The sequence below is a fragment of the Elephas maximus genome, chromosome 2 (assembly GCF_024166365.1).
Source record: "Elephas maximus indicus isolate mEleMax1 chromosome 2, mEleMax1 primary haplotype, whole genome shotgun sequence".
NCBI classification, from domain to species: domain Eukaryota; kingdom Metazoa; phylum Chordata; class Mammalia; order Proboscidea; family Elephantidae; genus Elephas; species Elephas maximus.
In genome coordinates this window covers 5,402,911-5,640,339 of record NC_064820.1, presented here as the reverse complement: position 1 = coordinate 5,640,339, position 237,429 = coordinate 5,402,911, and the positions used below count along the sequence as shown (strand labels likewise).

At 46.9% G+C, this 237,429-nt stretch overlaps 3 protein-coding genes across 3 annotated transcripts; 1 reads left to right on the top strand and 2 right to left on the bottom strand.

Moving 5' to 3' along the window:
- Positions 1-73,235: 73,235 nt before the first annotated feature.
- On the bottom strand, positions 73,236-117,160 carry NSUN2 (NOP2/Sun RNA methyltransferase 2). Its single transcript, XM_049860872.1, has 19 exons — positions 116,836-117,160; positions 116,574-116,731; positions 114,817-114,921; positions 106,302-106,407; positions 101,974-102,045; positions 100,633-100,717; positions 99,719-99,911; positions 97,414-97,488; positions 95,750-95,880; positions 86,930-87,003; positions 86,049-86,179; positions 85,430-85,526; positions 81,417-81,601; positions 80,483-80,575; positions 79,646-79,781; positions 78,470-78,550; positions 77,684-77,822; positions 75,512-75,551; positions 73,236-74,374 (listed from the first exon to the last, which is right to left on the bottom strand). The coding sequence occupies exons 1-19, from the start codon at positions 116,935-116,937 to the stop codon at positions 73,906-73,908; spliced, it is 2,472 nt and encodes an 823-aa protein (XP_049716829.1). The 5' UTR covers positions 116,938-117,160; the 3' UTR covers positions 73,236-73,905.
- A 516-nt stretch (positions 117,161-117,676) lies between these two features.
- Positions 117,677-175,297, top strand: SRD5A1 (steroid 5 alpha-reductase 1). The gene is made up of 5 exons (XM_049860860.1): positions 117,677-118,009; positions 144,999-145,165; positions 162,056-162,157; positions 167,158-167,308; positions 173,178-175,297. Exons 1-5 carry the CDS (start codon positions 117,729-117,731, stop codon positions 173,242-173,244), a joined length of 768 nt encoding a protein of 255 aa, XP_049716817.1. The 5' UTR covers positions 117,677-117,728; the 3' UTR covers positions 173,245-175,297.
- Positions 175,298-206,620: 31,323 nt separating this feature from the next.
- LOC126061878 (basic proline-rich protein-like) lies at positions 206,621-217,949 on the bottom strand. The gene is made up of 4 exons (XM_049858674.1): positions 217,760-217,949; positions 214,154-217,119; positions 207,001-207,184; positions 206,621-206,724 (listed from the first exon to the last, which is right to left on the bottom strand). Exons 1-4 carry the CDS (start codon positions 217,947-217,949, stop codon positions 206,621-206,623), a joined length of 3,444 nt encoding a protein of 1,147 aa, XP_049714631.1.
- Between the last annotated feature and the right edge of the window lie 19,480 nt (positions 217,950-237,429).

The window sequence follows — 237,429 nt, the reverse complement described above, 5'->3', positions numbered from 1 at the left end:
GTGGTGGACCACAGGGTCTTCAGTGGCCGATTTCACAAGGAATAGGCCTTTCTTCCGAGGTGCCTCTGGGTGGACTTGAGCCTCCAACCTTTCCGTTAGCAGCCGAGCATGTTTTAAGAGTGGATTGAAATGGTCATAAGAAGCAGGTGGGGACAGAAGTTAACGGGAAGCTTTGGGGCAGACTGGGCAAGCCTGAATGCTGCCTGTGGTATTTCACCTCTGTAAAGAACAGAGTCTCCTTTCTTGATGACCTTCAGGTAGCTTGGCTCCTGGGGACGTCTGCTCAAAGGACAGGTGCCGGCTCCTCCTCGCTTGCTTGAGGAGGAACCAAGTCTAGCTTTCGCTGTAGCTTTTAGTCTCTGCTACTGGCTTCTGCGCCCCAAACACACAGGCACAGCTCTCTGGGCCACGGGGCAGTGCCCTGAGTGCTGACCTCTGCTGGCGGCTCTGAGGAGCAGCAGTCACGAAACCCAGTGACATCTCATCCTCTGCTAGGAGTTCTCCACCCTGGCCACCTGACCTTTAGCTGAAGGTCTTTGAGCCCCCAGGCTATTTGCTGTAATGCAATTACACTGTGTACACAAAGGATCCGGGCGGTCATCTTCCCAGGAAAGCCCCTGAGCATACTTCTTTCCAGACATTTTCCTCTCCTGATGTAAAATGAAGAGTGACTCTTTAGGGAATAGTGTGTGTGCGTGTGTGCATGCGTGTGTGTGTGATTAACTAGCTGCCATCCAGTTGGTTCTAATTCATGGCAGCCCCACGTGTGTCAGAGCAGAACTGTGCTCCATAGGGTTTTCAATGGCTGGTTTTTTGGAAGTAGATCACCAGGCCTTTCCTCCAAGTCACGCTTCTGTGTGGACTAAAACCTCCAACCTTTTGGCTAGGTAGCCAAGCACGTTAACAATTTGTGATATAGATAGGTAGGTAGGTAGATAAATAGATTCCAGACCCTGGAGGGTACAAATGGTTAAGTGCCTGACTACTACTCAAAGGTTGGCAGTTCAAACCCACCCAGAGGCACCCTGGAAGACAGGCCTGGCGATCCATTTCCGAACGGTCACAGCCTTGAAAACCCTATGGAGCAGTTCTGTTCTGTACACATGGGGTTGGAATCAACCGCAACTAACAACAACACGTATTTTAAAGAAAAAGTTTCCAGAGCTGGGCCGCTACAATGATTGAAAATCCTGTCAACAGTTATTTCTGGATCCACTGTGCCTGAGGGGCAGCCAGAAGGTTTATTATACCCTAAAGGTTGGCTAGGTTACTGGCAACATTTGGCTTGATTTCAGCCTCCCCACACGTCCTGAGGAGTCCTGGTGGTCAAGTGGTTAAGGGCTCAGCTGCTAACCAAAAGGTCGGCAGTTCAAATCCACCAGCCGCTGCTTGGAAACGGTATGGGGCAGTCCTTCTCTGTCTTGCAGGTTCCTATTTTTGGTATATGTCCTGAGCTGGATTTTTTTTGCAAGCATTTCCATTAGTTTTATTAGAAACTGGAAGTTAAGGAAGAAATGTATTTAATGAAAAAGTACTACCATTTTCCACTTAAACTGATGAGAACTATTCATTTTAAAAGCAGTAGGAAGTAGTTTAAAGCTCCACTACTGCTTCAAGTCTTACTCAGACCGGGATGGCCCCACTGGCGGCCAGGCCAGTGCAGGGAAACACAGGGGTCCAGTCACATGGAGGCGAGCCAGCGGCGGTGACCGCCCTCATGACCACACGTGCTAGGCCCTGACCATGGGGCCCAGGCTGCCTAAGCCTTGGCCGCAAGCCTTACTCCATCCCTCAGAGGTGTCAACACCCAGGGAGCCGGGGTGGAGCCCTGCAGCTGGCTCACTCCCAGGAGCCCTGAGCTCTGCCTGTGAACCCCAGCCCTCTAGGACAGACACCCACACCTCCACTGACTGGAAGGAAATCGAGTCAAGCCAGACACCACAGAGCGAAAGGGAGGAAATAAGGCAAACTCACTGTGCTTTCCCTTCCTATTCAGTAGATTTCCCGGAGGCAGGCCCGGTTCTTGCACAGCTCCGCCCTGCCCAGCAGTCCAGCTCAGCAGCCCAGCCCAGCAGCCCAGCCCAGCAGTCCAGCCCAGCAGCTCAGCCCAGCAGCTCAGCCTAGCCCAATCCAGCCCAGCCCAGCCCAGCCCAGCCTAGCCCAGCAGCCCCGCCCAGTCCCACCCAGCAGCCCAACCCAGCCCAGTCCAGCCCAACGCAGCCCAGCAGCCCAGCCCAGCCCAGCCCAGTCCAGCCCAACACAGCCCAGCAGCCCCAGCCCAGTCCAGCAGCCCAGCCCAGCAGCCCAGCCCAGCAGCCCGCCCGGTCCCACCCAGCAGCCCAGCTCAGCCCAGCCCAGTCCAGCCCAGCCTAGCCCAGCAGCCCACCCAGTCCTGCCCAGCAGCCCAGTCCAGCCCAGCCCTGCCCAGCCCAGTCCAGCCCAGCCTAGCCCAGCAGCCCACCCCGTCCCGCCCAGCAGCCCAGCCCAGCCCAGCCTAGCCCAGCAGCCCACCCCGTCCCGCCTAGCAGCCCAGGCCAGCCCAGTCCAGACCAGCAGCCTAGCCCAGCAGCCCACCCAGTCCAGCGCAGTCCAGCCCAGCAGCCCAGCCCAGCATAGCCCAGCAGACCAGCCCAGCCTAGCCCAGCAGCCCACCCCGTCCCGCCTAGCAGCCCAGGCCAGCCCAGTCCAGACCAGCAGCCTAGCCCAGCAGCCCACCCAGTCCAGCGCAGTTCAGCCCAGCAGCCCAGCCCAGCATAGCCCAGCAGACCAGCCCAGCCGCCCAGCCCAGCAGACCAGCCCAGCCGCCCAGCCCAGCAGCCCAGTCCACCGCAGCCCAGCCCAGTCCCGCCCAGCAGCCCAGCCCAGCAGCCCATCACAGTCCAGTCCAGCCCAGCCCAGCAGCCCAGTCCAGCAGCCCAGCCCAGCAGCCTCAGTCCAGCCCAGCAGCCTCAGTCCAGCCCAGCAGCCCAGCAGCCCAACCCAGCAGCCCAGCCCAGCCACCCAGCCCAGTCCAGCCGAGTCCAGCCCAGTCCACTGCAGCGCAGCCCAGTTCTGCCCAGCAGCCCAGTCCACCACAGCCCAGCCTAGTCCAGCCCAGCAGCCCCAGCCCAGCCCAGCAGCCCAGCATAGCCTGCAGCAGCCCAGCATAGCCTGCAGCAGCCCAGCCCACCCCCCTCAGCAGCCCTGTCCAGCCCTGCTCCACCCAGCCTGGGAGCCCAGCCCAGCCCAGCCCAGCCCAGACCAGCAGCCCAGTCCAGCCCCCACCCTCCCCCACACCAGCAGCCCCAGCCCAGTCCAGCCCAGCAGGCCAAGACCAACCTGGAGGCAGTTTACAAGTTGATGCTCAGCCAGAGAGAATCACCAAGGCCTTAGGGCTCCGGTGAGCAGATTACTACCATATTCCACCCCAAACTCACACAGGCTCCCATGAGGACACAGGGCCTCTCAAGTCCATTGCTCGGAAAAGGCAGGGCTCAGTCCTAAATTTTTCAGCTCCTGCGTTCACTCCACACGGTTTCTGTGTGGAGCGGTTATCAAGTTCACCTCACTCGGGAAAGGTCCCCCGTGCAGAACAAATAGGAACAGGTTTCTTGGAGCCCTGGTGGTGTAGCGGTTAAGTGCTATGGCTGCTGAGCAAAAGGTCGGCAGTTCGAATCCACCAGCCACTCCTTGGAAACCCTATGGGGCAGTTCTAGCATGTCCTGTAGGGTCGCTATGAGTCGGAATCGACTCGATGGTAACAGGTTTGGTTTTGGGTTTACGGTTCACTCCACCTTCGGAAATACAGCTGATACATTGAGAGGGAATCTGTGGACAAGGACTGAAAGTCAAAAGACTGCGGGGTCCGTGTGACTCTGGCAGGCCCTCCCCGCCTGAGCCTGCCTCCTCAGCTGTAAGTGTTTACGGGGCCCCTGTGAGAACTGACCACCGCAATGGAGGGAGAGGGCTGGGGAAAACCACATTTGTTGTATGAGCTTCAGGGCCGTGGGCGTTGCCTCAGGAAACCTCTACTGGGGCAGCAGACCTGAGCTAGAACACACCACGGAGAGAACCGAGAGTGAACACCCAGGCATGAAAATGCACTCACCTTGTAATCACTCGTCCTCTAAGGGAAGTCAACCAGCCACACTGGTGGCCCATCACTCGCTCAGCATCTCCACTGTGCTAGAGGCCAAGCAGAAGCCTAAGACACGGCTCCGTCCTCGGGGGAACTCATAGGGCAAGGAAAATACATGGGACAAGGAGCGAGTAGGCCACACAGGAGACATTTCAGTGACAAGTGGCATTGCATCGATTATGGACATTTCATGGGGGCCGTTTTGTGGAAGTAGACAGATGTGAGACAAGGACAGGTGTGGAAATGGAAGTAGGACTGAGGACGTGGTCTGTGGACTCACTGGCCCTGGAGGGGAACTGAGCAGCATCACCCAATGCTTGCCTCCAGAGCCTCTCCTAGAAAGGTGAGTAAGGGGGCAGGACTCAGCTCACCTCTCTGCTCACCTCCAGAGCCCACACCTGGAGAGGTGAGTGCAGGGGCCAGGACTCAGCCCACCTCCCTGCTCACCTCCAGATCCTCTCCTAGAGAGCTGAGTGCAGGAGCAGAACTCAGCCCACTTCCCTGCTCACCTCCAGATCGTCCCTGAGAGAGCTGAGTGCAGGGGGCAGTACTCAGCCCACCTTATAGCCCAGTGTTCTGTCTAAATCCTTCACACAGCATGCAGAGTTGCAATGGCGTTTTGCTACCTAGAGGGAAAGCACTCCCTTCCTAACTGCAGTATGGATAGAACCACATGGGGACTGAGAAGCTACACTTTTTAAAAGTAATAGGCTCTGCAGTGGAGGAAAGGAGACCCAGAGAGGTTGAGTGGCTTGTCCTAAGTCTATTGGTAGGGCCAGACAAGGGCCACCATCTTGCTGCACTTTCTGATCCTCCACACTGCTTCCCAGGAGACAATGAGGCAATCCAGGTGGCCCATAACCAAGCACACTTTGCACCCAACCACTGAGTCAGCATCACCACAGGTCCTCCAAGCTGGTGGTGAGTCACCCATGGTGACCCTTTACATGTCAAAGGTGACAGTGCAAGAGCCATCCATGCTGCTCCCCACTGCTTTGGGACACTGGGGTGGGGGCTTGGAGGCACCAGCCTGGGTGACCACAAACAGTTTTTCTTTTCATCCAAAAACATTGAGATAATATAAAGCTCCATCCCTCAGCTTTATGCTATGTTCTACCTTATCTTTCAAATTCTTACAGCCTCCAGTTCACACAATATTGGATATCATTGAACCCCACAGCCCGCTGGCCTGCAGAACGTAGCCAATGAACCAAAAAGGCCAAGCAAACACTGGTGACATTCAGGAAGGCAGTAAGCGATGTTAGCTTGGCTCCAGAAGAAATAACAAACGGTTATGTTGCACACAGGAGTGAAGTGGGCTGGACAAACAGAAATAATCAAAGCACAGTATTTGGAGAGAGTGCGGATCCAAAGAGAAGCAAGATTGTTTCTCAAGGTTGAAACTGGGCTGGGCAAAGAGCAAAGTGGACTGAGGGAACCAGGCACCACGGGCATCCTCTAGGGTCAGGAAACGGTCTCTAGTGAGACAATAAACACCACATGGCTACCCTCTGCCCATCGATCACCCCTGACTCTCTTGCAGAGTTAAAATTAGGAGGTTGCTTCCCCTTTTCTTCAACTGGAGGTAAAATAATTAATCATCTTCATTTGTAAACAGGCCATCACTCTGTATCTCTAGATCTTGGGCCATTGCTGGTGATGAGAATAACTGAGCTAAAATAGAAAGAGAGACATAAGGGATGTACTGTCTTCTCTGCTGCCTGCCATACCGGTGTGATTTTACGTGCGACGTTGTTGCCATTACGGTGATGATAGGAGGCTGACCTGGGTATCACAGGGTTACAGGAAACTTCTAGGCTATCAGCACCATTCACTCTGAGACTTCGGTGAATACTCTTTCCAAAACTCCCCTACTCTGAGATCCCAACAGGAGAGAAGAAAAGCGCATGTTCCATAAAACAAATAGGAAAGAGATGCTCACTGCTGGAAGAGGGTGGAAGGGTTCAGGAGTCAAATTATCTCCAGGCACTTCCCTCCTGGGAAAAACGATGATTCCGGAAAGCAAAACTCTGAAAGCAATAAATGTCTTTACACGACTGTTCGTCGTGTCCTGGAGTGGTCCGCATTAGTTGTGGGGTTTCTCCACATGTGTTATCCTCGGTGGTCTGCTGTGGACGGCTCTCTGTCCTGCGGGGCCCCTGGACCTTCTGTGCCTTAACTTATTTGTGATTGGCCAAATGAAAATTTTGAAGCATGTCATGGGGATTCTCTATAAAAACCAATGATATGTAACTGAACCAAATCTAACTAAGCATCGGCATGATTTAGAAGACTTCTTCGTCAGTGGTCGCTTGCTTATAAAGATTTGTAAACTTACTTGCCAGAGATTCCCATTAAAGTCTCTCAACATTAATTGAAATTGCTTGCTTAGCACAAAACACTAGCCTAAACGGCTATTAAATTATAGAGGTGTTTCTTTGGAAAGAAGTTATACGTCCCATGGTGTTTTCAATCACCTTATATGCATGCAAAAGCTGGACAATGAATAAAGAAGACCAAAGAAGAATTGACGCCTTTGAATTGTGGTGCTGGTGAAGAATATTGATTATACCATGAACTGCCAGAAGAATGGACAAACCTGTCTTGGAAGAAATACAGCCAGAGTGCTCCTTGAAAGCAAGGATGGCAAGACTTGGTCTCACATACTTTGGGCTGTTATCAGGACATCATGCTTGGTAAAGTAGAGGGTCATGGAAAAGAGGAAGACCCTCAATGAGGTGGACTAATACAGTGGCTGCAACAATGGGCTCAATTGTTTCATTCTGTTGTACATAGGGTCACTGTGAGTTGGGATCCACTGGACTGCACCTAACGACAACAACTACGGAAAGTGATAATTTTATGGTAATTTTAAGCACAATTTTATAGTAAACTCAATTTATTTCAAAGGTACTTCAGCTAATTTTTCACACTAGTATATAAGTTGGTTTTAAGTTCTTATTTTAAACCGTTTACCAGAGGAATTTCTCAGCCCTTGTCAATATACTTCAGATCATTTTCTGAACACATGCACTTTTTTAAATCCTAAATTGTGACTATTTTAATATTAAAAGGTGGTGGTGGTGTTAGCTGCCATTGAGTTGACCCACGACTCATGACAAACCCATGCACAGCAGAATGGAACACCGCCCGCTCCTGCACCGTTCCCAGGATTGGTTTTGATTTGGACTGTTGTGATCCATGGGATTTTTCTTGGCTGATTTTCAGAAGTAGCTCACCAGGTCTTCCTTCCTAATTGAATAGATATCAGCTGTGGAATCAGTCTTAGGTTGAACCCCCTTCTGCCTCTTCCTATATGTGTAACATTTGATAAAGAACTTTGCCTCCCAGAAACTCAGTTTCTATTTCTAGGCTACATTTACAAATTAATATCTATCAGTGAGGGATGTGGTAAGAAGATAGGCAATATATGGAAAGTCCAAAGCCCAGGGCAGACAGCTGGTGCTCAATAAATGACTTTGGGAATAACAGTGAGGTTGATTTGGTAGTCAGAATGAAGCTTGAGCTGACTGTTCCGATCTTATTCCAGGTGGTTCTCTTCATCCCAGCTGAATTTTCATCCTTCCCTTCAGGTGGAAATATAGAAGATCTGCCATCAACAGGCCTTTGGCTCTGACTTTCTCTTTGGGCTGGAGATGGGTCAATGTGTCTCCAACCACAGCTGTGTCAGAGTTGGCTGTGGTGGCCAATGTAATCTGTGTCCATGGATATACTTGACTTAAGGCAAAATTAAAAGACCCAACAGGAGTGAGCCCAGGACCAGGGCTGTGAAACAAACAAGTCAAGGGGTGGTCTCTGTGTCACCAAGAGGTGTAGGTCAAAGCTACATAAATTCATGCCCTGAACTCCTATCTTAGTTATCTAGTGCTGCTATAACAGAAATACCACCAGTAGATGGCTTTAACAAACAGAAATTTATTCTCTCACAGTTTAGGAGACTAGAAGTCTAAATTTGGGGCACCAGCTCTAGAGGGAGGCTTTCCTCTGGGGGAAGGTCCTTGTCATAAATCTTCCCCTGGTCTAGGAGCTTCTCAGCAGCACAGGGACCCTGGGTCCAAAGGATGTGCTCTGCTCCTGGCTCTTCTTTCTTGGTGGTAATGAGGTCCCTCTCCTCTTTGCTTGCTTCTCTCTTTTATATCTCACAAGAGATTGACTCAAGATACAAGCTAATCCTGTAGATTGTATCCTGCCTCATTAACATAACAGACAGCTCCTCCCAAATAGGATCATAACCACAGGCATAAAGTCTAGGATTTAAAACACATAGGAAAATCACATCAGATCACAAAATGGAGGGCAACCACACAGTACTGGGAATCAAAGCCTAGCCAAGTTGACACACATTTTGGGGGGATACAATTCAATCCATAACAGCTTCCCTTTTTTTCCATATAAGAATTTGTCTTCAAAGAATTCTATTTCCCCAGCAGAACAAATGCTTCATGCCATTGGAAACAAGTTATTTTTACTTAAACAGGGAAAATCGTAGACATATTAAGGTAGATACATACATGAATTGCTGGCTCACATCAAGTTTAGTGTATCGTGTTGAGTTTGCCCAGCCTTTGCACACATAACCGTGCAGGGACAGGCTCAGATACAGACAGCGGGGTCTGGATAGAGCGATGTTTTGAAAGTATGATTTGCTGTTGTTTGTACTGATCTCAGAGCATTTTAAAAAGGGTTTTTGAAGTCATTAAGGCTTTCTAACAATTAATTTTGAAGACTAAACCCATCTAAATTATTCTAAGCAGCAACCGACACACTTTCCCACAGAAGACTGTTTCTTGTCTTTTGCTACATTTGCCAGGTTTTAATTTTTTCGAGGACCTTTTAGAACTATTTTATCATTGAATCTCCATAGAAACGCTGTGACGTAGGCTTAGCAGGCAGTACTATGACAAGTGTATAGACAGGAAATAGGTGTTAAAGGCGTAATTGATTTTTCTAATCCGGATCGACTCGACAGCAGTGGGTTTTTTGGTTTTGGGTTAATCTGATTTTACTTACACACTGTCAATTACATTCCTGTGTCACTAAAACATGACATTATGTCTGTCCTAAAAACTCTCAAATATCTAGCTTCTAGGGATATTTCTAGCTACAGCTTTCCAAAGTTTAAAAACTATTTGCTGTCTCTGACAGCAACTCTGACTCACGGTGACCCCATTTGTGGCAGAGTAGAACTGTGCTCCACGGGGCTTTCAATGGCTGATTTTTTCCGAAGTAGATTGCCAGGCCCTTCTTCTGAGACACCTCTGGGTGAACTGGAACTTCCAACTTTTCAGTTAGCATTCAAGCACATTAACTGTTTCTACCACTAGGGACTCCTTGCAAATTTGAGCTCATTTTAATCACACCAAAAATTGTACGTTAGGTGTTGTTATTGTTGTTGTCAAGTGTCATTGAATCGATTCCAATTCAAAACCACCCTCTGTAGGTAACTACTCTCCTTTTGAGAAACAGTTTTTGGCTTGTTACCGGGCCTTAATAGAGACTGAATGCCTAACTATGGGCTACCAAGTCACCATGCAACCTGAGCTGCCCATCATGAACTGGGTGTTGTCTGACCCACAGATCCATAAAGTAGGACAAGCACAGTCTTGTTGTTGTTAGGTGCTGTTGAGTGGGTTCCGACTAATAGCGACCCCATGTACAAAAGAACGAAATACTGCCCTGTCCTGTGCCATCTTTACAATCACTGCTATGTTTGAGCTCATTGTTGCAGCCACTGTGTCAATCCATCTCGTTGAGGGTCTTCCTCTTTTTCACTGACCCTCTACTTTACCAAGCATGATCTCCTTGTCCAGGGACTGGCCCCCCCTAATAACATGTCCAAAGTGTGTGAGACCAAGTCTTGCCATCCTTGCTTCTAAGGAGTATTCTGGCTGTACTTCTTCCAAGACAGATTTTTTTGTTCTTTTGACAGTCCATGGTATATTCAATATTCTTCACCAACACCATAAATCAAAGGGGTCAATTCTTCTTTGGTCTTCCTTATTCATTGTCCAGCTTTCACATAAATATGAGGCAACTGAAAATACCATGGCTTGAGTCAGGCACACCTTAGTCCTCAAAGTGACGTCTTTGCTTTTTTACATTTTAAAGAGGTCTCTTGCAGCCAATTTGCCCAATGCAATGCGTCCTTTGATTTTTTGACTGCTGCTTCCATGGGTGTTGGTTGTGGATCCAAGTTAAATGAAATCCTTGACAACTTCAATCTTTTCTCCGTTTATCAGGATGTTGCTATTGGTCCAGTTGTAAGGATTTTTGTTTTTTTATGTTGAGGTGCAACCCATACTGAAGGCTGTGGTCTTCGATCTTCATTAGTAAGTACTTCCATTAGTAAGTACTTCAAGTCCTTTTCACTTTCAGCAAGCAAGGTTGTATCATCTGCGTAACGCAGGTTGTTAATGAGTCTTCCTCCAATCCTGATGCCCTGTTTTTCTTCACATAGTCCAGCTTCTTGGGTTATTTGCTCAGTTACAGATTGAATAAGTATGGTGAAAGGATACCACCCTGACACACACCTTTCCTGACTTTAAGCCACGCAGTATCCCCTTGTTCTGTTTGAATGACTGCCTCTAAATCTATGTACAGGTTTCTCATGAGCACAATTAAGTGTTCTGGAATTCCCATTCTTCACAACGTTATCCATAATTTGTTATGATCCACACCGTCAAATGCCTTTGCATAGTCAATAAAACACAGGTAAACATCTTTCTGGTATTCTCTGCTTTCAGCCAGGATCTATCTGACATCAGCAATGATATCCCTCATTCCACATCCTCTTCTGAATCCCACTTGAATTTCTGGCAATTCCCTATCAATATATTGTTGCAATCATTTTTGAATGCTCTTCAGCAAAATCTTACTTGCGTGTGATATTAATGATATTTTTTTGATAATTTCAACCTTCCTTTGGATCATCTTTCTTTTGGAAGAGCAGAAATATGGATCTCTTCCAGTTGGTTGGCCAGATAGCTGTCTTCCAAGTTTCTTGGCATAGATGAGTGAGTGCTTCCAGCCTTGCATCAGTTTGTTGAAACATCTCAATTGGTATTCCATCAATTCCTGGAGCCTTGTTTTTTGCAAATGCCTTCAGTGCAGCTTAGACTTCTTCTTCCAATACCATCAGTTCTTGATCATATGCTACCTCCTGAAATGGGTAAATGTTGACCAATTGTTTTTGGTACAGTGACTCTGTGTGTTCCTTCCATCTTTTTTTGATGTTTCCTATGACATTCAATATTTTGCTGGTAGAATCCTTCAGTACTGCAACTTGAGGCTTAAATTTCTTTTTTTAGTTCTTTCAGCTTGAGAAATGTCGAGTGTGTTCTTCCCTTTTGGTTTTCTATCTCCAGATCTTCGCACATTACATTATAATACTTTACATGTCTATAAGACAGATATATCCTCCACATTTATTTATCTTTATCTAATTATCTTTATCTATCTTTATTAAATTTATTTATCTTTATTTATTTATCTACCTAAGATAGATACGGAGCCCTGGTTGTGCAGTGGTTAAGAGCTATGGTGAGCCATGGCTGCTAACCAAGAGGTTGGCACTTCGAATCCACAAGCAACTCGTTGGAAACCCTATAACGGCAGTTCTACTCTGTCCTATAGGGCCGCTATCAGTCGGAATCAACTCAACAGCAATGGGTTTTTAAGATAGATATGTCTTCCAAATTTATCCTCTTATCTGCTAAAAAGTACCCAGAAAAAGAAATAAAGGAAAGAAAGAATTTCTTCTTTCTTTGGATAGGATATACTCACTTCAGGCTGTATTAGCTCATATAATCTTATAGTCTGACAATGGAGGACATAAATTTGTTTAAAATGTCAGTTTTTTAATCAGACCCCAAAATTAGATCCATTCGAAACTACCTAGGCATAGCAATTGTAAGTACAGGTTATGGCCAGTAGCCTGGAGGATTCCATACAAAACACAATGAACCACTTCAAAAATTCCATTTGAATGTGCATCTTTTCAAATCACCTTGATTCCTATACTAGTCTCAAGCAGCAACCTCCAGGGGGTACTCAAGGAGCTCTCCCTTCAATATCACTAATGGTAAAGGAAAAAAAATGGATTCCTTTTGGGGCCAAGTTGCTATGGAATGAAGCTTTGGGGTTGAGAAATAAATGGGTTAAAAATGCAGGCTTCCACATAAGAGTTTTCTTTGGATTCACTTTCTTTAAACCGCTGGTTAGTTGATCACTGTGGATTCCTCCTTGTTTTGGATTTACCATATTTTAGGATCTTCTCCCATAGGGCTGGTGTAGTGTATAGGGCCACCTTGATTGGATGATAAAGGTCAGATGAAAACCAGGTAGGGCACATGGGAGGAATGGATGGATGGAAGATGGTTATATAGATGAATGGACAGATGGGTGGATGGTTATGAATGGATAGGTGGATGGATGGGGGTGGGTGGGTGGATGGACGGACGGACGGACAGACAGAAGGACAGACAGACGGACGGATAGTTGGAGAGATGGCTGAATAGATGAATCAACGGATGGATGGATGGATGGATGCATGGACAGATGGACAGGTGGATGGATGGACAGACGGATGGATGGATGGATGGACAGACGGATGGATGGATGGATGGGTGAGTGGAAGGGGGTTGGTGGTTGTACAGATGGATGGACGGATGAAGGGGAAGGATGGCTAGATAAATGCATGGAAGGATATTTGTAGTGATAAATGGATGCATGGTTCAGGCCTGCCCTGTGGGCCTTACATAGAAATATCTTTTCCTTTTTCTCTGGATGATTTTTCTGGGGTTAGTCCTTCCTTAGAGGCTTGGGTTAGGCTGTGGGTCCCGGCAACAGGGTCTAAGGAGGAAGTTCCTTTGGCTTTAAAATCAAGCCAAAGTCCAAAGTCACACAAAGAGTTCTTTGGCCTCATAGGAGGCACAGCCCCAGCTCACTAGGATTCCTCTGAAACCTAGGGGCAAAACTCATGCCAAGAGTACAGCTTACATCTGCCTGAGTGTCCTCTGTGCAAACATGTCCTTCAGGTGCCTGGTGGTCTCTGCAAAAATTTAGACCTAAGTGTCACACTCTTAAATGCTAAGGACCTCACAGATATGAGTGTGGCTAACTAACGAATTATCAGCAAAGTGTTAATTTCTGGTTTCCAGCAGTGTCATAATTGCTCTTTGTTTGGACAAAAATAAATAAAAACAAAATAAGTGGAAGACAGAAATTGCTAGATAATACACTTCTATGCTTGATGCAAGTGAAGAGGACTTGAAGCACTTGCTGATAAAGATCAAAGACCACAGCCTTCAGCATGGATTACACCTCAACGTAAAGAAAACAAAAATCCTCACAACTGGACCAATAAGCAACATCATGATAAACAGAAAATATTGAAGTTGTCAAGAATTTCTTTTTACACTAGCAAGCGGCCATCTAAGATGCATCACTTGGCCTCAACCTACCTGGAGCAAAGGAGAATGAAGAACACCAAAGACACAAGGTAATTATGAGCCCAAGAGACAGAAAGGGCCACATAAACCAGAGACTACGTTAGCCTGAGACCAGGAGAACTAGACGGTGCTCGGCTACACCTACCTGGAGCAAAGGAGGATGAAGAACACCAAAGACACAAGGTAATTATGAGCCCAAGAGACAGAAAGGGCCACATAAACCGGAGACTACATTAGCCTGAGACCAGGAGAACTAGACAGTGCCCGGCTACAACCAGTGACTGCCCTAACAGGGAACACATCAGAGAACCCCTGAGGGAGCAGGAAAGTAGTGGGGTGCAGACCCCAAATTCTCATAAAAAGACCAGACTTAATGGTCTGACTGAGACTAGAAGGACCCCAGAGGTCGTGGTCCCCAGACCTTCTGTTAGCCTAAGACAGGAACTATTCCCAAAGCCAACTCTTCAGACAGGGATTGGACTTGACAATGGGATAGCAAATGATACCGGGGAAGAATGAGCTTCTTGGGTCAAGTAGACACATGAGACTATGCTGGCATCTCCTGCCTGAAGGGGAGAAGAGACCGTAAAGGGGGTCAGAAGCTGGCTGAATGGACACGAAAAGAGAGAGTGGAGGGAAGGAGTGTGCTGTCTCATTATGGGGAGAGCAGTTAAGAGTATATAGCAAGGTGTTTATAAATTTTTGTATGAGTCTGACTTGATTTGTAAACTTTCACTTAAATCACAATAAAAATTTTTAAAAATAAATAAAAGAATTTCATTTTACTTGGATCCACAATCAATGCCCATGGAAGCAGCATTTGAGAAATCAAGCAACACATTGCATTGGGCGAATCTGCTGCAAAAGACCTCTTTAAAGTGTTTAAAAGTAAACATATCATGTTAATGACTAAGGTGCGCCTGGCCCAAGCCATGGTGTTTTCAATCACGTCATATGCTTGTGAAAGCTGGACAATGAATAAGGAAGACCAAAGAAGAATTGATGAATTTGAATTATGGTGTTGGGGAAGAATATTAAATATACCATGGACTGCCAGAAGAATGAACAAATCTGCCTTGGAGGAAGTACAGCCAGAATGCTCATTGGAAGCAAGGATGGTGAGACTACGTCTCACGTGCTTTGCACATGTTATCAGGAGGGACCAGTCCTGGAGAAGGATATCATGCTTGGCAAAGTAGAGGATCAACAAAAAAGAGGAAGACCCTCAATGACATGTATTGACACAGTGGCTGCAACAATGGGCTCAAGCATGGCAATGATTGTGAGGATGGTGCAGGACCGGGCAGTGTTTCATTCTGGGGTTGCTATGAATCAGAACCTTACGACCACAACATACTGATTAGTTCTCTACATTTTTTATTAATTTGTGTTCTTTTGATAAGACCTTCAATATCTTATTAGCACTATTAGTAAAACGGAGTTTGAAAACTTTACTTTCTAATGCCATTCTGCTCCCTTTCAAACGCACCTTACAAACAGAGGGAGTAATATCCTTCATGATGTTCCAAGCAATGCCTAAGTTCAGAAGAAGCCTTGACCTTCTTTACTGGTTGTTTCCAAACCATCCCTTTCAGATGAGCACGTTCCACAGCCTGAGCATTGGGGAGTTGAGAGTTCTGTCCCTGCAGTTTGCAGACAGGCCACAGGACAGAGGAGGCAGGACTGCAGGTGTTGGTGACAGGCATCAGCACCAGAGCCATGCTCTGAATGAGGCACCTGGCACCCATTGTCCATTCTGCAGCTAAGGGAGAACAGTAATCAAATCACTAAGTCACCCATCCAAGCTCACGCTCTGATGGGCAAAGTTTGGTTTAGAATGAATTCCTCAGAACTCCTTCGTGGGTTGGCCAGATTATTTTGTACTCTCTCTCCAAAGGCCATTCCTTTGAGTTTTTCTCTGTAGGTCTTTGAAAATATAAGTGCCAAGGTTTCAGTGGCATTGACTCTCCCACCAGGAGCAATGATCACAACAGAAGAATGGCACTGAGTTCCAGGTGAGGAAGGAAGAGGACAGGAAAGAAAGAGAAAGCCTGCCAACAACAAAAGATTAGTGGTCTCCAGGGGCTGGAACTGAATTAAAAACTCATTGCCGTGCAACCAATTCCAACTCATATTGACCCTACCAGACAGGGCAGAACTGCTCCATAGGGTTTCCAAAGAGCAGCTGGTGGATTTGAACTGCTGACCTTTTGGTTACCAGCCAAGCTTTTAACCACTATGCCACCAGGGGCTGAAGGAAGGGGGAGATGGGGAGTTAAAAACAAAAATTAGTAGAAAATTTGGGAAGAGTAGGTATGGGAAGAAAGTCACCCATGTGTGGCAGACACACCAAAGGTGACACCCCAGGAGATCAGTTTGCTGTTGTTAGTTGCCATCGAGTCCATTTCAACTCCTGGCGACCCCACGTGTGTCAGAGTAGAACTGTTCCATAGACTTTTCAAGGCCATGACCTTTCCAAAGCAATCCATCAGGCCTGTCTTCGGAGACACCTCTGGTTGAGTTTGAACCAACAACCTCTTAGCTAGTAGTGTAGTGCTTAATCGTTGACACCACCCAGGGACTCCAGCAGATCAACAGACCAATAGAATATGGCAAAGATAATGGAATATCACTCTGAGTTATGTTACGTTTTATGGCAAAGATGAAGGATTTTTGAATATGTAATTAAGGTCCCTAATCAGTTGACTTTGAGTATTCAAAAGGGAGAATGTCCTGGGTGAGCCTTACCTAACTAGGTGAACCCTTTAAAAGTGTCTAGGCCTTCCCTGAGGAGTCCCTGCATGGCACAAACAGTTAAGTACTCAATCACTGTGATGGTTAAGATTGTGTGTCAACTTGTCTGGGCCATGATGCTCAGTGTTTTGGCAGTCGTATAATGTTGTGATCACTTCCCTGTTGAGATTTGATACGTGATCACCCCCATGATGGGATCTGCTATGAGTGGTACTGGTGAGGGCAGGGCCTATGGCATCTCGCTAGCCCCTCAGCCTTCATCTCTCAGCCCTTTGCCACCTAGTCCTTCCTGCTCTTCTTGCCAAGGCTTTTGCTTGCTCTGGATCCTGCAGGGGGCTCCTGTTCATCTGACCTCCAGTTCTTTGGGCTTTAGCTAGCAGTTTACCTGTGGTCTTGCCTGCTGATCTTGAGATTCATAAATCTTCACAGCCTGTGAGCAAGAGCCCTGCTCTCTGGCCTCCTGACCTTGGGTTCACAAGCCCCTGTGGCTACATGAATCAGCAGAAGCCTATAACAGCTCTGCTTTCCGGCCTGCTGATTTTGGGTTTGCCATCCCCTGCAGCTACGTGAATCAGAAGGCTCTTTTCTGCCCCACGAACTTGGGACGTTAGAGCCTCTAAAAACCACATGAGCCATTTCCTTGATATAAATCTCTCTCTCTCTCTCTCTCTCTCTCTATATATATATATATATATATTTATGCACTTTACTGGTTTTGCTTCTCTGGAGAACCCAGCCTAAGACAACTACTAACTGAAAAACTGGCAGTGTGAGCCCACACAGAGGCACCTCAGAAGACCATTTTGCTTCTGAAATGTCAGAGCCTTGAAAACCTTATGGGGCAGTTCTATTTTGCACACATGGGGTCACCATGAGTCGGAATCAACTCAACAGCAGCTAACAACAGTCCTTTCCTGAGGAGAGGGGTTCTTCTGCTGGCTTTGAAGAAGGAAGCTGGCAAGTTGTGAGAAGGCCTGGGAGGAGGCCATGTGGCAAGGACTGTGGGGGCCTCCAGGAGCTGAGAGAGGCCCCGGCTCACAGCCCGTAAGAAAACAGAGACCTCAGTCCTACAACCACAAGGGACTGGATTCTGCCAACAACCACACAGGCCTGGAAGGGCCCAGGAAGGAAGGCAGCCACTGACGCCTTGGTCGCAAACGTATCAGACCCTAAGCATAAGCTGTGCCAGGAATCCCGGTCCACAGAAACTACAAAATCATAAATGTGTGTGGTTTTAAGCTGCTAAATTTCTGGTAATTTGTTACAAAGCAATAAAAAGGGAATATATCAGGCAGTCTTTACCTTTTTGTCCCAGTCTGCCCCTCCCTGAGACACTGAACTCCGCAGAGGAGAGAGACTGCGGCAGAGAACAGTGGCCTGTCTTCGCCCAGCTGTCCATTTGAGGTGGCTGCTATGCCCTTGGGCATTGTATTAGTTTTCTGGAAATTCTGTAAAAAAAGTACCCCAAACTTGGTGGCTTAAAATCACAGAAATTTATTTTCTCACCTTTCTAGAGTCCGAAGTCCAAAATCAATCTGCTGGCAGGGCCACACTCCCTCTGGAGGCTCTAGGGGAGCATTCTTCTCGGCATCTCCCAGCTTCTGGTGGCCTCAGGTGTTCCTTGGCTTGTAACTCCAGTCTCTGCTCTGTCTTTGCATGGTCATCTTCCCTCTGCGTTGGTCCAATCACCCTCTGCTTTCTCTTGTCAGCACATTTGTCATTGGATTTACACCCACCCAGATAATCCAGGATGATCTCCCTATCTCAACACCCTCAACTGCATCTGCAAAGACCCTTTCTCCAAACAAGGCACCAGTCACGGTTCCAGGGACTAGGACATGGGAGTATCTCTTGGGGCCGCCATTCTAACCACCCCGGGCCTGACTGTCCAGGTTAAAATCTGCACACACATGCCCATCCCTACTCCGCCTGCCTTGGCTGCAGGCCAGCCCTCCCCCGATTCACAGGCCACCACCTCCCATGGAGGGCACTGTCCCTATTCCTCATCCATGAGCCAGTGCTCCTCCATCCTGGGAGCCCACACCCATCACCTTCGTGGCAGCCCAGCCTGGGGTGGGAGTGGGCCACAGGAGGCAACCCCCGGTCAGTGTTCCCGGCTGACAAGACACCACCCCACAACTCAGTCCTCCCTGGCCCTACAACAGAGACACATGGGAGACAGGAGTGGGCTGGCTGGCATGGATCCGTTTGGTTTGAGGACCCCAGAGGGCACCTCCAGGAGAGCTCAGTGTGTCAGGAAACCCCACGTTGACTCCTGGGGCAGTGAATCGCCAAAAGCCCAAGAGCAGCCTTCATCTTTAATTTGATTTTCCTCCATCAGATTTGCCCCAAAAATGGGTACCTGTAGTTAAATGTCTGCTGAGTCACCACTGGCGGCCATACACATCCCCCCTTGGGCCGTGACTCACTGTCCCCACTGCTTGCTATGCTCCTGTCTGGTAGCAGGCATCTTCGGGGCTGCACCAGGGGAAAGGGCAAGGAAGGGATGACTTGGGTATAAAAGGTAAATCTTTTTTCCAGGAAGTGAAGCCGCCAGCCCTACAGATTCATCACCAACAACCATGTGGGAGCTTGGCTGCCCTCTGGGAAGCAAAGTTCCCTCCGGTGGCCCTGCTGACCCTGGAGGCTAACAGGACAGGGACAGTCCTAGCGGGAAGCACACACCTGCTCAGAAGCACAGCTGAGCCAAAAGGAGACTCTTTCTTCTTGCTGTTCTCCAGGCCCCTCTCAGTACTTTATCCTTGTTCTTGCCACAATAAACCAAAAACCAAACCAGCTGCCTTGAGTCGACTCCAGCTCACGGCAGCCCCACGTGTGTCAGAGAAGAACTGTGCTCCATAGGGTTTCCAGTGGCTGAGTTTTCAGAAGTAGATCGCCAGGCTTTTCTTCTAATATGTCTCTGGGTGGACTCAAACCCTCAACCTTTCAGTTAGCAGCTAAGCACGTTAACCGCTGACCACCCAGGGACTCCCCTCTCTCCACGGCAGACGTTCAGATTTCTCCAGAAACAAATCACCCCTCCACCATACATCTAGGATTTGCCCTACTCACTAAACAGCCCTGTGGCTGATATTCTTGTAGCCCCCTCTGGTCCCACTCGCCAGCCAGCATTCAACTCCCAGCATGGCTCTGTTGCACAGTAAATTCTGTAAGACCTGTTGAAGGGTTAACTAGAAATCAGAAAAATTTAATTACAGGGAGAGTGGAAAAAGGAACAGAAAAAGAGAGAGAGACGGGAGTCGTCTCCTTGTAAATGTCTGGCAGGTGGGCCTGTCTGGGAAAAGACGTGGGCGGTTCTTGAGATGTAAGTACTTCTCTTCCCGAAGCTCAACCAGTGCAGGACTCAGCGAGACACCCAGAGAAATATGGGCAGTAACCAGTCCTGCGTGAGGGCAGACTCTCCTCCCAGGAAATCGGGGGTGCAGAGTCCACCCTCCTTGAAACTGCCTCTGGCTGTGTGGGTCAGAGGCTCCTCCTGGACCCTCTTCCTGACCAGGGGCCCCTGGATGTTGGGGGGCTCAGGTGATGCTGGTACAAAGGCAGGGCTGGGGTCTGCAGGGGAGACACGCCTCCAGGAAGAGAACTGGCCTTCAGGTTCTACCCTAAACAGAGGGCTGATGCTCCTTAGCAGCAATGGAACACAACCAGCCACGTAAGCAAGACCTGGCCAACTCATTGGGCCTGACCGCGCCCAGTAGTCTGCCTCCCTCCCGCATGCGGAGAACGATTCTTTCCTCTCAGTAGCTCCCTTCCTCCCCATTCTTGTGCACATCAGGCAGAGGGCAGAGAAGCTTCAATAGCAGAGCGGCACCCCCTGGGGTCTCAGCCTTGATGGCATTTCCCATGGGGCCCAGAATAAAGGGGCCTTGGCAGGGAGGGGTGTGGGCATGGAAACAGCGTTCTCCCAAAAGATGCCCAAATTGTCGCCTGCGGTTGCCAATGTCCTGTTTGTGTGGCTCTGTTTTGCCTTTTTCTATTTCAGGAAGGGGAAAAAGCCATGTTTCCTGTCATTTTTTACTTAAAAGGAAGAAAAAGATGAGGGGAGCAGCAAGAAAGCAGAAAGGGAAAGACGTGGTTGGGAGGGTCCAGGAGAGCGTATGTGAGTGATGAAGCTGGGGTGGGAGACAAGGAAGAAAAGGAAAGTATTGCAGGTCCCCGTATATACCATGCTGAGAGAAGACAGACAGACACAGACGGTCACGTACTCTATGATCCCACGTATGTGAACTATCTAGAAGAAGAAGAAAAAAAAACTAGAAGAGGCAACAGAAAAAACAGATCAGAGGGTGCCAGGGGCTAGGGTGGAGAGTGGGGAGTTACTTTATATAGATATAAACCCATTACCATCAAGTGACTAGTAGTGACCCTATAGGACAGTGTAGAACTGCCCCATAGGGTTTCCAAAGCTGTAATCTTTACGGAAGCAGACTTTTACATCTTTCTCCGTCAATTGGTTGGTAGATTCGAACTGCTGACCGTTCGGTTAGCAGCGAGTGCTTAACCACTGACAGTGGGCTTGGTTTATATACAGATACAGCAAAGTAGACAAACCATAGTCATTGGAATCAAACCAATGCAAATTTTGGCTCTAATGCACACAAAAAAAAAATCATGAAAAAATACAGATTCCTGGGCCCTGCCCCAGACCTAAAATAAAAGTAAGGTCCTAATGTTTTGTCAATCAAAATGAAGAGGGGGAGGGATGGGGCACTCCCAGTTTTACCGGGGGCTGGTTTAAGGGGGGAAGGGAACAACAAACACATCAGTGCAGGCTTGTTCCTCCGTGTCCCTCAAAGGCCTTTACACAGGGGCAGCAGGAGTGTATGGGTTAAGCTGGTTAGTTCTCCTGGTTAGTAACAAGTGAGCAGCTCAGGGCCAACCTGGAGGACAAGACACCTGCAAGGTTGGTGAGGGGTTTGATGTGACTCTGCAGGACGTACCCTATCCCACTATATTGTGTTCCCCAAAAGACATGTTCAAGCCCTAACACCCAGTGCCTGTGACCCTGTTTGGAAATAGGGTCTTTGAAGCCGTTACCAGTTAAGTTAACATGAGGTCATGCTGGAGTAGGGTGGGTCCTAACCCAATATGACTGGTGTCCATATAAGAAAAGGAGAAGAAATAGACATGGAGGGAAGGCGGTCATGTGAAGATGGAGGCAGACATTGGAGTGTTGTGTCTACAAGCCAAGGGTCGCTGGCAACCACCAGATGCTGGAAGATAAAGCAAGGATCTTCCTCTAAACCCTTCAGAGGGAGCACGGCCCTGCTGACACCCTGATTTCAGAGTTCTGCCCTCCAAAACTGTGAGAATAAATTTTTGTGACTTTCAGCCACCGATGTTGTGGTACTTTGTACTTTTGTTACGACAGTACCATTGAAGGTGTTCATGTCTAGATGCTAGAGCAAGACCTGGTTGCCTCAAGGGGTAGCTGGAACCCTTAAACTTGGAATAAGCTCCATAATTATCTCAACCAGGCATTGTTGTGGCCAGTGGCTGGGTGGGGCTAGGGATGGAATGCTAATGAAATTTCCGGATGTTCAATGTTTAGAGGAGACCCAATCCAGACATCACAGAAGGACAGCTCAGAAACCAAGGTCAAGAGGCTGAAATGTTGGGCCACAAGGAGCCAGGTGAGATGGAGCTAACACAAACGTAAACCCTGGATTCAGACGCATGGCTCCAGCCCACCTCTGAGAGACACAGCTGCAGGGACCATGGATGTCGCTGGCCTTCACATTGAACAGAGGGGAGCCCCTCTTGGGTCTTTGGCCTGGCCGCTTCCCAAGGGAGATATCCCTTGTGCCCTTGCACATGACCCCCCACAAAACCCAAAGAAAGCATTTTTACCCTGCTTTTGAAGTTAGAGTCTTGGTGTTTGTTTGTTTGTTTGCTTGCTTTTCCTAGCTTCTGAGTTTTCCCTCCGCAGCACAATGCCTTATCCACGCTCGTCCTCCTGCCCCTGGTCTGGGGGCACGAGCAGCTTTTCAAACTTTGCCTTTGGCTATGCTGAGCCCCTGGGCACAGGGAGGTAAAAAAGTCAGGAAGTGTTTCTAAGTCTTGAAATGACAGAGGTCATCTTGTCTTCTCAGTGCTCTTGTTTATGATGCAGGAGACTTTGCCTTACTCCTCCCCACTCCCCACTCTCCCCTCTCCACTACGGGCTCTCCTCCCCTTGGAGCATCAGCCAACAGTTGGGACTTCACCCCAGAAACTTCAGGAACTAAAGGCCCAAGGTATCTGAGAAATAGGATGAGCCCTTCTGTGTCTGAACAGGGCCGAACCACAGCCCCTGGTAAGATTTACAAGATCAATTTAGCCCAAAATGAGGAAGATCTTTCTAATGAATGGAGCTGCTGGATAAGGGAGAAATCATCCTTGGGGTGGTAGTGAGTTCCCCATTACAAGGAGTATGTAATGGCTGAATAAGCACCAGTGGGAGTGTTGAAGAGCTGTCTGAGTTAGATAGTAGGTAAGATGAGAGTCTAAATTCTAGGATTCCGACAAGAGGGCCTCACCCAGGGTCCCACAGTGAAAGCTAGGGATACCATTATTAGTAAAAGGCAGAGCTGGAGTGAGGGGGCTGGAAACCAGGGAGAGAGGCCTGAGAGAGCCAGAGAACTGGTACTGACTCCAGGAATGGTAGAGGAGGTGAGAACAGCTTCAGGAGAAGGTTGGCTGAACACCCAGCAAATCTGGCTCCCACCTAGGCTTTCCCCACACGCCAGGGATGAAGTTTCTCGAAATAGCTTCTGCTTTTGACCCTGTAGGATAAGCCCCTGTGGGACAAAGAGCTACATTTGGACTTCCATTTCTGGTTCCTGAAAATTGCCTGAGTGATAAAGATCCCTTTTGTTATAACACGTCAATATGTGCAAGTGAACAAATGAATTGGGAGTCCCAGGCTCATCACCTTGGCAACGGGCCTCAGGTAAGGAGGAGACATGAAGGCCCTGCAGGCTCTGGGGCCTGATGTTTGTCCAGGCAGCAAGTCATGGAGGCTTTGGGGTAAAAGCTGGCTACACAGGGGGCCTGGGGCCCCCTCAGCTATGGTGCTAGAGGGAAGCGTGCATAGTTCTCAGCCCACCCAAGTAAGCCTACCTGGCCTGGGGGTACGGGCTGGCAGAAGGCAGCCCCCTTTGCGTCCCTGACCCACCATGCCAGGCGGAGAGCTTCCTGAAGCCGGGGGACCGGCCTCTCCTGTGACTACCCCTTTGAGTCCCTCGTCTACAGCACATGCCAGGACACACACAGAAGTCTTCCCTCTCCTCCCAGACAGCTTTCAAGGCAGGGGTCCGCTCTTGTGTTGTATGCTGTCTGCTTCTTGCCGGGAGTAATACAAGCTTTGGCCTGGAGCACCTAACGCACTCAGCCTCTGATGGGAAGGACGTGATATCCAAGGAGGAATTGCTGTTAGTGATGGGTCCCCTGTTTCTAACGGCCCCCTGGCTATTTAGAAATCTGGGACAACTCAGTACCACGCAGTTTTGGTGGGGTGTCTCGCATCCCCCATCCTTCCTGAAGAAAGGAGGAACAAAAGAGCTGGTCACCCCCTTAGGATGGAAAGGACAAGCAGAACAAACCTAAGCCAGCACCTCAGTCAACGACTCTCTCAGGAGTGCTTTGCATGGGTGGGCGGCGGGCAGCCTTCCTGACAGCCCCTGGGACAGCATGCTCATTACCTGCTCCAAGGCAGGAACGTGAGGGGAGACGTGCCTAGTCCCTTGCCTGAGACTGCCCGCTGGAGTGTGAGAGCAGGAACCCCGGCCCTGCCAGCACCCAGAGAGACAGTCACGTGTGTATGTGGATGGCATGGGAGCTCCCCAGGCCCCCACCCTGATGGGAGCACTCAGTGACGCACACGGGAGTTTACGCAGGACCCCCGGGCTCCATGTCAGCCCCCTCTGAGCCCTTGCCCCCTCCCAGCACCTCTGCTCTCCCTGATGGCACTGACCCTGAGGACACCTTGCCCCCTCCCTCAGGGCCTCGCTGGCGGGGAGGCATGGGTAGCGCCGTGTGTGAGTGTGTGTCTGGGGAGCTGGTCCCATTTATGTTTCTTTCAAAATATTGAAAGTGTTTCCCTTCTCTAAAATGTCAGCCTCCTGACAGGTTTTGATCTGTCTCCTTTGTTCTCTAATTACCACGGAGACGCGGTATTAAGGGATGATAAAAATCCCCACGACGGCATCGCTGTAATTGAAGGTTTTGAGAGAGAAACATGTTAGCGGGATCCCGCCTCGCTCTGTGAGGTCCCAGCGTGTGTCCTTGAGAAGGGATGTTCCCACGCAGACGGCAGTGAGTGTCAAACTGGGCCAGGGCTGCGTTAAGGGCTTGGTGTGTCAGCTACAACCGCGAGGCCCCAGTCAGCTGGACTGTTTGGTGGAAAAGCCAGCCAAGCCATGTACTGGACTCAAATAGTCAAAGAGAAAACTGGCTGTTGAATGTTTTTAAGAAAAGTCCCTGGTTGGTGCAAATGGCTTGCACTCGGCTACCAACCAGAAGGCTGGTAGTTCAAACCCACACTGATGTGCCACATAAGAAAGGCCTGGTAATCTTCATCTATAAAGATTATGGCCAAGAAAACCCTGTGGAGCAGTTCTACACTGTGACACATGGGGGCGCCGTGAGTTGGGAGCCAACTCAGTGACAGCCAAGGACAACAATGTTTTTAAATATTACAGCGTCGAGTCACATCCTGAGACAAAACTAGAAAGCTAGGGAAAGGTGGCTTCGTGTTTCTGAGATAGGAAACAGTGGTTGGGAGTTGGAGCCGCCCCCTGGCTCACGTTGTCATGCAGAGGCCTCTGGACGGAAGCTCGCCTGGGCTCCAGCCCTGGAAACATCCTGACACACAGGTCCTTCTGCAGGCTGCCCGGGGTCCCCGTGCCACTCCCGGGAACAATCGGCAGGCCCTCGGGGGCTGCCTGGTGCCAGGCCAGGGTCTGCAATGGGCTGTTTATCTCACACCCAGGTCCACCTCTGAGCTCTGGGACTCTGACCCACCCCGCCCTAAACACCCCGTTCACCTCTCTGCCCCCGCTTCCATCCTGTAGAACCTAGCCTTGGCCCCTGCCTGTCACCCTTTCCCTACACCCCTGGACCATGTTGCCGCCCCCCACCGTGCACCTGGGCCTAGGACCTTCCAAATATATTTAATGAGTCCTGGTGGTGCAACAGTTAAGTGCTCTGCTGCTAACTGAAAAGTTGGCAGTTCAAACCCACCCAGCGGCTCTGGAGGAGAAAGGCCTGGCAATCTGCTCCCATAGAGATTACAGCCTAGAAAACCCAAAGGAGCAGTACTACTCCATCACATGGGGTGACTATGAGCCCAAACTGACTCGATGGCACCTAAAAACAGCAACAACAAAAAATATAACCACAAGTTTGTCATTTTAACCATTTCCAAGTGCACAGTTCAGTGGCACCAAGTACATCCACTAGGCTGTGCCATCATTGCCACCTCTACTTCCAAAACGTCTTCATCACCCAACAGAAACTCGGCACCCTCAGCAGTAACTGCCCGCGGGCCCCCAGCCCCCAGTAGCCTCCAGTCAGCTGGTCTCTCTGCATTTGCCTATGCTAGCTATTTCATACACGTGGGGTCATACATTAGTTGTCCCCTTTTCCAGGCCTACCCACGCCATAGCGTAAATCAGAACTTCATTTCTCTTCCTGGCTAAGGAGTCCCTGGGTGGCGCAAACAGTTAAGTGCTCGACTACTAGCCAAAATGTTGGCTGTTTGAACCCACTCAGAAGGCCCTCAGAAAACAGGCCAGGAGACCTGCTTCCAAAAGTTCACAGCCTTGAAGACCCTATGGAGCTCAGTTCTATGCTGCACACATGGGGTCGCCAGGAGTCAGAATCGACTTGACAGCAACTAACAGCAGCAGCCATACGTCACCATACATATGTGCCAGATTTTGTTTATCCATTCATCTGTTGGTGGACATTTGGGCTGTTTCCTCGACTCTGCTCTTGATAGCACCTAGGTGCCCTTGCCTCTTTGCCAGGACCATCTCTTCTCTCCACAACTCCCATCAGACTACCGAGTTCTGCTAGAAAAAAATGAGTGAGATAACCTTGCCAAGTGGCAGCATGATGAACATGGATTCCGGTGCTGCCAGCTGCCCCAGCCCCCTCCCTCTCTGGCCGGTCCACTATCCCGCCTCCCCGTTCCCTCCCTCCTACCTCACTGTCTGCTCCTCCAGTACCTGTCTTGCTGGCCGGCTGCTACTGTTGACTCTCTCTTCTTGCACCTCCCCATTCTCGGGTTGATCTCACCAATGTGGGGCTCCACCTGTTATTCCACAACACCTGGATTAGTGTTTAATTGAATAACTAAGGAAAGCAGTTGTTATGGATTGAATTATGTCCCAAAAAATATGGGTTGTAAAGCCTAACCTCTATGCCTGTGGTTATAGTCCCATCTGGGAGTGTGTTGTCTCTGTTATGTTCATGAGTCAGGATTAGTGCAGGGTGTGTCTTGAGTCAATCTCTCACAAGATCTAAAAGGAGCAGATTAAGCAAGCAGAGATGCGGGGAATAGCGATGCCTGGTCACATGGAGATCTCCAGGGAAGACAGCAGCTGAAGAGACACGGACCATCTCTCAGAGCCAACACAGAAAGCCTTCCCCTAGAGCCAGCACCCTGAATTCAAACTTCTAGCCTCTGAAACTTCAAGAAAATAAATTTCTGTTCATTAAAGCCACCCACTTGTGGTATTTCTGTTATATCAGCACTAGATGACTAAGACAGTAGCCTAACCATGTTGACACATAAAACTGACCATCACAGTGTGCCTGCCCCATATCCTACCCATCAGCAACCCAGAGACGGACGCCTAGGGGGCCTCTACCTCCACACCCACGTAAAGAAGGCTGTGGTGAACATCTTCAGGCAGGCTACCACAGAACCTTAGTGAGACGTTCTTTAGGATCCGTGTAGGTGTGTTGCTGTTGCTGTGTGCCACTGCGTCCATTCCAACTCACAGCAACTCCCTGTGACAGAGTAGAGCTGCCCCTTAGGGTTTCGGAGGCTGTAGTCTCTACAGGAGCAGGATGCCAGGTCTTTCTCCAGTGGGGCAGCTGGGTGGGTTTGAACAGCCAGCCTCTCAGTTAACAGCTGAGTGCTTAACCATTGCATCATCAGACCTCCTGTCATGTAGATGTGGGTGTACACAATTTTCCACCGCTGTCTGTCAGTTTGTCTGTCGTAGCTAGTGTGTTACTGCGACACTGGAAGCTATACCACTGGCATTTCAAATAGCAGCAGGGTTACCCCTGTTGGACAGATTTCAGCAGAGCTTCCAGACTAAGACAGACTAGAAAGAAAGGCCTGGTGATCTATTTCTGAAAGTTTGCCAATGAAAACCCTGTGGATCACAGAGTATTGTCTGAGACTTCAACTTGCCTACTTTGGACCCATGATCAGGAGAGACCGATCACTGGAGAAGGACACACGTTTGGTAAAGTGAACAGCCAGTGAGGGTGAGGGAAACCCTCAATGAGAGGATTGATACAATGGCCACAACCATGGACTCAAACATACCAACAATCATGAAGATGGCACAGGGCTGGACAATGTTTTATCCTGTTACACTCCTTGACAGCAACTAACAACAGCAACAAATTTAAATTTATTAAATCCCGACAGATTGCTGTGGAGAACAGCTACATCAGCTTATACTTCACCCAGGAGTGCAAGAGGGTTCAATCCCTAGGCACAAATGCCATTATCCAGCTGTCAAATATTTGCAGGTCTAATAGGTGTGAAGTGGTGCCTTTAATGGGTGTAAAGTGACAGTGTTTTTTAATTTGCAATTCTTTAATCACTACTGAGTTTGAACAACTGTTCGTTTTTGTATGTCTTTGAAGTTTCTTCCTCTGTAAATTGCCTCTTTATACCCTTTGCTCATTTTTCTACTGGGGCTCTGACCCTCTTCTTGTTAATTTCATGAGCTCCTTGGAGAAAGTACTTACTACTTACGTCTTGGTTTTAGACACTGCAGCTGTCTTCTCCCGATTTGCCGTGTATCAGCTAGCTTTGTCCATGATGTCCAGCACTGAACAGAAATCTTTAATTATGATGCTACTAACTTCATCAACAGATCTTTGTCTTATGGTGATTGGGGGTGTTATTTAACAAGTGCTTCACCACCTCGAGGGTCCCTGGGTGGCACAAATGGTTTACATGTGACTACTAACCTAAAGGTTGACAGTTTCAACCCACCCAGGAGTACCGTGGAAGAAAGACCTGGTAACCCGCTTCCATTAAGATTACAGTCAAGAAATCCCTCTGGGGCAATTCTACTCCATAATACATGGGTCACCTGGTTTGGCTTATTTATATTATCTTCTATTACTTTAAGGAGGTGCCGTCCTTACTGTAAATTTCCATGTATAGGGGGATCTCCCTCTAAGTGGTTTTCTCTTTCATTGGTTCTTTTTTCAAAAATACCACATCGTTTTTGTTGCTATGTCTTCAGAGAATGTCCTGATGGATGGGTAAGTGGATGGATAGATGGATGGGTGAAGACATGTATGGCTGATTGGGTGGGTGGATGGGTGGGTGGATGGATGGATGGATGGATGGATGGATGGATGGATGGATGGATGGATGGATGGATGGATGGATGGATGGATGGATGGATGGATGGATGGATGGATGGATGGATGGATGGATGGATGGATGGATGGATGGATGGATGGATGGATGGATGGATGGATGGATGGATGGATGGATGGATGGATAAGCATGTGGCTCAATGAATCAGATTATTCTCTACCCTTGTTCTTTTCCTTGTACAAATATTCTGGTGTTTCAAACCAATGTACTGTTTTCTTCAGTAGACATAGTTGTTATCTACCAACAACAATGGAGATTGGCTTGCATGTGTGTTTTTGTGCATCTGTGCAAGTGCTGGGCATAATAACAGAGTGAGCAAGGGGACGTGAGTGGACAAATGACTGCACATGACCATGTTCTGGTATAGTCACAATCCTAATTACATGGACACAGAATTTGGGACTCATCGGCATAGAACTTCTGAGTCAGCATTGCTGGGAAGACAGCTTCTCAGGAGCTGAGTTTTCCTGGCCCCACCTGCCCCTGGGGAGCTAGTCCTGAGGGACTGCAGTCTTGGAAGCTTCTGGTAGCAGAAATATTGGCCAGAACTGGCTGACCTTAGGCAAAACGTTAAGGATATAAGCACTAGATGCACATGGCCATACTTTTGAACAGAGAATTCTGACAGTAATTAAATGCTGTGGAGTCTTGGGGTGACCCTTCCTATATGAGTTGTCCTCACACTGCCCAAGTCCTGCCCTGAGATCCTGTAGCCATGTGCAGGGCAGTACACACAGGTGGCTCTGATTTTTTGAGTTCTTGGTCTGTTTTGAATGATTTGAGGCTTTTGTCTCTTATTGCAGCCTTGGGTCTAAATCTACCTACTCTACTCCTTCCTGATCTTCTGCACCAGCGTGTGGCTGCCTAGATGAGCAGATCGCCGCATTTATCAGAAATTTACCAAGAGTCAGATTCATAAACAGACTCTGAGTAAGAACTGGAGAGACTCTTCTATGTTAAAAAAAAAAAAAAGATCTATCTATCATCCATCCATCCATCCATACACCTATCTACCCACACGTGCACACACACACATATAAATGAGTTAACAGGTAGCCAACGTGACCTCTAGTTTGCTTACTTGGGGACTTTTTTCCCACACTCCTTTGAGTTTGGCGCTGTATTCCAGCTACTTGTAGCCACTGGGAGTGTAATGTTTCAGGGAGTCTGAGCTCATTCACAAAATATAATCATTTGTTCATTCAACAAGTATTTATGGAGTGTTTCTGTGGCAGAACTATTCTAGAGCTGGGGACACAGCAGAAACAGCACCCCTGCCTCATAGAACATTCAGGGAGAACAAAAACCATGAAATATAAACAAAATGAACATAACAATTATAACAAAATATTATACGTAGTTAGGTAGTGGCGACTGTTGTGAAAAGCAATAAAGAGCAGGCAAGAGAGAGGCACAGGCATGTTGTTTTATACTGAAAGCTCAGGGAAGACCCTCTCAGAAGGTGACATTTAAGCAGAGACCCCACAAACTAATGTGTTGGAGCTGCCCTTGGGAATATTAGAGCGAGGAGCTTCAAGACCAAGGAATGGCAAGTGTAGGGCCCACCCTGGAAGCACACCCAGCATGTTCCAGGAACAGGAAGAAAGCCAGCGCATGCAATGAGTGTGCATGCGTGCAAGGAGCAGGGTGTGCAAGGAAAACAGTGGTGGGGTGTGAACGTAGAAGAAGAGCTCATACCCCAGGACTTCATGGGCCACATAAGGACTGGGCCACCATCAGCAGCCACGAGCAAACTGAAGACATGAGTACAGGGGCCAACGGAGATAGGGGCTCAAGCATGAGCCATTGCTGGTCCGGAGAGGAGACAATGGAAGCTCACATGTGGTGGTAAATGGAAGAGTAGAGGGGTGGCGGGATTTTGGATACAGCTAGAAGGGACAGTCAACAGGATTTGCCAATGGAGGAGAAGAAGACTTAAGGACAGGAATTGCAATGAAAGTGACTTTCTTTATATGGCGGATCTGGGGTTCAATCAGGTATACCTTTACACGGAGAGAGCAGGAAAGGTTCTTCAACCTTGTCCCGAATGACATTTTGGGTTGAATCATTATTGTGGGGGACTAGTCTATGCACCAGAGGACATTTAGTCACATCCCTGGTCTCTACCCTTTGGATGCCAGGAGCTCGCCCCATTTATGACAATCAAACATGTCTCCAGACATATATGCATTTCATACCTGGACTATTCACAAGAGCTGAAAGGTGGAAACAATCCAAGTGTCCATCAACAGATGATGGATAAACGAAACGCAAGACATTCATACAATGGAGTATTAACAAAATTTACTTGGCCATAAAAAGGAATGAAGTCCTGATACATGGATGAAACTTGAAAACATTATGCTTAATGAAAGAAGCCATGCACGAAGGTCACATATTATATGATTCTATTTATATGAGGAACCCTGGTGGTCCAGTGGTTAGGAGCTTGGCTGCTAATCAAAAGTCAGCAGTTTGAATCCACTAGCCGCTTTTTGGAAGCTCTATAGGGCAGCTCTACTTTGTCCTACAGGGTCGCTATAAGTCAGAGTCGACTCAACGGCAACAGGTATTTATATGAAATATTCAAAATAGGCAAATCCTCAGAGACACCAAGCAGACGGATGGTTGCCAGGGGCTGGGGGTGGAATTGGGAGTAACCACTTAACGGACATGGACTTCCGTTTAGGAGGAGGAAAATATTTTGGAAGTAGATAAAGGTGGTGTTTACACAACGCTGTGAACGCAGGTAATACCACTGCATTGCTCACTTTGAAACCGTCGATTTTATGTTACCTGAATTTCACCTCCAGAAACGTTGTTGTGTGCTGAGTCGATTCCGACCCATAGTGGCCCTATGGGACAGGGGAGAACCGCCGCACGGGGTTTCCTAGGCTCTAATCTTTATGGAAGCAGATCGCCACATCTTTCTCGTGTGCAGTGGCTGGTAGGTTCAAAGCACTGACCTTTCGGTTAGCAGTCAAGTGCTTTAACCACTGCGCCACCAGAACTCCTTTCCATAAATAACTATAAGTAAATTAAATATATATATATACATATAAACAAAACAGTCTCCAGACATTCCCCCATGTTCCCTGAGGAGAAAAATCACCCCAACTGAGAACCACTGAGTTATGCCCTACTGTGCCCACATGGATTCTGACTCAGGAGCCTGGATTGAAGCCGTGGGGGAGCCCTACCAGGGTGCGACCCTCTGCTCCCATCAGCTGAGCATCGGTCAGCACACCTGGAGAGGGCAAAGCAAGGAAAGTCCCAGTGAAACGCGGCTGCCCACGGGAGCGCTGTCTTTCTGTTGAAGCTAACATGCTTGCTCTTACCCGCCACTGTGAGAAAAGATGGCCTTGGGCTTGTTGGTTAAGTGCTCAACCCCAAACTGCTGAGCAAAGGGCTCAGGCCCTTCCAGGTGTGTAAGGCTCCTAGGAGCTCCTTCACCCACACCCGCCCAGCACAAGCCACGCCCACTGCTGCAGGTTCCAGGAGCCACCTCTTCACCCACACAGAAGTCATTCAAACTGCCCATAACCCTGTAACACTATCCAGCAGACAGTTTCATTCAGGAAGTTAGAAAGAAAGTTGTCTCCAATTGTAGCCACAGGGAAGTTAATGGGGGGGGGGGGGCAGTCACCCCCTTTGGAGCATCACCAGCTAGCAGTGGGGTGAAGAGCCTCTTTTCTGCAGCGTTCTCTGTGGAGGGTGTGGCTGGGGACCTGGCACTGGGGTCCCAGGGTCAGGGGCACTATGTGCCCCACGGGCAGAGAAGTGGGCACCATTAACCACTCCCCACTAGGTGTTTTTCTGGCCCATGGATGGAATTCCAGGTGGAAGAGAAAGGAGTGAAGGGCAAGTAGTACAGGAAGCTACAGGCTTGAAAAACAGACTTCTCATTTCAAAAATGGGAACTGTTAGAGGTCGGATTCCCGGCCAGCCCACCTCCTGCCCGGCCAGCCCACCTCCTGCCCGGCCAGCCCGCCTCCCGCCCAGCCACCCGCCTCTGTCAGCGGAGGCTTGGGATTCCCGGCCAGCCCGCCTCCCGCCCGGCCAGCCCGCCTCCCGCCCGGCCAGCCCGCCTCCCGCCCGGCCAGCCCGCCTCCTGCCCGGCCAGCCCACCTCCTGCCCAGCCACCCGCCTCTGTCAGCGGAGGCTTGGGATTCCCGGCCAGCCCGCCTCCCGCCCGGCCAGCCCGCCTCCCGCCCGGCCAGCCCGCCTCCCGCCCAGCCACCCCCCTCTGTCAGTGGAGGCTTGGGATTCCCGGCCAGCCCACCTCCCGCCCGGCCACCCCCCTCTGTCAGCGGAGGCTTGCACGTTGCTATGGTGCTGAACAGGTTTCAGCAGAGCTTCCTAAGACACACTAGGAAGAAAGGCCTGCGGATCTATTTCTGAAAATCAGTCAGTGAAAGCCCTATGGATGGCACCTTTCTGATCCCCAACCAACCACAGAGATGGTGCAGGACCAGGCAGCGTTTTGTTCTGTTGTGCATGGTGTCGCTGTGAGCAGGGCCAACTTGACATCAGCTAACAAGAACGAAGACAACATAGATCATTGCACAACTTAATTGATCCCATCAGCAACTCACCAATAGGGTCCAGAATCTCACCCTCAAGGGAATTCCAGGCGTTATTTTTAAATTATTAGCAGGTTACCTTTAGGTGGCGCTGCAATCTCCTCATTAGGGAAAAGGCAGGCAGCACTGGCCCTTTCCTCAGCTAAAAAAAAAAAAAAAAATAGTGAGTTATTTGAGCACAAGCATCTAAAATTACTCTCTCCCTGGCTGTAACCACCCTGGAGTGTCCCCAACCAAAAGGAGAGTATTTTTGAGCATTAACAGCACTGGAAGCCGGCCTGAGGGATGGGAGCCAGTGTGGCCCTGACCTCGCCTGGCGTCCAGAAGTCTCTCTGTGTTTGCACACCTGTCTTGCTCTCACCCTGCAGGACCTGGCCTCCTCCCTGCCTCCTCTGCTCTGGAAGGCAACCTCCTTCCTCTGCCCCTGCCCCATCCAGGATACTTCCTGTGTACACAGGGTTCTATATTTGAACCAAAATTGCACCACTGTGATCACAAAACACCCTCATTGACATTGAGCTCTTGTCATTTGTTACAGATATCTGGAACAAAGCTGCTAGAAATACAAACATAAAATTCATCCAAAAATGAGAAAAAGGAAACGTATCACACGGCTGGTGTGCATTCCAGTCCCATGCACCCTGTGGGAGGTAAATGCCCAAACAACAAAATGCTAAATGTTCAATTAATTTTGAAGTTTAAGAGACATGGACATGGCCCACTCAGACACAGAGAACTCCGGTAGAGATGGAGGTGGGATTTCTTGAGAAGGGCACAACTGCAAGGAGGAAAGGGTAAGTCCAGTGCGGAGGGGGCAGCAAGAGGAGAGGAGGGTGCCGGCCCAAGATACTGAGGGCCCCCATCCTCTGCTGGGTGAATGAACTGAAAGGACACAGGGCAGCCAAGTGTGGAAGGGGGAGGAATGACATGTGGGTATGGGGGAGGACAGGGGTGGATTAGCCAGTAAGCAAGGTAGGCAGGGTCTTCATTGTGTTTACTTACTAATCTGTAGTCACAGTGTCACATCAAAGATGTGGTAAAAACAGGTGAAATTGTACACTACAGATTAGTGAGTAAACACAAGTAAGCCCGTAGCTACCTTGCTTATTGGATAATCTGTCCCTGAGGAGAAGCCCACACAGCAGCCACTGCATCTGTGGTCCTGTTGTTACTCACATGAGCCCATCTTTGTTCTAAGATCACAGGTATTCACATCCAATACTTCACAACGGGTGCCTTTTCAGAGCGGAAATGCCGGGTGGAGTGAGGGAAAATTTCTCTCCTTGTAAGTCTGTATTTCTTTTTTCCCAGTGAGCGTAAATTTCTTTCATAATAAAAATCCTCCCGAGTTTACAAAGAATTTGGGCTTTTCTGGAGCGGCACACTAAGGGGGCAGCAGTCACCCCGGCCCTCTCTCCCTGGTAGCAGAGTTGTCCAACGTCTCCTTAAAAGCAGGAAGTCCAGGTTCTAGTGGGAGAGAAGATTCGAATGGCCTTTATAATTGCCCAATCTGTCGTTCTGGAAACCCTGGTGGCGTAGTGGTTAAGTGCTATGGCTGCTAACCAAAAGGTAAGCAGTTTGAATCTACGAGGTGCTCCTTGGAAACTCCAGGGAGCGGCTCTACTCTGTCCTATAGGGTCGCTATAAGTTGGAATTGACTCGATGGCAATAGGTTTGGTTTTGGTTGCTGCTGTTAGCTCCTGTTGAACTGGACCCTCACTCATGGCGACCCCACACAGGAGAAACTAAATGCTGCCAAGTTCTGCACCGTCCGCATGATCGGGTTGCAGATTGGGCCCTTGTGATCTACAGGGTTTTCACTGGCTGGTTTTTGGAAGCAGATCACCAGGCCTTTCTTCCTAGTCCATCTTAGTCTGAAAGTTCTGCTGAAACCTGTTCAGCATCATAGCGACACGCAAGCCGCCACTGACAGATGGGTGGTGGGTATGCGTGAGGTGCACTGGCCAGGAATGGAGCCCGGGCCTCCAGCATGGAAGTATGGTACCACCATTGCCCAAATCTAAGATCCCGTACCCCTAGGACATAGCACTTCTCAGGAGTCCAGGTTCCAAGTAGTATTTTTTTCTGTCCATGGTGTATCCACCCCCACCGCATCAGAACCTAAGGCCATCATGGGTCCTAAGCGGCCCTTGGGGGTCTTGCCTTCCAGAAATACCCCTCAAGAGCAAGGGCCCACACAGGACAGAGTTCACAGAGACAGTCTTTAGCATCCATGCACCCCCTCCTGGGCCATGAAATCTCCTTCCTTCCTCTCCCTAGCTCCAACCTCGGCCCCAGTACCTGTCCCCCTCCCCCCTCTTCTCCTGTACCCCCTCCCCTGGGGCTGGAGGTGGGCTGCCCCACCTCATCCACATTGCCCCCTGCAGACCTCTGTTCTCTCGAGCCCCAGGTTATGTGCGCCATCATCACCTCCCCCCACCCTTCCACCCCCGCCCTCACAGCCATTTAAGGGGAGGGTTCTTGCACCTGCAGCAGCGGCCTCCCGGGAGCCCAGTAGAAACAACAACCTCAGTCCCTCCCCCACCTGGGCAGTCAGAGCATCTGTCCCTCACAAGGCCCCAGGCAATCTGCCTGCCTGCTCCCCAGGTGATCCGAGTGCTCACGCACGTGCAGGAGCCAGCCTGGGCAGGTTGCACAGGCCTCCTCTTTCCACCTGGGCGCCTGACGCAGAATAACCGGCCCCTGTTCCTACATACTTAGAAAACACGGAAGGTGGACAAGAGAGTCTACTGTGCTGTTTCCCTAGGATGTCTCCATCCACAGCCAGGGTCCATGGGCACACTGATTACTACCTGGTCCATCCACCCCCCAACATCTGCGGGAGAAGCTTGGTTTCCCAGGCAGTCATATAAATTACCATAAAGTGAGTGACTTAAAATGACAGAAATTTATGGTCTCAGGGTTCTGCTGGCCAAAATCGAGTTCAGGCACTGGCAAGGCCAAGCTCTCTCCAAAGGCTCTAAAAGGTCCCTTCCTTCTTTCCCAGCTTCTGGGGGCTCTTGCATTCCTTGGCTTGTGGCTGCAACAAAGCCCCAGTCTCTGACTCCATCCTCACATGGGCGCCTTCCCTGTCTGTGTCTCTTCTGCTCTTTTATAGACACCATCCAGTTTGGGTTAGCGCCCACCTACTCCAGCAAGACCTCGTGCTTCAAAGATCCTATTTCCAAACAAGGTCAGGGTCACAGCTGCTAGGGGTTAAGACCTCAACGTAACTTTGTGGGGAACAAAATTCAGCCCATAACATAGTGTTATAGAAATAAAAAGACAATGTCTAAAGCAAGCTCTGTCTTCCCAGGAAGACAAGACCCTCACTTGACTTACCAAAGCTGGAACAGAAAAGTAGCAATTCAAAAATGTTGAGGGGGAAAAAAAAATTCCCTGCCTGCTCCCTCAAGTGTCCTCTTTTTTAATAGAAGTTTCTCTACTTTCTTCTGCTGTAAAATGTATCATCAGAGAGGGACCTTCGTAGTCTTGGCCCGGCCATCTTATTAACACCCAGCATTCTTCAAAGGCTCGACAGACACAAATGCTTTACCGTAACTTTTTTTAATGGCATGCTTAGCACAAACAAGTTTCTAGAGAAATTCACGTGTGTGTGACCTCCATGTAGAGCGGAGGACACTGGGGTGGAAGATGAAATGGCTGGTTCCAAGTCACAAAGAAGCGGTGACAAAGCTGGACTTGGGCATGTCTGCATCGGACCCTTTACATCTATCTGCTGCTTGTAAAGGGCACTCCCGCCCCATCTGTGGATCCATCAGGGATGGGGAGGCCTCGAACAGTAGAACAGGCACCCTGAGGGAATCCTTTCTTCTTCCTCCCCGCCTCCTCCCCCTCCTCCTTCCCTCCCACCTCCCTCTTCTTCCCCTTCCCTTCCCTGTCTCCCTGTCTCTCTCTCTCTGTCTCTCTCTCTCTCTCTCTCCCTGTCTCTGTCTCTCTCTCTCTCCCTGTCTCTGTCTCTCTCTCTCTCTGGCTTTCAAATTTGTTAAAATTCTGCCTTCAGTGCCCCAGTCTCACAATTTCCTTTTGATGGGTTCCTTATTTTGTGCACTCTGCCTGTGGGCTGATACAACTCAAATTTGCCATCACATGTTCTGTTCTGACTCAGCTACCTGGGTCTGGGGTCCCTTTGCACCCCCCCACCCCACTATTTGCAGAGCACAGACCTACGAGGCCTCAGAGAAATGGAAGGGCATTGAGACAAGGACAGTGCAAACTCCTGTGCCCAGGACACTATCCCTGCATCCCATGGACTTTATCTTCCTCATTTTCATGTCCCAGATCCAACCTGTCATGAAAGCCTTCTTCCTGTAAGATCTTTTAATATATCAGATCTATCCATTCCCATCGTCAAGATCTAAGTCCAGGTCCTCTGACCTCATGGTCCTATCGTGACTTACCACCCCATGTCTGTCAGTGCGTTCTTCTGCCGTGGCTTGCTTGTTGCTGTGATGCTGAAAGCTATGCCACTGGCATTTAAAATACCAGCAGGGTCACCAATAGTTGACAGGGTCTCAGTGGAGCTTCTAGGCTAAGACAGACTAGGAAGAAAGACCTGGCAATCTTCTGAAAATTAGCCTATGAAAACTTTATGGATCACAGCAGAACATTGTCCTTCTCACTTTCTTTGGACAAGTCATCAGGAGGGATCAATCTCTGGAGAAGGACATCATATTTGGTGAAGTAGAGGGTCAACGAAGGCATGGGAGACCCTCTGTGAGATGGATGGGCTCAATAGCTGCAACAATACACTCAGACATGCCAGCAATCATGAAGACGAGGCAGGACCAGGCAACACTTTTTTCTGTTGTACATAAGGTCACCATGAGTCAGAGTCAACTTTATGGCAGCTATCTCTCTCTCTCTATGTGTATATATATATATATATATATATATATATATATATATATATATATATATATATATATATATATATAGCTAGCTAGCTAGCTAGCTATTTATCTCTATATATCTCTCTATCTCTACCTATCTATCTCTCTTTCTCTCTATCTCTCTATCATCCATCCATCTATCTATCTATCTATCTATCTATCTATCTATCTATCTATCTATCTATCTATCTATCTATCGTGACTCAGCTGCTCTGGGTTCAGTGCCCTCCCCTGGGATCCATGCTGCCCACCACACCAGACTGGCCTTCCAACAGCAGAGCTGTCATCTGGCCACCCATAGGTCAATATTTCCAGTGACTCCCAGTGGGTAAATGGCAATCTGTCCATCATGATCCTCCATGGTCTAGCCAAGGCTTGGCCAAGGTCTCCAAACTTACCTCCTCCCCAACATGCAACTTCATCTCCAGCCTACCACATCAGGGAAGCCCACCTCCCAGGGCAAGATAATCCTAGCACCCCAAAGCCCCTCTGCTCCTTCTCCCTATGGCTACATCCTCCTCTGCCCCACAAGTAACCCTATCCTTATATTTAACACTGTGGCTGAGTGTTGATGACATGCAGTATGTATTCTCTCGCTGTCAGCTGCCACCCTGACTCACGAGAATTCCACGCACAGTGGAACGAGATGCTGCCTGGTCGAGCGCCATTCCCATGATCAGTTGCAGATTGGATCGTCGTGATCTGTGGGCTTTTCACTGCCTGATTTTCAGAAGCATACCACCAGGCCTTTTTTCCCAGTCCGTCTTAATCTAGAAATAGCAACAGGCAAGGCTCCCCTGATGGACAGGTGCTGGCTTCACATGAGATGCACTGGCTGGAGATCAAACCTGGGTCTCCTGCATGGGAGGTGATAACTCTACCACTCAACTGCCACTGCATTCTATAGTTCTTGTCTTTTGCTCCCCTCTGTGTTTGTACCCTAACAAGCTTGCTGGAAGTGTCCACCCACTTCTCCACCCCTCTCAGGTCCCACTCCCTGCACCCTATACGCTCTTCATGAAAGCCCTGCACACTAACCACACCAGGGACTGCTTTCTCCATCAAAATTTCTACCGCCCAACTTTCCACCACACTAGGCTTTTAATTATTATTACATATTATTACTTAAATATTATGGTGTTTGAACGGTATTTGGTCTCCTCTACACCACGGTAACCCCTTAAGGGTAAAGACTGTGATATGGAAATTTTTCTTCTGTCAAGAGGACGGAAAAAGGATATCATTAAGGCTGAGATAAATACTTCTTGAGTTGGATATCACTGAATTACGTTGACATGAGCTAACTAGTGCATGGAAAGGCCCCAGATAGGGCAAATCAGAAGCTAATAAGACAAGGCTGGTGGCGAATCTGGAAGAACCACCAGTATCAGGATCGCTGACTTCTAGTGTGGGCGGTTCACTGTCCAGGTACTGCTTCAGCCACTTTCGAATGATCTTCAGCAAAATTTTACTTGTGTGTGATATTCATGATATTGTTCAATAATTTCTGCATAATCAGCCAGGAAACTACTAGAGATTCAAGCCAGACTCAGAATAGGATGTGGAACCAGGGATATCATTGCTGATGTCAGATGGATCCTGGCTGAAAGCAGAGAACACCAGAAAGATGTTTACCTGTGTTTTGTTGACTATGCAAAGGCATTTGACTGTGTGGATCATAACACAATGGGTAACATTCTGAAGAATAGGAATTCCGGAACACTTAATTGCGCTTATGAGGAACCTTTACATAGATCAAGAGGCAGTTGTTCAAACGGCACAAGGGGATCGGTATGGTTTAAAATCAGGAAAGATGTGCATCAGAGTTGCATCTTTTCTCCATACTTATTCAACCTATATGCTGAGCAAATAACCTGAGAAGCTAGACTATATGAAGAACGTGGCATCAGGACTAGAGGAAGACTCATTACCAACCTGCATTATGCAGATGACACAATCTTGCTTGCTGAAAGCAAAGAAGACTTGAAGCACATACTGATGAAGATCAAAGACTACAGCCTTCAGTATGGATTACACCGTGTCATGGATTGAATTATGTCTCCCAAAAAATGTGTGTATCAATTTGGCTGGGCCATGATTCCCAGTATTTTGTGGTTGTCCTCCATTTTGTGATTGTAATTTTATATTAAAGAGGATTAGAGTGGGAAATCATCAGTCAGAATAAGGCCAGGGGCCAACTTTGGAACGAACCATCAGTTGCTCATATGCAAGTTTAAGCTGAAACTGAAGAAAATCAGAGCAAGGCCACGAAAGCCAAAATATGACCTTGAGTATATCCTACCTGAATTTAGAGACCATCTCAAGAATAGATTTGACTCATTGAACACTAGTGACCAAAGACCAGACAAGTTGTGCAAGGGCATCATACATGAAGAAAGCAAGAGATCATTGAAAAGACAGGAAAGAAAGAAAAGACCAAGATGGATGTCAGAGGAGACTCTGAAACTTGCTCATGAATGTCAAGCAGCTAAACCAAAAGGAAGAAATGATGAAGTAAAAGAACTGAACAGAAGATTTCAAAGGGCGGCTCAAGAAAACAAAGTAAAGTATTATAATGACATGTGCAAAGAGCTGGAGATGGAAAACCAAAAGGAAAGAACACTCTCGGTGTTTCTCAAGCTAAAAGAACTGAAGAAAAAATTCAAGACTCAATTTGCAATAGTGAAGGATTCTATGGGGAAAATATTAAATGATTCAGGAAGCATCAAAAGACGATGGAAGGAATACACAGAGTCATTATACTAAAAAGAATTAGTCGACGTTCAACCACTTCGAGAGGTAGCATATGATCAGGAACCGATGGTACTGAAGGAAGAAGCCCAAGCTGCTCTGAGGGCATTGGTGAAAAACAAGGCTCCAGGAATTGATGGAATATCAATTGAGATGTTTCCACAAACGGATGCAGCGCTGGAAGTGCTCACTCGTCTACACCAAAAATATGGAAGATATCTTCCTGGCCAAATGACTGGAAAGGATCCATATTTATGCCTATTCCCAAGAAAGGTGATCCAACCGAATGTGGAAATTATAGAACAATATCATTAATATCACACACAAGCAAAATTTTGCTGAAGATCATTCATAAACAGCTGCAGCAGTATATCAACAGGGAACTGCCAGAAATTCAGGTCGGTTTCAGAAGAGGATGTGGAACCAGGGATATCATTGCTGATGTCAGATGGATTTTCGCTGAAAGCAGAGAATACCAGGAGGATGTTTGCCTGTGCTTTATTGACTATGCAAAGGCATTCGACTGTGTGGATGGTAACAAATTATGGATAACTTTGCAAAGAACGGGAATTCCAGAACGTTTAATTGTGCACATGAGGAAACTTTACATAGATCAGGAGGCAGTTGTTCGGACAGAACAAGGGGATACTGACTGGTTTAAAGACAGGAAGGTGTGTGTCAGGTTTGTGTCCTTTCACCATACCTATTCAAACTGTATGCTGAGCAAATAATCTGAGAAGCTGGACTATACAAAGAAAAACGAGGTATCGGGATTGGAGCAAGACTCACTAACAACCTGCGTTATGCAGATGACACAACCTTGCTTGCTGAAAGTGAAGAGGACTTGAAGCACTTACTGATGATGATCAAAGACCACAGCCTTCAATATGGATCACACTTCAACATAAAGGAAACAAAAATCCTCACAACTGGATCAATAAACAGCATCATGATAAATGGAGAAAAGGTTGAAGTTGTCGAGGATTTCATTTTACTTGGATCCACAATCAACAGCCATGGAAGCAGCAGTCAAGAAATCAAACGACGCATTGCATTGGGTAAATCTGCTGCAAAGGAACTCTTCAAAGTGTTGAAGAGCAAAGATGTCACCCTGAAGACTAAGGTGCGCCTGACCCAAACCATGGTATTTTCAATCACATCATATGCATGTGAAAGCTGGACAATGAATAAGGAAGACCAAAGAAGAGCTGACACCTTTGAATTGTGGTGTTGGCAAAGAATATTGAATATACCATGGAGTGCCAAAAGAACCAACAAATCTGTCTTGAAAGAAGTGCAACCAGAATGCTCCTTAGAAGCAAGGATGGCGAGACTTCGTCTTACATACTTTGGACATGTTGTCAGGAGGGATCAGTCCCATGGAAAAGGACATCATGCTTGGCAGAGTACAGGGTCAGCGGAAAAGAGGAAGACCCTCAATAAGGTGGGCTGACACAGAGGCTGCAACACTGAGCTCAAGAATAACAACGACTGTAAGGATGGCGCAGGACCAGGCAGTGTTTCGTTCTGTTGTGCATAGGGCCACTATGAGTCGGAACCAACTCGAAGGCACCGAACAGCAACAACAACAGAGTGGGATTGTAACACCCTCACTCAGGTCACCTTCCTGATCCAGTGTAAAGGGAGTTTCCCTGGGGTATAGCCTGCACGACCTTTTATCTCTTGAGAGATAAAAGTAAAAGGAAGCAAGCAGAGACTTGGGGGACCTCATACCACCAAGGAAGCTGGGGTCCCTGCACAGAGAAAGTCCTGGTCTGGGCAAGATTGTTGAGAAGGCCGACAGAGAGAAAAAGCCTTTCCCTGGAGCTGACGTCCTGAATTTGGACTTTTAGCCTATTTGACTGTGAGAAAATAAACTTTTCTTTGTTAAAGCCATCTACTTTTGGTATGTCTGTTACAGCAGCACTAGATAACTAAGACACACCTCAACATAAAGAAAACAAAAATCCTCACAACTGGACCAATAGAAACATCATGATCAATGGAGAAAATGCTGAAGTTGTCCAGGGTTTCATTTTACTTGGATCCACAATCAACACCCATGGAACCAGCAGTCAAGAAATCAAACTACATATTGTATTGGGCAAATCTGCTATAAAAGACCTCTTTAAAGTTGTAAAAAGCAAAGATGTCACTTTGAGGACTAAGGTGTGCATGACTCAAACCATACTGTTTTCAATCACCTCATATGTATGTGAAAGCTGGACAATGAATGGGGAAGAATGAAGAAGAATTGGTGCCTTTGAACTGTGGTGTTGGCAAAGAATATTGAAAATACTGTAGTACCAGAAGAATGAAAAAATCTGTCTTGGAAGAAGTACAGCCAGAATGCTCCTTAGAAGCAAGGATGGTGCGACTCTGTCTTACATACTTTGGACGTGTTATTACGAGGAACCAGTCCCTGGAGAAGGGCATCATCGAAAAGAGAGGAAGACCCTCAAAGTGATGGATTGACACAGTGGCTGAAACAAGGGGCTCAAGCATAACAATGACTATGAGGATGGTGCAGGGCTGGACAGCGTTTTTGTTCTCTTGTACACAGGGTCTCTATGAGTTGGACCCGACTCGATGGCACCTAACAACAACAGTGTGAGGAGAAGGAGCCCTGATGACACAATGGTTAAGTGCTCAGCTGCTAACCAAAAGGTTGGCAGTTTGAACCCATCCAGTGGCTCCAAGGGAGATAGACGTGGTGGTCTGCTCCTGTAAAGATTACAGCCTAGGAAACCTTATGGGGCAGTTCTACTCTGTCACTTGGGGTTGCTATGAATCGGAACCGACTAGATGGCACCTGACAACAACAGCATAGGGAGAGGTGTGAGTGGGAGGTACAAACAGTCTGCACTCAACTACTAACTAAAGGTAAGTGGTTCAAACAAACCCAGCAATGACTTTGAAGAAAGGCCTGGTGATCTGATTCAGTAAAGATCACAGCCACTGAAAACCCTATGGAGCAATTCTACTGTGACACACGTAGGGCTGTCATGAGTCAGAATAACTCGACATGCAACATGCAAGCCTCCACTGACAGAAGGGTGGTGGCTGTGGATGAGGTGCGTGGGCCGGAATTGAATATGGGTCTCAGTGCGTGGAAGGGAAGAATTCTGCTAGAGAACCACCACTGCCTCTCTTCATCTATCCAATCCACGCTGCACGTCAGAACCACCTGGCGCTGTTCAAACCTGACCATGCTTGCCCAGCCCAGAAAATCTTGCTCAGGGCGCCTGACCCAGGCGTGGTCATCAGCATGTCAAGGCTGCCCTAAGCAGTCAGTCAGGGTGGGTGGGACCACAGGGCTAGACGAGCTCTGTTGTTGTTGGATGCCATCCAGTCAACTCCGACTCACAACAACCCCATGTGGCAGAGTAGAACTGACCATAGAGTTTCCAAGGCTGTAATAATTACGGGAGCTGACTGCTACATCTTTCCAGAACAGCTGGGTGGGTTCGAACTGCCAACATTTCGTCTAGCAGCTGAGAATTTAACCACTGTGTTACCAAGGCTCCTTAGATGAGCTAACAAAAAAAACAAACCTGTTGCCATGGAGTTGATTCTGACTCATAGCAACCCTATAGGACAGAGTAGAGCTGCCCCACAGGGTTTCCAAGGAGCAGCTGGTGGATTTGAACTGCTGACCTTGGGGTTAACAGCTGAGTTTAACCACTGCACCATCAGGGCTCCTTAGATGAGTGAGGGCTCCACTAACTTGATAATTAGACACTTGTCTAGCTTTTCTATCCAGTAAAGCAAACAGGAAGCAAGAAAAATCAATAAAGTTATTTATGCAACAAATATTTATTGACCATCTGTGATGTGCTGGATGCTGGCTGTGGAAAGCGACGAAGCTAATGTTTACCAGGGTCTTCTGCATGCCAGGCACTCTCCTGAGCATGTCAGGGTTAGCTTGTCTTACTCCCAATAACCCTGGTGAAGGTAGCTGGTCCCCATCATCACCTTATATGAAGGAATTGGTCCCTCCAGATGGTAAGTGATCTCACTAAGTTACTGGGCCAGGCATTAGGGGGCCAAGACTCAACCCCGAGCCAGAGCCCATGGGCCTGACCACTGTGTGGACACTATCTGCAACCCCCTTCCAAAAACTAGTTTCATGGAAGAAAAGAGTCATTCCAGAGGCAGAGTTACAAAAGCCTGCAAGAAGAGAGCATCCATCACCCCGAGTCTCACACCCTCCACCCCTAGGGCTCAGTAACTGCATCACCCTTCCAAAAAGATGACAGGAGGAAAGCAAGGAAAGAGGAAGGGAGGGAGGAGGCTTTTCTCCTCTTTTTTAATTTGTAGATTATAGAAATTAGCAATTCGTCATCTGTGTTACAATATTTTTTAAATAATATGTAGCTACTGTGTTCATGGTTTCTTTTGCCATATATAAAGTTTTTTTTTAATAATTTTTTTTTGTGCTTTAAGTGAAAGTTTACATATCAAGTCAGTCTCTCACATAAACACTTATACATACCTTACTACCTACTCCCAATTACTCTCCCCCCAGTGAGACAGCCCCTTCCTCCTTGCCGTCTCTCTTTTCGTGACTATTTTGCCGGCTTCTAACCTCCTCTACCCTCTCATCTCCCCTCCAGACAGAAGATGCCAAAATAGTCTCATGTGTCCACCTGATGCAAGTAGCTCACTCCTCATCAGCATCTCTCTCCAACCCATTGTCCAGTCCAACCCATGCCTGACAAGTTGGCTTCGGGAATGGGTCCTGTCCTGGGCCATCAGAAGGTTTGGGGACCATGGCCGCCAGGGTCCTTCTAGTCTCAGCCAGACCATTAAGTCTGGTCTTTTTATGAGAATTTGGGGTCTGCGTCCCACTGGTCTCCTCCCTCAGGAGTTCTCCGCTGTGTTCCCTGTCAGGGCAGTCATCGGTTGTTTGCCACATATAAAGTTTTAAGAGCTCAGCTGCTATACAAAAAGTTGGCAATTTGAATCCACCAGGGATCAGTCCCTGGAGAAGAACATCACACTTGGTTAAGTAAAAAAAAAAAAAAAAAGGGTCAGTGAAAAACAGGAAGACACTCAACCGGATGGATTGACACCGTGGCTGCAACAGTGGGCTCCAGCATGACAACAATTGTGAAAGCAGCACAGGACCGGGCAGTGTTTTGTGCTGTTGTACGTAGGATTGCTATGAGTCAGAACAGACTGCACAGCACCTAGCAAGAACCTAAGGGTGAGACAGGGATTCAAACTTATTTCGCTGCGGTTAGCCAGCTGTGCTAACACATTTATTAAATAATCTGGATTTCTGTCGATAAATTAAACTATCACCATTGTCAAATATTAGCTTCTCAAATAAACAGGGCTCTGACCCAGACCCTCTGTTCTGCTCCACGGGCCCAGGCGTCCATCCCCATATCTGGCCCACATTAAGGTGTTTACCTGCAACGTAGCGTGTTCCAACATCGGCCGGTGTGTTTTTCCATCAACTTCTCAGCTTTTTTCAGGCTTTCGCTCTTCCCTAACATTTTAAGATCAATATATTCAATTTCATAGAAGCCCTGCTAAAGCAGTAATTGCAACTGAATTACATTTATGATATTGACTTTGGAGATTTGATATTTTGTGATACCCAGACCTCCCCACCCAATAATGGAATATGCCTTTCCATTTATTCTTATCTTGACTTATGTTTCTTAATAAGACTTCATAATGTTTTCACATAAATATTGTATCACATTGAATTTAATTTTAACTATTTATAGTTTTGTCATTATTTCCATTTCTGAATTCATGTTGCTAGAGTAGAGAAATGCTGTTGATCATTGTGTTTATATAAGGAGGAACCAGTCCCTGGAGAAGGACATCATGCTTAGGAAAGTAGACAGTCAGCGAAAAAGAGGAAGACCCTCAACAAGATGGACTGACACAGTGGCTGCAACAATGGGCTCAAGCATAACAGGGATTGTGAGCATCGTGCGTGACCAGGCTGTGTTTTGTTCTGTTGTACATGGGGTCACTGAGTCGAAACCAACTTGATGGCATCTAACAACAACAGGCACCTTAGAAATGCTCATATTAATTCTAATACTATAAGAGTCTCTTGGGTTTTCTAAATATATGATATCTCATTTTTCCCAATATTCATACCGGCTTCTTTATTTTATTTTGTTATTGTGTTTTTAGAACTTTCAAAACTACATTAAATATAAAAATGGTAACAGTAGACATTCTTATCTAATTCTGGTTTTCATTAAAATGGTTGGGATATTTTGCCTTTAAAAATAATATTGCTGTTGATTTTTAGTAAATAATCTCTATTGTAGTTAAGCAGTTTATTTGTTTTTCCACATTGTACTTAAAGTTTTTGTTAGGAATGGCAGATAAATGTTATTAAATGCCTTTTCAATGTCTATTGATTTGAACATGTAGTATTTCTCCCTTAATGTATCAATATACTGAATTCTATATTGACTAAGTGCTTCTTGGGAGAAGAGGCTTGGCTACCTGCTCCTGTAAAGATTACAGCCTAGGAAACCCTATGGGATTTGAATATCTACTCTGTCCTATAGGGCCGCTAAAAGTCAGAATCCAATGAGTAAGTCGGTAAAAGAGAGAGAGAGTGAGTGAGAGAGTGAGTGAGTAACTGAGAGTGAGTGTGTGAGTGAGAGTAAGAGAGTGAGTGACAGTGAGTGAGAGAGTGTGTGAGTGACTGAGAGTTAGACAGTGAGCGAGTGGGTAAGAGAATGAGTGACAGTGAGTGAGTGTGTGAGTGAGTGAATGAGAAAGTGAGTGTGAGATCGTGAGTAGTGACAGTGAGCAAGTGAGTTACAGAATGAGGGAGTGTCAGCGAGAGAGTGACTCAGTGAGTATGTGAGTGTGAGTAGTGACAATGAGCAAGTGGGTGACAGTGTGTGACTCAGTGAGGAGTGAGTGTGAGATCGTGAGTGAGTAGTGACAGTGAGTGACAGAGTGAGTGTGAATGACAGACTAAGTGAGTATGAGTGAGAGAGTGACTGAGAGTGAGTGGGTGAGTGAGTGAATGAGTGAGAGAGTGAGCATGTGAGTGAATGAGTGAGAAGTGAGAGTGAATGAGTGAGAAGTGAGAGTGAATGAATGAGAGTGAGAGTGTGTGAAAGAGTGAGTAAGAGAGTGTGTGAGTTAGTGAGTGAGAGTGAGAGGGTAAGAGAGAGCAAGAGTGTGTGAGAGTGTGTGAATGAGAGTGAGAGTGACAGAGAATGAGTGAGTGAGAGTGAGTGCAAGAGTGAGTGAGTGATACAGTGAGTGAGAGGAGTGAGAGAGTGAGTGAAAGAGAGTGAGTGAAGGAATGAGTGAGAGAGTGAGTGAGTGAGCGAGAAAGTGAGTCAGTGAGTGAGTGAGAGTGACAGAGAATGAGTGAGTGAGTGATAGAGTGAGTGAGTGAGAGAGTAAATGAAACAGTGAGTGAATGAGAGTGAAAGAGTGAGTCAGTGAGAGTGAGTGAACCAGTGAGTGAGTGAGAGAGTGAGTGAGCGGTTCAGTGAATGAAACAGTGACCAAGAGAGTGAGTGAAACAGTGTGTGAGTGAGTGAATAAGTGAGAGCGAGTGAGTGAAACAGTGAGTGAGTGACAGGAGTGTGTGAGAGTGAGAGTGAGTGTGAGTAAGTGTGAAAGTGAGCATGTTAGAGTGTGAAAGTGAGAGAACGAATGAGTGTGTGAGAGAGTGTGTGAGTGAGTCGTGCCCACGGTATCATGTGCCACAGCAGAAAAGAGCCAGCAATCTGACCAAAAACCCAAACCCACTCACGTGGAGTCAATTCCGACTCATAGTGACCCTGTGGGACAGAGCAGAACTTCTCCATAGGGTTTCCAAGGCTGTAATCTTTACAGACTGCCATGTCTTTGTCCAGCAGAGCAGCTGGTGGGTTCGAACCACCAACCTTTCGGTTAGTAGCTGAGCACTCAACCACTGCACCACCAGCAGGGCTCTTTCAACCACCTGAAGGGTCTTTAAATTTTAAAGTGTCCATTTGCAAACCATGCCCAAAGGGCCACTCAAAATAAATCCCTTTAAGGGCTGACCTGATTAGGTCAAGGCCACCAGGATAACCTCCCTTTTGACGAAATCAAGTTCAGTGGTTGGTAACCTAATCACAGGTGTGTCCTCTCAGGTAGTCACAGATTCTGGAAAGACCAGTCACTAGAAAAGGACATCATATTTGGTGAAGTAGAGGATCATCAAAAAGGAGGGAAAACCTCAGTGAGAGGAACTGACACAACAGCTGCAACACGGGATTGAAACATACCAGTGACCACAGACGGGGCGCAGGACCAGGCACTGTCTTGTTCTGTCATACATGAGGTCGCCCTCAGGCGGAGCTGGCTCCACGGCAACTCACACCGAGGGACAGAAGTCGTGGGGCCATCTTAGCTTTCTGCCGGGCACGCCTTCTCGTTGCGTGTGAAGTCTGCCTAAATATGAATTACTCCAACATAACCAGGTGGTGCTGGAGCCGGCTAAGCCGCTCCATCTGGCTTGTAGAGCCCCAGCGGGGAAAGCAGGTTTTTACTGTGGAATGCAGAAGGAATAACAATGAATCTCTAGTCCTCAGAGGCAGGGCTGAGCTTCCTTGAGTCTACCCACAAGAGATGCTTAGGCCTGACCCAGGAGACGAACGGCAGAGGGAATGAATTCCCACTTGCCAAGGAGCCCACCCTGGTGCCAATGGCGAAGCACTCGGCTGCTGAAAACCTCAGCAGTTCGAACCCGCCCAGCAGCTCTGAGGGAGAAAAGACCTGGTGATCTGCTCCCGTAAAGATTTCAGCCTACGAAACCCTATGGCGCAGTTCTACTCTGTCATATGGGGTTGCGATGAGTTGGAATCAACTCGAGGGCACCCAACTACAACAAGTCTTCAGAAGAGGCCAGGCTGCTTCTGAGACCTCTGGAGTGTCATGTAGAAGGTGCAGATAGTGGGAACGCCGGTGCAAACCACTTCATCTGTCCCTTAAAGGGCCCTCGTGGTTTCCACTAGACTGCACTGCTGCCTTGGTAGCCTAGCTCTAGCTGTTGTCCAAACTTGAAAGTCACAGAACTGGGTAAACAAATGACTCCAGGCATCCAGAAGTAGTTATTTCTGCTACTCAGTCATCTATCCTTCAGACGCTGTCCATGCCTGGTGATGGGTCAGGCAGTGGCTCTCCACCTGGGACCCTGAAGAAAGCCGGTGCCTGGCCCAGCCACCAAGCCAGTGACCTCATGGCTTTCTCAAAGCTGCTCAGTTGACTCTAATAGACTGCCAGGGCAGAGGACCACTAGGTCGGATAATCACTGGCGAACAGCTTCTAACGAGATAAAAATTAGACTGGAGCTGACTTCGTGGATAGGATAGTCAGCTTATCCTAGCAAGACGTGGAGCCCTGCAGGGAGGGGAAGTACATTCTGGAAGAATTGGGCTTACTGCAAATGGGAGAGAAAGCAGTGGGTTCAGGGCATGCAAATTTGTTCAGGGAGTGTTTACAGGGGTGCCGGGGACAGGGCCAACTGTGCACGAGACAGACACCGACTCACCTCACGTAGTCCACAGCCTTTTGGGAAAGTACGGGAGCAAGATAAGGTGTTCCTAAAGCTGCTAAGATCCTGGAAGTCTTTCACTGGGGCACAACGGGATCCAGTCTGCTGTCTTGCACTTCGCTTTAGGTGAGAAAATCTCACTACGGTTGTGTTAAGAGAAAAGCAATCCTCGTCTCTTTTTTCCTGCAAATTTATGAATGAGATGGTAAAATACCCTGGATTTGCTTTAAAATAATCTGGGGTGGGAAGTGTGTGTGTGTGTGTGTGTGTGTGTGTGTGTGTGTGTGTCGGGGAAGGGTCTGTGCAGGCACAGCAAGATTAGCCCAAATGTTGGCATACACACATGGAAGCTGGAAGATGGGTGTGTAAGGCTTTATTGTACCATTCCCCCCACATGTGTGTGTTTGCAATTTTCCATAATAAAAACATTAAACAAAACCAAATTATACTAAATCGATGAATGAAGAGGCAAAAGGATAATCTATCAATTAAAAATGTAGAGATAAATTAAAAGGAAAAAGGCACTGGTTGAAAGTGGTGCAGAGGACTGGCTGGGAATAGGCTCTTTGCAGTAATAGGCTCTTTGCAGTATCAAACTATGTAAACGAGGGGCTTTATTATTTGACACAATGTAAATCTGAAAAGCTGACTGTGCGGAAATCCCACGTTGGGCTGTGTGCCCTGCCCCTACCCTGGAGCTGCCACAACCCGTGCCCTCTGACATGGAACGTGCTCGTTCTGGCTTGTGCCCCCCTTAGAATGAGTGCTTATGGAGAGCAGGGTAGGTCTCATTCACCTGGTGCTGTGCATGGCTTTGAGTGTCATTGTTAGCTACCCCTGACTCCTGGTGACCCCATGCACAACAAACAAAATGCTGCTCAGTCCTAGGCCGTTCCTCTGATTAGTTTTGGGTGGAATCATTGTGATCCATAGGGTTTTCATTGACTGGTTTTCAGAAGGAGCTCTCCAGGCCTTTCTTCCTAGTCTTTCTTAGTCTGGGAGCTCCTGCTCTGAGACACCTGTCCACTGTGGGCGTCCCTGCTGGTATTTGAAACACTAGTGGCACAGCTCCAGCATCACAGCAACGCACAAGCCCCGTCTCTCAGTTGGACATCCTGTGGTCTATCACACAATGGAATATTACCCGCCATAAAGAGAAAGGAAGTTTCTAACACATGCTACAGCATGGATGAGCCTTGAAAACATGACGCTGAGTGAAAGAACACAAAAAGACAAGTATTGTATGATCCTACTTACATGCAATGTCTAGAAGAAACAAATGTATAGAGACAAAGCTTTATCAGTGGTGACCAGGGGCTGGGGGAGGGGGAGTGGGGAGTCACTGCTGAAGGGGGACTGAGTTTCTGTTTGGGGGGATAAAAAACTTTTGGAAATGAATGGCAGGGATGGTATACAAAGTGGTGAATGTAGTTAATGTCACTGATTTCTACACTTAAAAATGGCTAAAATGGCAAATTTTTTGTTATATACAGTTTACCACCCAAAAAATAAAATTAAAAAAAAAAAAAAAAAAACTCTTCTGCACCCAAATATAAGAAAAATTATCAATTAAGTGTTTGTTATTTTTTGTTTGTTTCTTTGGTAGCAAGGATATCATAGTGTGATGGACTACTTTTGTGTGGCCTTTCTAGCCATGGTCTTGTAACTCCCACCCAAGGAACTGGGCAGGACTGTGCAGATATGCTAATTGTGGCCCACCGAAGGGATTGGTCAGTTTTGCCATCTGGTGGGTTTGAAATGAGCCACCACACAGGCGGGAAAGATAACCCCATCATCACCAAGGAAGAACAGCCAGGAGCCGGGATATCCTTTGGACCCAGGACCCTGCATTGAGAAGCTCCTGGAACCAGGAGACAGAGCGCAAGCTGTAATCCTGAAGCCAGTAAGAAGCAGTGGCAGAGACCCAGCAGCAGAGACCTGGCAGCAGGAGACTGTGTGGTGGGCTTCCTGGCCTGTGGAGGGAGAAAGCTGAGTGCAGTTGGGCAGAGGCCGAGGGCCAGGGAGAGTTGTGCCTGCGAGCATGGCTGGGAAGAGGCTGTCCTGATGGAAGAACTGTATCCTTGATTGTTCCTGAGCCTGAATTATAATTTTTTAATATTTTCTTTACTTCCCTAGTAAGGCCCATAATCGTGTGTTGTCTATGAGTTCTCTGGGGCCATTGCAAGGAATTAATGGGACCCAGCCGAGAAATAGAGAGTGCCGTGGGAGGGACGGCTGGTGTCAGAATTGGTAAAGATGGCGGAGAGAGGAGGCATGTCTGACCACCACCTCACAGGAAGCAGCCTTGGGCTGTTATCCTTATTCTCCTCCCCCTTGTGAAGTTAAAGGAGGTCAGACACCGCCCCCATGCCTTTTTTACAGATGTAGATTTTAGATGTAGATTTGTGACCTCAGCAGACTGGAGCATGTCGGGCCCCACTGCCAATGAGCCCAGCACCCTTTAACTCAGAGCCAGACAGCGGGTGGAGACTCCCTGCCTCAGACAGAGAGGCCTGCGCTGTCTCCTGGCCGAGCTACTCTGTGCCTTTGGACAAATGACCTCTATCCAGGCCAACATCTCCTCAGCTATAAAATGAGGCAGGACAGACAGGTGAGCTCTTGAGCCTGTGTCGTGGTGGATAATGGGATTGTCTCTGGTGATTACAGAAGTTTATAGTCCTTATATTTTTGTCTTTGTGACACTTTTTTGGTTTTAGCTATGATTTACTTGACGCCAAGTCCTTGGTACAACAGACAGACGACTCCCAATCATTTTATTCCATGCATTATTCCCATGGTCCCTCTGGAATAAGGTGGCCTGCTTTCCAGGAGGTTTCCAGAATGCATGGCAATAGAACGCCTGGGCGTGTCCCCTCACCCAGTCATCACCACGGGGGTAGGAGAGTTTTCCCTGCGGTCGGGAAGGCCCATCTGTGGGGGCCCTCCCGTCTGCGGTTCCCTGCAGCAACCGCCCCGGAGGTGCAGAGGACAGGGGCCTGGGGGAGAAGGGCCCGAGTTTACACCACCCTCCAAGTCACCCCATTTCACCACTGATGCCATAATAGGGGGCTGGGTGGCTGAGGGGACTCTCAGTTTAAAACGTTCTAAATGTTTGCAAGTTCTTTCGAAAACCATCACATTTACTTCTACAGAAATAACCCTCCTGGGAAGTTCATGGTGTCTTTGAAGCTACTGCAATCCCAGCATACACTCCTCCTTAGGGGAATGGCAGATTCCAGCCAAGGGCAAAGTCACCAAACAGAGGAAAACAAACCTCCATGACCCTGGGCTTGCAGTCGCCTCTGCCGTCTGCTGTCCTGGTATGGCATTTTCTCCTGGTGTGTCAGCCCTCTATTCTGCTCTTTTTATAAGACTTCACTTAGCAGAGACTGGCTTTAGGACCCACCGGACTCCAGCATGGCCTCATTAGCATAACAGAAGAAAACTTCTGTTTCCAACAAGATCCTGTTCACAGGTACAGCAGTTAGGACTTCAACACATATTTTAGGGGGACACAATTCCACCCTTGCAGCACCATACACACACCACACCAATTAGCCATGTGCCTCATTGGCCCTTCAAAAAGCAAGGAAGCCAATTCAGCAGGGACACAATCCACCCCCCATGGCCTCCCGGAGAGGTGCCCAGCAGGAGCGCAGGATGGGGGGCCAGGGTGCCGATGCCAATACCATGGGTGCTCCTTGTTTCCTCGGTGACCCTGACCTGGCGTCTGTCTTCCCTGTGTGTCTCTGTGTCTGCTCTGCTCTATTTACAACTCAGGAGGGATTAGGTTTTGGACCCACCCTATACTGGCATGACCTCATTAACATAAACGAAAAACCCTATATCCAAACAGTGTGACACCCACGGGTGCAAGGACCAGGAATTCAATACTTTTTGGGGGGGAGTGGGGGCACAACTTAGTCCCTACCAATCAACAAACAAGTAGAGAAATAGGCAGCTGATACAAGGAAGGGATCGACACAGCTGAGACCTGATTCAGGCTTTCAGCCTTCAGAACCATGAGAAAATAAGTTTCTGCTCTTCAAAGCCATCGACTTGTGATACTCCCGTTACAGCGCACTAGGTAGCTAAGACATTGGTCCTTTTCTTCTTGATTTGGAAGGACTCTTTATTTATTAAAGCAACTGGCCCTTTGGTTTGTTATGCCTTTCAATCTGCCTTCTGTCTTGACTAATTTATGGGTTGTGTTGTTTGTCTGTTTGCCCACACAGGAGATTTCTATGTAGTTGAATTTATTAATCTTTTCTTTCATGTTTGTGGGTTTTGTTTTAAAAGACCTTTCCCCTACCAAGACTGTAAAGATCAGCTGGCTTCAGACTGCCCCAGCTCCTGCCATCTAAGATTCACTTCTAAGGTAGTTAAATGGCTTCATGCCTCCCCGTAAAGAAACATCAGCAGGCCAGTCCATTGGTTAGAGGGAGGGAACCGAGACCCCAGGGGGACCGACCGCCTGAGGTCACACAGACAGCTGGCCTGGGCAGCCAGCCCAAGGGAGCCCTGGGTTTGTCTCCCCCAGTTCTGCCCCAGCCCCCCACCCCACATTCACTCTGGTGGGGGGAGGGGGAGACGGAGAAGAGCGAGCAGGGCTACAATCAGAATCTAGTTTAAACTCAGTGAACTTTAAATAAGGCAGTGCCTTAGACGTGGCCTTTGGGCAGGCATTTGGAGATCCCGATGAAACGCCAGGAAGCCAAGAGGGGGGACACGCTTTTCCTGCCAATCCGTTTTCAAGGGATTAGAAAACATTCTTTAAAAAGCTTGTTCCTGGGAGAACTACACACATAGGACAGGATTCGGGGCTCAGAGGGAGATGAGCCACACACGCCCCAACACGCGGCCCTGCGGGAACCCAGCCAAGGCGTCAGCACGTGTGTGGGGCTCACTCTGGGGCTGCCGGACCCCAGTGTGCCCAGCATGTGGGGGCGGCAAGACGGTGGCTGTGAAACCTCCGTTTTGGACACTGAGGACTAATTTTTGCTGGCTTGCAGCTCTGTGGATCCACCCCGGGACCCCTGACTGTGGACAAGGAGAAGCCCCAGGCGGAGAGGGGCAGTGGCCTGCTGGCTGTCTGCTGGTCTTCCCTGCCCTGTGAACCAGTTACCCCCTGGCGCCTCCCGCTCACAGCCCACGCTCTAACGCTGAGGTTCCCGAACTCAGGTAGATGACTGCTTCTCTGCAGACACTGTACCCCGGGAGCCCAGCCCCCCGACACCCGTTAGGTGAAGGCGAAGGCACTTGGCGCTGGGAACCAGCTCGAGGAGTCCGCGCGGCTGTGAACCGAGCCCTTGAGGATTCTCTCTGCCCTCCTCCTTCTGCCCAAGGACCGAACCCGGGTGGGGGAGGATCCGAGACCGGCGGTGCATGGGGGGGGCGGCACCCCGCGCTCCTCCCTTCTCTGTTGCTCTCGCGCATCAGGTGCCAGGGGTCTGTTCCGGTCCACGCCGCGCGGCAGCGACAACCTGGTCACAGGCCACCGGGAAGTCCCGCCTCTGCGCCCAGGACCACGTCCGCGCCTCTCCGGGCCGAGCGGGTCCCCTCCAGTTCTGCCGCCCCCCAGGCTTCCCCACTTGGCCCCAGAACGGACCCGCCTCTCCAGGTGCCAGAGGAGCGCCCTGGGCACACTGCGCAGCTGGAGCACCCCGAATTCACATCCATCATAGGAGCCAGCCCGGCTCCCCTCCTTCGGAGAGGCAGCGGGGACCTCGGGTCGCGTCGTGTCTCCCAGCCCCGCCCCCGGCCTGCGTACCCCCCACCCCCACCCCGGTCCGGCGGAGTGGAGCGCCCACGTGGAGCAGCTCTGTGCCGCCTCCTGCTGTCCCCCGCAGAGAGGCTGTCGGCACCCGGGCCGGGCGAGCGCACCCCCAGAAGGATGGGGCCGCGGAGCTGGACAGCGCACTGCAGGAAGATGGGGGTGAATGCACCCCGGAAAGGATGGGGGTGCAGAGCACAGCCGGGACAGCACACCCCGGGAAGGACGGGGCGCAGAGCAGAGCCAGCGGCTGGCAGGCGTGCAGTCCTTTCCGCAGCTCCTTCCATTAGAAGCTGCTCCTCCCAAGATCCGGGGTTTAGAACCACCATCCGCAAGCGCGTCAGCCTGCGAAGGTCGAGGCGGCGGGGCGTCACAGCTGACCGAGCTGCCCCGGCCTTGCCACCCCATGTTTTCCACACTCCCAGCCCCGGCCTTCTGGAATTGACCACCCTATGCTCTACAGACCGCTGTACTTAAACATCTCCCCACCCTCACTCTCCCAGAGAGTTGGATGCACTCACCCCCGGGGGGGGGGTTGAGTGAAGTGGGTGTTGGAGGGAGATGTCCCAGGAAGGAGGGTTTCAGACAGCCCCTCAGGCCAAGAAAATTGTGACCAACTTTATTTTATGCACTTTGTTATGAAAACAACACTTTTTATTTTCATCTTCCAAATGTAAGGTTTATATTCACAACATTGAATAAATAAGCTTTTTAAATTATATGCCATTAGACCCCAAAGAACATATATTCACCGCATCTGTCAGTTTGTCATACTTGCGTGGCCTGCATGTTGCTGTGATGCTGGAAGCTATGCCACCAGTATTTCAAACACCAGCTGGGTACCCATGATGGACACGTTTCAGTGGAGCTTCCAGACTAAGACAGGCTAGGAGGAAAGGCCTGGAGATCTACTTCTGAAAATTAGCCAGTAAAAACCCTTTGGATCACAACAGAATATTGTCCAATATAGTGCTGGATGACGAGCCCCCTACACAGTGGCTGTAACAGGAGACTGGAGCGCACCAACAATTGTGAAGATGGTGACTAGGTAACATTTTGCACCACTGGGCATGGGGTTGCTGACTTGACTGCAACTAACAACAACAGGTCTTCCCCTTAGCTGCTCTAAATGCAGAACTTTCACCCTTCAGGGGCTGGTTTACTCCGGGGTCAGATGAAAACCCCTTAACAAGGCACCTCACAGACTTTCTGTGAGAACAGAATTAAACAAGGCCGCTCACAGCTTGTTTAGGCATTGGCCTGGGCGCGTGACGTCTGCTTGGATTCCCTGGGGACCCTTATGCCTAGAGTCACATCAGAAGCATGTGGGAAGCCACTCATGGCCCAGCCTTCCAGAAAAACCAAAGTACCCATTTTCCCACATGATCAACATCACTGCATGTTATTACTCTTTAAATTTTTGTCAATTTGACAACTAAAAAATTGAAGTCCATTGATACGATAAAATATACTTTTCACTATTACCCATTAATGTTGAGTCAATTCCGACTCATAGCAACCCTATAGGACAGAGTAGAACTGCCCATAGGGTTTCCAAGGAGCGGCTGGTGGATTCAAACTGCCAACCTTTTGGTTAACAGCTGAATGATCAACCACTGTACCACCAGGGCTCCTTTAACTATTAGTATATTATATATATGTTGTTGTTGTTAGGTGCTGTTGAGTCGGTTCCAACTCACAGTGACCCTGTGTACAACAGAACGAAGTACTGCCCGATCCTGAACCATCCTCACAATCCTTGTTACACTTGAGCCCATTGTTGCAATCACTCAGTAAATTCATCTCATGGAGGGTTTTCCTCTTTTTTGCTGACCCTCTACTTTACCAACCATGATGTTCTTCTCCAGGGACTGATCCCTCCTGATAACATGTCCAAAGTATGTGAGACGTAGTCTTGCCATCCTTGCTTCTAAGGAACATTCTGGCTGTAGTTCAAAGACAGATTTCTTCCTTCTCCTCTCCTGGTAGACCATGCTATATTCAATATTCTTCACCAACACGATAATCCAAAGGCCTCAGTTCTTTTTCAATCTTCCTTATTCATTGTCCAGCTCTCCCATGCATAGGAGGAGATTGAAAACACCATGGCTTGGGGCAGGCACACCTTAGTCATCTAAGATGACATCTTTGCTCTTTAACACTTTAAAGAGGTCTTTTGCAGCAGATTTGCCCAATGCAATGCATCTTTTGATTTCTTAACTGCTGCTTTCATGGCCATTGATTGTGGATCCAAGTAAAATGGAATCCTTGACAACCCAAATCTTTTCTGTTTATCATGATGTTGCTTATTGGTCCAGTTACATATTATATAATTATTTCATTATATTATTTATATACTATATATAAAATTATCAAATGATATTAATATCACATGCAACTAAAATTTTGCTGGAAATCAATCAAAAGCGGGTGCAGCAGTATGTCGACAGGGAACTGCCAGAAATTCAAGCCAGATTCACAAGAGGACATGGAACCAGGGATATCACTGCTGATGTCAGACGGATCCTGGCTGAAAGCAGAGAATACCAGAAGGGTGTTTACCTGTGTTTTATTGACTATGCAACGGCATCCAACTGTGTGGATCGTAACAAACTATGGATAACACTGCGAAGAATGGGGATTCCAGAACACTGAATTGTTCTCGTGAGGAACCTGTACATAGATCAAGAGGCTGTTGTTTGAACAAAAAAAGAGGATAACTGTGTGGTTTAAGTCAGGAAAGGTGTGCGTCAGAGCTCTATAGTTTCACCATACTTATACAATCCGTACCCTGAGCAAATACTCCAAGAAGCTGGAATATATGAAGAAGAACGGGGCATCAGGATTGGAGGAAGACTCATTAACAACCTGTGTTATGCAGATGACACAGCCTTGCTTGCTGAAAGTGAAGAGGACTTGAAGCACTTACTGATGAAGATCAAAGACCACAGCCTTCAGTATGGATTACACCTCAACATAAAGGAAACAAAAATCCTCACAACTGGACCAATGACAAACATCATGATAAACGGAGAAAAGATTGAAGTTGTCAAGGATTTCATTTTACTTGGGTCCACAATCAACAGCCACGGAAGCAGCAGTCGAGAAATCAAAAGACGCATTATATTGGACAAATCTGCTGCAAAGGACCTCTTCAAAGTGTTGAAGAGCAAAGATGTCATCTTGAAGACTAAGGTGCGCCTGACCCAAGCCATGATGTTTTCAATCACCCCCTATGCACGTGAAAGCTGGACGATGAATAAAAAATTGATGCCTTTGAATTGTGGTGTTTGAGAAGAATATTGAATGTCTTGGAAGAAGTACAACCAGAATGCTCCTTAGAAGCAAGGATGGCAAGACTACATCTCATATATTTTGGACACGCTGTCAGGAGGGATCAGTCCCTGGAGAAGGACATCATGCTTGGTAGAGGGTTAGCGAGAAAGAGCAAGACCCTTAAGGAGACGGGTTGACAGAGTGGCTGCAACAATGGGCTCAAGCATAACAATGACTGTGAGGACGGCGCAGGACCGGGGAGTGTTTCGTTCTGTTGGACATGGGGTTGCTGTGAGTCACAACCCACTCGACGGCATCTAACAGCAACAACCTCAAGGCGTATATATCTTTTTCTTATTTTTACATATTGTGGATATAACATGGGGTTTCTCAAAGTAACTGGGAAAACATTTCAACGTTTTCCATAAAATGAGTTTAACACAGAAGATAGTTGATTATTGAAAGTTTGGCAAACCGCTTCTGAAAACCTGCTTGATGGTACAGCCTCTTTTGGGAGCCAGTGGAAGGAGGAGGCTCTCTGGTTGCCTTTTCCTTATTTTCTGTAGTTACTCTTCCTACCAAGGCCTCTTCTTACCTTGAAAGAATGCTGGCAACTATTTCCCTGGACGTTGCCATTTCCTCTACAACTCCATTGGTCCGAAAGTAGATTTAGCAAATTCTTGCAAGCTTATCAGTTCCTCCAGTAGCGTAATGTCCTTTTCTCTTTTTCCCTTGAGCCATTACCGAACATTTGTCCATTTTATTAGTCTTTTCAAATAAAATCAGTCGGAATCGACTCAACGGCAGTTTTTTTTTTTTTTTTCAAAACAGATTTTGAGGTATTGAGCAACCCTACTGAGTACGTGTTCTGGTTCATTACTTTTTATGTACTCAAGCATGTTAACTGATACTCAAATCCCTATATTCTACTTGCCTTGTCAATTTCCGATTGCTGCTATTTTACAATTTCTAAATGTAATGTAGATGCATCAATTTCTTCCTGTATTGGCAGTATTTTTTGCTTTTTTAATGTTTTGTTGTCAGGTGTTTAAAGATTAAGGGCGTTACATGTGTTTGTGGATTATTAGTTTTACAAATACAAGATATGTAAACTCTCTGTTTTTCCCCTTTACTGCTTCTTGCCTTGGATTCTATACGATACTTATATTGCCAAACCTAAGGTCTATCGTAATTTGAAATCCACACACTCCTTGAAAGGTCAGTACTGCTTCTAGGAATTTATCCCGCAGACAAGCCTGTGCATTTGTCCAGTATTTGAGACGAAAGGACAACGTTGTTCTTCGTGGACCTTCTCTGTAACAGCAAAGGACTGGAAGCAATCCAAGCATCTATTCACAAGGGGCTGGTTCAGCAGAAGCCTCTGCCGCCTTAGGGAAGAATGAAGCTCCTTAGGAACCGATAAGAAATGATCCCCAAGTTCTGCTACCAAATAAAAACGAAGGCTGGGAGCAGAGCAAGAGGTGATGTCAATATTGGTATATAAGGGGGAAACGGTATCTCCCATTTCAGTATCTGCACAGACCGTCTCTGGAAGGATAAACAGGAAATTATTAAAGCTGATTTTCTTCAGTGAGAAGAAAGGGGACTGAGGTCAAGGAGGGTGTCAGGGATTGAAGTATGTCCCCCAAAAGATGTATGTATCAACTGGGTTGGGCCATGATCCCCGGTATTGTGTGATTTTCCTGTAAGTTATAAATCCTGCCTCTATGATGTTAATGAGAGAGGATGGATAGAAGTTGTGTTAGTGAGGCAGGACTCAGCCTACAAGATATTGTGTCTTGAGGAAATCTCTTGACATATAAAAGAGAGAAGGGAGCAGAGAGACAGGGGGATCTCACACCACCATGAAAGCAGGGCTGCAAGCAGAGCACATCCTTTGGACCTGAGGTTCCTGTGCTGAGATGCTCCCAGACCAAGGGAAGACTGAAGCATCACGAGGGTCTTCCTCCAGAGCCGACACAGAGAGAAAGCCTTCCCTGGAGCTGGCGCCCTGAATTCCGATGTCTAGCCTACTGGACTGTGAGCGAATAAAGCACCCATTTGTGGTATTTCTGTTATAGCAGCACCAGATAACTAAGACGGGGGAGAGAGGTTTTTTTGAACCCCCAAAGATTCAACTATGTGAATGTGGGAATGCTCATTAGCATTTAACTAGCATTCCACTACGTGAATGTTTGTAAGCATTTAACTAACAAACTGGTATTCAACTAAGTGAACATTCCTTAGCGTTTAACTAACTAGCATTCAACTATGTGACTGTTTGAATGTTCATTAGCATTCAACCCTGTCAGTCTCCTTTCTACTTTTTTAGCTAGTTTGAGTTTTCCCTTTATTTTCTTGTTATCTCTATCCTTTTTTTAATTCCTTTCCCTCTTTTATTAGTAAGGTGATAGAATTTTACTTTTTTTTTTTCTCTAGTGGTTTATCTTAGTCTCCCAGTGCTGCTGTTAACAGAAATACCACAAGTGGCTGGCTTGTCAGAACAGAAATTGATTTTCTCACAGGTCTGGAGGCTAAAAGTCCAAATCGGGGTCTCAGCAGCTCTGACTCCTTCCTTGTTGGTAGCCCCTGGCGTTGCTTGACTCCTTGGTGATCCTCCCGTGGTATCTGTCTTCTCGGGGTGTGTGTGTGTGTGTCTGTTTATTCTGCTGTTTTTATCACTCACAGGTGATCAGGTCTAGAACACAACCTGCACTGATAGAGACTCTGATATAACATCCACAGGTGTGCTAAGGTTCTAACACATATTTTTAGGGAGATGCAATTCAACCCAGAACTGACTTGGAAGTTATACTCCCTGGTTTTGTTTTTCCTAACCATTCTTCTATCATGGCCACATTTAGATGGTGTCGTGGGTGCTGCAGTGTACCACCCGGACCCCCATGGGTCTGGTGCGGGCAGCCCGGGGCTGTCAGCCAAGTCACTCTTGGGAATTGCCCTCAGCTGCAGATAGTCACCCTGCCCAAGGTCATGGTTCTTCCCCAGGGCTGTTGTTACTATTCTTAGGTGCCATCCAGTTGGTTCCCACTCATAGCGACCCTATGTACAGCACAAGGAGACAGCGAGTCCTGCACCATCCTCAGTACCGTTGCTATGTTTGAGCCCATTGTTGTAGCCACGTCAATCCAGCTCGCTGAGGGTCTTCCTGCATCAATGACTGGTGGAAAAGAGGGTGTGAAGGTCTGGCTTCCTTGCCCCAACTCTGCAAACCATACCAGTTGGAGGTTCCTGTGGGAAGTACGGAGGCCTCTGTGGTGCCTGCCAGCACCCCACTGCTCCCTCAGCCCAAGCAGCTGCTGCTCACCCCCTTCATCCGCCACAGGGACAGACCCCAACCGCCTGCAGGCAAGCCTCCTGGGAACCCACCAAAACAACCATGTTCATCCACTTTGAGAGTTACTCAATACTCTCACCTCCCTCCCAAGACAGGCTGGTTCCTTGTCACACTTCACCTTCTCTCTACCCAGTCATGAGTTGCTGAGATGAAGGGCAGTCACAGACCCCATGCTGTTATATATTTGTTTCTTCTTCCTTAGGAATTATGTCTCAAAGACTGGCAAGAACAGTCTAGCAAGTTCTAACACACACTTTAATACGCAAGCTGGCACAATGTTAACAATGTAAGATCATCAGTTATTGACTGGCTATCTCTAAGTCAACACAAGTTATGCCTGACTAGTACGCTCTCTGGGCCTTTACACTGTGTGCTGTTGAAGCAGCTTAAAATTAATTGACATATTTAGAAATCCTATTATTGGGAAATGCTATTTTAAAATTGACTGGAATATTTAGAAACCCTGTTACTGGGAAATGCTATTTGCTATATCCAATAACCTGGAAAAACAAGCCACAGATATTTATCTTTATTGAAAAACATGCAGCAGGTCTCCTGATACCAACAAAAATCTTCTGAATAATCTAATGAGAACACAAATTGACATCAATTCCTATGTGCTTGGACACCTTTGACATGGGTCAGTGTTTTCCAGTTTTTATTAGTTTTTCATTCAGTAGTTTAAGAGGTGGCATATGATCAGGAACCGATGGTACTGAAGGAAGAAGTCCAAGCTGCTCTGAAGGCATTGGAGAAAAACAAGGCTCCGGGAATTGATGGAACATCAATTGAGATGTTTCAACAAACAGATGCAGTGCTGGAGGTGCTCACTCATCTATGCCAAGAAATATGGAAGACAGCTTCCTGGCCAACTGGCTGGAAGAGATCCATGTTTATTCCTATTCCCAAGAAAAGTGATCCAATCCAATGTGGAAATTACAGAACAATATCATTAATATCACACACAAGCAAAAGTTCGCTGAAGATCATTCAAGAATGGCTACAGCTGTATATCGGCAGAGAACTGCCAGAAATTCAGACCAGGTTCAGAAGAGGACGTGGAACCAGGGATATCATTGCTGATGTCAGATGGATCCTGGCTGAAAGCAGAGAATACCAGAAGGATGTTTGCCTGTGTTTTATTGACTGTGCAAAGGCATTTGACTGTGTGGATCGTAACTAGTTATGGATAACATTGCAAAGGATGGGAATTCCAGAACACTTAATTGTGCTCTTGAGGAATCTTTACACAGTTTAAGAGGCAGTTGTTCGGACAGAACAAGGGGATACTGATTGGTTGAAAGTCAGGAAAGGTATACGTCAGGGGTATATTCTTTCACCGTATCTATTCAGTCTGCATGCTGATGAAATAATCTGAGAAACTGGACTACGTGAAGAAGAACGGGGCATCAGGATTGGAGGAAGACTCATTAACAATCTGCAATATGCAGATGACACAACCTTGCTTGCTGAAAGTGAAGAGGACTTGAAGCACTTACTGATGAAGATCGAAGACCACAGCCTTCAGTATGGATTACACCTCAACGTAAAGAAAACAAAAATCCTCACAACTGGACCAATAAGGAACATCATGGTAAACGGAGAAAAGTTTGAAGTTGTCAAGAATTTCATTTTGCTTGGATCCACAATTAACGGCCACGGAAGCAGCCATCAAGAAATCAAAAGACGCACTGCATCGGGTCAATCTGATGCAAAGGACCTCTTTAAAGTGTTGAAGAGCAAAGATGTCACTTTTAAGACAGGGAGCAAAGTCCCTGAGATCGGAGGGTGCCTGTCTGAGAAATAGTGAAGACACTGCTGTGGTTAGAGGAGAAACAAGAGAAATAGACTACACCATCAGGGAGGTAATAGGGGGATGAGTGTGGAACCAGAGACTTAGTAAGACAGAGAACAGAAAAACCCAGTGCCCTCGAGTAGATTCCGACTCATAGTGACCCTATAGGACGGAGTAGAACTGCCCCATAGAGTTTCCAAGGAGCGCCTGGCGGATTCGAACTGCCGACCCTTTGGTTAGCAGCCGTAGCACTTAACCACTATGCCACCAGGGACAGAGAACAGAGGGGCCCCCATATCTGCAAACAAAATAACAAGAAATAGGCCAGGGCACAGAAACAAAGCCATTCCCCAGAACAGTGGGGCAGGGTATGTAAAAATAGTCCTTAAACTTCTTTAAAGTTGTCTTTCAGAAGCAGCTGGAGAAAACCAGGCCCTGGAACATGCACAGAACATCCACCTGTGACCATTGCGTGACCTTCCACCAGGGGCAGTGAGGGGCTACAGCCCCAGCCGGGGAATCGAACCTATGGAGCAGGAGACTGCGCAGGCATGACATACCATAATAAGTCCTGCTACGCATCCCAGAGGCCTCCAGGACAGGAGCCATCTTGGAAAGCTGCTGCACCCGCACCTTAGTTAACATATCCCCACCTGTGTCTATGAATAAACATGAATCTTTTCCTGCCCAAGAACTTTTAAAAACTCAGGCCTGTCTTTTGTTCTATGAGATGAGGATAAGCGTTGCTCTAGGCCCTCCTCGTCTCTGCTTGCAGGCCTGTTCAATAAAGCTTTGCTCACGTGGAAAACTAAGTGCCTTACTGGCTCATTTTTGACCAGTGAGAGGCAAGAATCTTATTCTGGTAACACCTTGAAGACTAAGGTGCCCCTGACACAGGCCATGATATTTTCAATCGCATCAGATGCATGTGAAAGCTGGACAATGAATAAGGAGGACCGAAGAAGAATTGATGCCTTTGAATTTTGATGCTGGTGAAGGATATTGAATATACCATGGACTGCCAGAAGAACAGAGAAATCTGTCTTGGAAGAAGTGCGGCCAGAATGCTCCTTAGAGGCAAGGATGGCGAGACCACGTCTTACATACTTTGGACACGTTGTCAGGAGGGATCAGTCCCTGGAGAAGGACATCATGCTTGGCAGAGTACAGGGTCAGTGGAAAGAGGAAGACCCTCAATGAGGTGGACTGACACAGTGGCTGCAACAATGAGATCAAGCATAACAACGATTGTGAGGATGGCGCAGACAGGACAGTGTTTTGTTCTGCTGTGCACAGGTCGCTATGGGTCGGAACTGACTGGACGGCACCTCACAGCAACAGTTTAAAACAGCCTTCAACGTTGAAGTTCGGCTTTGTGGGTGGGAGGATGGCGTTTGCTGCTGCAGAGTCAGCTCAGAGCCACGGCGACCTTATGTGTAAGAGAAGGAAAGCGTGCCCGGTCCTGCGCCATCTTCCTGACCATTATTAGTAAGATTGAGTTCGTTTTTGTGACTATTGTGTCAATCCATCTCATTGAGGGTTTCCCTGGTTTTCGCTGACCTCTACCTTACCAAACATCATGTCCTTTTCTAACAACTGGTCTTTTCTGATGACATGTCCAAAGCAAGCAAGCTGAAGTCTTGCCATCTGTCTTAGTTACCTAGGTGCTGCTGTAACAGAAATACCGCAAGTGGATGGCTTTAACAAAGAGAAATACATTCTCTCACGGTCTAATAGGCTACAAGTCCATATTTAGAGCGTCAGCTCCAGGGGAAGGCTTTATCTGTCGGCTCTGGAGGAAGGTCCTTGTCATCAATCTTCCCCTGGTCGAGGAGCTTCTCAGCACAGGGACCTCGGGTTCACAAGATGTACTGTGCTCCAGGCACTGCTTTCTTGGTGGTATGGGGTCCCCAACTCTGATCACTTCTCTTTCCGCTTATTTCTTGTAAGATAAAAGGTGATGCAGGTGACGCCCCAGGGAAACTCCATTTTCATTGGATCAGGGCTCAGTAAGGGTGTTGCATCCTACCCTAATCCTCTTTAACATAACCCAATCTTGCCTCATTAACCACAGGCAGAGATTAGGGTTTATGACACACAGGAAAATCAATCACTAACTGGAGGACAATTGCACAATACTGGGAATCGTGGCCTAACCAAGTTGACACAGATTTTGGGGGGAGACAATTCAATCCATGACACCGTCTTTGCTCTAAGGAGCATTCTGGCTGTATTTCTTCCTGATTGATTTGTTCTTCTGGCAGCCCATGGCGAGTAGGCAGCAGGAATCCGTGTGAGAAATTAATTGGTGTGGTGTAACTTTCGCAGTTCCTGCTGCAAATGGCTCCTGGGCCGCTCTGCCACCAAAGGCTTAAGGGAAGCCATCACGAGATGTCCCCTTCCCGACTGAAAAGAAACGAGAGCGAAGGCATGTGACCCTGTGGCATGCAATTTGTCCAACGGGCTTCAAGTCCCCAAGTGTCAGCATGAGTCACTGCTGGCGCTGAAGACCACCGCAGCAGGCAAGGTGTGAGCAAAACCAACACTTCAGGCTGTGTACATGTCACCCACCTCATCTCCCACTGCCCTATCAAAAGGCTTTATTCCAGATGTATTCTGTTAGCAGCCTAAAGAAACCAACTTCTGCCTCAAATACTCACTGTAGGGGCTCTTCTCAGGGTGCCGCACAGCTTCCCCAATTCAATCCCTATTGTACCCTGTGGGGCGGCTACTCTATCCTGTTTCACAGACGAGCAGACGTTCAGGAACTTGCCCATGACTATGCTGAGTAACACAAGAAGTGACCGTATCAGTTACCCGCAGCTGCATAACAAATGGCCCCAGAATCGAGTGGCTTGGAAGAACAAGATCATCTAGTGTCTGTAGGCAGAGTCCTGGCAGGGCTTGGTTGGACCCACCTCAAGGCTCAAGTGGAGAAGTGTCCACGGTTGTTGACAGGGTCTGAGGGGCCTCAGCTCCTTGCTTCTCCAACAGAGCACCTTGCTTCAGCCAAGTGAGAAAGCCAAGAAGGCAGGTGTGCAGGAGAGCGCTAACAGCTGGCCTGAGACACTGTCCTTAGAAGGCTTGCTGGTGCCTGGGAGCTTGGACCACAGAATGATCCCACCATTCCCCAAATGTATAGTGGCTCACTGTGCTTGAACTGTTCGCACAAATCATGTGGTTTATGCTGAACACTGCTTTCCCTCTGGGTGTCTGGAATTCTGGTACATATGGGGCAGAGGGTGCCTGTGACCAGCCCCCCACCCATAAAAACCCTGGGCACTGAGTCTGTCATGAGCTTCCCTGGTAGACAACATGTCAAATGTGTTGCTTCAATTTGTTACTGGAGGAATTAAGCACATCCTGTGTGGCTCCACCGGGAGAGCATTCTGGAAGCTTGTGCCTGGTTTCCTCTGGACTCACCACACATGCCTTTTCCCTTTGCTGACTGTCTCCGTCATCTTGTGCTGCTATGACAGAAATACCACAAGTGGATGGCTTTAACAAACAGAAATTCATTTTCTCACAGTCCAGGACGCTACAAGTCCAAATTCAGGGTGTCAGCTCCAGGGGTAGGCTTTCTTTTGGCTCTGCAGGAAGGTCCTTCTCATCAATGTTCCCTTGGCCTAGGAGCTTCTCTGCACAGGAACCTCAGGTCCAAAGGTCACACTCTGCTCCTGGCACTGCTTTCTTGGTGGTAAGTTTCCCAAGTCTCTCTGTTCACTTTTCTCTTTTATATCTCACAAGAGATTCGCTTCAGGAACTAATCTTGTAGATCTCATCAGTGTAACTGCCATTAATCCATCTCATTACACCATAGTAGTATGGTGATATGCGATTTACAACACATAGGGAAATCACATCAGATGACCAAATGGTAGACAATCATACAATACTGGAATCATGAGCTAGCCAAGTTGACAGATATTTTGGGGGGACACAATTCAATCCATGACAATGACTTTGCATTGCATCCTTCCACTGTAATCAGTCACAGCCAGGAGTTGAACTACGTGCCAAGGCCTTGAGTGCTCCCAGCAGACCACTGAGCCAGGGGGTGGTCTTGGGGGCCCCGACAGAGCATGAGAGGATCAGCAAGCCAGAGTCAGTCTTTGATGACCTTGTACTGGAGGTGAATTCACCACTTTTGCCGTACTCTCTGCATTAGAAGCAAGTCAGTAGGCCCAGCCTGGGCATAAGGAGAGAAACACATGGTGCGGGAACACCAGAAATTGGGATCACGGGGCCACCCAGAAGGCAGCTATCACAGTGGAAAGCACACAACACAAGCACTCGGTGCTGCACGGTAGGCTCACCATTTGCCAACGGTACCTCTAGCCTAGGTGGGTGGACAGGCCACCGTGTACATTCCTAAGCACTGAGCATGAATTTGTCTACTGATGTGAATGTGTGCACATGTATACAAGACCTTGAGAGCACAGCTACCCATGAGAAACCAGGCCCTGGGCTCACACCCACACACCCTCTTTTGTATGCCTCAGTTATTCAATCTGCCAAACGTTCCCATGGCCCACTATTCAAAATCTCTCTCCCACCCTTGGCCGAGCCACCCAGTCCTTCTCCACACAGGGCAATCGATGTTACCAGCTTCTCAGTATCCTCCCGGACGGGAAACACAGCTGTTCGTGTGTGTGTGTGCGTTTCCTCCTCGTTACACAAAGGCAGCACAGTAAGCACACCCCTCTGCGTCTCGCCTTCCTCTCGGACCTATCTTGGAGACTGCTCGGTCCCGACACATAGTGAGCTTCCCCCCCTTTGGTAACTGCAGCGTCCCCGGTGTGAACACACATCAGGGGTCTCGCCAGGCCCCCACGTGGATGGCTGCCTGTGTCAACACCACCCTCCGGGATGACAGACTCAGCCACAGCAAAGTACTTTGGCTGTTTCACACCAAACAACTTTCTTTATTAAAGTGCGGTCTTTATGTGACTTTTACTAGCTAAGGACACTTCAGTCCTAAATTTTCCATTTAGCCAAAAGCAAGTTTCTTCCCTTTTTTGGCTTTACGTGACATTACATTAGACATTTTTCATCGAGCAAAATGTTTTCAAGGTTCATCCATGCTGTAGCATGTACTAGTACTTCATTCCTTTTTATAGTTCAATACTGCTCCATTGTATGGGTACACTATATTTCGTTTATCCATTCACTACTGATGAACACAGTTCGTTTCTACTTTTTGGCTATTAGTGGAATTATTGGGTCACATGCTAACTCTATTTTTGAGGAACCACCAGAGTGTTTTCCAAATTGGTTACACCATTCTACATTCTGGCCAGCAATATATGAGTGTCCTGATTTCTCCAAATCCCCAGTAACACTCGCTATTGTCCATCTTTGTTGTTATTGCCAGGCTACTGGTATATTTTTGATAATACACTTGGGTTTCCCCATTTGGACTACTAAGGCAAGCTCTGGGATATGGTAGAAGAGAGGCCTTGGTGGGGTACTTACCATGAGGGGTAAACGCCACAGCAGTAGCACACAGACTGGGGTGGTTCGCTTGGGAAGGTGATGAAGTTGATGACTTCTATACTTTGGTCTTCCAGTTCGCGATACACGTAAGGGATATGTGTTAGGAGGAAAGCCTCATCTTGTCTATTTGAATTATTCTCATTCAGTTGTTTTATGCTTTGTGTTCCTGGCCCACTGGAAGGTATTCTGGAAGATCGCAAGTCACCGGTGGTTCTTCCAGGTACTATTCAAACGCTGGAGAAATGCTGGTGCTGGGACGTTCAGGGAAGTCATGGGGAAAGAATAACCGATGCAGAAGTAGATGCACTGTGGGAGAAACACATCCTGTTTGCATATACCACCGTGGCTCGCTACTCAGGCCAACCCAGCTGTCTGTGGGATGTCTAGCAACAAATGGAGCTACTCTGTTATGTACAAGATAACATGCTCCGTTAGTCCTTTAGTGATGGTAAAATGTCTCCAAAACTGGCATGCAAACAGGGTGGTGGAGAAATTGTGTTCATAGACAAAGTATACCTTGACACGCAGAGTCATGTGGTGAGAACACAGGCCAGCAGAGCTGCTGCACGGAAGAACAATGCATCGCCTGGGTGGCACTAATGGTTAGCACTCAGCTAACCAAAAGGTTGGCAGTTTGAACTTATCCACTAACACCATGGAAGAAAGCCTCGGCAATCTGCAAAGATCACAGCTAAGAAAACCTTATGGAGCTCAGTTCTACTCTGTGTTACATGGGGTCGCCATGAGTTGGAATTGACTTGGCAGCAAAGGGTTTCATGAACCGCAGATTTAAGAATGGTGTGGGAGGGGCACTAGTGCAAAACGAAGTCTACTGTGGTGAGTTTCAGGGTATCAGAAGTGGGTACAGCTCTTCCTTAGTTCTCGACCAGATGTCACAGGTGCCTAGCCATTGGATGGATTATAGTAAAAGTGGGGCCATTAGGAATGACTTCAGACTGAGGCAGAAGTCTAAAAATGTGTCATGAAGACTTGTTGGAGGTAGCCCTGGATTCAGATGTCTCGTTAGGAAGGACAGGCAGCTGTCTCTGGAAACTAGGGCCCCTTTGCCTTTCACTCACACTGGAGCCATTGCTGGGCACAGAATTCTTTGGTGACATCAGCTGAAAAGAAGACTGTTTGGACCCAGGAAGGAATCACTTCATTTTAAAGACTTTGGAAAGCACTGACAAACTGTCTGTCTTAGTCATCTAGTGCTGCTATAACAGAAATACCACAAGAGGATATCTTCAACAAAGAGAAAGCTATTCTCTCCCAGTCTGGGAGGCCAAGTCCAAATTCAGAGCACCAGCTCTAAGGGAAGGCTTTCTGTCTCTGTAGGCTCTGGAGGAAGGTCCTTGTCATCAATCTTCCCTTGGTCTAGGAGCTTCTTCATGTAGGAACCTCAGGTCCAAAGGACGGCTCTGCTCCCAAAGCTGCTTTCTTGGTGGTATGAGGTCCCCATGTCTCTCTGCTTGCTCCTATCTTTTATATCTCAAAAGAGACTGGCTCAAGACACAATCCAATCTTGTAGATTGAGTCCTGCCTCATCAACATAACTGCCACTAACCCCATCTCATCAAGATAGAGACAAGATTTACAACACATAGGAAAATCACATCAGATGACAAAATGGTGGATACTCACACAATACTGGACTAGTCGAATCAATATACATATTTTGGGGGGACACAATTCAATCTATGATACTGTTACTCTCACTCTCTCTCTTTCCCTCAGTTTATTTTTGTTTTGTTCTGGAGGCTTTGTTCTTAGAAGAGCTAGAAACTTATAAGGTCATTGAATACTATAATTTCTGATAATAACACATAATAATACTGGGCTGGCAGGGTAAGGAGATCTGTGTTATTTCTAATCTGTTTTATAGTTTGAAATTTATCTTTCTCAGTAAGTATACTTAAATATGGGATCCAAATAAGCTCTGAATCAAGTCACGTGATGTTTTTTTCTATGAAGTTGCCATACCTCTAAGATTAAAGACATCACATAAAGTATTCAATATCATTTCTGTTCCCTCCCTTTCTTTAGTATACTAACGGCATTATTCATTTTAATCCTTAAAGAGGATCAAACGGAAAAACGATCAAAAGCTCAGCTTTGTTATTAGAGTGGGTTTTATCACGGCTTGCCAGTTTTTCCATTTCTGGAAGAATCCATCGCTCAAACAAACTGGGCACAGGAAAACAAGACTCGCACGCATGGATGAAGAACAGGGTAGAATTCAGAAGCAGCTTCAGTAGAGCTTTGTTAGTCGCTCTCTTTGGTTCTTCACGTCAACGCATAGTACTGTTTTGGCATCCCCCCTTCTAAGAACTTTCCAACTTCTCCAGGTTCCGAAAATGTTCAGAAAACAAACACTGCCTCAGAAGCTTCAACTGGTGAATGTGAACGGAGAGTGCAAACATTTCCACAACCCTCCAGGAAGGTTTGAGCAAATTTGCTGTAATGTTTCCTCTTTTCCCCCGAAAACTCTGATTTCTAAGAAAAACACGTTTTCAGAAGAAGTTGGCTTTATGTAAATAACCTTCAGGTTATTTATTAAAATGCTCTAAGTCTTATCTGGTGAAATTATATTCCGGTATACCCCAAAACCAAACCCACTGCCATCAAGTCGATTCCGACTCATACTGACCCTAGAGGACAGAGCAGAACTGCCCCACAGCGTTTCCAAGGCTATAAATCTTTATGGAAGCAGAATGCCACATCTTTCTCCCATGCAAGTTTCTTCTTTCTGCCTCATCAGGAATAAGAACAAAAGTCAAACACAGATACACCTTATAATTAATAACTCTTTATTTACCTATTCCAAGGATCCCAAATCCCACTTTAAAAATAAAAACTGCAAAGCACTCCATTCAATGAAAGCACATACAACACTCTCATAATTGAGGTCAAGACACACAGCACGGCTCTTACCGGACCCTTTATTACAGAAGGCACCGACGTCATCCGAGGCCTCAGATTAACCCCCCTGCACGTTAATGTCACACCAGTGAGGTGCAGCTCGATACATTTATTAAAGCTCGTAAGATAATTTTCTGAGTTCATAAGCACTTACAGACTCTTTTATAAATAATAATTATTTAAAAATACCGGACCCTAAGACCGACATAGGCATAACAAAAGGGGCCTGAAAATTTCTGTAAGGGCAGTTTTATTTTATTTCCTGGTAGAAGTAAGACCTTACCGGTAAAGGTCTACTACCAGCCACAGACACATGAAACCCAGCACAGACAAAGGAACAAAGCAAAACAAGCAACATGGAAGCAGCTGGGGCTCCCTGTAAAAGCAGCGGGCTCACTTTCCCTTTCCACCCGCTTCTGGCCTTTCAACCACCTATGTCCAAGTCAAAGTCCCGGATGTTCTGTGTGAGCCGCACCATTGTAAACCCGTCCCCAAGTGTGGCCATGCTTTCCCTGGGACCTGGCCTCACCGGGGCATGCCGTCCTCAGCTGCATCACCACCCACTGTCCTGTCTGGGCTGCCATTCCTGGCCACGTCACCGCCTGCTGCTCCATCTGGGCTACTGTCTCCTGCTGCTGCCCCATCTGGGCCTCCATCCCCAGCCACGTCACTACCCGCTGCCCCGTCTGGGCTGCCATTCCCAGCCGTGTCACCGCCTGCTGCCCCATCTGGGCTGCCATTCCCAGCCGTGTTGCTGCCCGCTGCCCCGTCTCGGTCGCCAACCTCCTTTGCTTGCATCTCAATCTCTGCTGGCCCAGAGTTGGTGGTGTCCTCATCGGTCAGGATGACCCCTTCTTTCTTCTTCTCTCCGAGCACCTCCACCCCCATCATCCTGAGATAATGAAGCCGCTCATTCTTGGGAACAAAAGTTCGAAATGAGGCCTTTCCACGCCATCCACACATGACAATGGGACACTGGAGGGTCTCTGGTTTCCTACAAACAAATGGGTTCATGTGAGGACTTGATCACCACCAGCCCTACATCCCAGTGCCTGGAACAAGGCCCAGAGTGTGACAGGTCACCAACAGATACTGGCTCAATCAATGACAAAAATGACAAGAGTCCACCAACTCTTTAAACTCTCCAACCTCTACATTTATTATGCAAGACAAAATTTGGAATTTGAATTCTAAAGCATGCAAAGAAAGTACTATACACTTCATTCTCTCAACAGACATGCATTTAGCCTGAGCTGACTGTTCATGATGACACACAAGAGTACCAATTCAGTTCTAAAATGTCCACAATACTGTTTTTGGGGGAATGTTCACAAAAGGTTTCCAAGACCATTCTACCCTATCCCCCCACCAATGAGAACACTAAACAACCTAGAGTTCCCACCTACCTCACCACAGGACTTGAGTTTACTCACACTGAATGCCCTAGAGTTCTCACCTACCTCATCCCAGGACATGTGCTTACTCACACTGAATGCCCTGGTGTTCCCACCTACCTCACCACAGAAGATGTGTTTACTCACACTCAACACCCTAGAGTTCCCACCTACCTCACCACAGAAGATGTGTTTACTCACATTCAACGCCCTAGAGTTCCCACCTACCTCACCACAGGACATGTGTTCACTCACACTCAACACCCTAGAGTTCCCACCTACCTCACCACAGGACATGTTTACTCACACTCAACACCCTAGAGTTCCCACCTGCCTCACCATAGGACATGTTTACTCACACTGAACACCCTAGAGTTCCCACCTACCTCACCACAGGACATGTGTTTACTCACACTCAACGCCCTAGAGTTCCCACCTACCTCACCACAGGACATGTGTTTACTCACACTCAATGCCCTAGAGTTCCTACCCACCTCACCACAGGACATGTGTTTACTCACACTCAACGCCCTAGAGTTCCCACCCACCTCACCACAGGACATGTGTTTACTCACACTCAATGCCCTAGAGTTCCTACCCACCTCACCACAGGACATGTGTTTACTCACACTCAACACCCTAGAGTTCCTACCCATCTCACCACAGGACATGTATTTACTCACACTCAACGCCCTAGAGTTCCCACCCACCTCACCACAGGACATGTGTTTACTCACTCAGCGTCTGGTTCGTACTTCAAGACAATGCTCCCTTTCACTGGAAGAGAAACGGACAGGGTTTGCCAAGTGTCCCAGCCAGGGGACACATTTGCTAAGCACACTCGGGGGCCCAGCATTGGTTAAATATTTTGAGGGATGAGAATGACAAATAATATACGCCCTTGGAGCCCTGGTGGAGCAGTGGTTAAAAGTTATGGCTGCTAACCAAAAGGCTGGCAGTTCGAATCCACCAGCCACTCCTTGGAAATCCTACGGGGCAGTTCTACTCTGTCGTACAGGGTCGGTATGAGTCAGAATCGACTAGACGGCACTGGGTTTTTTTTTTTTTGGCCTGCCCCAGACCTGGACGGAGACAAGACTGCTAAATGTGTGAGGCTAGCAGCAAGCAAAGCGCCCAAGGGTGCGGTAAAGACACACTGGAAGAGGACTGAGCCAAAGTCTGTCCAGGATTTAAGGTGAGGCTACTTAGCAAGTCACCATCAGAAGCAGGAGGCTAGGGATTAACTCTGTTTAAGACTCAAAATTCAAGATCTAGCAAGTAATAGCTCCAGCTCCCAGAAACAACACATAAAAATTGTCAAAAATCATACTACAATTATCTGAGTGTGGGATTAAAAGAAAAAATATATATATATACATACATATAAAAAGCACAAGGAGTTACCTATTCCTTTAAGATAATGTGTACTTTCAACCAGGGTTCTTGTCTGAGGAGACAAGAGGAGGAAGCAGACCCAGCAAAGCATGCCTTATGTGCTTCCAGACCTTTAACTGTAAACACGAGTGAGATGAGTAGATAACCGCAATTGCTGATCTGTGCAGTTGGCATCAAATTGAGCCAGGAACATTAAACCATCAGTTACAAAAAAAATAAACGGTAGCGAAATAGAGAGTCAGGATAGCGTGGAGGGTTATTTTCACTCTCAGGGAAAGCCAGCAGAGCCCTCTTAAGTCTGTGGAACGGGCAAGCAGCAGAGCCACCAGTCCTGTTTTGGCCGGCTAGCACCACACCCGGACTCGCTGCAACACAGTGCTGTGAGGACTAAAATGCTAACTCAAACAGACTCTTTATGCCCACGGCCTCATGTCTTTACAGCACGTGGGGATCCGGGACCCCAGACCTGGTCACTGTGCCTCCACCTAGGCCCTTCCCTGGCCCCTCGTGGAGGGCAGACGGCTCTGGAGTTTGGCTGGTGGCCACTACAGCTGCCCAGAAGACTGGCCCCGCCTCCGAGGAGCTGCTCAACAGCAGTCAGGCCCAGACACCAGCCCAGAACCACGCTAGGGTGCCAGGCAGTGCCAGGGCACCACCAGAGCAGGGAAGTAGGAAAAAACCACCACTGCCGCGTTGACCCCGACTCCTGGTGGCCCCACATGTCAGAGCAGAACTGTGCTCCATAGGGTTTTCAGTAGTTCATGTTTTGGAAGCAGATTACCAGGCCTTACTTCTGAGGCACCTCTAGGTGGACGTGAACCTCCAAGCTTTTGGTTAGCAATGAGCTAGCAGTGAGCACGTTAACTGCCTGCACCACTTGGGGACTTCTAAGAAGTACATACCAGAACAAAGAAAATAAACCCGTTGCCATCAAGTCAATTTCGACTCATGGTGACCCCATGTGACAGAGTAGAACCGCTCCATAGGGTTTCCTTGGCTGTACTCTTTAGCGAAGCAGATTGCCAGGCCTTCCTTCCATGGCACACTGTGTGTACCTGAGCCACCAATCTTTCTGCGAGAAGCCGAGCGCCTAAGTATTTGCACCAGGAAAGACCTTGGAGAAGTGTTAAAAAAGAAACCCAAACCCGTTGCCATCGAATCCATTCTGACTCATAGCAACCCTACAGAACAGAGTAGAACTGCCTCACAGGATTTCCAAGGAGAAATATAGCAAGCCCAAACCAAACCCAGTGCCATCGAGTCAATTCCAACTCATAGTGACCCTACAGAACAGAGAACTGCCTCATAAAGTTTCCAAGAAGTACAACAGTCCCCAAACATGCTTCTGACCCTTAATGTACCTAATGCTAAATTATATTTCTATGAAGCCTTCTGCATGATGACGTGGCTGGTCAAAGGCAGCAAAGTACTGAAACACGTGATTGATAAAGAGGTCAAACCTCACTGTGTTTACAGATAACTCGAGTTCCATCTACCTGGTTCCCACTGCTTACCCATGTCCTTCGCTTGGCTGTATGCCTCACTGCTCAGTTTTCTAAAAAACGGATTTTCCTGGGTTAACAGTGTTTTAACATCTTCCACGGACACAGTAACGATCCTCGACTTAATGAACGGATACAACGTGTATATTCCCTACGACAGCAAAGGGAGAGAGCACCATGACGTCACTAGTCACTGTTAGCAACAACAATTCCTGTGGGCCCAGCCCGGGCACAGCCCCGCAGGCAGCCATGCTAGCCCACCCCTCACTGGGCAGGAGACTGGCACACAAACGCTGAGGACATGGCCCAGGCCCAGAAGCCGAGCCAATGGGATGAGCAATCCCACTGTCAACCAGTGCTGGGTGCTGGGCTGTGCCTGCGCCTCAGGGCGGGTGCAGAGGCTCCAAGGCTACCTGGAAGCTGACTGGGGGGGTTGGAATGCAGACTGTGGACTGGGTAACAGCACACACTCTGCTCCATTCTTGGCCGTGGTCACTACAAAACGACACCCAAGTATCAAAGGGGCACAGGAGGTGATTCCCTGACGTGCCCTCAGAGGACAGGGCAGACGACAGCAGCCGGACAGCGTGCACACTCTGGTGGATGTGGACAAAGGGCATGGCAGTCGTCTGCACTGTTCTCCCCCCTTTAAAGTTCCAGTTAGTTAAAAACAAAATAACAAAGCAAACCAATAAAGGAAAAAGCAGCACATACTTGAGGTATGAAGGCACTCGTTTTTCACGTTAGATGTGGTATTCACTCGTGGCTAATGCTATCAAAGCCCATTTCCCAAATTACCTCCTGTGCGAGCCGGAAGGCACAAGCAAACTCCTCGCCGCTGTTACTGCGACACAAGACTTTTATCCCCGTGTTAATAACCTGCAAGGGAAAAAGGAGGACAAGGCTTTTATCTCTGTGTTAGTAACCTGCAAGGGAAAAATGAGGCAAAACACACACTTAAACAGTCAGGACAATCCATTAAACAGTTCCTTTTACTCCAAGAGGCAGGGCTGAACCAGCTGCTGAGAGGGAGTGGGTGGGACACCCTGAAAGAGGGAAGGATGGGGGAACACCTTGACAGGGAGGGACGGAAGGCAACCTGACAGGGGGAGGGAGCAGGGGACACCCTGAAAGGGCAAAGGAGGTACGGACACCCTGACAGGGGAAGGCAGCATGGGACATCCTGCAAGGGGCAGAAAGTGGGACACCCAGAAAGCAGTCTGACTGCAAGGAGGTCCTCCAGCTTGCTGGTCTCGGGACTGACATACACTCTAAGCGGGGTCTGTCTGCATGGCTCATATCCACCGATAATCACCACAAAAGGCGTTAATCCCGAGAGACCTTCAAAGCACAAGAGCACACAAGCACACACCCTCCTGGCCACAAAGTGCAAGGACACCACCACCCCACGTGGCCCTGGGGGACCAGGAGAGGAATGTGGCAAACGACTTCAAGCACTGTTATGGGAACATGTTTAACCTCGTGGACCCCACAAGAACTCTGGGACCCTCAGGCCCCTAGATCACACACAGAGACCAGGTGGATGAAACAGAGAGGGAAAAGGGGACAGGTGGGGAAAATGGGGGCACAGAAGCAAACACGGGGCCTGAAAATGGCCCGCTTCTCAGAAGGCTGGCAACAAGGGGCCCAGCACAGCAGCTATCCCAGCCCCCAGCCCCAGTCTTTCCCAGAACACTAGCCACGAGCTCCCAGTGCCCACCCACCAAGGAAGGATGGCGGCAGGCCCGCTCCGCCCACTTCAGGGGAGTCAGGGCCGGCGGCTGACAACAACGTGGTGGTCTCCGTGCTCTCGGCCTCTGTGTTCACAGCCATCAGGCAGCACGGCAGAACGGCTGGGTCGGCTCCTCCATGACACACGTGCAGGGGTGCAGACACACCCATACCGCTGTAACAGGGCCCTGCCCCTGGTCACCCGGCCCCACCCTGTCACCCAGCCCCGCCTGTGGCCCACACCTTCATCCTCTCGCTGTTGTTCAGCAGCACGTTCCTCAGCTCCTTGGAAACCATGTATAGCTGCCTTTTCTTCCCTTCTGTCGTGCGAGTTAGCAAATTCATCTTGGGGAACGAAGAATCCAAAGCATAAAATTTCCTACAGACAAAAGAGAGCTGCTCGTTCAAGCAGAGGTCAAAAGGTGGCGGCGGGTCTCCATAGGCCTCACTCCCCCCAGACTCCGAGAGCTTGCTCTGGGGTGCTCTGAGGCACTCAGAGTCACCACCTTGTCGCTGTGATCCAGCCATACCTGAAGCTCCATGTGGTGTTTCCTGGGCTGCACCCAGATCGGGGGTTTCTACAGCAAGGGCCACATCTCCCACACAACTGCGACCCCAGCACCCATACCATCCCGGAGACTTGTTAAGAGGGATTTCTACAGATTTCTGTCAAGCCTAAGTGACAACTCTGGAAAATGTGTGCAGAAATGTAATGAGTAAAGGATAGCCCAGCAAGACGGCTCCCTGGCTTCTACCCGTGGAGTTCCTCAGGAGGCTCCGCTGGACCCACCCGTCTGCATTCCCGAAGACGGAACTGAACCAGCGGCCTGACCCTGCCTCTTTAACCCCACGTGAGTCACAGAGGCTCGGGGGATCAGCCGGTTTTTCATCTCACTGTCATCTGACTCGGCCCCTGCTCACCTAACGCTGGGCTGAACAGCTTCATGTGCAGTTAAATGGGTAAAGAGCTCCACAGAGCCACGCCTGAAGCAACAATGGCTACAGGCAGCTAGGTGTGCACTTCTAACTCTATGGTAAAGGCCTTCAGTGTGGAGTTTAAAAGGAGAAATTAATCCTTACTGGATAGGTGGAAACAATGGGTCGTCTTCAGGAATAAACACAAATGGGTCTTCTTTAAATCCAAAGAGCTTCATTTTCTTTGATGGAGGAGGACTAGAGATAGTGGGAACGAGAGAAATGAATCCACAATTTGGGTGATGACATTAATACCAAAGCACCTCTTCCCCCCGTCCTCAGCCCCACCTGGCCATGGACTCTGAACAGTCACCCCAGCTGCTTGCGCAGCCCTGCCCTAGAGCCTGCCATGCAGCCAAGACCAATACAGGAGCGGCACAGGGAGTACATTCAATCGGAGGGGTTGGAAGGGCCGAGGACATCAGGGCCTGTACATGCCCAGTTCCTACCGGCACATACTGTCTCTCCCCTTTCTCTCTCATGTCAGGACCCATACATACCTGGTCCTCACCCGCTATCTTTCTCACACCGGGACCTTCACACGCTTGGTTCTCACTTGCCATCTCTCTCACATCAGGACCCACACACACCCTCTCTCATGTCAGGACCTTCACATGCCTGGTTCTCACCTGCCATCTCTCTCACATCAGGACCTGCACATGCCATCTCTGTCATGTCAGGATCTTCACATACCTGGTTCTCACCTGCCATCTCTCTCACGTCGGGACCTTCCCACACCTGGTTCTCGACTGCCATCTCTCACGTCAGGACCTTCACACGCGTGTTCTCACCTGCCATCTCTCCCTTGTCAGGAACCACACACGCCATCTCTCTCATGCCAGGACCCATACACACCTGGTTCTCACCTGGCATCTCTCTCACGTCAGGACCCGCACATGCCATCTCTCACATCAGGACCTTCACACACCTGGTTCTCACCTGCCATCTCTCTCACCTCAGGACCTTCACACGCCTGGTTCTCACCCAGATGCACCACCTCTCCCATATCAGGATCCACATACACACGCCCGGCTCTCACCCACACACGCCATCTCTCTTATTGCCATCGTTCTCTGCATCCTCGGCTCTCTGGATTACTTCTGCGTCGCCTGCTTCACTAAGCGGCTTGCTCTCCACCTGGGAAGGGTCCGTGGCTTTCCCGCTGGTCAGATATGTGGGGCTGGACAGCACAGTTTCTCTGGTGTCTGCAGATCTCCCTGGCAGCTGTAGAGGGGAGATGTTTACCTCATTAAAAGCATTACTGACTTTGCACCACTGCAAGGAAATCAGAGTAGCCAGTCGACTAGATCAACCGTGAGTTCGATTCTGCTACGGCGTCAGATATGAGAAAGACAAATCAGAGACAACAATGCAGAATCTTAAACACATTTGTTATAAACAGACCCATGGGCAGTTTCCTCAGGGTTCCACAAAGGCCACACAGGGCCTACTTCACAGCTACAGTGACAATGCCAGCGAGTACTTGTGTGAGAACGCCTGCTGCCCTCTGCTCCATGGGAGGTGCGCTGGAGAGCACGAGGAACACATATTATCCCCAAGACAAGGCAAGAGAGGAGAGATGCACACAAACAGCTGCAACGCAAGGCAGGCCCGTGAACACGTCCTGAGGGGTCTGCAGAGCTGCATGGACACTGGAAGGAGGACAGAGCCCAGCCCCAGGGTGCAGCCCACTGCTGGGACCAAATAAATAGCTGCTAAAGAACGAGTGAACTTCATAATTGAGAGAACAAAAGAGTCTAAACCTGGTTTTGTGAATGAGCCCTTGCGAACACTGAAGTAGCAAAAATGGAACTGGCCTTGTGCGTCAGAAGACTCAAATTTTGCTCTGCTCTGCACACGTCAGTGTATGGCTGCAAAACCACCAACTATTGACTTCAGGATTACAAATAAATTTCAGCAAGTAGGCGAATTCATAAATGTGTAATCTGCAAATGATGAGGGCTGGCTAAAATTCCCAGTGCTTATGAAGTGAGTTTATGAACCAGGGTCCTTCAGCACAGCTGACTAGGCCTTGGAGTGGAGCTGAGGTTCACCTCTGCACAGCCCCACCTCCGGGAGAACACATACAGATGTCCCACCACGTGAGTGAAGGCCTGTGTCCTCCCTCCCCTGGTCTCGATGTCTCAAGATGCTGCCGTGCTTCTCAGAGCCCACCACAACAGCCTGGCTGTCATGAAGCCTCTTCGGCCCTAACCAGGGATCTCATCTTGCCCGAGACACCGACGGACCTCTGCACGGGCTCCCAGCTGCAGTCCTGGCCACATGTGACACGTCTCGTCCCTTCCACCACGGAGGGTGAGCGCACAGGGCAGACAACACAACACACATCCTGAGCTAACTATGCACAGGGCTGACATAAAGGTAGGAAGCAGGGGTATGAGTACCGAAGTGAGCAAAGGACACCCAGCTGTTCCAAAAAGTAAAAGACCTCGTTGGAGGAGATGGACTGCAGGGAACCATGAAAAGTAGTCACACAGAATGTCAGCAGAGCCCCGAAGGCAGGTAAGGAGACACACCGCGGGAAAACAATCTCAGGGCACACCTCAGACAGGCCTGAATCTGCGCTGGGCAACACAATCACTGTGTACGGTTATCGACCACTTGTCATCAACTGCCAGCAAGTCAGCCCCAAGTCCAAATTAAGGCGTATCTTAAAACGTAAGATACACACTATTTTGAAAACTTAGTGTGAAGAAGGAAAAGTATATAAAATGCTGTTCTTAGGCGCTGTTAAGTCGGTTCCGACTCATAGCGACCCTATGCACAACAGAACAAAACACTGCCCGGTCCTGTGCCATCCTCGCAATTGTTGCTATGCTGGAGCCCATTGTTGACGCCATTGTGTCAATCCATCTTGTTGAGGGTCTTCCTCTTTTTTGCTGGCCCTCTACTTTAACAAGCATGATGTCCTTCTCCAGGGACTGGTCCCTCCTGATAACATGTCCAAAGCACATGAGATGTAGTCTGACCATCCTTGCTTCTTAGGAGCCTTCTGGTTGTACCGCTTCCAAGGCAGATTTGTTGGTTCTCTTGGCAGTCCATGGTATAGTCGTTATTCTTCGCCAGCACCACAATCAAAGGTGTTAATTCTTCTTCAGCCTTCCTTATCCATTGTCCAGCTCTCACATGTTTATGACGCGACTGATCAGGCGCACCTTTGTCTTCCAGGTGATGTCTTTGCTTTTTAACACTTTAGAGATCTTCATATATGCCCAGTGCAACGCGTATACAAAATATTAATAATTTTTTTACACCCATTACATGCAAAAAATGTTTTGAATATACTGGAATTAAATAAATAAAAAACCCAAAACATATACCCCTTGCAACTGAGTAGATTCCGACTCCTAGTGGCCCCATAGGACAGAGTAGAACTGCCCCACGGGGTTTCCAAGGCTGTAAATCTTTACAGAACTAGACGGCCATGCCTTTCTCTCACGGAGCAGCTGATGGGTTTGAACCGCCCACCTTTCAGCTAGCAGCCAAATACTTTACCTACTGGGCCACCAGGGCTCCTTAATTAAATACTTCCTTAAAATTTTTATTTTTCACATGGCTACTAGAAAAATTTCACATGTGCTCGCACTGTTTCTATGAGCCAGTGCTGCCCCCACACCACAGCTCTAGTCCTCAAAAGGCCACCCTGATTTACCAAGTCCAGACGTGCCTCGGAAGAAAGGCCTGGTGATCTGCTTCAGAAAGCCCATGGCTACAAAAACCCTAGGGGGGGCATTTCTACTCCAGCACACTTGGGGTTGCCATGAGTTGGAATCAACTCGACAGTTCTGGTTTTTTAGCATTCAAAGACCACAGATTTCCAGCCTCTGAGATAATACTTTGACCTAACGCGAAACCGTGAGACCCTGCTTGTACAATTCTGAATGAGTGGCACCCCAGGGTGCTGTGGAGGTTCTTGGAGGAATCACTTCCTTTCTGCTTTTCCAGGGGCTGGGGAACCATGGCTGGTCCTCGTTTCCAAGCGTGGGTCTTCAAGCAATACAGACCCTCAGACTGGCATACTAGTCAACGCTGGGTGACTCCAATCACCAGTGCTGACAAGGAGGACCACGACAGGCTCAACTTTGTGTCCAGACAGCCAAGCCCAGCTGGATCTTAACCACTGGCTTCAGCCACGCCCAGAGGAGTAGGCAGCTGGGGGCCCTCAGAGACAGGGCCTGCGCCTCGCTCCGCCAGCCAGGCCTGCGGTCTCCCCGGCCTCAAGATGAGGAAGGCTGGCTAGATGAGACTTGCACCTGGCTGAAACGAGCCCACCCCATGGGCCACCGAAGCCCAGGAGCTTGGTTCTGACCCAAGAGCCAGGTCCGAGTCTTTCCCATTTTGAAACATTAACCTGGATTTAAGATGCTGAAGGAACAAGTCCTTCAAAACTGTCTTTTCTGCTTCTTTCTCCCCAGTAAGACAGTCTGCTTTCTGGAAAACTCAAAACTTGAACGAGTTCCCATTCCTTCACGCTCAGCCCTCACCTTCCCCCAGCCTCCCCCCCGCTTGTCCTGTTACCTCTGAACACCTTCTCCCAGGCTCCCCACCCCCACCTTCCTTTTACCGCTGAACACCTTCCCCAGGCTCCCCCCACCTTCCCTTTACCTTTGAACACCTTCCCGAGCCCCCCCACCTTCCCTTTACCTCTGAACACCTTCCCCAGCTCCCCCCCCCACCTTCCCTTTACCTCTGAACACCTTCCCCAGGCTCCCCTGACCTTCCTCAGCCACCCCCCCCACCTTCCCTTTACCACTGAACACCTTCCCCAGGCTCCCCCTACCTTCCTTTTACCTCTAACACCCTCCCCAGTTTCTCCCCACCATCCCCAGACCCCTGTCACCTTCCCTTTACCTCTGAACACCTTCCCCCAGCCCTCCCCACCCTCCTTTTACCTCTGAACACCTTCCCCCAGCCCCCCCCCACCCTCCTTTTACCTCTGAACACATTCCTCCATGCCCCTCCTGTAGGCTCTGCTCTAAGTTTATAAAAAGCTCAAGGATCTTATGATGCTAGTTTGACAAAGACCCATACCTTTCGTTGGCGTTTATTCCACGGCATTGAAGAGTTTTTGACTAACACTGCCACAAAGAACCCTCCAGTATTCTGATGATGTGGTAAGATCCTAAGGCTAAAACCAAACAAAATTTACTTTTCAGCTAAAGTGTGTTCTTTTAGTATTAAAGCAATACAACAAAGATTACCTGAGATAAAGGAACCCAAAAAACCCAAACCTGTTCCCGCTGAGTCAAGTCTGACTCCTAGCGACCCTGTAGGGCAGAGGAGAACTGCCCCATAGGGTTTCAAGGAGCAGCTGGTGGATTCGAACTGCTGACCTTTTGGTTAGCAGCTGAGCTTTTAACCACTGTGCCGCCAGGGCTAAGTCACATCTTAGTGTGAATATTCACACAAACCTCGCTCACAGAACGGCACACATGATCTTTAAGTTAATGTAACACCCAGAGTACCCCTAGCTAGCCCTAACTGATCTCATGCGTTATAAAGCTGATGCCAGCAGTTCTTAGGGACCAGAAGGACTTACTTGCCTGTAGGTTCATGACCCTGGGGGTCAGCCCCCAGGCCTCAGAACAACACCCCACTACAACTCAGTGATACCCTCACCAGAAAACCCCACTTCCACCCCCAAGCTTACCACCGCTGTAGGTTCAAGGCCTGCAACTTCTCTGGGTCATTTGGTGGGAACATGGTGGGTCGGATTTGGGTGTTCCTGTTGTGCGGGACCTTGTCCCAATCAGCAAACCACTGCCCATCCTTTGTCATGACCTGTGACACAAGGGACAGAGGCAGGTCAGCTCTGTGACAGAGAAGTACAAGGCAGTGGTGGGAGTGCACCCAGTGTGACACGGGGGCTCGCACCTCTCCACGGAGCAGGAGTGCTCCCAGTGTGACACGCGGGCTTGCACCTCTCCACATAGTGGGAGTGCTCCCAGTGTGACATGGGCTTACACCTGTCCATGGAGCAGGAGTGCTCCCATGTGACACGTAGGCTCGCACCTCTCCACAAAGGTGGGAGGCCACTTGCAAATACAACACTGTGACAATTTTCACAGGTGAGCCAATGTTACATACACTCTGCTAAAGACAAAGTTAGAATTCTATTATTCAAAAAACCAGTATAACCATTACAAAAGAACATTTTTCATGCAGGTTTGTTTCTTCCAACAAACTTCAGATTATTTCTGACTTAAAACTGAAGAGTGGCTTCTCTCGTGTTGGGAACGAAGCTTGAATCTCAACCAATAAGAAAATAAGGTGCAGCTATACTTACGGGATGAGGATAAACAAAGCTGGTTCCCATATTTAGAGTTAAGGCAGGAAAACTTTTCCATTTACAAAGAAAAAACATTACTGGAATCCCACCCTTTGTCATTGAATACAATTTTGAAATTAAGCCTGAACTATATCAGCAAACGTGGCATTTGTTCAAGTCGGCAAACACAAACACTTTAAACTTTTTAAGAATTAACATTAAATATCAAACTTGTTTGGACTACAGCCCTCCAGGACAGTTACCTTCCAGTGTGAGAGCCCAGGCATCCACTTCAGCCCCGGCAGCTCAGCAGACACGTCGGCGAGCTCCAAAGCGCCTGGAGTCAAAAGAGCAAACAACAAAAACTGCGGTTAACAAAGGCTCCACACAGGATGGTACGCGAGGGGCGCACCGTGCCGTTCTGGCCACACACGGCGTCCAGCAAAGGTGGATGCACTGGGACAGAATTCATAGCTCCGGTTACCGAGACTGGCCTGCGGGACCATGGGGTGGTGGGAATGGTCTAGAGGTGGACTCTGGGGGTGTGCGCAGCTCTGTCCATCTATTAAAAGTCACTTACAATGTGTGGATGTCACAGTATGTAAACTATACCTCAGGCAGGCTTTTGCCAAGGGTACTGCACACACCTGCAGAGCCCCAGCGCTGGCTGGGCTCCTCACAGGGGAGGCCTTGGGTGCCAAGGGTACTGCACACACCCGCAGAGCCCCAGGGCTGGCTGGGCTCCTCACAGGGGTGGCCTTGGGTGCCAAGGGTACTGCACACACCCGCAGAGCCCCGGGGCTGGCTGGGCTCCTCACAGGGGTGGCCTTGGGCAGCACCAGGCCAGGACTTCACATGGGCGAGTCGCCTCACGTCCACATCACAGTTAGAGGGTCTTGGACTTCACACCCTTATTTCTTGCAAACATCACCAGCACCAAAACGAACATTTAAGATGAACTGTGCAAAATGTTAAACATATAGTTTTGGGCCCACGTTAAGTTTTCTAGAATTGTCCCTCAGGACATAACGAGCCCAACTTTCAAGGCCTACGGCAGCGATAGTACAAAGAACTGAGATGGGGCCACGATGGGAAACCTCTTTAACTGACTGCCACCCACCCATCACGGACACAGGCTCAATGGCCTCAGGGAAGGGGAACCTTAACAAAGCTCCACAGACCGAGAAGCTGCAGACAACACGACAACTATCACAACAGAACAAGGTGCTCTGAGGCAGGCACGGACCAGGGAGGGCCCGTCAGAGAAGTCTCTCAGCAGCCTCCATGATTGCCTGAACACTTTCGCTTTCCATTAGGGTGCCGGAGCGTCAGGCTTTCGATGGACCCGGTCCAGAAGGTTCGTGAACGAGCTGAGCTGGTCAAGACCGACCACCAGCAGCTGAATGAGAAGGCACCAGTGCTGACTCATCCCTCTTCCAGCTAAGCTTCTGAGGACTGTCAGGTGGGGCACTGTCCCTCAGGGTACACCCCGACACTGCATGGCCTGAGCACAAGTACGTAGATGGGGCCCAGTCTATGCACAACGCCTCAGACAGAGCCGTCCACTGACCCTGTGCGAGGGCCAAGGCTAAGGGACCCTCACGGTCTGAAACCACCACAGCCAGAAAGACGGCTGCTGCTGGACAAGCCAGACACCACCACCTGCACAACAAGAAAGTAACCGAAGAAGAGACCTACTCAGAAACAACGTGCTGCCAGGAACTTGGTCCCAAAACCTGTCAGCCACAGGAAAGGCTACTGTGATACGTTGGGACATTAAGTTCCCTGGACGGCATAAAAATTTAGACATACACAATCAAAACTCTTAAATGGTCTAAGAACGGCAGAAGATACTGCAAAAAAAAAAAAGTAACAAACGGATGATTTCCCCCTAGTTCTACTTTCAACAGAAAAACAAAGACGCCCTACGTTAGAACCAAAGGCTTTCATGTGGAGGAATAAAGTCCACCGCCATTAACAGGCAAAAGTCAACGCAGGTATCTGAAGGGAAAGAATCCATTTAACTTCTTTTTTAAATAAGAAAGTCCTTCATCATTGAACTAGGTGGCCAAACACAGACCCCGAACTACCACTCACTCATACTTCCCTGGGAGGGGGGCTCCACCTCCCTCCTGACCCCACTATGCTATCTCTCCTGGGAGGGGGGCTCCATCTCCCACCTGCCCTCCCCCATGCTATCTCTCCTGGGAGGGTGCTCCATTTCCCTCCTTCCCCACTCCATGCTATCTCTCCTGGGACAGGGGCTCCATCTCCCTCCTGCCTGCCCCATGCTATCTCTCCTGGGAGGGGGGTCCATCCCCCTCCTACCCCTGCCATGTTGCCTCTCCTGGGGGGGGGCTCCATTTCCTACTTGCCCCCCCATGCTCTCTCTCCTGGGATGGGGGTTCTATCTCCCACCTGACCCCCCCCATGTTAACTCTCCTGGGAGGGGGGCTCCATCTCCCTTCTACCCCCTCCTTGTTGCCTCTCCTGGGAGGGGGGTTCCATCTCCTACTTGCCCCTCCATGCTCTCTCTCCTGGGACGGGCTTCCATCTCCCTTCTGCCCCCCATGCTCTCTCTCCTGGGACAGGGGCTCCATCTCCCACCTGCTCCCCTCATCATGCCTCTCCTGGGAGGGGAGCTCCATGTCCCATCCATCCTAACCTATGCCAGGAGGAGGACAGAGCCGCCTGAGCTGAGTGCATGAAAGCACAGGAACCGCTTCATCAGTAACATGGGCCGGCTCATTACCTTGTCTCTGGACTGACTCAGAACTTGGACGGGAAAGATGGGGCTATTTATTGAGCTCTCTCAAAAAAGACCTGTCCCTCCTGCAAATACACACGTAAGGAAATGAAGCCAGCAATGGCCTAGAAATGTGGACTGTGAAAAGATGCTCAGCATCCAACAAGAAAACCAACAACGCGATCCCAAAAACAGGCCAGGGAGGAAGCTGGCTGGGAATCAACGAGCCGCAGTACCCATCGCAGACAAAAGCGGCGCTCGCTGGGCAGACAGGCAGGGCCCCACCCAGGAGGCGCTGCGGTCCTCACGCTGCACCCCCTCCTTGTCCTGCCCTGCTCTTCCTGCCCTTGCTGACATTTGGGCTTGACCTGTGCGAGCTTCTGTGGGTTTCAGGAGGCTGATGCTCCCCAGTGAAGTAGGAGCAAGGACCCATACTCCACCCATATAAGCACCCGTCTGACACGGGTAGTCCCTTCAATGCTGGGACTGAGGCTCCACGTGGGAAGGCTGCAAGAGTCCCAAGGGGAGCAGCCTGTTCCCGCACAACAGCCAGCCAGGGCGCACAGAGGGCCCTGCACGTGGTGGACATGCTTGGAGTTCTGAGATGCCATGTGGCAAATGTCTTGGGGACCCCAGGCTAAATACGTAAAAGAAAGCTGGGCAGATGTGAGAGGGACGTGACGTGCGAGCCCCTGTGGAGGTCGACTCCAGGGTGCTTGGTGTGCAAAGAACCTGCAGAATGAAGCCAAGTAGCCACAATGGGACCACGACCACCTACGGCAGGTAAAGAAAACCTCTTAGCAGGAGATCCCCCTGGACAGAGCTCCACAAGGAGTGGCCCCCAGTTTGGCTCTGATCAGCAGTCGGGCACACAAACGGTGCACACAAAGCTACCTCCTGCACCTCAGAGATGTACGTGCAGATGGGGGCCAGGGTAGACCAGGCATTTGTGTTATTCAAGTTACCTGGAATCCTATTTTTCTGAAGTTCCTAGCTATGGCACACCAAAATCTGAGCCCGTTACTACGGCATTCCATTGTTCTAACATCTGGCCCAGTTTACATACCTGTAGGTGTAATTTTATTACAATGAAATTTACTAAATTATATCCTCCACAGTCCCTTTCATCATACGCCTTCTGAAATAAAATACTACCAAAAACACGATCCTAACTACCCAAAGTGAGCATCATTTAGAATGATGTGGCGTTATAATGTACAGGAAACCAAAGTAAATGCAGGACACCAGGTTCAAGACCAAGGCCCTTGAAGCGAAACAGCCGCAGGGCTCACAGTACAGCACAGACCACACTACTGGGGGAGTGGGGGTGGGGGTGGTGGCAGGCGCTGCGCCCAGGAAACCCACATGCGTTCCTTTCCAACAGACTCACCTCAGCATACTTCCCACATGTGTCGTGGATTTTGTAGTATTCTATCTTGGAAACACAATAAGTTTAAAATTTCTCATTATTTGTTTTAAGGAGAGAATGATGGGAAAGCCACCACAGTATGGCAAAATAACACACAATGCTGGTAGCTATGCCACCTGTCTTAGTCATCTAGTGCTGCTGTAACAGGAATACCACAAGTGGATTGCTTTAACAATCAAATTAATCTTTTCACAGTAAGGGAGGCTAGAAGTCCAAATTCAGGGCATCAGCTCCAGGGGAAGGCTTTCTCTCTCTGTTGGCCTTCTAATCAATCCTCTTCTAGACTAGGAGCTTCTCCACACACGGACCACGTGTCCAAAGGATGAGCTCTGCTCCTGGCACTGCTTTCTTGGTGGTATGAGGTCCCCCACTCTCTGCTTGCTTCCCTTTCCTATTTATCTCTTGAGAGACAAAAGGTGGTGCAGGCCACACCCCAGGGAAACTCCCTGTACACTAGATCAGGGATGTGGCCTAGGTAAGGGTTTTACATCCCACCCTAATCCTCTTGAAAATAAAATTACAATCACAAAATAGAGGACAACCATACAATACTAGGAATCATGGCCTAACCAAGTTGACACATTTTTGGGGACACAATTCAATCCCTGACACCACCAGTATCCAAATATCAGCAGGTTCAACCATGCCTGACAGGTTTTCGGCGGAGTTTACAGACTAAGACAGGCTACAGAGATGTACCTGGCGGTCCACTGCTGAAAAGCATTAGCCAGTGAAAACCTTATGAATAGCAGCAGAACACTGTCTGATACAGTGCCGGAAAATGAGCCCCCCAGGTTGGCAGGCACTCAAAATATGACTGGGGAAGAGCTGCCTCCTCAAAGTAGAGTCGACCTTAATGATGCAGATGGAGTCAAGCTTTCCGGACCTTCATCTGCTGATGTGGCACGACTCAAAATGACAATAAACAGCTACAAACATCCATTAATAATTAGAATGTGGGATATACGAAGTGCAAATCTAAGAAAATCGGAAATCATCAAAAATGAAATGGCGTGCACAAACATCGACGTCCTAGGCATTAGCGAGCTGAAATGGACAGGTATTAGCCATTCTGAATTGGGCGAACATACGGTCTACTATGCCGGGAATGACAACTTGAAGAAGAATGGTGTTGCATTTATCGTCAAAAAAAAAAAAAAAACGATTTCAAGATCTATCCTGAAGTACAGTGCTCTCAGTGATAGGATAATATCCCTATAAAAAAGACCAGTTAATATGGCTATTATTCAAATTTAGGCACCAATCAGTATGGCAGAAGGTGAAGAAATTGAAGATTTTTACCAATTTCTGCAGTCTGAAATTCATTAAACGTGCAATTGAGATGCATTGGTAATTACTGGTGATTAGAATGTGAAAGTCGGAAACGAAGAAGATAGTTGGAAAATATGGACTTGGTGATAGAAACAACGGGGAGATCACATGATAGAATTCTGCAAGACCAACAACTTCTTCACTGCAAATACCTTTTTTCAACAATATAAACAGCAACTATACAGATGGACCTCGCCATATGGAATCCACAGGAATCAAACTGACTACATCTGTCGAAAGAGGCAATGACAATATCATCAGTTAGAACAAGGCCAGGGCCAGCTGTGGATCAGACCATCCATCAACTGCTCGTATGCAAGTTCAAGTTGAAGCTGAAGAAAATTAGAACAAGTTCACACAAGAGCCAATGTATAACCTTCAGTGTATCCCACCTGAATTTAGAGACCGTCTCAAGAATAGCTTTGACAGGCCGAACACTAATGACTGAAGACGGAACAAGTTCTGAAATGACATCAAGGGCATCAAAAACAAAGAAAGCAAGAGACTATTAAAAAAACATGAAAGACCAAAATGAATGTCAGAAGAGACTCTGAAACTTGAACACAGAGTAGCTAAAGCAAACAGAAAAACGATGAAATAAAAGAGCTGAGCGGAAGACTTCAAAGGGTGGCTCGAGAATACAAAGCAAACTATTATAATGAAACGTGCAAGGAACTGGAGTTAAAAAACCAAAAGGGAAGAACACACTCAGAATTTCTCAAGCTTTCCCATCTTTCCCGTCCAAGTTTGGAGTCAGTTCAGGGACAAGGTAAGGAGCCGGCCCATGTTACTGATGAAGCGGTTCCCGTGCCTTCAAGCCTCAAGTTGCAATACTGAAGGATTCTACAGGCAAAATACTGAACAATGCAAGAAGAATAAAAAGAGATGAAAGGAATACACAGAGTCACTGTACCAAAATGAATTGGTTGACATTCAACCATTTCAGGAGGGAGCATATGATCAAGAACTGTTGGTACCGAAGGAAGAAGTCCAAGCTGCACTGAAGGGAATGGCGAAAACCAAGGCTCCGGGAATTGATGGACTACCAATTCAGATGTTTCAACAAATGCATGCAGCACTGGAGGTGCTCACTCATCTATGTCAAGAGATTTGGAAGACAGCTACCTGGCCAACCACCTGGAAGAGACCCACATCTGTGTCCATTTCAATAAAGGTGACCCAACAGAAGGCCGAAATTATTGAACAGTATCATCAGTATCACACAAATATAATCTTGCCGAGATCATTCAAAAGTTGTTGCAGCGGTACATCAGCAGGGACTCCCAGAAGTTCACGCCAGATCATGAAGAGGACGTGGAACCAGGGACATCGCTGCCACTGTCAGATGGATCCTGGCTGAAAGCAGAGAATGCCACAGAGCTGTTTACCTGTGTCTTACTGACTGTGCAAAGGCATCCGACTGTGTGGATCATAACAAACTATGGATAACACTGCTCAAGGGGAACTCCAGAACATTTCACTGTGCTCATGAGGAACCTGTATGTAGACCAAGAGCCAGTCATTTGATCCAAGCACATGGATGCTGCCTGGCTTGAAGTCAGGAAAGGTGTGTCAGGGTTGCATCCTTTTACCACACTTATTTAGTCTTCATGCTGAGCAAATCATCCGAGAAGCTGGACCACGTGAAGAAGAATATGACATCAGGACTGGATGAATACACATTACCAAAAAGAACTGGCTGACATTCAACCATTTCAGGAGGTAACGTGATCGGGAGCTGATAGTAATGAAGGAAGAAATCCAAGCTGCACTGAAGGCACTGGCAAAAAACAAGGCTCCAGGAATTGACAGAACACCAACTGAGATGTTTCAAGAAATGGATGCGGCACTGCAAGGGCTCCCTTGTCTGTGCCAGTAAATGTGGATGACAACTACCTGGCCAACAGACTGGAAGACATCCATATTTGTGCCCATTCCAAAGAAAGGTGATCCCACCAAATGTGGAAATTATCAAACAATATCATTAATACCACACACAAGTAAAATTTTGCTGATGATCATTCAAAAGCAGTTACAGCAGTACCCTGAAGGGGAACTGCCAGAATTCATAATAGGACGTGGAACAAGGCATATCACTGCTGATGTCCGATAGGCTCTGGCTGAAAGCAGAGCATACCAGAAAGATGTTTACCTATGTTTTGTTGATTATGCAAAGACATTCCACTGCGTGGATTGTAACAAATTACGGATAACACTGCGAAGAATGGGAATTCTAGAACACTTAATTGTGCTCAAGCAAGATCTGTACATAGACCAAGAGGCACTTACTGAACAGAACAAGTGGATACTGTGTGGTTTAAAAACAGGAAAGGTGTACGTCAGGGTTGTATTCTTTCTCCATATCTATTCAATCTGTATGCTGAGCAAATAATCTGAGAAGCAGGATTCTGTGAAGAAGAACGGGGCATCAGGATTGGAGGAAGGCTCATTAACCACCTGCATTATGCAGATGACACAACCTTGCTTGCTGAAAGTGAAGAGGACTTGAAGCTCTTACTGATGAGGATCAAAGACCACAGCCTTAAGTATGGACTGCACCTCAACATAAAGAAAACAAAAATCCTGACAACTGGACGAATAACGAATATCATGATAAACAGAGAAGATGAAAGTTGTCAAGGATTTCCTTTTCTCTGGATCCACAATCAACACCCATGGAAGCAGCAGCAGCCGAGAAATTAAAAGACACATTGCACTGGGCAAATCTGCTGTAAAAGACCTCTCTGAAGTGTTAAAAAGCAAAGATGTCACCTTGAAGACTAAGGTGTGCCCGACCCAAGCCATGGCGTTTTCAGTCACCTCACATGCATGCGAAAGCTGGACAATGAATAAGGAAGACCAAAGAAGGGCTGATGCCTCTGAATTGTGGTGCTGGCAAAGAATACTGAATACAGTATGGACCACAAGAAGAAGGAACAAACCTGTCTTGGAGGAAGTACAACCAGAATGCTCCTTAGAAGCAAGGATGGCGAGACTGCATCTTACATACTTTGGTCATGTTATCAGGAAGGACCAGTCCCTGGGGAAGGACATCACGCTTGGCAAAGTAGGAGGTCGGCTGGCGAAAAAGAGGAAGACCCTCAGTAAAATGGATTGACGCAGTGGCTTCAACAACGGGCTCAAGCACCACAATGGTCATGAAGATGGCACAGGACTGGGCGGTTTCGTTCTGTTGTACACAGGGTTCCTGTGAGTCAGAACCAACTTGACAGCACCTAACAAGAATGTAACGGGAAAGTTAACATCTCAGGGAAACGTCAAGGGAGAAATATTATTTGACATCAAAACATTACAACAGGGATCTAACATAACCTTTCAATCTCAGAGAAACAAAAGTGGGCAAAAGTCCTTTTATTTTCAAATCCCTCATGATTCATAAAACATGACAAATCCATTTTACAGGCCTGGTTTTAATGAGGAATATGTTGTTTTAAGGTCTACAGTTACAAGTCATGTAAGCAGCGTCCAGGAAAAGGTTTGAAGGAATACACACCACAGCAATAAACAGTGTTTCTGCAAAGCATACTCTGTTAGGAGGCTTGCGTCCATCCCTACCTTCGCTTTTCTCCAGGAGAGATGCGATGACGGCTTCGTCCTCAATGGGGTTCAGGGAGCAGGTGGAGTACACCATCCGCCCACCTTCAGCGAGCTGCTCGGCACCCCGTGTTGCAATCCGCAGCTGCAGGCTGAGGAGAAGACATGAGGCTACCACAGACCGAACGTATCCACATGCGCATGTTTTATAAACACTTAACGTCCACCATGGCACACACTCATTGCAAGTATTACAGTAGACTTATAAGAAAACCAGAATACTCTGGGTAACATCAACAATTCCTTATAATTTTAAAAAAAAGTTTTAGGGTTTCTGAGCGAAGTTAGATAAGGAGCCCTGGTGGTACAAACGTTAAGCTCTTGGCTACTAACCAAGTTTGGTGGTTGGAACCTACCCAGCAGCCCTGCTAGACAAAGGACTGGTGACCTGCTTCTGTGAAGACTACAGGCAAGAAAACCCTGGGGGGCAGTTCTGCTCTGCTGTGGGGGGCAGCCATGAGTGGAAATCTAGTCGACAGCAACTAACAACAGTAACAAGTTACAGTAACATACCTAATTACGTGTTTTCACTATCCTGTTAATCTTTTCCATCGTGTCAACAAGTAAAACAAAGCTGATTAATAGACAAATGAGCATATTAAATGGATTTCACTACTCGATGGATAATTACCAAATAAAAAAGCCTCCACACTTGTACAAACGTGTGATTTTTCTTCCCATCAAAATTCATTTCCCTTGTATATTCTAAATCTAACTCCCACCTGTTTCACCAACACACATTGTAGTAAGAGTATTTAACAAAAACAAGCTCCTGCTGGAGCGACTGCTGAGGAATACGTCTTAGTAACTTTAGATCATCCACGAGATGGGTAACGTTTAATGCTAAATGTAGAGACGGTATAATCACAGCTGTTGAAAACACTCAGAAAACTCCGTGTCCAGAACAAGACTGGAACACCCCAGCTGGAAACAGCAGTTGTAGGGGTTGTGAGATGGTCTTTTTCTTTGTACTTTCATAAATTTTCCAAATTTTTTTAATGAACGCTCCATTATAAAGAAGCCAACCAAAAAATATTTCTAAAAACAGAGCAAAATGTTAAGTGAAACGATCACTCAGCAGAAAGTAACAAAAAAACGGAGACCGATCCGTTAACATTATTAAGGAGCCCTGGTGGTGCAGTGGTTAAGTACTCGGCTACTAGTTGACATTATTAAGGAGCCCTGGTGGTGCAGTGGCTACTAACGGAAAGGTGGGTGGTTGGGACCCACCCCCAGCTGCTCCATGGAGAAACACCTGGTGATCTGCTTCCGTAAAGATTACAGCCTAGAAGACCTTAGGGGGCAGTTCTACTGTGTCACACGGGGTCGCCATAAATCAGAGCTGACTCGATGGCACATAACCATAACACCACAAAGGGGTAAATGGTCATTTTGTGGAGAAATGCATTTGAAATGTTACAGAACATTTTCATAAATTGCACTTTAAAAAGAAAGTGTATTTGGAAGGCATATAAGTTCACTATCCTTAAATTCTGATACATAATAGAAGCAAACTCTTAAGACAGGTGCCATCAGCACTCTCAGATGCTGAGTTAGACCATCAAAGACCTGGAAATTCGGGGCCATTTCTATTTCCTCAAGCCACGCTCCCTAGTCTGACTTACCCATGCAGCTGCAAGCTATTCGAGGTTGTCCACTTTTTCCAAACGTCGATGTTTTTCCTCATAGTGCCATCTCCACTGGGAAGAAAGGGTAAAAATTTAAAACGTCGTATAAGCCGATGACGAAACTTAACAGATATGTCATATTCAAGCTCAAATCCCAAACAGGTGTTATAAATACTAGAAAACGCAACGTCAGTTCTCACCACCTACAAATCAACCTTCTATCCCCGTTTCAGGGATGCTCTAATGCGAAGTACTTTTTAATTACACTTCAATACAGAAATGACAAACTTGAACAGGAAATCTCATTTAACACTTAAAGAGAGATTAAGCTGCTTCCATTTGGGAAAAATAATAGCAGCAGTAATTTGCAGTGCTGGGGCACGGAACCTTGAGTAAACAGAAGATGTTTTGATCCAGCTATTTTGAAACTTGGTTAATCAACAATGACATTCTAATCAGAATTAGATGAATAATGATAAATTTCCACTCCTGGGAAACTGTCCACAGCAAACTCCATTAAAGCTGACTTAATGTCTTCACCTTGTATTTCCTACATGTCACAGTTAAACGATTCTGATTTTTACATTTATTTAATGGAAATTACTTTCACGTTTTAATTAACAGAAATTATTTCCATGTAAATTTTATATTTACAGACTTGATTCATTCATCTTTCTGTCCATATCAAATTCTACCTACCAAGTTTCTCCAGGTGTAACTCCTGCCCTTTGCTGATTTTTCCTGCAGTTTCATCTTACTTGGTAGTCTAGTTGCAAGATCCTTGATGTAAAGGTCACAGGATGGAAATATCCCAGGTGAGTTCATTCCTACGTTCAAATGACTGCCCCGGCTTATATACCAAAACCAAACCTTGAGCTGGTGAGTCAATTCTGACTCACAGCAACCCTACAGAACACACTGGAACTGCCCCACAGGGTGTCCAAAACTGTCATCTTCTCAGGAGCAGATAGTCAGGTCTTTCTCCAGTAGAGTGGCTGGCAGGTTCGGACTGTCAACCTTTTGGTTAGCAGCCAGGCGCTTTACAGTTGCACCACCACAGCCCTTCCTGACTTACATGGTGACTTAAAACTCTACCATAATTTTGAGGAATTCCTCAGCCTGTGACTGACTGTAACGTCATTCGTTCTCAAAATATGTTAAGAAATGAGTTTTTTCTCAGACCAAAAGAAGACAAGTATGGGAAAACACTGACCCAAAACAAAATTTAAAAACTACAATCAGGAAAAAAAAAGAGCTTCTTTCATGACTTATTTCAATATTTATGTCCGAGAAAATCTTCCAGGTATTTAAAAACTCAGCCGCACCTGCTGCTACCAGCTACGCTATTCGCACTGGGATCTGCCGCCTGTTTAAGCAAAGTGGAATTCTTCGTCCGCGGCGCTGACTCGACCGCTGCGCCTGGTGCCGGCGTGCAGCTTCGGAGGCAGCTTTCCTGTGCTCTGCTCTCGGCAAACCTGTGCCACTGAGGATGCACGACCCGTGCCATATGACTGAGGTCCACGTCACTCCTCTGGGCTTTAACAGACATGGTCAGCGTGCTTTCCTTTATTGAAAATGCAGTTATTCAGTCGCCACAAGATTCTTCATACATAAAATCTAAAGCTTATGTGAAAATACGGAGAAAGGTATCTGGAAAAATACACGTAAATGGTTCCGCAAAGATCTGAACTGCTAAATGCATTTTTGTGCTAAATAACACCACCTCGGTCTCAGCTAAATACCCTGCGTGGGGCGAACAGCTTGCACTCAACTGCTAACCTGACAGCTGGCAGTTGGAACCACCCGGCAGTACAGCGGAATAACAGGCCTGGAGACCTGCTTGTGAGGAGACTTCAGCCAAGAAAACCCTACGGTGCAGCTGTACTCTGTAACACGCGGGGTAGCCAGGAGTCAGAATCACCCCCCGACAACAACCAACAACAGGTATTAGCTTGTCCTGAGAACCCAATATGATGAAGTATTACTCCAGGACAAAGGTTTTTTTTCACTCACTGGAAATACAAACATGAGTTCTTAGATCAGCAAGCCATTCCAAGCAACAACGTCCTGATGTACATCACAAAGACAGCTTCTGGTTCTAGTTTGCTCTCGGGTGTTTCCTGACACCCCTCCAGGGACCTCCACACAGTGCCTCACGCCTGCACATGGTCTGTCACTATGTCTATCCCTAGAGGGATACCCCAGCAGCTGTCTGTCTTCTGATTCAGGCTCCCCCTGCCGCCACCAAGATGGCATTACAGGCCACGTGATGTCCCGAAGGCTGGGGCATTGGCTGACACACCTGCAGGGGACGTCGCACAGGATACGGTCGTAGAAAAGTGCCTCCTTCCGCCCGCCCACGTCCATCTGCAGCTGGGGGATGGTGGACGCGTCGTGGTTGACCACCATGATGCACGGGCTGCTCAGCCGCTTGGCCTGGTGGACCAGCAGGTAGCAGCGCTTGTTGTCCACGTCGTTTGCGATGACAAACCCCTCTGGGAAAGTGCGATTGTAACATCAGGGAGAGGCAGCCTGCAAACCCCTCTGGGAAAGTGAGACTGTAACATCGGGGAGAGGCAGCCTGCAAACCCCTCTGGGAAAGTGCGACTAACGTCAGGGAGAGGCAGCCTGCAAACTCCTCTGTGAAAGTGCGATCGTAACGTCAGGGGAGAGGCAGCCTGAGCGGGACCATTCCCGGAAGAAACAACCTCCAGGCTGGGGGGTGAGAAGCAGCTATCCCTATGCCAGACTTAGGACCTGAGCTCAGGATCTGCCAGAAAGGCAGAGGGGCCCCAAAAAGGAGCCAGGTGCCCCACGGGGTTTCATGGACACTTGCAATTTCAAAACGTGAAGACCCATTAGATCAACCATTACTTTGAGTTCACCATGTCCCCACTAAGGTCCCTGAATGGTGCAAACGGTTTGTAAGCCACTACTAAGCAAAAAGTTGACAGTTCAAACCCACCCAACGTACTTGAAAAGAAAGGCCTGGCCACCTGCTTCCAAAAGGTGATGGCCATGAAAACCCTATGGAGCACAGTCCAGCTCTGACACACATGGGGTCGCCAAGAGTCAGGGTCACGTTACCCCCGCTATGCTTGTGCTCCAGTCATGGACAAGTGCGGTGCTGAGCACAGGGGACAGTGTTCTGCTTTCAGGACGCGGCACCGCCCGTGGCAGGGTCCCTCCCCCTTGGGGCACAAGCTCCAGGCCTACCTGGGAAGGGGATGTTCATGTCAGCATGCAGCATCTCAATCAGCTGGGCGGTCTTCGATCCGGGGGCTGCACACATATCCAAAATCTACAAAAAAAGCATGACGACGTCCAGGCTTTTATGTCAAGAAACGAAACATGCCGCATTTAATGTAGAATACTGCTATGACTCATTCTGGTATTTTGATTGCTATCCCAAGGTCTGAATGTTTCTCTACAGACTGAATAATAGGAACCCTGGTGGCACAGTGGGTAAAGCACTCAGTTGCCAACCAAAAGGTCAGCGGTTTGAGCCCACCAGTCGTTCCACGGGAGAAAGATGTGGCAGCCTGCTTCTGTAATGATTACAGCCTGGGAAACCCTATGGGGTAGTTCTATCCTGTCCTATAGGGTTGCTATGAGTTGGAATCGACTTGACAGCAGTGGGTTTGCATATTTTTCTTTTTTTAATAGACTGACCACAGCATGACCTGTTTTAAAGGATACCACAATATGTAATTCTCCCCCGAGATCAAGCTGATAAAGATACCATCTGCAGAGAATGGCACTAGAAGCCAGGGAAAGAGATGAACACAGACGGGCGAGTAAAGACATCAATCCCAGGGAACAGTGGCCCGACAGGTCAGGGGCCGAGCGGCCTGAGCTCAAGTCTCAGCTCGGCCCCTCAGGGGCTACGCAACCCTGGGCCAGTTACTTAATGTCTCTGCCTCCTTCTCCTGAGCTGAAAAATGGGAACAGTAATAGTACCTACCCTCACAGAGCATGCAGATGATAAAATGAACTAATTCACGTAAAATCGCAGCATGCCCACACACAATGAGCTCCTGGTACACGCTCGCTCTGATTTTCAAACTCATCTAGCAAGACCACTGAGGGAGAGCTGTACGTTTACCAAATAAATCCAAACTTCTGAAAGGAGGAAAACAGCTGCCTGAATTGTAAAAATTTAGACAGTATAAGGAAGGGATCTGAAATAAAATATCTACCATTTTCTACTTTAGCCAAAAAAAAGGGAGAGTCTACGACAAAATATGTATCACTATTTTAGCCAAAAAAAAAAAAAGGAGCCCTGGTGGCACTGTGGTTAAGTGCTCAGCGGCCAACTGAAAGGTCAGTGATTCGAACCCACCAGCTGCTCCACAAAGCAAAGGTATGGCAGTCTGCTTCCACAAAGACTACGCCTTGGAAACTCTAAAGGGTGCTGTGAGTCGAAATCGACTGGACAGCCAGCGGGTTTGGTTTTGGTTTATTTTATCCAAAGCGCAAAGGGGGGAAAAAAAAAGCAACAAACACGCATAAGACTGACAGCAGCCCGTTCCCCCAATTTCTTGTCGGCTACAGTACCTTATGATGAGGCTGAACGCTGAGCAGCAGGGGCGGAATCATGCTAACAGCTTCCTGACGGCTGATATTTCCCTTAAGAGAGAGAAAAGCATCAGCAGCTATACCCAAAATAGAAAACTTTAACGTTGGCTGTTATTTCAAATGCAACAGAAAAACTGACCATACCATCTTCAGGAATTAGTACCATGGCAAGACTCTAAGTAAGTACGACAGACTCTTATGCTGGTGGATCCCGCTGCTGCCACCTACAGGCTGAGGCAGTGGTGGTCCAGTGGGAGCACCCTCAAGACTCTAAATAAGTACGACAGACTCTTATGCTGGTGGATCCCGCTGCTGCCCCCTACTGGCTGAGGCAGTGGTGGTCCAGTGGAAGCACCCTCAAGACTCTAAATAAGTACGACAGACTCTTATGCTGGTGGATCCCGCTGCTGCCACCTACTGGCTGAGGCAGCGGTGGTCCAGTGGAAGCACCCTCGCCTTCCATACAAGAACCTGGGCTCGATTCCAAGCCAACACACCTCACGTGCGGCCACCACCCGTCTGTCAGTGGAGGCTTGTGTGCTGCCGTGATGCTGAGAAGGTCTCGGTGGCGCTTCCAGACCAAGACGGACTGGGAAGGGAGGTCTAGTGATCTACTTCTGAAAATAAGCTAGTGAAAACTCTCTGGATCACAGGGTGTGACCTGCAAACAATCACAGGGATGGTGCAGGACCAGGCAGCACGTCCTTCTGCTGTGCATGGGGTCACCGTGACCCACAGCGTTCCCTTCTGCTGTGCCTGGGGTCACCGTGACCCACAGTGTTCCCTTCTGCTGTGCCTGGGGTCACCGTGACCCACAGCGTTCCCTTCTGCTGTGCATGGGGTCACCGTGACCCACAGCGTTCCCTTCTGCTGTGCATGGGGTCACCGTGACTCGCAGCGTTTCCTTCTGCTGTGCCTGGGGTCACCGTGACTCACAGCGTTCCCTTCTGCTGTGCATGGGGTCACCGTGACTCACAGCGTTCCCTTCTGCTGTGCATGGGGTCACCGTAACTCACAGCATTTCCTTCTGCTGTGCATGGGGTCACCGTGACTCAGGAACTGACTGACCTGGCAGCGTTTCCTTCTGTTGTGAGTGAAGTCATCATGAGTTGGGGACCGACTGCTCATTAATGCCCCACACTTTACTGCTGAACTATCAAAGATACTGGTACAACACTGAATCTCATAAAAGGAATTCAAGGCTTCACAGTCCCGACTCTCTATCTGACTAAGTACTAAAGATGGCGGACCAGCTCTCAGAGGCAGGCATGGCCACAAAACGCCTTTGGCAACAGTGAGCATTGAACCTAGCGCAGTACAGGCAGCTTTTGTTGGTACATTTCCCCCTGAGCTAAAATTGTAGCTTTTATTTCTTGGTCTTCAGGGGCAGCCAATGTCCACTTTGCGTTGCTCAGAACTGCCTTTCAAAGAGATGAAGGCCTCAGCCACTTCTCTCCTGTTCTGAGGGTCAATGGTATCTGCAGCTAATCACTGTATGAACTGTCCTCTGGTTCTGGAGTAGGCCTGTGTATCTTTTAAAATGTATAACTATTCTAATTCAGACAGCTGTCCTGATGTGGTCCAGACTTGCCTCAATCACAACTTTACCTTAATAGCTTTAAAATGGGATACTTAAAAAAAAAAGCTATAAAGCACATGGCCCATTCAAGGCTTCTGCTCCACTAACTGCAACCCAGGTCTCTGTACCTGGACGGTGATGCAGGCAGTCACCACCCATCTTTCGCACCTGATGTTCCAAATCTGAAGGTGGACTTTTCCACATCTCCCTGCTGATGCATACAGGATTCCCATGAGCCTGCCTTCTGTTTTCACACAGGTTTGGGTAAGCTGGAGCTCCAGGCCCTCGACCTCTGATGTCCCAGCATGTGGTCACCTGGCTAGTCAACACTTTGAAGCAGCTGAGTAACCCAGAAGGTGTCCCTGCTAACCCCAGGAGAGCTCTCTTTGTGCCAATTCCTCATCAAACACCTAGGCAGCAACTACAGCTGCCACTACCAACAACAAACACCCCTCCTCCAACTCTCAACGCCACCAACACCTGGCTCTTCAAACCCAGCCAAGCGTGCATGACAGCACCCCACACCCCCTGCTTCTACAGTACTAATCTGTCCTGCTTCCTGGCCAGCCGTCTGGGTGGAAAGCTGAGCAGGACGTCCCATGAGCATTGGGCAGCCCTTGGTTCTGGTTTATTCCTTACTACAGGGGGCTGGGGTGGGGGAGGAGAGGGGTGGTCAGGCAAGCGTGAACCCATTTTAATAGCTTTAAAATGGGATGATACTAAATGGGCAGAGAAACCCAATGGGCAGAGAACCCCAACAGCAGGAAACAGCTGAGGGCTGAGCAAACAATGGAAGTGAGACGAAAGGGTTCTAAACTGCTGCAGCTTCTGTAAGTAACAGGCAAGCTCAATAATTCCATTAAACGGTTTCAGAGATGCAGAGTGGAAAAGAAAAAGTGCCCTTCTTGCTTGTCTCAGTCTTGGAGCTCTGCTGAAACCTGCCGACCATGGGGGACCCCGCTGGCCTCTGAAACACCCAGTGGCACAGCTTCCAGCTTCACAGCAACACACAAGCCGTGATGGTACAACTGACGGACGGATGGTGGTGGCCTGGCTCCACAAAGGATAACCTTCTGTGGCTCCCTGAACCTTTTCAGCAGGTGGTCTGCACATGGTGGTTTAGCTTATCTAAGACTGTTTTCCTTCTCTTCTACTTTGGTGGAGAGTTTTTCTGGGTTGGAAAACAATCAGAAAGGAAATCTGCCAACCCAGGCACAGTGCTGAAGTGCTGTCTAGGGTCCTAAGTAGAATAGGGCTGTGATGTGCCTCATGCAGAAAAGTACTGCATCAGCTAAGCTTCGCTCAGGGAGTTACAGGGCTAGTGGTGTGCGTTCAGTGCTGATGAGTCAGCAATATATTAAACAAGTGGCTTCAAATAGAAACGCATGTATACCAAGGTTACGTGTGTGTCAGCTGACAGAAACGTCACCAGAGGCTCATGGGAACCTGGCCCTGTGTTCCCCGGGAGCCATGGTTCAGAGTCGGCTAACCCAGTGTTGGCAGCGACTTTACAGAACGTAACTACCTCAAGTAACAAGAGTCGACTGAAATGGGCCCTTTAAGAAGAGCTGAGTGACTGAGCGGTTGTCTCGTGAATAATGCCCTGTCAGGTGAGCTGCTCTGTTCAACCCAGTTCCATGGCACCCTAAATCCACCTGGGTAACAGGAAACACCCTTAATACACTCTGAGCTTTAATACTCTCATTGGTACTAAAGCTTAAAAAAAAAAAAAAAGCTTAGAGTGTATTAAATTTAATATTAACATGTATAGTGTATTATAGTGCCACGCAGAGCATGTTAAACTTAACTCATGTCAGTATTAAAGCTTATTAACACATTTAACAAATTTAAAACACTCTAAGCTCTAGTACTGATAAGAATATTAAAGCTCAGAGTACATTACGTGTGTTTCCTGTTACCCAGGTGGATGTGTGGAGCTGTGGGAACAGGGTGAACAGAGCAGCCCGCCCGACGGGGCGTTACTCACGAGACAACCGCTCAGTCACTCAGCTCCTTTTAAAGGGCCCATTTCAGTTGACTCTTGCTACTCCAGGTAGTTACGTCCTGTAAAGTCACTGACAACACTGGCTTTGCCAACCCCGAACCTCGGCTCCAGGGGCACCAAGGGTGCGGTTCCCTGAGCCTCTGGTGACATTTCTGTCAGCTGACCCACACATAACCTTGTTATACACGCGTTTGTTTAAAGACACTTATTTAATACATTACTGACTCATTAGCATTGAACTCACTCTAGGAGTCGGAATCGACTCCATGGCAACGGTTTTGCTTTGCTTTTAAGCTTTAATATACTCTAATGTTTCAAATTTTTCTTTTAAGACACAGTATCAAATATATGTATTTCCCACTTTTATCTACTTTCTGAAATTAAAATTCTGCAAATGGGGTGATCATAAATCAAAAGAAGCCTCTATTAACTTAAAATATTAAAAAGAAATCAAATTAAGTGAGATGACATTCTTCCTCGACTGATAATTATACAAGCTGAACAAAAGAACGGATACATACAATCACAGATTAATATCACCTATACTTTTTTTATACTTAAAGTGTGTCTGCAAGTGTGCCTTACCTACCCAATTGCTCTCACTGACAAGTGTGGTTGAAACACACACACACACACACACACACAGCATGCACACGTGCCCCACGACACACCCCTGCACTCACGGCTCCAAGGAGACAGACAAATCTGAAGACGTCTACTTACAGATTCAGTTTCGCTGACCAGAAACTGGTGAAACTTCTCCAACTGTGGGGACTTTCTCAAGATTTTCCGACTTAAATTTGTATGCCACGCAAGTTCTTCAGGATACCTGACAAAAGAGAAAATGAAACAACTACGCATTACATACATTGCAGTGTTCTTTACAAGCACTGGCATGCACAGGTCATATGCCGCATGTGACTCCCAATATGTGCCACCTGCTCCTGTCCCTGCTGCTGTCAAGTACAGCCCGCCCTCAGGGACATTAGTGGGGTACAGGGGGCCTCCTTATAGCTCCATCGGGCCCCATCAAAACCAGGAGCGCCACAGGAAGTTACAGGAGATAAACACACGTGATAATAAAAGACCTAATACGTGGTTATGTGTACACGGATTATAAGAGACGTGATACACAGTAAGACATGATGCATACAACAGATACATGGTTATATCATATGTACACGGATTACAAGACACGTGATACACAGTAAGACATGATGCATACAACAGATACATGGTTATATCATATATACATGTATTATGAGAGACATGATACACAGTAACATCACATGATTATAAGAGATACATGGTAATACACATACACGGATTATTAGAGACATGATACACAGTAATATCATATGATGCATACAAGAAATACATCGTTAGATCGTGATACAGAGATTACAAGAGACGCATACCATAAAATTATAATGATGAAATGCTGACGATCATGTGAGAAAGTAAAGTCTCCTCTGTTCACCACTCCGGTAAGCTAACAATGGCATAGAGGTCATCAGAAAAAGTCCTAACAGTCTGAGGAATTACTCGAACCGGAAGAGCTAGACTGCACGGAATTGAAACAACACAGTAGGGCAGTGTCTTTTTAACTTTTTGGGCCGCGGACCTCTCTGAGAAGGATCAAGTTCCCTATGATCAGAACTGAGGACAGAAAAGGAACAGGAGGCGAGAATGCCAGAGGAGAGGAGCACGTGACTGGCAGCAAGGCGCAGAGGCTTCTGGTGGTCTGCTGGTATTCTGCTCGGGTTCATCGGAACACCCAAAGTCACCTCGCAGAGCAAGGCCTTTAAGGGAGGTTCCCAACCCTTTGGGTGTCAGGCTGTTTGACAAACATTTGGTCAGAATTTCTAAGAACTATGTATTTTCACTTAGTTCTTAGGAATTCCAATCAAATGTTTGTTTGAAGCACTTACTGATGAAGATCAAAGACCACAGCCTTCAGTATGGATTGCACCACACCACAACATAAAGAAAACAAAAATCCTCACAACTGGACCAATAAGCCACATCACGATAAATGGAGAAAAGACTGAAGTTGTTAAGGATTTCAATTTCCTTGGATCCACAATTAATACCCATGGAAGCAGCAGTCAAGAAATCAAATGACACATTGCATTGGGTAAATCGGCTGCAAAAGACCTCTTTCAAGCATCAAAAAGCAAGGATGTCACCTTGAACTCTAAGGTCTGCCTGACCCAAGCCATGGTGTTTTCAATCGCTTGGTGTGCATGTGAAAGCAGGAAGATGAATAAGACCAAAGAAGAACTGACACCTTTGATCTGCGGTGTTGGCAAAGAATACTGAATATACCAAGGACTGCCAAAAGGATGAACAAATCTGTCTCGGAAGAAGTACAACCAGAATGCTCCTTAGAAGCAAGGATGACGAGACTGCGTCTCACATACTCTGAACATGTTGTCAGGAGGGATCAGTCCCTGGAGAAGGACATCGTGCTTGGTGAAGTAGAGGGTTAGCGAAAAAGAGGAAGAACCTCAACGAGATGGACTGACACAAGGCTGCAACAATGGGCTCTAGCATAGCAACAATTGTGAGGATGGCACAGGACCGGGCTGTGTTTTGTTCTGCTGTGCCTACAGTCACTACGAGTCGGAACCGACTTGATGGTACCTAACAACATGTATTTTCGTTATTTCTAAAACAAATCAGTGCAGCAACGTACTGAAATGTTTCATGTATGAAAACACACTGGCATCAACAACGAGCGTCTCGGCCAGTTGTCACTTATCCAGACCCAAGGGCAAGTCACTACTGGCCATGCCTGTGAACATGTTCTAACTTGAGACAAGCTCCGCTGTGGATAAGGAAGGTCAGGCCGTGTGAGCTCGGGACGCCTGTCCACTGACCTGCCACAACTGAGTGAACTCACGCAGCCCACAAGCACCATGCTCAACGGAACGCCAGCTGAGCAGCCAGCGACAAACTCCACTGCCGTTTTAGCACTTATCGTTAAGTCTCGGAAACTCTGGTGGCATAGTGCTTAAGTGGTACGGCTGCTAACCAAGAGGTCAGCGGTTCAAATCTGCCAGGCGCTCCTTGGAAACTCTATGGGGCAGTTCTACTCTGTCCTGTAGGGTCACTATGAGTCAGAATTGACTCGACGGCAGAGGGTTTGGTTTTTTCGTTAAGTCTCATGAGCTTGATTTGGCAAGACAGGGACACCAGGTTCCCACACGCCAAACTCCACCTACAGCACTAGCGATGAAAACGAAACCAGAACATTCGGAAAACATGATGCTCAAGTGCCCTGAAATGCTGAGCTGACAGAGAAAAACTCAGGCCCTGAACATTTTAAGGCACTGCTCAACAGTCATGCCATTATAAGATGTATTTAGAAATTATTTTCTGCCAAATAATGAAGGTTTCAACTGACTGAATCTGTTCACCTGCCATGCTCCAAACGTCCCGGTGCTTGACCCTCATTTCTATGCCTTGCTCCCTCCTCAATTTTCAACCTGCTTCAAAACTACAGAACCAAAATCAACTGTTCACCTAGCAATGAAAATAAAATTTATGTCAGCAGCCATTTAAGAAACTCCACTGGTCCTACCCCATCTGGAACAAGGGAAAACGAAGAAAACAAAAGATGCAAGGGAAAGATTAGTCCAAACGACTAACGGACCACATCTACCACGGCCTCCACCGGACTGAGTCCAGCACAACCAGATGGTGTCCGGCTACCACCACTGGCTGCTCTGGCAGGAATCACAACACAGGGTCCTGGACAGAGCTGGAGAGAAATGTAGAACAAAATTCTAACTCACACACGCAGAAAAAAGAAGACCAGACTTACTGGTCTGAGAGAGACTGGTGCCCCTCGGACACCCTTTCAGCTCAGTAATGAAGTCACTCCTGAGGTTCACCCTTCAGCCAGAGATTAGACAGACCCATAAAACAAAACAAGACTAAAGGGGCACACCAGCCCAAGGGCAAGGACTAGAAGGCAAGAGGGGGACAGGAAAGCTGGTAACAGGGAACCAAGGTTGAGAAGGGAGGGTGTTGACATGTCATGGGGTTGGCAACCAATGTCACAAAACAATATGTGTATGAATTGCTCAATGAGAAGCTAGTTTGCTCTGTAAACCTCCATATAAAACACAATTAAAAGGAAAGAAAATTTAGTTTTACACCTTCTCTTTGACTGCGCTGGGGTGACATGGTGGGGATGCACTCAAATCCGGCTTTTGCTACACAATGTTCAGCAAAACCTGCAACTCCCTCACAGCCTCTGGGACATGAAGAGCCCGACACCTACTTCTGTGGAATTGCTGGCAACCCGGAGCTGGGCTGGGATGAGGACAGTAGGTTACCACCATACGGAATCACCAGAACATCACCGGCGTGAGCCCGCGTGCCATTCCCATTCACTACAAACAGATGAACTTTCACCTCTATGCGTTCCAGACAGAGCGTGAGCGGGTGTCTCCTCCTGGGCTTCACGGGCTGAGTCCCTAGTGGTTAAATAACCATTTATTTGCCCAACGTGGAAATGCTACTGCAATTACAGTTGCAAAAGCTATTAAACTTTGTGACTGAGAATATTTAAGAACTCTCAAACGATTAAGTACAAAAACAGACTGACAATCAAATGATAAAAAGTACGTTGCCCATATAGCTTCAGGAATAATTTCATCTTTTTTAAGCCAGTAAATTTACATTAAACAAAAGCATCTTAAAGAACTGTATTTCACCCAGACCACAGTCTTTTAATAAAAAACTCTATTTGGAAATCTGTCACAACTTTCGAGGATAAATTAAAAACCCCACATCATCTCTGCACCTCAAAAATTCACAAGAAAAAAGGCCTCCGAAATCCACACAATATCTATGACAAACCACCTTCAATCCAGACATCAAAAACCCCACCAATAGTATGATAACAAGAAAGTGTTCCCAACAACCAGTAGCCAAAGCAAAGCTTTTACAGAACCCGTTAGGACGATCCTGTACTGCGCTGAGTCTACGGAAGGTAAGTAGAGACACTGGCGCGAGCCATGCATGCTGTGTGTAACACGCCTTCTAAACGTGGGTGCCGTTCCGCTACACACAACGAAGTTAGGAAGGATACGATCTGAGCTATTTCTGTAACTAGCGAGTCAGACATTTGGAGGGTGCAAGATACAGCCAGAAGTCCTAGAGAGTTTCTGCTTTGTTTGCTCGCTGACAGATTATGGGTATCATAGCTGATAAATTCAAGTGTGCCGGAATCAGCATTTACAGAATAAAGCTGTCACGCCAATTGTCTCTGAAATGGAAAAGCGCTAAGTGTTAGGAGCCCAAAGCCCACAATCTTCTGCTCACACCCTTCGGTTTTGTGTTCAGAAAAGTTACAGCAGGAAATAATGTGAAAGAATTACTGGCTGTTAGCTGACTGACTCATTTTCAATCTTCAACTAGAAGACAACCTACGGGGCTTTCTGGCCATTTCCGACTGCCTTTTCATGTACCCACACGAGATGCTCAACATACAAGATGGAGAAGCAGCTGTTACATGTTGCGAGGGCTGGCCAAACAAAAGTTTCAACTGTAGTTTGCAGACAGCAATAATAGCAAGACTTACTAACAACCCTGGTTTCTGAGTTTGGTGGAACCTGCAGCAGAAAATTATCCAAATGATGTGCTTCGCGAGCGTGGCTCTTTATGCACGATTCCTGCCGAACATCCCCTGCCAGACTTCACCAGGCAGGATACACAGACGGAAGGTCGGACTGCCCATCTTACAGCCGATGGCCCTGCCCGTGCCTCACTTCCGGATCCAAGGCTGAAGGGCCACATGTTTTCAGGTGACTGGAAACTCTGATGGCATCGTAGCTAAGAATTAGGCGGCTAACCAAAAGGTTGGCAGTTCGAATACACCAGGCACTCCCTGGGAACCCTACGGAGCAGTTCTACTCTGTCCTACAGGGTCGCTATAAGTCAGAACTGATTTAGCAGCAACACGTTGGGTGGGAAGTATGTGCAAAACGACTAGGAATAACAGTACGCATGAAGACAGCCTCAAATTTGCTTCTGAAAATGCCAGATGCACTAACTGTAGGCAGGGCCACGCTTCAGCAGGGAGGCTGACAATCCCGCATCCGTGCCGCCATCCACGCCTTCACACTGACACAGCTCCCTGACGGAGCCTCACCGCATGCTGGGCCCCCTGCCTCGCCGTGGCCACGCTGGCATCTCCTTCACTCTCTTGCAATGGATGCCGACAGCACCTAGCCTGAGCCACAGCTCCTACGCTGCAAGGGCCAGGCTGTCAAAATCTGAGGAAAAGATTTCATAAAAACCGTAAGTAAACTTTTCTGTGTAAGACTACAGCCTGACACCCATAACCCAGAAACACATCCTGGGGCGGTGATGTTCGGACTTCACCTTGACTGAGGACTGACTTCAGCACCTGGCCACTCGGCAGTCATTCAAATGCATGTCCCAGGCACCTCTCCGACACGGACCCTGGGAACCCAAAGGGCCACCTCTATGCGGGGGGAGCGGGGGCCATCTCTCTGTCCTTCTGCCCTTCTCTGAGAACAACTCAAAATGTCCTCTCTGGCACCAATGCAGTCCCTCCTCTCACCTCACCACGGGAGCTGGGTCAGATCTATACCAGGAAGGGCAGTCCTCCAGACTGCCCAAGACCTCAGACACCAGCCCAAAGCTCGGGGGTCCCCGAAACACCCTCACTTCTGATCTGCTGGCTACAAATTCAGGAGTTTCCTCTACTCTTCAGGATGCGAGCTGTAAGCTCAAGAGCCCAAAAATTCACTAGAAAAAGTGAAACCAAAAAAAAAAAAAAAACAAACCTGCTGCTGTCAAGTCAATTCCAACCACAGCAACCCTAGAGGACAGAGCAGAACTGCACCATAGGCTTTCCAAGGAGCAGCTGCAGAATTTGAACTGCCAACCTTTTGGTTAGCAGCTGTATCACTTAACCACTGCGCCACTAGGGCTCTAGAACAAGTGAAACGAACCAGTAAAACGCTACGCTTTTCACAGTTTTCTCGCCACAAGAACAACGCAGAGGCAAGGTTGGGAAGGGTTCCCAACATGGAGCTTCCACATCCCACGGCTGTCACCAACCAGAAAGCCCATGGAACTCCCATATTCAGAGCCTTGACTGGGGCACTGTTAATGGAAAAAAAAAAACAAAAACCAGTTGCCACGGTGTCAACTCCAACTCATGGTGACCCCACGTGTGTCAGGGCAGACAAAGGGTTTTCAATGGCTAATTTTTCGGAAGTAGATTGCCAGGCCTTTTTTCCAAGGTGCCTCTGGGTGGACTTGAGCCTCCGAACTTTTGGTTAACAGCCTAGCACACCACCAAAAGCATGACTGAATCAAGGCCCATGTGGCTGAACTCAAGCTCCAGCACCCCCCACGAGGAGGGCTGGTGGCCTGACCGGCTCCCACCCAAGAGGCACTTCGTGAGCATAACCACTGAGGTGTGACGTGAGCCCTGTACAGAGTTGCTACAGGACTGGGTGGTACACAACAAATAACCACAGCTTAGCAAAAACTCTAATCAATGGAGAAATTCCAAGGTTCTGGAGACTATCTCAGGAACCAAGGACAAAAGCCAAATTCTTTTGGTCAAGTTACTATAAACCCCACAGCGAAGAAAGAAAGGAAAACAAGTAAATCAACTGCCCCTAATTAATGAAAACCTCACCTTGATCAGTGCTCACTGTTGTTGTTGCCACCAAGTCAGTTCTGTCTCATGGTGACCCCACGTGTACAGAGCAGAACTACTCCATGGGATCTGCAAGGCTGTGGCCCGACAGAAGCAGATCACCAGACCTGTCTCCCACGGTGCCCCTGTGTGGGTTTGATCTGCCAACCATTTGGGTAGTACTCGAGCACTTAGCCGCCTGCACCCCCAGGATGCCTTGGTACCATCTGAAGAGCGTGTAAAAAAGATAATGCTGTGCACCTGAACATCCAAAGCCTTAAAAATTGCCAGAAAATGCTTCTCGAGTTCAGCTTTTTACAGCAAATTAAAAAAAAATTTTGTCAGAGCTTTCAATGCCCCAGTTGGCAATGAGACGCGTGGAACTGTATAAATTTGCTTCAATGACTTTGGTGGCGCAAACGGTTAAGCACTAGGCTGCTAAACAAAAGGTTGGCAGTTCAAGTCCACTCAGAAGCTCCTTGGAAAAAAAGCCTGAAGACCTACTTGTGAAAAATCGGCCACTAGAAACTCTGTGGTGCACAACTCTACTCTGACCCACACAGGGTCACCAAGAGTCAACTCGGTGGCAGCCGGTTTTGTATTCTGGTATTTATAAATTCACCTAGGGCTCTGGGCCTCCACTTTGCGCTTGGGTTCAAGTCATTTGACCAGACAGCCTGTGTCCCAGTCAGGAGCACAAGGGATGGCCTTCGTTCTGACTGGGAAGAGAAAAACACTTGGAACTTGAGTGACTAAGAAGCGCCCGGGAGTTCTACACAGTAGGTAAGAGATGGAACAGTCTGTGCTGGCAAACCCCAGGAAATGCTGACAGCAGGTAGTGGTGGCCCTACTGGCCCTTCTTCTAAAGGGAGAGAAGCCATCCTGCAACAGCTCTGAGGTCAGCAAATAAGGGCTTTACGTGGAAACGGTGGAAGTGGTGACGCCAAGGAAGGAACCAAACCAAAAAACCAAACCCATTGCTGCTGAGTCGATTCCAACTCACAGTGACCCTATAGCACAGGGCAGAACTGCCTCATAAGTTTCCAACGAATGGTTGGTGGATTCCAACTGCCCACCTTTTGGTTAGCAGCCAAATGCTTAACCACTGGCGCCAAAGGGGCTGGATTTCCTGGGAAGAATCAACTGAACTTAGTGGCTCATATACACTGTTGTTAGGCGCCGTCAAGTCAGTTCCGACTCACAACAATCCTATGCACAACAGAATGAAACATCACCTGGTTCTGCACCATCCTCACAATCCTCACTGTGCTTGAGCCCATCACTGCAGCCACTTTGTCAATCCATCTCGTTGAGGGTCTTCCCCTCAAATACAAAGAACTGCAAATCACACATACAAAGCGTACAAACCAACATAAAGGCATATCGACGGAAGCACCAAGTAAGAGAACATCAGGCTACCTGGAGAGCACATTCAGGCTAACTTTTGTGCAGACAGCAAACACGTTACCAAAAAACACACTCAAGCGGACAGAGATTAAAATTCCAAAAGAAATGTCAAGTGTGAGGAAGCCTTGTTTCACCTACCAGCTCAGGGGTTGTGGAACTTCAACCTTCTGACCGTCCACCTCCAGGTTCTCCAATTCCTTGAAGTACTTGTTCTTTAAGCAGTGGAGAATCTCTTTTGCGTGGCTATTGAAAAAACAAGCAAGTTTCTAACTGGTCTGAAAAGTGAATTTAATATACTGTATCTTTTTTTTTTGAAGTTTCAAGTGTTTTAAAACTAAAACCAGCCTAGCACGGAGAGAAACTATTCTTTAGTCTGCCTTTCTACTGTTTTCCCTCAGAATTTAAATGTTCCTCACTGACTACTAAACACAGTACTACTTCCTTCCTGCCTAAATACACAGTAAAACCTGTGAAAGCCACAATCTGTTTAAGTCGGAAACCTGTCAAAGAAGGAAAACTCAAGAAATTTCCACTAAAACAAGCAGCATAAAAGTGGTAAGACTGTAACCACTCAAAGGTGGAAAACCCAGGAGACCTAAAAAACAAGGCAGTCTCGCTGAGGTCTGGCTCATACAAGGTTCAATTCACAGTACCTACAATTTCACTATACTGGCAACTCATCAAGACTTTTCCTAAATGAAGAAAATGAGTTTTATGCAAATTGCTGTTAAACTATATTATACTCACTGCTGTCGAGTCTATTCCAACTCACAGCGACCCTACAGGACAAAACAGAACAGCCTCATAGAGTTTCCAAGGAGTGCCTGGTAGATCTGAACTGCCTTTCGGTTAGGAGCTATAGCACTTAATGGCTACACCACTAAAAAAAAAAAAAAAAAAAACAAACCCACTGCTGCCATCAAGTCGATTCCAACTCACAGTGACCCCACAGGACAGAGCAGAACTGCCCCCACAGAGTTTCCTAGGTGCTCCTGGCTATTGTGAACTGCCGGACCTCTCTTGGTTAGCAACCGCAGCACTTAACGACTACATTACCAGTTTCCAAATTGCTGTTAGGTGACTTCTAATCAATTCTGACTCATAGTGACCCCCATGTGACAGGGCAGAACTGCCCCGGAGGGTTTTTTCAAGGCTGTAATCTTTATAACAGCACATCACCCAGTCTTTCCCCTGTAGTCACTGAGTAGGTTTGAACCATAAATCTTTCAGGAAGCAACCAAGTGCTCAACCACAAATTGCTGTCTGTCCTTAAGAGGTAGGCATCCTCTGGTTGTTAATCCCCAGGTGGCATTTTCATTCTTCCTCCAGGTTTCCGCCAGCCATTCCTGACTCAATGGCAGAACCCTCACTTCCTATGTAGGACACCGGGGTTCAACTCCCAGCCAATGCGCCTCACGTGCAGCCATTACCCTTCAGCGAGCGGAGGCTTTTGTGTTTGCTCTGATGCTGAACAGGTAGGTGTCAGCGGAGCGTCCAAACTAAGGCAGAGTAGGAAGAAAGGCCTGGAAATCTTAGTCTTAAAATGCATCCTTTGAAAACCCTATAGATCACAACCGTCCCATCTGCAACCAATGCCGGAGATGGTGCATGGCTGGGCAGCGTTTTGTCTAGTTGTGCACGGGGTCGCCACGAACCAGGGTCATTCGATGGTAGCTAACAGTGGGCTCCCACCTGCAACCTTACCTAATGCAGGAGCTCTCTGGTCTACTTGACCGGCCCCTCGTGCTTCCTCCTCAGTGCTTCCAGAATCCGCATACAGACTCCTGAAACGCAGCATTCTCTGGCCCTTTAACACTTCCCGGGGAAAGACCCCTGGTGCTTGGCCTGGGCATCCCTAGCCCCAACCAGCTCCCTGAAGTAAGGGACGGCCCTACCTTTTGTATCCTGTAATCCTGAAGGTGGCCGGGAGGGGCTCCCTAAGCGCTCCCATGAACTGGTCCCACTCGCCCTCGGGCACGATCTCCAGCTCCCGGTAGTAGTGCTCGAACAGCTTATTCTCTTTGACGATCTCGGGGTACCCGCCTTCCCAGCCCTGAGGAAGGACACGGACGTCACCCCGAGCCCCCGAGCGGCCGACCCCCCGCTCCGAGGTCCCCCCGCAGGCCCCGGGCTCCCTCGCTCGCCGCTCTCCCCTACCGCGGCGCCCCGCTTCCCGCCGCGCCCGGCGGCGTCCTCCGAGCCCTCGGAGCCCTCGGGTCTCTGCTGCTGCAGCCGCCGTCCGCGCGCCCGCCGCCCCATCGCCGACCACGCCGCCCGCAGCGCCCGCGCCACGCCGAGTCCACGCAGAGCCCCCGCCACCCTGACCGCCGCAGACTTCCGGGACGGCCGAGGCCCCGCGCGCCTGGGCTGGGTCCGTCTGTGGCCTGCCTGCACCGGCAGGAGAACAGCCAATAGCGCCACGACCTGTCCCCCCGGAACACCACTGACGGCTCCGAGGAGGAAAGCGGCGCCACAGAGGCCCGAAATCTGTTTTCGCGCGAAAGCGCCGGGATTTCCCGCGCGGACTCAGGCAGCGCCGCGGACAGCTGGCATCGGCGCCTGCGCAGAGCTGCAAGGGGGCGGGCAGGGGGCGGGGCTCCAACGGCATGGGCGGGAGAGATTGGCCTCCCCGGTGCGTCCCTGGGGCCCCGCCCCATACACGAGGCCCCGCCCCCAACGCCCCGCCTAGGCGCGATTCTTGAGCCGGCGCCGCTGTCTCAGAGCCCTGAGGCCCGGCCCCGACACCCCGCCCCCGACTCCGAGCTCGAGGCCACGCCCCATCACCTAGGCCCCGCCCCCGGGTGACACCCCCGAGCCCGAGGCCCCACCTCCGGGCGGAGGCCCCGCCCCCAGCCCTCGCCCGCGCAGGTGACTCGCCACACCGGAGCCTCCCGGGCAGGAGGGCGGGCGGGGCTTGGGGGCGTGGCCCGCCCGGAGAGCCCGAGCCCCAGCCGCACCGCCCTGCCCCTGGCCTGTGCCAGCCCCGGCACCGCGCCACCAGCACGCGGCGTATAAGAGCCAACGCCGGGCATGGAGCGCGTTCCCCGGCCATGGAGCTCGGCGAGCCGTGGTTCTTGGATGCGCTGGCGGGCGCGCAAGGCGTCATGGCCTTCTTGAGCTTCATGATACTGCGGCGCCTCGGCTCGCCCTACGGGCGGCACTCGTCGCCGCTGGTGCGCTGGTGGGTGCCGGCACGGCTGGCCTGGGTGCTGCAGGAGCTGCCCTCGCTGGCCGTGCCGCTGCTGGAGTGCGCCCGCGCCGCCCCCGGCCAGTTGGGCTGCCCGCCCAACGCCTGTCTGCTGGTCATGTTCCTAGTGCACTACGCTTACCGGTAACGACCGCCGGCCCCGCGCCCCGTCCCGGCCCCGCGCCCCGCCGGCCCCGCGCCCCGGCCCGGCCCCGCGCCCCGCCGGCCCCGCGCCCCGGCCCGGCCCCGCGCCCCGCCGGCCCCGCGCCCCGCCGGCCCCGCGCCCCGGCCCGGCCCCGCGCCCCGCCGGCCCCGCGCCCCGGCCCGGCCCCGCGCCCCGCCGGCCCCGCGCCCCGGCCCGGCCCCGCGCCCCGCCGGCCCCGCGCCCCGGCCCGGCCCCGCGCCCCGCCGGCCCCGCGCCCCGGCCCGGCCCCGCGCCCCGCCGGCCCCGCGCCCCGGCCCGGCCCCGCGCCCCGCCGGCCCCGCGCCCCTCCGGCCCCGAGCCCCGCGCCTCGCGCCCCGCGCCCCGCCGGCCCCGCGCCCCGGCCCGGCCCCGCGCCCCGCCAACTCCACTCCCTCCCGCCTCCTGTCCCCGCACCACCGCGGTCCCGCAGTCCCAGCACCCCACTGGCCCCGCATCTTGGTCCCCTGTTCCCGGCAGTTACTTGCCTCTAGTCGCCCACGTTCTTCCCTATTGTCCTTTGGTGCCCGCTTCCTGGTCCCCTCTCCTTTCTAGCGCTTTGGCTCTCCTTGAAATTACGCACGAACTGCCGACCTTTTGGTTAGCACCGGTAGCTCTTAACCACTACGCCAGCTGGGTATCCCTCGGACTCCAGTGCGCTCTCCGCGCCCCGGCGCCATTTCCCTGTGGCCTTCTCCTCTCCCATCCCCTTGCCCTCTCCTGTGCCCTCTTCCCTGCTGAGCCCTCACTAGCCAGCCCCCGACTCTGGCGCCCTCTTTGAGCCGTCGGTCACCCCATCCCCAGTCTCCTATCCCTGTCCCCCTTGCACCGTAGCATCTTCTTCCTGTGAACACGGCCTGGCTCCCTCCCTCCGTGAACCCTGCCACCCTGCGCCCCCTCTTCCCAGGTCTCCCCTCCCCCGTCCCTGGGCGCTCTTTCTCTGCGGCCCCTTGGCACCCTTTCCTGCCCTTCCACGGCCCGCTCCTTGCGGACACCGCACTGCCGGCGCCTCTCTCTGTGCCCCTGTGCCCTTTCCCTGTGGCGACCTCCTCCATCCCCCTGCCCTGACCCTGCGTGCCCCCTCCCCTGCTGACCCCTCACCAGCCAGTCCCTACTCCCGGGTCCTCTCTGAGCCGGTCGGTCCCCGATCCCCTTGCTCTCTTCTTATAGCCCCCGGCACAGAAAGTTGGTTTAAAAATAAGTATGAATTATTCTAGAAGAAGGGGGAGATGGTTAGGAAGGATTCCTGTTTTGTACCTTCAGTGGATCCCAAGTCATAGCCACCCTATTACAGACTAGAACTGCCCCCGTAGGGTTGCCTAGCCCGTAACCTTTAGGAAGGTGCCCTAGTGGTACAGTGGTTAGTGCTGGGCTGCTAGGGTCTGCAGCTGGAGCCCACCAGCCACCCGGGGAAGGGAGAAAGATGTGTCAGTCTGCTTTCATGAAGATTACCACCTAGGAAACCCTGTGGGGTGGTTCTCCTCTGTCCTATAGGGTTGCAATGAGTCGGAATCAAGTCCATGGCAACAGGTTTGGTTTGGTTTAATCTTTAAGGAGGAGATTGCCAGGTCTTTCTTCCCCCAGAGCCACTGGGTGTTTTGGAACCATTTGGGTTAGCAGCCCAGGGCTTAAGCGTTGTACCACCAGGGCTATCTTAGAAAAAACTGAAAGGTAGCAATAAAAAAAAGCTCTTTTTTTTTCTTGTAAATCTAAAGTGGGAAGTGTTATCTGTATAATCATTCTGCAGTTTGTTCCTTTAAGGAGCTCTGGTGACACAGTGGTTAAAGTACTTAGCTGCTAACTGAAAGATCGGGGTACCTCCTCTCTGCCACAGGAAGCTATAGCAGTCTGGAGATGTGGCAGCCTGCTTCCTTAAAAGATTTACAGCCTTGGAAACGCTATGGGGCAGTTCTGCTCTGTCCTGTAGGGTCCCTGTGAGTCAGAATCTTTTCCATGGCAGTGGGTTCGGTTTCTGTCCTTAGATCTAGGCTGAAGTTTCTCCTGTAGGTTTATGGTTCAAAGATTTAATTTGGATGGCCTCCAGTTGTCCTCACCATTGTTACAGGTTTGTTTTTCCAGCTTTGGCTGCTTTGTCTTTGTTCTAGGTGGGGCTGTTGTCTCCCAACCGCATGGTCCAGTTGCACCTTGAAACCCCGGTTTCCTGAGAATGCTTTGTGGTTTTGGTTGGACTTGAATCCATTGATGGCTTTCAGAGACTCTTACCCCACATTATACAAGGGGCCCAGAGTTCACTTGTGTGCGTGCAGGTGGTTGTGGGCAGTGACCTTAAACACAGATAAAATTAAGGTGACCTCCATGTCTTGTGGCTTCTGTGAGGGTTTTGAAAAATGGCTGTCTAAGGCATTTGGCTTTTCTACTGGTGGGAGTGCAGCCTCTCTCCAGTTCTGCCTGCGACCCCTGGCCAGAGCCCTTTACTCTCCCACAACTAAAACAAAAGGCTGAACAAAGTTTACACTCCAAAGTGTAAGTCTCATTCAAACTTCAAAAAGGTGTGTAGTGAAAGACGATACTCCCTGCATCCTGGAATCTGGGCTTGCCTGCTGTGCGAGCGTGGGTGGGTTACTTAATCTCTCTGAGCGTGGGTTACACCTTAAAACACTTGCTTCACAGACAAGTAGGAAGAATAAGTGTGCATGTGTGTGTTTCTCTTTTTCCCTTGGAGTCTCACAGTTCAAAGGGGAGAAAGCCCCATTGGGACAGGTTTTGTGGCGTCAGTGCCTAGAACAACACCCCCAGGATCCCAGGGCCTTACAGGTTACCTGGCTCAGCCTGTCTTGCTCACCTGTGCATGAATCACCCCATCTCCTTTTACGCAACCACTTTATAGAGTGGTAGCTCCCACATGGAAGAGACACTTCCTGAGTACCAGGAGCCTGACGCAGCTCCTGAGGAAGCATGTTCCATTGACTTCGCAATGCCCAGGTAAAGTGACTGCTTGACTTCTTGTAATCGATTGAACGTGAGTACTACTCCATCAGTATGCCAGAGCCCGTGTCTGCCTGTCTGTCTGTCTCTCTAGTGGCTAAAAGCAAGCTCTGAAGTCAGACTCTCGGGTGCTATCCATCCCAACCCCATCTCCTGAACCTGGGTGGAGTTACTAAGCTGCCCTCCACCAGAGCTCCCACATGTGCAGAAAGATGGTACTGCCTTGTGGGATCAGCATTCAATAAATGGAGTTAACTCCGTAAGATGTTTGCACAGGGCAGGTACAACAGCCCTCTCAGTAAACAATAAACGTTCTGATTTTATATCGCCACGCGTATGGCCATGTCTTTGTACATGCTCTGCATGGGGCACAGGCTGCCACCAGCCTAGAGTGCCAGTAAGTACTTCTGGAAGCAGGGCGTTGGAATGAAGGGGTCACTCTCCAGGGTTCTGTTTGAAAGCTTTTGAACCTACAACGTTGAGTGGAATGCTCTTTAGTCCTCCTCCACCTGCAGAGTAAAAAAAAAACAAAAATTTTTTTTTTTTGGAGCGCCTAAAAACATGGCTTCATCCCATGGGGCCGCTGAGGCACCTGCTCAGGTGTACTACCTGAGGCCGTCGGATGAGAGCCAGCGGACCTAGACCAGTGGCTTTAAAATGTTGCTCCCAGAAGGTTTGTGGGGTCAGACATGTTTTATTAAAGTGCTGGACGATAAAGAACCGTGATCAATCTGTGAAACATGTCATAACATGGAGGACTCTGGAAGGCATTATGCTGAGTGAAATTACCTAGTTGCAAAAGGATAAATATTGTATCAGACCACTATTATAAGAACACAAGAAACAGTTTAAACACAGAAGAAAATATTCTTTGATGGTTATGAGGGTGGGAGGGAAGGAGAGGGATATTCACTAATTAAATAGTAGACAGGAACTATTTCAGGTGACAGGAAAGACAGCACACAATACAGGAGAAGTCAGCACAGCCAGACTAAATCAAAAGCAAAGAAGTTTCCTGAATACAACCGAATGCTTCAAAGGCCAGCGTAGCAGGGGCAGGGGCCTGGAGACTGTGGTTTCAGGGGACATCTAGGTCAATTGGCGTAATAAAATATATTAAAACATTCTGCATCCCGCTTTGGTGAGTGGCTTCTGGGGTCTTAAACGCTAGCAAGAGGCCATTTAAGATGCATCAATTGGTTTCAACTCATCTGGAGCAAAGGAGAATGAAGAACACCAAGGACACAAGGTAAATATGAGCCCAAGAGACAGAGAGGTCCACATAAACTCAAGGCTTCATCAGCCTGAGACCAGAAGAACTAGATGGTGCACAGGTACCACCAATGACTGTCCTGACAGGGAACACAACAGAAAATCCCTGATGGACCAGGAGAACAATGGGATGCAGTCCTCACATTCTCATAAAAAGACCAGACTTGATGGTCTGACAGAGAATAGAAGGACCCCAGAGGTCAGGGTCCCCGGACCTTCTGTTAGCCCAAGACTGGAACCATTCCCAAAGCCAACACGGGGAATACAGGATGGAGGGGAGGAGTGTGCTGTCTCATTGCAGAGAGAGTAGTTAGGAATACACGGCAAGGTGTATGTAAGTTTTTGTTTGACAGACTGACTTGATTTATAAACTTTCAGTTAAAGCACAATAAAAAAAAATTATCAAACTGCTGGACTTTTTATTTAGAAGTTGTTCATGCTAAACCAAGAAAAACCAAAAACACTGCCGTTGAGTCGATTCCGACTCATAGTGACCCTATAACACAGAGTAGAACTGCCTCCTGGAGTTTCCAAGGAGCACCTGGTAGATTCGAACCGCCGACCTTTAGGTTAGCAGCCGTAGCTCTTAACCACTACGCCACCGGGGTTTCCATTGTTCATACTACTGTGCAAATTAGTTTCTCATTAAACAATACTCATTGTTTTGTGACATTGGTTGCCAACCCCGCAATGTGTCAACACTCTCCCCTTCTCAACCTCGGGTTTCCTGTTTCCATTTGTCCAGCTTTCCTGTCCCCTCCTGCCTTCTCATCCTTGCCCCTAGGCTGGTATGCTTGTTTAGTCTCCTGTATTGAGCTGTGTGTATTGTCATTTGTTTTATGGGTCTATGTAATCTTTGGCTGAAAGGTGAGCTGCAGGAGTGGCCAGTACTGAGTTAAAAGGGTGTCTAGGGGCCATACTTTTAGGGTTTCTCCAGTCTCTGCCAGACCAGTAAGTCTGGTCTTTTTTTTGTGAGTTAGAATTTTGTTCTACATTTTTCTCCAGCTCTGTCTGGGACCCTCTATTGTGATCCCTGTCAGAGCAGTTGGGGGTGGTACCTGGCACCATCTAGTTGTGCTGGACTGTCTGGTGGAGGCCATGGTAGTTGTGGTCCATTAGTCCTTTGGGCTAATCTTTGCCTCGCGTCTTTGGTTTTCTTCATTCTCCTCTGCTCCAGACGGGCTGGGACCAGTGGAGTATCTCAGACGGCTGCTCACAAGCTTTGAAGACCCTGGATGATACCAAAGTAGGATATATAAACTTTACAAACTGTGTTACCAAGCAGCTAGTTTATTAAGCACTCACCCAGCCTAAGTTAGTGAGCACTCTGGAGAGAAGAGAAGTAGAAACACCACTTGATGCCTTTTGTAATGTTGTCAAGTCGATGCACTGGGTGTCCGTCGAGCCTCTTTTTTGTGCCAACCGCTGCAGGTGCAGAAAGACCAGTAACAGAGAGGACGCTGTTCCTGCCAGCCAGCATGAGGGAGGTAGAAGAAAGGGGACCAGGGGCTGGGAGAATGGGAGGGAGGGACACTGGGGCGAGCGGGGAGCGGCTTCCAGAGGTTCCAGATGTCCCCAGAGGCTGGTGCTCAGCCCTGAGTTTATAAGGTTATGGAGGAGCAGGACAGGGCCCTGCTTTGAGGCGGGTGCAAGAGCTGCAGCCAGATGGAGGGGCTTCCAGCAATGTGGGGACACACAGGAGACAGCAAGGACACGCTGCTCTTCTTCCCAGAGATTTGGCAGTGCCCAGAACAATAAAGACAGGGCAGATAGCTGGGGGTAGGGGAGACGGGGATGAACGGAGCAGAGTGCTTACTGACATCAGCTGGAAAGTGTGGGTTTTATTTAGTCATTCAGCAAACACTCCCTGAGGGCTGTGCACACACCAGACGCCCTACTGATTATTGGAGGAGAGAGAGGAGACTGTTCTCTATGGAGTCAAGACAGGAGACAGGTCCTAGGGAATGTCCTAGGGAAGGGAGAGCTTCAGTGGAGAGGCCCAGACCCTCTCTAGCTGCTCCGAGGATGGAGGGGTGAGGGGAGCGTTTCAGGAACGTTTTTGAGCTTTTACAGTGTGGGGCCTCTTCCTCATGGGAGGGGGCAGGTTGGGCCTCATCTTCTCTGTCCTTCAATGACCCAGGGCCTGGGCAGTGTCTGGGACCATGTCTGAGAGGGTACCTGAGACCACTGCATCCTCACTGCCTTCCACCGGGCCCCTGTGTATCACCCACGAGCCTGAGGGCTCATTTTTCACTCTCTTTTGTAAGCCCTCTCCCACTGCTGTCTCAGATACCCAGGACTGACTGTGGTTACCGTGACGTTCTCTGTATTTAACCTATTCTGCCTGTCTCTCTTTTACACACACACACACACACACACACACACCCCACACTCCTAAACCTGTTGCCTTTGAGCTAACACCAACTCATGGCAGCCCTGTGTATTACAGAGTAAAACTCCTCCCTAGGGTTTTCTTGGCTGTTATCTTTATAGAAGCAGATCACCAGGCATTTATTCCTGGGTGCCGTTGGGTGAGTTTGAACTACCAACCTTTAGGTGCAAACCGTTTGTACCACCTAGGGACCTCTTGCCCCAACCACCTGTTCCATGTCTCCATTGTTGCCCATTCCTGGCCTGGCACACTGCCCAGACCCCTGTCCCCCACTGGGGCTCTAAGCCACTTCCTTGCTTCAGTCCTGACATCCAGCTTTACTGGAGAGCTGGGGAGGTTTCCTATACGGCCCCCACAGGTCAGAACTGCCCCGCCAACAGTCAGGGTCCGTAAACCCCTCTCTGACAGCCGGCTCCACTGCTTCCTCCCAGGCCAGCAGGGTTCAGTGTGACCTGGGCCCTGCCTGCCTTCCCTTCTGGCCCTCAGCTGTGAGTCAGTCCACTAACAAGTAGTCCCCTTGCTGCGGGGCCCCTCGGGACTGACCTCCTCCTGGCTGGTGCATGCAGCTGGGGGATTGCTCAATGGCCCCCAGAGTGTGGGCTTTCAAACGCCCACGTGGCCCCTCTTTCCCAGACCTGCCTAGCCCATACTGGTGGTCATCCTGAGGACAGCTGCTCTAGGAGTCTCACCCCTCTCAGATCCATCCCTTCTTTGCAGTGCTATCCACAGCCTCGCCTCGCCTCGCCTGTGGAAGCCTGGCCCCAGCCGCACCTTTAAATGTGTCCTCACTGTTGCCCCCCTTTGCCCCCTAGGCTTGTGTAATCCTAAAATGAAGAAGGGAACTAGGCCAGGGAAGGACGGAGGGCACAGGGGACCCTTGGCCCTTGCCTCTCGGCTTCTAAACATTTGGGTAAAGAAGAAAATCTTTCACAAAGTTATATACAATGAAAGAAAGTGGAATTTTCATTGTGACCTTGACTTTGCCTTGAAACAAAGAAGCACTTAATGTACCTGTTTCTTGGGATCCTTGCAACTGAGTCGTCAATACGAGAGTCCTTTGCAGAGAGAAAGAAAAGAAAGAGGAACTAACCCAATTCCTAGCAAATGTAGAAAACGCTAAAGATTTCACCGACCTCAAGTTGTTGAGAAAAAAGTAACAAAGTCATTACAGTTAACAGCCAGTCTCGGTATTATTTAAAAGGAGCCACCAGTGTTACTCCCAAATCACCAAATCAGATATTTCATTGTTTCCAAACTCGGGGCATTAGGCCCAGTTGTCTTTAAGAGGCAGATCATTTGCCGAATGCTAATGTGTCATTGCAGAGTCCTGGTCCTACGAACTGAATTGCGTCCCCCCAAAAGATACACTGAGGTCCTAACCCCTGTACCTGTGAACAGGACTCTGTTTGGAAATTGGGTCTTTGAAGATGCTATCAGTTCACTTGAGGTCATACCAGGGCAGGGTGGGGTCCTGTCCAATCTGACTGGTGTCCTTATAAAAGGAGAGACACAAGGGAAGAGCATCATGTCACCCTGATGCTCTGCTGTAGCCTGGGCCACCAAAAGCCAGAGGGGGCAAAAAGGATCTTCCTCTAGAAGCTTTGGAGAGGACATGGTGCTATGGGCACCCTGAACTCGGCCTGCTGACCTCCAGAACTGTGGGAAAATAAATCTCGGTCATTTATAAACCACCACTTTGTGGTACTTTGTTACGACAGCCTTAGGCCACTGGTACACGAGGGTACTGTCAGTATTCTGGTTTGTTGGGGAAGTATTTCAAAAGATAGTTCTGGTAGTTTGCTGCGAACATAGAACAATTCATTCATTTCCAAGATTGCTGTTAGCTGTCATCGAGTCAGCCCCAATTTGTGGCGACCCATGTAGAACAGAACGAAATGTTACCTGGTCCTGTACCATCCCCATGACCAGTTTCCAAGTTGGTTATTGTTGGTTAGGTGCCGGCAAGTCTGTTCTGACTCATAGTGACCCTATGTACGACAGAACGGAACACTGCCTGGCCATGCGCCATCCTCACAATCCTTGTTATGTTTGAGACCATTGCTGCAGCCACTATGTCAATCCATCTTGTTGAGTCTTCCTCTTTTTTGCTGACCCTCCACTTTACCAAGCATGATGTCCTTTTCTAGGGACTGATCCCTCCTGATAACATGTCCAAAGTACATGAGACGAGGCCTTGCCGTCCTCACGTCTAAGGAACATTCTGGCCGTGCTTCTTCCAAGATAAATTTGTTCGTTCTTCTGGCAGTCCATGGTATGAGACATCAGTTCTTTTTCAGTCTTCCTTGTTCACTGTCCAGCTTTCACATGCATGTGAGGTGATTGAAAATAACATGGCTTGGGTCAGGCACACCTTAGTCCTCAAAGTGACATCTTTGCTTTTAACGCTTTCATGTTAACGTGTTAGTGTTAATATTTTCTCTTTTTATCGTGATGTTGCTTATTGATCCAGTTGTGAGGACTTTTGTATTCTTTATGTTGAGGTGCAATCCATGCTGAAGGTTGCGGTCTTTGATCTTCATCAGTGCTTCAAGTCCTCTTCACTTTCAGCAAGCAGTGCTGTGTCATCTCCATAAGGCAGGTTGTTAATGAGTCTTCCTCCAGTCCCTGTGCCACATTCTTCTTCGTATAATCCAACTTCTTGAATTCATTGCTCAACGTACAGATTGAATAAGTATGGTAAAAGGGTACAACCCTGACACTCACCTTTTCAGCCTCTAAACCATGCAATATCCCCTTGTTCTGTTCAAAAACTGCTTGTTGGTCTATGTACCGGTGGGTTGGAACCTCAGACCTTTTGGTTAGCAGCCAAGTGCTTAACACTGCACCACCAGGGCACTTTTTCCGACTCACAGGCACCCTATAAGACAGAGTAGAACTCTCCCATAGAATTTCCTAGGCTGTCATCTTTACAGGAGGGGATTACCAGGTCTTTTCTCCTGTGGACTGGCTAGTGGGCTTGAACTACCAACCTTTCAGTTAGCAGTTAAGTGCTCTACCATTATGCCACTGGGCTCCCAAGTGGTCGCATGGATGTGACCCTTGTAGCCCAATGCTTTCTCTTGAGTTTTTACTCTTGCAGCTGATCACATTTAGCTGAAGGGCACAGTTGTTCATCAATGACTTGGTTTTAATGTAGCATTAATCCTGCTGGTTTGAATCCTTGAGAAGCCATTCAAGTACTGCTTAGGACTGAAAACCTTGGAGATCTCTGGTCTTCTCTAGGTCAGCATGAGTGTACTTGGAGGCCAGCTTTGGTGAGTTTTGTTCTCTTGGTCGTCACTTTTACTCCTGGGCACATGTAGGGTACTTCCTTTTTCCTTAAATTCAGACACTCTCCCTGATGATCTGTGTGCTGGGTTGGTTACTTTTGCGTGATCCTTTGAGCACTTTCATCAGCAGATGCAGGTTTTCAGTGCAGGAAACCTCCTTCCTCCGCGTATTTCTTCCAGGCCGTTCTCTAGGAATTTCTGAATGTGTTACATACAGGACTTAAAACAGTGTGGATACCGTGTGCAGACAAAGCCACCTGCAGTGATATGTGACCTGTGCATAAAAAGACCTCCACTGAGAGTTTCTGTAGTTAGGCACAATGGCCAACTCTTTCGTGTGTGCATCACCATTTTAAACAGAGCTGTTGTTGTAAGTGCGGTCGAGTTGTTTCTAACTCATAGCGACCCTGTCTACAACAGAACAAAACACCACTCAGTCCTCGCAATCGTTGCTGTGTTTTAGCCAATCTTTGCAGCCACTGGGTCAGTCACTGACCCTCTACTTTACCAACCATGATGTCCTTCTCCAGGGACTGATCCCCCTTGATAACATGTCCAAAGTACGTAAGACCCAAGTCTTGCCATCCTCGCTTCCAAGGAGCACTTTGGCTGTACTTCCAAGACGGATCTTTTCATTCTTTCAGCAGTCTGTGGTATGTTCAATATTCTTCATCAACTCCATCATTCAAAGGCATCAATTCTTCTTCGATCTTCCTTATTCATTGTCCAGCTTTCTCATGCATATGAGGCGGTTGAAAACACCATGGCTTGGGTCAGGTGAACCTTATTCCTCAAAGTGACGTATTTGCTTTTGAACACTTTAAAGAGGTCTTTTGCAGCAGATTTGACCAGTGCAATACGTCTTTTGATTTCTAGACTGCTGCTTCCGTGGGCATTGATTGTGGATCCAAGTAAATTGAAATCCTCGACAACTTCAGTCTTTTCTCCGATCATCATGATATTGCTCATTGATCCAGTTGTGAGGATTTCTGTTTTCTTTATGCTGAGGTGGAATCCATACTGAAGGCTGTGGTCTTCGATCTTCATTACTAAGTGCTTCAAGTGCTCTTCACTTTCAGCAAGCAAGGTTGTGTCACTTGCATAACACAGGTTGTTAATGAGTCTTCTTCCAATCCTGATACCCCGTTCTTCTTCATATAGTCCAGCTTCTCTGATTATTTGCTCAACATACAGATTGAGTAAGTATGGCGAAAGTTACAACCCTGATGCACACCTTTCCTGACTTTAAACCATACAGAAGTCCCTTGTTCTCTTTGAACAACTGCCTCTTGATCTATGTAAAGGTTCCTCATGAGCATAATTAAATGTTCTGGAATTCCCTTTCTTCACAATGTTATCCATAGTTTGTTACGATCCACACAGTCGAGTGCCTTTGCATAGTCAATACAACACAGGGAAACATCCTTCTGGTATTCTCTGCTTTCAGCCAGGATCCATCCGACATCAGCGATGACATCCCTGGTTCCACGTCCTCTTCTGAATCCGGCCTGAATTTCCGGCAGTTCCCTGTTGATCTACTGCTGCAGGTGCTTTTGAGTGATCTTCAGCAAAATTTTACTTGTGTGTGATATTTGTTCTATAATTTCCACACTCAATGGAATCACCTTTCTTCGGAATAGGCATACGTAGGGATCTCTTTCAGTCGGTTGACCAGGTAGCTGTCTTCAAATTTTTTGGCATAGACAAGCGAGCACTTCCAGTGCTGCGTCCGTTTGTTGAGACATCTCAGTGGGTTTTCCATCAATTCCCGGAGCCTTGTTTTTCTTCAGTGCCTCCAGTGCAGCTTAGACTTCCTTCTGTACCATCGATTCCTGACCATATGCTACCTCCTGAAAAATCAGTCACTGAAAACCCTGCACAGCAGTGTTCTGCTCTGACATGTGGGGTCACCATGAGTTGGAACTGACTCAGCAACAACTGGTTAACATGGTTTATTTCATGAAAATGAAAGTGATTATACCACAGGCTTTATCTCCTACGATTCTTGACTTGGAGATTATTAGTGAGCCCCCACGACAAGGATGAGTGAGTAAAGGAAGGCAGCTGCAGACCGAATTATCCCACCCAAGGTCTCGGGGTCACCCCTCTCTGCCACCCATTGGTGCCTGGGCATGTTTGCCCTGTTAGCCGCTTCCGGGAAGCCCACCGGTGCTGGAGCAGTTCTGTGCCTGGGCTTCTACCTGACCTGGAAGACCAAAGCAGGTCTGTGTATGTTTTATGCTGTTATTATCGTACCTGCAGTGGTAGTTGTTAAGGAGCCCTGGTAGCACAGTGGTTCAGCACTTGGCTGCTAACCGAAAGGTTGGTGGTTTGAACCCCAGCCGCTCCGGGGGAGAGAAACGGGGCGGTCTGTTTCCGTAAAGATTCCACAGCCTCGAAGACTGTGTGGGGCAGTTCCAGTCTGTCCTCTGGGGTTGCTATGAGTCAGAGTCGACTGGACAGCGGTGGTTTGGTTTGGTTTTGGCAGTTGTGTAATTTTCCTGTCTTAGTCTCCTGGTGCCACTGTGACAGAAATACCACAAACCAGCAGCTTCAGCAAACAGAAGTTTGTCCTGTTACAGTTCAGGGGACTAGAAGTCTGAATATAGGACACGGGCGCTAGGGGAAGGCTCTCTTTCTCTTGGTCTCCTCTGGGGGAGGACCCTGGTCTCTTTCAGCCTCTGTTCTGGGTTACTTGGAGATCTTCGTTGGCATCTGCCTCCCCATGCTTTGTCCTCACCACTCCATGACTAATCTGTTCGTTTTGTATCAGAAATTATTAGGTTTAGGGCCACCCTATGGTGCTACGGCCTCATTAGCATAACAGAGAGAATCCTGTTCTCAGGTGGGATTACACCCACAGGTACAGGGTGGGATGGCAACACGTAGGTGGGGGCACAGTTCAGTCCATAGCACTGCCCTGTTGAAAGGCACACCTGAAGCCTGGCTCTGTCCTCCCAGCTTGAGAGGCCTCCTCACGTAAGCAGGGTCAGGAGGTTTCACACTGTTATCTTGGGCGCTTAACTGGATTGAAGCAATGCGAGGTTAGGACAGGCCTTTGGATTCCCCGGGAGGTTTCAGGCCTCTTTTCCTGGGCTTCCAGTTACTGAATTGGTAGCAGTGGGAACGGTCACAGTGAAAGCCTCCCAGCCAGGTGGCCGTAGGTCTGAGGCCTTCACGCCTTCCCTTCCGACCCTGGGAACGAGCTAGCATAGAATTCAGAGCCATGGGAAGTTTCAGCAAATACCACTTCCCAGCTTCCTTTGTAGGGAGCCAGAAGTACTTCAGGCTCATCATAGAAAACTTGGAAAACACGGGAATTCAAGGAAGAAAATAAAGACCACCTCTAGTTCCAGGGCTTAGAGATAATGCTGACAGCATTTTGGCACTTCTTTTCTGTCTTTTTCCTCGTTCTTAATGTTTTCTTTCCTCCCCCTTCTCATTCAAAAATTTATGCACACACTGTTTTGTGACATTGGTTGCAATCCCACAATGTGACAGCACCCTCCCACTTTCTACCCTGGGTCCCTGTGCCCATTTATCCAGTTCCGTCCCTCCCTGCCTTCTCGTCCTGCTTTTGGACAGGAGCTGCCCATTTGGTCTCATATAACGGATCGACCTAAGGAGCTCATCCCTCACGCGTGTTATTTTTTGTTTCATGTGCCTGTCTAATCTTTGTCTGAAAAGTGGGCTTTCGGGAGTGGCTTCAGTTCTGCGTTAGTAGGGTATCCGGGGCCATAATCTCGGGGGTTCCTCCAGTCTCTGTTGGACCAGAAAGTCTGGACTTTTGTTTTTGATCCCTTCTTCTAAGCTGCAAAGATGCTCGTGCACGTGTACACACACACGCGCGTATGTACACACACGCATGTGCTTACATGGTCTTGTATCCTACTTCTTCACTTAACAAAATGGCATGAGCACCTTTCTGAGGTAATGAAAACAATAAAAATGATTCTAGCGTCTCTTCAATGTGCCATGGAGAGAATGAGCAGGACCTGACCTCACCCCAGGCCACCTTCCCCCGGGCTCCTGCTGATGTGGTGGGTGAAGCGGGCCCTAAAGGCAGCCAGGAAGGTGACATTCTAGCCTGCCACCTCAAGCATGGGACCTCAAAAGGACACATAACCGTGTTCCTCTAAGCCTCCATATCCTGACCTGCAAAACAGAGATAATGGTGTAAAAAGGACATTTTGTATAGAATTAGTAATTGTTAGAAACGCTTCTGTCAGGAACTACTCAGAAGCACTTTTATGTTCTGTCTAAGCCTGTAAACTTACCCAGAAAAGAGACAGACAGCAGACCATCCAGGTCCCCCAAACCGCCAAGGCTCTGGCTTCTGGAAGTCCGTGGTGGGCGCCATCACCAAACGTGTCCCGTGTCCCCGGTGTCTCTCAGACATGAGGTGTGCGGTTTCTGTGCCATCCGATTGGTACTGACTCATGACAACCCTGTATACAAACTGCCGGGTCCTGTGCCATCTCCATGATTATTGTTAAACTTGAGCCCATTGTTGCAACCACTGCGCCATTCCATTTTGTTGAGGGTCTTCCTCTTTTTCGCAGACCCTCTACTTTACCAAGCATGATGTCCCTCTCCAGGGACTGGTCCCTCTTGATAACATGTGCAAAGTATGTAAGACGAAGTCTCAACATCCTCCCTTCTAAGAAGCATCCTGGTTGTACTTCTTCCAAGACACATTTGTTCGTTCTTTTGGCTAACCATGGTGTATTCAATATTCTTCGCCACCATTGTAACCGAACGCCACTCGGGTTCTTGTCCTGTCTTATTAGCCAGTGGAAATAAGGCGGACACTGCTGATTGCAAGGGAAACAGAAAGTGGCAAGTTAATTGTCTGTGCATACAAGGAGCGCGTGGGGTCTAGTGACCTTAAGGCCACGTGCTTGCTGACTAAGGGGGCCGGGGAGCTTTTTGTTTCCAGTGGCGTCAGGGGGTTGGGTTTGGTACCCAGAATTTTCTGCCTTTAGCCCTCCCATGCCTATATTTGGGGGTGGGGGGGTCAGTTGAAAAATGTGATTTCAATCTGTGCATGCTTCGAGGTGTAAACTAGGGCTACTCAGTGGATGGAGCCACTACCTGCTGCAGCTTCCTGCTCAAAATAAGCTTGTGGTTAGCAAGACAAAGAGGGGGGGAAGTGGTGTTGATTGGGGTTTTCAATATGGCTGAGCAGCCTGTTTCAATCCCCCCTTTTTGTTGTAGGTTTCTCAATCTTGGGAAACGGAGCTGTGTCTCTCTAGGTGCGTCCTGCTGGATGGGGGCGTAGATGCCTAAGGGTTAGGGAAGTGGAACTCCTGTGCTGTCTGCATTAAACCACTGTATCTCTCTTGTATCTATAAAAAAAAAAAAAAAGTGGCCCTTTATTAGGCTGTTGCCTCTCTTCTTGATGGGGGATGGGTTGAAATTTCTGGGTAACCACCATTTGGAGCTGGAACTTTTGAATCACTTGAAATGACTCTACCCTTCAGGGGAGAAGGCACCAACTCATTAAGGCATACACCAAGACACAGAAGCTTGTCTGGAGAGAGGAACAACACAAGCAAAGGTTAGAACAGAAATTAGTAAAAGGGCTAGAGCAAAAAGAACTCTTAATACTTTTATAGTACTCATTTTTATGGTACTTATTTACCCATCTTTGTTTCGTCTCTTGAATAGCCTCTTAAGTCTTTTCACTGTTTCATATTTTTTAAAAAAGGCAAAAGTGGGAAGTAGACAAACATGTTGTTAGAGTCATGTCTTTTCAAGCCTTAAGAATATTATAGGGTATAAAATGAGCAAAACCATTGAAAGCCTCACCTTTTCACAAATTGGCTAGAACCTGTGATCTCATATTTCGAATCGTCTTTTTTAGTGATCATTGGTACAGGTTTCAGTTAATGACAGGAGGGTCTTCATTAGTTCAACAAATTTCTATTTACTATATGTTAATAGAAAAAGATACGAGTGGAAAGTCTTTTGTGTTCTGGCTTCTGTGAAAGTTTCCCTACAACACCTTTTCTAATTCTGTCTATTGTCTTTATACCCCAGGGCCCAGTTGATGTGTTCTTGTGAGTCCAGCTCTAGCTGGGTCACATTCTGTATGCTCAAGGACAGGTAATAATGACTCTAATATTAGTCATTTCTTCTTTTTGGTCGGAGATTAGAAAAACCACATCGGTGATCAATATCTGGACTTAGTCAAGCTCCTAGATGGCGACCATGGCAGGTTCTTTAAACTCACGGTGCTGGTTTTCCACCGGATGCCATCTAGTTTTTCACCAGGATCTTAAGAGCAAAGTTGTCATTAATTGTATTGTTGAAGTGAGCAGACTAAATGTACACCAACCTTTTAGCCCGAGGCCTTCTTTTATCTTTTAGGTGTGTAAGGCAATAGGATAAGTTTTTATTATGCCTAATATTACCAGGATGTAGACTAAGAATATTACTTGTAGTAGTACAAATAAATCTGGTGTTTGTAAGGGTATTACAGTGTGTGATCAAGTAGCTTGTTATCTAATGTTATATATATCCTGTTCTATTTCTCCTGTGTTATTTATCTAAATGTAATAAGAGGTCTTTGCTACAGCACATAGTACACTTTCTTGGACCAATAAATAAAAATCTAAGACTATTTTGTTATCTCATGTCACCTTGACTTAAAGAGGTAGAGATCACTGTTGTGTTTCTATGTCACTAGCAACATCACTATGCCTGTTATTTGTCACATAGTGATTGATAAACTTCTTAAAAAGATTTCTCCAATTCAAATATACCGTAAGTAGGAATTAAATTTACCAACCATACCTTGAGTGTTGGACCAATGGGCTTTCTTCTGACTCTGGTTTTATAAAGGATAACAAATTAACATTACTGTTCTAGTATTTACTACGAATATCTAAAGATAATCTTAAAGTTCTCAAAGCCTATTCATTGCCCAGATTAGCTAGGAATCTAAACAAGAGATTGTGTATGTAAATTCACTATTAGTTGGAAAGGCATCATCTAAATTTGTTTAGTTGGATCTACCACACAAAAACATATCATCTATAAAGCGCACAAAGTTTGTCTAGAGAGAACAGAAGGCATAGAAAAATTTATATATGACAAACAAGTTTCTATTAAAGGATACGTGATTAGCAAGATAGTACAGGATGGACTTCTGTCGGAAGTCTATAGTTGATCTGTCTAAAACATATTTAGTGTTTTCCCTGAGGGCAAGCTGTCTCTCACTGGTTTACTTATTAAGTCATGGGTCACTTTCTCAAAAGCACAAGTGGAATTTAAGACAAAATGGGAGTCTGAGTCATGAGGTTGATCTCTGAGAACCTGATTTCTTTAAGGTACATAATTTTCTATATAGCAAGAGGGTAAGAGTTTGATTACAAGCATTAGACAGGTATTTCATACAACATTGTCTTGAAAACTGATTAAACCAATTACTGATTTACCTTAAATATAACTCTATTTACTGATCTTTAGAGTCAGTTTCTCAAAACAGACTGAATTCTTCAAAAAAAAAGCATAACGTCTGGAGCAAAATGGTCTTGTTAGTTTATCTGGACAATTGTTTGACCAGTAGTGACTTTAGGAATCAGTTTTTTTCTCAAAGTTCAAGGTTTGAAAGGATACCCAAAGGCGATGGCCTAAGTAGGTTGTCCCAACCTCTATGAAAATCAGAAATCTGGATCTTAGGAAAATTATATACAGTCTTTCATGGTTCCCCCTTTGGATCAGGATCTTGTAATAGAATCTTTGATCAAAAATGTTTAATAAATAGTAATTGGGCACTATGTGGTTTTTAAGATCTCAGGCACCATACGGTAAATCAGGAGGTAGAAGAGAAACAGTAACCCTAGGCCAATTGTCTGAAATAATCAATGAAACCATGACTCTAAGGTCTTTGAACCAAGGGAACAAATCTCATGAGGTGTTTGTTTACCCATAAGTACCATCAGTAGCTGTTTTTCATGTGTCTCAGTAACAGCTACATTCTCTCAAACCTAAGATTGTGTATTAACATGAACACAGCAACATTTATCTATTAAGGAACAAACTATTCTCTGAGAGAACTAATAGAAAATCTGATGTTATTCTAATTTCTAAAATCATAGTTCAAATTTTAGACACTTTTCTAGTTATGATATTTACAACTTTGTTAAGTTTACCAAAAAAAAAAAAAAAGGAACTTGTAATTCAAGAGTTAAAATAATTAAACCCATTAGGTAGATAATTTAGGAGAAAAGAGGAAAATGATTTCTTATATCTAGAATGTAGGACCTTAAAGCATTATTTCCAGAAAGACTTTAAAATTTTAGAAATATTTTTACATAAAACCCATAGCATCGTTTCGTTTACTCAGTCTTATGTAGTTAACTTCTGTTGCAGGTGATTCTGGATCGACTGCAGTTTGCAAAACCATCAGCTTCTGTATAGAGTTCCGGAAATCTTGACTGAGTCTAGTCACAGTCTTTTTTTGCAAGTTCAGTACAGTCCATATTTTTTGTTGAGATATTCTGGTCAAATGTTTTCAGAAAATCAGCAAAGTAAAAATTTATCTGTAGATGACCAAACTTATTATACCAAACCAAAAACCAAACCCAGTGCCATTGAGTCAATTCCGACTCATAGTGACCCTATAGGACAGAGTAGAACTGCCCCGTAGAGTTTCCAAGGAGCGCCTGGCGGATTCGAACTGCCCACCTTTTGGTTAGCAGCTGTAGCACTTAACCACTACACCACCAGGGTTTCCAAACTTATTATGGCCATGATTAATTTATAAACATAACTCAATGGTCAAAGACCTGATAGAAATTAATTACAAGCCTAATATAAAGGCCAAGTAAAATAAGTTAAAAAAAAAAAACACTTTAGATAAAGTATTTTTAATTATACCCACTAATAACCATATTTTAAAAGAACTTCAGACATAACACATAATAATCTTGAGACATAAAACAATATAGTCAGAATATACTAAGAATGTACCAAGATTATCAAGTCTCTAAATACCTGAATAGTAATAAAAAAAATAACTTCATAGATAAATGATTTGAATTCTCCAGTAAAACTATTGGCTTTGATGATGTTAGATTCAAAAAATAAAGTTTGAACCAAGTTAGCAATAAAGAAATAATAATATTATGACATAATATTATGCATTTGTTGTCTGATATTAGGCAAAAACATAAGAGGAAATACTAACATAAATTTTAACCCAAAGAGAAAGAATCAGCACTTCTCTTGATTTTAACAACAGGTTCCATGTATTTTATGACATGTTAAATAAACCTTTTCAGCACTTTTATAAAAATTGCTTCAAGTCCTCTTCACTTTCAGCAAGCAGGGTTGTGAGTCTTCCTCCAGTCCTCATTCCTGTTCTTCTACATATAGTCCAGCTTCTTGGATTATTTGCTCAGCATACCAATTGAATAAGTATGATGAAAGGATACAACCCTGGCACGCACCTTTCCTGACTTTAAATAATGTGCAATCCCCTTGTTGGTGTTCAAATGGCTGCCTCTTGGTCTACGGACAGCTTCCACATGAGCACAGTTAAGTGTTCTGGAATTCCCAGTCTTTGCAGTGTTGTCCATAATTTGTTATGTTCCATCTTTCTGGCATTCTCTGCTTTCAGCCAGGAGCCATCTGACATTAGTAATGATATCCCTCGTTCCACATTCTCTTTTTAATCTGGCTTGAATTTCTGGCAGCTCCCTGTCAATATACTGCTGCAGCTGTTTTTGAATAATCTTCAGCAAAATTTTCACTGGCCATTTTTTTCAGAAGTAGATCATCAGATCCTTCTTCCTAGTCTCTCTTAGTCCAGAAGCTCCACTGAAACTGTCCACCATGGGTAACCCTGCTGGTATTTAAAACACCAGTAGGATAGCTTCCGGCATCACAGCAACATGCAAGCCACCACAACAGACTGACAGACAAGTCATGGAGATTATTTATAGAGGCTAGTTTTTCAGTCTTTTCAAAGTTTTAAGATGTCACTTTGATTATTAGCATTGCACCTGACCCAAGCCATGGCCTTTTCAATCACCTCACATGCTTGCGATAGCTGGGCAATGAAAAAAGAAAACAGAAGAAGTGACACATTTGAATCATGGTGTTGACAGCATGTCGCGGTGTTGACAGCATGTCACGGTGTTGACAGTGTGTATTGAATATGTTGTGAACTTCTGGAAGAATCAAAAAATCAGCCTTAGAAGAAATACAACCAGAATGTTGCTTAGCAATGATGATGGCAAGACTTTGGCATGCTTACGTTGGACATGTCATCAGGGAAGACCAGTCACTAGAAAAAGACATCACGTTTGTTAAAGCAGAGGGTCAGTGAAAACCAGGGGAACCCTCCATAAGATGGATTATCACATTAGCCACGACAACAGACTCAGACATACCAATGATTATGAAGTTGGCGCAGGACGGGGCAAGGTGTCATTCCTTTATACATAAGGTTGACATGAGTTGGAGCTGACTTGACAGCAACTAACAGCAGTCACTTTGAGCTTACCATTGACTCCTAAAACAACAAAGCTGAGCCACATAGGTAACTCCTGTGGCCTCAACAAGAACTAAGGATGACCACTCAATCACTGGACTTGTTTCTTAAGTGACTATTGATGCTAACTCTAAGGTTCTCACCTCCTCGAGCAACTGCTGTCACCCAAAGGCTAATCATCTTAAACAAGTTTGTCATCTCTGGACATGTTTCTTTGGCTGCTGTAGCTTGTTAACTCACCACCACCAGATACCTTCCTCGCTTTGCTGACAAACGAGCCATGTGGTAACTAACTTTGCAGTCCCACGCACCTTGCCTTTGTGGAGAAATCCTGCTGTGATGAGATTGTTTTAAATTTTCCCATCCTTCTGACCACAGTTTTCCTGTGGGTGGGAAATGTGTGATGAGTGTTCCGTCCGGTAGCGTTGACCTTGAATGTGCTCTTTTAGCACAGTGACAGTGATATCGCGCGCAAAGAAAGCCCTGCCGTCTAACGCAGTAACAAAACAATCCACACCCCACTGTACCTTAAAGCATGACATGACATTTGAAGTTCACTTTTTTTTTTTTAATTTTGGTGAAAATATGCAGTCATGCATCATTTCAATATTTTCCACGCGAACAACTCAGTGACCTTAAGTTGTGCAAACGTTCTTGCCATCCTCCTCCAAATTGTTCCATGACCATTGACTTAGATTCATTGTCGTGTTCGCTTCTCATCCAACCTTTCAAGTTTCTGTCATCAATTTGATCTCATGTAGATAGTTCTTTAAAAGAGCACAGTGCTCAAGGCAGACAGGCTTATAAACTAATTTTTGGTCCCAAGAGGCAAAGTGCACTTTTCTTGATTAGACATGATGCCTATGCAGTGATAATAAGATAACATAAGATGCCGTGGTACGGTGATCTGCAAGGGACTCAGAAAGCAGTCGAGTTGTAACTGCGTCACCAGGATTTGTAGTACACTAAGCAGCAATACAGAGCGATGAGAGCCCCATACGTGGCCTCAGCTGCAGCTGCTTAACTCTGCGATCACAGAACGAAAGCAGCTGTAAACAGTATGTAGATGAATGGCCAAGGCTGTGTTCCAATAGGACTTTAGTTTTAAACCCCAAGAATTGAAATTCATATAATTTTCATGCATTGTTGTTGCGTGCCTCAGAGTCGATTCTGACTCACAGCAAACCCACGTGTCAGAGTCGAACTGCCCCGTAGTTTCCTAGACTGTAATCTTTATGGGGACAGGTCACCAGATGTTTCAGTTAGTAGTCAAGCAATTAACTTTTACACTACCAGGGCTTCTTTTTCATGTATTGCAGAATAATAATCTTTTGATTTTCTTTTCAACACTTTAAAAATGTAAAAGCCATTCTTAGCTCGCAGGCTATACAAGGACAGGTGGTGGATGGGATTTGGCCCACCTGCTTGCCAACACCTGAGCTGGACTCATTGCTGTCACAGCCACAGAGCAGGAGTGACGGGTAAAGACAAGGAGTTTGAAGCAAAACGAGAGAGGTCTGGGTTTCAGCTTTGTAAGGTGCCAACCACTGTATACAGTTGTTCAGAATTCAGCTTTGAGCTCGAAATGGAATCATCTGAAGTTTGCTGGGCATGATTCTTATATCCTGGAGGGAAAGCCTACCAGAGACCCGCAGGTTTGCTCAGCGTTGCTGCTTTAACGCCCCATTCATCTATAATTTATAAATTGGTGGCACACAGCCCAGTCTTCCTCAGACCGCTTTCTTCAGCATCTATTCTGTGTTAGTCAAACTTCCTAATCTTTCCGTTTTTGGCCCCTGCATTTCTGTCACCCTATACTGAGTTTAGGATAGACTCAGTCCTGGTAAACAGCCCCAATTTCCTAGGAACTGAGGACTCTGTATTTTAACACCCAAAAACCCGTATTTTAACAGGCACCTTTTAAAACCCAGTCCAGGCCTTTGGTCTCCCAAAATTTTCATTTCCTGCTCTTTTTTCTGTATTTCTCCAATCGCATCAGAATTCAAAGACTTTCTTGCCCTATTCTGCTACTTGTCTACTGGAAAATTCCATGGTACCAATAACTCCTGTGGAAGCTTTCTCTCAGCATTCTCCAACTGCCCCTCTCCTACTCTGCCATGGCTAGTGAGCCCCTAAGCCGACTTCCAAAGTGTGGCTGCTCCACCTGGTGCCTCTCAAGCCTTTGGCTTCAGGGTCAGAGTGAGGACCATTCTGTCTTCTGCCATCGATTCTGTTTGCCATGGAGTCTAACCCATGGTGTCCCACAAGGGGAAAAGTACATGACAACAGCGCCAGATCCCTACAAGCCAAAAGCTCTGCCTGTGTTTAAGGGAGCGCGTACTGGACCACAGTCTCTGGGAGTTGCAAACGTTAACGTGCTGGGTTGGAGGTTCAAGGAGTCCACCAGAGGCACCTTAGAAGAAAGGCTTAGTGGTCTACTTCCAAAAAAATCAACATTGAGAACCCTGCGGAGCACAGTTCTACTCTGACACATACAGGGTCACCATAAGTTGTCGCAAACTGTACAGCAACTTGTTTTGGTCTCTTGGTTTTTGTTCTTTTTTTTTTTTTTTTTGGTATACTGGTCTAGAGTTCCCTGGACTCTGGTACAAATGCTTAACACATTTGCCTGCTAACCCAAAGGTTGAAGGTCGGAGTCTATCCAGAGGTACGTTGGTGATCTACTTCCAAAAATCAGCCATTGAGAACCATATAGAGCACAGTTCTACTCCTGACGCACATGAGGGCACCATGATTCTACTCCTGACACACATGAGGGCACCACGATTCTACTCCTGACCCACGTGAGGGCACCACGAGTCAGGGGCAACTTCATGGTAACTGGTTATAGTGGTCCGAGAAGCATACACTGTTATGGATTGAATGTGTCCACCAAAAATGTGTGTATTGGTTTGTCTAGGTCATGATTCCCAGTATTGTGTGATTGTGTATTGTGTAAGTATGTAGTTGATGATTTTGGTGATTGTATTCAGTCGCGTAATCACCACACAATCAAGATACAAAACAGTTGTATACACTAAAACATACCCACCTGCATTTTTGCAGTTACTCTCCCCAGACTCTAGTTTTGCTTTCTCTAGAATTTCATACCACCATTCATCTGTCAGTTTGTTGTACTGTGGTGGCTTGTGTGTTGCTGTGATGCTGGAAACTGTGACACCAATATTTCAAATACCATGGCGGACAGGTTTTAGTGGAGGTTCCAGACTAAGACAGGTTAGAAGGAAGGGCCAGTGAAAACCTTATGGATAGCAGCACAACATTGTCTGATATACTGCCAGAATATGGCCCCTCAGGTTGGAAGACACTCAGAACATGGCTGAGGAAGAGCTGCCTCCTCAAAGTAGAGTTGAATTTAATGATGTAGATGGAGTCAAGCTTTCAGGACCTTCATTTGCTGATGTGGCAAGACTGAAAATGAGAACAAGCACCTGAAAACATCCATTAGTAACAGGAACATGGAATGTACAAATACAAATCTAGGATTATTGTAGGTTGTCAAAAATGAAATCTAACACTTGAAGATCGATATCCTAGATATTAGTGAGCTGAAATGGACTGTTATTGGCCATTTTGAATTGGACAATCATGTGGTTCAGTATGCTGGGAATGATAAAAGGAATGGTGTCTTTATTCATCGTCAAAAAGAACATTTCAAGATCTTTCCTGAGGTACAGCCCTGCCAGTGTTAGGAAAATATCCACATGCCTACAAGGAAGACCAGTTAATACAAGCGTTATTCAAATTTACACATCAATCATTAAAAGACAAAAATGAAGAAATGGAAGATTTTTACCAGCTTCTGCAGTCTGAAATCCATCAAACATGCAATCAGGATGCATTGATAATTACTGAATATTGGAATGTGAAAGATGGAAACAAAGAAAAGGGTTTGGTGGTTGGAAAAATATGGACTTGGTGATAGAAACAACACTGGAGAGCACATGATAGAATTTTGGAAAACCAATGACTTTTTCATTGAAAAGACCTTTTGTCAATAACGTAAATGTCCATAATGTACACTGGAATCAAATCAACTACATCTGTGGAAAGAGACAGTGGAGAAACTCAGTATTGTCAGTCAGAACAAGGACAAGGGCTAACTGCAGAACAGACCATCAATTGTTCACATGCAAGTTCAAGTTGAAGCTGAAGAATATTAAAGCAAGTCTGTGAGAGCCAAAGTACCACCTTTAGTACATCCCACTTGAATTTAGAGATCATTTCAAGAATAGATTTGATGCATTGAACGCAAAAGACTGAATACCAAACAAGTTGTGGGATTATACCTAGGACATCATACGTAAAAAAAGCAAGAGTTCATGAAAAAAACAGGAAAGAAAGAAAAGACTGAAATAGATGTCAGAAGAGATTCTGAAAGTTGCTCTTAAATGTCGAGTAGCTAAGGCAAAAGGAAGAAATGATGAAGTAAAAGAGCTGAACAGAGCATTTCAAAGGCGGGCTCCAGGAGGCAAAGTAAAGCATTATAATGAAATGTGCAAAGACTTGGAGTTAGAAAACCAAAAGGGAAGAAGACACTGAGTATTTATCAAGCTGAAAGAACTGAAGAAAAAATTCAAGCCTCCAGTTGCAATATTGAAGGATTCTATGGGCAAAATGTTGAATGTGGCAGGAAGCATCAAAAGAAGATGGAAGAAATACACATAGTTACTGTTCCAAAGAGAAATGGTCAATGTCCAACCATTTCAGGCATTTCAGTACACAGCATATGATAAAGGACTGATGGTACTGAAGGAGCAAGTCCAAGCTACACTGAAGATATTAGTGAAAAATAAGGCTCCAGGAATTGATGGAGTACCAACTGAGATGTTTCGGCAAATAGATGCTACACTGGAGGTGCTTTCTCGTCTATGCCAAGAAATTTGGAGAACAGCTACTTGGCCAAGTGACTGGAAAAGATCCATATTTGTCCTCATTCCAAATGAAGGTGATCCTACAGAATTTGGGAATTATCGAACAATATCGTTAATACCACACAAAAGTAAAATTTTGCTGAAGACCATTCAAAAGAGGTTGCAGCAATACATCAACAAGGAACTGCCAGAAATTCAAGCTGGATTCAGAAGAGGATGTGGAACAACAGATATCATTGCTAATGTCAGATAGATCCTGGCTGAAAGCGGGTAACACCAGAAAGATGTTTACCTGTGTTGTATTGACTATGCAAAGGTATTCAACTGCATGGATCGTAACAAATTATGGGTAGCATTGGAAAGAATGGGAATTCCAGAACACTTCATTGTGCTCATGTTGAAACTGCATATAGACCAGGAGGTAGTTGTTTGAACAGAACTAGGTGATACTGTGTGTATCAGGGTTGTATCCTTTCACCACACTTATTCAATCTATATGCTGAGCACATAATCTGAGAAGCTGAACTATATGAAGAAGAACAGGGCATCAAGATTGGTGGAAGACTCATTAGCAACCTGCGATATGCAGGATATGCGGATGACACAGCCTTGCTTGCTGGAAGTGAAGAGGACTTGAAGCACTTACTGATGAAGATCAAAGACCACGGCCTTCAACATGGATTACACCTCAACACGAAGAATATAGAATTCCTCACAAGTGGATCAACAAACAACATCATGATAAATGAAGAAAATATTGAAGTTGTCAAGGATTTCATTTTACTTGGATCCACAATCAACTCTCATGGAAACAGCAGTCAAGAAATCAATGTATTGCATTGTGCATATTTGCTATAAAAGACCTCTTTTAAGTGTTAAAAAGCAAAGATGTCCTTTTGAGGACTAAAGTGTGCCTGACCCAACTGGTGATATTTTCAGTCACCTCATAGGCATGGGCATACTGGACAATGAATAAGGAAGACCGAAGAAGAATTGTTGCCTTTGAATTATGGTGTTGGCAAAGAATAGTGAATATACCATCGATTACCAGAAGAATGAAAAAACCTGTCTTAGAAAAAGCACTGCCAGAATGCTCCTTAGAAGGGAGGATGGCAAGACTTCATCTTATATACATTGGACATGTTATTAGGAGGAACCGGTCCCTAGAGAAAGACATCATGCTTATTAAAGCAGAGGGTCCTTGAAAAAGAAGAAGGCCCTCAACAAGATGAATTGACACAGTAGCTGCGACAATGGGCTCAAATGTAGCACCAATTGTGAGGGTGGTACAGGACTGACAACCTTAATCTTTTCTACATTTATCACAGGTGGTGGTTTAAAAAAAAAAAAAAATTTTTTTTTTTTTTAGGGTAGGGGAAATTGAGCATCTTGAAGCCTCCAGTGTCCTCTAATGCAAGGCATCTATTTCACTTTCTGCGTAATTAGACTCCTGAGTCTGCACTGTGGTGTGCATTACGGAAACATGGTTAATCCTTTATCTAAGAAACTCTGCTTTTAACGTAAAGGCAGTTTGATTATTACTGAGGATGACTTCTGTACAAGGAAGCAAGTGATCATAATCCAAGACATTCAAGATAGAATGATAGAAAGACATTATTTTGAAACCCTGTTTCTGTTTCTTGTGTTCCTCAGGTCCTTGATTTTCCCATTTCTGATCCGAGGTGGAAAACCCATGCCATTGTATACGTGTGCGCTGGCGTTCACGTTCTGTGTCTGTAATGGCTACCTGCAAGGCAGGTACCTGAGCCAGTACGCGGAGTATGCTGAAGACTGGGTCACTGATCCCCGCTTTCTGGCCGGTGAGTGGCAACACTGGAGACCCCGGCTTGGGCTGACCGTACCCTGTATTTTCACACTGCAGGAGTCTGGGTTAGAAAGCCCAGATCCTGGAGGGAGTGGGGCATCTGGGACGGTCAGGGAGCTGCCAGGAAGGGGGCAGCAGGGCGGCGTGCGGGGAGCTCAGGGGGGTCCCAGGCATGGGGAGGGCGCACAGGTGCACCGTTGCCTGGCCGGCACCGAGCTACAAATGCTTGTTCATAACACAGACCTGAAATAGCCGCATGTTGTGGCAGGAGGAGCAGAGGGCTGAACCTGAGGTGACGACGCTAATCTGCTGGTAATCCAAGATGGTCAGCAATCCTCCCACTTTGTCTCTGCTGCAGCATGAGAAAAAGTCAGACTGAGTTACCTCCCAACAGTGCTGTTACACTTTTATGATTCACTGACCCGGATAAACGTGTAGGTGTGAGAAACCCTTGACATTTTATTTATTTGCCCCAATTAATGTAAATTCACGTACATTTTAAAGTTCTAATTACAATCTTGTTGAGGGATTGGTGGCTCAGGGGTAGAATTCTTGTCTTCCATGCAGGAGACCTGGGTTCAATTCCTGGCCAATGCACCTCATGGACGGTCACGCCGTCTGTCAGTGAAAGCTTAAGCGTTGCTCTGATGCTGCTCAGGTTTCAGCGGGGACTCCAGACTAAGACGGTGAAAAAGCAAGAAAGGTCCGGCAGTCTTCAGGGAATCAGCGAGTGAAAACCCCAGGAATCACAATGGTCCCATCCGAAACTGATGGTAGGGATGGTGCAGGACTAGGCAGCATTTTCTTTCCATTGTGCCTGAGGTCACATGAGTCAGGGCCAACTCGACAGCAGCTAATGACAGCAACAACAGTTATAGCTGTACAAGTTCTGAGCAAAACTGAAAATAAAACGTCAGTAATAAAAAATATTTGCAACAGGAACTGGCTGAACGGACACAGGGAATTCAGGATGGAGAGGAGGAATGTGCTATCTCGGTAAGGGGAAAGCAGCTGGGAGCGCACGGTGGAGTGTGTACGGCTTTTTGTATGAGAGACCGACTTGATTTGTAAACTTTCACCTAAAGCACAATAAATAAATTAAAAATATATATATATTTGCAAGAGGATTAAAAATACATAATCTTGCAGCTCTTACATGTAAAGTTTCTTCCATGTATTTATTTAGCTTCGCCTTCTATCATTTAGAAGTCACAGCCTGCTCAGGTGTGGCTTCCCCCCATGGTCTCATGGGAAGATTCTAAATTGGTCCACCCCACGTTCAGGGCTCCCTGCTGCTCTTCACCCAGAGCTGCATAACGTCACCTCACCTTCCATTCTGCTTTTTCTCTCTGCATGTGAGTTTATGATAATAGAAAGAAAACCTAACGTTGTACTTTGTTGTTGAAAAACACTTTCTCATTTCTCTGCCGTATTTCTCCTCTGTGAATTTTGACTCTGTTCCACGAGCAGTGCCCCCTTCTTACCCGAGAACGATTGCAATGGAGGATCTGTGTCTTCGTTTGTCAAATGAGGTTGGCTGGGAAAGCCTAGGGTCCTTTTCTGGCTCCAGAGCCATGAGGTTGGCTGGGAAAGCCTGGGGTCCTTTTCTAGCTCCAGAACCCCATGCCTCCATGAAATGCTAGACTCAGCCATTTCCTTTGCACGGTGCCCACGTGTCTTGCTGCTGTTTTCTTCCACCCCCACCCTCAGAAGGAACAAGAACAAGCTTTCCCTCAGCCCCCATGCAGAAGGTGATCCTCCACGCTCCATGCCTCCCTGCAGCCCCGGGGGGCAGAAAGTGTGCCCTTTTCAGATGAGGAGCCAGAGGGCAGAGCGGGTGGACAGCTTGCCCGAGGTCTGCAGCTGGTGGATAGCAAAGAATGGCCCAACCGCCTCACCAGGCTGAATCCCCACAAGTAGGCAGCAAAGAACAAAACCTAAAAATAGGGATTTTAAGTATTTATTTTACATTTTTAGAGGAATCATTTCTATGATGCTTTTGTGTGTGTGTGTGTGGATACTTTTGATGACCAACAAGTGCTTTTGGTCTGTGAATTTAAATGTCACTTAAAGTACCTCTGTAGTAGTAGACCTCATGCCCCAGAGAAGCTGCTAAACCTGGTATAAAAGTTTAATACAGCAATCAATGGTACAAAGACCTCTTGACTTCTCTACAATTTCTTACCACTGGCAGTGAAACAATAATTTTATTAAAGATGTGCCACACTGGGAAACAAACTAGGTCACGTTTTTTGTTTTACTTGTATATTTTATAGTTTTTGTTAGCAGACAAATATCAAATTACAGCAATAATTAGTTGTTTATTATACTATAATAGTATACTATGATACTATAAATAGCTAAGCAAAAAATAAAATTCTAACAAAAAATTTCCATACCATTAAAAATGGTTAATCTAACAGATTTTATGCAAAGATTTTAAACTTCCTAAAAAGAGAATTCCATGTTTAGCTTATTGGCATTTTTAGGTGCCATTGAGTCCATTCCGGGTGATAGCAACGCTGTGTACGACAGAACGAAACAGTGCCCAGTCCTGCACCATCCTCAGAATCGTTGCTGTGCCTTAGCCCATCATTGCGGTCACTTTGTCAGACCATGTCATTGAGGATCTTCCTCTCTTTCGCCAACTCTGTACCTTACCAAGCATGACATCCTTCTGCAGGGACTGGTCCCTCCCGATAACATGTCCAAAGTATGTGAGACGAAGTCTAGACCTCCTTGCTTCGAAGGAGCATTCTGGCTGTACTTCTTCCAAGACAGATTTGTTCGTTCCTCTGGCAGTAGTCTTTGCAAACACCATAATTCAAAGGTGTCAATTCTTCTTCAGTCTTCTTTATTCATTATCCAGCTTTCACATGCGTAAGAAGTGATTGGAAACACCATGGCTTGGGTCAGGTGCACCGTAGTCTTCAAGGTGATATCTTTGCTTTTTAACTCTTTGAAGAGGTCTTTTGCAGCAGATTTGTCCAGTGCAATACCTTGTTTGATTTCTCGACTGCTGCTTCCACAGGCATTGATTGTGGGCCCAATGAAATTAAATCCTTGACAGTGTCCATATTTTCTCCATTTATCGTGATGATGCTTATTGGTCCAGTTGTGAGGAGTTTTGGTTTCTTTATGTTGAGGTTTAATCCATACTGAAGGCTGTGGTCTTTGATCTTCATCAGTAAGTGCTTCAAGTCCTCTTCACCTTCAGCAAGCAAGGTTGTGTCATCTGCATAATGCAGATTGTTAATGAGTCTTCCTCCAATCCTGATGCCGCATGCTTTAATTAGTTGAGCTTCTTGGATTATTTGCTCAGCATGCAGATTGAATAAATTTGTTTATGTTGGTATAAGTATGTTATGTTTTCTCAGTATACAGATTGAGTAAGTATGTTTAGCTTAAACCAAAAACAAAAAAGCAAAACCCATTGTTGTCGATTCTGACACATAGCGACCCTATAGGACCAAGTAGCACTGCCCCATAGGGTTTCCAAGGAGCAGCTGGTGGATTTGAACATGCCAGCCCTTTTGGTTAGCAGCCAAGCTCTCAACCACTGTACCAACAGGGCTCTGTGTTTAACTTAAAAAAAAAAAGCAGAAATACTGTTTTGTTTTTTTTTTAATAATTTTTATTGAGCTTTAAGTGAACGTTTACAAATCAAGTCAGCCTGTCACATATAAGCTTATATACACCTTACTCCATACTCCCACTTACTCTGCCCCTAATGAGTCAGCCCTTCCAGTCTCTCCTTTTGTGACAATTTTGCCAGTTTCTAACCTTCTCTACCCTCCTATCTCCCCTCCAGACAGGAGATGCCAACACAGTCTCAAGTGTCCACCTGATACAAGTAGCTCACTCTTCATCAGCATCTCTCTCCAACCCGTTGTCCAGTCCCTTCCATGTCTGATGAGTTGTCTTCGGGAATGGTTCCTGTCCTGGGCCAACAAAAGGTTTGGGGACCATGACCGCCGGGATTCCTCTAGTCTCAGTCAGACCATTAAGTCTGGTCTTTTTATGAGAATTTGGGGTCTGCATCCCACTGATCTGCTCCTTCAGGGATTCTCTGTTGTGCTCCCTGTCCGGGCAGTCATCGGTTGTGGCTGGGCACCATCTAGTTCTTCTGGTCTCAGGATGATGTAAGTCTCTGGTTCATGTGGCCCTTTCTGTCTTTTGGGCTCTTAGTTGTCGTGTGACCTTGGTGTTCTTCATTCTCCTTTGATCCAGGTGGGTTGAGACCAATTGATGCATCTTAGATGGCCCCTTGTTAGCATTTAAGACCCCAGACGCCACATTTCAAAGTGGGATGCAGAATGTTTTCATAATAGAATTATTTTGCCCATTGACTTAGAAGTCCCCTTAAGCCATAGTCACCAAACCCCCGCCCTTGCTCTGCTGACCTTTGAAGCATTCAGTTTATCCCGGAAACTTCTTTGCTTTTGGTCCTGTCCATTTGAGCTGACCTTCCGTGTATTGAGTATTGTCCTTCCCTTCACCTAAAGTAGTTCTTATCTACTAAAAAAAAAAAAATCTACTAACTAATCACTAAATAACCCTCTCCCACCCTCCCTCCCTCCCCGCCTCGTAACCACAGAAGTATGTGTTCTTCTCAGTTTATACTATTTCTCAAGATCTTATAATAGTGGTCTTATACAATATTTGTCCTTTTGCCTCTGACTAATTTCGCTCAGCATAATGCCTTCCAGGTTCCTCCATGTTATGAAATGTTTCACAGATTCGTCAATGTTCTTTATCGATGCGTAGTATTCCATTGTGTGAATATACCACACTTTATTTACCCATTCATCCGTTGATGGACACCTTGGTTGCTTCCAGCTTTTTGCTATTGTAAACAGAGCTGCAATAAACATGGGTGTGCATATATCTGTTCGTGTGAAGGCTCTTATTTCTCTAAGGTATATTCCAAGGAATGGGATTTCTGGGTTGTATGGTAGTTCTATTCCTAACTGTTTAAGATAACGCCAGATAGATTTCCAAAGTGGTTGTACCATTTTACATTCCCACCAGCAGTGTATAAGAGTTCCAATTTCTCCACAGCCTCTCCAACATTTATTATTTTGTGTTTTTTGGATTAATGCCAGCCTTGTTGGAGTGAGATGGAATCTCATCGTAGTTTTAATTTGCATTTCTGTAATGGCTAATGATCAAGAGCATTTTCTCATGTATCTGTTGGCTGCCTGAATATCTTCTTTAGTGAAGTGTGTGTTCATATCCTTTGCCCAGTTCTTGATTGGGTTGTTTGTCTTTTTGTGGTTGTTTTAACAGAATCATATAGATTTTGGAGATTAGGCACTGGTCGGAGATGTCATAACTGAAAATTCTTTCCCAATCTGTAGGTGGTCTTTTTACTCTTTTGGTGAAGTCTTTAGATGAGCATAGGTGTTTGATTTTTAGGAGCTCCCAGTTATCGGGTTTCTCTTCGTCATTTTTGGTAATATTTTGTATTCTGTTTATGCCTTGAATTAGGGCTCCTAACGTTGTCCCTGTTTTTTCTTCCATGATCTTTATCGTTTTAGTCTTTATGTTTAGGTCTTTGATCCACTTGGAGTTAGTTTTTGTGCATGGTGTGAGGTATGGGTCCTGTTTCATTTTTTTGCAAATGGATATCCAATTATGCCAGCACCATTTGTTAAAAAGACTATCTTTTCTCCAATTACCTGACACTGGGCCTTTGTCAAATATCAGCTGCTCATATGTGGATGGATTTATATCTGGGTTCTCAATTCTGTTCCACTGGTCTATGTGCCTGTTGTTGTACCAGTACCAGGCTGTTTTGACTACTGTGACTGTATAATAGCTTCTAAAATCAGGTAGAGTGATTTCTTCTTCTTTTTCAGTAATGCTTTACTTATCCGAGGCTTCTTTCCCTTCCATATGAAGTTGGTGATTTGTTTCTCCATCACATTAAAAAATGACATTGGAATTTGGATCGGAAGGGCATTGTATGTATAGATGGCTTTTGGTAGAATAGACATTTTTACTATGTTAAGTCTTCCTATCCATGAGCAAGGTATGTTTTTCCACTTAAGTAGGTCCTTTTTAGTTTCTTGCAGTAGTACTTTGTAGTTTTTTTGTATAGGTCTTTTACATCATTGGTAAGATTTATTCCTAAGTATTTTATCTTCTTGGGGGCTACTGTGAATGGTATTGATTTGGTGATTTCCTCTTCGATGTTCTTTTTGTTGATGTAGAGGAATCCAAGTGATTTTTGTATGTTTATTTTATAACCTGAGACTCTGCCAAACTCTTCTATTAGTTTCAGTAGTTTTCTGGAGGATTCCTTAGGGTTTTCTGTGTATAAGATCATGTCATCTGCAAGTAGAGCTAATTTTACTTCCTCCTTGCCAATCCTGATGCCCTTTATTTCTTTGTCTAGCCTAATTGCTCTGGCTAGGACGTCTAGTACAATGTTGAATAAGAGCGGTGATAAAGGGCACCCTTGTCTGGTTCCCGTTCTCAAGGGCAATGCTTTCAGGTTCTCTCCAGTTAGAGTGATGTTGGCTGTTGGCTTTGTATAGATGCCGTTTATTATGTTGAGGAATTTTCCTTCAATTCCTATTTTGGTGAGAGTTTTTGTCATAAATGGGCTTTGGACTTTGTCAGATGCCTTTTCTGCATCAATTGATAAGATCATGTGGTTTTTGTCTTTTGTTTTATTTATATGGTGGATTACGTTAATGGTTTTTCTAATATTAAACCAGCCTTGCATACCTGGTATAAATCCCACTTGGTTGTGGTGGATTATTTTTTTGATATGTTGTTGAATTCTATTGGCTAGAATTTTGTTGAGGATTTTTGCATCTATGTTCATGAGGGATATAGGTCTATAATTTTCTTTTTTTGTGATGTCTTTACCTGGTTTTGGTATCAGGGATATGGTGGCTTCATAGAATGAGTTAGGTAGTATTCCGTCATTTTCTATGCTTTGAAATACCTTTGGTAGTAGTGGTGTTAACTCTTCTCTGAAAGTTTGGTAGAACTCTGCAGTAAAGCCGTCCGGGCCAGGGCTTTTTTTTTTTTTTTTTTAACTTTTATTAAGCTTCAAGTGAATGTTTACAAATCCAATCAGCCTGTCACATATAAGTTTACATACATCTTACTCCGTACTCCCACTTGCTCTCCCCCTAATGAGTCAGCCTTTCAGTCTCTCCTTTCGTGACAATTTTGCCAGCTTCCCTCTCTGTCTATCCTCCCATCCCCCCTCCAGACAAGAGATGCCAACACAATCTCTAAGTGTCCACCTGATATAATTAGCTCACTCTTCATCAGCATCTCTTTCCCACCCACTGACCAGTCCCTTTCATGTCTGATGAGTTGTCTTCGGGGATGGTTCCTGTTCTGTGCCAACAGAAGGTCTGGGGAGCATGGCCGCCGGGATTCCTCTAGTCTCAGTCAGACCATTAAGTCTGGTCTTTTTATGAGAATTTGGGGTCTGTATCCCACTGATCTCCTGCTCCCTCAGGAGTTCTCTGTTGTGCTCCCTGTCAGGGCAGTCATCGATTGTGGCCGGGCACCAACTAGTTCTTCTGGTCTCAGGATGATGTAGGTCTCTGGTTCATGTGGCCCTTTCTATCTCTTGGGCTCTTAGTTGTCGTGTGACCTTGGTGTTCTTCATTTTCCTTTGATCCAGGTGGGTTGAGACCAATTGATGCATCTTAGATGGCCGCTTGTTAGCATTTAAGACCCCAGACACCACATTTCAAAGTGGGATGCAGAATGTTTTCATAATAGAATTATTTTGCCAATTGACTTAGAAGTTCCCTCAAACCATGGTCCCCAGACCCCCGCCCTTGCTCTGCTGACCTTTGAAGCATTCATTTTATCCCGGAAACTTCTTTGCTTTTGGTCCTGTCCAATTGAGCTGACCTTCCATGTATTGAGTGTTGTCCTTCCCTTCACCTAAAGCAGTTCTTATCTACTAATTAATCGGTAAAAAACCCTCTCCCTCCCTCCCTCCCTCCCCCCCATCATAACCACAAAAGTATGTGTTCTTCTCAGTTTTTACTATTTCTCAAGATCTTATAATAGTGGTCTTATACAATATTTGTCCTTTTGCCTCTGACTAATTTCGCTCAGCATAATGCCTTCCAGGTTCCTCCATGTTATGAAATGTTTCACAGATTCGTCACTGTTCTTTATCGATGCGTAGTATTCCATTGTGTGAATATACCACACTTTATTTACCCATTCATCCGTTGATGGACACCTTGGTTGCTTCCAGCTTTTTGCTATTGTAAACAGAGCTGCAATAAACATGGGTGTGCATATATCTGTTTGTGTGAAGGCTCTTGTATCTCTAGGGTATATTCCGAGGAGTGGGATTTCTGGGTTGTATGGTAGTTCTATTTCTAACTGTTTAAGATAACGCTAGATAGATTTCCAAAGTGGTTGTACCATTTTACATTCCTACCAGCAGTGTATAAGAGTTCCAATTTCTCCACAGCCTCTCCAACATTTATTATTTTGTGTTTTTTGGATTAATGCCAGCCTTGTTGGAGTGAGATGGAATCTCATCGTAGTTTTAATTTGCATTTCTGTAATGGCTAATGATCAAGAGCATTTTCTCATGTATCTGTTGGCTGCCTGAATATCTTCTTTAGTGAAGTGTGTGTTCATATCCTTTGCCCAGTTCTTGATTGGGTTGTTTGTCTTTTTGTGGTTGTTTTAACAGAATCATATAGATTTTGGAGATTAGGCACTGGTCGGAGATGTCATAACTGAAAATTCTTTCCCAATCTGTAGGTGGTCTTTTTACTCTTTTGGTGAAGTCTTTAGATGAGCATAGGTGTTTGATTTTTAGGAGCTCCCAGTTATCGGGTTTCTCTTCATCATTTTTGGTAATGTTTTGTATTCTGTTTATGCCTTGTATTAGGGCTCCTAGGGTTGTCCCTATTTTTTCTTCCATGATCTTTATCGTTTTAGTCTTTATGTTTAGGTCTTTGATCCACTTGGAGTTAGTTTTTGTGCATGGTGTGAGGTATGGGTCTTGTTTCATTTTTTTGCAAATGGATATCCAATTATGCCAGCACCATTTGTTAAAAAGACTATCTTTTCCCCAATTAACTGACACTGGTCTTTTGTCAAATATCAGCTGCTCATATGTGGATGGATTTATATCTGGGTTCTCAATTCTGTTCCATTGGTCTACGTGCCTGTTGTTGTACCAGTACCAGGCTGTTTTGACTACTGTGGCTGTATAATAGCTTCTGAAATCAGGTAGAGTGAGACCTCCCACTTTCTTCTTCTTTTTCAGTAATGCTTTGCTTATCCGGGCCTTCTCTCCCTTCGCTATGAAATTGGTGATTTGTTTCTCTATCCCCTTAAAATATGACATTGGAATTTGGATCAGCAGTGCGTTATATATATAGATGGCTTTTGGTAGAATAGACATTTTTACTATGTTAAGTCTTCCTATCCATGAACAAGGTATGTTTTTCCACTTAAGTATGTCCTTTTGAATTTCTTGTAGTAGAGCTTTGTAGTTTTCTTTGTATAGGTCTTTTACATCCTTGGTAAGATTTATTTCTAAGTATCTTATCTTCTTGGGGGCTACTGTGAATGGTATTGATTTGGTTATTTCCTGTTCAGTGTTCTTTTTGTTGATGTAGAGGAATCCAAGTGATTTTTGTATGTTTATTTTATACCCCGAAACCCTGCCAAACTCTTCTATTAGTTTCAGTAGTTTTCTGGAGGATTCCTTAGGGTTTTCTGTGTATAAGAGCATGTCATCTACAAATAGTGATAGCTTTACTTCCTCCTTGCCAATCCAGATACCTTTTATTTCTTTGTCTAGCCTAATTGCCCTGGCTAGGACTTCAAGCACGAAATAAGAGCGGTGATAAAGGGGATCCTTGTCTGGTTCCCGTTCTCAAGGGAAATGCTTTCAGGTTCTCTCCATTTAGAGTGATATTGGCTGTTGGCTTTGCATAGATGCCCTTTATTATGTTGAGGAATTTTCCTTCAATTCCTATTTTGGTAAGAGTTTTTATCATAAATGGGCTTTGGACTTTGTCAAATGCCTTTTCTGCATCAATTGATAAGATCATGTGGTTTTTGTCTTTTGTTTTATTTATGTGATGGATTACATTAGTGGTTTTTCTGATATTAAACCAGCCTTGCATACCTGGTATAAATCCCACTTGATCATGGTGAATTATTTTTTTAATTTGTTGTTGGATTCTATTGGCTAGAATTTTGTTGAGGATTTTTGCATCTATGTTCATGAGGGATATAGGTGTATAATTTTCTTTTTTTGTAATGTCTTTACCTGGTTTTGGTATCAGGGAGATGGTGGCTTCATAGAATGAGTTGGGTAGTCTTCCGTCATTTTCTATGCCTTGAAATACCTTCAGTAGTAGTGGTGTTAACTCTTCTCTGAAAGTTTGGTAGAACTCTGCAGTGAAGCCGTCCGGGCCAGGGCTTTTTTTTGGTGGGAGTTTTTTGATTACCATTTCAATCTCTTTTTTTGTTATAGGTCTATTTAGTTGTTCTACTTCTGATTGTGTTAGTTTAGGTAGGTAGTGTTTTTCTAGGAATTCATCCATTTCTTCAAGGTTTGCAAATTTGTTAGAGTACAATTTTTTGTAATAATCTGAAATGATTCTTTTAATATCAGTTGGGTCTGTTGTGATATGGCCCATCTTGTTTCTTATTCAGGTTATTTGTTTCCTTTCCTGTATTTCTTTAGTCAGTCTGGCCAATGGTTTATCAATTTTGTTAATTTTTTCAAAGAACCAGCTTTTGGCTTTGTTAATTCTTTCAATTGTTTTCCTGTTCTCTAATTCATTTAGTTCAGCTCTAATTTTTATTTTTTGTTTTCTTCTGGTGCCTGATGGGTTCTTTTGTTGCTCACTTTCTATTTGTTCAAGTTGTAGGGATAGTTCTCTGATTTTGGCTCTTTCTTCTTTTTGTATGTGTGCGTTTATCAATATAAATTGACCTCTGAGCACTGCTTTTGCTGTGTCCCAGAGGTTTTGATAGGAAGTGTTTTCATTCTCGTTGCATTCTCTGAATTTCTTTATTCCCTCCTTAATATCTTCTATAACCCAGTCTATTTTCAGCAGGGTATTGTTCAGTTTCCAAGTATTTGATTTCTTTTCCCTTTTTTTTCAGTTATTGATTTCCACTTTTATGGCCTTATGGTCTGAGAAGATGCTTTGTAATATTTCGATGTTTTGGATTCTGCAAAGGTTTGTTTTATGACCTAATATGTGGTCTATTCTAGAGAATATTCTAGAGAATGTTCCATGTGCGCTAGAAAAAAAGTATACTTTGCAGCAGTTGGGTGGAGCATTCTGTATAAGTCAATGAGGTCAAGTTGATTGATTGTAGCAATTAGTTATTCCGTGTCTCTATTGAGCCTCTTACTGGAAGTCCTATCCTTCTATGAAAGTGGTGTGTTGAAGACTCCTACTATAATTGTGGAGGTGTCTATCTCACTTTTCAGTTCTGTTAAAGTTTGTTTTCTGTATCTCGCAGCCCTGTCGTTGGGTGCATAAATTTTTAATATGATTATATCTTCCTGGTCAATTGTCCCTTTAATCATTATGTAGTGTCCTTCTTTATCCTTTGTGGTGGATTTAACTTTAAAGTCTATTTTGTCAGAAATTAATATTGCTACTCTTGCTCTTTTTTTGCTTATTGTTTGCTTGATATATTTTTTTCCATCCTTTGAGTCTTAGTATGTTTGTGTCTCTAAGTCTAAGGTGTGTCTCTTGTAGGCAGCATATAGACGGATCGTGTTTCTTTATCCAGTCTGTGACTCTCTGTCTCTTTACTGGTGCATTTAGTCCGTTTACATTCAGCGTAATTATAGATAAGTATGTGTTTAGTGCTGTCATTTTGATGCCTTTTTATGTGTGTTGTTGACAATTTCATTTTTCCACTTACTTTTTTCTGCTGAGACATTTTTCTTTGTAAATTGTGTGTTCCTCATTTTCATAGTATTTGACTTTATGGTTGCTGAGTCGTTATGTTTTTCTTGGTTTTTATTTTGAGTTATGGAGTTGTTATACCCCTTTGTGGTTACCTTAATATTTACCCCTATTTTTCTAAGTAAACACCTAACTTGTATTGTCCTATATCGCCTTGTATCCCTCTCCATATGGCAGTTCTATGCCACCTGTATTTAGTCCTTCTTTTTGATTATTGTGATCTTTTACATATTGACTTCAATGATTCCCTGTTTTGAGCATTTTTTTCTTTTTAAAATTAATCTTAATTTGTTTTTGTGATTTCCCTATTTGAGTTGATATCAGGGTGCTCTGTTCTGTGACCTTGTGTTGTGCTGGTATCTGATATTATTGGTTTTCTGACCAAACAATTTCCTTTAGTATTTCTTGTAGCTTTGTTTTTTTTTTTTTGGTTTGGTTTTTGCAGATTCTCTAAGCTTGTGTTTATCTGTATATGTGTTAATTTCGCCTTCATATTTGAGAGAGAGTTTTTCTGGATATATGATCCTTGGCTGGCAGTTTTTCTCCTTCAGTGCTCTGTATATGTCATCCCATTGCCTTCTTGACTGCATGGTTTCTGCTGAGTAGTCTGAACTTATTCTTATTGATTCTCCTTTGTAGGAGACCTTTCTTTTATCCCAGGCTGCTTTTAAAGCTTTCTCTTTATCTTTGGTTTTGGCAAGTTTGATGATAATATGTCTTGGTGATTTTCTTTTTGGATCAAACTTGAATGGGGTTTGATGAGCATCTTGGATAGATATCCTTTCGTCTTTCATGATGTCAGGGAAGTTTTCTGCCAGCAGATCTTCAACTATTCTCTCTGTGTTTTGTGTTATCCCGCCCTGTTCTGGGACTCCAAGCACATGCAAGTTACTCTTCTTGATGGAGTCCCACATGATTCTTAGGGTTTCTTCATTTTTTTAAATTCTATTATCTGATTTTTTTTCAGCTATATTGGTGTCAATTCTCTGGTTCTCCAGATTTCTCACTCTGCATTTCAATTGCTCGAGTCTGCTCCTCTGACTTCCTATTGCGTTGTCTAATTCTGTAATTTTATTGTTAATCTTTTGGATTTCTGAATGCTGTCTCTCTATGGATTCTTGCAGCTTATTAATTTTTCCACTATGTTCTGGAATCATCTTTTTGAGTTCTTCAACTGCTTTATCAGTGTGTTCCTTGGCTTTTTCTGTAGATTGCCTTATTTCATTTCTGAGGTCATCCCTGATGTCTCGAAGCATTCTGTAAATTAGTTTTTTATATTCTGTATCTGATAATTCCAGGATTGTATCTTCATTTGGGAAAGATTTTGATTCTTTTGTTTGGGGAGTTGTAGAAGCTGTCATGGTCTGCTGCTTTATGTGGTTAGGTATCGACTGCTGTGTCCGAGCCATCACTAACATATTATAGTGATTTATTCTATATTTGCTCACTGAGTCTAATCTTGTTTTGTTTTCTTTCAATATACGTAGATGGGCTACTAGATTGTGATGTCTTGATTGTTGTAGCCCTTGAGTCACTTATGTCCTATTACCAGCTGGTTTGTGCTGTTACCAGATATATAAGCCTAAGGGTCCATTCACTATTCTTGAGTAGAATCTGATTTTGGGTCACCAAGTGTGTGGTGTAGACTGTCACCTATTCACTTAGAGGAGTAGTGGTGATAGTTGTGTGTACCAGATTCTAGTAGCAGCAGGGGTTCACACTCGGGGGGTAGGATGTTGACAGGCTTCCCCCAAGTGCCAGTGAGGTAGGTGTGTCTTTATTCCTATAGCACTTTGGTGGGTGGGCTCTACAGCTGAGCCTTAGGCCCCCAATGCAAGTACCTCTACAGATTGGTAGGTGTCACCCTCCTTAGACCCCTAAGGCAGGAGGCTAGGTGGTCTGGTGAGAGCTTCAGCCCTCAGTTCCCTGTTGTGGGTCAGTGAGGGCTCTGTTGAATTCGCAGAGATATCAGACCTGGGAAACTTGTCTTTCCAGTAATCCTCCAAAACAATTACAGTCAGATCCCTATCAGAATTACAGTTGCATCATAATAGCCACCTTGTTCCCTGTAGGGATGAAAGCCCAAGACTGTGGATCACATATGCTTGGCTGGAGCTGGTTCTGTGTTTTTAGTCCAATTAGGGAAGGATTTTTGGTCCCTGGGTTTTTTTGTAGCTGCTTCTCTCAGGCCAGGAGAATGGGTTAGGAAAAGACCAAAAAAAAGAAAGAAAAACCGCAGAGCAGTTCACTTTCTGGCTCAGGAAATTCCAATGTTAATGAAGCCACCTGGGAAGGGGAGGGGAGGGTTCAGATAAATAGGAGAGAGTAGCACCCCAGAATATAGACAAAGTTACTTATCTTGCTTGGGATGACTGTTTTATCTGAGATTCCTGAGGGGGGCACGTCGACTGTGTGCACTGGCTGGGTAGAGATTGCCCCCGAGGGTCAGGCCCGTGTCCCGTGCTTGCGCTGTCTCAGAAGCCGCGGTTAGTTCCTCTGCTCCCAGTCCAAAGCCCAGCGCCAAGGTTCCCTGGCTGGGTCGCGCACTCTCGGCTCCAAAACCAGTCGCTGCCTCCCATTGACTTCTCCTCCTGTCAGCTGCATCACTGCGCTGCCTGTGTGCACTGGCTGGGCTTCCCCCGAGGTCAGTTCAGGGGGCTAGGGCTACACCCCATGTTTGCGCCGTCTCAGGATGCCATGCTCAGCTCCCCTGCACCCAGTCTAAAGCCCGGCGCCAAGGTTTCCTGACTGGGACCCTGGCTCCAGGCTTTGAAAACAGTCGCTGCTTCCCCGTGGTTGTTCGTTCTTAGTCTCTGTCACTCAGGTCAACTCTCTAGATCTGTGTTTGATGGTCAAGGTTCATAGATTGTCATGTATGTGATCGATTCACTTGTTTTTCCGAGTCTTTGTTGCAAGAGGGATCCGAGGTAGCTTCTACCTAGTCAGCCATCTTCAGAAATACTGGTTTTTATTACCAATTTCAGCAATAAAGGAAGTGTGTTGCCTAGAAGGAAAAGTAAGCATAGAATTTTGAGGACACGATTTTCTCTAGAACCTTAAATTGGAAGCAAAATCACCTGGGGTGGCATACTGAGATCCAGAAAAGGCACCTCACCCACTATGAGTTTATGGATCAAATACGTGGTTTATAAAACCTATTACAAAATTTGACTTGAACTGCTTAGAAAAGAAAGCTGCTTGCGATGGTGAAATCTGAAAGAAGAAATCTTGAAAGCCTTACTGTAGACCAGAAGGCTTTCAATGCCCTGGTTGTAGCTGTGAAAAATTATTTAAGGTCACTGGGATAACTGACGGATAATTAATTATGTTACCCAAGATGTACATTTCTTTGATATTGAATTGAATATCACCATTAAACACTCTCACTTTTTTTAAAGATCTCAGAAGAATCAAATTAACATCATAATATCGAACTGAGTTATTCCTTTTATAAAGTAATACTTTGGCATTGTGCCTTAATGGTTGGAATTACTTGGTATGATACTAAGAAGTCTCCTGTAAGTGATGAAAAGCCCCGGGGATGTGTGAGAGTAGGAGAAACAAGATATTCAGAATGCCGTGGGATGTCTGGGGAGAGTGGTGAGGCAGACAGGTGAGCATCTGGTCTGGACTGAGGAAGAGAAGCTGCCCTAGGTTTGCTGGTTGATGAGTTGGCAGATCAGTGCTGGGGGAGGCCATGGGTGTGCATTAAGTCATTCTAAACAAGTTTGCAAAGAAAGATGAGAAGAGGGCCAAAGATGAACTCCAAGAAACTACTATGCCCTAAGTAAGGTCCTTTCGCTGTTGTTAGTTGCCCCTGAGTTGGCTCTGACTCATGGTGACCTTATGTACAACAGAACAAAATGTTGCTCGCACCATCAATGGTATGTTTGAGCTCATTGTTGTGGCCACCATGTCAGTCCATTGCATTGAGTGTTTCCCTCATTTTCACTGGTCCTCCACTTTACTGAAAATGATGTCCTCCTCCAGCATTTTGTCCCTCCTGATGACATGTCCAAAGTAAGTTGTACGAAATCTCGCCATTCTCGCTTCTAAGGAACATTCTGGCTCTCTTTCTTCCATGATTGATTGGTTCATTCTCTGGCAGTCCATGGTATACTCAGTATTCTTGTTGTTTTTGTTGCTACTTGTCATTGAGTTGGCTCCAACTTGTGACAACCTTATGTACAACAGAACTTAGCATTGCCTGGTCGTGCACCGTCTTCATGGTCATTGGTATGTTTTAGCTCATTGTTGTTGCTGCTGTGTTAGCCCACCTCATTGAGGGTTTCCCTGGTTCTCGCTGACCCGCTACTTTACCAAATGTAGTGTCCTTTTCTAGCAATTGGTCTCTCCTGATGACGTGTCCAAAGTAAGTGAGCCTACGTCTCGCCATCCTCGCTTCTAAGAAACAGTCTGGGTGTATTCCAAGACTGATTCGTTCATCTAGATACAGCTAATAATGACTTGCCAGTCATCCTACAAACATTTATTTCGGCCATGAAGTCAAACGTTTTGAGTGGATTAGATCCCTTATTAGTATATTAGAAAAAGCCCAATTTAGCATACTTGCCAGCAGTCCTTATCTATCTTTCCAAATAAAGGTCAAACACATATTGAATGATTTTATCACCTATTATGGCTTAAATGGAAACCCTGGTGGTATAGTGGTTAAGAGCTATGGCTGCTAACGAAATAGTTCAGCAGCTTGAATGTACGAGGCGCTGCTTGGAAACCCTATGGGGCAGTTCCACCCTGTCCTGTAGGGTCGCTATGAGTCAGAATCAATTCAATGGCAATGGGTTTATGGCTTAAATGTTGTACTAATAATTATAAAGTGAAGGATTACAATAGTACTGTTCAATCAGACCTGGGTTCTTGAATGTTGTAGTTCATTAACCAGCATAGTCTTGTGTTTTCTTCCTTAGGTTTTGCCCTGTGGTTAGTGGGCATATTGATAAACATCCACTCCGATCATATCCTAAGGAATCTCAGGAAACCCGGGGAGACTGGATACAAAATACCAAGGGGTACGTACTGAAATGAGAACTTTATTTTAAAATTGCGTCGCACAGTGCCTTGTCTTGCTGTTTTAGTTTTGGCAGATCGAATGAGTGCAGTGTTTACTCGCTGCGAGTTTTCAGTGTGAGCTGCTAGTATTAATAGCAGTGGGTGTCATAAGCGTTTTACTAGAACACCAGAAGAACCAGTTCTGGCCCCCTGAATGGTTAGTAGGCAGAAAGGAAACTCTGGTTACGTCTTTGTTGGGGAAGAGAGTGTGAGGAAGAATTTATGGTTTATCAGAGGCGTCTAATACTTCCGTTTCTGGCAATATAATGAAATAGATATTTGACTGACCCTCCCTCTGAAAACAGTTAAAGATGTTGGATGAAACATTTTTTAACAAAATCTTTTCAATTCTTATGATCAAGAAAGGAGAAGTAATCCTCCAGAGGGAAAATCTAAGAGCACGTGACAAGCCAGAGAGCATCTTGTGAGAATTTGTAACCACTAGTTGGTCCTCATGCTGCTTTGTAGCCCAGAGTCACACCAGTGGATGGTCTGTGAAACCGCAAACCATGAATTACACTCCCTGTGATGCTAGGGTGGCAGGTACTTGCGTACCTGGACAAAGCAAGCCCAGCTCCACTAGAGGAAGCCTAGAGGCTGTAGCCCTCCAAAAATCCCAACAGATCAAGTTCCAGGGAGTAAGAGGCCACACTCAAAAGTCCCAGAACCCATAAGGAAATGCAGCACCAGGAGTAAGAGCATGACTCAACATGAAAGGTCTTAGATATTAGAATTAATAGACACAGATTCTGAAATGAGTACTTAAAAAGGAGTAAGATGCTATAAAATGACTGAAAAAAAAAAAAGACAGACAAACCCATTGTCATCAAGTCAATTCCTACTCATAGCAACCCTACAGGACAGAGTAGAACTGTTCCATAGGATTTCCTAGGAGCAACTGCTAGATCTGAACTGCTGACCTTTTGGTTAGCAGCCAAGCTTGACTAAAAAATTATAAAATGGAGCCAAGGGAGCTTCTAAAAATGAGACGTCCAGGAGGTAAAGCAGAAAATCTAAGGGAGCTGGTGAGCACATGCCCTTGCTTAGTTTAGAACCCTCCCACTTGTATTCCTGGAAACCATACAAGGATAATAACAACAAAAACAAAGCAATGAACAGAACACCTGCAGACCCCAAGTTACATAAAGTGTTGCCTAAACCCGTTGCCGTCGAGTCGGTTCCGACTCATAGCGACTCTATAGGACAGAGTAGAACTGCCCCATAGAGTTTCCAAGGAGCACCTGGTGGATTTGAACTGCCAACCTTTTGGTTAGCAGGAGTAGCACTTAACCACTACACCACCAGAGTTTCCAAAGTGTGACCCAGAGAACCCAAAATCAGCAGAACCCACCTCCAGAAGTCGCAGCAGTGCGATGGATGTGGTGGGGAAAAGGGAAATGTGATGGAGTCTCCAACGGGCTGCCCATGGTGCCCAGGACCTCTGAGTATACTGAGAAGGTAGCTTCTCCTGGGTGCATGGTGGGCAAGCAGACTGTGCAGTTACCAGAAGGCTCCCTTTTCTCTGGAGGGGTGCAGTCTCAAATCAAAGCACACAGCCTGGAGGGTGGAGGGCAAGCACGGTTGTCGGCCCTACCCGCTCCCCTGGCCCGGCACTCTTGTGCAGTGAACAACGTGATTCCTAAGCTCAGCAGGCAGAATGGCCAGCCCAGAGGAGGTACGGCCCTGTGCCTGGCCAAGGAGGGGCAGGGCGCAAGCCCTAGAGATGGCAGGATGAAAAGATGCAGAGAACGCCAGCGGTCACAAAAGTGGCAGACTTGGGACAGCGCCCCTTCTAAGAGAGGACGTCCTTCCAGAGGCAGGACCCATGGGAGAGGCCTTCCTGATCCACAGAGGGCAGCCTGAGGAGCTGCCTAGGAAAGCCGTCCATGAAAGCACAGAGCAGAGATGCCATGAAACCAGTCTTCCTGCCACTCCTTTTCCAAAGGTTCCAACTGACTGCGCTTGGCAATGTGTAGTTCTTGACCCATCTTGTCTCAAGGGAATGTCTTGTAGCAGATTGGCTTCTTGGGGCTTTCTTAAATAATTCCACAAGAGTGGCGTCTGGGGTCTTAAATGCTAGCAAGCGGCCATCTAAGATGCATCAATTGGTTTCAACCCACCTGGAGCAAAGGAGAATGAAGAACACCAAGGGCACAAGGTAATTATGAGCCCAAGAGACAGAAAGGGCCACATAAACCAGAGACTACATCAGCCTGAGACCAGAAGAACTAGATGGTGCCTGGCTACAACCGATGACTGCCCTGACAGGGAACACAACAGAGAACCCCTGAGGAAGCAGGAGAGCAGTGGGATGCAGATCCCAAATTCTCGTAAAAAGACCAGACTTAACGGCCTGACTGAGACTAGAAGGACCCCAGTGGTCATAGCCCCCAGACCTTCTGTTAGATAGGAACCATTCCCAAAGCCAACTCTTCAGACAGGGATTGGACTGGACAATGGGATAGAAAAAGGTGCTGGTGAAGAATGAGCTTCTTGGATCAAGTAGACACTTGAGACTATGTTTGCATCTCCTATCTGGAAGGGGGGTGAGAGGGCACAGGGGATCAGAAGCTGGCAGAATGGACACAAAAGAGAGAGTGGAGGGAAGGAGCGGGTTGTCTCATTAGGGGGAGAGCAATTAGGGGTATATAGCAAGGCAAGTTTTTGTATGAGAGACTGACTTGATTTGTAAACTTTCACTTAAAGCACAATAAAAATTAAAAAAAAAAATATTCCAAGCCCATTAGCCCACCTGCATGGTTCAATTTTGGTGTGCTCACTGATTAAAATCAGCAAATGGGATGCAGGCAGAAGGAACCAGTTAGACAACTGCCCCGAGTCCCCTACCCCAGTCTGAGGCCGTCCACCCTCAGGATGAAAGCAGTGTTGCCGACTGAGAGGGTGGCCAGGCTCCCCCCTTGGGGTTGAGCTGTTCAGGCCCCTCATATTCAGGCTTTCGCCAGCACCTGAGGGCATGGGTTCATTCTCAGGTGTTGTCCTAATGACACAGACACAGAGGATGTGACACACACAGGTGTAAGACTGAAGCAGTATAGAAATCTGTAGATAAGACACTGTCGCTGATCTGAAGCTCCACCTTCAGAGGGAACGCCACTCTGTTCACTTTGGTGAGCATCCTTGCAGACTCTTCTCCTACTTATGCCTCCCACACGTTACCTGAATGCCATCAGAGCGTTCAGACGGGCTGTGTGTTATCATAAGAAGTTTGTCAGTGAACATGGGCATCGTTTTAAAATTGTGAGTTACATCAAGCTGCTCAAGAGTAGAGAGTGCTGCATTGCAGAGGCCCTGCCCCCCGCCCACCCCTCCAACCTGAGCATGATGCTACCCTGGGCTCTGGCCATTTCCTTTTTCTGGGAAACACCATGTCTGGACTCCGGTGGAAGCCTAGTGGTCTTCAGCTGCGTGTGCTCAGAGGTGTAATCTGTGTGCTAGTCTGTGACACTTGTTAAAACAGGTGTTAGATTTAGGGTGTGAGCACTTCTCTTTTTAATGTGCTACCCTGACACCTCTATTCTTGGCTTAGCAGATGGCACGGTGGATCCCAGAGCAGGTCAGGCCTGGCCTCTGTATAACACCCTGATTGGCTCCTCTTTCTCCCTGTGGGAAAGATATAGCCCTTACTGTGACCCCCAAGGACAGATCTGCTGAGACCCTCACCCAGTCACCCATACTCTTGGGGTATGTCGATGGCTCTCCGGGCTGAGGCCATTGCTGTGGCCCTTTCTCTGGCCCAGAGCCATATCCCCCAGTTACCACCGGTCCCACCCTCCCCCGCAGACCTTGGCACAAATCTCACCTTCTGGGTGAGGCCCATTCTGGACCATTCTGACTGGGGCAGCACTCCACCACACCCCCACATCCTGGGCCCCTTGCCCTGCCCTGCTTTCCATAATTCTCAGCACCCTAGACTATACACTTTCCTTATAGATTGTTAGTTGCCTTCCAGTCATTTCCAACTCATGGCAACCCCATGTGTACAGGGTAGAACTGCTCCATAGGGTTTCCAAGGCTGTGATCTTTCAGAAGCAGATTGTCAGGCCTGTGTTCTGAGGCACCTCTGGGTGGATTAGAACCACCAGCCTTTCGACCAACAGTCAAGCATGTAACTGTTGGCACCACGCAGAGACCCTCTTATTGAGGGTCTTTAGTTGAGGTTGTTGAGGTGGGGAAGGCTGCACTGCGTTGTGCATGGGTGCTTCCCAGGTGCCAAGGACGGGCCTTGGGTAAGGCAGGCTTGATGCACTTTTGAAGATTTGGCAAACGAACGAATGGATCTGTACTTGAAAATAGACATTTTCTTCAATTGTTGGTCTAGGGTTCAATACAGGTCCATTGTGTTAAGCTTGTTCACTGTTGACTCTTCCTCAGTATTCTCGCTCTCTGTTTGGGTTTTGCGGCTCCATTTTTTAACTAGGGAAGTGGCATGTTACGGGACGTGTGGAGGATAGCAAGCCCCCAAGGCAATCTCTTAATTTATGCCTCCTCCCACCATTTCAAGATGAATAGACACTGATAGCGGCGATGTGTCAGCAGAAATGCCTTCCCCCCTCTTGTCCTGCTTCTCAGTCAGGCACCTTTCATATTTGTGGTGCCTCGGAATGTCACCCTGTGCCTCATCTGGCAACCCCTTGAACTTGCGCCCAGGGGTAAGTGCCCCCCCACCCCAGGGTATTAAAGTCTTTCACAGTGATGGTTGACTTGTCTATTCAGATCGAGCCTGCTGACGCAGATAGATAGTTGATAGGAGGTTGCGATGTGAAAGAGTAAGCCTTGTAATGTTGGATGTGTCTCACTGATGGAAATTCTGTGTGGGCTGCATTTTCCCATTGTTGAATTTCTGTTCTCCAGCTAAGTTTTCACACACGTCCCTTGAGCCAGCGTTTCAGTGGGTGCCATTTTGTAATACATGCCCGACTGTGGCCTGTGTTTCTCATAGGAGGCTTGTTTGAGTACGTGACCGCGGCCAACTACTTCGGCGAGATCGTTGAGTGGTGTGGCTACGCGCTGGCCAGCTGGTCTGCCCAAGGCGGGGCCTTCGCGCTCTTCACATTTTGTATTTTATCCTCCAGAGCAGAACAGCATCACCGGTAAGTTTTCAAAACACTTTTGGCATTTGTAATTTGTTTTCTCACTTTATTATCATAACTTGCAGGTTAGTTAGCTGTTAATGTTAACTTGAGTTACTGAATCTGTTTATACCATGCTTTAGCTAAACAAGTACAAAACTAAGCAAATGTCTGCAGAATAACCCAGCTTTAAGGAAATATCGGGAGCAGCAGGGGGCTTAGTGGTAGATTCTTGACTTCCATTTGGGACACCCAGGTTCAATTCCCAGCCAACACACCTTCTGCACAGCCACCACCCATCCGTCAGTGGTGGCTTGCGTGTGGCTGTGATGCTGGACAGGTTTCAGCAGAGCTTCCAGACTGACAGACTAGGAAAAAAGGCCTGGAGATCTCCTTCCAGAAATCAGCCAAGGACAACGGTCCGATCTACAGCCAATCATGGGGATGGTGCAGGACTGGGCAGTGTTTCCTTCCGTGGTGCATGGGATTGCCGTGGGACAGAGGCAACTCGACAGCAGCAACAACAAGGAAACATGAGGTCTCCGTCAGCATCACAACATTCTGTACCACGTTCTCTGCCACTTTGAATTCATGCTGTTCAACCCAAGTGTCAAGTTAACTCTGAGGCAGGGATTCAGTGGTCAGAATTGAAAACTGCTGATTGAAATGGAGATAAACGGCTGAGCGACACATGAGCATAGAAGCCTGCAGTCAGGAAAAGCCCCGGGGATGGAGAGGCACTGCACCATCAGGCTATGCCCACAGGGCTCGCTCATCACAAGTTCTTGAGCTGCGGGTGACTCGGCCCCAGCGCTGGGCCTCGGGTCCCTGGCAGGCGGCAGATGTGCTGTGCACCCCTGAAATGCCCTTGTTGTCCAGAGAGCGGGTGCTTAGCCCTTATCAGATCCTCAACAGGGCCTGTGATCCATTTGACCAGTAAACTCAAAAAAACTCAAAGGATGTTAGAGCTGAGATGAACTTAGAGAGCATCTTCTAATCCAGTAGTTGAAGAAACAGCTACAGGAACAAAGCCAGGGGCCAGGTGGAGGTTTGTCTCATTGAAATGTGCAAGACCTTCCACTGTCTGTTTCCCAGTGCTGCGCCTGTCTGTGGTTGCATTCTTCATATCTGACCACGGCAGCTGACAGTGGTGGTTTGGCCTGGCCGGTGCCTTAACCGGTATTGGCATCTGTGACTCACATTCTTTTACTTCCCCCGCACGGTTCACTCAGAAGGATCTCTCAGTCTCCAGTGCTGCCATGCGGCCAGGCGTACAAAAATAGGTGACATCATCCTGCTTCACGGAGCGCATCGTCCCCTGTGGGATAAGGACAGAGATAAAACACTAAAAGAAGACCAGATTGATATCATGGTAAAAAAAAAAAAAAAAAAAGGTGCAGACTTCTTAGTGTCAAAGTGCCTGGGCTTATTTCCCAGCCTCACTGTTTGCTTAAAGACGCACAGGGTTGTTTTTGGAAGTGATGAAGGAGGAAGGTCACTGGGGAGCAGGGGATTGGCTCATGTTTGTGGAGGAATGCCAACAGAAGCCTGAGATTTGGGGCTGTCCCTGAGACAAGCACTCTGCGTTTTGTTGAGACTCCGTGTGCCAGCAAGCTTGGCACTTTTACATATGGACAATGAGGATGGATAGATGTCAGAGAGCCATGAGGATGGATAGATATCAGAGAAGAGCTGTGAGGATGGTTAGATGTCAGAGAGCCATGAGGATGGATAGATATCAGAGAAGAGCCGTGAGGATGGATAGATGTCAGAGAGCCATGAGGATGGATAGATATCAGAGAGCCATGGACTCAAGGGACACTCCTAAAAGTGTTTTAATGATGAATGCATTAGGCCACTACCAGGCATATAAAAACTTAAAATAACTCGCAAGTCAGTGAGTTTATGACAGTCTCACGAAGAGCCAGGAGATGCCGTGCAAAATGTGTGAGATGAAGTCTCGCCATCCTTTGCTTCCAAGGAGTACTCTGGCTGTACTTCCTCCAAGAAAGATTTGTTCATTCTTCTGGCAGTCCGTGGTGTATTCAGTATTCTTTGCCAATGCTGAATTCAAAGGCATTAATTCTTCTGGTCCAGCTTTCACATGCATATGAGGCGATTGAAAATATTATGGCTTGGGTAAGACCCACCTTAGTCCTCAAACTGGCATCCTTGCTTTTCAACATTTTAAAGAGGGCTCTTGCAGCAGATTTGCCCAATGCAATACATCCTGTTTTTCTTCATACAGTCCAGCCTCTCAGATTGTGTGCACAGCATACAACAATAAATATGGTAAGAGGGTACAAACCTGACGTACACCTTTCATGATTTTAAACTACAAAGCATCCCCTTGTTCTGGCCAAACAACTGTCTCTTTATCCATGTCTAGGTTCCACCTGAGAACACTTGCATGGTCTGGAATTCCTACTCTTCGCAATGTTATCCATAATTTATGATCCACACAGTGGAACACCTTTGCATAGTCAATAAAATACAGGTGAACATCTTTCCGGTATTCTCTGCTTTCGGCCAGAATCCATCTGACATCAGCAGTGATATCCCTCATTGCATGTCCTCTTCTGAATCTGGCTTGAATTTCTGGCAGTTCCATGTCTAGGTACTGCTGCAACCATTTTTGAATTATCTTCAGCAAAATTTTACTTGCGTGTGATATTAATGATATTGTTCAATAATTTCCACATCCCACTGGATCGCCCTCCTTAGGAATAGGCACAGATACGGATTTCTCCCAGTCAGCTGGCCAGGTAGCTGCCTTCCAGATTTCTTGGCGTAGATGAGTGAGTGCATTCAACATTGCATCCATTTATTGAAACATCTCCGTTGGTATTCTGTCAATTCCTGGGTCTTGTTTTTCACCTATGCCTTCAGTGCAGCTTGGGCTTACTCCATCGACACTGTCAGTTCTTTATCATATGGTACCTCCTGAAATGGCCGAACATCAGCTGAACATCTTTTTGGCACAGCGACTCTGTGTATCCCTTCCGTCTTCTTTTGATGCTTCCTGCATCGTTCAACATTTTGCCCGTAGAATCCTTCAGTGTTGCAACTTGAAGCTTGAAGTTTTTCTTCAGTTTTTTCAGCTTGAGAAATGGTGAGCATGCTCTTCCCTTTTAGTTTTCCACTGCAGGTCTTTGCACATCTCATTATAATACTTTACCTTGTCCTCTCGAGCTGCCCTTTGAAATCTTGTGTTCTGCTCCTTTATTTCATAATTTCTTCCTTTTTTTTTAGCTGCTCTATGTTCAAGAGCAAGTTTCAGAGTCTCTTCTGACATCCGTTTTGGCCTTTCCTGTCTTTTTAATGACCTTTTGCCTTCTTCATGTAGGATGTCCTTGATGTCATTCCACAAATCATCGTTAATGTTCAGTGTGTTGAATCTGTTCTTGAAATGTTCTCTAAATTCAGGTGGGATATACTCAAGGTTTTACTTTGACTCTTTTGGAGTTAATTTTCTTCAGCTTCAACTTGAACTTGCATATGAGCAATTGATGGTCTGTTCCACAGTTGGCCCCTGGCCTTGTTCCGACTGATGATGCAGAGCTTCTCCATTGTCTCTTTCCACAGATGTAGTCAATTTGATTCCTGTGTATTTCAACTGGTGAGACCCAAGTATAGTCACCGTTTATGTTGAGAAAAGATATTTCCAATAAATACATCATTGATATTCCAAAATCCTGTAGTGCAATCTCTGGTGTCATTTCTCTCACCAAGGTCGTATCTTTTCAACTACTGATCCTTGTTCTTAGTTTCCAAATTTCACATTCCAATCACCAGTAGTTATCAATGCATTTTGATTGCATGTTTGATCAATTTCAGACTGTATAAGTTGGTAAAAAATCTTCAATTTCTTCACCTTTGCCATTAGTGCTTGGTACATAGACTTGAATAACAGTTGTATTAACTGTCTTCCTTGTTGTTCTTAGATGCTATCAAGTTGGTTCCGACTCATAGTGACCCTGTGTTCAGCAGAATGAAAAACTGCCCTTTCCTGTGCTAACCTCATAATCATTGTTATGCTTGAGCCCATTGTTTCAGCCACTGTGTCAATACATCTCATTGAGGGTCTTCCTCTTTTTCTCTGACTCTTTACTCTACCAAGCATGATGTCCTTCTCCAGAGACTGGTTACTCATGATAACATGTCCAAAGTAAGTGAGAAAGGTTTCGTCATCTTCACTTCTAAGGAGCATTCTGGCTCTATTTCTTCCAAGACAGATTTGTTCATTCTTTTGGCAGTCTATGGCATAGTCAATATTCTTTCCCAGCACCACAACTCAAAGGTGTCAATTCTCCTGTCTTCCTTATTCACTGCCCAGCTTTTACATGCATGTGAGGCAATTGAAAACACCATGGCTTTGGTCAGGCACACCTTAGTCTTCAAGGTGACATCTTCATTTTTTTTTTTTTTTTAATAATTTTTATTGAGCTTTAAGTGAACGTTTACAAATCAAGTCAGTCTGTCACATATAAGCTTATATACACCTTACTCCATACTCCCACTTACTCTGCCCCTAATGAGTCAGCCCTTCCAGTCTCTCGTTCCGTGACAATTTTACCAGTTTCTAACCCTCTCTACCCTCCTATCTCCCTTCCAGACAGGAGATGCCAACACAGTCTCAAGTGTCCACCTGATACAAGTAGCTCACTCTTCATCAGCTTCTCTCTCCAACCCATTGTCCAGTCCCTTCCATGTCTGATGAGTTGTCTTCGGGAATGGTTCCTGTCCTGGGCCAACAGAAGGTTTGGGGACCATGACCACCCGGATTCCTCTAGTCTCAGTCAGACCATTAAGTCTGGTCTTTTTATAAGAATTTGGGGTCTGCATCCCACTGATCTCCTGCTTCTTCAGGGGTTGGGTTCTCTGTTGTGCTCCCTGTCAGGGCAGTCATCGGTTGTGGCCAGGCACAACATCTTCAGTTTTTAACACTTTAAAGAGGTCTCTTGCAGCAGATTTGTCCAATGCAACATGTGGTTTGATTTTTTGACCCCTGCTTTTTTTTTTCTATGGGTGTCAATTGTGGATCCAAGTAAAATGGATCATTGCGGGTATATGGGATATTATCCCATCACTGACAGCATTGTACTTCACTTTGTCATCCTGGGCATAGTAGACAATATGATTGTCTGATTCAAAATGGCCAATACCAGTCCATTTTAGCTCACTAATGCCTAAGATATGGATCTTTAAGCATAATATTTCACTTTTGATGACTTCCAATTTTCCTAGATTATACTTCCTACATACCACGTTCCGATTATTAATGAATTTTGCAGCTTTTTCATCTCATTTTGAGTCATGCCACATCAACAAATGAAGATACGGAAAGCTTTACTCCATCTATGTCATTAAGGTCAGCTCTACTTTGAGGAGGCAGCTCTTCCCCAGTCATCTTTTGAGTGCCTTCCAACCTGAGGGGCTCATCTTCCAGGACTATACAAGACAATATTCCACGGCTATTCATAAGGTTTTCATTGACCAATTCTTTTTAGTCTAAGTCTGGAGGCTCCACTGAAACCTGTCTAGCGTGGGTGATCCTGCTGGTATTTGAAATATTGAAATTCTCGTGGCATAATTTTTAGCATCAGAACAACATGCAAGCCACCACAGTACAATAAATTGACAGATGAATGGTGGATTCTGTAACAAGATACAATTTACTCATGATACAGAGAAAATTACAGTATGTGTCTGAAATACCAAAGTCTTGATTTCAACTATTAAAAAAAAGCTTAGAACTCCTTTATAATGAGAAATATTGTCATTTATGTTAGCAAAATTAACTTTACTTAAATTTAATTAATTAAAAACTTTAACTGTTTAAGTGATAAAGTTACTTCCCTTTTTAAACATTTTTCTTTCCTTATTTTAGGTGGTACCTTGAGAAGTTTGAAGATTATCCAAAGTCCAGAAAAATTTTATTTCCATTTTTGTTTTAAGTACATTGTCAATGAAATTATCTTCAACTTGAAGATTTTCAGTGCTTCTTCCCCAGGGACTAATATAAATGAATGCCTTTCTATGTAATTTTCCTTTGTCTTTTTCCGGGTATGCTCTGGGGATTTTTTCCCAAGTAAACGTATGAGTTACCTAACCACAAACTAATCAAACGCAAATGCAGATGGCTGTGTACTGGGTGAGGGGTCACGAGCTTTGGGTGATTCCTGCTGATGGTTTTCCTGATTTTGAATTTACCTCTTCATTTTTTTTTTTTGCTATGTGTGGCTAAGTGTTCATGAGAGCAGAATTCATGAGCCATCTTTGATGGCCTATGGACCAACAAATTTCCCCACCCCTTTTACAGCCCCCTTCAGTGATTGGTTCAAGACCAAAGGCATCATTGTCCCCCTCAGCCCCACAAAAAGGCAGGATCACTGTCCCATACCCCACTCGTCCTGAGGAGCTTGGAGAGGCCTGAGCTGTTCCTGGGTGCAGCCATGGACCCAGGTGGCGGGGGGTGGCCTTCTTCACTGTGGGGTGCTGCAGAGGCGGAGGACTGGGGGTGGAGAAGGGAGCCCCCTGAGCCCGCCTGAGGCCTAAACAAAAGGCCTCCTGCCCCTGCACACATTGGTGGGGGGGAAGATTTCATAAGGACCATCGTCCTCTGTGAAAGGAACCCTTTGGCCCTAGAGCAGGCCTTCCCTGGCTCAGCAGGACGGCATTTGGCCACCTTCTCAGTGAACCATGAATATCCTTTGGTCGTCTTCCTTTCATCTATGCAGAATGGGAATTTTCTAATGCACTGTGTTTTTTTAAGTACCCCTCAATATTGCAAAAAGATGCCTTGAAACGGGATTTCTTGCTCTAGCGTCACTCGAAAGGCCACAGAGGTGGATGGCAGTAATAAAGTTTCCTGCGGGCAGCTGCCAGGGAGTTGGGGACTGTCCGTCAGGAGTCAGTCAGGACAGCAAGGGGACCTGGAACCCTGGCTCATACTGTGCGGTGCCTTGGAAGGGGCCCCTCCATTCCGACCGCGACTGCACACGGGGCCTCGGAAGACATGACATGTGTTTCTCTGCCTCCTTTGCCGGGCCAGACAGAGAGAAGTGCAGGTGAGGGGACTGTGTTTGCTCCAGGACCCGTGATGGTGCTACATGCAGCCACCCTCCAGACAGAGCCCCCATGCCCTGGGTGCCTCCCCAACCAGTGGCTGCCCCCTCACCTCAGCTTTAATATATAAACGATATCCTCCATGTTAGTGGCTTTCACAAGAAGCCCTGGGGACTCAATACTACTAACTGAAAGGCTGGCATTTGGAACCCACCAGTGGCTCGGCGGGAGAGAAGACCTGGCGATCTTCTCCCTCCCGTAAACATTGTGTTGTTGTGCGCCGTCAAGTTGATTTCAACTCCTAGCAAACCTATGTGACAGAGAAAACCTTACGGGGCAGTTCTACTCTGTCCTGTAGGGTCACCGTGAGTCGGAATCAACTCAATAGCACACAACAAAAACTGGTTTTTAGAATCTTCAGGGTTTTACAATTAGCACAGAAAACATTTTATGTGGCTATGTTTAACTTTTCGTAAAACTTGGTAAAATGTTTTTGCATAGACATGCTGGCCCTTTTTTCTGATCAAATCGTTGCTTGAATCCGTAAAGCAATAACCTTTGGCATCTCTTGATCTCCTCAGGAAAACTCAGAAGTCAGAGCTGGTCTTGATGTGTTTGGGCTGCTGTGTTCTGGAAGGCACATTCCTCCAGGGGAGGATGCTTGTCTTTCAGATCCAGACAGATTCATTCACCATAACTGTAACTTCCATTGGTGCCTTTTTCCGTAAATGACCGGTTTGTACAAAAGTTGGGGTTACTTCAAAATAAGACTTGAGGTGCTGTTACTGCTCACATGTACAGCCTGAATGGCTGGTTAACACAGAAAGAACTTCTGGTGTACGTTACATCTCACTGCCACCATGTCCTGAAAACAGTAACTTAGCATATTATTTGTCCTTATTGTGTTAATTATGATAATCAATAGATTAATAAAATTAATGTGAAAAGTCCAGTTGTTCTTGCTAATCGCCTTTGTTACTCTACTATAGTGGCCCTTCTTCACTCTAGAAATTCAAACAATGCCATTGTTTTAACCATGAAATCAGCCTCCCGCCTATTTCAACTTTTCATTGTGTGAAGTCTTTTATATCCACGGTAGAGCTGCTCCAGCTGTTAAGCCATTGCTGTTGAATTGATTCCAACTCACAGACAGAGTAGAACTGCCCCATAGGGTCTCCAAGATTCTAATCTTTATGAAAGTAGACTGCCACATCTTTCTCTGCAGGGTGGCTGGTGGGGTCGAACTGCCAAGCTTTCAGTTCGCAACCGACTGCTTAACCACTGTGCCACCAGGGCTCCTAGAACCATATAAAATTTTCATATACGTCTTCTACACTCCTTTAGATACTTAATGATTTTGTTTATTATAAATGTGTCCCTAATAAATTTTTTAACTTCTTGTTGTAAGGTGCCATCGAGTCAATTCCAACTCATAGCAACCCTGTGTACAACAGAACAAAACACTGCCTGGGCCTGGGCCATCCTCACAGTCATTGTTATGTGTGAGGCCATTGTTGCAGCCACTGTGTCATTCCATCTCATTGAAGATCTTCTTGGTAACATGTCCAAAGTATGTGTACAGCATTCTGGGTGTACTTCTTCCAAGGCAGATTTGTTCCTTCTTTTGGCAGTCCATGATATAGTCAGTATTCTTTGCCAACATTGTAAATTCAAAGGCATCAATCCCTTGGTCTTCCTTATTCATTGTCCAGCTTTCACATGCATATGAGGCAATTGAAAACACCATGGCTTGGGCCAGGTGCACTGTAGTCCTTAAAGTGACATCTTTACTTTTTAATATTTTAAAGAGGTCTTTTGCAGCAGGTTTGCCCAGTGCAATGCATCCTTAGATTTCTTGACTGCTGCTTCTTTGGATGTTGATTGTGGATCCAAGTAAAATGAAATCCTTGACAATTTCAATTTTTTCTCCATTTATCGTGATGTTGCTTATTGGTCCAGTTGTGAGGATTTTTGTTTTATGTTTAGTGTAATCCATAACGAAGGCTGTAGTCTTTAACCTTTGTCAGTAAGTGCTTCAAATCCTCTTCATTTTCAACAAGCAAGGCTTTGTCACCTGCCCTGTTCTTCTACATATACTCCAGCTTCTCCGGCTATTTGCTCAGCATACAGATTGAATAAGTATGGTGAAAGGATACGACCCTGACGCACACCTTTCCTGACTAAACCACGCAGTATTCCCTTGTTCTGTTTGAATGACTGCCTGTTGATCCGTGTGCAGGTTCTTCATAAGCACAATTAACTCCTTTGGAATTCCCATTCTTTGCAGTGTTAATCCATAATTTGTAATGATCCACACAGTCGAATGCCTTTGGTAGTCAATAAAACGCAGGTAAACGTCTTTCTGGTGTTCTCTGCGTTCAGCCAGGATCCATCTGACGTTAGCAGCGATATCCCTTGTTCCATATTCTCTTCTGAATGTGGCCTGAATTTCTGGCAGCTCCATGTTGATATACTGCTGCTGCCTCTTTTGAATGATCTTCAGCAAAATTTTATGTGCACATGATATTAATGATATCATTCGACAATTTCTGCATTGGGTTGGATCCCCTGTCTTGGGAATAGGCATAAATATGGATCTCTTCCAGCTGGCTGGCCAGGTAGCTGTCTTCCAAATTTCTTGGCATAGACAAGTGAACACCTCCAGCGCTGCATCTGGTTGTTAGAATATCTCAGTCGGTATTCCATCAATTCCTGGAGCCTTGTTTTTCGACAATGCCTTGAGTGCAGCTTGAACTTCTTTCTTCAGGACCATCAGTTCCTGATCATATGCTGCCTCCTGAAATGGTTGAACATCGACCGCTTCTTTTTAGTACAGTGACTCTCTGTATTCCTTCTACCTTCTTTTGATGTGTCCTGCGTTGTTTAATATTTTCCCTGTAGAATCCTTCAGTATTGCAACTTGAGGCTTGAATTTTTCTTCAGTTCTTTTAACTTGAGAAATGCCAAGCATGTTCTTCCCTTTTTGTTTTCTATCTCCAGCTCTTTGCACATGTCATTATAATACTTTGTTTTCTTGAGCCACCCATTGAAATCTTCTGTTCAGCTCTTTTACTTCATCATTTCTTCCTTTTGCTTTAGCTACTCGATGTTCAAAAGCAAGTTTCAGAGTCTCTTCTGACATTCATTTTGGTCTTTTCTTTCCTGTCTTTTTAATGACCTCTTGCCTTCTTCATGTATGATGTCCTTGATGTCATTCCACAGCTCATCTGGTCTTCAGTCATTGGTGTTTAATGCATCAAATCTAATCTTCAGATGGTCTCTAAATTCAGGTGGGATACACTCAAGGTCATATTTTGGCTCTTGTGGACTTGCTCTAATGTTCTTCAGCTTCAACTTGAACTTTCATATGAGCAACTGATGATCTGTTCTGCAGTCACCCCCGGCCTTGTTCTGACTGATGATATTGAGCTTTCCCATCATCTCTTTCCACAGATGTAGTCGATTTGATTTGTAGTCGAGTGACTCCATCCACGTCATTAACACCAACTCTACTTTGAGGAAGCAGCTCTTTACCAGTCATATTTTGAGTGCCTTCCAACCTGAGTGGCTTATTTTCCGGCACAATATCAGACAATGTTCCGCTACTATTCATGAGGTTTTCAGTGGCCAGTTTTCTCAGAAGTAGACTACCAGGTCCTTCTTGCTAGTCTGTCTTAGTCTGGAAGCTCCACTGAAACCTGTCGACCAAGGGTGACCCTGCTGGTATTTGAAATTCTGGTGGCAAAGCTTCCCAGAATCAACAGCAACGTGAAAGCCACCACAGTACAACAAACTTACGAACTCGTGGACCTTCATAATACTCGTTTCCTTTTATCAGTATAAAATGATCTTCCTGTTGAATATTCCTTTCCTTGAATTCTGCTCTGATCAGAATGTTGCCACTGAGTGCTTTTGTTGTTGTTGGTAAATCACCTGGCATCTTAGTCATCTAATGCTGCTGTAACACAAGTGGATGGCATTATCAAAGAGAAATTTCCTCACAGTAAGGTGTGCTAAAAGTCCAAATTCAGGTGTCAGTTCCAGGGGACGGCTTTCTCTCTTGGCTCTGGAGGAAGGTCCTTGTCCTCAATCTTCCCTTGGTTGAGGAGCTTCTCAGGTACAGGGACCCTATTTCCAAAGGATGCACTCTGCTCCTGGTGCTGCTTTCTTGGTGGTATGAGGTCCCCAACTCTCTGCTTGCTTCCCTTTCCTTTTATCTCTTGAGAGATAAAAGGTGGGACAGGCCACACCCCAGGGGAACTCCCTTTACCTTGGATCAGGGAGGGGACCTGAGTAATGGTGGTGTTACAATCCCACCCTAATCCTTTTAACATAAAATTACAATCACAGAGTGGAGGACAACCACACATGGCCCAACCAAATTGATACACAGACTTTGGGGGGGGGGGCATAATTCAATCCAAGGCACCTGGTAATCCTTTGCCCAGTCTTATTTTTTTTTTTTAATATGTCATTAAACAGCATCACTCCACTTTAACCAAACCAAACTCATTGCTGTTGCGTCCAGCTCATAGTGACCCTGTAGGACAGGGTAGAACTGCCCACCCCATAGGGTTTCCAAGGAGCAGCAAGTGGATTCAAACTTTGGACCTTTTAGTTAGCAGCCAAGCTTTTAACCACCGTGCCACCAGGTGCACCTTATGGTATAGTAAGTTACTGCACACTCTTCTAATTGCCACAATGAAATGTTCTATCTCTTATGTTTTATGGATTCTTTTTTTTTTTTTTTTTTTTACAACTTCCTTTGTTCTCTTTGGTGAATTGGAAAGGAAACTTCCCTTAAGGACAAAATCCTCTTTATTAGTAACTGCATTTAGGCGTTTTAGAAGGTCATTTGTGAGCTTCCGTTACTATAATGCACTGAACATCTGCCTTTCCTTCCCCCCTCCCCATCTGGCCCCTATTAAAGTTGCTGTAAGGGACTTTCATGGGAGAGGAATGGGCCCATAGAAGACAATATGAGTGAGTCACCATCGCTCATGAACCAGGGCATGGGAAGCGGGCCTAAGGGCACAGGGTGGGAGGGTCCTTGGCCTGGAGAGTTCTGGGTGTTTCCTGTCCCAGGGCAGGTCCTCAGAGGCAGGGGCTGATGCAGGGTGGAGCTGAAATGTGCAACCACAGAGAGGACAGATCCAGAGGCTGTCCACAGAGCAGAGGCAGTATATCCCCTGGCCCTCTCACCGCCCTACACACAGCACCAATGCTCATGCCTCAGGTATATGCCCATCCCCAGGCAAAAACCCAGGGCGGGGGCGGGGGGGAGTTCTCTCTTAAGTAAAAATTAACTGCCTGGGGAGATCCAGGAAACCCTGGTGGCGTAGTGGTTAAGAGCTACAGCTGCTAATCAAAAGGTTGCCAGTTGGAATCCACCAGGCACTCCTTGGAAACCCTATAGGGCAGTTCTACTCTTTTCCTTAGGGTCGCTATGAGTTGGCATCAACATGACGGCAACAGGTTCTTCTTATGGGGAGATCCGGAACCGCTAGGTGTTAGCATCCCAGAAAAAAAAAATTCTGCACATTTTGGTCTTTAGGGATCCTCCAGTGTAACAGCTGGTCGCCTTCCCCCTAGCAAAGCCTGGGGGCTCTACAAAGACAGACTCCCACTAAGCATTTCCAAACAGCATTGATGGCCAGGATCACTGGGTACTTAGGAAAGTCTGCGTCATGAAGGATGAATGAATGACTCTGCGGGAAACAATCATTCCAGGAACAAAAAGGGATTTTTTTTTTTTTAATTATAACTTCAGGGGGACTCAACATCAAAGGTAAATGAATAAACAAATTGTGGGACAGCCATACACTGGAATAATACTCACCAATGTGAAAGAATGAACTAGTGATATACATACCAATCACAGAAAAAGGTTATGTATCCACAATACATAAAGAACTCAAAATTCAATAAAATATTTTAAAACAATGTTTTTGAATGAGGAAAAGACTTGAACGGACACGTCACCAAAAAATACATACAAACAGAAGATGAGCGTATGGGAAGATGTTCAACATCTTCAGGGACATGCCAATAAAAACCACAATATTACTACCTATCTATTGCATAGAAAGCAAAAAGTCATTTAAAAAAACAGGAAAGAAAGAAAAGACCAAAATGAATGTTAGAAGAGACTTAAACTTGCTCTTGAACATCGAGTACCTAAAGCCAAAGGAAGAAATGATGAAGTAAAACAACTGAAGATTTCAAAGGGTGGCTCGGGAAGACAAAGTAAGGTATTATAATGACATGTGCAAAGACCTGGAGATGGAAAACTAAAAGGGAAGAACACGCTTGGCATTTCTCAAGCTGAAAGAACTGAAGAAAAATTTTGAGAAAATATTAAATGATGCATCAAAAGAAGATGGAAGGAATACACAGTCATATACCAAAAAGGAATTGGCCGATGTTCTGCCATTTCAGGGGGTAGCATATGATCAGGAACCGATGGTACTGCAGGAAGAAATCCAAGCTGCACTGAAGGCATTGGCAAAAAACAAGGCACCAGGAATTGATGGAATATCAATTGAGATGTTTCAACAAACGGGTGCAGTGCTGGAAGTACTCACTTGTCCATGCCAAGAAATTTGGAAGACAGCTACGTGGCTAACCAACTGGAAGAGATCCATATTTATGCCTATTTCCAAGAAAGGTGATCCAACCAAATGTGGCAATTATCGAACAATATCATTAATATCACACGCAAGTAAAATTTTGCTGAAGATCATTCAAAAGAGGCAGCAGCAGTATATTGACAGGGAGCTGCCAGAAATTCAGGCTGGATTCAGACACGGTTGTGAAACAAGATATCATAGCTGATGTCAGATGGATCTTGGCTAATGGCAGAAAATACTAGAAAGATGTTTACCCGTGTTTTATTGGCTATGCAAGGACACTCGACTGTGTGGATTATAACATTATGGATAACATTGCTGTCATGGTTTGAATTGTGTCCCCCCAAAATATCTGTCAACTTAGCTGGGCCCTGATTCTCAGTATCGTGTGATTCTCCACCATTTTATGTGATTTCCTTATGTGTTGTAAATCTTACCACTATGATGTAATAAGTTGAATTAGAGGCAGGTATACTGATGACTTCTGCATGATTAGACAGTGTTTTAAGCCAATCTTTTTTGAGATATAGAAGAGAGAAGTGAGCAGAGAGACATGGGGACCTCATACCACCAAGAAAGCAGCACTGGAAGAAAAGCACATCCTTTGGACCTGAGGTTCCTGCGCTGAGATCCTCTCAGACCAAGGGAAGACTGATGACAGGGACCTTCCTCCAGAGCCAACAAAGAAAGCCTTCCCCTGGAGCCAGTGCCCTGAATTTGGACTTTTAGCCTACTAAACTGTGAGAGAATAAACTTCTCTTTGTTAAAGCCATCCACTTGTGGTATTTCTGTTATAGCAGCACTACATGACTAAGACAATTAAGAAGAAAGGGAATTAATTGTGCTCATGAGGAACCTGTACATGGATCAAGAGGCAATTGTTTGAACAGAACAAGGGGATACTGCGTGGTTTAAAGTCAGGAAAGTTGTGCATCAGGGTTGTATCCTTTCACCATACCTATTCAATCTGTATGCTGAGCAAATAATCCAAGAAGCTGCACTATATGAAGAATGGGGCATCAGGATTGGAGGAAAACTCATTAACAAACTGTGTTATGCAAATGACACAAACTTGCTTGCTGAAAGTGAAGAGGACACGAAGCACTTACCGATGAAGATCAAAGGCCACAGCTCTCAGTATGGATTATACCACAAAATAAAGAAAATAAAAAATCCTCACAACTGGACCAATAAGTAACATGATAAACGGAGAAAAGATTGAAGTTGTCAAGGATTTCCTTTCACTTGGATCCACAGTCAGCACTCATGGAAGCAGCAGTCAAGAAATCAAAAGATGCATTGCAGTGGGCACATGTGCTGCAAAATTCCTCTCTAAAGTGTTAATAAGCAAGGATGTCACTTTGAAGTCTAAGGTGCGCCTGATGCAAGCCATGGTGTTTTCAATTGCCTCATATGCATGTGAAAGTTAGACAGTAAATAAAACCAAAGAAGAATTGATGCCTTTAAGTGGTGGTGTTGCCAAAGAATGTTGACTATACCATGGACTGCCAAAAGAACAAACAAATCTGTCTTGGAAGAAGCACAACTAGAATGTTCCTTAGATGCAAGGATGGTGAGACTGTGTCTTACATACTTTGGACATGTTATCAGGAGGGACCAATCCTTGGAGAAGCACATCATGCTTTGTAGAGTGCTAGCAAAGAAGAAAAAGACCCTTAATGAGATGGACTGACACAGTGGCTGCAACAATGGGCTCAAGCAAAACGATGGTGGTGAGAATGGCACAGTACTGGGCAGTGTTTCGTTCTGTTGTACATCAGGTCGCTATAAGTTGGAGCCGACTGGACGGCACCTACCAACAACCACACACATCTATTAGAATAGTTAAAATGAGAAGAATGACCAGACCACGTGTTGGCAAGAATATGGAAGAACTGGAGCTTTCATACACTGCTGGGGGAGAATATAAAATGATACAACCACGTTGAAAGCAGCTTGGCGGTTTCTTAAAATTTAAGCATAGATAAAAGTTAAACATCTGATCCTAACTTCCACTCCTAGTTGTTTGCCCAAGAGAAATGAAAGCAAATTTTTAATAGCAGATTTATTTGTAACAGTCAAAAATGGGGAACAACTCAAATGTCCATCAACAGGTGAATGAATAAACTTATTATGGTCTATCTATACAATAGACTACTACTCTGCCATAGCAACCAATGAGCTACTGACGCTACAATAGATTACTACTCTGCCATAGCAACCAATGAGCTACTGACGCTACAATAGACTACTACTCTGCCATAGCAACCAATGAGCTACTGACGCTACAACAGACTACTACTCTGCCATAGCAACCAATGAGCTACTGACGCTACAACAGACTACTACTCTGCCATAGCAACCAATGAGCTACTGACGCTACAACAGACTACTACTCTGCCATAGCAACCAATGAGCTACTGACGCTACAACAGACTACTACTCTGCCATAGCAACCAATGAGCTACTGACGCTACAACAGACTACTACTCTGCCATAGCAACCAATGAGCTACTGACGCTACAACAGACTACTACTCTGCCATAGCAACCAATGAGCTACTGACGCTGCAATAGACTACTACTCTGCCATAGCAACCAATGAGCTACTGACGCTACAATAGACTACTACTCTGCCATAGCAACCAATGAGCTACTGACGCTACAAGAGACTTCTACTCAGCCATAGCAACCAATGAGCTACTGACGCTACAAGAGACTACTACTCTGCCATAGCAACCAATGAGCTACTGACGCTACAACAGACTACTACTCTGCCATAGCAACCAATGAGCTACTGACGCTACAATAGACTTCTACTCTGCCATAGCAACCAATGAGCTACTGACGCTACAAGAGACTACTACTCTGCCATAGCAACCAATGAGCTACTGACGCTACAAGAGACTTCTACTCTGCCATAGCAACCAATGAGCTACTGACGCTACAATAGACTACTACTCTGCAATAGTAACCAATGAACTGCTGATGCTAGCAGTGATGGGCTGAATCTCAAAATCATTCTACTATGTAAAAGAGGCCAAACATAAAAGAGTACCTACTGTATTGTGTGTTGTCAGGAGGGATCAGTCCCCGGAGAACGACATCATGCTTGGCAGAGTACAGGGTCAGTAGAAAAGAGGAAGATCCTCAGCGAGGTGGATTGACACAGCGGCTGCAACAATGAGCTCAAGCATAACAATGATTGTAAGGATGGCGCAGGACCGGGCAGTGTTTCGTTCTGTTGTGCGTAGGGTCGCTATGAGTCGGAACTGACTCGACTGCACCTAACAACAACAACAACTGTCTTAGGTACACATAAGTGTTCACCTAGGGGTGTGGAGAAGGAAGGATTTATAAAAGGGTATGAGGAAATCTTTGGGATTGATGGATATACTTTCGTTATCTTGGCTGTGATGGTTTCACTTGTATATACATATGTCAAAACCCATCAAATCGTACACTTTAAATATAGGCAGCTCATTGCACATCCATTATATCTCGATAAAGCTGTTGAAAAGACAAAACTGTTAAATCCATAAGACAACAGGATGCTATAGGAACAAAACTGAGAAAAAATGCTCTAGGAAGTCAGAAGACAAATCATTGGTAGAAGGGGTATATTATGGATTGAATTGTGTCCCCCAATATGTGCCAACTTGGTTAGGCCATGATTCCCAGTATTGTGTGGTTGTCCTCCATTTTGTTATTGTAATTTTCCTATATGTTGTAAACCCTAATCTCTGCCTGTGGTTAATGAGGCAAGATTAGATTATGTTGAGGATTGGGGTGCAATTTTAGTAAGGTGACCCTTACTAAGGTCACCTCCCTGATCCATTGTAAAGGAAGTTTCCCTGAGATGTGGCCTGTACCACCTTTTATCTTACAGGAGATGAAAGGGAAGCAAGCAGAGAGTGGGGGACCTCATACTACCAAGACAGCAGCACTGGAATAGAGCACATCCTTTGGACCCGGGGTTCCTGCTTGGAGAAACTCCTAGTCCAGGGGAAGACTGATGACAAAGACCTTCCTCCAGAGCTGACAGAGAAAGCCTCCCCCTGGAGCTGATGCCCTGAATTTGGACTTTAGCCTACTGGACTCTGAGAGAATAAAGTTCTCTTTGTTAAAGCCATCCACTTGTGGTATTTCTGTTACAGCAGCACTAGATGACCAAGACGGGGTGGAAGGTAAAATCAAGGCTGTTCTAGAAAGTACAACAAAAGGCCAAGAACAAAGAGACACAGGATCATCCAGGAGGTCTAACATGGATAGATGAATGGATAAGCGATAGAGGAGAGATGGATAGGTGGATGGATGGATACAGGTTAAAAAAAAAAAAAAAACTGTCATCGCTGTGGAGTCGATTCCAACTCATAGCAACCCTACAGGACAGAGTAAAACTGCCCCACAGGCTTTCCAAGGAGCAACTAGTGGATTTGAACCGCCAACCTTTTGGTTAGCAGCCGAGCTCTTAACCACTGTGCCACCAGATAAAATTAAGAGATTGGCTCACCTGATTGTGGGGACAGGCAGCAGGCTGGAGACTTTTGTAGGTTTATGTCTGAAGATCTGTAGGTCAGACTACAGAAAGGGTGCAGAGTGGAGAGAGAGAGTGAGTTCTGCCAAAATACCTACTTACAGTTTGGAGGAAGAACATAATCTAAGGAAACAATCCTTTTCAATTGATTGGTTGATTAGATTGCATCATGAAAAATTAAATATGAGTACAAGGTCATTGTTATGCAATCACCCTGTTTTGCTCTTTCCTGGTCAAATAATGATGAAGAAATGTAAGGATTCACAACCTGGTGTGATGAGGTGAAAGTGTTTTGCATGTGGCAAGAACATGAATTTTGGGGTACCAAAAGGTACAATGTTATGGATTGAATTCAAACAAAAAAAAAACCAAATTCAGTACCGTCGAGTCAATTCCGACTTATAGCGACCCTATAGGACAGAGTAGAACTGCCCCATAGAGTTTCCAAGGAGCGCCTGGTGGATTTGAACTGCCCTTATGCCCCCCGAAAATATGTGTTGTAAATCCTAACCTCTATGCCTGTGGTTATAACCGCTTTTGGGAATGGTTTCTCTTTGTTATGTTAATAAGGCAGGAATAGTGTAGGGTGTATCTTGAGCCAATCTCTTTTGAGATACAAAAGTGATTAAAAGAGCTAGCAAAGCAGAGATGGTAGGTCAGGGAGAGGGCCACATGCAAGCCGCATGATCACCCAGGAGTGGAAGCTCAAGAAACACAAGGACCTTCCTCCAGAGAAGACAGAAAGCCTTACCCTAGAGCCAGCACCCTGAATTTGGCATCTTCTAGTCTCCTAAACTGAGAAAATAAATTTTTTGTTTGTTAAAGCCACGCAATTTGTGGTATTTCTGTTATAGCAGCACTAGATAAGACACCTGGCATTTGGTAGGATTCTGTGCCAGTCAGCCTTGCACACAGCTCTCTGATGTTCAGTGTTGAAATCCTTAAAATTCATTCTGAATGCAATAGTCCCATAAATACAAAACTTTTTTTTTTTTTTACTTTTTTTTCTGTACTTTAGATGAAGGTTTACAGAACAAACTAGTTTCTCATTAAACAGTGCACTTACCGTTTTATGACATTGGTTAACAACCCCAGGACATGACAACACCCTCCCTTCTCACCCTTGGGCTCAATATTGGCAGCTTTCTTGTCCCCTCCTGCCTTCTAGTCCTTGCCCGTGGGCTGATATATCCCATTAGTTTTGTTTTGTTTTATGGGCCTGTGTAATCTTTGGCTAAAGGGTAAACCTCAGGAGTGACTTCATTCCTGAGCTGAAACGGTGTCCGCAAGCCATACTCTCAGGGTTTCTCTAGTCTCTGTCAGGCCAGCAAGTCTGGTCTTTCTTTCTGAGTTAGAATTTTGTTCTGCGTTTTGCTCCAGCTCTGTCCAGGGCCCTCTATCGTGATCCCTGTTAGAGCAGTCAGTGGTGGTAGCCAGGCACCATCTAGTTGTGCTGGGCTCAGTCTGGCGGAGGCCATGGTAGATGTGATCCAAAGGACTGATCTTTCCCTTGGATCTTTAGTTTTCTTCATTCTTCCTTGCTCCCAAAGGGGTAAGACCAGTGGAGTATCCTAGATGGCTGCTCACAGGCTTTTAAGACCCCAGATGCTACTCGCCAAAGTAGAATATAGAACATTTTCTTTATAAACTGTGTTATGCTAGATGTTCCCCAAGACCATGGTCCCCACAGCCCTCAGCCCAGCAGTTTGGTCCCTCAGGGAGTTTGGATGTGTCTATGGAGCTAACATGGCCTTGCCTTGTACAGGTTGTGCTGGCTTCCCCAGTATTGTGTACTGTCTTACCCTTCACCAAAGTTACCACTTATCTATTATCTCTTTTGTGAATACAAAACAGTTTTAATAACAGTGATATGTCATATCTTATCTACTTCTCCCCATTAAATATTATGTTTGCTTCAAATACATTAAAAAAAAAAAAAACCTTAAAAATTACAATTCGCTCAAAGAGGAGGCACTCTGAATAAAGGTCAAGGTGGTCTGGCCAGAGGAAATGGAAACATTAAGGCTGCAATCTTTACAAACAAAATTCAGCCTCGTTTATTTTTTTCAATTAAAAAAAAAAAGAAACTACTCCAAACAACGTCTCATTACATAGGGATGCTTTTTTCCCAAATCAGAGCGAGAGGGACTTGTATAATTTTCCAGTTTGTTGCTGGTGAAAGAACTGTTCCAAGACTATTTGTCAATGAAACGTTTATGGGAAGTACAACGGACATTCATAGGCTTCACAAAGAAGGGAAATTGCTTCCACTAATTCATCGGTGTTATTTTTGAAAAAGTAAGAGGAATTAATTTTCCACTTCACTTTCTACTAACGCCTTAAGTTCCCCACTAAGTTGCTCTCCGGCACACCAGGTGGTATTTGCAGAATGCATGGGGGCAGTGGTACTGGAAGAGGCTGGTTATCAGATACATGTTAACAGAAAGCTCAGAAGCTCAGAGACTGGTCATCAGCATTAAATTGTTCAGCTGTTAGATGGCTACATCCTAATTATCTCCATGGAACATGGATTCACTCACGGAAGAAACAGAGCGGCAGCTAGGAGACCAGCTCATTCTTGATCTCAGATAAAGGGTTAACTTTTTTTTACCAGCTTCTGCAGTCTGAAATTGATTAAACATGGAATCAGGATGCATTGATCCAGGTGGAATACATAGGAATCATATTAATGGAAAAGCTCGGTATCATCAGACAGAATAAGGCCAGGGGCCAACTGCTGATTGGACCATCAATTGCTCCTATGCAAGTTCGAGTTGAACCTGAAGAAAATTAGAACAAGTCCACGAGAGCCAAAGTACGACCTTGAGAATATCCCACCTGAATTTAGAGATCGTTCGAAAACAACTGCAGCAGTACATGGACAGGGAACTGCCAGAAATTCAAACTGGTTTCAGAAGAGGACATGGAACCGTGAATATCATGGCTGATGTCAGGTGAATTTGGGCTGAAAGCAGAGACTACCACAAAGATGTTTACATGTGTTTTATTGACTATGCAAAGCTATTAGACTGTGTGGATCATAACTAATTAGGAATAATGTTGAAAAATATGGGAATTCCAGAATGGTGCTCATGAGGAACCCATACATAGATCAAGAGGCAGTCATTAGAACGGAACAAGGGGATACTGCATGGTTTAAAGTCAGGAAAGGTGTGCACCAGGATAGTATCCTTTCACTATACTTAATCTGTATGCTGAGCAAATAACCAAGAAGCTAGACTATATAAAGAAGAACGGGACAATCAGGATTGGAGGAAGACTCTAACAACCTGCGTTATGCAAATGACACAACCTTGCTTGCTGGAAGTGAAGAGGACTTGAAGCACTTACCGATGAAGATCAAAGACCACAGCCTTCAGTATGGATTGCACCTCAACATAAAGAAAAAAATCCTCACAACTGGACCAAGAAGCAACATAACGATAAACAGAGAAAAGATTGAAGTTGTCAAGGATTTCAATTTACTTGGATTCACAATCAACAGTCATGGAAGCAGCAGTCAAGAAATCAGAAGATGCATTGCATCACACAGATCTTCTGCAAAAGACCTCTTTAACGCGTGGAGAAGCAAAGATGTCATTTTTTAAGGTGTGCCCGATCCAAACTGTAGTGTTTCAATCACCTCATATGTGTGGGAAAGCTGGACGATGAATAAAAAAGACAGAAGAATTGACGCCTTCGAATTGTGGTGTTGATGAAGAATATCGAATATACTGTAGACTACCAAAAGAACAAACAAATCTGTTTCAAAAGAAGTACAACCAGAATACTCCTTGGAAGCAAGAATGGCAAGACTGCATCTCACATACGTTGGACATGTCATCAGGAGGAATTAGTCCTTGGAGAAAGTAGAGGGTCGGTGAAAATGAGGAAGACCCTTGAAGAGATGGATTGACACAGTGGCTGCAACAATGGGCTCAAACATAACAAGGACTGTGAGGATGGTGTAGCACAGGGCAGTGTTTGTTCTGTTGTACATGGGGTCCCTGTAAGTAGGAAACATCTTGATGGCACCTAACAACAACGAGAACAACGTCCTTCCCATCATTTCCTTCCGGCAAGATCGTCCGCTAGAGGAATCCTATGGGACTTGAACTCAGGTGAGTGTCTGAAGGGCATCTACCAGGCATCACCAACAGCAGACTGAACAGTAGGACTCTCCCCTTCACCCGGTTTCTTTCTGCCCTGGAGGCTGGGAGCCAAGGGTGAGCACAGGGGCAGGTAAACAGCAGACACAGTCAGCAGACCCTGGAAATCAGGAATGGCAGGCAGTGAGACCAGGGGTCTTCCAGCCACACCGGCAGATTCTTATCAAGTTAAATGCACACTCACCATACACTCAGCAACGCCCTCCTAGGTATTTACCCAAGAACAATGAAAACAAGTCCACAACAACACTCAAAATGCCATACTCAAAGCAGCTGGATTAAGAAACAGCCCCAAACTGGAAACAACCCAGTGTTCCTGTTCTACGGTCATATGAAGGATGGTTCACAGGATGGAGTGTCATTCAGGCTTGAAAAAGGACAAACTGCTGTTCCATGTGACAGCATGGGCGACTGTCACGGGTAATCCCGAGTGAGTAAAGCCAGATGAATAGTTCATACCGGATAGTTATGTTTCAGCAAGTTCTGGAACAGACAAAGCTAAGCTATTGTTTTTCTTATATGCAGGCCAGTCGGTTGTCACTCATAGCAACCCTATGTACCACAGAAGAAAACACTGCCTGGTCCTGCACCATCCTCACAATTGTTATGCTTAAGCCTGTTGTTGAAGCCACTGGGTCAATCCATCTCACTGAGGGTCTTCTTACTCCCTGACTGTCTACTTTACCAAATGTGGTGTCCTTCTCCAGTTACATGATAATCAGAAGATGGGTTGGCTCGGAGAGGGGCATGAGCGGAATTTCTGGGGCGCTGTTCGTCATAATTTCCTGAAAGCGTCTACTACATAACTGTGCATTTTACTCTATATAACTTACACCTCAACAACAAGAACATAAATAAAAAATAAAGTTGCAATTTTAAGTAAAAAATATTCGTGGATAGATATGGCAAATGCATGGATGTCAAACCTCCATTTCTAACAGTGAGCATGCATCTACCTCAGCGTGGTTTCTGCGATAATGAGCAATTACCCAAATGTGATGATCATCTCTATAACCCAGAGCTCTGTGGATAGAAGTCAGGAGCTCTATGAACCTGAATGAGAGGAAAGTTACTACTCTGTACTCACTAATCTCTAATGAACTTTAGCTCTCTCTTTGATCAGGAATGAAAGAAATAAGCCACAGCCGAATTACCAGTGCCTGTAATTTTGTCACTGGTAGAAATTATGGATGTTTCATATGGAATTACAGTGATTGCAGATGACATGTGCCTCGATATACCTTTAACTGCTTCAAATCCTCACTAGACCCACCCCCAGATCTTGCTGTTTACTCAAAATTAAGGACCACATGGATGACCACTTAACCAATTCATTGCTTTAATGTTCTGAGAACTCTATTCCAATATAATTGGATTCCTTGGTATTCCTGTGTAATTTATTTTGTGCATTTAGTGAGCAGGGCCAGGAGCACCAGATATCCTACAATATTGGGGTGGTCTGCACTTTGTTCTCTTTTTAAATAATTTCATACCATTTGCACAGACGGACTGCCTCAGCCTTGCAGGTAGCCACAGACTGCTGGGAATGAGGATGGCACTCAGTGATATCTTGCACTCCATGAGTGCTAAGTTCATCCAGTACAATCAAGCCGGATACACAATACACGGATGATGTTGGCAAAATGAAAAACTGGAAAACCAAACCCATTGCTGACAAGTTGATTCTGACTCATAGCAACTGTATAGGACAGTGTAGAACTGCCCACAGGATTTCCAAGGCTGTGGTCTTCACGGAAGCAGACTGCACCATCCTTCTCCCATGGAGCACCTGGTTGGTTTGAAGTGCCCACCTTGCTAACCCACCTGCTGGGATAGCAGCCCAGAGTTTAACCACTGTGCCACTGAGGCTCCTTAGGCAAAATGAAAGCCATTATAATTATTTATAGAAAGCAAATGTTAAACAATAGGAACAGGTTACTTATGGTGAATGGTTTCGCCCACCTATGTGTATCTCACATTGTAGGAGAGGTACCTGCTTACATCTCAAAGGGGGAACCCCAACTTACCCTTCCCACAAATTACCCATGTCCATTCGTAGGTCACTCGGCATGCACGCTGCGGTTCAGGTCAGATGCTGTGTTCAGGCCACTGCTGCCTGGGTTCCTGCTGCTCCACCTGCACTCTGCTCTGGATCTGGCTGGGCATTCCTGGCTCTGCTGCCGGATCCTTCTTGGCCTCGTGCTGCCACTTCCCACCGTGCTGCCACTTCCCACCATGCTGCCCTGGGGCTGGCACTGCCCAGTGGTGGTGGAGTGCAGCCCCGGCCCTGCTCTAGCAGGTGTTTCCTCGGGGTCATTGAGGTAAAGCTGTGGACCTGATGTACCTCATGATTGAGATGCCGCCTGCAATATTTAATTACCTGTAGAATGAAGATGGAAAGAATACACAAGGCACTGTACCAAAAAGAACTGGTGGATGCTCAACCGTTTCAGGAGGTAGTATATGATCAAGAACTGATGTTACTGAAGGAAGAAGTCGAAGCTGCACTGAAGGCATTGGCAAGAAACAAGGCTCCAGGAATTGACAGAATACCAACTGAGATGTTTCAACAAATGGATTCAGCACTGGAAGTGCTCACTTGTCTATGCTCAGAAATTTGGAAGACAGCTAGTTGACCAATGCGCTGGAAGAGATCCGTATTCGTGCCCACTCCGAAGAAAGGTGATCCAATGGAATACAGGAATTATGGAACAATATCATTAATATCACACGAAGTAAAATTATGCTGAAGATAAATAAAAAATGGTTGCAGCAACACATTGACAAAGAACTGCCAGAAAGTCAAGCCACATCCAGAAGAGGACGTGGAACCAGGGATATCATTGCTGATGTCAGATGGATCCTGGCTGAAAGCAGAGAATACCAGAAAGATGTTTACCTGTGTTTTATTGACCATGCAAAGGCATTCAACTGTGTGAATCATAACAAATTATGGATGACATTGGGAAGAACAGAAATTCCAGAGCACTAAACCTGTTGCTGTCTGAGTCTATTCTGACTTATAGTGACCCTATGGAACAGAGTGGAACTGCCCCATAGAGTTTCCAAGGAACACATGGTGGATTCAAAATGCCAGTCTTTTGGTTAGCAGCTGTAGCACTTAACCACTACACCACCAGGCCATGTGGTTTAAAATCAGGAAAGGTGTGCATCAGGGTTGTATCCTTTCACCATAATTATTCAATCTGTATGATGAACAAATAACCCAAGAAGCAAGACTGCGTGAAGAAGAATGCAGCATCAAGATTGGAGGAAGGCTCAGAAACAACCTGCAATATGCAGATGACACAACCTCATTTGTGGAAAGCAAGGAGAACTTGAAGCCCTTACTGATGAAGATCAAAGACTACAGCCTGAGTTTAAACTGTGTAGTATCCCCTTGCTCTGTCCGAACAACTGCCTCTTAGTCTATGTACAGGTTCCTCTTAAGCACAATTAAGTGTTCTGAAACTCCCATTCTTCCCAATGTTATCCATAATTTGTAGTGATTCACACAGTCAGATGTCTTTGCATAGTTAATAAAACACAGGTAAACAAACATCTTTCTGGTAGTCTCTGCTTTCAGCCAGGATCCATCTGGCATCAGCAATGACATCCCTCATTCCACATACTTTTCTGAATCCAGCTTGAATTTCTGACAGTTCCCTGTCCATGTACTGTTGCAACCATTTTTTAATTATCTTCAGCAAAATTTGACTTCGTTGTGATATTAATGGTATTGTTTGATAATTTCCAAATTCTGTTGGATCACCTTTCTTAGGAATGGGTACAAATATGGATCTCTTCCAGTCGGTTGGCCAGGTCAATGTCTTCCAAATTTGTCCAGCACTGCTTCTGTTTGTTGAAACATCTCAATTGATATTTTGTCAATTCCTGGATCCTTGATTTTAGCCAATGCCTTCAGGGCAACTTGGACTTCTTCCTTCAAAGCCATCAGTTTTTGATCATATGGTACCTCCTAAAACGGTTGAACGTAGACCAATTCCTTTGGGTACAGTGACTCTCTGTATTCCTTCCATATTCTTTTGATGCTTCCTGCATTGTTCAATATTTTGCCCATAGAAACCTCCAATATGCAACTTGAGGCTTGAATTTTTCTTCAGTTCTTTCAGCCTGGGAAATGTCGAGCATGTTCTTCCCTTTTGGTTTTCTAACTCCAGATCTTTGCATATTTCCTTATAATACTTTACATTGTTCTTTTACTTCATCATTTCTTCGGTTCACTTTAGCTACTTGATGTTCAAGAGCAAGTGTCATATTCTCTTCTGACATCCATTTTGGTCTTTTCTTTCTTTCCTGTCTTTTTAATGACCTCTTGCTGAAACTTGCTCTTGAACATCAAGTAGCTAAAGTAAATGGAAGAAATGACAAAGTAAAAGAACTGAACAGAAGATTTCAAAGGGCAGCTTGAGAAGACGAAGTAAAGCATTATAATGACATGTGCAAAGAGCTGGAGATAGAAAACCAAAAGGGAAGAACGCACTCAGTGTTTCTCAAGCTGAAAGAACTGAAGAAAAAATTTCAAGCCTCAAGTTGCAATAGTGAAGGATTCTATGAGAAAAATACTAAACTGCGCAGGAAGCATCAAAAGAAGATGGCAGGAATACACACAGTCATACCAAAAATAATTGGTCGATGTCCAGCCATTTCAGCGGTAGCATATGATCAGGAACTGATAGTACTGAAGGAAGAAGTCCAAGCTTCACGGAAGGCATTGGTGAAAAACAAGGCTCCAGGAATTGATGGAATATCAATTGAGATCTTTCAACAAAGGGATGCAGCGCTGGAAGTGCTCACTCGTCTATGCCAAGAAATTTGGAAGACAGCTTCCTGGCCAACTGACTGGAAGAGATCCATATTTATGCCTGTTCCCAAGAAAGGTGTGGAAATTATCAAACAATATCATTAATATCACGCACAAATAAAATTTTGCTGAAGATAATTCAAAAGTGGCTGCAGCAGTATATTGACAAGGAATTGCCAGAAATTCACGCTGGATTCAGAAGAGGACATGGAACAAGGGATATCATTGCTAATGTCATATGGATCCTGGCTGAAAGCAGAGAATACCAGAAGCATGTTTACCTGTGTTTTATTGACTATGCAAAGACATTCGACTGTGTGGATCATAACAAATTATGGATAACATTGAAAAGAAAGGGAATTCCAGAACGCTTAATTGTGCTCCAGAGGAACCTGTACTTAGACCAAGAGGCAGTCTTTTGAATGGAACGAGGGAATATTGTGTGATTTAAAGTCAAGAAAGAAGTGCGTCAAGGTTGTATCCCCTCATCATATTTATTCATTCTGTATGCTGAGCAAATAATCCGAGAAGCTGGACTATATGAAGAACGGGGCATCAGGATCGGAGGAAGACTCATTAACAAACTGTGTTATGAAGATGACACAACCTTGCTTGAAGCACTTACTGATGAAGATCCATACAGCCTTCAGTATGGATTACGCCTCAGCGTAAAATAAAAATCCTCACAAGTGGACCAATAAGCAACATCATGATAAACGGGTAAAAGACTGAAGTTGTCAAGGATTTCATCTTACTTGGATCCACATTCAACACCTATGGAAGCAGCAATCAAAAAATCAAAAGATGCATTGTACCGGGCAAATCTGCTGCAAAAGACCTCTTTGAAGTGTTGAAAAGCAAAGATGTCACCTTGACACCTAAGGTGCGCCTGACCGAAACCATGGTATTTTCAATCACATCATATGCATGTGAAAGCTGGACAATGAATAAGGAAGACTGAAGAAGAATTGACACTGTTGAATTGTGGTGTTGGCGAAGAATAGTGAATATACCATGGACTGCCAAAAGAATGAACAAATCTGTCTTGGAAGAAGTACAACCAGAATGCCTCTTAAAAGGAAGGATGGCAAGACTGCGTCTTACATACTTTGGACATGTTGTCAGGAGGGATCAGTTCCTGGAGAAGGACATCATGCTTGGTAAAGTAGAGGGTCAGCAAAAAAGAGAAAGACCCTCAACGAGATGGATTGACCCAGTGCCACAAAAATGGGCCCAGACATAACAACGATTGTGAGCATGGCACAGAACCAGGCAGTGTTTCCTTCTGTGGTACATAGGATCGCTATGAGTTAGAACCGACTCTACAGCACTTAACAACAACGACAACCAATCCTTCTTCTTTGTTTCCAACTTTAGCATTCCAGTAGTCAGTAATTATCCACGCATCTTGATTGCATGTTTGATCAATTTCGTACTGCAGAAGTTGTTCAAAGTCTTCAATTTCTTCATCATTGGCCTTAGTGGTTGGTGCGTAAATTTGAATAATAGTCGTATTAACTGCTCTTCCTTGTAGACGTATGGATAGTATGTTATCACTGACAGTGTTGCACTTCAGGATAGATCTTGAAATGTTCTTTTTGACAATGAATGCAATGCCATCCCTCTTTAATTTGTCATTCCCAGCACAGTAAGCCATATGATTCTATGATTCAGAATGGCTAATACCATTCCATTTCAGCTCACTAATGCCTAGGATATCAATCTTTATGTGATACATTTCATTTTTTATGACTTCCAATTTTCCTAGATTCGTATTTCTTACATTCCATGTTCCTATTATTAATGGATGTTTGCAACTCTTTCTTCTCATTGTGAGTCGTGGCACATCAGCAAATGAAGGTCCTGAAAGCTTTATCAACAAAGTTAAGGTCGACTCTAATTTGAGAAGGCAGCTCTTCCCCGGTCATATTTTGAGTGGCTTCCAACCTGAGGGACTTATCTTCTGGCACTATATCAGATAATGTTCTGCTTTTCTTCATAAGGTTTCCACTGGCCAATTTTTTTCAGAAGTAGACCGCCAGGTCCTTCTTTCTAGTCTGTCTTAGTCTGGAAGCTCTGCTGAAACCTGTCTCCCATGGGTGACCCCCTAGTATTTGAAATGCTTCCAGCATCACAGCAACATGCAAGCTACCACAGTATGACAAACTGACAGATACATGGTGGACATACAGATATATGTAGTTGTTTTCGGTGCCGTTGGGTCAATTTCGACTCATAGCAACCTTATATGATAGAGTAGGACTGCCCGATAGGTCTCCTAGGCTGTAATCTTTATGGGAGCAGATGCTACATATTTCTCCTGCAGTGTCTCCTGGTGGGTTTGAACCGCCAACCTTTCATTTAGCAGCCAAGTGCTTAACTACTGCACCACCAGGGCTTCTACAAATATATAGTATATATAAATTTATAAAACTTAATACATATGTAATACATATATTTTATGTAATGTATATTGTTTACATTTAATCTTCACAGGAAAGCCTGGGGGGGAAAGACCGCCCCCAGAGTTGGTATAATTATGCCTTGTACTGGTCTGCTTGTGGTCTTTGAAACACCATTTTCCATGAACAGAAACCATGCACAGAAACTTCAACCACTGGTGGAGGAGAAAGCTGCCCCTGCCACAAGGCAAAGTGAGGGGAAGACAACCCTCCTTGGTGTCTGATGCATCCTTCGCCTTCGTTAAAGGAACCCATCTTCTGCTTTTTATCATGTAGCTGGAGAAGAACACCACGCTTGCTAAAGTAGAGCGTCAGGAAAAGAGAGAAAGACTCTCAATGAGATGGATTGACACAGTGGCTGTAACAATGAGCTCAAGCAAAACAACAATTGTGAGGATGGTGCAGGACCAGGCAGTGTTTCATTCTGTGGTACATAGGGTCGCTATGAGTTGGAACCAACACAATGGCACCTAACGACAACAAGAGCTTAGCTTTGTCTGTTCTAGAACTTGTTGAAATGGAACCATGCAGTATAAACTATTCATCTGGCTTTACTTGGGATAGTTTGTGAGAGTCGCCCATGCTGTCTCGTGATATAGCAGTTTGTCCTTTTTCAAGCCTGAATGACACTCCATCCTGTGAACCATCCTTCATATGACCGTAGAACAGGAACACTGGGTTGTTTCCAGTTTGGGGCTGTTTCTTAATCCAGCTGCTTTGAGTATGGCATTTTGAGTGTTGTTGTGGACTTGTTTTCATTGTTTTTGGGTAAATACCTAGGAGGGCGTTGCTGAGTGTATGGTGAGTGTGCATTTAACTTGATAAGAATCTGCCGGTGTGGCTGGAAGGCCCCTGGTCTCACTGCCTGCCATTCCTGATTTCCAGGGTCTGCTGACTGTGTCTGCTGTTTACCTGCCCCTGTGCTCACCCTTGGCTCCCAGCCTCCAGGGCAGAAAGAAACCGGGTGAAGGGGAGAGTCCTACTGTTCAGTCTGCTGTTGGTGATGCCTGGTAGATGCCCTTCAGACACTCACCTGAGTTCAAGTCCCATAGGATTCCTCTAGCAGAAGGTCTTGTCCAAAGCAAAAGATGGGAAGAATGTTGTTGTTTTCAGGTGCTGTCAAGATGGTTCCGACTCATAGCAACCCTATAGGACAGGGTAAAACTGCCCCATAGTGTTTCCAAGGAGCACCTGGTAGATTTGAACTGCCTGCCTTTTGAATAGCAGCCATAGCTCTTAACCACTACACCAACAGGGCTTCCATGGGAAGAATAGTTAACCCTTTATCTTGGAAGGTGGAATGAGCTGGTCTCCTGCCTGCTGTTTTCCATTTCGTCTGTAAGCGAATCCGTGTTCTATGGAGTAGAACTGCCCCACAGAGTTTCCAAGGAGCACCTGGAGGATTTGAACTGCTGACCCTTTGGTTAGAAGCAGTAGCACTTAACCACTATACCACCAGGGTTTCCATGGAAATAATTAGGATGTAGCCATCTAACAGCTGAACAATTTAATGCTGACAGCCAGTCTCTGAGCTTTCTGTAACACGTGTCTGATAACAAGCCTCTTGCAGTACCACTGCCCCCATGCGTTCTGCAAATACCGCCCTGGTGCGCCGGAGAGCAACTTAGTGGGGAACTTAAGGCAGTTAGTAGAAAGTGAAGTGGAAAATTACACAAATCCCTTTCACAGTGATTTGGGGAAAAAGCATTTTTATGTAATGAGACCTTGTTTGGGCTAGTTTTTTTTTTTTTTTTTTAATTGAAAAAAAATTAGGTTGTATTTTGTTTGTAAAGACTGCAGCGTTACTTAATGTTCCCATTTCCTCTGGCCGGACTACCTTGAACTTGACCCAAAGTACCACATGTAGTTTTTAAGGGTTTTTAATCTATATGAAACAAACATAAGAATATTTAATGAGGAGAAGTAGGTGAGATATGACTCACCAGTGCTATTGAAAAACTTTTTGTACTCATGGGGCTATCGCATTCAGAATGAATCAGAGGTTTCAACACTGAACATCAGAGAGCTGCGCGCAAGGCTGACTGGCATAGAATCCTCCCAAATCTCAGCTCATAAATCCTTGATTTTCTCCATCTGCCAACTGCCATTATTTGACCAATTGCCATTCTTAAAAAAGAGCAAAATTAGTACGACTGTGTGATAATGGCCTTGTATGTGTAGTTCATTCTAAAGAGCCAAGCCTTTAAAAATGGGATGATTTTTATTTATCCCAACTGCAGATTGTTTTTAGTTCTTTTAGATACTGCACTTGAAGTCTACATTATGTTAGCCTGTCATCTTGAGCTGGAACTTCTCATGGTGTTACGGTCTGTGCTTAGTACGTGAAAAGTTGTTCTCAGATCCTGTAATATGACATTTCCCATTCAGTATGTCTCCTTGGAAACTCTATGAGGCAGTTCTACTCTGTCCTATAGGGTTGCTATGAGTCGGAATCGACTCGACAGCACCGGTTTTTTTTTTTAATGTAAAGAGAAGACTCTCAAAGAGATGGATCGACACAGTGACTGCAACAATGGGTTTGAAGATAACAATGATTTTGAGGGTGGGTTGGTACACAACAAGGTGTCATCTAGTTCTGTTGTTCATAGGGTTGCTGTGAGTCAGAACCGGTTTAACCTCACCTAACAACAATAACAACTACACGCCAAGGGACAAACCCTTCTGACCTTTGACAATAAAGGAACGTTTTCATTAGTTTTACATCTATCTAGACAAGGTGCATATTAGGGATGCAATTTTTAAAGTTTGCAATGGTGTATTTATTAAATTTACATTGAGAATCATCTTCAAAGAACAAGCAAAAAAATAAAATAAAGAAATGTCATAGTTGTTTGTGGTTAAAGTGTCATAAGTTCCAAGTGAAATTTTCAAGGCCAGAGTTAAAATATTGAGAAAATGTTATGACATCTTTTTGTATAGATAGATGGTATGTTATAAATTGGCAGTATTTGTGATTCATATTCAAGTACTGGTTAAAGAAAAAAGTAAAATCGTGAGCTAACATTAAATATTTGACAATTTTAAAAAGAAAGTAAAAGAGAGAGAGAGCAAATAGAGGCAAAAAGAAAAAGAGAGACAAAGGAAGGAAGGAATTGCTAGAGCACCCTCAAGTGGTTTTACTATTTTGGGGTCCCTGGGTGGTGCGAAGAGTTCACATGCTTGGCTATTGATCGAAAGGTTTGAGGTTTGAGTCCACCCAAGGGCTCCTTGGAAGAAAGGCCTGGTCATCTACTTCCATAAGACTACAGCCATTGGAAACCCCATGGAGCACTGTTCTACTCTGATACTCTGATACACATGAGATCGTCTTGAGTAGGTGTGATCATTAAGGTTGTGTGTCAACTGGACTGGGCTATGATTCTCAGTGGTTTGCCAGTTATGATGTAGTTTGGCAGCCTTATGATGAGGTGATCACCTCCATGATTGAATCTGCTGGGAGTAGCCAATCAGTTGAAAGGGAGTTTCATTTTGGGTGTGGCCTGCATCCAATATAGATGGAGTTTCTGGCAAGGCTTCTGGGCTTTTGCTCGCTCTGGATCCTGCAGCTGGCTCCTGTTCATCTGACCTCTGTTTCTTGGGACTTGAGCTAGCAGCTTACCTGTGGTCTTGCCTGGCAATTTTGTGATTCATTGACCTTCGCAGCCTGTGAGCAAGAGCCCTGCTGTCTGACCTGCCAATCTTGGGTTCACTAGCCCATGTGGCTACGTCAGTCAGGAGAAGCTTCCAGCCTGACCCATGGACTTGGGACATTCCAGCCTCTACAACTGCACGAGCCATTCCCTTGATATCAATCTCTTTCTATAGATATTTATACACTTTACTGGTTTTGCTTCTTTAGAGAACCCAGCCTAAGACATTTGGGGGTCAACTCGACATCATCTGGTTTTTATTTTATTTTTAATGTTTTACATTTCCACAGACCACGCATGAAAGTCTCAGATGCTTCACATCCTACCTAGTCAAAACATAGAATGTGCTTTTTAATGATCACATTCCAGCACATGTGCAGTGAGTACCTTCATGGTTTTACTATACATTTTCCTAATGACTAAAGATATCAAGATTTTCATGTGCCTAATTGTCATCAAAATATCTTCTTCAGGAAGTGTCAGCTCAAATCTTTAGCACATCTAAAAATGTTGCCTCCACTTCCATCCTGAATATTCATCATCTCTTCCCCAGCCCCCCAGTCCCACTTCTGTTCAGACCCTCGTTTTCTCTCATCTGGATGACAGCAGTGTCTCCTTATGGTCTCCCAGAACTTTGTCTTCCACCTCCACTTCATCTTCCACGTTGCTCCCAGAGAAACCTTTTTCTTCTCTAGATCTGCTGTGGCCAGTCTCCTGTCAAAATTCCCAGGTAGTCCCCAAAACAGCATCATTCCATCTATGCCATAAGAGGGAACCCTTCTTGATAAGCTTCCCGCTTGTCTGTGGTATCCAATCTCCCCCACATGACCCCTTCTCACTTCATTTTCAACAACATGGCACTAGCCACAATCCCAGGAATCCTGTAATGGATTGAATTGTGTCCCCCAAAAATATATGTCAATTTGGTTAGGCCATGTGTGATTGTCCTCCATTTTGTGATTTTCCTATGTGTTATAAATCATAATCTCTGCCTGTGGTTAAAAAGGATTGGGGGAGATGTAACACCCTTGCTCAGGCCACATCTCTGATCCAATGTAAAGGGATTTTCCCTGGGGTGTGGCCTGCACCACCTCTTATCTCTCAAGAGATAAAAGGAAAGGGAAGCAAGCAGAGAGTGGGGCCCTCATACCACTAAGAAAGCAGAGCACATCCTTTGGACCTGAGGTTCCTGAGCTGAGATGCTCCCAGACCAAGGGAAGGCTGATGCATCACAAGGACCTTCCTCCAGAGCTGCCAGAGAGAGAAAGCCTTTCCCTGGAGACGATGCCCTGAATTTGGACTTTTAGCCTACTTTGCTGTGAGGAAATAAACCTCTCTTTGTTAAAGCCATCCACTTGTGGTATTTCTGTTATAGCAGCACTAGATGACTAAGACAAAGCTCCCTTGCTCATTCATCGATCTCACCTCACATGTGATCCCCTCAGCCCAGAATGTGTCTCCCCAACGGTCCACCCTTCACAGGCAGCTCCTCTCCAGGAGACTTGATGCTCTGCCCATGACTGAACCCTTTGTCCTTTAAATTCCCCACTGCAGTGCAGTGAATTATTTAATATGGTCCTGCGAGCCATAGTTTTGTAACCCCCACACAATGATTGGGTAGTACTGTGGGAATGGGGTGCTTGTGGCCCACGAAGCGGATTGGACAGCTTGCTGCTAATGCAAATAAGGTGTATGGGACCTGCGATGGTTAAAGTTATGTGTCATCTTGGTTGGGCCATGATTTTCAGCATTCTAACAGTTATGTAATGATGCCATCATCCTTCATTTTGTGCTCTGATGTAACGGTCCTCCATTTTGTGATCTGATGTAATTATCTTTCATTTTGTGATGTGTTGTATATCCTAGCCTCTATGCCTGTGGTTGTGGTCCCATTTGTGAGTGAGTTGTCCATTATGTTAATGAGGTAGTGTTAGGGTTGGATGTATCTTGAGTCACTGTCTTACTGGAGGGTGTGACTCAAGTCATCACCCTTACCCCAGTTACCACACTTATTCCACTCATGCCCTTGCACCGCCTCGTTCAAGTAAGGGGAGTTTCCTTGAGGGTATGGACTGCATCCAATATATATATGAATACTCTGGCAAAGCTCTCTCTGATTTGCTCTGGATTCTACATTCAGCTTGTCATTATCTGACCTCCAGTCCCTGGAACTTGAGCCAGCAGCTTCTACAGCCATGTGAGCCAACAGCCTATCATCTGACCTGCCGATTTGGGTTTGTCTACCTCTGCAAACACATGAGTCAGGAGAAGCCTCCAGCCTGATGCCTGACCCATGGATTTGGGACTTGCCAGCCTCCACATCTGCGTGAGCCATTCTGCTGACAGTTCATGAGTTCTGGGAGACGTTGCAGGGAATTACCAAATCCAAAGACAGGAGGGAGAGTACTGAGGGAAGGAGGAGTAGTTGATATTAGAGATGATGGAGTGGTACAGCAGTTTGGAAAAGTTGGGCATTTGGGACATCTTTATCCTCTGCTTCATAGGAACCAGATCCTTGTAAAAGAGATTATTCCTTTACCCAGTAAAGCAAGCACTAGGTTGTGTTGTTGTTGTTGGAACACCTATCTCCACACAGACCACAGACTGTGGCCAGAACTATACTTTACCTATTTTCCCCCATATCTAACATAGTGCTGACCTCCGGAAGGTGATCCAGAAATTTACTGACAGAATAACCTTCCCCTGCGTTTCTACCTTGAGTCTGGGGAGTCATGGGATACTGTACGCTTTGTTAAACGCCCATTCAGTCAAGGATAACGCCCATCAAATTCTCAAAGGTACTCATTAACTGCCCCCTACCACCACCACCAACAAAGCAATAACCTGTGCCTGCAGGAGCAAGGCCGCCCTGAGGGCCTGTGGCACTCTCCGTGGTCCTGCAGGTTTCTCTCAGTGTATAACCTGTAACCAGTGGAGTGGACTCCAACTCACAACCACCCCATGTGTGTCAGAGTAGAACTGTGCTTATGACCACTCTGATTTGGGGGACAGTCTCTCCAACACCCCTTTCTTTCTTTCCTCGTAAGAATGTCCTGGCTTCACTTTCCTTAGAATCTAGGCTCCATATCCATCCCTGATCAGATTCCTTTTTTTAATCTGAAATTTTAAAATAAATATTACTATTTAAAAAAGTGAATATTTGACATATTTGCTTTGTATATTTAAAGCAAACAAAATAGCGAAAAATAAATATATAACCAAAGTTTATCAGGTTCCCCTTCTCAGTTCCATTCTGGTGTCGTCCTCACAACCACCATCACATACTTAGTGTGTATCTAACCCATGTCTTTATGCTTTTACTATACGCATAGGTCTCCATTGATACATACAAGTGTTTTGCATTTCCCTCTGAATTGCAAATATTGCACTTTCTCCAGTAAATTGTCTGTAGGGTGCTTCCTGTCTTCACCGGAAAGACCACCAGATCTTTGTGTTCTTGTCTGAGCCCATCTTGCTCCTAGGGCCACTGTAAAGCAAACCTCTGAAAACTTTTGTGTAGGAACATGGCTGACGTTGTCCAGGCTAGAGAAGGGTTGGAGACAATACTTTTCTGTAACCTTCACAAGTCAAATGTTGAACATCCTGGATGATGCTGGGTCTCTCGGTTCTTAGTCTTTTGCTATACGTTCTAGCACAGCCTTGATTTTACCTTCCATCTTTCTCTACCAATGTTTTGTTTTCCAAATTCCTAGAGCACTTTTTCTCAATCAGCTTTGTTGTTATAGAATCCTGTTGTTTTATGGGTGTAACAGCTTATGTCTTTTAAACTGTTTTATTGAAGTAGAATGGATGTACAATGAACTACATATATTTAAAGTTTGCGATTTGATGGGTTTTGATATATGTATACACTCATGAAACCATCGCAGCCAAGATAATGACCATATTTATCAACTCCAAAGGTTTCCTCTTGCTCTTTTATAAATCCTCCCTTCTTTCCACCCCCAGCCAAACTCTTATCTGTACACAATGCGGTATATTCTCTTCTTTGTCTGGCTTCTTTCCCATAGCATATTTATCCCTGCTGTCGCTGGTATCAACAGTTCATTGCTTTTTATTTTGGCGTAGCATTCCATTGAGGTCTCTAGGTGGTGAAAGCTGTTTGTAATCCTCTGCTCACCCAAAGGTTGGTGGTTCAAACCCCACTCTAAGGTTGCAGAAGAAGGCCTGGTGATATGTTTCCATATAGATTATAGCCAAGAGAACCCTATGGGGCAGTTTTACCCTGTAACACATGGGACTGTCATGAGTCAAAATCACCTCAAAGGCAGTGGGTTTTTTTTCGATATTCCACTACAGACATACCATAACATGTTTATTCATTCACCATTTTTGTTTGTTACAAATAAAGCTGCTATGAACATTCATGTGAGAGGGATGAAGAGGTGGAGTACAGGGTGTTTTTAGGACAGCAAAGCTATTCTGCACGACTCTGTAATGGTGGACACATGATATTATGCATTTGTCAGACCCACAGGGCTGTACAACACAAAGAATGAACCCTACTGTAAACTGTGGACTTTAGCTAACAGTAAAGTATCAATATTGATGCATCAATTGCAACACATATACCACAGGAATGTAGGATATTGGTAAAATGGAAACAGTGTGTGATGGTTAAGATTATGTGTCAACTTGGCTGGGCCATGATTCTCAGAGTTTATATGTGATCACCCCCATGATGAGATCTGCTGTGAGTAGCCAGTCAGTTGAAAGGGAGTTTCCTTGGGGGTGTGGCCAGCATCTGAATATAAGCAGACATTCCTGTTTTTGCTTGCTCTGGATCCTGTGGCTGCCTCCTGTTCATCTGACCTCTGGTTCTTGGGACATGAGCTATCAGCTTATCTGTCGATACTGGGATTCCTCGATCTTCACAGCCTGTGAGCAGGAGCCCTGCTCTCCAACCTGCCAATCTTGGGTTCGCCAGCCCGTGCAGCTACATGAATCAGGAGAAGACTTGCAGTCTTGCCTGCTGATTTTGGGATTCGTCGATCTTCACAGCCTGTGAGCAAGAGCTCTTGGGTTCACCAGGCCCTGCGACTATGTGAATCAGGAGGAGCCTGTACCCTGGTTCATGGATTTGGGACATTCAAGCCTCTACAATTGCATAAGCCGTTTCCTTGATATGTCTATATATTTATACATTTTACTGGTTTTCGTTCTCTAGAGAACCCAGCCTAAGACACAGTGCTATTATCAGGGTCCAGAGGTGTCTCAGTCATCTAGTGTTGCTATAACAGAAATACCACAAATGGATGGCTTTAACAAACAGAAATTTATTCTCTCACAGTCTAGGAGGCTGGAAGTCCTAACTCAAGGCACCAGCTCTAGGGGAAGCCTTTCTCTCTCCATTGGCTCTGGTGGAAAGTCCTTGTCATCAAGCTTCCCTTGGTCTAGGAGCTTCTCAGCACAGGGATCCCAGGTCTAAAGATGTGCTGGTGGCATGAGGTCCCCCTCCTCTCTACTCGCCCCTCTTCACATCCCTAAAGAGACCAACCCTGCCCCATCAACACAACTGCCTCGAATCCCGCTCCATCAACACCACAGAGGTCAGGATCCACAACACACAGGACAATCCCATCAGATCACAAATGGAGAACAAGTACCTAACACTGGGAACCACGGCCTGGCCAAGCCGACACACACACTTGGGTGATACAATTTGATCCACAACAGGGAGTTATATGGACTCTCTCTGTGGTTAATGAACAGTTTTTCTCTAAACCTAAAACTGCTCTTAAAAAAACGAAGTCTCTTAATTAGAAAACAAACAAACAAAAACACCTGAGTAGAAGAAGTGACACTTTTGCTGTATTGTCAGCCTTTTTCTTCGTGCATGTCATGGGAACCAGCTGGGGGGGAGTGGGGTAGATGGGAAAGGTAAGTGTACCCTGCCATGCTCACTGTACGGATTCACGACAGGTTCCAAGCTCTGATTCTCGGGGAAATGGTGTTGACTTCCTGAGTTCCCTCTCAGTGCTTATTAGGGACGAATTTCTCCAAGGCAGCCACCAAACCCCAAACAGAGGCCGATTCCCCGGAGGCAGATGCAGCCCCCAGGTGCCGCTCATTCGCACCTGCCAGAGGGGAGCCGTGAGAGACTGACGGGTGTGGGGGAGGGCTTGTCCTTGATGTGGCTGCAGCTGGCACAAGTAGGCTTTGGGGTATTAAAAGAGGTGGCGCAGTAGTTAAGAGCTCAGCTGCTAACCAAAAGATCTGCTGTTCGAATCTACCAGCCGCTCCTCGGAAACCCTCTGGGGCAGTTCTAGTCTGTCCTACAGGGCCACTATGAATCCGAATCAACTCAACAGCATGGGTTTAGTTTCTGGTTCTTCAAGACACTTCACACCTACCTGTCAGAAAATTGTTCCAAAGTTCCGATTTTAGAAAGATACTTCTCTTTGCTGTCAAACTGCTGAGATCAATGTAGATCTGTGGCGGCTGGGCTGTGATGGGCGCCCCCTGGAGGTGGTGTGCCGCCCTCACGCCTGGAGGCACCAGGGCCATCTGACCCCCTGGGGTCACCCAGGAGTCTCCCTAGAGGAGAGACCAGGACACTGAAGCATCCTCTCCGGGCTCACACTCCCGCCCTCAGAGCCAGGAGACATCTCAGAATCTGTTAGCACAGCCTCATCACAGCCCCTTGTTTCTCAGATTAATGGCCAACAAATAGCCCATTGTTCCGCATTTCTATATATTCCATTAGTCAATGGAAAGGGCTCTGGCTGAATAGGACAGCCGGCTTTTTATCTTGGACTTCTTGAATACATAGCGGTGTGGCACAATCCTAAAGCTTCCAGGGACAGACTCCCCCACATCACCCTCCCAGTAATGAATGCTGACGTGGGTCCCCATGAGAATTTCCAATGCCCGTAGCTTAGGCTTTTTCTTTTCTCTGGAAAGTAACAATTTAATTCAGGAAAAGGGATAGTATTCAAAGAAATACAAATAAATAAACTACTGAGAGCATTTCACTGTGTTGCGAAAAATCCACTGGGGGAACTCCTAAACCAGCAAGTGATCGCCAAGCACGAGGGGGGGAAATTACTTTCCTACTTGAATAAACGAAGGAGAGCATAATTAGAATAGATGTCTTATAAATGTTTTGTTGTTAGCTGCCATCGAGCTGGCCCCTTGATCGTAGCGACCCCAGGCACAGCCGAACGAGACTCTGCCCAACCCTGTGCCATCCCCATGATTAGCTGTGGATCAGACCCTTGTGAGCCATAGGGTTTTGGCTGATCTTCAGGAGATCACCAGGCCTTTCTTCCTAGTCTGTCTTAGTCTGAAAGCTTCACTGAAAGCTGTTCAGCATCATAGCAACACGCAAGCCTCCACTGATGGTTGGGTGGTGGCTGTGCGCGAGGCGCATGGGTTGGGAATCGAACCCGGGTCCCCCACATGGAAGGTAGGAATTCTACCACCAAACCACCGACCCCCTACCCTGTTGTTGTTGTCAGCTGCTGTGGAGTCAGCTCTGACTTGTAGCGACCTCCCACAACAGAGAAACGGTGCCCCGTCCTCACAATAGTAGACACGTCTGAGCCCACTGTTGCAGCCACTGTGTCAGCCCATCTCGTTGAGGGTCTTCCTCTTTATTGCTGACCCTCTCCTTTACCAGGCATGTTGTACTTCTTCAGGAACCGGTCCAGCCTGACAGCATGTCCAAGATAAGTGTGATGGTGTCTCACCATCCTTGCTTCTAATGAGCATTCTGGCTGTGCTTCTTCCAAGACATATTTGTTTGTTCTTCTGGCAGCCCGTGGCATAGCCAATACTCTCACTAACACCGCATTTCAAATGTGCCCATTCTTCTTCAGTCTTCCCTATTCATCGTCCAGCTTATGCGTGCATACGAGGCAATTGAAAATACCATGGCTTGGGTCAGGCGTAGCTTAGTTATCAAAGTGACATCTTTTCTGTACTCTAATTAATTAGAAAAAAAAAAACGATTGGATGGTGAGTTACCAATCCAATATGCAGAAATCTATATGTTTCTTTTATAGCAAACTAAAAAAAGAAAAAGAAAAGACCGTGTATGTATTTTAAACAATGCAATAAAATTAAAAACAATGTGCGGAGTCAGTGTAAAAATTAACAACATTTTAATTTGAGACATGAAATTCTTGAGTAAATGAAGAGATGTAGCATTCTTCCAGGTAAAAAGACAAATGTCAACTCTTATATATATTTATTAGAACTAAATTGCTTTGTTGTTGGGTTCTGTTGAGTCATTTCCAACTCATAGCAACCCTATGTGATAAAGCAGAACTTCCCCATAGGGTTTCCTAGGCTGTAATCTTTACAGATGCAGATTGCTAGGTCCTTCTCCTGCAGAACCACTGGGTGGGCTTAAACCATCCAACCCATTGGTTAGCAGCCAAATGCTTAACTGTTGCGCCACCAGAGCTCCAATTAAACAATAAACCCATTGCTCTCAAGTCAATTCCAACTCATAGTGACCCTCTAGGTGGAGTAGAACTGCCCCATAGGACTTTCAAGGACTGCCTGGTGGATTCTAACTGCCTACCTTTTGGTTAGCAGCTGTAGCTCTTAACCTCTACACCACCAGGATTTCCAATTAAACAATACAGCTTAAAATTTTAATATATTTAAATTTCTGTAACACAGGGTTTTATTTTTGAACTTGACAAAATTATTCTTTTTCATCTGGAATAATACATTTTCTGGAATATCCAAGGGTTTTTTTTTTGTGTGTGTGTGTGTAAAATTACATTAATTTGGCGGGGGGAGGGACATCCCCTTTCTGAATATTAAACACATTAATTTGCAATCTAATAGTTAAAATGATATTTTTCTGGTTGATGAACAGACAGACAACTTAATGGTACAGAATAGAAAGTTCAGAAACATAGCCAAATGTTTGTAAGAATTTAATATGCTATAATTTCAATAATTGTAGGAAAAATGTATTGGAATAAATGGCTAATTATTTGAAAAAAAATAAATGACCTATCTCACATTTTACATAAAAATAAATTTTGCATCAAAATGCATTAGAATTCTAAATGTAAAATAAAAATGCAGATGGTTAAAAAAAAAAAAAAAATACCTGCATGTGCTTGAGTGTGAAAATTCTAAGTGTGACTTGTAGCCAGAAAAAATATTTTATGAAGAATTCTTAAAATATTACACTAACCTACTAAACCATTGTTTTGTTTCATGATCCATCAGTTGAAAACCATATACACATTTTCCCCTCAAATGATTCTGCCATAAAAAAAAAAAAAAAACTAAGAAATCTAGAAGTTCCATTTCCAGCATTTGGTCTTAAATTGACCACAAATGCCATTTTTCAATCCATGAATTTGTAAGGCAAATGTTAGACATCAGGAGACGCTGGGTCCTAAGAAGTTGCAGCAGGAATTTAAGCTTGTCCAGCTTCTAAAAACTTGAACTTAAAAACTTGAACTAGCACACTATAAATAACACGCCAGTGTTCGCAATCCCTGTTCCCAGCTATTTCAGAAATTTGGATTCTTTCCCTCGTCCCCAGGTTTTATTTGCTTTAGGCACTTTGCAAATAAAATGCTTTTGGAAGAGGGCTTTCTATCTTCCTCTGAAATAATTTGAGAAATGCACTGTGGTTTGTAATTCTTTGTTTAAACCTGAATCGATGTGCCTGCCTGTCTCTAATCAAAGGCTTATTAAGCCATAACTTAATCACGGGATTTTTTTTTCCTGTAACACTTCAGATCTCTCAAACTCCTCCTCGTAAATTAGTGGCAAAAGAAAGAGGGGGGATTTTCTCCCCTCTCCTTCAAAAATGTGAGCCTTGTCAAAAACACGTGTGATGACTTCTGTCTCTAAAATATGTTGTGTGCGTGGTCTTGGAAAGCACCAGCTTCCCTGGAGAAAAACTTAGCCAACATCCTTCTCTGTAACGTTATGATTAGAGTTAGCTTTCCATCTGAAAAGCATGCTTCATTGCAAAAGAAATGGAGGCGGATTTTAGGAGGATCATGCCACTGAGCTGAAGATGAAGACAAAATAAATGGAATAAATCTTCGTTTGGTCAAATGACGCTTTTTGGGAAGTTTTAGCACTTGGATAATTCAACTCATGTCAACAGCTGTGTGGGGCACATGAATGCTACTTGGCTGACTAAATGATCCATTTCAACCATTTAATTTATATTTAATAATCAGTTACATTCTCAAGCAAGTGCAGAAATCAGATGTCTCTTGTCTTCTAAGTTGATGCTTTCCTAGGTGTATCGGGCCCAGAGCCTGCATCCTTGAATATTTACAGATTTGAATACTTCCCTTGCCCTCTCAGCCTCAGTCTTTTTTTTTTTTTGTCTGTGTTGGAGGATTTGGAAGTGGAGGGTATCTCTCTCATTTCTGTTGGGGACTTTTGCATTTTTGTTTTAAGACCTGTATACAGTTAACTATTAAGAAAGTTCCTTCTACTATGATGTTGGGGTGCTTGTTGAAATCTCAAGTCGACTCTTTGAACAAGTCACCCTGAGATCACAAAGAATTAAGATAGTTCAGAAGGTATCTTTTAGAAGATGCTTTTATAGCATTTGGTTTTAAATTGACCATAAATACCATTTTTCATCCCATGAATTTCTAAGCCACATTTCAGACCTCAGGAGACGTTGGGTCCCAAGAAATTGCAATAGGAATTTAAGCTTGTCCGGTTTTTAAAAACTTGAACTAAAAGCCACACTTCAGACCTCAGGAGACGTTGGTCCTAAGAAATTGCAGTAGGAATTTAAGCTTGTCCAGTTTTTAAAAACTTGAACTAGCAGACCATAAATAATGTGCCAGTGTTAAGAGTAAAAAGAGCCCCGGTGGTGCATCGATTATGTGATTGGCTGCTACCCTAAAGTCAGCGGTTCAAACCTGCCAGCTGCTCCTTGGGAGGAAGATGTGGCAGTCGGTTTTTGTATAGATTTACAGCCTTGGAAACTCTATGGGCTGTTCTACTTTATCCTATAGCGTCACTGTGAGTTGGAATCGACTCGAGGGCAACAGGTTTGGTTTTTCCTTTGGTTGGTTGGCAGTAATTGTTCCCCACTTGTGAATTGCAGAGGGGCGGGGAGGCAGGAGAGCAAATCAAAATCACATTAAAAAAACAAAAACAACAGTTGCAATCAAGTCGATTCCAACTCACGGTGACCCCACGTGTGTAGAGTAGAACTGCTCCATAGGATTTTCTTGGCTGTAGTCTTTACGGAAGCAGATCACAGCCTTTCTTCCATGGTGCCACTGGATGGGTTCAAACCACCAACTTTTTGGTTAGGAGGTAAGTGCTTAATCATTTGTGCCACTCAGGACTCTGTAAACCAAACCCATTGCCATTGGGTAGATTCGGACTCATAGTGACCCCATGTGTGCAAAGTAGAGCTGCTCCTTAAGTTTTCTTGGCTGTAATATTTACAGAAGTAGGTCACCAGGCCTTTCTTCCATGGCACGGCTGGGTGGGTTCAAACAGCCTCCCTTTAGGCTAGTACTCCAGTAAAAACTGTTCTCGCCACCCAGGAACCTAAAACCACACCACAGTGTATTAGCTGAGTGTCTGCTGCCTGTGGACCTGGAGCTGGGGCCAGGGGGAGCTCTGAGTTTGAAGAGTCAGGGCTCCTGCTGGGAGGAAGCCTCCCATCTACCTGTGGCCACTGAGTAAAAGAAGAAAAGTTAGAGTGCAAGAGTTACAAAACTTGAGACCGTAAAAGACGCCTCGTCACTCATTTTCAGAATCACTAGAGTAGCTTTCACAATTGTTTTCACTCTCCACCTGTTGATCCCGTTCCTCCAGGTTGGTGGGTCAGGCAAACCTCATGAAGGTTTAGGTTTGGTCTGGTCTGGAAGGTCGGGTTGCATTGCCAGAGGCAAAGACGGTGTCGAGAGGCTTCCAGGGAGACAGTGACCCGGAGCCCAAGGTCGGAGACAAGAAAGGCGGTGGCCCACTCAGGGGGAGAACAGCGAACCCTCAAGGCCTCGGGCTTGCACGTAAGTGGGTGGAAGTAAGGCTGGGCTGGGGCCTGAGGCCTGATAGGGGCTGCTGGGTGTCAGCGTTTGTAATCAGCCCACCACTAGGTGCCAGCACCACTGCTGTCTGCCAGCACTGTCCTCAGCTCTGAAGTCTCCAGGTTATGATGCAGTCGCTGCCCTGCAGTGGCCCACGAATCCTGGTGACCCCACACACAAGGCAACAAAATGCTGTCCAGTCCTGCACCGCACCCAGGATCAGTTAGGCTTGTACTGTTGTGATCCAGGGGGTTTTCACTGGCGTGGCACCTGGTGCCAACTCTGCATCTTTACTGCTGTGTCTGTTCTTTTCTCTTGACGACTATGGCTGTCTTTACAATTAGCCTCACTGAGGCTGTAACAGCACTCCAGTGTTGAGAGCAGGGGCTACAAAGTCCAGTGTCAGCCAGGAGCCCAGAGTCACTTCTGCGAGGGGACTGGGCCAGTGGGGGGACACAGCGTCCCAGGCAGATACTCTGGTGAAGGCAGCCTTGTCGGCACGCGTGTGGGTGGTGATGCTGGAGCTCCCCCAGTGCTCTCTGTCCTCCCCGCCTAGAGGGTCACGCAGCCACCCTCCGCCACATGGCACAGCACTGGCATGTGACTTGCTTCTCTAATCACATGCAATTTAACAAGACTTTACAGTGTCGGAGCAGAGTCATGAGCTCCGCCGGCCGTGTCGTCCTGCCGTGCCTCCTTTCCTGCTGTGTGACTGAGATGGGGCTGCTTCTCTCACTCTGTCCCCAGTGAAGAGGTGGTGGGGAAGAGCTGCAGGTGAGGGCGCCATGGCGTTCCTGTAAACCACTGAGCTTTGGGCTGCTTATTATGCAGCATGGATTCCCTGGGTGGCACAAGCAGTTAAGGACTCGACTAGTAGCCTGAAGATTTGAGGTTCGAACCCACCCAGAGGTGCCTCAGAAGACTGGCCTGGTGATCCACTTCCGAAAGCTCACAGCCTTCAAAACCCTGTGGAACAGTTGTACTCTGCACACTTGAGGTGGTCATGAGTCAGCATCTACTCGGTACCAACTACCAACTAATGTTATGCAGAATAAACAAGCAAAAACTAACCAACAGAAGGATCTAGCTTTAAAATGTTTACCATCATAGTGTAGGCCAAGCCTGCGGGAGAAAAGACCTGGCAATCTGCGCCTGTGCAGATTTACAGCCTTGGAAACCCTGTGGGCGGCTTCTACTCTGTGTGCTATAGAGTCACTATGGGCTGGAATCAACTCGTTGGCAATGGTTTTCTTTTCTCTCTTCCTGGAGGCAGGCTGCCACATCTTTCTCCCTCCAAGGGGCTGGTGGGTTAGAACTGCAGATCCTTCAGTTAGCAGCAGAGCGCTTAGACACCGCGCCACCAGGGCTCCTGTGCTTATACAGCATCCGTACTTCCTGCTTGTAAAATTCCTTCCTGTTCATGTGACAGAAACAAAAAATCAGTCTTCCATGGTGTGCCCCAGGACTTGGAGTGCGAGAAAAATGACCGCGGCTTCCGGATATTCCACACCAGGAAGAAGCTGACACTCGCCACCAGGCGGGGCCCCAGGCGGCGTCGGTCCCACCCGGCGGGCTCCCGGGCGGCGTCGGTCCCACCCGGCGGGCTGTGAGGCGGCGTCGGTCCCACCCGGCGGGCTGTGAGGCGGCGTCGGTCCCACCCGGCGGGCTGTGAGGCGGCGTCGGTCCCACCCGGCGGGCTGTGAGGCGGCGTCGGTCCCACCCGGCGGGCTGTGAGGCGGCGTCGGTCCCACCCGGCGGGCTGTGAGGCGGCGTCGGTCCCACCCGGCGGGCTGTGAGGCGGCGTCGGTCCCACCCGGCGGGCTCCCGGGCGGCGTCGGTCCCACCCGGCGGGCTCCCGGGCGGCGTCGGTCCCACCCGGCGGGCTCCCGGGCGGCGTCGGTCCCACCCGGCGGGCTGTGAGGCGGCGTCGGTCCCACCCGGCGGGCTCCCGGGCGGCGTCGGTCCCACCCGGCGGGCTGTGAGGCGGCGTCGGTCCCACCCGGCGGGGCCCCAGGCGGCGTCGGTCCCACCCGGCGGGCTCCCAGGCGGCGTCGGTCCCACCCGGCGGGCTGTGAGGCGGCGTCGGTCCCACCCGGCGGGCTGTGAGGCGGCGTCGGTCCCACCCGGCGGGCTGTGAGGCGGCGTCGGTCCCACCCGGCGGGCTGTGAGGCGGCGTCGGTCCCACCCGGCGGGCTCCCAGGCGGCGTCGGTCCCACCCGGCGGGCTGTGAGGCAGCGTCGGTCCCACCGGCGGGCTCCCAGGCGGCGTCGGTCCCACCCGGCGGGCTGTGAGGCGGCGTCGGTCCCACCCGGAGGGCTCCCGGGCGGCGTCGGTCCCACCCGGCGGGCTGTGAGGCGGCGTCGGTCCCACCCGGCGGGCTGTGAGGCGGCGTCGGTCCCACCCGGCGGGCTGTGAGGCGGCGTCGGTCCCACCCGGCGGGCTCCCGGGCGGCGTCGGTCCCACCCGGCGGGCTGTGAGGCGGCGTCGGTCCCACCCGGCGGGCTGTGAGGCGGCGTCGGTCCCACCCGGCGGGCTCCCGGGCGGCGTCGGTCCCACCCGGCGGGCTGTGAGGCGGCGTCGGTCCCACCCGGCGGGGCCCCAGGCGGCGTCGGTCCCACCCGGCGGGCTCCCAGGCGGCGTCGGTCCCACCCGGCGGGCTCCCAGGCGGCGTCGGTCCCACCCGGCGGGCTGTGAGGCGGCGTCGGTCCCACCCGATGGGCTCCCGGGCGGCGTCGGTCCCACCCGGCGGGCTCCCGGGCGGCGTCGGTCCCACCCGGCGGGCTGTGAGGCGGCGTCGGTCCCACCCGGCGGGCTCCCGGGCGGCGTCGGTCCCACCCGGCGGGCTGTGAGGCGGCGTCGGTCCCACCCGGCGGGCTGTGAGGCGGCGTCGGTCCCACCCGGCGGGCTCCCGGGCGGCGTCGGTCCCACCCGGCGGGCTCCCGGGCGGCGTCGGTCCCACCCGGCGGGCTGTGAGGCGGCGTCGGTCCCACCCGGCGGGCTCCCGGGCGGCGTCGGTCCCACCCGGCGGGCTCCCGGGCGGCGTCGGTCCCACCCGGCGGGCTCCCGGGCGGCGTCGGTCCCACCCGGCGGGCTGTGAGGCGGCGTCGGTCCCACCCGGCGGGCTGTGAGGCGGCGTCGGTCCCACCCGGCGGGCTGTGAGGCGGCGTCGGTCCCACCCGGCGGGCTCCCGGGCGGCGTCGGTCCCACCCGGCGGGCTGTGAGGCGGCGTCGGTCCCACCCGGCGGGCTCCCGGGCGGCGTCGGTCCCACCCGGCGGGCTGTGAGGCGGCGTCGGTCCCACCCGGCGGGCTGTGAGGCGGCGTCGGTCCCATCGGCGGGCTCCCAGGCGGCGTCGGTCCCACCCGGCGGGCTGTGAGGCGGCGTCGGTCCCACCCGGCGGGCTGTGAGGCGGCGTCGGTCCCACCCGGCGGGCTGTGAGGCGGCGTCGGTCCCACCCGGCGGGCTGTGAGGCGGCGTCGGTCCCACCCGGCGGGCTGTGAGGCGGCGTCGGTCCCACCCGGCGGGCTCCCGGGCGGCGTCGGTCCCACCCGGCGGGCTGTGAGGCGGCGTCGGTCCCACCCGGCGGGCTCCCGGGCGGCGTCGGTCCCACCCGGCGGGCTCCCGGGCGGCGTCGGTCCCACCCGGCGGGCTGTGAGGCGGCGTCGGTCCCACCCGGCGGGCTCCCGGGCGGCGTCGGTCCCACCCGGCGGGCTGTGAGGCGGCGTCGGTCCCACCCGGCGGGCTGTGAGGCGGCGTCGGTCCCACCCGGCGGGCTGTGAGGCGGCGTCGGTCCCACCCGGCGGGCTGTGAGGCGGCGTCGGTCCCACCCGGCGGGCTCCCGGGCGGCGTCGGTCCCACCCGGCGGGCTGTGAGGCGGCGTCGGTCCCACCCGGCGGGGCCCCAGGCGGCGTCGGTCCCACCCGGCGGGCTCCCAGGCGGCGTCGGTCCCACCCGGCGGGCTCCCGGGCGGCGTCGGTCCCACCCGGCGGGCTGTGAGGCGGCGTCGGTCCCACCCGGCGGGCTGTGAGGCAGCGTCGGTCCCACCGGCGGGCTCCCGGGCGGCGTCGGTCCCACCCGGCGGGCTCCCGGGCGGCGTCGGTCCCACCCGGCGGGCTGTGAGGCGGCGTCGGTCCCACCCGGCGGGGCCCCAGGCGGCGTCGGTCCCACCCGGCGGGCTGTGAGGCGGCGTCGGTCCCACCCGGCGGGCTCCCGGGCGGCGTCGGTCCCACCCGGCGGGCTGTGAGGCGGCGTCGGTCCCACCGGGCGGGGCCCCAGGCGGCGTCGGTCCCACCCGGCGGGCTGTGAGGCGGCGTCGGTCCCACCCGGCGGGCTCCCGGGCGGCGTCGGTCCCACCCGGCGGGCTGTGAGGCGGCGTCCTTCCCACCCGGCGGGCTGTGAGGCGGCGTCGGTCCCACCCGGCGGGCTCCCGGGCGGCGTCGGTCCCACCCGGCGGGGCCCCAGGCGGCGTCGGTCGGTGCTGGTCCCACCGGGCGGGCTGTGAGTTGGCGTCGGCCCCCCGCTGGTGGTGGTGGGTTTTTTTTTTTTTTAATTTTTAACTTGGTGGTCTATAGTATGATAATGGGTGTAATTGGGAATGACCTAACACATTCTATGGAGTGAAAAACAATACACAATTTATTCAACAACTCACTTAAGCAAGATAAATCTTAAAAAATACCTAATGTGTTATGGCTGTCTGCTTGTCGACTTTCTTCTTCAGAAAACTGGTGGAATCTTTAGCCAGGGGGAGTCCCTGGGTGGTGAAAATGGTCAAAGTCCTGGCCTGCTAACCACTCAGAGGTGCTTCAAAAGAAAGTCCTGGCGATCTACTTCTGAAAAATCAGCCATTAAAAATGCTATGGAGTGAAGTTCTACTCTGACACACAAGGGTGCCATGAGTCAAAGTTGACTGGACCGTCACTGGGGTGGACTAGACAGTGTCTCCCTGGCCCTCTGGGACTCCCTCCACTGTCCCTGTTCTGGCTGGCTGCCTCCCCAGAGAGGATCCTCCAGGGCCCACGTCTCCAGATGTCTGCACCACTAGAGGAGTTGCAGGAAGCCCTCAGTCTGCTGACTGCCATTGTTTGAAGCTCACACTTTAGGGCTGGAGTCTTTGCCAATGGCCTTCTGCAGCCCTAGCTGCCGTGAAAAAGGGAGTGACGGTGGGGTTCTCTGTGTCTGCCCTCTTGGGTGCTCTGCAAAGCACTTGCACAGCAGCTGCTTCCTGAGAGTGGCGCCACCTGTTGAGCTGGCCGCCCCCTTGCTCTGCTCTTCACTGGTCTCTGGTTGGCCTGGTGGTCCTGGCATGGCATGAGAAGGCACTGACTAGGGTTTTGATGGAAGGAGGGTCCCCTTGGGTTGGCAATGATCTCAGTCAGCCTCCTCACTGCAGATGGGCCCTTGGTGCCTGTTATCTTCAGTGTCTTCACGTCAGCCTCACTCCATCCCCCCTCAGCAGTGCCTGCGCTAAGGGGACAGTGACATCCGTTGGCTCTGCTCATTCCTGTGACCTCAGAGCTCGGAGCAGTGTTTGGCCTGGCCAGACCCTTGACACATATTTGTGGAAGGAAGAAAGAAGGGATTGAGGGAAAGGGAGAGAGGGAAGAAAATTCTTATCTGTTTCCTCCTGTGACCCAAACGCTATGAGTCGGAATCGACTCGAGGGCACTGGGTTTGGTTTGGTTTCCTCCTGTGACTGCTGTAACAAATTACCTCAAACTGGGTGACTTCAAACAGTAGACATTTATCCCCTCACAGTTCTGGAGGCCAGAGTCTGAAATCCATGGCTGTACTCCATCCTGTACATCCTGAAGTACAGTATCAGTGATAGGGTAATATCCATATGCCTACAAGGAAGACCAGCTAATATGACTATTCAAATTTACGCACCAACCAATAAGGTCAAAGACGAAGAAACTGAAGGTTTTTACCAGCTTCTGCAGCCTGGAATTGATCAAACATGCAATCAGGATGCATTGAAAATTATTGGTGATTGAAATGCAAATGTTGGAAAATACAGCCTTGGTGATACAATGCTGTAGATCGAATGATTAAATTTTGCAAGACCAATGACTTCTTCATTGCAAATACCTTTTTTCACCAACATATACAGAGATTATATACATGGACCTTGCCAAATGGAATACACAGGAATCAAACTGACTACATCTCTGGAAGGAGACAATGGAAAAGCTCAATATCATCAGTCAGAACAAGGCCAGGGGCAACTGCAGAACAGGCCATCAATTGCTCATATGCAAGTCCAACTTGAAACTGAAGAAAATTAGAACAAGTTCACGAGAGCCAAAGTACAACCTTGAGTATATCCCACCTGAATTTAGATACCATCACAAGAATAGATTTGACTCGTTGAACACTAATGACCGAAGACCGGATGAGTTGTGGAATGACATCACGGATATCAAACATGAAGAAAGCAAGAGGTCATAAAAAGGACAAGAAAGAAAGAAAAGACCAAAACGGATGTCAGAAGAGACTCTGAAACTTGCTCTTGAATGTTTAGCAGCTAAAGCAAAAGGAAGAAATGATGAAGTAAAAGAACTGAACAGAAGATCTCGAAGGGCAGCTGGAGAGGACAAAGTAAAGTATTATAATGACATGTGCAAAGACCTGGAGATAGAAAACCAAAGGGAAGAACATGCTTGGCATTTCTCAAGCTGAAAGAACTGAAGAAAAAATTCAAGCCTCAAGTTGCAATACTGAAGGATTCTATGGGGAAAACATTAAATGATGCAGGAAGCATCAAAAGAAGATGGAAGGAATAGAGAGTCATTATACCAAAAAAAACTGGTCGATGTTAAACTGTTTCAAGAGGTAGCATATGATCAGTAACCGATGGTCCCGAAGGAAGAAGTCCAAGTTGCACTGAAGGCATTGGTGAAAAACAAGGATCAAGGAATTGTTGGAATAGCAATTGAGATGTTTCAACAAACGATGCAGTGCTGGAAGTGTTCACTGACTACGCTAAGAAATTTGGAAGACAGCTACCTGGCCAACTGACTGGAAGAGATCCGTATTTATGCCTATTCCCAAGAAAGGTGATCCAACCAAATGTGGAAGTTATAGAACAATATCATTAATACTACATGCAAGTAAAACTTTGCTGAAGATCATTTAAAAACGGCTGCAGCAGTATATGGACAAGGAACTGCCAGAAACTTCAGGCCAGTTTCAGAAGAGAGTGTGGAACCAGGGATATCATTGCTGATGTTAGATGGATCCTGGCTGAAGGCAGAGAATACCAGAAGGATGTTTACCTGTTTTATTGACTGTGCAAAGGCATTCAAATGTGTGGATCTTAACTAATTATGGGTAATGCTGTGAATTTCAGAACACTTAACTGTGCTCATGAGGAACCTGTACACAGACCAAGAGGCAGTTGTTCGGACAGAACAAGGGGATACTGATCGGTTTGAAGTCAGGAAAGGTGTGCATCAGGGTTGTATTCTTTCACCATACCTATTCAATCTGTATGCTGAGCAAATAATCCAAGAAGCTAAACTATATGAAGAAGAAAAGTGCATCAGGCCTGGAGGAAGATTCATTAACAGCCTGCACTATGCAGATGACACAACCTTGCTTGCTGAAAGTGGCCTTGAAGCACTTTCTGATGAAGATCAAAGATCACAGCCTTCACTAAGGATTATACCTCAACAGAAAGAAAACAAAAATTCTCACAACTGGACCAATAAGGAACATCATGATAAACGGAGAAAAGATTGATGTTGTTAAGGATTTCATTTCATTTGGATCCACAATCAACACCCATGGAAGCAGCAGTCAAGAAATCAAAAGACACATTGCATTGGGCTAATCTGCTGCAAAAGACCTCTTTAAAGTGTTGAAAAACAAAGCATGTCACCTTGAACACTAAGGTGCACCTAACCTAAGCATGATATTTTCAATCGCATCATATGCATTCAAAAGCTGAACAATGAATAACGAAGAATGAAGAAGATTGATGCCTTTTTTGAATTATGGCCTTGGAAAAGAATATTGAATATACCATGCACTGCCAAAAGGATGAACACATCTGTCTTGGAAGAGATAAAACCAGAGTGCTCCTTAGATGCAAGGATAGGGAGACTGCATCTTACATACTTCGGACACGTTGTCAGGAAGGATCAGGCCCTAGAGAAGGACATCATGCTTGGTAGAGGGTCAGCGAAAAAGAGGAAGACCCTCAATGAGACGGGTTGACACAGTGGCTGCAACAATAAACTCAAGCATAACAATGATTGTGAGCATGGCACTGGACCAGGCAGTGTTTCATTCTTTTATACATAGGGTCACTGTGAGTCAGAACCGATACGACAGCACCTAACAGCAACAACAACTCCATCCAGAGGCTCTAGAAGGATCCTTCCTTATCTCGTCCAGCTTTTGGTGGCTCCTGGCATTCCTTGGCTTGTGGCTGCATCACTCTGCCCTGTCTTCAGATCGTCTCTCCTCCATGTCTTCCCCTCTTCTGGCTTTTTTTAGGCCTTACCCTGTTAATGCAGGATCGTCTCATCTCGAGTTCCCTGACTTCATTACATCTGCAAAGACCCTTTTTCTAAATGAGATCACATTCACAGGTTCTGGGGATTAGGATGCAGACATGTATTTTTGGAGGCCACCATTCAACTGACAAAAATCTCCTAGTACACCATATTTTTATCCCAAGAGAGCTGATCATGCCTTGTAAAATCCGTGAGGGGCAATTTCGAGGACTGAGATGGCATTCGTCTTCACCAGTGGCCTGTCTGGGGTGTGCTTCAGCTGCTAACCAAAAGGTCACCAGTTCAAATCCACCAGCCCCTCCTTGGAAACCCTATGGGGCAGTTCTACTCTGTCTTATAGGGATGCTATGAGTCAGAATTGACTAAACAGCAACAGGTTTAGTTTTGGTTTGGTGGCATCGTTTACACACTCAAAACCTCAGGTGCAGATTCACCTGATCCCACATGGTCTTCAATGTGCCATCTGTGACCATGGACTGTGGCCACCCTTCGCTTCTGCCACCTACCACCCTGCTTCCATAGTTGTTGCCTTGGTGAAGGCCTGTCCCAGAGCTCTGAAGGAAGGTGAGAGCGTGGGGAGCCCTTTTCATCAACAGCCAGTCCGGGATGGAGAGCGAGGGTACCAGGCTCCGCCCTGATGCGTCTGTCCTGGCTGCATGGAATTCACTGGGAAGGCCTCTGCAAGCATGTCTCTGCGTCCAGCCTCTGGGCCTCCAAGCCAGGCCCTTGAGGCCTCGCTGTCACGAGAAAAGAATCCACAGGCCTGTGAACTTGCTATTTTTAGGCCTCAATGGACTTGAGCCAGTTGCCCGAATATTTTATTGAATAGGGCCTGGAAAAATCACAACACGTGTCTCAGACCTCCTCGGAAATCCAAATAGGTTTCAGATGCCATGTACCTAATTCACAAAGACAAATGACAACCCCCACCCCACTCTCCTCAGTGATGGGGTGCTCAGCCCACCCCTGCCCCTTCTCTCCTAGGCCCATGTCCACCCCTGGGTGATCTCACCCAGCACCGAGAAGAAGTTAAACGCCAGAAATGAAGTCCTCGCTCCCAGACACACCTTTCCAGACCAGTTTCTCTTCCAAAGGCAGGATTTGGGTGTCCAGCTGGCTCTGGACTTCTCCTCTGGAATGTAACATGTAAAACGGAGCCCTTCCTGCCATACTGTGGGGTGCTCCACTAGGGAAATTGAGGTCTCAGTGATTTGGACCACCATACCCCCAGATGGACCCTTTGTTCTTCCCTTCAGCTCACCCCATCAGTCCTGAGGGCTCTACCTTTGGAGCCCCCGCCCATCCCTCACCCCTACAGCCGTGGTGCGAGCAGCCATATCTCTTCCTGTGGAATCCCCAGAGTCTTCCCCCTGGCTCCCCGCTGTGATTCTGCACCCCAGCCCCTCCAGCCCCCCTGGTACCTTTTCCCATAGCAGAAGGAGCTTGTTAATGCCCCATTCAAAACTCTCCAATTCTTCATACTAAGAACCAAGCCCACCTGCCCTGCCCTGGGCTAAGATGGCCTGGCCTGTCTTCACACTGAGAACCAAGCCCACCTGCCCTGCCCTGGGCTAAGATGGCCTGGCCTGTCTTCACACTGAGAACCAAGCCCACCTGCCCTGCCCTGGGCTAAGATGGCCTGGCCTGTCTTCACACTGAGAACCAAGCCCACCTGCCCTGCGCTGAGATGGCCTGGCCTGTCTTCCCACTGAGAATCAAGCCTGCTTGCCCTGGGCTGAGCTGTGATGGTCTGTCTTGGGATAAAGGGCACACTAGTCTGTGTGTGACTTTCCTCTCGACCTTTATGAGGCTGCTCTTCTCTGTTTTTAAGCGTCATGTATAGAAGCTAAACCAAAACCCAAACCAAACCCATTGCCATCAAGTTGCTTCTGACTCATAGTTCCCCTATGGCGCAGAGTAGAACTGCCCTGTAGGGTTTCCAAGGTTGTAAATCCTTAAGGAAGCTGACTGCTGCATCTTTCTCCTGTGGAGCAGCTGGTGGATTTGAACCACCGACCTTTTAGTTAGCAGCCAAGCATTTAACCTCTGTGCCACCAGTGCTTCTATAGAAGCTAAGGACTTAGGTTAATGAATTGGTGATCATTGGCAGTAGAAATGCCTCCAGCCTGTCCCCCAAATGGCCCAGTTTGAACAAGAGGATAAAACAGGCTCCCAGAGGGTTGGCAGGGCATTCCAAGAGTTAGATGGAAGATTAATCTCTTCCTCCAGCCTAGGAGCAGGAACGCCATTCTCTTCCACTAACAGGGAAGTTGGAGTCTGAGCCAAGAGCAGAAAGCCGGGAGCAGATGCCATGACTTCTTCTCCATGAATGGAAGATGAGACGAGTGGAAGACTAGGAGAACATTCTGGCTTCCTTAAGAATCACGGAGAAATAGGAATCACGGTGAACAGGGCAGGTACTGTGCGTGGTCACTCTCGTAAATACTTCACATGTATTAGCTCTTCACCACACTCCTATGTGTAGGGTACAACTGTTGTCCCACTTTGCAGAAGAGGAGACCGAGGCCAGCAGCATTACTCAGCTTGCCCAAGACCACACAGCCAGGGAATGGTGCCACAGATGGCAAATCCAGGCCAAATGGCCTTGCAGATTCTGCTCTTGACTCCTACAGAGATCTGAGTTTGAGAGTGGGCCTTGGGCTCTGCCGTCATTGTCAGGTGCCATCGAGTTAGTTCTGACTCCCAGCGACCACATATGACAGAGTTGAACTGCCCCAGAGGGTTTCCCAGGCTGTAATTTTTATAGGAGCAGATCACCACATCCTTCTTTCAGTTAGCAACTGAGGGCTTAACCATTGCACCACCAAGGATCCTTGTGCACTGGTTTAAAAACTCCTAAAATGGGGAAATTCCACAAACTTTCCCGGAGGCAGGGCATATCTGGATTTATTCACCTCCTATAACTGAGTGCCTGTGTGGGGCCATAGCATCCTCAACCTTTGTGCTCAGGCGATGAGGTGAAGTACGGCTGCCAATGACCTCCATCGAGGAGGGAACAGCAATTTAGGGACTATGTAAGCTGCAGAAGGCTTGTAGGGGTGGTCCCAGAGCGGCTCTGGTGTGTAGCAACAATGCGCAGTCATCACTTTATGTCATTGCTTTAGGCCAAATGCAGAGACGATTAACAAAGAAGGGAAGAGGCTTTTACCAGGAGAGAAGAAAGTCATGAAAATCAAGAATTTTCCTGTTTTACCTTCAAGTTACTCATCTTTTTGCATCGTGGGTCTATATCCATTTTATTAAGAGGCATTTCTCCTATAACCGGGAGGCAGGCCACACAGTGAAGTAGATGGTGTTAAGCGTTCTGTGGAGCTTTTCATGTAAGCAGGTCCTCTTCATTGCTCCTGTGTTTGCCATCGGAAGCACCTGCCCAGCCTCCATGGTGGGGACCTGGCTGCCCACCTGGCCCTCCTGCCCTTTCCTCCATGCCAAATCAATTGCAGAGTCCCGATGACTTTACCTCCAAAACATTCATGGCAGAGTCAGTGGTAGGTGTTTGCCAAAGCCTGTTCCCTTCCTGTCTGGGGCTCTCAGCTGGACTGCCCTGTCTGGCCTCCCTCAAGGTGGGTGGGGCTCGGGCTTGAGTTCTGGCCACTGGGAAGTACAAAAATAATGTGTTGGCCACCTCCTGGCCTGGCCCCTAAACCTCCTGCAGGATCCTCCAACCTGTTTCTTCCCTCCTTTGCTGGCTGTGTAGGTCCCTGGGTGATGTAAAGAGTTTACTCTTGGCTGCTGAAAGGTTGGTGGTTTGAATCACCCAGTGGCACTACAGAAGGAAGGTCTGGCAATCTACTTCTGAAAAAATCAGTCATTCAAAATAGAGACCAAGGCATGACAATTGGTCTCTATTCACCTGGAGCAACAGAGGAAGGACAGTCAGGAATAGGAAGAGGAAATAGAATGTGGGGCTAACTTTCTCCATGAACAACTGCCTCCTTTGCCATGAAACCAGAAGAACTGGATGGTGCCCAGCTACCATGACTGAACATTTTAATCAAAGATTCTATAGAAGAACCCTGATCAAAAGGGGGGAAATGCCAAACAGAATTTAAAATTCTCACAGACTCCAGAGTTTCTGAAGCCAAGTGGGCTGGATGAACCCCTAAAACCATTGCCCTGGGATAATTTTTAAACCTTAAAACAAGAATATCCCCTGAAGTCTTCTTAAATCCAAATTATAGTTTACTTTAGCTAGTAAAAAATGTCTGCCTTGAGAATTATGCTCTTTTAAGAACTATTTATGTGGGATAATGTGTCATCTGCAAAACGCAGGTGTGTTATGCAGATGACACAACCTTGCTTGCTGAAAGTGAAGAGGACTTGAAGCACTTACTAATGAAGATCAAAGACCACAGCCTTCAGTATGGATTGCACCTCAACATAAAGAAAACAAAAATCCTCAGAACTGGACCAATGAGCAACATCATGATAAACGGAGAAAAGATTGAAGTTGTCGAGGATTTCATTTTACTTGGATCCACAATCAACAGCCATGGAAGCTGCAGTCAAGAAATCAAATGATGCATTGCATTGGGTAAATCTGCTGCAAAGGACCTCTTTAAAGTGTTGAAAAGCCAAGATATAACCCTGAAGACTAAGGTGCGCCTGACCCAAGCCATGGTATTTTCAATCACATATGCTTATGAAAGCTGGACAATGAATAAGGAAGGCCGAAGAAGAGTTGACGCCTTTGAATTGTGGTGTTGGCAAAGAATATTGAATACACTGTGGACTGCCAAGAGAACAAACAAATCTGTCCTGGAAGAGGTACAACCAGAATGCTCCTTAGAAGCAAGGATGGCAAGACTGCGTCTTACATACTTTGGACATGTTGTCAGGAGGGATCAGTCCCTGGAGAACGACATCATGCTTGGCAGAGTACAGCGTCAGCGGAAAAGAGGAAGGCCCTCAATGAGATGGATTGACACAGTGGCTGCAACAATGGGCTCAAGCATAACAACAATTATAAAGATGGTGCAGGACAAGGCAGTGTTTCGTTCTGTTGTGCATAGGGTCACTATGAGTCGAACCGACTCGACCGCACCTAACAGCAACATTTGGGATAAGATTGACAACAGCAACTTGAAAGATTAGATAGGAGCCTTAGGGGGCAGTGAGTTTATGTTAATAGGGAATGAACAACTCAGAAAAGGAGGGTGTGAATGGTTGAATTGATGTATGTTTTGCTGTGTGTATTCTCAACGACAATCAAAAAAAAAAACCATGGAGCACTGTTCTACTGTGACACGCACAGGGTCGCCAGGAGCTGGAGTCAACTTGAGGGCAACAGGTTTGCTTTTTGGTTGGCTGTCCCTACGCAGGGAGCCCTGGTGGCGCAATAGTTAAGAGCTCAGGCTGCTAACCAAAAGGTTGGCAGTTCGAATCTGCCAGGCGCTCCTTGGAAACCCTATGGGGCAGTTCTGTTCTGTCCTATAGGGTGGCTATGAGTTGGAATCAACTCGACAGCAACAGGTTTTGGTTTTGTCTGTATGAAGAGAATTAGCAGAGGACCCCCAAGCCCGAGGGAATGGCAGACCCTCTGTGATGGTTAAGACCGTGTCAGCTTGGCTGAGCCACGATTCTCAGTGTTTTGGCAGCCATATAATTTGTGATCACTTCCCTGTGGCGATTTGGTACGTGATCACCCCTGTGAGATCTGAGGCTGTTTCCTGCAGCAACTGCAGCTGCTCTCCTAGCAGCTAATTTATCTTTTCCGAAAAAGTCCTTTCCAAACTCAATACTGCGGTCAGTGCTGACTTCCTGCTTTTTTCAACAGGCCATGTCCCCTGGATCTCTACCCCATACCTCAGTCTTGTCCCTCACAATTCTGTCTGTGACAGCAGAGTGGGCATCTCAAGACACGGGTCAGACCATACGAGCCTCAGTTTACATCTTCTCATGGTCCCCCCAAAGGACTGTGCTGGGGGCACAATCTACTCATGCCTGGCTGCACCTATAGCGCCAGCCTCGTAGGTTTCTCTGTCCCTGCTGCCATCTTCAGTCCCCGCCACATGGAGTCCTGGGCATTTCTGGCCTTGGGCCATTTCTCTGGCTGGGCCTCTTTCTGGAACATTCTTCCTCCTGTTCTCTCCCTCCCTGCCTCTGCTGGGCTGACTTCTCTGCATCTTTGGCATCCTTCTGGCAACACCTCTTCCAGGTTCCATTCCTCTGTGCCCCCCAAAACCCGCACACATGTACGCATCACACACGTCATGGTGTTTTCCGTGTGGAGCACGCCTTCAGGCAGACGTTGGGGGGTCGTCGAGCGTGCAGTGCTTGACTCGCAGCAGGGCCCAACAGCTGCCCCAGTCGGGACAATCACTGTGTCTCCAGACTTCGCTAATTGCCCCCTGGAGGTGGGGGCTGAAACTCTAGCTCTGGAGTCACATAGGAGAAGAGGATGTCTAATCACCGCACCCAGAAGTCGAGTAATGGTCTCCTTCACTTGGTGGGGTCACCTTCATCGAGATTCAGCCTGAAAACTGGATCTTGTCAGGACAGGCTCTCAGACACAGACCTGTGAACCAAATTCAGAGGCAATCAAGGGTGGCAGATGGGCCTGCAAATACCCACTGCCCACTGCTGCTCTGGTCATGGAGCCCCAGTTTTTCCAATGTGACCATATGCCCAGCTCAAGCAATGGCTCCTGGTCGCTCTAGGGCATTCCCTGTCATTCCATGCCTCAGTCTCCCAGCCCCACTTGCAGTTTGCGGTGGCCTCATGACCAGATCTAGCCAATGAGATTTAAATGGAGATCTAGTTTGAGGGTTTCTTGGAAAATTTTTGCTTTTCTAATAAAAAGGGTTATACACAGCAGACACCCCCTCCCCCACTTCCTGCCTTGAACATGGATGTGATGACTAAAGCAATCTGGGGGAAAAGGCCTGAAGAAAAGACCAGGAGAACAACAGCCAGGTCACCTCAGACATCCTGAACCGCCAGACCAGATGCCAGGAGCCCTCTCTCCTAATTTCTTGTTATGGCAGAAAATAAATCTCTGTGCTTATTTAAGCCCTTTTTTTTTTTTTTAGTAGGTTGAAGGAAACCCTGGTGGCGTAGTGGTTAAGTGCTACAGCTGCTAACCAAAGGGTCAGCAGTTCAAATCCACCAGGTGCTCTTTGGAAACTCTATGGGGCAGTTCTACTCTGTCCTACAGGGTCACTATGAGTGATTGATTTGGTTTAATGGATTGAATAATGTCCCCCCAAATTCATGTCTACCTGAAACCTCTGAATGTGACCTGCCTTAGGCTGGGTTCTCTAAAAAACCAAAAGTAGTAAACTGCATAAATACATATATCAAGGAAATGGCTCATGCGATTGTAGGGGACAGACCGTCCCAAGTACATGGGTCAGGATAGGGGCTTCTCCTGATTCACATAGCCACAGGGGCTGGTGAATCCATGATTGGCAGGTCAGACAGCACAGCTGCGAAGATCCACAAATCCTAAGATCGGCAGGCAAAAAGGCAGGTAAACTGCTAGCTCAAGTTCCAAGAGCTAGAGGTCAGATGAACAGGAGCCAGCTGCAGGATTCAGAGTGAGCAAAAGCCCACAAGTCTTGTCAGAAAGTTCACTTATATATTCAGTGTAGGCTACACCTCCAAGGAAACTCCCTTTGAACTGATCGTCTACTCATGGCACATCCCATCATGGAGGTGATCACATTATATCGGCTCTCATCATGGAAGTGATCACACTACCATACGACTGCCAAACTATATCATAACTGCCAGATCACGGAGAATCATGGCCCAGCCAAGTTGACACACAACCTTAACCATCACAGTCCACCTCTTGTCGACTTGCCACCTGTAACAACTCCTTAAACTATATGTAATCTCTGAAAAAAAAAATTATAAAGTCATACTTGAGCCTAACAAGATACAATGAACACACATACAACTGAATATTCCAAAGCCCTGTTTACATTTTATATTTTATAAGTGAAGAAAACAAAAATATTCCATGCACACGTACGAGGTGGAAATACTTATAACAGTTACAGTCCTCGTTTCTGCAACTGGTCACATGGCTGTAACTGGTATTTAGAATTACCTTCTTCCACCACCTATTCCGTATACCCTTTGCCCTCAACAAGCACCTCAGCTGGTCGTGGTTCTTTACCTGGCGGGGTGACCCAAACCTTCATTCCTGAATGGTTCCAGCCATTAGTAGTCATGTTGGAACTGAGTTGTTATAGTTTTCCATTGACTTTAATCACAGGGCATGGTAGAACTAAGAGACGCCGTAAGGGATCTTCTGCATTCCAGAAATACTCTCCTTTACCTCCATTATGTAATATCAATCCAATTTCCTCTTGGTAATCAGGATCAATCACACCAGCCAGTATGGTAACTCCCTTCTTTGCCTGTTGATCCAGAGGCCTAAAGAGCCCAAAGTGACCAGGTAGCATTCTTAGCTTCCAGATCAATGGAATCAACGATGTGTCTCCAGCTGGGAGCATTCCTCCCTTGGAACTAAGACTTTTAGATCCACAGAGCATAAGGTGGTGGGGACGGGAAGCAAAAATCTTGCAAATGGGCCACTAGGGATAATAGTGAGTGGTACCATTCCCATTTCCACCCCTTGATTCCTGGACCCATGAATCCTGGCTATGGGAGAAACAGCACAATGTATTGGATACTGGTTTACAGCACATACAGCCTCCGGGAGAACATTGACCTAACCCTGCAAGGTACTGCTGCCTAGCTGGTGCCATAATTGTATCTTTAGAAGGCCATTCTGTAGATCTATCAAGCCAGCTGCTTCAGGATGATGGGGAACATGGTAAGACCAGTGAATTCCAGAAGCGTGGGCCCGCTGCCGCACTTCATTTGCTCTGAATTGAGTCCCTTGGTCTGAGGCAATGCTGTGTGGGATACCATGATGGTGGATTAAGCATTCTGTAAGTCCAGGGATGGTAGTTTTGGCAGAAGGACTGTGTGTAGGAAAGGCAGATCCATATCTAGAGTAAGTGTCTATTCCAGTAAGAACAAAACGCTGCCCTTTCTATGATGGAAGTGGTCCAATGTAATCAACTGACCATGAGGTTGCTGGCTGATCACCTCAAGGGAAGGTGCCATATCGGGGACTCAGTGTTGATCTCTGCTGCTGGCAGATTGGGCACTCAGCAGTGGCAGTAGCCAAGTCAGCCTTGGTGAGTGGAAGTCCATGTTGCTGTGCCCATGCATAGCCTCCATCCCTGCCACCATGGCCACTTTGTTCATGAGCTCATTGAGCAATGATGGGAGTAGCTGGGGAAAGAGGATGACTGGTTCCCACAGAACATGTCGTCCTATCCGTTTGATTGTTAAAATCCTCCTCTGCTGAGTTTACCCTTTGGTGAGCATTCACATGGTACACAAATATCTTCACTTCTTTGGCCCATTCAGACAGGTCTAGCCGTATGCCTTTCCCCCACACTTGTCTTCAATCTTCCAGTTATGTTCCTTCCAAGTCCCTGACCATCCTGCCAAACCATTGGCCACAGCCCATGAATCAGTCTATGAGTGCACATCTGGCCATTTCTCCTTCCAAGCAAAGTAAACGACCAGGTGCACTGCTTGAAGTTCTGCCCATTAGGAAGATTTCCCTTTACCACTGTCCTTCAGGGAGGTCCCAGAAAGGGGCTATAGTGCTGCCGGTGTCCACTTTTGAATGGTGCCTGCATATTGCACAGAACCGTATGTAAATCAGGCACGAGTTTTCTCTTCCTCAGTCAACTCATCGTAAGGAACAACCCATGAGGGCATAGATACAGACTGGGACACGTTATCAGAAGGGAGCAGTCCTTGGAGAAGGACATCATACTTGGTAGAGAGCCCACGAAAAAAAGGAAGAGGCTCAAAGAGATGGATTGACACAGCGGCTGCAACAATGGGCTCAAGCACAACAACAATTGTGAGGATGGTGAAGGACCGTGCGGTATTTTGTTCTGTTTGCACATAGGGTCGCTATGAGTTAGTTGGAACTGACTCCATGGCACCTAAAAACAACAACGATGTTCGAGAACAAGCTTAAGAGTCTCTTCAGACATCCATTTTGGTCTTTCCCATCTTTTCAATGACTTCTTGCTTTCTGCATGTATGATGTCCTTGATGTCATTCCACAACTCATCTGGTCTTTGGTCGTTAGCGTTCAACACGTCATATCTATTCTTGAGATGCTCTCCAAATCCAGGTGCTTCGGCTCTCATTGACTCGTTTTAATTTTCTCCAGCTTTAACCTGAACTCGCATATGAGCGATCGATGGTCTGATCCTTAGTTGGCCCCTGGCCTTGTGCTGATATGATATTGAGCTTTCCATCACCTCTTTCCACATGTGTAGTTGATTTGATTCCTGTGTATTCCACCCGGTCAGGTCCAGATGTATAGTCACCATTTACGTTGTTGAGAAAGGTATTTCCAATGAACAGGTCACTGGTCTTCCAAAATTCTATCATGTGATCTCCAGCATTACTTCTATTACCAGGCCATATTTTTCAATCACTGATCCTTCTTTGTTTCCAGTTTTCCCATTCCAATCACTAGTAATTATCAACGCCTCTTGATCAATTTCAGGCTGCAGAAGTTGGTAAAAGTCTTCAATTTTTTCATCTTTGGCCTAAGCAGTTGGTGCGTAACTTTGAATAATAGTTGTATTAACGGGTCTTCCTTGTAGGTGTATGGATATTATTCTATCAGTATCAGCGTTGTACTTCAGGATACAGCTTGAAATGTTCTTTTTGACAATGAATGCAACACAGTTCCTCTTCAATTTGTCATTCCTGGCATAGAAGAGCATATGATTGCCAATTCAAAATGGCCAATACCAGTCCATTTCAGCTCACTAATGCTTAGGATATCGATCTTCAAGCATTCTGTTTCATTTTTGACAACTTCCAGTTTACCTAGATTCATACTTTGTACAAGTTAAAACGCCTTACAAGATACAAAACAACCACCTGCAATGTAGAGCCCTTTTGGAATCCTAGCCTGAACAATTATAAAAATTTATAAGATAATCAAACATATTTTTAACATGAATGCCTTGGATATTTGATAAAGTCCAGGTGGTGCAGTGGTTAGCACTTGACTGTTAACTAGAAGGTTGGCGGTTCGAACTCACCACTTGCTCCGTGGGAGAAATATGTGGCAATCAGCTTCCGTAAACATTATAGCTTTGGAAACCCTACTGGGCAGTTTGACTCTCTGCTATAGGGTGGCTATGAGTCAGAATCTCAGGATTTGATGGCAACGGGTTTTTTTTTTTTTTTTTTTGATATTTGATGATGTTAAGTAAGACATTATGAGCACTACTTTGAGTGTAGTAATAGTATTGCAACTATGTTTTAAAATAAGAACCCTTATCTTCTGGAAACCCTGGTGGTGTAGTAGTTAAGTGCTATGGCTGCTAACTAAAAGGTCGGCAGTTCGAATCCACCAGCTGTGCCTTGGAAACTCTATGGGGCAGTTCTACTCTGTCCTACAGGGTCGCTATGAGTCGGAATCTACTCTACGATAACAGGTTTGGTTACACTGTGCTAGGGCTGCTAACCAAATAGTTCGCAGTTTGAATCTACCAGGCGCTCCTCGGAAACCCTGTGGGGCAGTTCTATTCTGTTCTACAGGGTTGCTATGAGTTGGAATCAACTCAAAGATGACGGGTTTAAAGTGCTTGAAAACTCTGAGTCAACTTCTTAAAAGATCAGCACGCACCTTTGCAGGAACACATGACTTGGGGGAGTAACAGAAGTGGCTCTTCCTGGCCACAGAATCACTAAGGCACAGCAGGGATGGGGTTTTCTCTCTTTCCCTCCTCTCTTCCCTCCTCCTCTTCCCTCCCCTCTTTTCTTCTCTCTCTTTTTCCATCACGTTATTTGCTTCCCAGGGACCAGGTTTACCCACAGCCTGAATGTAACTCGCTGCCTCTTTTCACCAGGCTCTCACGGTGTATCAGCACCTTCTGAATTAGCTGCTAGATCAAGGCACTTTCTGCAGCAAGTGAGAGGGTGGCCCATTTGGAAATGGCCTCATCCAGTAAGGGAGGTGATCTTCTCAGACAGCAAGGGCCCTGGAGAGGGGCTTCCAGTGCCGGTTCATTCTGCTGCTTGGTGATGTCATCAAGGGCCTCTTTCTCACACTAGCCTTAGTTGATCCTGTCTCTCTTCTGGTCCCATGAAAGCCACAGCAGTTCCGGTGTCCCATACAGACATAACCGCACCCAGCAGTACAGAAGGGACTTCCCCTTGTATGTTCTGGGCTCACCTGGAGAACATCTCCAGGGCTCTTGCAGCAGCCTGTAACCGTGCCCAGTGGTACAGAAGGGACTTTGCCTTGCATGTCCTGAGCTCGCTTGGAAAACAAGTCTTTCACAGTGCCTTCCACGGTCTAGAACTCACTCTGGCATGTGCTTACACCAGCACTGGCAAGGAGAGTGAGACCCCACACGTGACATGTACTCCTCATGAGGTACCCTCCTGCCCCAGGGAGGTGCCCCCTTCCTGCACACCTGGCCATGCAGGCACCTGGGCAGCACTGGGACTATGCCACCCGGGAGAGCAGAGGGGGCAGCGGGGCCAAAGGACCTGGAGGTGTGGATCAAATGGCGTCCCCCAAGCCCCAAATTCATGTATTGAAACCCTATATCTGTGGATGCAATCCTGTTTGGGAATAGGGTTTTCTTTGTTATGCTAATGAGGCCATACCCACGTAGGGTGGGTCCTAAACCTAATCATTTCTGAGTTACAGAAATACCAGACTAGACCCAGAGACTCACATATGGGAAGACAGATGCCAGGGAATGCCAAGGATCCCCGGGAGAGCCCAGAAACCAGGAGAGAGGCCCACAGAAGGAATTGACACAGCTGAGACCCTGATTTGGACTTCTAGCTTCCAGAGCTGTGAGAAAATAAATTTGTTCTTTAAAGCCACTCAGTCTCAGGGAAGGAACCCTGATGGTGCAAATGGTTAAACGCTCGGCTGTTAACCAAAAGTTTGGTAATTCAAACCCACCCAGCAGCTCCACGGGCAAAAGACCTGGGGATCTTCTCCCATAAAGGTTACAGCCTAGGACACCCTATGCGGGAAGTTCTACTCTGTCACATAGGGTCATTATGAGTCCTACTGTGTCACATGGGGTCACTATGAATCGGAGTCTACTCAAAGGCACTCAGCAACAACAATATGCATCATCAGAGGTCACTCCCTCTGGTGAATCCCACTTCCCGCTGACACCAATTTGTGCCAAACCAGTTCAGGGACACTGGTCCAAAAATCTCAGCCTCGCTTCCCTGGCCCATCCTGAAACCAGCTGCTCCAAGTGGCATTCTCTCTCATCCCAGCTACCTGGGAGCCAGGTTGAGGACACTGGCCACAAGCACGGAAATCCGCGGGACTCCTTCTACTTCAGAGCAGGGGCCACCCAGGGGCTGGGCCAGAGCACGCAAGCTAAAGGACACAATCCTTGAGACGGCCAAATGGGCAGACACCAGCCCCTGCTGGCTCTCCCCGACCCTGTAGGTTTGGTAATTCTTTAAAGTGACTCACAAAACACTGCAGGGAAAGGGCTATCTTTAATCTAGTGGGGAAAAGGATACAGACGCACAGGCGAGGCCCCAGAGGGTCTCAGTGCAGACCATCCACACCCCCAGGGCACCTGGTTACTCTCCCAAGTGTGGAACGTTGGCTCTCTCCAACCCAGAAGCTCCCCTGAGCCCCTGTCTTCCAAGGCCTTTCCTGGCCTCATCACGTGGCCATGATCAATTACCTCATGAGGCAGGCATTCTCCAGGACCCTTGTACTCACCACTCCTCACTTGGGCCATGCTGGGGCCCAGCCATCCCCTCCCCGGGTTCCATGCCCTTGACGTGACTGTGTCAAGAAGTGGCCGCTATTTGCCACCTCCTGGATCTGGTCAAGGCCTCGCCACTTGCTTTGGCCCACAGTGGTAAGGAAGTGATGATGTGCCCGCTCTGAGTCCAGGCCTCAAGAGGGCTTGCACATGCCTGCTTGCTTTCTTGGAGCCCTGCCCATACACCAGGAGAACAGGTTGAGGCCAGCCTGCTGGACATTGAGGCACATGGCCCAGTCACCCCTGTAGCCCCAGCTGCCAGCCAGCCAACTGTCAGCCACATGAATGTGGCTACTGAAGACCAGCCAACCTGCCTGCCCATTGGAAGTGAGCCTGGCCAAGTCCAGCCACCTCTGGCCAGACCAGCAGAGCCAGGCTGTTGAGCCACCCACTTATGCACAACAGTAAATGCTGAGTGGTTTCAGGCACTGAGCTTGGGGTGTTTGTCACCCAGCAATGGCTGACTGATGTACACCCCCCCAAACCAAAACCCAAACCAAACCCAGTGCCGTCGAGTTGATTCCGACTCATAGCGACCCTATGGGACAGAGTAGAACTGCCACATAGAGTTTCCAAGGAGCGCCCAGTGGATTCGAACTGCCAACCTTTTGGTTAGCAGCCGTAGCGTGTCACTTTGAAGGCTAAGGTGCACCCACTACACCACCAGGTTTCCGTACACCGCCCCTGCCAAAAAACAAACAACCCCCCCCCCCGCAAAACCCAAACCTATTGCTGTCAAGTTAGCTCTAGCTCATGGTGACCCTATGTGCTACAGAGTAGAACTGCTCCATAGGGTTTTCTTGGCTGTAATCTTTACAGAAGGAGATCGCCAGGCCTTTCTTCTGCAGTGTCTGTGGGTGGGTTTGAACTGCCAACCTTCAGGTTAGTAGTCAAGTGCAAGCCGTTTGTGCCACCCAGGGACCGGTGCAACAGCCTTGCTTTTTCAGTTACTTCACTACCTACTCAGCTCCTGTGAGTAACTGAGTTTGGAAACCCTGGTTTAGGCAGGGGTTTCCAACTTCACTGTGCGTTAAGGATTACCCAAGGGATTTACTTACAATACAGCTTCCTGGGCTTCTCTCTCGGAGAGTCCGATCAGGTGGATCGGGGGAGCCCCAGGTATCTGCATTTTCACCAGCATCATAGTCACATGCCATGTAATCCTGACACGGGTAGTCCACAGACCACACTCTGAAGAGAAAGATGAGTGGGTATTGGCCAAGAAGGGAAGCTTATCTGTGGAAACTGAGAAGCAGAGAAAGACCTCCCGGCCCACGGTCTCAGGGACTGCATTTTACTCTCATTGACCTCTTTAAAGTGTTAAAAAACAAAGAGGTCACTTTGAAGGCTAAGGTGCGCCCGTCCCAAGCCATGGCGTTTTCAATTGCCTCACATCCATCCGAAAGTTGGAAAATGAATAAGGAAGACCAAAGAAGAATTGATGCCTTTGAATTACGGCGTTGGCGAGGAATATTGAATACACCATGGACTTCCAAAGAATGAACAAATCTGTCTTGGAAAAAGTACAGCCAGAAAGCTCCTTGGAAGCGAGGATGGTGGGTCTTTGTCTCACATAATTTGAACGTGTTATCAGGAGGGTCCAGTCCCTGGAGAAGGACATCATGCTTGGTAAAGACTGCCACCTCTTTCTCCTGTCGGTTAGCAGACGAGCATTTAACCAGTGTGTCACCAGGGCTCCACAACCAGACAAATAGGAACGTAGATATCAGATGGAGGTAAATGCTAAAAGAAACTAAAGCAGGGAAGGGGTATGAGGACTGCTGAGGGCTCCCTTTGTAGTTTTAGACAGAGTCACTTACAAGTCCACACTGGGACCTGGCAGTGGAGAGGAAAGGAGCGTCCCAGAAGAGGAAACAGACAGTGGAGAGGCCCTGAGGCAGGAGTGTGCAGGCTGTGCTCCTGTGCTGGTTAGGGACAGAGCTGAGGGAGGAGGTGAGGAGGATTGCAGGTCAGTGTGAGGAGGTTAGATCTTGCTCTGAGTGAGAAGGAAAGCCACTGGAGGATTTTGAGCAGAAGAGTGACATGATCTGATATCTACAAAGTGAAATACTTTTTTTTTTTAAGCACCACTCAAGCGGCTACCTGGAGAAAGCGCTGAAAGCGCCAAGAACGCAATGTGGGAAGCAGATAGGAGGCGCTGTTTTAAAACAGGCTACAAAGAGTGGAGTCCCTGGGTGGCGCAGTTAACAAGCTTGGCTGCTAACTGAAAGGTCGGAGGTTCAAGTCCACTCAGAGGAGCCTTAAAATGCTTGGGCTATCTATTTCCTGTCGCAGTGAAAACTCAGCCGTTGAAAACTCTGTGGAGCACAGCTCTAGTCTGACATACATGGGGTCGCTGGGAGTCCGTTCTCACCGCGCCAAACCGCGTGGAAAGAGCGGTGGCTGGGAGGG

What these genes read in the sequence shown, in the direction of transcription:
- NSUN2 (XM_049860872.1), bottom strand. Translation starts at nt 116,937, where the DNA reads ATGGGGCGGCGGGCGCGCGGACGGCGGCTGCAGCAGCAGAGACCCGAG. An exon ending in GTTCCACAACCCCTGAGCTG is followed by an intron (nt 106,408 to 114,816) that starts GTAGGTGAAACA and finishes CTCTTTTGTCAG; the next exon opens with GTATCCTGAAGAACTTGCGT. An exon ending in CTGTGCGACGTCCCCTGCAG is followed by an intron (nt 97,489 to 99,718) that starts GTGTGTCAGCCA and finishes CTTTCTTCCCAG; the next exon opens with TGGAGATGGCACTATGAGGA.
- SRD5A1 (XM_049860860.1), top strand. Translation starts at nt 117,729, where the DNA reads ATGGAGCTCGGCGAGCCGTGGTTCTTGGATGCGCTGGCGGGCGCGCAA. An exon ending in CTAGTGCACTACGCTTACCG is followed by an intron (nt 118,010 to 144,998) that starts GTAACGACCGCC and finishes TGTGTTCCTCAG; the next exon opens with GTCCTTGATTTTCCCATTTC. An exon ending in TGGATACAAAATACCAAGGG is followed by an intron (nt 162,158 to 167,157) that starts GTACGTACTGAA and finishes TGTTTCTCATAG; the next exon opens with GAGGCTTGTTTGAGTACGTG.
- LOC126061878 (XM_049858674.1), bottom strand. Translation starts at nt 217,949, where the DNA reads ATGCCAGGACCACCAGGCCAACCAGAGACCAGTGAAGAGCAGAGCAAG. An exon ending in CGAGTGTCAGCTTCTTCCTG is followed by an intron (nt 207,185 to 214,153) that starts GTGTGGAATATC and finishes TCTCTCCTCTAG; the next exon opens with GGAGACTCCTGGGTGACCCC. An exon ending in TTGGAACAATTTTCTGACAG is followed by an intron (nt 206,725 to 207,000) that starts GTAGGTGTGAAG and finishes CCCCTCTGGCAG; the next exon opens with GTGCGAATGAGCGGCACCTG.